At 38.3% G+C, this 288,358-nt stretch overlaps 2 protein-coding genes and 1 non-coding gene across 6 annotated transcripts in view; all 3 read right to left on the bottom strand.

The window, feature by feature from the left end:
- Window positions 1-67,646: 67,646 nt before the first annotated feature.
- Window positions 67,647-232,455, bottom strand: FBXW7 (F-box and WD repeat domain containing 7). 4 transcript variants are annotated; one of them, XM_090288213.1, is made up of 11 exons: window positions 148,299-148,871; window positions 94,779-94,861; window positions 91,665-91,806; window positions 82,811-82,945; window positions 77,559-77,682; window positions 75,706-75,842; window positions 74,627-74,740; window positions 73,241-73,422; window positions 70,891-71,116; window positions 69,125-69,335; window positions 67,647-67,996 (listed from the first exon to the last, which is right to left on the bottom strand). In XM_090288213.1, exons 1-11 carry the CDS (start codon window positions 148,800-148,802, stop codon window positions 67,728-67,730), a joined length of 2,127 nt encoding a protein of 708 aa, XP_090144339.1. In that variant the 5' UTR covers window positions 148,803-148,871; the 3' UTR covers window positions 67,647-67,727. The 4 variants fall into 4 exon arrangements, with proteins under 4 accessions (XP_090144339.1, XP_090144341.1, XP_090144340.1 ...); XM_090288215.1 differs by lacking the exon at window positions 148,299-148,871 and adding an exon at window positions 125,446-125,778; XM_090288214.1 differs by lacking the exon at window positions 148,299-148,871 and adding an exon at window positions 97,218-97,522.
- LOC149999307 (U1 spliceosomal RNA) lies at window positions 127,213-127,375 on the bottom strand. Its single transcript, XR_016513889.1, has one exon. It is a non-coding gene; the product is annotated as a U1 spliceosomal RNA (small nuclear RNA).
- A 31,918-nt stretch (window positions 232,456-264,373) lies between the features above and the next one.
- Window positions 264,374-288,358, bottom strand: part of TMEM154 (transmembrane protein 154) — a 63,966-nt gene continuing 39,981 nt past the window's right edge. Inside the window, exon 7 of the mRNA XM_090290158.1 lies at window positions 264,374-264,575. Coding sequence (XP_090146284.1) covers window positions 264,374-264,575 — 202 coding nt within the window. The remainder of the gene's footprint in view (window positions 264,576-288,358) is intronic.

Below are 288,358 nucleotides of genomic sequence, written 5' to 3' on the forward strand. Positions count from 1 at the left end.
GTCTCCCTGCTCCAGGGACTTAATGAAGAGCTAAGAGTCTAGAGATAACTATTTGCATCAAATGATAATCACTATTTGAGAGTAGACTGGAAGAAGGAGAGAGTTATTAATTAAAAAAAGGGGGATATGAATATGAGTTTCAGAAGTTTTGTTGGATTTGAGCATTAATTTATAGTCAATGAGTAAGTTACAAGGCTACCAAGTGTCCATCACTCAACCAAGAGGAAGAACAGTCTTTGATACTGAAGGGGAATGCTAGGAAAAGGGCCTTTCTGGCTTCAGATTTTCTTCATGTACTTCTTATAAAATAGATACTCAATGGATATTCAAAAGTATACTTTCTTGGAAGCCTGCCTCTCATCCTTGTTTCCTGTTCACATAAATAAGTTAAAATAAATGTACAAGGGAGTCGTAGCAGAGGTAGGGTGGAAGAGAGAGTGAGGAAGTTTATTATACAACAGCAGTAATTAATTGTTAGAAGTGAAAAATGAGGGGACTTTAGTGGGCACGAATCATTGATCCATTTCCTCAATATATTAAAGACTTTTATGAATCATTAGGAAAATAATCAACACTTCAATGGAAAAAATGGGCAAAGATCATAAAAAGGCAGCTCACACAGAAAGAAATACAAATGGCCTTCCAACCCAAGGAAGATCCCCAATCTCGCTTAAAATGAACTGTAAATTAGAACAATAATGAGATACAATTTCTAACTTATCAGGCTGACAGAGATCCAAAAGTTTGTTAAAACACGATGTTTATAAGGGTACCAAGAAACACTCACATAATTGGTGTTCAGTGTGCTGCAACTTCTTTGGGAAGCAAAATATGTCAAGGTGCATCAAATTTTAAAATGCACACACTCTTTGACCCAGCAATTCCACTTCTACAGATTTATTCCATAACTGTGCTTAAACACATGTTGACAATTCATATAGGGATATTTATCATAGCATTGTAATAGCAAGATGCTGGGAACCCTAAACTGTCCAACAATTAGAAATGAGTTTAAAAAGTTGCCTGTAATAGTTTAAGAATGAGATGGGTTTCTTCTTATGTATTGATACATACATTTTTATGTATTGATACAAATCCAAGAACCATCACAAAGTTTTAAAAGACATAAGCTGTATGATATGATAACATTTGTATAAAACCAAAAAGATATATGTGTATGACTATAGGACATATTCATATAGAGAATACATGAAAATAGAAATAACCCTTTTCCCATTGAGAATGAGTAATAGACTTTTTAGCATTGCCCATGCCAAGCCAGCATTAAAAATGTATTCAACATAAAAATGTATTCAATATAATTCTGAAGGCTTTTTCTTTTTCTCTGTGGGAAAAGCAATCTTTGAAATGTAAACTGTGTGAGTGCACATACCCATACACGTATATGCTTGTAAATAGAACACTCCTGGAAGGACATTAAAAAGAAAGTGTGGGAAAGGAGGGGCCTGGGGAACTTGGAGTGAGTAATTTTGCAGTAAATTTATTGTATTATACTTTTTAATTTTTTTTTATTTTTGGTTTTTCAATTACAGTTGTCTCCTTTTCCCCCAATTTCTCTCCCCCACCCAACCCACCTCCTCTCCCACAATCATATCCCTCCCCGTTGTCCATGTCCATGAGTCATTTATACACGTTCCTTGACTAAACCCTTCCCTTACTTATCCCCCTTCTCTCCCTCTCCCCTCCCCCCTATTGACTGCTATTCTGCTCTTTGTTCTATTTAGTTCCTTTGTTTGTGTTGTTCTTTAGTTTCCTGTATTAGGTGATATCATATGGTATTTTTCTTTCTTTGCCTGGCTTATTTCACTAAGCATAATTCTCTCTAGTTCCATCCATGTTGTTGCAAATGCAGGAGTTCCTTCTTTCTCTCTGCTGCATAGTATTCCATTGTGTAAATGTACCACAGTTTTTTTGATCCACTCATCTACAGATGGGCACTTAGGTTGTTTCCAGCACTTGGCTATTGTAAACAGTGCTGCAATGAACATAGGGGTGCATAAGTTCTTTTGAATTGGTGTTTCAAGATTCTTCGGGTATAATCCTAGTAGTGGAGTCACTGGTTCAAAAGGCAGTTCCACTTTTAATCTTTTGGGGTAATTCCGTACTGTTCTCCATAGTGGCTGCACCAGTCTGTGTTCCCACCAACAGTGCAGTAGGGTTCCCGTTTCTCCACATCCTCGCCAGCACTTGTTTGTTGATTTGTTGATGATGGCCATTCTGACTGGTGTAAGGTGGTATCTCATTGTGGTTTTTATTTGCATCTCCCTGATGGCTAATGATGTTGAGCATTTTTTCATGTGTCTATGGACCTTCTGTATGTCCTCTTCGGAGAAGTGTTTGTTCAGGTCCCTTGCCCATTTTTTAATTGGGTTGTTTGTTTTCTTGATGTTGAGTCATATAAGCTCTTTATATATTTTGGAGATCAGTCCCCTGTCTGTGATGTCATTGGCAAATATGTTTTCCCATATGGTTGGTTTCCTTTTCATCTGGCTGATGTTTTCTTTTGCTGAGCAGAAACTCTTTAGTTTGATGTAGTGCCATTTGTTTAGTTTTTCCTTTATTTCTCTTGCCTTAGGAGATGTGTCCGTGAGGAAATTGTTACGTGCTTTTTTAAAGCATCAAGTTCCTACATTACATTTTTCATTGAAAACCAGGTTTACGGGGGGAGCTCCTCGTGCCATAAATAGGAATGGCATCTGTGAGAATGATTTAAACCAAGGAAAGCCACATGTTGGGGCCTTGGAAGCACAGGGTTCTCATCCTGAGAAGACAGACAAAGTCCGATGGAGGGGCCAACTCTCAGGCGGGACACCACCGGTCACTGCTGGACACACGTGGGTTTCAATTTCTCCGCTTCTAGAATGGGTCAAGGGTGGAGGAGGCATATATTCTATGCCCCTTCCCCTGCCTTCAGGAGATGTTTCAAGGATAAAGGAACTATTATGTGAAGTGCTTCCTAATGGATTTTCCACAATATGTCTTCTCAGAAAAGACCCAGAAGATAAATGACAGACAACAATATTAAAATTCCACGTCAGAGAGCAAACTACCCTTCGAAGGGAAACTGCTTTGGAAAGTGCATGAAATTCAGGGAATTGATGCAAATTAGAAATCTGCTAAGAGACTTCCTTCACTGAAACCTCAAGACCTTTTCCTATCGGCGATTCGGGGAGCTGAAATTTCTCTTCTGCTTGCTTTGGGCCTCGAAACATGTGGTGCCTGGAGGCCCCACCTCCATCTGCAGAGCAGACACAGTAGTTTAAAGAGCATGGCCATTTGTCCTTGGTCCCACTGGCAAGCCAGAAATAAGACATCCCAGGTATCCCAAATCCTTCAGTGCTCGGAAAGGATTCTCTGGATCACAACACCCGTTTCTTGGACCTCACCTAATTCCTCCACACCAGAGCTGCAGTCTCTCTCAGATGTTCTGGGAGCACTCAAGGGTTTGAATGATCTTCCCCCGGCTCCAAGGGGACCAGATGCTGTCTAGGGCATGCCATTTCTGAGCTGCAGGAGGCCAGTTAAGGAAACGGAACCAAAGCTTTCTTTAAAACCTCTCCGTGCTGAGACCCAGGCGGAGCTACGCATTTTCTTCCACCACTGAGCTTTGCATAATGAGCTCAGCATGCTGCTAGCCTGAGGCCTGAGCTGCTCAAATCCCAAATTTGCTAGCCTAGTAGCCAATAAAAACAAACAAAAGGGGGAAAACTATAACAAACCCAAAGTCTTCTTGAAGGATGAGGTAAAGAATTATACTTTTTTTTTTTTTTTTTTTTAATGCTCCATTGCCAGGCAAGTGAAAGTAGGAAAGAGATTCTCTTGTTAAGAATGGAAAGAGGGGAGGGGGAGAGTTCACCTCTCTTTTCAAGTGTTGAAGGAAAAAAGCAATGAATAGAAAAGTGAAATGGTTTTCTCCTTTTTGGGAAAAAAATAGTTTTCACCTTCACGTAACTGCAGAGGTTGTTGGAGCTTATACAAGGAAACTCTTCAGAAAGACAGGGCATGGATCATGGGCTGTTTTATCTCCACTTTAAAGCACTTCAACATTCAAATTCCCCAAAGAAGAGAGAGCTTGTGGTACAAACGACCCAACCTAATGGATTCATTAATGTCCCCAGCACCAGCCCAGGCTGTGCCTTGGTTTCCATGGGAGACACCAGCAGAGCTTTCTCCTGAGTCTGAGTCACATTTGCTGGGGCCCCAGGGTTCAGGTCACTGGAGAGGGGACATATGAGCACTCTGGGTGTGCTTTTCACTTTTCACACATTAGTGAGAAGTCGGCAGGACCCGGTGACAGGAAGTCGTGTGCTGGAACAGGGCTGTTTGATGCTGGGAGTCTGACGAATGTCTAAAGAATGTTCTGTTAACAATATCAAAGCTCCAGATGGCAACTGGGAAGGAGTGGTCCAACTAAGTGCATTTCAGAGGGCCCTGTGCAGGATGCCCGCGCAGTACGAGGCTCCTCCAGGTCAGCGAAGAAATAGGAATGGAAGGGAAATAGCTGACTGCCTTTCCCCAGTGAGAGATGAAGGATTACAGGGCAGGAGCTTTATGATAAGAATTTATGGTCTCTGGGAAAGGGCTGATACATTTCCTTTTCCAGCAACATACATCAGGGCCTGACGTTGATTTGTCATTCTCTCATCAGATATTCAGGACCACACACTGAGCCTCGCGTTGTACTTGGAATAGCATGGTGGACGAGATGGATGAGACCCCTTCCCTTGGGAAGCTGGCAGGTGGTCCTGGATGGTCCTCACGGGGGAGGGGCAACTACATGGTGCGTGGCGAGGACCAGGATGAAGGTAAGCACAAATGCCTAGGACACATGGCGGGAACATTTGGGGGTGGGGGTCAGGAAAGGTGTCTTGGAAGAAGAGACAATCATCCCTAGCAAAATATGAAATAATAAATGTCTATTTTGGACTCCGCCCCCAGTTCCTAAAACTCTTGCGATTTCCTAAGTGTTAAGAGCACTAAGAGCATCTTTTGTTCTAACATTTGGTCTTTGACTCTGGTTCCTGACTTCCTTGGAATTTCCTGAGTGATAGCATCTTTTGTTCTAATGAGGTGACTCTTAGGTGGCTCGAATGGGACCTGATGGCCAGAAAGATCAAGCCTGGAACTTTCAGCCCCGCCCCATTCTCCAGGAAGGAAGTCAAGTCAATGATCAATCAAGGCTATGTGATAAAATCTCCATAAAGATCCCAAAAGTATGGGGTTCCAAAAGCTTCTGGACTGGTGGACCCATCTCCGTGTCGGAAGCGTGAAGCTCCTGCACTTGGGTCATGTGAACCTCTTCGTGTCACTGTTCATCTGTGCCCTTCATCATATTCTTTATCTCATCATAAACTGGCAAAGCAAGTAAGTGTTTCCCTGGGTTCTGTGAGCTGTACTAGCAAATAATTGGATCCAAAGGGAGGATTGTGGGAACCTCTGATTTGTAGCGAAGTCAGACAGAAGTTGTGGGTAATCTGGGAACCTACCACTTGCAACTGGCATCTAAAGTGGAGGGTAGTCCTATGGGATTGAATCCTTAACTTGTGGGGTCTTTGCTGGCTCATTAGGGTCAGAATTGGGTTGAATTGTAGGGCACCGAGCTGATATTGTATAGAATTGCATTGTGTGGGAAGAGGTCCACACCTCTGGTGCCAGAAATGTCGTGGGCATGGTAGTAGTGCGAGAGTAAAGGAGAAACAGCAGGAGGAATGTAGTTCCTTCTCTGCACAAAAGAAAGAGGAGAGCGGAGAAAGCAGGGTGAACAAGTACCTGCAACAAACGAGAGCAGGAGCCCCTCCATGCCCTTGCCAAGTCTACCTCTACCTTTCTTCTGTCTCAACCCTTTCTCTCTGAATTTCACCTCCATTCCCTTCAGAACCATTCCAGACCTGCCCATCTCTACCCACACCTCCCCTGCCTACTGTAAGCAGGACCTCTGGTCCAGAGTTCCTGCTGAGACAGCCCAGAGCCGACCTGATGCTCTGTTTCCCATGTGGCACCAGCCCCAGCTCAGCCCTGGATAGGGCCAGGCTTTTTGATCTCCAGCCTCAGCTAATACTGAAAGCTTTCTCCCTCGCCACCCGCCTCCACCTCCGCCCTGCTTCTCCCACTCAGTGAAAAAGATGGAGAAGAATGTGAGGGCAAAGTAACTAGAAAGAGAGTAGATAAAATAGAATCCATAATGACATATACCAGGAACAAAAACAAGAAAAAAAAATCTTTCAATTAAAATGAGTCCTTCTCAGGGAAACTGGCATGCAATTCCCTCTTGCCTTATCCCACCTCAGGCCCTAGTGAGTGAGACTGCAGAGGTGACAGAAAAGGAGAAAATTCAATCTGACAACTAATTTTTCCACTTTCCATCCAACGTCCCTTTTGAATGACTTTTCATTAGATTGTCTGTATATTTTCGTTTTCCATTATAGATCTTTGGACGCGTGTGATATTTTCAATAGAACCCTAGTAGACTTTCATAATGGTTTTATACTTTTATATCTTTTTATTCCCTTAGTGCCTTACCTACTCAATAAATTAATTTTGAGTGAATGAATGACTTAAATTGTCCTTAGGTTAAGTATGAAGTCACTTGAAGGCAAAACCTGAAAAGCAAAGCATTCGGATCCAGGCAAGGCTAATTTACTTTGTAGAAAGCACAAACGGTTCCCATTACTCGGGAGACAGATGAAGGGTGATTCTTAACTTTTCTGACTCGCTGCTAATCAGATCAATACCCAGCTGTTCACTATGAAAAGACTGCATCCAAACAATATCAGTAAAGCAAACCCTGCCCAAAGGTGTCTCATCTGTTTAAACTTTCCAAGGTCTTGTTTATATGTCAGAAACGAGCCGTGGGAAAGGCAGACAGGAGCACTTTCTGGAGTGAAGGTCTGAGCTAATAACATAGAACCCTCCCGAGGCTCCCTCTTGGGACCTCGCCCTCTCCCTCTACCTGCTGTCTAACAAGCCCATCACTTTGCACAGATTTGTAAATCACTCCACTGGGTCCTCCCTCCAGCCCAACTTGCCATAATGTGTATTTAATGGAATTTGGATCTGGGACCCATCCAAAATCATTACGGAGAAGGACCAGAACAAGCCCATTGGGACATTCACACCCATGGTACAAGCCCATGATAAGTGCCCCAAGGCTCCCAGTGTTTTATATTTGAGACCTCAAGGTCGTTTTAGTTTGGGTTTGGGGTGGACAGATGTGCTTGTTTGGTTGCTTGTTTTACTCATGCGTGCTTTTTGTACAAATCGAGAGACAATACAGTACCCTTGTCTGTGATGATACTCGCAGGAAGCCCCAAAGTCCTGCCTTAGACACACAGTTAAGTGGACAGCGACAAAACATGCCTGCCACATGGGTGCCGGGTGGCAGGGCAGGCTCCTTGCTCAGCCACACCAGTGTCATCCCTCAGCAAAACGACAAACTACGTGCAGTGGGCTTAAAGCTGGAAAACAAAACAATGCTGGAAGTGAGACTGTTAATCTGTGGATACCAAGACTCTGCCCAAAAGTAACCTCACAGATTTGGGTACTTCACAGTTTAAGGCAACTTCACATTGCTTTCCCTGATGAGAATGGGTTGAAGGCCGAGAAAACCAGCCGGCAAGTCTGAAAAGAGCAAAGGTCTTTCACTGCGTGAGCGGTTACAGAGAAAGACTGACCCTGCAGGGAGGGTCAGACCAGGTGCATTCCATCTACTTTCTAGGAGGGAAGTACAGCTACGTGGAGAAGGAAAGGGTATGCCCACAGGAAGCGCCTCTCACCTTTGCTGGAAACAGCTGGGCTTCTGTCTCACCCATGCTCCCCGCGGATACTTGGCTGAGTTTCCTGTGCACACTGAGCAGGTAGGAGGTGCTTCCCAGCCAGAGGTGACAGCTGGGTACAGAATGTGAAGAGAGCAGCACTGGGGAGCAACTCTCATGTGTCCTTTTTCTCCCAGGAATGATCACTGCTGACGATGCCAAGTATCTGACCCTGTAAATGAGATGGGAATTAGCGCTTGGAAGGAAGCAAGCAAGCAAGCAAGCAAGGAAGCAAGGAAGGAAGGAAGGAAGCAAGGAAGGAAGGAACAAAAGAAGGAAAGAAGGAAGGAAGGTAACGACTTTTGAACTAGTTTGTTATCAATGTTCCAGCACAGATGCGCACCAAGAAGCTTGTTTCCTCCTTGGTCTGGGCACTCCCACTAACATCGCTTGTTAGCATCTCACCAGACACAGCCTTCCACAAAAGGGCCTTTGCATCCTAGACAGGGGAGGGCTCAGGCAGTGTAGTGTGTGTCACCATGGGCTCAAATGTGCCTGGAGCCCTTGGGGCCCCTGAGCCAAGGTGACCAGTGCGGTGGACCACTTCCTGCAGGGAGACAATTGGCCCCCTGCCTCCGAACACCAAAGCCACAACAAGAGGCCACAGATGTGTCCTCTGTATGATTTCATCCCTAGTTCACGGAGCAGCCCTTCTCCCAAACATCACCTGCAGCAAAGGTAGGTCTCCCCAGCTCAGAGCATGGAACAAGCCAGTCATCTGCCCCCAAGGACCCAGTGGCCCCTGAACCCAGCGGGCAAGTTTGGGAGTGGGATTGCTCAGCCTGGCAGCATCACTCCTCACCAGCCCATGCCTGGAGCCTGAGTCTATGTGCAGAGGGCTGCTGTGAAAACACAGCAGATTTGAAAGACTTAGTGCAAAGTAAAGAATGTAAAATGTCCCAATATTTGTTTATAATGACTACATGTTGAAATTATAATATTTTGCATATAGTGTGCTACATTTAATGTTAAATTATAATTAATTTTACCTGCTTACTTTTTCATGTGGCTACTAGAAAACTGAAATTACACATGTGACTTGTATGTATAGCTTGTTGGATATTTCAACATGACACATGACGCTGTGTTGGACGGCACTGGTCTAGGTGATCTCTAACGCAGCATTTGACATGTGTGTAATGTTAGACAGGTTAATGGAGAGCTGACAGAAGTGCCACTTGAATTGGTCCTGAGTCAAGGCTTTGGTTCCTCGCCAGAAGTCAGCTGACTTCTAGCAAGAAGTTCTGCCCACCCAAAGCAGGAGGAAGCTGCAAAGAGAGGAGATAAGTTCTGAGGAGCCGGACCATAGAACAGCACCAACTACTTTCTATAGCACTTTCAGGCAGTGTTTAGCCATTTTTAAATCTTCATTGTCATTTGCCATCCCTGGGGATGTTGTTAAGATTTCCTCTGACGCCCAGTCAGCACACGCTCCTGAAGGTTTTCTGGGCAATTTGACATTCTTGGAATGGTACTTTTGAAGTGAGTTCTCTTTCTGGGCAGACTTTTTTTCCTGAGGACTATATTTACTATATTGAATATTGGAGATCTTCTTTTGACTTGCTAATAATGAAAATAAATTGTATTTTCCTCTCATAGGAATGAAAATAAATTTTATAGAATTTCAACTCTTCCTTTGCTAATTGGACCGTGTTGAGTATGCCTAAAACAAATAGATTAGCTCCCTAGAAAGTCCTCATAGGCTCCGAAGTCCCCACGATTTTGTCTTTCATTTCTGATACTGATCCTACCTGTTGGCCCCCTTCATTCACCTTGGCATTTTTCTCCCTCCTTTTCGACCCCAGTTATTACTTCACTTGGTTCTCCTGCAACCTCATTGGCTGTTCCTTCTCAGCCTCCTTCACTGGGTCCTCCTGTTGAAATACTCTTAAGCATCAGGACAGTCCTCTCCTCCTCTGTGCCAACCTTCAAGTCCTAGGCAATCTCGTGGGCTTACAGTATACCTGTGTACAGATGACAGCAAACTTGCATCTTCAGCTTGCACCTCTCCCCTCAGCTCCCCACTCATTTCCCCCACTGCCTATTCACTGATGTCACTTGTCACTTGCATGCCTCATGAGCACCTCACTGTGAACAATCCAAGCTGAACTCCTAGTCTTCCCCACTGATCTACTCGTCCCAGGATCTTCCTCTCTTGTCAGTGGTAACTCCATCCTTCCCGTTGGTTGTTTGGGCCAGAATTCATGGAGTCCCCTTTGACTCCTATCTCTAGAATATCCTCTGTCCCATCAATTAGCAAAATTTGTTGCCTGTGCCTTCAAACATACTAAGCATCTCACCACTTGCCACTGCCTCCACTGCTGGGTCCTGGTAGAAGAGGCCGGCACCTCTTACCTGGAGGCAGTAGCCTCCTGACTGGTCCACTTGCACCCTTGCCCTTTATAAACTGGGCCAAGGGCAGCCAGAGGGAGCCTTGCAAATATAAAGGAGACCAGGCCACTCTTCAGCTCACTCAGCAACATGTTACAAGATCTAAAATAATCCTACAAGATCTTGACATGGTAAATATTTCTTTTATTGTCTGTTTCTTTCCACTGGAATATAAGGGTCTTGAAGGCCAGGGCTTTGTTTTACTTAGGCTGAATTCTCAACAGATAAAGCAGTGCAAGTAGTTTTGAATAAATTAATAAATGAGTAGAAGGTGTTCTGTAAGTTGAGTCAAAAGATGAGTGAATGACGAAATTAATTGGTGCGTGTGTGCCTGAAGTTGTCTTTACAGCCCTGGGAACCCAAAGCCCTCTTTGCTTGATGAATGAGGAGGGGTGGGGGCATTTATGGAAGTGCAGCGTGACCGTTCTGTTTCCTGTTCTCTCCTCTAGGCCCACATTCATTCAGCTGGCACGCACTGGTGTGGTGTATGCTGTGCCCACATGGGGAATACACTCATGGTCTTCTGTGAGCTACCATTTGCCCAGAAGACATGCAGACATACGCTCTTAGAGATGTGGTGAGTGGTGAAGCAGAGCTGTATCTGAGCAGCTGGGAAGGCCACACAGGGGGACCGTGGGAGGCCGGCAAAGACTTCCCCAAGGGGAGGCGACTGAACCAAGTCTTAGAAGATAAAGAGGAATTCTTCATATGGACAAGAATAGAAGCATCCCAGAAAACACCATTTGGGGGAACAGGAACAAGGGACAGGAGACAGCACAGCACTCAGGGGAACTACAAGTTGTTGGTCATGCCCACAGTCCAGACCAAACATCAGAGGGCTGTCAGACATAAAGCAGGAGAGGTCAGCAAATACCATAAAGGGCTTGTTGGCACATTGGGTCTTCACTCTCTGATGTGAATGCTCTTAAACAACAAGTTAACGCGATGAGGCAGGAAAACAGTAATGCAATAAAGCCCAGTGTGTGCAGAATTTGGGCTGTGCACTGAGTTCTGTGGGCACACCGGGGGTGTGGGGAGAGCCTACACCAACCGTCTAAAGGACTGGGGCAGGAAGGAAGAAGGAAGTGACCAAGTATCCCCTCAGAGGGGACACTAGGACAGCTTTTAAAGAACAAGGAGGAGTCAGGCATGCAGGCAGGAAGGGCCAGGGCTTTCCCAGGAAAGAACAGAACGTTTCAAAGCCAGAGAGGAGATTGTGGGGCATAGCTGACCTCCCACATGAATACTTCTTTTAAAACCTAAAAGAGTTGCCTAAATCCTTTTATATCCTTCTATTGCTTAATCTTCCTTCTCCTTGATCTTCATCATAAAACCAAGGAATCATAATTCTAAAGGGCTGAAGGGCATCTTAGAACACATTCCCTCCAGTGCTTCTCCACCCTCCCCACTCAAGTGTCCTGAGTAATAAAGAATATATCTTTGACATTGCCTCTTATATTATTTTTTAAGTGTAAATTTTGCATTCTGAGCCAAGATGTCTGTATTTGTTTTAATGTAAAAATAATAATTTCTCCTCAAAAATCTTCTAGTAAGCTGGATCTTCACAGGAAGTTGCATCCTCTTAACCCACAGACAGCCCCCTGACCCCACCCCCAGGTGTGTGGACACCCTTGGGAAATGCCTCATTTACAGGTGAGGGCATGAGGCCAACAGAGAGGTTACACCATCTGCCTGAGGTCACACAGCAGGGTGGGTTAGAGTGAAGCCTGGAACCAGCACCAGAGCTCTCCTTGGACCCTCCTTCCTCATGGGCCCTGCATTCGACACTGTGACCCCTCTTTCTTCCTCTCCCCTTCCTTCCTCTTCTCAGCTTGGCCAACTGTTCTTCCTTTATCCCATGTTGGCCCCCCACTGCTAACCCCATTAGCGCTCCAGAGGGTGCAGAAGCAGAATGGAGAGACGAGAAAGCAAGCCCCACCAATAGAGAAGTTCACAGAAAACAATGCGCTGAGCAGCCCCGGCCTGACCTTTACCTGCTACAGCTTCTCATTCCTCCAGGATCAAAGGTTTATGAGGGCTTTTGAGCTGGTCTTGATTAATTATACCTTTGCTTCCTGGAGGCACTGAAAACATATTTCTGAGCAACGGCTTTAGAACACAGAAGGGAAAAGCGACAATCGTGGGGCCTGTCCCAGAAAGCCTCCCGCTGACCGTTTTCACCTGCGCTGAAGGTTTCACAAGCCTCTCCAGCGGGGTCCCTTGAGTGGACAGTGCCCAGGCTTCCTTCCCACAAAGCTGCTATTTTGAAAAGGCCAGAATCATTCTGCGCTTCCCTGAGCCAGCCAGTATAGGAAAAAGCGAGGAAGCCTGGATGGCTTCTCAGCCCAACACAAATCTGTTCCGGTCACTCCCGGTGCCTAAATCATGTTATCTGCTCCCATTGTTCCCAGGATAAGGACACCTCCCTGACGTGGCCTCTCAGGGCCCAATCTGTCCCCTCCTTATTGTTCCAGACTCAGCCTGCATCCCTCTCTCTCCTCTCTCCAATCCAGCCACACTGATGCTCTTCGCTCGCCGCTCTCCCAGCCACAGCTGCGCCAGCTACCTCTAAGTGTTTCTTCTGTGCCTGTTTTGGGGAGTAGCTGGCTGAGAACCCTCTTTCCCCCAGTCATCAGCACATCCATCAGCTCCATTCCAATGTATATCAAAGTCCACCAGACATACAAAAACTGAGACTTTATCACCAACACACTTTCATGAAAGGAACTTTAAAATATATAGTTTTAGAAGAAAGAAAATTATTTCTGAGATGTAAGAAGAAATGTAAGCCAAGGATAGGCAAACATGCAAATACATGTGAGTAAATAGTTACAGTAGAACTACAATAATAGCACATAATTTAGGGATTTCAAAAAGGCAGTCAACAATAATGTGTAAGGTATGAGGAGATGGTCAGATTTAAACGTACTAAAAGTTTTGAAAAAAGAGAAAGAGATATGAAGTAACTTCAGACTTTGTTAAGTGCAATTAAACTTTTAAGGCTAACCAATAAGTAATGAAAGTGGAGTTTATAATTTCCAAAAAGTAATGGGGAGAATGCTTTATAAAAAAAGTCCTGAATTAAAAAAGTCACTAAATAAAAAAAAAGGTATTCAAAAACTTAAGAAAATAACACAGGATGGTAAAAATAAGTTCAAATATATAAACAATCACAATAAATGTAAATGAGCTAAAGTTACCAGTAAAGGTGGAGATTGTCAAATTATATTTTTAATATCAGCTCTATGCTGTTCGTGAGAGATATATCTAACACATAAGGAATGGAAAGATTAAAAATAACCAATTAAAAAGGAATATTATACAAATATTAACTAAAAAATCATATATAGTTATATTAACTAAAAGAAATCATATATAAATTAATATAGATAAAATAGACTTTAACCCTTTTAAATATTATGGAGCCACTTCATAATGATAAAATGTTAAATTCACTAGGAAAAAATAACCATTTTAATCTTGTATGAACTAATAACCTATCATCAAATATACAAATCATATTTGATAGAATTATAAGGAGTAACGGAAAAATTCACAAATATTGGGAGATTTCAACATATCCCTCTCTCAAACTGATATACCAAGCAGACAAAAAATTAATAAAAGTATAGAAGATTTGACAGCACAATTAACAGCTTGATTTCACAGACATATAGAGAGCCCTGGATTAAGAACAAGAAAACACGTGCATGAAAATATTTTCAGAACATGTATTAAAAGGTACATGTGTAAAATTAACCTCATAAAGGTCAACGTATTTCAAAGGATCTGTGTATTTACAGACCATATTTTATAACTAAATGTAATTAATTTAAAACAAAGAATTAAAATATGCTCTTTAAAACATTTAAAATTAAAAACTTATCTCTATATTATTAATGTGTCAAAATATAACAATCATGAAACTATAATAAAACCATTATGAACCATAAGGATAATACCACATGTTAAAACTTATAGAATGTGGATCGTGCTACTTAGAGGGAATTTTATATCCTTAGGACTCAGTGCAGCTTTCCTTCATTTCTCCAATTACACACTTCATTGATTTATATTTTCATTTAATAAATGCTTAATCTGGCATTGTGGAAGTCATATGGATGGAGGCTGCACCGCCCTCGGCTCCTGTTAACTGCTGTAGTCACTAATAGCTCCAAAATTAAAATCCTGAGCTGCCTGGCCTGTTTTCCAATTGCTGATCGCAAGAGCTGCCTGGAACTTAGAGTCTCTCACAATCAGGACATCACAGGCTAAAAATTCCCCATGACTATTCTGCTAATGGTCAAACCAAAATGTGATGCAGAGCATCCCTGGATATGTTCTTGTCTTCTTGATTTTCTACCTCATCTACTGTATTCCCCATTCTCTCTTCTGACAGTAAAGGTTTCCTCCATATTCTCTCCACCCTAAAATGAAAAATCTCATGGGACTAAAGGATAGATATTTCTTCTCATCTAGAAGCTCTTTCAAAGACTGTATAGGAGACATAAGAGGGAGGAAAATCTATGGGTTTCACAGAAGCAAATTTCAAGTGGAAGTGAACGGGCCATAGCCACCAAAGTTTCTTCACACCTGCAGGGACAGAACAATATGCTACAATCAGCAATGTCAAGTTGGGTTTAAAGAGCAAAACAGAGTATATTTGTTTTTATTGTTGTGTATCATTATTTTTTAAAAAGTGTGATCAGATTCTACAATACAATCAGGATAAGATCAATCTCTAGTCCATTTCTTTTTATCTTTCTGCATTGTCCCAGGTTACCAGGTCTTGTCAAGTAAATTGTGTTCTGTATTTCTCACCACCAGTTGTCTAAATCTCATGCTGAAAGAGTTGCCCCTAATCTTGTTTTCTGACATCGAAAGCTGTTACTCATTTCTCAATTGCAGGGACAACTTTTGAGGCTATATACTAGCGGCTGAATGTTAAGGCATCCTAGATCCCAGCATCTGTTTGTTCTGAAACATAATCCTCACCATATTTTATTAGATTTCCTCATCATGCAGGACATTTTCATTACAGTGTTATCATCGATTACATTGCATATGCCTTCTCTTCTTCAAGTTAAAAATAGTGTGCATGATGCAACTGACTTTATAGAGGCTGTATCTGGGCAGACAATGCTGAGTGTGTCACCACAAATTCAAACCAGGAAAGATAAATACTGCTGCCATGTAGCTATTATAGTTTGACTGTTCAAGCTAAAACAGTGGCTCTGAGTCAGACTGTTCCTCCCACAGGCTTCAGAGAACTCGTGTCTTTAACCAAGATGGGTTTACTCACGGGGTTGTGCATGTTGAGACTGCCTCAAGTTCCAAGACAGGGCACTAGAAAGCAAGAGAATATAAGCGAAAGCCGGGTACATGAGTCTTCTCTTCAATAACCTCCTCTCCACATAGATTTCCTGCTGTCTATTTAAAACTGAGATTCCACAGGTTGGTCTTCATCCCAGGGCAAGCTTGACAGACGACTGGCTTAAAGCAACACACTATTTATGGACGTGGAGGATCCATGTGCTGCCTCCACATCCTGGTTTTTTATAGATGGGCTATCGGGCAAGTTCAAGATGCTTGGATAATGTATAAACCAGCATTAATAAATCTCTGCAGAGAAGACACTGCATACCTCTTCCTTTTGAGATTAAATTAAAAGCAACCTTTTAAATGCCTACTTTAAATACCATGACTGCACACTTTATATGTTCCCTTTGGTTTGTCTCTAATAGCAGATGCCCTGAGCTAGTCTTTAATATAAACTTCAGATAGAAAGTCCCATCTGGAAGAAACCAAAGGAACTATCCTTTGACATAGCATTCATAGCATTTTTCTACACTACAAAAGTAATAGATGTTCATCGCAGAATAACTGTTAAAAACAGAAAAGCAGAAAGGGAAAATAAAAGTCACCCATGATCTTCCCACTAAGAAATTGCTCGTTATATTCTTTCAGCCTTTTTTTTCTAGGCGTAGTTTTATAAGCCTGGACCATACACACATATATATACGTAAGTATATAATGTGATCTGCAAGTTTTCACTTAATGTGTCATAACCATTTTTTTATATTATTAAGTATTATCCTGGATTATACTCCTTGATAGTATTATGTTACAGTAATGTACCACAATTTTCTTGATGAGCCCCTATTGTTGAACATAAAATTACTTTTAATTACTCACTATTATAATTCCTGAAGTGGTGAATATCTTTGTACATAAGAACCATCTTTGCATTCTTGGTTATGTGTATTAATTATTTAATATACTATTAAATGTTCTAACACAGTGTTTTATTTAGAAGTTTTGCATGTATTAATGGGCTACTTCTAAAACCTGCAACAAATGCACGCAAACAAAATCATTGTGTCCCACGTTTCAGAGAGAACAGTCTTGGGGAAGGGGCTTAAAATTAGGAACAGTCTTGGTACCAAAGCTATTTAACACTGTGTTTGCTACAGGTTTTCTGAAGAATGCAAAGCCAAAGTAATTCAATTGGCATTGGAATTTGAGCAACTGTTCTATTATTGTGTGCAAACTCCTGCTATAAATAACCTGACAGTATCCATCTGCACGGGATGCAGAAAAACAAGAAACATGCAAAGTAAAGACCAAAATAGACGTTGTGTCCATCTGGTACACCCTCTCCATGGGGCCCCAAACAGATGGTACAAATTCCCAAGATATACCTGCCTAATGGCATTGTCCTGTCTCGGGGAAGAATGGGGATTCCTTCCAGCAAATGGTGCAGCCAAAAAGGAAAGGGAAATGAGCCACTAAGATTCCTCCTTTTATTGAACAAATAACCGTGTGAATACCTGATATGTTCCAGGCATTACTCTAGACCCTAGGAATACAATAATGAACAAGAGATACAAGTTCCCTCAGCTCATGGTTTGGTGATGGTTACTATTTTCTAAATCCATTTTGCTAGCTTTTCCTCCTCTCTCCCTATCTGGTCTTCTTCTGGTCTCCTAGTTGCGGTACCCAGACTGAGTGCTTTCCCTGAGTTTCTTCTCTAAATCACTCTGCAATGGCTTGTAAATGTTCAGTAATTTTCAGTGTCTTGAGCTTGATTCCTCAGCCACTAGACTTATTGGCCAGTTTTGGAGCTCAGAGGCTATGACCGGTTCGTCTTTGAACCTCTGGCCTAGCACTGAACCCGGCTCCTAAAAAGTGCTCAATTAATAATTAATTTAAGAATATATTAGCCCTTCAAAAGAAGAGACCCATCATCTTGAAGAAGCTCTCCAGAAATTGGCATCATCTTTTCTCCCTGATCTCTTCTCAGAGATCTAGAAAAGATATTGAATAATTATATTCTCATGAGGAGGTGTGGTGGAGAAAATAATGTGCATCATTTCAGGTATCTACTGAGGTTTATTTACTGTCCATTAAACTTGGAGGAGCTCTTTCTTTATGGGTCTCACTAGCATTTGTCAACTCTGAGCATAGAGATAGAGAGAGATATATATAGAGAAAGACTGACAGGTAGATATATATAGATAGGTCGGTAGATAGCGTTAGATGGATGACAGAGGAAGTGGAAACTGGCAGGAAACACCATGTGTTGCAGGCAGGAAAGAGATGAAAGATGAAAAGGAAGACTGATTATAGCCCAAAGCACCAAAGCTCTGAGTGATCCATAAAGAGATGAGAATTGTCGGGAGACTCAGGAATTAGCACTTTCCAGTAGACAGTGGCAGGGCTTTAAAGGTTTATTTCAAAGCAAGGGCTCCTCACTTTTACTGTTTGCAGCTAGAGAGAAAAAAGAAAGGAGGACAGTCAGCAAATGCTTTTAGCAAAGAGAAATGAAGACATGGACCCATATGCACAGGGATTTGAGTCATATATACTAAAAAGTAATGGGATAGCCTCTGGGCATCCATTTCTGACCAAATACCAGCTCTGGCTATGTTTCAGGTGTGTTCCTTATAGCAAAGTGGCCTCAATTTCTGAGAGAGAAAGAGAGAAGATCTGAGATCCTTGCAGAGGCTGGGTCCTGGAGTTCTTCAAGGAAGGTTTAGAGAAGGATGACTTAGAAAAAAGGAGGTCCTGAAAAAACAGGGGGCTTCTGGTCAAGAGAGTGGAGTAGGCAGACATGGCTCGCCTCTTCACACAACCACATCAAAGTTACTACTAAAATATAGATCAACCATCAGCTAGAACTGTCAGAAACCGGATTGAATGGAAGTCTGACAACTACAGAATTAAAGAAACCACATCCATCCAGACTGGTAGGAGGCACAGTCACAGAACAGGCCGGTCCCACACCCACAAGTGGTCGATAAAAATTTGGGAGGGAGATCTCAGCGCAAGGAGTCCCAGGTCAACATCAGACCCCCCAGCCCAGGGTTCCAGTGCCTGGAAAACAAGTCCCCACAACTTCTGGCTGCAGAAATCAGCGGGGATTGAGTTGGTGGAAGAAACTTCTGGATCCCCAAGTAGTTCCTCCTAAAGAACCCACAAATTAACTCACCTACTCAGACTCACTCCCTCTGAGCTCCAGCACCAGGGTAGCAGCTTGAAAGACATCATTGGCATAGAGGGAGAAATTGAAGTGCCTGGCATCAAGGTGAGAAGAGGCTGTTGTCCCTTTTCTAAACACTCCCACCACAGGGCCCACAAGCTGATACCATATCTTAGATGTCACCAACCTGGCTAATACTGTCTGACCCTTCTTGGAGATCCCCAGAGACTGCCCCACCCAACTTATGGGCCCACTCAAGTTACTTTTCCATATGAATGGCTGGTGTTGGCTCATGCTTCACAACTTCCTAAATCCTCTCAAACAAGCAACAGCTGGCTTCAGTGAGCCCCAGGCCCAGCACTAGCAACAGCCAGCCTAGAACCACATCTCCAGACCAGCATAAGTAGCAGCCATTTCAGATTGCTTTCTAGCTCAGGTAGCATGCCTCAGGCAAAACACAGGTCGGAGCTGACCTTGACCTGCACCATGTGAGGACCCCAGAGCCTGTTAATAGCTACAGACCACGTCGGAGCACCATCACCCTGCCCCTTTACAGCTGATTCTACACAGAGGGCAGAGGTTGGTGGTAAGTGGCCACAGCCAATCCTTGCAGCTGACTGGCCTGGGTAAATCCCTCCCATTGATCTGCCAACAGCAACCAAGCCTCAACTGCAAGAGGAGAGGGTACTCAGCCTACATGAAGGGCTCACCTCGAGCACCCAGCTTGGGTGATAAGGGAGGTTGTGCCATCGAACCCTACAGGACACCTACTACATTAGGCCATACTACCAAAACACGGAGTCAAAACAGCTCTACCTAATACATAGAAACAAACACAGAGAGGCTGCCAAAATGAGGAGACAAAGAAACATGGCTTAAATGAAAGAACAGATCAAAATTCTAGACAAAGAGCTAAACAAAATGGAGATAAGCAATATCTCAGATGCAGAGTTCAAAACACTAGTTATAAAGATGTTCATGGAACTTAGTGAGGACCTCAACAGCATAAAAAAGATCCAGGCAGAAACGAAGGATACACTAATTGAAATAAAAAAACTATTTACAGAAAAACAACAGTAGAGTGGATGGAGCTGAGAATCAATGATCTGGAACATAAGGAAGGAAAATCAACCAATCAGAATAAGAAGAAAAAAGAATCCAAAAATATGAGGATAGTATAAGCAGCCTCCAGAACAACTTCAAGAGGTCCAACATTCACATCATAGGGGTGCCTGAAGGAGAACAGAAAGAGCAAGAAATTGGAAATCTACTTGAACAAATAATGGAATAAAACTTTCCTAATTTGGTGAAGGAAATAGACATGCAAGTTCAGGAAGCACAGAGAGTCCCAAACAAGATGGATACAAATAGGCCAATACCAAGACACATCATAATTAAAATGGCAAAGGATAAAGATGAAGAAAGTCTTAAAAGCAGCAAGAGAAAAGAAGTTAGTTACCTACAGGGAAGTTCCCATAAGACTGTCAGCTGATTTCTCAAAAGAAACTTTGCAGGCTGGAGGGACTGACAAAAAATATTCAGCCAAGATTGCTCTACCAAGCACAGCTATCATTCAGGATCAAAGGGCAGATAGAGAGTTTCCCAGACAAGAAAAAATGAAAGGAGTTCATCATCACCAAACCATTATTATATGAAATGTTAAAGGGACTCATTTAAGAAAAAAAAAAAAGATCAAAACTATGAACAATAAAATGGCAAAAAATACGTATCTATCAGCAACTGAATTTAAAAACAAACTAAGCAAATAAGAAGAATAGAGACAGAATCATGAATACAAAAAGTGTTTTGATGGTTGCCAGACAGGAGGGGGGTGTGGGGGAATGGGTGAAGAGGTGAGGGGATTAAGAAGTACAGATGGATAGTTACAGAACAGCTATGGGGATGTAAAGTACAGTATAGGAAATAAAGTAGCCAAAGAATGTACATGTATGACCCATGGACATGAACAATGGTGAGGGGATTGCCTGAGAGAGGGGGGCGTGCTGTGTGGAGGAGGGCAATGGGGAAAAATCAGGACAATTGTAATAGCTTAATCAATAAAATATAATTTTTAAAAATCAATAAACATTTTAAAAAGGGAAAGAAAAAAGAGGTCCCTGGCTTTACTTATCCACTGCCTGAGTCCCTCGACTGGTGTGTGTGTGTGTGTGTGTGTGTGTGTGTGTGTGTGTGTGTGTGTGTGTGTGTGTGTGTGTGTGTGTGTGTGTGTGTGTTCCCTAAGGGCCCAAGAGTGAGGGGTGCTGCCAGTGAAGAGGAAGCTACTACATGGCCTCCAAAAAGGTCAGCTGAAGAGAAAACAAGGGCAGACCCGACAGGCCATGTGCTTGGCCCAGCATCTCCAAGCTTCCTGGCAAGCCATGACTTGTGAGAAATCAAGCCAAGTAACTGAGAATGAACCAAAGCCTGAATGTGGTCGTTAATCCAACCCAACCATCTATGCCAAGAGAGAGAAAAAACCAAGTAGAAAGACTTTTTATCTGCCAGAAGAAAAAAAACTTGCAAGAAATGTCCAGTGAAGTTTGCCCCCTTGTAAGGCAGCTTGGTGTGTGCTCTCAGCAAGGCCACTTCTGGTTCCCCGGCCTCCTTTTATGAGGTCCATGTCTGAATACTCTGCACTGCAGAGAATGCGGCTGTGAGTCCAGGGTCTGTGGAACTGAATCCATTTCAAAAACCTATCTAGTAATTTTTATTCCTAGAAAACTCTCTGGTCAACCACTGGATCCACAGAAAGCTCAAACCAAAGTGAAAGCCCCTCCTTTGGAGGACAAATTCCTCCCTTTTCTCCCTGGGTTTAATAGGGGCCATGTCCTGAAATCAAGAGAAGATTAAGTCACTGAACAAGCCCAGAAGACAAGCACAAAATGATTATTAAATATGATCTATCATCACCATGCACAGAGACGTCGGGACCCATTTCTATTCACCCCCTTCATAAACACTTTCAGTGGCCTTATTGTTGGAAATCACTGCAAGTGTCAATCCTGCTATTTCACCTCTGAAAGTAACGAGGCTTTCTGGAGGCTGCGTCTCTCACCTGTCAAAACCAACACTGCTGAGCACGGAGCCCAAACGTGCTATTGAGAGCAAGCCCTTCACAGGTGGGAAAGCAGAGGTGTGGACCCAGGCCCCTTCTCTTGGCAAATACTAGGCTTTGCTGTCAGGTCTAAATAGAGTCTTTTAAGAAAATAGCTCAGTCCTTTCCTTAGCAAGTGCATACTGGCCTATATTTTTAATCCATGTGGGGGTGTGTATAGATCATGTTTATGCAGTGGTTTTCTTGCTCAAGGATGAACCTGCTGGCAGTGTGACTCTGCACACAAGGGTGAACGCTGAACCTGCCACATCCCTTCATCTGTTCCCTATCGGTATTTGAATGAGCTCTCACGTGGGCAGCAGTGGCTGGGCTTCTCGTGAACTAGGAGGCCCAAAACTAGACACTCTGACCTTGACATGGTGGTTTTTAATCAATTTCTGCCTGCAAGTAGCTAGCCTACTCCCAGGGGATGAATGGAGAAGAGAGAATACGGTCACCAACCACAAGATTAAACTAGGATGACTTCTAGAGGGAATGATAAATTGTACTCTGCCCTATAAGATTTGTGAATGCAATTAAAGATTTATTGATCCGAGTGCTAGGTGTATCCACATATGTCATCTCATTTATTCCTCACATGGCAACCCCAGGAGGCAAGTATTACTAGTTCCATCTTTGCCGATGGGAGAACTCAAGCTCACAGGGACTACATGCCTTGCTCAAAGGCACTCAGGGAGTAGATGGCATAGTTGGGATTTAAACCTGGTATTCTAGGGCTCCTAATCCCATTATTACCACTATTGGTCATTGATTTATGCAGCTCCAGCCCAGCAGTGTTCTGAGAGCTTCAGGTGGAGAGCAGAAAGCAAGCTGAGGCAAGCCTGTGGCTAACACAGGGCAATGGCTGGAGGGCATTGACTAGGACAGCTGGTAAACCCCTTTCCCTTAGAAACCAGCAGAATCCTCCACTGACAACAGTGCAGGTCCCCACAATGCCCAAGGTAGTTGGCACAAAGCCCAGTGTGAGGACTCCTGGACAGTGAAGCTTCTTCATGAACAAGTGGATCCTGGGTTGTCTGCAGGGAGATCTATTCAAGCTGAACCCCAAGGAAGCAGAAGTCAGGGCAGAAAGCAGTATGAAGGACAAGGTAAGAGGCTGAGCTTCTCAGTCCATAACTCCCCAAGAGGAGGTACGGGGAAAACAAAGCTCCGTGGAATGAAGCTGCAGGTTCTTGTTGATGCCCTCCCATGCCTACCCGAGTCCACCTGTGACTGGCACCCAAAGTAGCAGCTGGTCACTGCTGCTGCCCACTCGCCTGGTACATCTCACCCACTGCTCCCTGCAGCTTCCTCCTGGGTTCGGCTCTCCAGCGGCTTCCTTGGGACCCTCTGCCTCAGAACCCACTGAATCCCCTTATTCTGCTTCTTGGACCTTGGATTTCTCCCACCTAGTTTCTTGCTCTGCTGCAAAAATGGGAAAGAGGAAAATTATTTTCCTGGCCTGCTCCAAAAACTATCACTAGCACTGCAGCCAGTGGGAATATCTGTGGTTCCTTGTCCAGCGGGAACTTTGCTGGAATTGTCTGGTGGGACTTTACAATAACTCTGAGAGTTCTCCCAGTGGGTTTGAGAGAATGAAGTTAGATATTGTAAGTTATAAGGTATGTTCCAACTTCGGGGTCAAAGTAAAGTGACATGGAGGGAATATTTATATAGGGAGTTAAATTTCATTCTGTTTAATGAAGTTTGAGGTGAGGGAGCATGGTGTTAAACATTGCTTGATTGTCTGGTTCAGGAATAAGATATTAAAATGTTTGACTGCCTAATGCTTCACGTTGCTCTTTTTAACTCATTGTATTAAGAACTACAGCTAAGTCAACAGAACCAGATGTATCAATGGGAGATGGGGATGTCCCTATCCAGAGTGAGATGGTTCTGAATGACAGACACTCACTCCTGAAGTCAGCAAGACCTCCATGGAGACATCCCAGAGAACCAAGGCATGGGATCACCCCTTCCCGGGAGATGCTGCCCAGGCATGTTCTATAAGGTGGCAACGATCAGGAAAACAAGTAGAGGTGAGACTGATACAGCCAGAGGAGCCACTGGAGAGGGGTGCTTTTCAGGGGATGGTCATAGGAGGGACATCATTGCTTGCACAGAACTTTATGAGCTCCGGGTACACCCTGTGCAGGTCCCAGACCAAGAATGCCCCATCCTAGCTGCCACGTTGCAGCCAGACTCTGAAAGAGCATTCACAAACCTACCCTGTCCCTGACTACACTCAGCTCTTACTGCTTTCTGGAAGGAAAGATGAGACAGAAATTTATTTGCCCTGGGACTTCCAGCTTAGGTCTTACTGTCTCTGAGGGCTTGTGCCCTGACAATCCAGTAAGGCGGGGGTTCTGCACTGTGCTGTGTGTGAGAGACTACTTGGAGAGAAAGGGGACTGATACAGGAAACTACCCACAGGAAACTCATAGCTTAGTTTCCCAGAATTTTCTTTTATGATCATTCCCTTGCAGAATAATTTTTATAATATTTTCCCTAATAATTCTGTGAGGACTTGAGCTGACATTACATTGCATTAAGGCTATATACCTTATTCTGGGCAGAAGGGATAGCTGTACAATACCCAGTTGTCGCATCTAAGACCAAGCAGCCTGGCCAGTCCTTCTCAGGTTCTCTTTGATCTTTTATAAAGTTTGTCATTTTTCTTCATATAAGGCACACACAATTCTCTAAAGGAAGATTTTTCTAAACAATGTTTGTTTTGTGAATTCTTTAATTCATTCAATAATATTGTGCAAGGCACTAGGAACTTAGTAGTAGTCAAGAGGGTGTCTACTAAGGGTAGAAACAAGACACCCTCTGCCCTACCTTCAGGATACAGTTTAGTGGAGAAGCTCACAGTCTAGCAGAAAAGACAGAAACTTAAGCTATAATTGCTCATTCCAATGAACAAAATAGTGTAAGTATGGAGTGCTGTAAAACACAACAGGGGGTATCTGACTAGTCTAAGGGATCTGGGAAGCCCATTCTTAGGGCTTAATATCTATGGTCACATCAGAAGTCTGACAAAATGCCATGGAGAAGGAGGGTAGTTCCAGGCCAAATACTTTTATCTTTGTTTGTTTCCCTCTTGTATTTTTCTTGAATAGTCTAAGGATATAGGAAATAATAGAATATTGTTGATTATTATATCCTCTTCTATTTACATAACATTATTTTATTAATTTGAATAGCTTTTTAGTTAATTTCTTTGGGCTTTCCTGTGCAAATATGATCTTTTTAAGACTATTACTTTAATTTTTTTCTTCTTCATAGGGGAAAGAAATATGAAAAGTTTATTAGTCCTAAATGTACAAACCTCACAACTTGGCCATTAGTTCTGGTCTTCCATAATATGGTGAACAGGCCCACGTCCATCCACCGTCTACCTTTCATGAAATAAGCAATTCATTCACAGACTAAAAGCAAAAATACAGGTAGCAAAATAAATTGGGAAACCTCCCCTTTCTTCTTTCATCAGGAAAGTCCAAAAGACTACAATCTAAGCAGGTGCCATCCCTCCTGGGCATGGCAGAGACAGCTATTTTATTGTGTAGCTCTTGTAATGTAATACAATAGCAGATTCAAGAAAAAAACACAAGTGCTTTTAGTACATTAATGGCAGCGACTAAGGTAATGGAAAGGGCATGAACGAAATTTTCCTAATAGGAACAATGTTATTTCTTTTAGAAGGCTAAGATTGTGTAGTCTTCAAGACAAGTTAACCTTTGCACAGGTGAGATGTGTCACCTCTTAGGTGAACCAGGGAGGAAGCAGCTGCTGCAGACCAAATTAGCCATAAGAGAACTTCCATGACTCTCACCTGTGCTACTGCACTCTCTTCTCTCCCCCCGTGCAGCCAGTGAGACATGGCAAGAGACAGAGGCAGACACTCCTGCTCCAATGAGGAGACATGGGGTTTCCCATGATGAAGATGGGGAGCCCAGGGACTTGAGAGAGAGAGGCTGGATGGGAAGAAATGTGTGTGGTTGACACCCCTTTTCCAAGGTTCAGGTCTGAAAGGATTTTCCCTTACATTGGGTTAGGGTGCTGATCAAATTGATAAAGATTCCAGCCTCTGGATCCCCACCCACACTGTTTACTGGAGAACTTCCTAAGAGTTCAGGAGAGAACTTCCTTTTTGCTTCCCTGGTGTTCCTGCTTATCTGGTCTGGGGAGGTGATGAGATAGGGAGGTTCCAAGATGGCATGGACCCCACCTGCTGATATCACTCTTCCTAAGGATCATAAGGCAGACTCCACACTGGAATCCGAAATGAACCCAGACTGTACCATTTGTTGGCTGAGGACACCTTTTGAGAAAGAAAATAAGTCCCACCATGTTCTAGTTACATGAGTCATGAACACAATAGAAAAAGTCAAAGTTACACCACAGGAGGCAGTTTAGTTCAGGCCACCTGAAGGACCGGCCAAGGCCAGCCACCAGGCTGGTGGGAGCATTCCAAGCACAAAGCTCCCTTGTTAGCAGAAGCCTATTCTCCAGCCCTCTTGGAACTGAATGGGAAGCATAGCCATCCATGCCTCTTCTGGAGAAGCTGGCCAACCCCAGATCGGCTGTCTATCCTGCTAACACTTTTTCTAGGACAGAAATGTTTGGATTCATCTCTTTAAATTCTTACAACAGGATTATTAAGGTATATATTTATGATCTCAGTTTTACAGATGAATAGTATCAAAGAGGTTGTAGCAGATACTATTGGTTGCCTGCCCACCAACTCACCCCTCTTCCCCCTTTCTAATAGAAGCCTGGTTTTATTTACATGTCCAGATGTCTCTGCATAACTATGAACTTCAGGGGTAACATCACCAGCCTAGGAGGGAGCAAGAAGAAACTGTGGTTTAGCTGGGTCAGCCATGATGATTCTACTCCCTTTGCCCATGACTCGTTAGAAGGTGGGCCCAAGACACACTTCTGGAAATAGGATGTGATGGTGTGTCTCCTAGACAGCTTCCAGGAACTGCTTTCTCATAAAAGAGACGAGCCCTCTTCTGCAGCTGCTCATCGTTGGGTCTGCACGAGGTTCCTGGAACTGAGGCAGCCTCCTGCAATCATTGAGCTAGTTTAGAAGCCCAGGCCCATCCACCAAGGACGGCAGAGGAAAACGATGGAAAGAATCTCAGCTCTCCACTGACACCAATCAGATGCTGAATTCCATATCCCTGGAGTTACCTTAAATCAGAGCTTCTTACTATAGGCGATAAAACATTTTCTTTAATTATTCAGTCACTCTGGGTTGAGATTTTTCTCATCTGCAGCCCAAAGCAGCCTGACAGATACGGAAGGTGAGTGACTTGCCTGAGGTCATACAGCTAGAAAGCTGTAGAGTTTGGCTCAAATTCTAGGCCTGTGGGAATACAAATCGCAGGCGCGTTCTGCTCTGCCGGTGAGCACGCCAGCGCGAAGAGTAATTTCACGGGATTCATTAGGATCCTCCCCCACGCAAGGATCTCTCTCTGTTAGGCATCTGTCAACTTTTGAGCGCTAAAAAAAGGCTCCATGAAAACAGCTTTTAAAAAAATACAAAACAAATCTCCTTCTCTTTCCTCACAGTGTTTTTCCTCTCTGAAGCATCACAACCGCTTCTTATTCTGCCCACAGCGTCAAGATAACAGGATTTAATTACCAAATTTATATACCACCAGTATGGCATGAATGCATTGGCCTGAACTAAAATGAATGCAGTTATTAAAAAAAAGAAAAGAAATGCTGCATCAATATGGTGACAGCAGACACAGAGATGACAGTTTTATTTACTTTATCTCCTTGCAGAAAGCAGTTAAGCCATTTCAAAGAGATTATTGGGTTTTAATGATCCAGGACATTAAAAGACACTTCTCCCAGTGACATTGACACTGTACCTCAGATAAAGGAGGCAATAAATTCAAGAAATAATGGCCTGTTCTTAGCAACCCCTCCCCACTCTTTCATGATGGTCGCCACCGTGGCCGTCCTCCAGTTAGTGTGGGCCACTGGCTGGGGACGTCATTGAAGAATGCTGTTTAGTATTCTGAGTATGCGTAGGGGATCTTTCCAGATTAAGACTTAGAAGCAGCTTTTAGGCTCCACAATGAGAACCACAGCTGGTGCTAAGGCCTATCTCCCTCCAGGTGCCACAAATTCTATCAGCAGTGCACTCCCGCTGCCTCACCCATCCAGGGCCAAGCCCAGGTTCTCAGAGCTAAGTCCATGTTCCAAGAGCCATGTCTGGCTTCCCCAGAGTTGATGGACACCTGTCTAGACATCGGGTAGGAAGAGGCTCCTAAAATGGCCTGGCTGATGTCTTAGGGCTCTGAATGCACCAGCCCCAGAGAACTCAGTCAAAGCGGCTTCCCTTTTACCCGCCTTACCCTTTGAATTGTCCCAACAAATTTCTTTTGAAGAAAAGGGACTACAATTTTGAAAGGTTAGAAACTGAGAATCTAGGCCAGCCTTTTTATTTTGTGGAGACTGAAGACTAGAGAAGAGATGTTAAGGTCTAGAGGCTGTTGAAGAGAGGAGGAAAGCTAGGGCCAGGTCTCCATCATTCCCAGGCTGTTCCAATCCCTCTGGATGGGATCTGGAGGCACTTGGAGGGGTGATTTTTGAACTTCTAACCTCTAACCTCCTCCCACCCCCACATAACCCACCCCAGCAACCACACCAGCCACTAGCTGTGCCCTGTTCAGGTAAATCAGAAAGTGAGTAAGTGCTTCCCTCTCCCCAGGTGCCCTGTCTTGGATTTACTAAGTAAAGATTGTCATTCGTTGGCTATTAGCAATACAGTTAGAACTGACCGAAGTTCCTAATACTTTATAGCCTCCTCAAGTTTTCTTTAAGAAACCTTCTCCAGAGCTGTTGCCTTGGAGATGTGAAGAAAATAACAAATTTGCTAACCATTTTCCTAATGATATTCCTCCTCCCTAAACATATGGGTACAGGGCTAAATTTTGCAGAAATCTCCGGACTTTTCTGCTGAACTTAACAGGAACACAACATTTAGATGCAGCTTCAATAAGGTCACAGTCATCAGAGGTGATCTTACCAGCTTCAGCGGTGCCCTGGTCCTCTGACATGGAGGAAACTACAAGAGAGCCCTCCAGAAACTGCATTTTCCTGGGACGTCAGGGCCCCGGAATCGGGGCAGCTGAAGGCACTCAGCCCTGGGTGGGCCTGAGGTGGAGTGTGTATAAGCAGGTCTCATGATGATAATGTGGATGGAGGAGAACAAATCCGGGTTGGGGCTTTTACATCCCCAGCATCCAGAATTCCCAGCATCCGGCACCTAGCACGGGAGCCTACGTCACATACAGCTGGCCCTGACCAATGCCGGTCCGAGTATACACGGGTTTTTCTAATCAGTGCAATCTGCCCTTGTAAGCTCCAGCTCCGCATCCGCAGGTTGTGCACCTGCAGGTTCAGCCCACCTGGGTATCAGTATTTTCGCGTTCCCATCAGTGGATTCCCGACCCCAGATGGGAAACTATTTTCACATTCTCAACGGCAGACTCCCAACTGCATAGATTCCTAATCAAGGGTAGAAAATACATTTTTGATCTGCAATTGGTTGAATCTGCAGATGCAGAGGGCTGACTGTAGTTAAGTTTGGGGAGAATAAAAAATGATATCTCTGGTTTCCACTCAGTGGGGTGGGTGGATGTTGTTCAAGGATCAAACTGTATGTGGAGAGGGGAGCCTGTGAAGCCTTCCCTGCATGGGCTGCCCACGTTCAGCACCTAATCAGTGGTAACTGCCCTCGACAGTACATGTTGAAATGTCTTCCCTCCACAGCATTCCCACAGCCCAGAGCAATGCGCTGGGGACCCTGGGCCAGCAACCCCCGTCACCATGCCCAGAGCTGGATGGGAAAGGTGGCTGTTGAGACAAGGGTCCCCAGGCTGTGCGCCCCTCTGGGCCGCCAGGAAACGTTCTGATCCTGCCCCCACAAGGAACTGAAGGACTGGCCCTCCTCGGTTGGTGACACAGTGACAGCAGTGTGAGGGGGCTGGGGCTGCGGTGATGTTAATGCATCCAAGAAAGCTCTCACAGGAGGGGCGGAGACTTAAAAGTTGGAGCTGGGGTTTAAATTTTAAAAAGAGAATGTGCTCAGGGTTTGGAAACGGCAAGGGCCAAAGTATCGAGGTGGCCATGGCTGGTGTGGCTTGAGGTCTGGAGGACAATGGACCAGGTCTTGGGAACTTTGTCTGGGGCGGCTCCTCTCAGCTTCAGCTGCTCCTGTATGACAATTCCTTGATTCAGTGACACGCATGACTGACTGGGTCACTCATTCCACTGAATACTGAGTATTGGTGTGCCTAGCCCTGTCCCGGAGCTAAAACAAAGCCCTACCCTTAGAGACCTTCTATAATGACAGAGGAGCGTGTTTGCAGACAAAGCCCCAATTGACCAACAGCTCTAGAAGAAAAAAAACAAACAGAACATTTACTGCATTAAACACAAATAAGGAGGACAAAGTGAGATAGAAGTGCATCCCATTTTCAGAAACATTAAATTGTGGAGGGAAATGTATACCTGAGACCTGAAGAATGATAATAATATAATTTATAGTAATATGTAAGTAATAGGTAAGTGTAGGAACATAATGATACAGTGAATTTTATTTTAATTACAACTCGCCTGGTCGAAAAGAAGAGAAACTGCATTGCAGCTGCTCAAGGAAAAAGAACACAGGGCAATTTTAGGACAGTCAACAGTGAGAGACATATCTGGACCCTACAGGAACTGCTGGGACCTGCCATGTTATCCAGAGTGGCAGCAGCCACCCTCCTGAGGATCTCTTCACCGTTGTTCTCAGTGCACGTTTGCTTCATGCTCCTCTCTCTGGCTTCCTCTGCGTCCCCAAGGTCTCTGTCCGGGCTGGCCAGGGCTCTGACTGTGGCCATGATCTCCACCCCACCCCCCTTCCCTAGCTAGTTCCCAGGGTATTAATTCCAAGTTCCTGGGAAAGAACTTGGATGGCTCAGAGCATTTGTTTGGATATCAGTTTGACTACTGCAGCAGGGAGACCCCGAAACAACACTTGGCTTAACTAAGAGCATTTGTTTCACTCTTGTGAAAGGCTGTGCTGCCATGACCGTTCTCCCACAAAGCCCTCTGAGACCTGGGTTCCTTCTGTGTCATCGTTGTCATTCTGGGTGAGGACTTGGCCCATATGGCCCAGGATGGCTTACCACCATACCTACACTGCGGGAGCAGGGTGGAGGGAAGGCGTGGCTCTAAAATTGCATAACGTCACTTTTGCTCCCATGGCTAGGTCTATCCACAGGACTGAGCCTAGCTTCCAAGTTGCCCCAGAAATGTCTCTTTGCCATCAACTGGGGGGCAGGCAGTCATCTCTGGCACATGCAGGTCAGTTAGTTATAGCGGGAGGGAGGGGTACCAAGAGGGGACTGCATGGTGGAAATGTGGCAGGCTGCTTACTCCAGAGCCCAGGAAAGAGAGCTAGGAACCAGCACTTGCCCACTACGAGTCTACCTAATGCTGAAGCCATACTCAGCCCTACATGACCCCCTGTGTAAACATGCAGAGGACATCTCTCTTGTAAAAGCACTGAGGGCAAACATGTAGTGATGGGGCTAGGAGAGAGGACACTCACGGGACGAGCAGTATGGGAGAAGCTTGGGGGTTTCATCTTAGAGAGAACCACTTTATCCATCTGAGCCAAGGGAAGTATATTAGTGTTAGGTTTGGTAAGGAAAGAAGAGAAGCCCACACAAGCGAGGGGGCGAGGAAGGATGGACAGCGGTCAAGTTCATATGCAAGGACTCTTAGTAGAGTCTCCAGTCAACTCTGTGACTCTCAGTTTCCTCATCTAGAGAAAAAGCACTCTGGGAGAGTGGTAGGGAAGATTATTTGACATAACAGGTATAAAGCACCAGGGGTGTGTCTAGCACACAGTAGGCACTCTGTCGATGGTGCAGTGTCTTTACAGTTTGCACAGAAATGGAGTGCCTGGTTCAGTGAAGTGTTCCTTGCCTACTGCTCAGTCCAGAAGCTCAGGCACTCTTTCTTCCCCTTTTCCCATTCTTGAGGACGTGGTTCTCCAATTCTAGAGGACATACAATGACCTCCCACTCTCAGAGATTCTGATTTTGGGAGGCCTAGAGTAGACCCAGGAATCAGAATTCTCTTGCTAGGAAATTGGGAGCAGGTGGTTTGAGGACTGAACACTAAGAAATACTGCAGAAAGGGAAGCTCTGTCTCTAAGGCTGACTTTCCTCATCAACACAATCCTGTTCTTACAAAACGGTCAACATTGTGCTCCTAGGAATACAGCTTCTCTTGTTACTTTTTATGTGGCGCTCCTGGGGCGTGGGAGATGGGAAGGCAGTGGGGGTCATTTGGTTGTAAAAGCCTGTTGGAGCGCCCATAAGCCCAGTAATGACTCCTTTCAAACTCCCGATAGAAAATGAAGTTGCCATTTGGGCAGCATCTGTGATCGTCTCTGGGACCACAGAATGTGCAGACCAGTTGGAGACATTGAAACGCTATTAATAGTGGGGCTGGCTGAGGGCAGGCTTGAGAAGTGTGAAATGCTTCTTCAGGGAGCTGACAAGTCCTTTGAGAGCCCAGGTTATCTCGGATTTGAATCTAGTCATACTGGCTGCCACCTCAGACGTGACCTCTGGTGCCCTGGGAGATGCAGGGGACTGGCCCCAGATGACCCAAGTGCAGCCCTCCCTCAAGTCATTCCTTCTTATGCACTGGACACAGGGCAGGTCCTCATTTCTCTGTGTGTAATATTGATTGGATTTTTTCCTGATAGCAGAATAAATATACAATCATCGTAAGAAGTGTTTTTTGAAGATATAGAAAGGCACAAAAGTAAAAGCCACCTGTAATTCTATCATCCAGAAACAACCATTCATATTTTAGAGTAACACACTACTAGTTTTTTGTATGCATATATTTGCATAAACTTGCATATATCATGTTTGGATTTCATCTAATCCCCTTCTCTGTAACCTGCTTGCTTCACTTAACAATGTATAATAATTTCCCATATCATCAAATGGTCTTTTTTAATTTTAATTTTATTTTTTAGAGACAGGGGATGGGATGGAGAAAGAAAAGGAGGGAAACATCGATCGTGATGCCTCTCATTCCTGACTGACTAGGGACCATACCCACAGCCCAGGCATGTGCCCTGACCAGGAATAGAACTGGCGGCCTTTGCTTGGCAAGACAATGCCCAATCAACTGAGCCACACTGGTCAGGGCATCAAATGGTCTTTACCATCATAGTTTTAATAGCTTATCATATTCTAGCACACAGATGCACAACAATTTAATTTGGTTTTTACTTATTTTGTTTTGCTATTATAAATCTTATTGCATGTCAGTTATGGTTTTTCTTAAGGTTGATCATGAGAAACTAAATTCTTAGGTCAAAGGGTTTTTGTTTTGTTTTGTTTTGTTTTTAGATATATATCACCAAAATTGTAGATATTCGAGTACAGATTGAAGACATTATGGAGAGTGAAGAAGGTGTGATGGCTAGGAATCCACATTAGGCTCAGTGTGTGGACAAGGCAGTGTGAACTGAGGACTGTCTAACCTGAGATCAAGTTTGGATACCACAAAGGGGCATTTGGTCAAGCTGGGAATGTAAGGAGAATCCTATTCTCCTCCCCGCTCCCCCTCCCCCTCAAAAACCCCCCAAACCCTAAGAGTCCCTTAATAACCCATTGAAGATTTCTCTGCTGTGATTATGCTCTCAACCCATTTTAGGGATTCTATGCAAATCTCTATCTGGCCTAGAGCAAGTATTTCTGAAAACAAGACTTTTAACAGAAGTACATTTAACTTAAAAAAAATAATAAAAGGCATTTTTAGAGCATGCTATTATCATTGTTACTTATTCAAATGTGTTGGTGGGGGAGTAGGTGGAAGGGTGATGTTTGCGTTGGCATGGCAACCGGTAACTAATTGAATTCCCCTCAGCCTGGGATGGCTTCTTTGACTCACATGCGGCCAGAAATGGATTTTTTCCACCTGTGTGTCATTGGCTTCTGGTAAAGAAAAAGGTTACCCACTCATGATCTAACCCCTTTCCATTCTATTTGTATTTCCGTTTGTGCCCCCTTTGGGGCTAATCAGTTTAGCGAGTTTACTTCCCACTCTGTGTAGTCAGCTTTCTTTTGATCTGTGGTTACCTCTTTTCAGCTGTACAACATGCTCCTAATTATTATAAAAGTTAATATTTATTGAATTCTTCCTATGATACCAGGCACTTTGCAAAGTTTTTTATATACATTTTTTTCTTTTAATCCTTAAAGAAACCCTAGGGTGTGGGAACTATCACTACCTTCCTTTCTTAAACAGATGAGGAAACTGAGGTGGAGAGCAGAAGGCTGGCTGAAGGGCAGAGTTCACAAGATGCAGATCGGAACCTAAGAAGTTGGACTGCAGAGGCTGAAGGTCTAACCACCACCCCACGCTGGCCATCTAGGGTGTGTGGGATCTCCTCCTTCTGATGCGGGGATCTCGGATTGGGTGAACCAGTCCATGGTCGAGTGCAAGCTTTTCTTTCCTGTTAGAATCCTAAAACATATCTTCTCTCAGACTTTCAAGGCCTGAAAGTGTGAGCAAATCAGTCTGTCCTTGTGTAAAAGTCCAGACTCTGGAATTAACGAAGATTTTCCTCTCCTTTTCTTTAGTCACACATAGTGCCTGAAACTCATCAACTCCCAGTTCCCTCATCCATAAAATATAAAATCTAAAAGCTAGCTCACGTGAGGATTGGGAAGATGACATGGGACGGCCTCTGGAAAAGCCCTCTGCGCAGGGCCTGGCACACAGTAGGTGCTCAATAAAGCTTACCTCCTTCCATCTCTGGTAGGACTTCCAAGAGTGGCCTGTTTCCCCTGTTGAGCTTCTGGACTACGGCCATCTCTGGCATCTCCACACTCCTCCTGAGGGCGAGGGCAGATGGCCACTCTTCTGAAGGCTTACATGCAGGCCACATCAGGACCCATGACAGCTGGGATCCTGGCCTGGCTCTCTGCTGAGTCATGGTGCAGGAAGGTGCATGCTTAGTTCTATGCAGCTTTATCCCAGGGCAAATATTTTTGAACAGTAACCCAGTCAACTACACCAGCTGAAGGGCTAGGACAGTTTAACTGGGGAGGTAAGGCTGACGATCTCACCTCTTAATAGGTTTCCTATGTTTGAAAAGCTACTGTGTGGAGACTGGTGGGACTAAACCAAGGGAAACGAGTTTTTAAATCTATCTGAGGAGTCTGTAAATGCAGTGGGTATTTGTAGGTTTGGCCAGCCAGCGTCCAGGCCCCCTGCTGGTGGCAGAGCTTGTATTTTGCTTTGGGGAACCATCCCTTCCCCACTCTCAGGCCACATGTGTAGGTGGGTCAACCCCATTCTGAACTTTGAGGACAGGCACCTGGGTCTGGCCTGGCCTTGCTGTGTGTTCCATCACCCTGGCTGCAGTCATTGGTTCAGAGATGGACACGTAAACCAAGCTGGTCCCAGGACGTTTTACTAATTCTTTTAATCGAGACATTCTCTTTTCACCTGAGAGTCTAAGCTAGTAAGTTATAGGCTTGGATCTTCTGGGGGCCACCAGATAAAGGAAGTCTGGCTGAGAAAGAAATTAACACCTCAAGATGGAGCTTGGGGACCCAGCCTTGATGACAGTGTATGATCTCCTGGATCTAGCCAGGTCTGAAGTGTCTCTACTTTTCGACTCTCCAGCTAAAGGAGCTAAAGAATTTTGGCTTCTTTTTATCATTGCATAAACAGGTTTGAATTGGGTTTCCTGACACTTCTTCATAAGAGTGTTTGAGTTGTGACTTACCTTAATTCCCAATGCTAGACAGGTACCCGAAGGAGGGTGGAAGTGGTTCTCCTCTTTCCAAAATTTAAATGAAAATAAGTACTTAGAGAGGGGCACATACACATATGTGTATGTGTGTGTGTATGTGTGTATATATATATATATATATATATTTCTGCCCTCTCTCCCCCCATCTACCTAAGCTCTGTTCAGAAACAGTCTACCTAAAAAAGTCAGGTAAAAGCCCAAGAACATGGAATAAATTCTCTTCTTGCCCATTACTTCGGTTGGATTTTCCCCAACTGATGAGAGAACTTTCACATGTGAAAAAAATCTTCAGTGCTGACAGCTTATGATTGTAACACTGATCTTCCTGGGTAAGTTTTGAGTCCAGTAACTAGGAAGGCTGTAGAGGAAGCTATAAAATGAACACAGTTCTCAGGCCTTTGCAATGTTATTTTGCCTCCCAGGGGTTTCAAACCAGTGTAAGAGTTCACATGGTTATGCAGGTGCATGCAGGCAGATGGATGAATTTTCCTTCTTGGAAGGAAACCACGTGTGTGTGGGATCAATAAAAATATGCAAATGAAGCCTCCAACTTGGGAGCATGTAAATGAAGGTATTTTAATTTCTCTTGCTATGGACAGATTCAGCCATGAGACGCTTCTTGGGTCTTTTGTCATCTGCCACATACAGAGAGTGGGGAGTTAGGTGGCAATTAGCCAAGGACAGGGAGGCATTATCCACCAGACTGAGAAGATGTCTGTGCACAGTTTAGGGAGGCTGTAAAGTTCCAGGGCGTATTAGCCCCAGTCGCCCCCAAAGTTCATGGATCCTTCTAGGAAGGTACTTGAAAAAATGTAAAAAGAGAGGTCTCAATTGTGAAATTACACTTTGTTCTTCTGCTTGCTCTAAAAGCAGCCACTTAGCTGCTATTGTATTTTTGACATTTATTGTAAGGGACATTTATGCCACTGGTCATTGTGGCCTGCGCTGAAGACTTATCCCTTTGAGAGAAGTTATAGTTGGGCTTTCTGAGCCCTGTTCTCGATGGTCTGTCACTTCAGCAGGGTCTTCCGCCTCCATTCTTGCTCCTTAGGGTGGTGTGGGGTCCTGGGTCTGAGGACGGCTGTCCAGCTCAGCTTTGGCCCTTAGAGCTGTGTAATCACGGCATGTTCGTTGCTTATCCTTTTTGAGCCTTGGTTTTCTTACATATAAAATATCATACTAATACCTATCTAAGAATTGATAAGAGATTCAAGATCCCTTTGTAAACAAAAAAAAATACTTTAAACATGAGATATTATTTTGCAAACCCCAAAGGCCGTGTTCTAGAAGCCACACAGTAGGCATACACACACGCACACACACACATACACACACACTCCGTAAGACCAGCCATATGTGGGCAGAATGTGATTTTCTACAATGGAATAAGCTTAGTAAAAATGGGTAGACTTTACATTTTGGGGCTGCGCCATTGAAAATAATCAGAAGGTACCCTATTTTGAAGGACAGTAAGACAATGCAAAGGTTTTAAGTCCCTCAAAATTCTGGGGGGAAAAGAAAACCAGGAGGAAGTTTCTGGAACTTTTTCTCCACTTTGTTGGTATCAGACAATTGTAGAAGAGTAACGAGCGCACAATTTCTGCAGCCAGAACAAGTGGAGTTTGAATCCTTGCCTGTTGGCCTCACCCTCCTTTCCTTCCTTAAAGCCTCTGGCAGCAACGTTAGACTTAGAATACGTACCAGGGAGGGTTAGTGTGAGGCTGAAACGAGGTAGTGCAGGAAAAGCTTCTAGGCCCGTGCCTGGCAAGAAATGACTGCCAGAAATGCTATCATTTGAGGAAGCTTGGAATCACAGGAGAGTTAAAAGGTTTTTTTTTCTGTTTTTTTTTTTTTTTTTTTTTACAAGGCAAGAGAGTAAAAAAGAGACACATAAAACCTACCCAAGGTTTGCCAGCAGACTGGGCTCTTTTCTGCTTTCAAATTACCTTTTGTTTCTCCCTCATCGTCGCCTCAGCAGCATCCCAACAGGAAAACTCTGTAGAAATGAAACCCTGAATGATGTTTCCAACTTCCAGGAAGTGTTGAGGAAGGGCAGCCTTGCTGCAGGCGGCACTCCGCATCAGTCCCGTGGATGCAGAGCCCGTCCTGGCACCGAGCCTGTGAGAGGAGACGTGTGAATGGAGGGGCAGCCTGGGAACGGGATGGATTCCCAGAGCCAACTGAGTTAAGTCTTTCTAGTTCTGCTTCCTCGTGTTGTTGGAAATAAATTCCCAGAACATAAGATTCTGCCATTAAAAATAAAAAACTCCAAAGCCCCGTGTAAATGTGATTTTGCTGACCAGCATCTTTAAGATGGTCAAAGCTGTTTTCCTCACCACCAGTATAAAGAGCCAAGAGTTGACGCTGGCTAAATGGGGACTATTTTAGAAATGCCATAGTTAGTATTTTTAGCATGTGATCACAGCTCATCTTATGATGACCAAATATCATCCCAGTTGCTTTCTGTCCCACTCCAGATCACCTTTATATGGTGAATGACAGGTCTCCCCACTGGTTTGGGGAGAAATGAGGCCTGTATCTTATTCAATGTTATGTACACAGTGCCCAGCACAGGTGCTGGAATGGATAATAGCCTGTGTAAGCAGATAAATGTAAGATTTCGCAAACAGAAAGCTTGACTTCAACAAAAATACTGACTAGTCAGAGTTGTACACAGGTAAGCAAGTATAGATGACTAATACACTAATCCATACCATCCATAAACATTTACTGAGGTTCTACCATGTGCTACACAGTAAGTGCTAGAGATATAAACATGCCATGGTTCCTGCCTTTGTGAGATTCAGCCTGATAAGAAAAAGGCAGGTATGGGTCAAGGTTCTTGGATGCAGACAGTATGATCCACTTGAGCTAGTCTCAACTGAAAGGAATCAATGAAGGCTTATAAGTATCACACAAAATCATTGGGAAGAAACAGGCTCTACGTTGAGCTTCCGTGACTCCGCCAAAGACAAGCCGTTACTGCCACAGACAGGAAGCTCTGAATTAGTAAGCCATCGCCACCACTGCGGGCTCCATAACCATGCCACCTCTGCCGTTATGAAGGCAGCAGAATGAATGGCCCACGTTCCGCTCTTTTCCCCATGAAACTGAGGTCTGAACCCAGGTCCTGCACTGATGGTCCTGCCTGCCTGGCAGAATATAAATCAACGGTCTGCACTGCAGCACAAAGGCTGGGAGACACAGGCATTCTTTGATGGCAATTGGAGATTTATACCACAGGGACCTATCGGAATGTGAAGAAGCTCTTTGAAAGATTTTGGGCCATTGTGAATGTCAGTTGTCCATACGATTAAATAAACAACTGTGGTATGAAGTGAGGACAATGTGGCTGATGTACCCTCAGAGCAGGTTGAAATAACCCCGCGCCATGGACATCATGGAAAGTAATTTACTTATTTGGATCTTGACTGAGTAGGATTTAGCCAGGCAGAGGAAACATTCCAGTGACATTCAATATTCCAAAAAAATACTCAAGTAAATGCGAACCAGCTGGCTTTGTGCTGCCTACTGAGTAGACAGCTGTGGACAAGAAGCCCCTGTGCCTTGCCCTGATGGAGCTCCCAGCCCAGGGCAGCAGGGGAAGAGGGGCAAGCATTCTGCTGGAAGGCTGGGTGTCCTCCTGTGCAACCAAGCATCATGGCCTGTGCTTAGGGACGTGCCCAATGTCACTCACTGGTCTGTTGTCATGCTAGCTCTTGAATGGACACTGGCTGAGGACAGCTAAGCCATAGGTCAGCCAGTGACTTCTGAACTGACACAGAGCAATGGTGATGGAGGCAATGGTAATCAGCTGCCAAAATTCAATTCTCTCTTTCTTAAGAACTGAACTGGGGGCCGGGAGGAGTGAGAAAATTCATCAACTGATTAATGGAACCAGGAGCAGAAAAGACTCATCTGCACATCAGATAGCAGGAGTGAAGAGGGCCCCAGGGAGACCTTGAGTAATGTGTAAACAGAAGACACAGAATCTACATGGGATTTCCAATGAACTCCTCTCCAATGAGTCCTGAGTGCACTGGAAAGGCAGGAACAGTGCAGGCTGAGGTAGCGTGGGGCTGAGTCTCAGTGATGACAGAGGATCTACAACCTCCCCCTAAGGAGGGCAATGAGAGAACCCAGTCCCAGGAGTTTACTGAATATACCCACTTCCTGGGTTCTGTGTCAGTCCCTGTGAGGCCTGGTTCTGTGGCCGGGTGTGTGCTCCTTGGAGGTCCTGTTTTTTAATTCCCTCTTGCAACCTTTCCTGGCCGTCCTGTGAGGTGGCTTCCTAGCATCCCTGTCCCACGCAGCAGCTAACACAGTGGAAGTTGAATGGCCTGGAATTTGAACCAGCCAACACAGAAGGGTGAAAATACTTTTTAAAAATTTCTTTTTCTTTTATTGATTCTAAAAAGAGGGGAGGGAAGGGAGAAAGAGAGTGAGAGAAGCATAGAGGTGAGAGAGAAACATCAATGGGCTTACCTCTTGCATGCTCCCTGACTGGGGACCAAACCCACAACCTAGGCGCGTGCCCTGACCAGGAATCAAAACAGCGGTCTTTTGCTTTGAGGGATGATGCTCAATTCACTGAACCACACTAGCCAGGGCAAAAAATATTTTTCTTAAAATGAAAAAGGAAACCAGAGTTAAAGATTAATTGATAACTTTAAATTTTAGATTTAACTATATTTAATTTGTATCTATATTTCTTACTAAAATGCTATATCATGTTTATTGAATTGAGTTGCTATGAAAATGTTACTACCAATAAGTAAAATATCTTGTGTCATGATCATACCTCCTACCTCAATATCCTTTGACCCCTTGGCTCCCTTTCTGGAGATGAGGATTGGTGCATAACAGAGCTGGGGTCGCAGGAAAGCAGAGAGTAGGACTGCATGCTTTATTTGATAATTGTAAAGGAAACCTAGCGGACATTCACAACAATGCAGTCCTCCTCTCAGCCTCTGCATGTAGTAAAATGCTAATCACATATCTGGTGCTCTTAAATGCACATTGATTGATAATGTTAAAAATCAAAAGACATTCAAAAAAGTTTTTTGCTCCTGTGTGAAGTTAGATTGGAGCAAGAAAGGCCCTGGGTTGCTGACCTAAATCATGCAGCCTTACCACATTCCTGGAACATTTTCCTTAGCAGGGAGAGTTTACTGATCCTCTGCCATCACCCAGCCTGACTTAGCTCCATCCGCCTCGGCTTCCACTGTTTCTGGGGAGGGAGGGACATGCGGCTCCATGAGCAAAGCTAAGGGGTATGGATGAGCAACCAGTAGAGAAGAGGGGAGAAACCAGAGCCCCAGAGACAGGTGAGGACAAGGCCATGTGGTGACCCAGCAGGACTTAGAGCAAATGTTACAATGCAGTGGGGTAAGGACAGGGTTATTTTTGCATTCATTCATTCAGCAAAGATTTATAGAGGAGGAAGATGGAACTAGAAGATTTAGTCTCTGTTCTCAGGTTGTTACAAGCTAGGGAGTCTGGCCACCAGGGTGACCTAGGAGGTGACATATACAGGTGATAAAGAAGAAAAGCCCAGTCTCGCAAAATGGACTGGGAATAGCTCGATGGGACGAATCCGCAGCAGGCCAGCTGTGCTCACGGATGGAGTTCAGCATTGTCAGACAGGAGCAGGGTAGAGGGAGGTGACTGGCAAACGGTAACAATAACCGAAAAATAAGTACCCAGGATCCCCAACAGAATGTCAGTTGGGAGTCTGCTATTATTAGCTAAGAGTTATCTTTTATTGAGCACTTAATGCTGTGTTAGACACTGTGCCATGCACTCTGTCTTCCTCCTTTAATCCTCACAATCACTCTGTGAGCTAGGGATTTGCCAGGGGAGGGACACTGAGCCAAGGCAGGTCAAGCTCCAAGGGCCTGTCACACAGCTAGCAAACGCCAGGGCAGGGACCCCATCCAGGCTGGCTCCTGGGGACGCTCCTGTGGACCCCCAGCGCTCTGTTCCCAGCTAGGTACACAGGCACCCCGAAACAGCCAGTCCTGCTCTCTAGACTGGCTCTGGCGGAAATGACTGGAATTTGAATGTGCTGTTTTCCAGAGTCTAGGACCCAGGGCACCTTGGACTCGGACAGGAAGGCTCATACAGTCCCCACACTGGAAAAATTAGGGGTGAATTGGCTCTCAGAGGTTTCACCTCCCTCCAATGGTCTCTGCAAGGTGATTTGGATGTCGAACTAAGTTCAGTGGATTGACCCAAAACAGGTGGAGGGGGAGGCTGGATCAATGAAGGTCGTTCCAGATTTGAGAGATTCAGAGGTTATGTTCCTGAAATAAGGTGAAGTTCTCAGAGAAGGCTGGGGTCATAGGGAGGAGCCTTGCTGAATGGAGCATGGTTGAGTCGTAGAAAGTTGAAGGGCTCACTGCCAGTCGCCCAAAGGAGCACCTCGTACAGGCAGCCAATGGACAGACAGGGATGCATGTCTCTGAGCCTCAGAGAGACGGTGCTCATGGATGCCGCTGGTTTTACCTGTAGGATTCCCATCTTCATTGCACCTCGTTCTTTTGTCCTAACATTCTGTTACATAGAGATATTTCATCGAATTCCCACTGTGAAGAAAGAGGCACATTTAAAGAAAATTTAACATTAATGTAGTAATCCATCTTTAACCTGGAAACTAGGAGGCCAATTTGTTTCAATCAATCACTTCATCATTTAGAGGCTGATTTATTTCTGTGGCTCTTCATCCTCCTTCCCTCAAAGTCCTCCCCAGCCCCCTTGACTGTCTTTTTTTTTTTTTTTTATGCACTGCTTCTGCATTCAGTCCTTCCTCAGCAGGACCAACAGTGAGGGTGACCAGGGGGACTCCAGCCTGGATCTCGCTGTCTTGTGCTCCAGGAGTTTGGAACGTGGTTCAGAGAGAATGCTGCAGGAGTTCTGCAAAGGGAGTGATCCTTCCTTCCTGCTGGGGAGATGTGGAGTCAGCCCCATGGAGGGTCCACTGGTGTCTGTAAGGCGGCATTCCTCCGTCAAGGAAGGGCTATCCAGGGGTAAGAAAAGAAAATGTTAAGGCCAGAAGAGAGGGATGGGGGTGAGGGCAGGAGTGGGGAGACAGGAGCAAGAGCCAGGGAAAGGAGGAGCTAGTTTTTACAAGACTGAGCCTATTAGAGCTGTCACTTGCCCTGGCCATTCTAGAATAGTCCCTCCTTTATCCACAGGGGATACTTTCTGAGACCCCCAGTGGATGCCTGAAACAGTGGGTAGTACCGAACTCTCTATATACTATGCTTTTTCCTATATACACATAGCTACGATAAAGTTTAATTTATAAGTTAGGCACAGTAAGAGATTAACAATAACTAATAATCAAATAGAACAGTTATAACAATATACTGTAATAGCGTTTATATGAATGCCTTTGAGGTCATTGTTAAGTAAAATAAGAGTTGCTTGAATATATGCACTGTTAATACCATGGCAGCCGATCTGATAACCAAGACAGCTACTAAGCACCTAATGTGCAGGCGTCTAGAGCGTGGAGACGCTGGACAAGTGGGTGATTCACGTTCCTGGTGGGATGGACCAGGATGGCACGAGATTTCTTCACAACAGTCAGAAGAGCAGGCAATTTAAAACTGAGGAACTGTTTATTTCTGGAATTTTCCATTTAATATTTTCATATAGCCGTTGACTGAGGGTCATGAAACCTCAGAAAGCAAAGCCAAGGATAAGGAGGGGACTACTGTATTCCAATTGTGCACTGGGGCCCCTGGAGACAGGGGTCTTTCTCCCAAGTCTTCCCATGAGAATGCGTTCACTTTGGGTTGCTCCTAGTCACATCTCAGACCGTTGGGGCCACGCAGCATGTTCTGGTTTTCTGACTCATCAGGTCTACCGAGAAGCTGTAATTTGCATTCCTGACAAGTTGATGTTGCCAGTCTCAGGTATTCTTGTAGAGGGCTAAAGGACCAGTAAAGCGTTGGAGTAAAAACTGCCTTTGTTTTTGTCAGGATAACAATTTTAGTATCCTTTTAAAAGACATCTCGTCAAACGAGATGAGCCAAATGTAGTTCCACAAAACTTCTTGGGCTTTAAACGACCACGTTAGACACAGAGCTACTAAGTAGGGAATACCTGTTGGCAGGACTCTGAGCCCCATGGGCCAAGAGGTGGGGTGCCCTGGTCTAGGGCAGCTCTTTGGAAGCTCTTAAACCTGGGACTCCCTCATCTGTCCTGAGGGCATTATCTGTAAACTTAACACCTCCAGCACCCAACTAGAACAAGTTGCTGCATCTTGGAGCCAAGGCTGTGCTGGGTCCCCCAAAGAGGCCTTCCGAGCCTGTCTGGAAACCTCCCTGCCTGTCTGGAAACCTCCCTGCCTGCTCCCCATGGAAGGGAGATCCTGCATCTTGGTCCCTTCGCTGTCTGCTCCTGCTGGCATCTCCCAGCAATCGTCAGCTGCTGGGGCTTCCCAGCTCAGGTCTTATTGTACATTTATGATTGTTAAAGAAAAGGAAGACAGAATCTCTTTGACAATAACCCCCTGGAAGCGTAGGAAGCAGGGGCCATCTGACAGTTCATACCTGTACAAAAGGAAGCCTCTGAAATGAATGTTAAAGTAGTAGTTTCCTTCATGTTTATCACGGAGCATTCCTGGAGCACTACTGTGGCTCTCTTTCTCCAATAAACTCACAAGGCTGCAGCGCGCATTTTATTTGGAACAAGTGGGCACAGGGTGGGGAGGAGGGGACTTGGGAAGAAGAGTCCTTTAAAAGTTATATTCTGAAAAGATTGCATATTTGTCTATTCCAAGAACAGCTACCAGATATGTAGAATATCATGTTAACAGTTATCTTTGGTGATAGAATTATGTGCAATTTTTATTTATTCTTTCCTCTTGTGATACCTTGCAGTCAGAAAAAAACAAAACAAAACCCAGCATGTGTTTTTAAAACCAATCGAAGGTGCCCCCTTGCCTTTGGAGTGTGGTACGTGTGCAGGAGCCCAAACCCACAGACAAATGGTGACAAGAGAAAGATTCAAACAGGAAAAGAGGGTCTGGTCTGCAGGCCAAGGCAGAGCCATCCAAGAGAAACGGGGTCAGCAGGTGCCTGAGGGAACTGCTCCTCCACACAAGATGAAAATGTGTATAATTTTGTTTCCGGCATGAGAACTGGCATTTAATTTGAGAGAGAACAAGAGGAAGGCACTAAGTGTTCCATTCAGGGAAGGCAGGGTGCCCTGGGTCCCCGGCAGGCCCCTCCTCATTGGCTATGAGGCCCTCCGCCCCCGCCAGGAGCACCGCTGAAATGGAGTGAGGAGCGCTGATGACTGGGCTTTCCTGACTTCGCTGAAGCAAGCCCTGTCTGGCCTCCTGTCCTCGGGAAAGGACCTGAGTTCTCCCTCTTTTCTTTCTCTTTTTTCCCTCCTTTCCTCCCTGTGACTCCTTGTAAGGAGGAATCATACCTGATGCCAATGGATCCTATCCAGTCTCCCCTTCCTCAGTGTCCTGCCCTTATCATCTTCCCTGAGTGGCTCAGCTCTTTCCTTCCATGCCCCAAGAGCTCTGGGAGACGACACACGCCTGGGTCACCATCTCTGCCCCCAGGGTGCCTCTCAGTGCACTGCGGACCTCACAGCGTGGGACCGTCATTCCGCATACATTTGTTGCCAACGTTCTCTGTGGCGCTTTCTTAGATTCTTGGACTAGAAATAACCTACACCAGTCAATGATAGCCAATCCACAATACCATGAAGGTGCATGAGATCAGTGAGAGCTCACCTCCTCCCTATCGAGTGGCGAAGATTTTAAAATGAGCACATGTCGATTCCCTCAGGTGCCATGACTGGACATATAAATGAAGGCATCCTTCTTGGAGGGCAATTTGGTGATGAATGTGTAAGCCTTTAGGACCGCGTCATATCACTTGAGCTAGCAATCCCACTTCTCATAATTAATTATAAGGAAATAACCAGAGATGGATATGAACAGTTATGTACAAGATGGTCATCAAAGCATTATTGACATTATTTTTAAAGGAACAAAAACAGGGGTTAATTAAGTGGTTAATAACTGCATACAACGGAATACTATGCAGCGACTAGAAACTATGCTGCAGAAGTATGTCTAATGCATGGGACACACCTCCTCCTGCTCCACTACCCTGATCCAGAGGTCTGCGGGCTGCAAGATTAAGACCATATCAGCATTTCCCTAGGTAGCTTTTTTAAAAATTGTAAGTAAAAGAGAACCCAAAGCAAACAGGCTTAGGAACAAAAGGTATTGAATTGGCTAATAACCCAAAGGCAGGGCTGGATTCAGTTGAGAAACCATCCTGTAGTTCGACAGTGTCTCCAAGGACCCTGCTTCTTTCTGGGGAAGTTATTGATCTCTCCTCCCATTTTTCCCTTATGAGCGGCCTCTGAGTTGGTCATTGACAGAGATCAACTGCCAGTTTTTAATTCTGCGAGGAAGCGGCTGGAGAGGTCCCTCATCTGATTATCCCCTTAGATGAAGCAGAGTGCAGAGGCTTTCTGCTCTGCCCTCCAGGGAGCTGATGGCAGATTTAGGCTTATTTTCACTTTATGGCTTCAGTACTTCCATCTTCACCTCCTATCTTTCAAAGGACAAAAGAGAAAATGTCTTTTGGGCAAGATCTGGGGTCAATGCTCTCAGCTGCCCAAATTCTTTCACGTGACCCCTGACCTATCACTGAACTTGTGGTCATGGGATGGGATGGGATGGGATGGGATAGGATGTTCTAATTGGCTGCAGCTTGGCCATGAGAGGTGAGAGAAGGAATCCATTTTGAAAAGGAACCCACTGAACACATCTTACGTAAAGAAACGGCAGTCAAATATATATGGGAAATGTTAAATAAAGTAACTCAGATTTCTTCTCAGGCTTTAACATGCTAATGTGCTCTACAAACCACCAGAAAACAGGTAGGAAGAGGAAGGATATAATATACAGCGCTTCATACAGAGCCCATTCTGGAAAATGCTACAGTAAATGTAAGGAGGATCAGTGCCTATACATTAATTGAACATATATCTGAGCCTGCCTGGGACAGTTTCAGTTTATACCTGTTACTCCAGGTATAAATTATGGTATAACTATGATTACCACTCACGTTCACTCTCAAAAGGATCCCCAACTTTTCATGCAAATTTTATATCTGATAAGAGACTTAGAATACATAGAGAATTCTTATAACAATAAAAATGCAAATAATGCAATTTAAAAATGGCAAATTTCTATAAAGAAGACAAATAGCCAATACATACATGAAAAGGTGTCCAACATGTGGTATGATATATTAATTAGCTTGATTGTAGTGATTATTTTGATATATCTATATCTATATCTATAGTCTGTCCAGAAGGTAAGGTATCCAGCCATATCACATGAAAAATAGAGACATTTATTGAAGAAGATATAACATACAAGAAACATTGTACATAGGACAATGTCACCTCAGTTCCCATCAAAGCAGGCACCTTGGGACCTCACACAGTTCTTCCAATTGCCATCAGCTGCCACATTGTATTTTCCTGAATCTCATTGATGATCTGAAATTTCTTCCCTTTCAAAAGTGATTTCAGTTTTGGGAAAAGCCGGAAGCCACAGGATACCAAAGCTGGGCTATAGGGGGGTCTGAGTTACCTGGGTGATTTGATGTTTTGCCAAAAAGCTCTGCACAAGATGTGATGCATGAGCTGAGCGGGCGCATTGTTGTGATGAAGCTGCCAGTCAGCAGTTGCCCATAGCTGCAGCCTTCTGAATCATCTGAATAGTTTCCGCAGAGGAATGTTCAAGCTTAGCACAGAATTCGATGCAGATTCGTTGCTCTCCTAACTCAGTCATTTGAATGCGACAGCCACATAGTACACATGCTCACTCAATGGTGTCTACCGCCCCCAGTGACTATTAAGTGAAGTCATCATTGTTCACTCATGTGTATTCCAGTCCACTCTCCTTGGCTGCCAGGTTACATTGATGTTGCTCAAACCATTCTTGTTATATTAACAATGGCTGGACTTTTACCAGACAGACTACACACACACACACACACACACACACACACACGTTTTTATGTCAGTCACACTACAATAAAACTATAAGAAAGAAAAGAGAAAAGGTACTCAATACTAAGGACCATTAAAGAAATCAAAATTACAATGAGATACCTGACTTAACACCCAAAAGACAAACAATAACAGGTACTGGTGAGAAGAAATTGGAACTCTGAGACATTCCTGGTGGGACAGCCCTGGGAAATCAGTTTGGAAGTTCCTCAAAAAGTTAAACACAAGAGTTACCATATGACCCAACAATTTCATTCCTAGGTATATACCCAAGAGAAATGAAAGCATATGTCCACACAAAACTTGTACATGAATATTCATGATAGGATGATTCATAAGAGCCCAGAAGTCCCTTAACTGATGAAAAGATGCACAGAATGTGGTATATCCAGACAATGGGATATTTATTCATTTATAAAGAAGGAATGGAGTACTGATATATACTATAGCATGAAGAAAGCTTGGACACTTTATGCCAGTCACAAAAGATCGCATATGATATGAGCCCACATATATAAAAGTTCAGAATAGTCAAATCCATAGACAGAAAGTAGATTAGTAGTTGCCAGGGCATGGGCGGTGGAGGGAATGACTGCTCATGGGTATGGGATTTTTTTTTTGGAGTAATGAAAATGTTTTAAAGTTCTCTATATATGGAACTCTGTAACTCTGCGAATACACTAAAAACAACTGAATTGTACATTTTTAAAAGGGCAAGCTTTTTGGTATGGAATTATATCACAATTAAGCTCCTATTAAAAAACAAACTAATAAGCAAGGAAGCCGGTGGTAAAAAGACTGTGGGAGTGAACTGGGAACATTTTCAGAGGTGCTGAGGGTGGAACTATGGGAAGGGCTGGGGAAGAATAAAACATGAGTGAAGATGGGGGAGGGGGTCCTTGTGTTCAGCCCCAACCCACTTCATCTGGTCCATGGGTCTGAATTCTTTCAGCTGTCACAGTGTTCTGGAACATTTTCAACATCAAAAGATGATTGAGGGGCCAATTTTATCTTGCTAACTCATCTGCTCCTGTTTTTAAAAATAAACTTTACATTTTAGAACAGCTTTAGATGTACAGAAAAATTGTGAACATAGTACAGAGAGTTTCCACCTACCCCACATCCACTTTCCTCTACTAGTAACATCTTACATTCATATGATTCATTTGTCACAATTAATGATCCAATATTGATACATGACTGTTAACTGAAGTCTATGCTTATTCAGGTGTCCTTATCTGTTCCAGGATTTCATCCAGGACACTGCCTTTCATTTAGTTGTCAAGTCTCGTAAGGCTCCTCGGGGCTGTAACAGATTCTCAGACTTTGTTTTTGATGACCTAGATAGTTTTGAAGAGTGCTAGTCAGGTATTTTGTAGAATGTTCTTCTATTGGGATTTGTAAGATGTCTTTCTCATAATTAGACTGTGGTTACAGGATTTTTGAGGAAGATCACAGAGGTAATGTGCCCTTTTTGTCATACATCAAGGGTATATATTATCAACATGACTTGTCCCTGTTGATGTTGACCTTGCTCACCACCAGGGTGAAGTTAATAATTGTTGGGTTTCTCCATGTGTCAAGTTATTCCTTTCCCCCTCCTTTTCCATACTCTACTCTTGGGAAGGAAGTCACTATGCATAGCACACACAGGCAGTGGGGAGTTAAGCTCCGCCTCTTTGCAGGCAGAGTGTACAGAAACCCATATGTTATTTACAATTATTCTGCACAGAAATTTGCCTCTTGTCCCTCATTTATTTATTTATTCAATCATTTTAATATCAGTATGAATATATATTTTATACCTTCAGTTATAGTCCAAAGAATTTGTTTTTCTCCTCAGCTTGTTCCAACTTTGGCCATTGGGAGCTCATTCAGTTGGGTCTGCTCCCATAATTGTGGGTGTTCTGTTTAGTTTTGTGCTCCCCTCTCCCAGCTTTTGTTACTTGCTGGCAGTACAAGAAGATATCCTATTTTTTTTAATTACAAAAAATTATCAATCCAACAAAAGTAGAGAGAACAGCACAAAGAAACCTCGCATACTCATTGCTTAGACTTTCTAACTGTGAATATTTTTGACATAGCTACCTTATATCTGTTTTTGTTTTTATGTCTAACAGATAACGATTTTAAAAACATAATTACAATATCGCTATCACATTAAAAATATCACTATCACACCCAACAAAATGAATACTGATGCCTGAATATCCCCTATTACAAGTCAGTGCTTAATTTTTCCTGTTTTTTAAAAACAGCATTTTCACAGTTGGCTTGTTTAAATTGGGTTCACAATGGATTTTGCTAATCGTATGCTCACGGTGCTATTTAAGATGTCCATCCATCTTCAATTATTTCTGATAAACTACATTAGATCTGGGAGTTTGATTATATTTCCCCCAAAGTTAAAAACACGAATCAAGAAGCCCTACAGCTGAGCCAGACTGTTCCTCTTGATAGGACTTATCTCTAGGGGAAGGGAATGCCCTCCAGGAGCCTTAAACTTAGGAGGAGAAAGTGAGGCCCTAGGCCTAGGGGGTAAGGGGGAGGTTGGCTTTAAGATTTCAAAGAATGCACAGCAGGTGATGCCCAGTGCTATGCCAAGAGAGACATAACCAGGCATGGATTTTATCGGGGTTGTGATTGTTCTTGCTAGCTGCTGCTCTGGTTACCAAGTTCCACAGGTTTTTATGGACTGCCCCAACTCTATTTTTCCCATAAGCCCTATTATTTTTTAGCACGTCATTTTGTAGAACTCGGGGTTTTTAGCAGTGCACATAAGATGTTAGAGCAGAAATGCAGGTATGTCTTTATTGCAAAGAATCACGACAGTCTTGGAAATCTCAGGACGTTTGGTGTCTCTATGTCCAAGGTCCCGGCTACCTCACTGCAGCTCCTGGCAGTCTCTTGAGGGAACTCCTGGGTCAGTGGCTTCCCTGGTGGTCCCCCCCAGGAGGGGTCCTCCTCAGGGCCTGTGCTTCTATCCTTTCTTGATTCTCCTGGTTCTGCTTTGTTTATGCCAGCAGGTCGCATCCCTCAACCAGGACAGCAGGACCTGTTTCTTACAAAATAGGATGTCTGGGACAACAATCTGAGCCCCCTTGTCTGCCACAGAGAAGGGCCCTTCGGAAATATTATTAATTGATGCTGGTGAGGGCAGCACCGATAGACCGGGCCCAGGCAGCAGCTCGTGTGCTGGGTGCTCCTGTTCGCAGGCAAAATGGCAGAGAGGCTGCTTGGGGAGGGTTTACTTATGATTCATTTCTAGTGCTGGGACGAAGGACTTTTCTCTTAGCTTCTCCTATTTCTCTATTTTATTCCCTCTCCTCCTTCCCCATCAATGTTTCCTCAAATGATTCCGAAGTCTTGGTGCAAGTATCTTAGAGCCATTGAGAAAATTAAATTTAAAACGTACTCTTTATAAAACAAACACACAACAAACAACACTTTATGGAGCTTTGAGGAAGAGGGCCTGGCTGGAAGACAGGTGTGAAATCCAACCGCCATGAACTGACCGAGCTCCAGAAAGAACCGCTTTGTAATCTGGCCTCAGGACCCTATTCCAGAGGCCAGTGCGGCACCACCAGCAGACTTCTTTGTCACATGGAGTCAACTAAGCAGAGACTGGTGTCAGGACTGCCCCCCTGCTGCTCGGGAGTGTCCCCAGGGAGTGTCCCTGATATCCTTGGGGCCAGGGAAATTTTGGGGTAGGCATCTTGGGCTCCAGCAGCAGTTCCATCCCTAGGCTGGTGGCCACCTCACTGCCCCATATTCCACAATGGAGCAATTTCTGGGGTGGTTGGTGCCTTGTCCCCCCAGGTTCCATCTTGGCTACGGTCCCCATACTCAAGGCTTTAGGAAGTTTCTGAGGTACTTGACTCCAACAGGGTGAGAAGAAGAGAATCTCAGTCCTCACTGCCCAGGACGTGGGATGACCATGAACTTCCATCCATTTCTAACACCCTCTCTCTTCTTCTCGGGATCCTTCTTTCTTGTCATTCACTCATACCTGCTGTCCTGAAACTCCACTTCCTCCATTTCCGGACATGCTTCTCCCTCCTTCAGAAATCCAGGTTTCTTCTTCTGTCTCACCCATTCCCGGGCTTCCAGAACTTTTTGCAATTGGGCAGAGAGGAGCCCAGCTTCGGTGTCCTCAGTGGAACTAATAATTTTCATTCTCCACCACCAGCTGCTTGGGTGACTTTAGGCAAATGGCAGACAAGCACTCAGCTTGTTTGTTCATTGATAAAACTCATGCATTTCTCAGACTCCCTATAACAATGGTCTTGCCAAGAGGTGGCTATGATTACTGTCATTATTTGAGTTCCTGGAGTGGGGTTCCCAGACCATTGGGCTGCAGCATCATTTTCGTATTGAGTCAGACCTTGAGGCCACAGGTTGGCCTGGGTGGAATGCGCCTGCCAGGCCCCAGCTTCTCAGCTAGGTTTCAGGTTCCTGTCTTGGCCCCTGCAGGGCATAGCCATGCTCCTGCTCTCCTTTCAAGGATCTATTCAGTTGCCGTGATGTCCACACCTTTCCCTTTCAACAGACCCACTGTGACCACTGTACAGGAATCAGGCTGCTGGTCCACAGCCTGCCCACATGGCTTGCTGCTCTACCACTGCCTTCCAGCTACAAGAAGGGTCTTTCCTGAGCTACCTCCTAGTTGGCCCCAACTTTCAATTCATGGTGCCTGGGGAAGGTGGTTGAGTGGGGTCTGGAGCAGGGCATGTGGCAGTTTTACAGACTGAAGCATGGCTCTCTCAGGATTTCTAGTTCAGCAGCTGGAAAATAAAATTCTACAGGGTGGGATGAGGGAGGACTGGGTACTTCATTCCTTACACTTCTCCTCGTGGGGCTGCAGGGTCGGTGGTGCCACAATACGTCTGATGAAACTTAGCTTCCTCAGGAAGTTCAATTTCTTTGTTCCCCAAGAGTTGTGCCTGGCAGCCAGGCCCAGTAAGGCAGGCCCCACGGTGTCGTATCAGAAGTCTGTGAGAACCGTATTACTTCAGGGAGGCTGGGTGTGGGGGGCAAGGAGCAGAGTTTCTTCTCCAAATCAATTCTGCGGAAGGACGGCGTGCCTTCGCAGCCTCCAAACTCCTAGCACCCCAGCGTCCACTGGGTAAAAAATAGCTTTCTTATTTATTGACTGGCAAAATACTCTATTCATCAAACCATTCCAGGGTCCTCTAAAGATAAAATGGAGGGAAAACCCAATAGGACAATTAAAGATTTAATGTAGTCTTGCAGACTTCTGCTTCATTTCATTGTAAATTGAGTGCGATAAAACACAGCCTCAGCAGCCTGCAGAGCAGCTGTGGCATTTTCTTCTGTGCAAGGAACTAATTCTGAAGTAGAAGGCCTCACCTGCATCTAACAATGGCGGATGGCTTCTGTACACTAATTATATCTTCCTTTATATCTTTGGCCTGAACTCTAATTTGCTTACAGTCTAATGAGCACCAGTTCTCGCTGCAAACTACCTGGGAGATTAAATACTTAAGATAGTCAAATACTCTTGCTCCCGACGCTCTTCAAGCCCTCTGCATTCTGAACAGATGTCTAAAGGCGAGTGGCTCTTTAAAGGCTGGTGAGTCACTTTTCAGCAGCAACTGTACACTTAAATGAAAAGCCACGATCTGGTAGCAGACCTGGGTTGTCCTAAAAAAACAGTCATAATAATTCTTTTAAACGCCTTTCCTAGTTTAGGGACTAAGCATGACTTGCCAGCTTCCATTACTGCCTGTTGCGAAAGCTACATGTTCTATGGCTGTTTGTTCCTCCGACTTTGGTTTTCTCAAGTTTCCCCAGAAAGGCTGTTCCTTTCTCCAGATGTCCTCCCTTCATCTCTGAGAGTTTAGAAAATGGAAACAGTAGAGACAGGGGAATGGGGAGGGGAGTCCAACCTGGGCCTAGCTCCTCTTTTCCAGGGTCTCGCCCCTTTTAACACTTTACCCCTGGAAGGATGATGTTGAATGTTAACCAAACATGAAAGGCCTTTCAATGTGAGACGCAACCAGCATTTGCTTGAGATCAGCAGGAGCAGCTATTCAGGACGTGCTGATTCAGAAGACCAGACAGCGTTCCAAGGAGCAAGTAAAGGCAGTGGGCATTTAAGAGAAGAGAAGGGGAACAATTACATCAATAGAAGAAAGAAATTTCTGTTGGTGCAGATAAGCTAACGTAGCGACACTAACTCTAAACAATGTTTTTGATTTTCAGTCCAGCAGTCATCATTTATAACTGCTTTCTTGTTATCTTTGCAAACAAATCTTTGGGGTACAGTGTTGCTTTAGTACCAAGCCAAAGGGTATTTTGACCGGTTTTAACAGTCCACAGATCTGAGATGGAGGCAGGTCCTCCGGGATGGCAGTTCTGGCTCCATTTTAAAGGATGTTAGTCACTTGGACGGCAGAGATCTCAGAGCTAATGGTGATTATGCATTACACTTTATCATGACCTCCCCAAAGTGCAGTGTTTGAGGTGAAGGACTATCCAGGTGAATGGCCTGGAGGACTCATTACAGATTCTGATCCGGCAGGACTGGGATGGGACCTGAGACTCCGCATTTCCAAGGCGCTTGCTGCTGCTGCCGCTGCTGCTGCTGCCGCTGCCGCTGCTGTTGCTGCCGCTGCTGCTTCAAGGACCACACTTTGAGTCTCTTTACGGGCACTATTCTATTCTGTCTTCCTTACAACCTCTGAGGCAGATCCTCTTCTACAATGAGGCCATGGATGTGCAAAGAGAGGGAGAGACAGAGCTGAGGTCCCCTGGCCGTAAGCAGCAGGGCCTGGGCTTGATGTCTTTCAGTCTGACTTGCAGCCTGAACACATGCCTGCTGGACATACTGCCTCCCTTTTGCAGTAGGTGCTCTTGTGAAGAAGATAGGAAATGAATTTGATGCACTGATAATCCAGAGAATTCTGTGACAAGCCTTTGTCCAAGCCGAGAAACCGCTCTTCATTTATCCACCATGTCTGCCAAGGTGGGCACCCATCAAGACCTGGCTGTGTTGCCATACAGAGAACCCAACCTCAACAAGTGCTCACTGAGTGCCTGACCTGGACCAGCCCAGAGCTCCCAGCAGGAACTTTTGCAAATGGTGAAATAGACCTTCTAGGTGTGCTTCTCCCATTTGTTAAAATAACCCACTAACACTGTGCACCAAAGTCGGGGCCCCAGGGGAGAAGCAACACCGCCCAGTGGTTAAATGTGCAGCCTTTGGAGCCTGACTACTGGGTTTGGATCCTGCCCTGACTCACTGGTATGTGCTGGGGCAATTTGCATAATTTCATAATCTCTCTATGCCTCAGTTTCCTCGGCTGTGAAGGAGAGATGATGATAATGATAGTGTCTACCTCTATTGTGAAATTTTTATGAACTGATTCACGTGAGGTCCCTGCTATGAAAATATCCCTCTAACAATATAAGCTGCCATTATTAACAGGGAGCTGGGACAGCCTTTGTGAGAATGTCCCCTGACAGTGTGGGGGACATTTTTTTCCTTTATGTATCTGTAAAGTGAAGTAGCTAATTTTACTAGTTCTTCCCAATAGGAAACAGTGGGATAAGGCCTGCCACTCAGCACTGTCCAGCCCACAACAGCTGGAAAGAATCCACAATAGCCCAAAGCAGAGAGAGAGAAAACTGCAGGTGGGTGTTAGCACGTGTTTGAATTATGCTTTGGTTTACACATCTAGTCTTGAAGCTGTTTAAATTAAGACCCTCTCCTTTGATGATAACCGTGTGTAAGGCAATATTTGCTGATCCCGGCTCCTCCCATCAACGCAGGACCGAAATGCAAACATACTTGTAAAGTGGAAACACACTTTTATTTCCTAAGGGCCCTGTAATCAAGGCAAAAGCTATTACTTGATCGCATAATTAACCTTAGGAATAGCAGTGTAAACAGCACAATTCATGAATTTGTTAATTGGCCTTCCCTGCTACTGATATTAGCCCCAAGTTGATCTGTTGTTCTCCTCTGTTGATTATCTTAAATTTTCTAATTTGGATTTCTTAAGCAAGGGAAAAGAGTGAAGAAAGAGTGTTTTAACAACTTGAGAGTATTCTGTGGGTAAGTGATTGTTTCTTGTTAGAGGTGGACTCAGCTTGAAGGAAGTGACTCTCTCTTCTGGCAGATTCGGACCTCTGGGGTCCAGATTTCTGTCCTGTGTACTGATTAGCCAGACTGCTAACTACTGACGTGGGACCCCCCTGCCGTACCCCCTTCCCCTGCCACTGGGGGTAGTGGAGACATAAAACAGCCAGCAATGCGGCTCGGCAGTCATGCTTCCGGGACTCTGAGTCTTGGTCTCATTTAGTTCTAATTTATTTTCCCCATCACTATGACTCCACTATGACTCCTTAGCTGGGAGGAAATAAACAGAAACACGGGGCTGTGTGTTGCCCCCGCTCTGCGGTTGTAGGGGGTGCGTGGACGTGGGGGAGGCTTTCGTGAGCACAGGACCAGATCCCTCTCCTCAGAGTTTTAAAGACAGATACACCAAAGCAGGAGACACGGATTCTGAGAGGAGAGGAGATGTCACAGCCTTCCTCTCCTTGTGTTTCTCTTCCAACAACAGGGCACACCTGTGCAGGACTTCCAGCTGACTTCCAGAAGCAGCAAATCAATATGGAAGAGATTCTTTCACTGGAGCCCTGGTTATGAAGCAGAGTTGCTTAATTAGACCTGGGCCTCCGATAGCTGCTTAAAAAAAAAGGAATTCACTGTGGGTAGTGATATAAGGCCTGGTCTGTTCACACATACTTAAAATTCAAGGATACATCTTACGATGTATCTGATGACTTCAGAACTGTGAGAAGCAGTCCACTTCAAACAACCGATTTCAGTTAACAAGTGAGCTTAACTAAATAGCTCTCAAAAAAAAAAAAAGAAAAAACTTGCTAAGGGTCCTTCTAGCTGCTTTGAAACCTGCAGGACTCTCGCTGGGTAAGAGTCTAGATCACCAACCAGAAAGCCACAGTGAAACATACACAATGAATAAATAGCCTGTGGCCACTGGACCCCAAACCCCCCTGTCACCAAAAGCAGACAGGAAAACTGTGGCTTAGGGGCTTTTTGACAATTCAGGATGTGTTCAGAAGGATCAGCTAGTCTGTCTGTCATTTAGACAGACTCAGCTTGAAGCACTGGGCTGACAGCAGTGAGGCCGCCCCTCCGCCCCGGCCCCCCCAAGCCTGTGGGTCCCAGAGGCTTACACTGGTTCTAGAATCTATAGAGACAGCAATCCAGGCAGATGAAGAATCCACAGGCAATTCCAATGCGTGTTTCAGGCAGGTTTGGGGGTTTGGCAGTAGCTCACATGACAGCGCACCCGTCACAGCTGGGCTGGGTGCTGCTCTACAGCAGAGCACAACCCACCACGCGCTTCCCAGACAAGGAGAAGCCTTCTGGGATCAGGAGAGTGATGCATTCACCCTCAGCACTGCATTCCGCAGACCGAACTCGGTAAGTGTCTGCCAACCCATTGCTTCTGTTCTCCTACCAGCCCCACCCTGGCCCTTTTGAAATTCTGTTATGGAATTTCAAGGGCAAAACAGTTTCCAAAAGAGATAACCTGAACCATCATTTTACAAAAAGTTCAGTCGTTTTCATTTGGCTGAGAAGTATTTCCAAGTAGAGAAAACACATGCGATCACCTGGTGAGAGAATTTGGAAGTAAAACACAAATTGCTAATTAGCAAGAGATAATGGAAAAACAGGCTGGGGAACAGGGAGGAGGGAGCCATATATCCTTGGGTCCCAGGAGCCGCCAATGCTCTCGAGCTAAGCTACTTGGGGCTAAAGTTCAGTTTATCCACCGCACATGCTCAGATCAGAACCTGAAGTCCAAGCCTCTGGGTCCTGCTAGTTCCAGACCTTAAGGCAAGTTAGTTTTCCCCCTGAGAATGAAGGAGGTGGGTAATAACAAAGGACCCTTTATTAAGAGCTCAGGAGCCAGACACTATGCTAAGCATCATCCATTCAGTCCTCCAACAGCCTAATGAAAGGGGATTATTTTCGGACCCCTTTTACAAAAGAACAGAAACAAACACACACACACTCACACACACAAAAAACGAAGACAAAGAGAACCAAGGTACCACACAACTCCCATCCCAACTTCTCCTTTGCTCTGGAACTCTTCCAGAAGGAGCCATCCTTAGTGCCGTAAGACTAGGTGACTCCAGGTGACTCCGGGTGACTATTGAGGGCAGTGCCTTGTTAGGGATACTGACCGGAATGACTATAGAAATGTCATTATTTCTGAAAAATGCTATACTGATTATTTTGGCTTTGCTTTAAAAATATATTTTTTAGCAAAGTAGTGCAAAAATGTAAAGCGTATCAAAATCCAGCACCCATCCCCTTCCCTCACCCACAAAGGCAAACACAACTTTTTAGCTGCTGCTTCTGATGGGGGGAGTCAACAGTTTACCTGAAGGAGCCCTCGCCCCTCTGCCCAATGCCATGGTATGGAGACTTCTTCTTAGTTGTTTTTTTTTTTTTCATTTTAGATATTAATAACTTCTAATTATGGTAGGTGAGGATTTGATTCTTTCACTCCACCCTACTTCCCTCCCCTCCCCTGTACACATTTTAGCATCATTAATCAGCATCTACATTTTTATGGCTACATAAATATGGTGTACTACAGGGCTAACTAGTGCACTGTGCATATTTTATTCACATGCTATTTTGAATTAATAGTTGCTTCATTCTCATCTGTTGCATAGCTTTTGATGCATTGAAGCTTTAAAAAATTGTTCTAAACGTATCATTAGATGTCCTGGACCTTGAGAAGATCTGTCATGATAGGGAGATGCTTCGTCGCTTCTTTTTGTTTGCTTGGGGCTGTCCCTCCTCCTGAGGCCCTTCTGCCCCAACCTCATGGGTGGTTCCTGAGCCCATCTGTCAAGTAAGGACTCCCTTAAACCCTTCCTGTGTTGACGTCCCTATTTCCTATATACCATCTTTTCCTATTTTGTGTTTATTTCATTGTTTTATTGGGCATTTTCCACAAGCTTTTTTTCTTTTAATTTTTATTGAATTTATTGGGGTGACATTGGTTAATGGAATTATGTAGTTTTCAGGTGTACAATTCTATAATACAACATCTGTACATTGTATTCTGTGTTCACCACCTCAAGTCCAGTCTCCTTCTGTCACCATTTACCCCCCTTTACCCTCTTCTACCTCCCTGACCTCCTCTCCCTCTGGTAATCATCATACTGTTGGCTGTGTCTATCATTTTTTTTTTTTCTTAATCCCTTCACCTTTTTCTCCCAGCTTCCCAACTCCCTCTCCTCTGACAGCTGTCCGTCTGTTCTCTGTACCTATGTCTGTTTCTATTTTGTTTGTGTTGCTCATTAGATTCCACACATGAGTGAAATGTGGTATTTGTATTTCTGTGACTGGCTCATTTCACTTAGCGTAAACTCTCCAGGTCCATCCATGCTGTCGCAAAGGGTAAGGTTTCCTTCTTTTTTATAGCTGAGTACAATTCCATGGTGTAAATGTACACAGCTTTTTTTTTATCCACTCATTTACTGGCAAACTCTTGCTTGAGAAGCTTGTGGAGTAGAAGATTTGGAAGTAGTCTACAAAAGCTTCTTAAGAGTTTGTGAGAGGTAGTGCTTGGAGTCCTTCTGTGCCTGGACATGTCTTTATTCTCCCTCTGGCTTTATCAATACTTGGGTTGACTGTACAATCCTAAATTGAACCTAATTTGCCTGTTGAATTTCGAAGACCTTTGCATCTGATGTTGCTATTAAGTCTAAAATTCAAATTCTCATTTTTTTAACCCCTTTTCTCTCCACATGTTTTTAGGGCTTCTGTTGAGCCCATGTGTTCCAATTATCTCAGAATAATTAATCATGATACAGATTTTTGTTCAATTTATCTAGTCAACGGACATTTAGTGGGCCCTTTCAATCAGGGTTTTCTGTCCTTCAGTTCTGTTAATTTTTCTTGTATTAATTTTTGAATAACTGATTCTCTATTTTCTTTTTTGAAACTATTACTTAGATGTTAGATGTCTCAGGCTGATCCTCTAAATCTTTTATAGTTTCTCTAATTTCCATCTCTTCTTTCTACTTTTGCTTTTCTTAATTTTTATTTTCTATCGAAGGTTTTTGTTTGTTTACATTTCTATCAAACTTCAGTATCCATGAGGCCTTTTAAAAATTGCATTCTGTCTCTGTATTATAAGATGTGGTATCATATCTTGTTGAGGGTATTAATTATAGTTCTTTGTCAAAGCTTATTTCATAGACTTTTTGGCTTATTAGCTGTCATTCTCAGATGTTTGGTGGTTCTTGACTACCTTTTCATAGTTAAGAGACAGATACTCAGAACTGATAGGAAGCTCCCCTAACATGGTTGGGGCTCACTGAGTGCAGAGCTTCTCCTTTGATGGAATGGAAAGCCAACAGTTTATCTGAAGGAGCCCTCGCCTCTCTGCCCAATACCATTCTATGGAGACTTTTCCTCCTGGGTTGATCGATTAATTCCCTGGGAAGGAGTCCTCTGGTAAATGCCAGGCTGTGGGCATTCTGGGAGAAGGTGGGGGAGAATTGCATTAATCTCCGTTTTCACTTCTGAGCCTTCTCCTTTGGCTCAGTATGCATTCTGAATCACATCCCTTTCAGAGCTCTTGTAAACGGTGGGTGGGGGGATGTTCGGGGCATTGTATAGGTGTCCCCTGGCTGCAAGATGAGAAAGAGAAGTGGGCTCCACCACCCATTCCATGTGCTCTTACTTTCAATAAGCCTACCCCCACCCCCACGCCCCCAGTTCTCAGACCCATGTCTTGCCCTTACCTTCCACCAAAAAGGAATTAGGGCAATTCCTGTTTGTATCCCCTTCTTCCTGGGCACGGAGGTTGTAGTTTCTCTCATTCCTCTCTGGACACCACTCCACCATCTCTTCCCTTCATCCAATGTTGGTATCTTTTGTCTATTTCATTTTTCTCTCCTGTTCCCTTTTTGAGGTTATTATGCTTTTTAAATTTCTCTACTATTACTTAAGTAGGTTTTTGGAGAGAGATGTTATTTAAAACTGGATTGCATATACATACTTTCTAAAGGGGAACCTGCTCTCTTGTGTTCCTGGCACATTTGTGTTCTAGAAGTGTTGCAGATCTCCTCTTCTACATTAAGCTTGAAATGCTGGCCTAAAAGAGGCACCAATTTCTTTATTGCTGGTGGTAGCGGTAATACTCAGGATGGCTACCATTCATTGCATACATAATTAGCCAAGCCCTGTGCCAGGTGCTGCATGTTACCACATATAACACCCACAATTCCTTTCTCTCTTACAGATGCTGAAAGAGGTTCAGAACGATTTTTAAAAATCTTCCAGTCACACAAGTGGCTGAGATGGAATCTGAACACAGCTGTGTTTCTCATTAATATAGTTACTAACATTTATTGAGGATGTACTATGTACCAATATAACTTCTGCATGGCCCTGCCTGTCCATGTGGCTATAGAAGTACAAAAGTCTGCTACTCGTTTGCCTAAAGTGCCTCAGAAAAAAGGGGATGTACATTACCAAGGCTTCAGTAATTGTTATAATCTTTATCATTCTAAATGTTCCAGTTTAGATCTCATTTTCTTTTTCCCAAGAGAGTTCTTTACAAACTTCAGGTTCCCAAAACCCTACCAGAGGTGTAGGCAGTTTTACTTTGAATCTCTCTGCCTTCTTGTGTCCTTGCTGGGTTTATTGAGCTACCGAAACTTACTCTCCAGAGTGGGATAGCATCCTCAAACTAAAAGAAAGGCTCCTGGTGGCGCGGCACTGGGCTGTCTTGCTGATTGTACAAGTCGTCGTCGGCAGCCGTCGGTCTCGAGAGACGATGGTGTAGCTTCTTAAGAGTCTATCTGCACCGCCGAGAATGGCTGTGCAGTCCGACTCGGGAGTGACACGGTATCTGTCTCCTCCCGTGTTGAATCGACATCTTGCGATGACGCTGGAGTGTCCTCTCCAGTGAAGCTGAAGCTACAGAGCCTGGGCGGGGTGATATGGAGGGTCTGCTGTTGCCCATGCAGCAGACCCCCCCTCTCTTCGCAGCTGAAGGATCCAAGGGAAAGACGGAGTCAATACAGCTTGGCTTCAGGTGCGCCGCAGGAGTTGCCGGTGTTGACTACAACGTCAAACCGCCTTAGGGACTCCGGCTCCGGATTTTCTGTCGGGGTTTACTCCCTTAGCCTTTCCCCTGAAGAGGTATGCCGCAAGGCAGCGGAGGTTTTTTGGAATCAGAGTTTTCCTTCTCTGATTGTACAAGTAAGGTGTAGGGTTTGGGGAAGTCTTTCTTAATGGGTTTCGTCAATACACGTTTAAAAAGTCTTGCAAATCACCCTCCTCTTGTGAGTAGTGGTTTGATGTCTCTTTTTTATAATCTATAAGCCTCCTAAAAAAGAATATACTGGCAAAATATTTTTGTGGTTTATAATATTTAAACCTTTGATTTGCAAGAGTGATTTCAATGTAATTTTTCTTTTGCAGAGCATGACTGCAGAGCAAAACAAAACCCAAAGATAAACAGCCTTCATGGGTTGTGCCACAATAGATTTTCCAAAGCAAAGAATGAAACATCGAAATGTCCACTCAGTTTCCTTGTCCTTAAAAATCTTGGGGAGAATTGAATAATCTAAAATAGAAACTCTATTTTTATACCCAATTGCAAATTGGGAAGTCGCCAGCCTTTCGTCTCAGCAATGAGTCTTCTTAGGAACTGAATCTAGAATTTATTTATACTTTCCACTTTGGAGAAAGGTGCATTCTGAGTCCTTTTAGCTTTTGGTGCTTTTTGTTTCCCTGAAGGACCTTCGAAATTACCTTTTGATATTCTTGGTCTCCTCCACCTACAAAGAAGTGGCAGAAGGACAAAGTTGGCAAGAACCTCACTCCTTTGGGGAGCACTAGTAATAAGAGAATGTATAATGAGACATGTTGGCTGGTGTACAATGCCACGCCATGTTTGCAATTCAGTGACTAAGTTAAGCACTCTCAATAAAAGGGAGCTGGGTGCAGCGCCTTTGGATCTAACTTTAAATCTATGTCCTGGGCAGTAGCAAATGCCAAGATCACAAACTGCATCAACTTTTCAAATTACCATATGGTTCCTTAATGCAGGGCTCCAAGAACAGTGTGTGAACACACACACAATGAGCTCTCCAGACATGGAAGACGCTGATCTGTCATGGAAAAGACTTAGGACGTCTCCTCTTGGCCACCAACACTTTCCCTTTCTATGACCCATTATTTTTCATGGATGGAAAGGGGGAAGCCTTAAGGGAGGTTCATAGATTATGACTCACGGAGAACAAGGAGCTTATCTCCAGGTCCCAATATGTTCTTGTATCTGTGTGTAGACACACACAATCTAGCTTTAATATGCAGTCGGCGGAAACATTAAAACAACCTGCATCAGGAGCCTTTATTCAAATTCATTCACTGGCAACACTAAGCACTTTTTACCATCGAATGGTGCTAAAACAAAAACAAAAAAATAAGCAAACAAAAAAACAACAAAGAACAAAGGCAAAAACTAACAAACAAAAAAAACCCAGGAGGTTCTCCTAGAATTGTTGTAAGGAATGCTAGGTTTGACTCCCTTATGGCTGAAGAGTCTAAAGAAGCAGGGGGCAATCCTGACTTAGGGACTTGGGGGGTGACTAATAGAAGGAAAATAAACGAAGATGTGTCTGAGGGAAAGAATCAGAAAAACATAACGTGACTCTACACCTGGTATGCAAGCTGCTAGTTTCTGGTTTTTCTATGGACTGGCAGGAGGTCCAGGAGGAGGATGGAGTTGGGCAGGGTCCTGTGAGTTATCTTCTCTCCTCCACCTGTCCTTTTGTTCCACAACGCGCAGTGAGTGCACCAGGAAAGTGTGTGGAAAGCAAGGCTCGGCCTGGAACCGGGGACAGTAGCTTTGATCCCATTTCCCTTCAGGGAAAAGCATGGAGGTCTTTTTTGATTGTTTTATTGTAGACTCTATAATCAATTCAGAAAATGGAAAGGAAACTAATGAGACTAGCTCAAAAGGTATAAAAATGTCTTAAAACAATTAATAAAAGTAATTACATGTCAATTACTTTTAGAAATTAAACAAATAGGTTGAAACATTAACTTCACCATTTGGTATGCAGTAGCTGTTGATGATAATGTAATAGCTGTGGTTATTGAATCTCAGTAAGAGAGTTTTGAAGTGTCAAATTATAGAGAACTCCAATCAGAGAGAGAGAAAGAGACAGAGACAGAGAGAGAGAGAGAGAGAGAGAGAGAGAGAGAGAGAGAGAGAGAGAGAGAGAATGAGAGAAGAGAGAGAGAGGATCTTCCTTTGCTCATTCAACAAATATTCAATCCACTGAGCACCTGCTCCGGGGCTTTTATGGGTTACTTTTGTGTCCCCATTTTAGCTTTAGTTTCAGGCAGTATCTCATCTTTAGGAATTTGTGACATCTAAATGTGGGAACAACTTATATTCTGACATGAAGATTTAAAATTCAGTTATATAAGGTGGTGAATATCTTCATTGAGGAGGCTACAAACCTGAGTTCCTTTTGTGACCTTTCTTACCATAATGATAATAATTTCTTTAGAATGAGGTTAACATTTTCCCTTTTAGAAACAGATCCACTGTAATCAAGACTATTCATTTATTCATAAAATAATTATTCAGTGAACACCTAAGTATTATACATACAAATCACTATTAGGTGCTCCATAGCAGCCTATTAGACAAGGTTTCTGTAAGACTCCAATGAAAAATTTATGTTACTCCACTCTAAAAATGTAAACTGCTACATATAGAAATGCTATTTTTATTATTCCTGAATGAGTCACGAACACAATCAATTGTTCCCAGATACAGAAAGTTACAATTATCTGGGTCTATTTTCTTGAAAGTTTTAATAGTAGCCACCATTTTTATTGAATTCTAAGTGCCACCAGTGTGCTATCAGTTTTGTAACATTTATTCCCTACAATGACCTTAGAAGGTGGGTAGTCTTCACATTCTAGATGAGGAGGTGTGAGGTCAAAAACATCTGAAGTCAATGGCTACCCTTCAGTGGGCAGGGCTGCTTGGCCCTGCGCTTCACGGCCTACTAGGATTTTTGTCTTGTGTTTATGTGGTTTTGTCTTTTCCTTTGTCACTCCCTTCTGATCTTCTAGCGCTTGTAATGTGCTGTGGATTAATAAATAACCAAATGTACCAGAATAATACCTAAGGCACTGGTTCTTGAGGTTGTGCCCATAACTATCCTGGGGGGCTAGGTTAAATGCAGATACGTGGGTCCTGTTCCTAGATGTTCTGATTTAGGAGTTTAGGGAAACTGAGACCCCGTGAAGAAAGAACACATACTTTGTGAGAGATGTATTCATTAAGTAGCTCCCATTTTTAAGTCGGAGGTGTTCATCTGTGGCTTGGACAGCTGAGATGATGGAGATTTTATATTTGTATACAGACTTATGTCCACATATATGCATATATTGGGAAGGATGAACCTGCTACTTGAGAGCCTATAAAATTTGAATAACTCACTTGATTTTGTTCACTTATATTAGATGTACTACATACAACAGTGACAGAAGAGCCTTGAGAGCACTTATTTTTTCCAAAACCTTCCTTTAGTTTGTCAAAATTCCAGGTTTCTTTCTTCTTAAAGAAACTCATACTCTGCTTGTTATCTGACTTCCAACAAATCGCCAAACCAGTCTGAGCCGCAGCTGCGGCCCCGTCTTTACAATGGAGAGAATAATGTCGTTTTTTTCAATGTTTTTGTTTTTAATGTCGATGAGATGCCACAGGAACTAACTCTTGTTTAAATGGATTAATCTGTGGTAAAACTGGTTTCGTTTTCTGTCACTTTGCTTCAAGTTGCAGAACCTATTGACGTAAGTGAGGACTTACTGTCCCTACTTCCCAGGGGTGGTGGGTGCCTCACAGATCATGCACAAAGTTCCTGATGAGTATGCAAGATGTGGTCAAATTTTAAAAATAAAATTTTTTAATAGGATTTCTAGTTGTAATGGTCACAAGTTTTGTAACTTTTGTCCCTCTTCGGGGAACCCAGATCTCATATTTATATGTACATACCAATATAATATAGAGACAAGCACAGTGGAGTATCCTTTACAGTCTAAGGAGAGACATAAAATCTGCATCCACAGTACATTATTCTTACTTTAGCTGTATAAAATGGGCCGGGAAATATTACTGATTTGTGTCACACGAGGGAATGCAAAGAAACCAAGACTTTTCTGTTTCAAATATTAGAGACAAACCCTAAATATTTTAATGAAGTATTATTACCTCAGTGGAAGAAACAGGCATACTAACATGAAAAAACACATTTTATTGCACTTAAGTTATAAGAAAATAAAATTTCTAAGTGAATCAAACCATAGACACAATCCCTTTAAAGGTTGTTTTCCTCCATCATGTCAGGTTGTTACATAACTAAAATTAACCAACTTGAATCTGATCGTTTTCAATCAGACTATAAATAAAACAAACAAAAAAAATAAATGGGAGGAGGAAAAAACGATCGCCTAGGATACAGTGTTAAACCACTTTCACAGTTCAGCTTGAGTTGTGGCTCTTGGAGAATGAGGCAAACCATCGACTTTCCGCTCACCGCGCTCGTTTGCACGTGACGCCTTTCCTACCGAACGGCATCGCTTCTGCTGTCAGTGACTCAGAGCAATAAAACTGTAACAGTTGTTTTCCCAAATACTGTAAAACACTAAGACTGACCAGCGACTTTATTTCATTTTTGTGTTTTATATATTTTTAAAATATTTTGTCAGTTTTATCATGTAAGTTCATCCATTCACCACAGCCCTCAAAAAAAAATTTCTCCACAGAACAGGCGGCAGCAGCGCTGTTCCAAGGAATGTGTTTTAATTTTTGCCCAGATAAAAGAAAATAAGCTTTGCACACACTCTTAATTCTTTACTTGCAGGCAAACTTCACTCTTTATTATCTGAAACTCTCCCATTCTCAGCCTCTTAGAGGCACAGATGGTTCAAGTTTCAGTGGCAAAAAGTTTTTTTTTCTGTAACCAAACTAGAGCAAATTTGGAATTCAGTCTGGGACTAAAACGTCACAGCAGAAAAAAAATAAAAAAAAATAATTTGCTTTTTTCTTTCTTTCATTTAGCAGCATAAATAAGTTTGGCCACTGGGAGTACAGTACAGGGTTGGGACAACAATCCCATTTTTGAAGACCTACTTCTAGCACCAGCATCGAGAATTAAATCCACCTCTCAGGACTCACCAAACCCAGGACAACTTCCCACCTTTGAGCAACATATGCATTGAAGAGTGTATGTGGAAGCAACAGTAAATAGATTAACAGAGGCTAATACTGTGATTGATTGACATTGGCAATGGTTGGCAAAAAAAAAAAAAAAAAAGCTTTTCATGATAACTGTACAAAACAATTCACAGTAATATATATTTTGTAGCTTTTCCACTCCAGAAAAATGACTTTTGTTGCAGATGCTCTCTAATTAGAAAGTCAACCATACTTATTTTGATGTTATTGCAGCTCCTTTCTAGGTCTCAGTGGTAAAAGAACAGACTCACAGAATCTGTAACGATGTTGTAGCATTAACACTGCCCAATGACCACTGGAGAAGAAAATAAAGAAATAATTGCACCTGGATTGATATAGAAAGTCTCATTTTGCAAAGCTGCCCTCAGTCCAGAGTGAAGCCTTTTATGTGATGAGACGGCAGACGCCTCTCTTGTCAGTTACGGTTCGTCATCTCTTCCTCTTTCCTTCTGAGTCTGTAGGTCTTTTCGTTCTGTTGCCCCAAGCCAACATCCTGCACCACTGAGAACAAGGGATTTTTTTTTCTTTTTCTTTTTTTCTTTTCTTTTTCTTTTTTTTTTTTTTTAATTTTTGCAGGGGAAAGGGCAGGGAGTATATCGTCTACACATTTGGACAAATTCATTTTCTCTGCTCTTTACTTCATGTCCACATCAAAGTCCAGCACCAGCAGCTTGGTTTCCTCAGTCCCATTCCGACTCCCGACTGCACACACCAGCTTTGTGTTTGAGGCTCTGATCCGCCAAACAACTCCCCCACTCCCCCCACTCTCCAATGTGACTAGGTTTCGAATAAATTCACCCGTTTTCAAGTCCCAGAGTTTTACAGTTCCATCATCTGAGCTGGTAATTACAAAGTTCTTGTTGAACTGTAAACAGGTCACAGCACTCTGATGCTTGTTGGGACCTAGGCAAAACAGAAGGAATTTAATTACTGGTTAGAAATCATGGCTATGAGTTAGTTACACTGTAATTTGCAGATTCTACGTTAGACCATACAATACATGAAATATTTAAAATGCTGCACATTTAGAAACTGTGTTCAGAGTATTTTAGGATCAGCAGGGATGTAAGAAAATCTGGTAGGTGTTTGTAACTGAAACATTAATTTTCAAGAGTTCTATCTTCCAAGAAGCTTGGTTAGCTACCTGCACACATTTTGTTTTCTGGCTATAGAAATGAGAACTCCTCTTGGTGATGATGTAGAAAGCCCAGCTTTGTGGATTCTGCTGATGGACAAACGAGCACAGAGATCTACTGCCCAGCTGCTTGGAACTAACCAGTCAAGGGCAAAGGCCGAGTGGGCACTATTCTAAAACCGTAAGAGACAAACCAATGTGTAAGAGCTGCAATATGGCCCACCAGCTGGCCTCACTGAAAACAAAACAAAACAAACAAAGAAACAAACAAACAAAAAAAAAAAAACAGAACAAAAATCCCTTTCTAAGGGCTATGACCAACAAAAAGAAGTTAACCCTGACTTAAGAGAACTGTGTTGAGCCTCACTCAATACTGATGGAGTTCACAATTTTTGTTGTCCTAGTTGAGTGGACACTGTCATTCCTTCCTATCCTGGGTAAGCAGGCCAAAGCAATTTCCTACCAGATTAAGGAGCTTCCCCCATGCCCTGCCCCAGGAAGACAGCTCTTTAATTTAAAATTGGACTACAAATTCAAAATAAAATGATTACTCAAATAACAAAATGATAATGCTGCTTCTGTGATATAGACAAGATCTTTCTTCACGTTGTTCTTTAAGGGTAGGTAGAGTTAACTGTACGTGCAGGAAGAGATTAAACAATTTTATATCAAAAACACAATTTAAATTTTACATTAAAAACACAATTTAACACACTTTCTCAAGGATAGCCTAGTTTTGTTAAGCCATAGTGGAAACATTCATAAACTTATCCAAAATAAGCATTTTCATTTTGTATGAGGTTAATTCCTTTTGTGACGCAAAAGCTCTCTATTTCCCTTTTGACCAACAATCTAATTTTTAACAAACACAGCTGAGGGGGGTAGCCAATACTCACCTTGCAATGTTTGTAAACACTGTCCTGTTTTGATATCCCAGATTTTAACTGTAGAGTCTGCGTTCCCGGAGACAAGAATGTTGTCTTTGAGTTCCATGCCACTTGTTAACGACTGGTGCCCTGTTAACGTGTGGATGCAATTCCCTGTCTCCACATCCCAAACTCGGATCGACGTGTCAAGAGATCCACTCACCACATGGATGCCATCAAACTACAACAGACACAGCTTATTAGTCTAGATGTGTGGATAGTCTAGATATTATTTATTGACCTTAATCCTAAGGGACTAAGCATGGAGAACGGGTAATGCCAGGAACAAAATGAGGTCCTACATAAACTGCACGTCATCAAGCAACTTGGCAGTGCATGTTTTCAGAAGCTGCTACCAGAAGGATGCAGAAAAAATTAAAAATAAAACAAAACACCTAAAATTAACATATTATTGTCAGATTATCTGGCTGCACACAGTAGCTACATACTACGAGACATTTAATGAGGACTGCCACTCAAGGTTTTACCTTCCAACAGGAAGCTGACACCAGTGACACAGTTTGTGCTAAAGGTCGTGCCCATCAATGCCTAAGGCACAAAAAGGGCTGGAGACAGCGTTCAGGGTTCAAAGTTAGCCCCACTAAAAATCGTACGTAAAACAAAAATTTCATTTACAATAACCTAAGTCCTAATTTGGAAATGTGCCAACAGATAATTACATCTGGAATTAAAAGAGGTGGTATTTTGATAACAAAAGCAAGTTGTACAGCACCTTTTTCCGCTTCCCACTTATACCAAAGTCAGTAAGTACCTTTCCATTCCTAGATCTATAATAATATTGCTACCTCTTTTCAAAATCTAACATTTATTCAAATGAGAATATTATATTCATTAAGGTTCTGAACATATCACAAAACATAAAAGCAAATGCAGCCAATTCCCTCTCCTCCAAATTCATAACCTTTTCTAAGTTACCAATAATCTTCATCATGTGTCAATATGTCATGGCACAGTCAGTATTCCATCAATTAAGCAACAGATACACAAGGAACAAGACTGTCAGCAGTGGAACTATGTACTATTGCAGATCACTAACAGGCAATAACTGGTAAATGAACTATATAAAGGATTAAAAAAATTTTGAATGGAAACGCTATTTTTCAGAAAATAAAATGAGACCCATCTTCTAAACTTGCTATTAATTTGTCTCAAAATACAGCAATCTATCCAAGGACATCGGGTTCCAATGTAAACAAATAACTAGTTTAGTTCAAATTTATTTCTTCATGACTATGAATCAGCAGCTCTGCGAGAGTAGAGCCGTTTTATGCAGAAAGGCTTCACTTCTCCTTTGAATGAGGATGGAATCACAATTACATGGTCCATCAACTTGCAGCTTTCAAGGCAAAGGGGCAGCTTTTGGCCAAATTAATCCTCTGCTAAGGAGTTTATTAAAATCGGGGTTATTCTCCTATGAGACGATCTACCCATTAATTAATATAGCAAAATTTAGGGCTCCACAATCCCAGGTTCCAAGACAAATATTTGTATTTTACAGGGAAAATGGAACACAGAAAGACGGGAACAAATCATAAGTAATTTCAAAATATATGCTTTCTTCACGCTAATTCTAAAGTATATGTAAACAGCAGGTAATCTGATCCATCTTTTTTGGATGGCATTGGATCAACAATTTGACAGTGGTTATCTGAGTAAAACTATCCTGTGATTCATTGGTAGAGCCTCTAAGGAGTAGAAGAGATAGGATCTCTTACCTGTAATGAATAGACTCTATTAGTATGCCCCTGCAACGTGTGTAGACAGGTCTCAGTCTCTGGATCCCACACCTTCACCATAAAATCGTACGCTCCACTAACAACCCTCCTGCCATCATACTGAACACAGCGAACTGCTGCTACGTGACCCATCAAAACATGTAAACACTGGCCTGTCTCAATATCCCAAACCCTAAGAGTGGCATCTCGAGAACCGCTAACAACTCTGTAGGGAAGAAAACAGAAAGAAAAACAAGTATTAGAACTTTTAATAACATGAGAAAGCATGATATATAAAGTCAGTGATCACAAAACCTTTTCTTTCTTTTCTTTAGGAACACTTGTTTTCAAAGAACTCCTATGTAAAACCCTGATAATATAAACATACGGAAGTGAGTTACTCTGATTGGGATGGGAAGTTGGGGAGACTAGGATTCTGCCTTTTTGGTTCCTCCACCCGTCAGAGGCTGAGTTGCCCCTTGGGGTTCTGTCGAACAGTTTGAAAACTACTCTATAGTGTTTTCAAAAGAAGAAGAAAAAGCAGCAGCAGCAGAAGCAGCCAGCTTTAAATATACTGTATACAGCAAGATCTGGAATTTTAGAAATACTAATGTGCACAGTATGTATAAAATGTTAATGGGAGAACTCTGGGTGGTAGTATTTTGAAAAAATAAAAGTTTCTTCTTTATTCCTTCTGCCAATTCCCCAAATTCTGATGATGAACACATACATATTTCCTTTGTGATTAGGGAAAAAATTCTATAAAGGTTATTCGACAAAACAAATCAGAACTTGGGATTTAAATAGTTAGGATATGGACTTCACATCATATATTCTGGTAAAATTAACCAGTGTTAGACAGGTCCTCAAAGGCTGCCTATGCTTATATTTATAAATATTCAACAGGCTACAGGGGCATTAAGATAGAAGACACACACGTTGAGGCAACAGAAATCCCTTCAAAATCTGGCCCAACATTATAGAAGTTCTAACTCTCCTGAAGACCAGAGTGATACAAATACTGCAATCCTCTCTGGATTAAAAGGAGAGCTGAAAACTCAGGTACCTTTATGTCATTCCTAAGAGATAACGAAAGGCCATAGTTTCCACAACTGGAAGAGTAGAGAACAGAAGCTTTGAGAGATTTCAGTCAGAACACAAAGAAACTAAAATGTAGATCTCTTGACACCAATCCCCCAAATTTTAATAGTAGAGCACACTTTTCAAAGTAGATTCAAATTACCATTGAAAAGGTTGCCTTTTCTTTACCAATTACCAATCTAGTGTGAAATCTGCTTGATGTAATTGTTCTTACTGAAGAAGACGCTATGGGCAGAGGTAAAGGTAGAGTGGAGTGGATTCACTACAAGGACCCTTCTCCAAGGCCTTTTCTGACAGATGAGGTAGAGATCACATTTGTGTAATGGGCTGTACTATGAAGACTTGCCAACAGAAGTCAGGAATGGAAACAGGAGGGCATTGTAGGGGAGATAAAACCAACCACAATGGCACTGAGATGATTATAAATAAATAAATAAATGAAGGAAGGAAGGAAGGGAGAAAGGAAGGAAGGAAGGGAGGGAGGGAGGGAGGGAGGGAGGAAGGAAGGAAGGAAGGAAGGAAGGAAGGAAGGAAGGAAGGAAGGAAGGAAGGAAGGAAAGAAAGAAGCAGTCAGGTTTGGCTACAACCATTTTGAAAATGGATTAAGGATTTTGTCCTTAAGTTAGAAGGCAGCGAAAGTCCCCCAAAGAGCAGTGATAGTATTATAATTAGAGGAGAGTTCTCTGTCATTTGAGTAAAAGGAGAGAAGACTAGGTCTGAAAGCTGTGTCAGTAGTTTTGGTGACAGGTAATAAGAGAGTAAGTTAGAAACCACCAGCCTTAGCTTTTGCCTAGATATAGGGGATATGATGGAGTGGGGATAGGATGGGCACATAATTTAAAAGATTTGGAGATGAAGCCTGAATAGCTGAATTTGTCCCACTAGCAGAAATATAAATAGCAAAAAAGAAAAAAAAAATTTTTGAAACTGATGAGTCATTAAGATGTAGAGCAATAAAATAAGATGTTATTCAAAATTAGAGATGTTATTCCTTCAAGGAGAAAGCCAACAACACTTATAAATGAGGAGGGAAGTTTAAAGAGAACCCCCAATTTTAACTCAATACACTACTACTTTCCTAGTACAGAAACATCTGAAATTTAGTAATTAAAGTCTAATTTAAGAGCACATTATCACTATATCTTTATTAGACACAGTTTAAATATTACATAAGTTGAACTCTACACAAAATGCTCCAAATTCACAAGTGACAGACAGGGAATTCCAACCACTAGGGCTTTTCCCTCACCTTTTTTCATGGAGATGCATACAACGAACAGTGGAAGTGTGCCCGTATAGGGTGTGTATACACTCTCCAGTCTCTGCGTTCCACACTTTGAGAGTCCGATCTGTAGACCCACTAATGATGATATTGTCTCTCATCTGTGATGACCATACGCCACCTGTGTGTCCCACTAATGTTCTAAGACACTGGAAAAATACTTAAGATGATTACTTTTGGGTAGAAAGAAAAATGATTTAAATAACATTTCAGTAGTTCATTGAAATTTGAAGTAAAGTTACATTTTACTCAATTTGATTGTTTGGCATATCAGAAATAACTTCTCACATCAATATAACATGACCCCAACACTATGTACTGCTGTGATTATTTAGTAGCATTACATGTTACACACAACCAAGGAACAAGTATAAAGAGTAAACGTTCGTCATTGAAGTATGAAAGCTCCAGCCTGGCCTCTGATGAAATACTATTACAACTGCAACTTGGTTTCGTCTGTGGGAGTGTATTCAATGAAAGACAGGGTCGGGTGTGGCTACATACCACATTTTATCTCAATCTGCCGCCAGGCAGTGGTTAGGAGCTAGGTAAGGAACTTTTAGACAAGTAAAGACAGACATTAAAGCCCTGAAGTCAATCCAAAACTGATATTAACTATGGAAACATGAAGCTGCTTTAAAGTTTTTTAACATCTAACTTGAAATACTTAAAAGATTTTTGCCCAAGAATCAACATGCTAAAAGACATTTTAAAAGACATAGATTTTTGTCCTCACACTTTCTTCCATTATTGTCTAGGCTGGTCAATAAATGAAAATATTCTCCACCGAACAGATAAATATAAGTATTCACTAGAGAAGCGTTAAAGTATAATATTACATGCAGTGAAACTGATTGCTTAGACTGCTTTTTTTCCCTCAAACTCCTATTTAAATAGTCCACTTAACTTCTCCCTCACAGGGCTTGAGATAAGTCTAAATTAACATGATTTATGTAACTTCTAAACTGTAAGTAGGTTATTAACAAAACAGTTTATAAGGAAAAACAGTATTCCTCAAATCATATTTTTGAAAAAGATTAAAAAGGAAGGAGATATAATTTAGATGGTTAAAAAGGTGGGAAAAATTAAGACAAGAAGAAGAGCACATCTGTACAATGTTAAATAGCCACATCACAGAGATAGAAAAACTACCTCAAGAAAGAAGAAACTAATGACATCCCTATCATGAGAAGCATCTTCATGCCAAGGAAGAAGCTAAATCAGAAGCTCTGATATTTGCTATCAAAATAAGCTAGGGTTAAAATGAGTCAGTGTTTTCCTTTCACTGGTTGATCTTTGCAAAGATAAGCACAAAACAGTGCCTTTGTAAAGTGCCAAAAGAAGTACACTTACTTTGCCTGTGACCGCTGACCAAACTTTTAAAGTGTTGTCATCAGAACCACTAACTATTCGGTTACCACAAAACTGTAAGCATGTAATCACATGGTCATCATGTCCTTTCAGCACCTAAAAGGCGAATGTACAGATCAGAAATGTTATTAAATTGTTTCTGAAAATACCGGTGAAAAGAAAAATGAAGCCATAAACAGGAATAGTAATCTGTAGTCTAGAATTAAAGTGTATATGAAACATGAAGTATCATCATTCCTGGCTGATGAATCAAGTATTAAATATTTTATTGTTTCCATATTCTATTACTTATACTTGAGACATCCATCAACTGTTATAATCTTACTGAGTCGAGACCTCATAAAGATGGTTCAAACACAAATGTACTTTATAGTCATCTATTTTATCTGTTTAAACCAAAAAAATATGCCTCTAAGTTTTATAATTTGACACACAAAAACAAAAGCACCTATTAACTGGGAAGAAAAGAGCAACAACACTTACCCACTTTTTAACTTATAATGAAATAAACCTGTCATAATTATACATAGGAATAGAACAGTGTCTCCCCAAATTGCTTTTTTTCCAGTTATAAAACTATATCTAAGAATTTCAAGCATTTCTGTTATTCTTTATATATTTGAAATGTTATAAGACAAAAAGAATAACAGTTAAATTTACAAAAAATAATACACACAAAAGCCACCAAAATAAGACAAAACAAAACACGGGTACTCCTTAAAAATCATATCTGGACTATGTGGTCAGAGAGGGAGCAAATTCTTAGGTAGACGGTATATGACACAAAATTCAGCAGGATATTCACAAATTTTCATTTACATAAGATAGAACTACATGCCAATCAACTCACCTTTTATTCAAGACAATGAGTTATCAGATTAGAGAAATTGGCAATAGAAGGGTAATGTCAATTATATTTTTAGTTATTTTAAAATATATTGTTTTCTTTCTACTGGAGATAGGTGTCAAGTTATACTGGTTACCAAGAAGTGGAAAAACACACTAGGTACTAACACTGATTCATGATTTCTGTTACACTGTGCACAAATGAGTTCAGTTACCTTAGGAGATTTGAGTTCTCCTCGCCTCCAGTTAGTATCAATTCTATGCTGTCTGATGTAAGCACTTTTCCATGGACTGTGTATAAAACCTGGTTTTATTACTTTTCTTCTCTTGATGTGCAATGGTTCATCAATACCTAGTTTTAAAAAGTTAAAGAGTATAATTGCCTTCACCAATAATAAATACTACACATTTTATAATATATCTCATTTTTCTCTATGCTGAAAACCACCGAAATGAGACACTAATTTCTAACACTGTTACTACAAAACAAAACAATGTAAAGTTTGTATTTTGTATGGTGTTCTTCTATATTAACCATTTCTTTCTTAAAATGATTCTATGAAATGCTGGTGAGGATGTGCATAAACTGGAACCATTATGCAATGCTTGTGGGAAGATAAGATGGCGTAGTTGCGATGGAAAGCAGTATGGCAGTTCCTCAAAAACACTAAACACAGAAATACAACATGACCCAGCAATTCCCCTTCTGGATATATACCCAAAAGAACTGAAAAGGGGGCTTGAACAAATATTTGTATACCCATGTTTGTAACAGCATTATTCATAATAGTCAAAACAGTAGCAGCAACCCAAGTGTCCACTGATGAATAAATAGAAAAAGAAAACGTGGCATATACATACAATGGACTGTTACTCAACCTTAAAAAAATTCTAACACATGCTAGCACATGGATGAACTTGAAAACATCAGGCTAAGTAAAATTAGCCAGTAACAAAAAGACAAATATGGCATGATTCCATTTATTCAAGGTACCTAGAGCAGTTAAATTCACAGAGACAGGAAGTAGCAGCATGGCTGCCGGGGGCTGCAGGGAGGAGTAGGGAGTCCCTGTTATGTGGGCGTGGAATTTCACCTGGGGAGGACAAAGAAGTTCTGGAGATGGGTGGCGGGGATAGTTCAATGTGAACATACTTAATGCCACTAAACTGCACACATGGTTAAAATTTCATGTAAATGTTACCATTAAGTTTTAAAAAATAATTAAGATAAATGATTCTATGAGAGAAAGTTAGGCAGGGATGATCCATCCCACTCTAGGTACATGAGACACTTGAAAAGAGATGGTTTCACTGCGGAGTCCAAGCCACAGGCTGGGCAGAGGCAGGACAGGAAACCTCCAGGCTTCGCTAACCAGGGCTCCCCATCCCACAAGGGGAGGAGAACGTATGGAGTATCTGTCTCGTGCCCTAAAATTCTTTCTTGTTACTATTGTTTGTCAGAGGCAAATCACATTTTTTACATATTTTTTCAAAAATATTTTTCTAGATGATTTCTGAAGAAAAATAAGTCTTTAAAATTACTATGGATGATACCTACTCCTTTACTAAGAAAGGGAATTCTTTATTTACAGGAGGAAAATGGGAGTTTATTACTATATCCCCAGCATTTAAGAATGTCTAGTTCATAAGAAGTATCCAAAAATACATACTAAATATAATAGCATGAGGATATAGCAGTATTTGAGTATTTAATTGCTAAGATGGCTTTGGATTTCCTTTAAATCATCCTCATCTTTACTTTTTACTGCTTATTAGTTCTACCAGAGACTGGGAAGCAAATCAGATATATTTACTATTAGTTATAATGTTCATTAAAGGCATTAGCTGCAAGATTTGACTCATCTGCACACGAGGAATAACCTGTGGATTTTATGGAAGTGGGTGAATGCAAATGAAGACTCACCCTTGACCCTCCAATAAGCTGCCAATAGTTCTCTTTTTCATTTATCCACCACTTTATTCTACTTGCACATAAAACTTATTTTTATTTTCCTATTTCAGAATCACTTTGCTTTTTCAAAGTAAGTTTTCTCTATGTAAACCTTACCCTCTTCTTTGCATTTCTCTCTCCAGAGAAGGTTGTCTTCGGCCAAAATTCTCCAGTAGCGACACGTCTGAGCCGCTTGTAGCAGGTCTTTGGGTTCCAGGAATGAAAGCACATAAAGTGCCAGCTATGAAAAGAAAACGCAGAGTATACCCATATTTTTACAGATATAAAAACAAACGTTAATTATTATCTACAGACAAAGTACTTACAGATAAGTGCGATATAATTCTACATTCTAATTTCTAAAATTATAAAGGCATTACTTTCTAATTAATATTCAATCTTAACAAATATATACCAGATTTTTAAAATCCAAACACTCATTTGGTTTTTACGAACTTCTCTCCACTAACTCCTCTCCTCTCTAAGGAATACTTACTAAACCTCCTGGCCTTTGCCTTTGCTCTTGCTTTTGTTCTGAGTCTCAACTCAAGAATTCTATCTACCTACCCACCCACCCCCTACCTACTTACCTATTTACTTTATTAGTTGTTTAAATTTTGTCTTTTTTTCTCTCCCCAGTACAATGTAAATTCACTGAAGACAGGACTTAAAGTAAGAAGTGAGATTTCTTCACATTCTGTGTGGTATAATTTCAGATAATTTCTGATAGATATAGTTAATAGTTCTTTATCACATCAAAGTGTTTTTTAAACATTTACACCCTTTATTGTAAATGACAAAAGGGGTCAATTACTAAACCTCTCCATAGACATATAAAAGTAATTGAGTGCTAATTACTTTACATTGCTTAAGGGGATTTTCTTAATGGGCCAGATAGAGTTTTATATTGGAGGCAGCTCTTTGGTATAAGGATTGATTTTAAAATTTTGTTTCCAATACTTGTAAACCATCAATTTCTTTATCCCTGTGTAAAATCAATTCAAAAAAATAAAGGAAATGAAAAAAGAAGAGGGAATGAAAGCTTCTGCGTATGCTTACTCTATTAGCCACAGAAATCACATAAAAATTTATATTAGGACAAAAATGATCTAAACAGAGCAATAAAAACAAAAAACAGAGCAATAAAGTTTAGTTTTCATATAAATTAAATTACAAAGATTTAAAACAAACTATAATTTAAAGGACCATAAAAAACAGTGAAAGTACAATTTGAATTATTTTTTAATACTAGATAAAAATTACATGATATAAATTATGCTTTCCCAATGACTTTTGTATATACAGAGTTCATTATTAATCACAAATTTATTGAGTACATTCTATACAGAAAGTACTTCAACTGGTCAGTATTCAATTTAATACTACTATTGACAATAGAAAACTCTGGGATAATTATTTTTGGTATGTCAGGAAAGATTATTCAGTACCATACACAGAATCTAAGTCATTTAAACTAAAAATGCACAACCATATTCAACAATATATGTATGTATGTGTATATACACATACACATATACAAATATATTGTACATATTGAATATATATATCTCTCACAACAATGTAGCTTTTAATTGATACTTCCTATGCCACTTAATTTTGAAATTATCACTCAATCAAAGCCTGGGCAAGTTTGCTTTGAGTCAGTATAACAGTAGTGTAATACCACCATATTATTAATCTTCCATGTGAAATTGATCTATAACACAGAAATTAATGGGCACAAAATTATACTTGTGTAAAAGATGCTATTTTATGCTCAAGATATTTATAATGGGCATGTGAAAAAGTCTATTCTCTGCTTTCATTATATAGCTGAAGTAGAAATCAGGTAATTTACAGAAACATTTCAATGGATTTTAAAGGATAGGAAACAAATCCAGAGCAGTTTAGATTTGAAATATATACCAAAGTCAACAGGTAAAATTTCCTTCATTACTGGTGATTAAAAGATCATCTAGTCCCATGTCTTTATGCATTACAGATAAATGCAAAGAAACATTCAAGCACTAAAGAAAGTTTAAGTGCTAACTCCACAGGTAAACTGGCACACTTTCCTTTAAAATAGCAAAGGAACTCAGCCATGAACTTCAAGATATTAAATGTTTCTCTATTTACATCTAACCAGTCCCATGAAAACATCTAGGTATTACAGAAAATACACATAGCAAAATAGAAAAATATGCATTCAAAAAAAAATCAGAACCAGAAAATATATAAAGCAGAAAAAAGGGTTTAAATTCAGGGAAAAGCAGAACACAAATATGCTGGCAACAATATTTTACATGTTTTTAAAATTAAACTGCCAAGCAAAAAGGGAGCCAGCAATTACTTACACAATTCTTAGTGTGTACTATGGGGAAGTATACCAGTTGCTCAAAGCAAGCAAGGGTTTGCCATGTGCAGTACCTTCCATGGGACAGAGAATGGGCATTGTCCCAAACTACATCTCTACAACATCATAGTAGGGGACTATAAAGTTCTTGTAGGCAAGTCAAATGGTCTAGCTAATGCAGTTTTCTATTCATTTATCTTAAAGGTAAAATCTGTATTAGAAATTCTTTCGAAGGACCACTTCCACCAGATAGAAGCTCTTAAATTGAAAATCTATTTCAGATAATAACCTTCTCCTTACCCAAACTTTTAATTTCAGTGAGACTTGCTATTTTTGTTTTTCTCTATAACCTATATAAAAGATCACCATATTATACTTAAAAGTAGCTAATGATTTTCCAAAATTGCTATATTTCAGTGTATTAAATTAGCGAAAGAATAAAGAATAAGAAAATGGTGGCTGATCCTGCGTTAAGAATTTAGATTTTTTTCTAAATCATCTACTGTATCACTATGCTTTTTTCTTGGTATTTACTTACAAAAAAGGATAATGCTGCTTATCACAGGCCTCCCAAGTGAGACTAGTGAGATTTTTGGCAAGGTTTTTGAGATTAATAAGTAAATGTTGGTAAAAAGCTTTGAGATCTGTTGAGAGGAATTAAAAGAAAATTATTATATGTCCATTTCCTGACATGAAGGGAATGTTTTAAATAATGATAGTACTCAGTCTCTGATAAAACAATATTCATTTCCTTAAGGACTTGTCTATACCATTGTTTCTCCACATATAAAATAAAGCATTTTTCAAAATAAGAAAAAATTTTCTAATAGTTGGAAAAAAAAGGAAAACAGATTCTAAGATAATATTCTAAGTCAGGGCTCACTCATCTTCCTATCTAGCCTCACTTCCTTTTCCTCAGGCAATCTTGAAAAAAATCCCATTTAATTCAAAAAAATTTCATTTGTGCTTAATTCCTAAGACTCTTAAAAATACTTTCATATTCTTTTTATTTTAAATTATATTTTTGTGTGTTAAGAAGTGAAAATACAAATAAAGATAAAATAAAAAACTCATCATTCTCAGAGATAAGGGGGCAAACTAGATGAAGAGAAAGTCTACCTTTTAACAAAAATATTACCTTCTAAAATAAGAAGGATTATCAAGGGAAACTATGAAGAATATATCAAAGGTAAATAAATTCACTTTCAGTCAAATACTTATAAAAAAGTGTTTCCTATTCTTAACATCCTTCTAGAGGCAAAAAAGCACTTATGTCACTTTCATAAGTCAAATCTATTCAAAGGATGCAGTTTTAGAATAAGCCAGCAAGAATATGTTTTTTTCTGGGACAATGTCATTTTCAAAAAAATCACTCCAAAGAAGAAACATTTCAGTAAGAAGGTATTCTTTTACTTTGCTTTTTCCTGAGATTATGCTTAGTTTCATAAATTAGATACAATAAAATTATTTTACTTATATCCAGTGTGAAATTACTGTTGGGACTATCTTAAATACCTTTAGGATATTTAGAATGGTTTTCTGAAAAAAATTGACTCCTTTTCTTTTCCAATTTGAAGTTTCATGATCATTTGCAACAGTATATTACTATTTTATATTGTCTGCTTAGCTGACTTTTAACAGTGGCTCACACACGCATACTTTGTGAAAAATGGTGACATTGATCGTCCTGGCTGGTTTGGCTCAGTGGATTGAGCGTCGGCCTGCGAGCTAAGTGTCGCTGGTTCGATCTTCCAGTCAGGGCACATCAGAGAAGGAAAACTCTGACTCCAAAAAACCTCCGCTGCCTTGCGGCATACCTCTTCAGGGGAAAGGCTAAGGGAGTAAACCCCGACAGAAAATCCGGAGCCGGAGTCCCTAAGGCGGTTTGACGTTGTAGTCAACACCGGCAACTCCTGCGGCGCACCTGAAGCCAAGCTGTATTGACTCCGTCTTTCCCTTGGACCCTTCAGCTGCGAAGAGAGGGGGGGTCTGCTGCATGGGCAACAGCAGACCCTCCATATCACCCTGCCCAGGCTCTGTAGCTTCAGCTTCACTGGAGAGGACACTCCAGCGTCATCGCAAGATGTCGATTCAACACGGGAGGAGACAGATACCGTGTCACTCCCGAGTTGGACTGCACAGCCATTCTCGGCGGTGCAGATAGACTCTTAAGAAGCTACACCATCGTCTCTCGAGACGGACGGCTACCGCCGCCGCCGCCGCCGACGGTGACATTGATTATTTAATGTTATACTATTTTGGTTTGATGACAAAAATGAAACTATATAGCCTATAACATCAATAAAAAATTACAACTAAACTATACTTCATTTATATAGTCAAGAATGCCTGTATGATCATAATCAATCTACAGTTAAAAAATAGTGTCAGCTTACATAAAGATATAAAAACAAATGGGCATAAATAATTCCAAAAGAAATGTTGTAAGAATGCAGCTGCTATAGGAAATCTGTAATTGTGTGTTTGTGAAAAGTGAGATGACTAATAGAAAAAGACATATATGAAATTCCATATATTTCAAAATACAACGATCACACAATGTAAGTAACAGAGAACTACAATTCAACAGAATCATAAAATTATTAGTTTCAAAGGGACTTAGGATAAATAACAAAAAAAAAGTGTTGTTTTACTAAAATCAGGATTTAAAAAAAAAAATCTAATGAATATACCAAGACAATTAAAGGTTGGGTTTCAAATAACCTGGGAAAAAATCTTGGTAAAGAAACAGTGAAATTAATGAAACGCAGTAGCTTACTCCCATATATGACTTGTATCAGTGGTAGAAAGAAGTCACTCAGGCCGTAAGTATACTTGAATCTGAAAACCGATGTCATGGCAGTTTATCATTTCCAACCCTCTTTAAAAGCACTAATGAAAGTGGTAGACTGGCAATAGTGAATACCATAGTTAGGACGACAGTGTTTAAAGGTGGCAGCTGCTGAATTATGTTCTCAGAGAGCACAAAATGGAGAATATAATTGCTCATCCTTACCTCTTTAGGGAGCAACGAAATGAAGTCTCGTTGAAACTGAGGTTCTATCACTTGCATCATATGTTTTACTTGGGTTGGTTCACAACTATCAATAAGTTCATCTAAAGCAAGCAATTTCTCTGGTCCACTCCAGCTCTATTAAAGAGGAATTAGAAAATTTTGTTATTTTCATAGATGCCTCAAATTAAAGAAAAATTCACATTTATACACAACATAAAAAGGAACTTCTTAGAGTGACATTTTCTCCAGAAGGCAATGAAGTGATCACAATCTAGTCTCATCAAATTTACTAGCTACTTTTATTTCATAAAAGCTTTTAAAAAGTCATAATTTTGATGGGAAAATACTTCTGCATTACATTATTGTAATTATTACCTCTTCATCTACCATTCCAGATACTGGTTTAGAAACCAACATTTTATTCAGAAACATCAATCTGGGTTAGTGAGTAAACAGAGAACTGTGATAGATGGTTTTTCTCTCTACATTCTTTCAAAGTGGGTACCATAAAACCTGATGGTTTTAATGAAGCTCTCACCTGAGGAGACTGGCAGCATCATTTAGAGAAAAATTAGGAACTGGATATACTAACATATTTGTCTTCCACAAATTAAAAACAAACAAACTTTGATTTGTGTGAAATAATTTCAGATAAAAAATAGCAAAGGGTAGATAGTAGCTGACTTACTAGTAAAATTAGAATATGAACAAAGACTAAAAGAGGGTAGGAAATAAATGTACTACATTATGTAAAATCAGGAACACGTAATTATACTTCAAAAATATGAGCTCCTTTAAACTATACTAGGGAATTCTTAAAAAAAAAAAAAAAAAAAAAAAAAAAAATTTTTTTCTCAGTGAGGAACACCTGCACAGAAAAGCCATGATTCTTAAAAGGAAAAACTAAAAAGCATGTGAATAATTTAAAACGTTAGAATTTCTCCTTACAATTATCATGTAAAACACTTAAATAATCCTGGAATTCTTAAGGGGAAGAACATCCTTGAGGAGCCTGATTTAAGTACCTTTGTGAATTATTATGTCCATTTTTCACGGTGGGTGCAGAGAGAACAATGGGGGAGGCTTGGAGCTAGAAAGACCTGGATTTGGACTCCTTTTCTTGCTCAGATTAGGAGCCTGCATTTTTTAATATGTGAAGTAGATAATAATTGAAAGCAGATATAATGACGAAACAGGAAGCCTTATTTACAACACTATTTTTTTAAAGTATTTTTATAGACTCTACAATAAACTTCGTGTCTTGTTTCCTGTCATGAAGTGTAGATTATGGTAAGACAATCCAATATTTCAGTAGTACTTCCAGAGCGCCTGCCACACACATTATCTCATTTAACCTTTACATAAACCTGGGAGATAATCCCATTTTATCGCCAACTAGGAGAAAACACAGGCTCTATCTAGCAAGTTGCACCCTTTCCTTTTACTTCTACACACACAGACACCCAGACCATTGGCCTTGGGTACTCACCTTGCAGCCTTTTTGGGTAGGGTGAGAGGATTCACACATAAATTTAAAAATACTCATATACATGCACATGACCAAGTAAAGCAGTTAATTTGAAGGCTGATTATTTTGTATAGTTTCTCTCAAACATATTCAAATCCTGGTTCAAAACTAACTTCTTTGACAAAACTTACACTGACCAATCTCTAGTCATCCCTGATCAATTACTATCAATACTATAAACTCTGATTTATTGATTTACATTCCTCACAACATTTGACGTGGCTTTTTATCATATGTTGTTCCTCCCAGTCTATATAATAAATATTCATGGACACTAGTATAAGGAGATACCCATCTTGGGTAAAAGGTAACTATGCTGACTTCATTTAAATGCAGCTTTAATTAAATCAATTCATAACAGAATAATTTTAATATAAATGTCTTAATCTCCTTTACATACAGTAATGCCCGCTTTAAAATATTTTTGGAAATGTTTATGGTTAAATTTTGATATAAAAATAAAAACCCTGGCTGCTGTGGTTCAGTGGATTGAGCGTCGGCCTGCGAGCCAAGCATCGCTGGTTCGATTCCCAGTCAGGGCACATGACTAGGTTGCACGTCAGGTCCCCATTTGGGGGGCGTGAGTGAGAGACAACCACACAGTGATGTTTCTCTCCCTCCTCTCTCTCTCCTTTCCCCTTTCTCTAAAAATAAATAAACAAACAAACAAACAATTTTAAAAAAGAAAAGAAATACACGGTTTCTGTCTTGTGTATCCAGACCAATGCATTGAAAAAAATTAAAATTAAAAAAAATAATAAATTAAAAATAAAAACCCGCTATGTAATCCTCTATAGTAAAAAGACAGTGAAATGTATTTCAATGTCTTACTACTTTATATACTATATATTTTAACTACATTTATAGTTACTATGAACACTTCAAACTCAAAGTAATATACTATACATGATTAATGTTTTATCACTATTATTGATTTTTAAAAAGGAAGAGAAAAACACTATCAACACATGGTATACAACTGTTAAAATATGGAAAAATACCCCTTATCAAAGATTTTAGGAGATGGAGTATAGAATGAAAAATGGCAGAACAGAAAATAAATAACAAATTCAGATCTTAGGTCAATGTTAAAAAACTGTGTCAGAAATTTCTATATACTTTAAAGCAAAGCCAAGACAAAAATTAGGCCTGTAGAGCAAAATGTTTCTAAAACTTTAAACTGTATTTTTATTTTGTGTTAAGTGATATTTGATTTAACAAGTCAAAATTAAAATTATATCACATTTATGGGGAAAAGGGGACAACTGTAATTGAAAAACCAAAATAAAAAAATTAAAAAAAAAATTATATCACATTTAAATTATGTATACATTTAGCAGATGTTTCTTTGAGACATTTTACTGAAAAATATACCCGATAAAGATTAGTAATGTAAACTATAAGTTACATGATAAATGAGACTGTTTCCACTGACCAGACATATTCAACAGTCTAAATGCTTAAATTCCTGTATCTTGGATGATTCCAGTAAAGGTCTGGACCACAAAGGCAGCTCTCCTCTCTCCAGCCTGGATTTCTTTCCTGAACTCCAGACCTGTATATAAAACTGCTCACTCAACAGGTATTCTGGGATTGTAATAGAAACCTAACGTGTCCATGATCTTTCTCTTCAAATATGAATGTCCAGAGTCTTCCTTATTTCAGTAAAATGTAACTCTCTTAGTTGCTCAGGCCAAAAACTCTGGAGCTCTCTCATTCCTTGGTTCCAATCCATCAATGAATTCTAAGGCCTGAAACTTCAAAATATATCCAGAATCTGACTACAGCGGTCTAAGCTATTATCTCTCACCTGGATTATTCCTATAACTTCTTACTCGGCCTCCCAGCTTCCCACCCTTGTCCTCCTTGTTCTTTCTCCACAAAGTAGCCAAAGGGATATTGCTAAAAGTCACCCTTCGGCCTAAAACCCTCCAGACCCATATCACTCAAAGTAAAAACCAAAGTCATTAGGTTAGTCGACGAGGTTGGAATTTCCTATTCCTTTCCCTCTCATTGACTCTGCTTCAGTCACAGGCGCTTGTTCTGTGCCTCAACCAACCAAGCAGGCATGTTTCACGTGCTGGTCCCTGGATACCCACGTTGTTTGATTCTACATGTCCTTCTCTGGACAACCTTTTAAAGACTACAAACCAGTTCCAAACCCCCAACCCCATCCCCCTCCTGACTAGAATGTATGTTCTGTGAAATTGTTTGCCTTGGGGAGGGAGGGGTGGGAGAAGTTCTGTTTTGTAACCCCTGTAGCCCAGATCCAAAGTGAGGCCTAGCACCTAATAGATGCTCAACGAATATTTGTTGAATCAATGCATGAATCCCCAAACAGCCAAGAAATACTGCACCAACACTCTCAAAACTCTTGCCAGAGTGCCTTTATATTTGATGGTATCACTAGACCTTGCTTGCTCAGTTTGGTTCCAAGACTGTATGGAAATTTTGTCTACATACATGAATATGTATTAACTGAAAAACCTTGCAGTTTTAACTATATTAAAACAAAAAAATAAGCCACACCAACCTTTAATGAGAAATAGTGGAAAGAGCACTGAATTGGGGATCAGAAAACCCAACTTTTGGAGGAGATATTGCCACTAATTAGGTTACAATTCAACCTCTGCAGCCTTAGTTTCTTTATCTGCAAAAGTGTGGGATAATTCTGATAATAATAATTTTATTTCTGTTTTGAAAAGTAGTTATACTGAAAAAAAAAACAAAACAAAAAACCTTCCTTTGGTCTTTCAGGGTAAAGTTATGTAGGACCATATTAGAGGAGGCAGTAAAAACATTTCAAATTCGGAAAGGTTCTAGACACAAAATTTAATTTGTGGGCAACATGGCAAATGCTGACTTGACAATTCCCCGTGAAAATGATATTTTATTCCAGGTAATTAGAGAACACTGTTAGTAGAGAAGAGTAGGAGGAGCACTGAACTGTAATCAGGGGCCTGGGTTTCACCACCAGTAAACTCACTGTTGAACCACTTGGAAGTCCCTTAATTAGTCTGAGTTGCAGAGACCCCACCTGTATAATAAGGGGGCTTAGTCCAGGCCAATGGGCCCCAAATGCTGGTTAAGGCATACAAGAATCACAGTCCTACAACCTACCATCGAAGAACATGACTAGGTGGTCAAGGTGAGGCTGAGGACATTCTATATTTTAAATAAACAACTCATCCAGGATTGATGCAGGTCATTCACATACCAGCAGTGAAACCGACTAATAACACCTGGATGATCCTTATTATCCCAATCAGCTCTATATGAGTATTTTATGACTTCAGACAGTACTACAGAACTCCAGGAGATGGTTATTCAGTCCATTTCAACAGTTCCAGGAGTGGAGTATTTACTATCTCCCATTTTAATATGGATCAGTTTTAATTGTTAACTTCAACTTACATCAAAATCTGACTCAAAAAATATGATCCAGGTTTTGTTTTCTGAAAGAACTAAGATTCAGCCTGATCATATTTTTATATGAAATTCTTTCAAATGTTAGACACAATATTTTTCCTTAGTCGTCTCTGGCTAAATACATGACTTTCTTTAACTCTTTCTCACACAACAAGGTTTCTTGCTCATACTGTTTCAAATACAATTGCAAAGCAATACTGACTTCATTTCCTGCTTTATTATTCTGTTGACTGTCAAATAAAAATGATCTAAATAAATAAGTTATTTCTAAATGTTACCATAAAACTTGATTAAATCCTTCAATAATGTAGTTTTTACTCCACTTTTAATTCAAAACATGGAACTGCTTTCTACTTTATAGTTTTAAACAGTGTTTTGAGTATAACAGGTATTTTCAACTTACATATGTAGTTTTAATGCAATGTATATATGCTTTGATTAAAATAATGCCTATAATATTAAGCTAATGGCATCAATATGAAGCTAGTGTTAATAAATCCCTTTTTAGACATGAGAAAATTGAGGCTCACAAAGGCTATTTCTTGACCAAGACAGGAAACTAATATTTATTGAGCCTCCAAATATAGCTTTAATCACATTCACATGTTTTCTCCCTTTTGACAACTTTTTAGTGTTATATCTATTTTACAGAGGATGAAAATAGAGGCAAGAGTGGTTACATAATATCAGCAAAATTACTCAGTTATTAAGAGACAAAACCACAGTTTGTACTCAAGAGTTTTTCTTCTAAATCGTATGTGCTTCTCATTACATCAGCATGCCTCTGAATACAATTTCAACGAAAGAGAATGTTAATGTTATTGGTGTCTCTACCCAATCTAAATTTTTCAGATGCCTCTGAATATAAATTTGAACATAAGAGTGTATCGGTGTTCTTGGTGTCTTTACCTAGGCTAAAATTTTCAAGTGAAAAACCAAATATTAACACCCAAGAGACATAAACAACAACAAAAATTCTCTTCCCCAAAATTAACATTCTAAAGCATCCATCTGGCTGCCCAGACAAGCAGAAGCAATGGCTATTAAACATTCAAACAGTACAAAATTTCTGGGGGGTTTTGTTTTGTTCTTAATTTGCACTTCTGTTTTGCAGTGCATTCTGTTTCAATTTCCCTTTATCCAAAATGGTATGTCATTTGTTCTCATTCAATTTGTAAATTGAGTACAGAGTACTTTGTCAGAGTAGATGGAACTGGCCCGAAACAATGCTGTATCACTGCCTTAGGAGTGATAGCAGAACAGTAAGGGGACAAACTCGCCCATTTTGCTTGTTATCCAACAGAAAAGTCATCATTAAATGCCCCCATAGCATATTCTGTAGAAATCATGCCAGCTTAATTATCCCTCAACCATCCAACATAGGTCAACTCATGATTCCCCCACCTTACAATGAAATTGTGTCTCTCTGCAAGTTAAGCATTAAAGCATTGTAAGCCTTTAGGCAAGTGATTCATTTGTAGTTACTTTGGCATCAGCCTTGAAAATAAAGGGCAGTGAGCAACAATGAGGCCCTGGGTGTATCTGAGACAGACCCGGTGCTCAAAGAATTAAGGTCCTGAACTACCGCCCAGTTGACCTTTTGTTGCAAGTAGATTTGTTTGCTAAAGAATATTTATCTGGAAAAAAATAGTACTATACCTACAGGGACAATTTTACATGTTATTCCTATCAATTAAGAACAAGTTTTCTTACTGTATCTACTTCTCATATGAAAAGCAATGAAATGGGCCTTTTACAGAACAAAAGCTACTCTAATATTCTTTAGTTTACTGACTCTCATTAATCCTAAGAAACAAGCTTTTTAAAAAAGGATATTAACATTTTTGAAGTTGCGATGCATCTAACAGATCTGATGACATATAGTGTTGGTAGCGTGGACATTTCATTAAGAAAAGTATGAGCCACCTAAATAAGCAAACACCGTACAAAGGACTCCCTAAAACACCCTCACTGCCAAATAATGCACAAATGCCCCCAATTATATATACAATAGTATTTGAGAAAGTTCCTTTAAAAATTGGGGGAGAAAACTAAATGGCTAGCAAAGAATATTTTGAAACATTGGAAAAAATGGACCCATACTCATTTTAAATCTCAATCTCATAAGAAATAAAGCTTTTCATATAATACGAATGTTTTGGACGCTGTCGACAATGATGATAAAACTATTACTAACAGTGTAATTTTCGGTCATGTTGGTACTTTGTAATAAGTGAAATAAATGAAGTCAGTTTCTGCACTTCTCTCAAGTGCTGTGTTGCTCACACTACAGGCACGTGCAGGTGTAACAACTCATACCCATACTCCCATTTCCTTGGCTCAGTCAAAGATGGTAAAAATATTTAGAGTATTTCTTTAAGATTGTATTAATGTCTGATCTATTTTCACCTCTTATTGATAAATAACTTTCTTTTGAAAAAATGGAACAACAAAAAACAATGTAGACTCTGAGGGCATGAATAGGAAAATAATTGACTTAATTAAAAACAAAAAATCATGAACCTGGGAAGAGAAGAGAGACTAATCCTTGGGGGCAAGGCAAATTTAATCACTAAATGACTATGAAAATGAAAAAGAAACCACAATTTTTTGTAACTTTAGTGGTTCATAATAAATATTGTAAAAACAGTAAAATACATTTTTCATTCCTCTAACCATAGATTCTCAACCTCAGCATTACTGACATTTTCAGCCAGATAACTGCGTGGGAGCCTGTCCCTTACATTGCCTCTAACCACCAGATGCCAGTAATGTCCTGAAATGTAAAATAAAGTATCCCGTTTTTCAACCATTATTCCCTTATGAATTAATAAAATACTGCCAATCAAGCAGCAAGAAGAAAATATATTTCTTTTACATTAAAATAATGGCAAATTCACAGATAGATTCACTTTACATAATTTATATTATTTGCTATTTACAAAGAATAATTAAGTGAGTATTTAATCCATGCCAACTATTTTGCTAAATATGTGATTTATATGCATTATCTCACTGGAGGAAGAAATCAATTTAATATCATTATCATGAGTTATAAAATTAATAGTTTTCAAGGTTGATTGTAGCTAATTATTCTGGTAAACTTTGAAGAACTTAAAATATTACTAAAATATAATAATCAAAATTTGAGCACAATAAGCCATACACAAGCACAGCATAATGAGAAGGAGCTACATCAACTCTTGGAGACCACTAAAGTAATAATGGTGGGTAAGTTACTACCAGTGACTAACTAGTGGAGTTTTTAACATTACTCCTCCTACATGCTTAACTTACAAGCAATGCATTTTGGAACACAAGTATATTTAGCAACCCCAGAAACCCAAAGATAAAGAGGAGAAGGAAGAAAGGTCTTACTACCTAAAAAGCAATAAAAGAAATGCAAATGCACATCTCCATAAAATAAGCATTGGACTCTCCAAATATACTTAAAAATTAAAATGAGCTCCTATATATTTAGTAGCATTTTAAAATTGAGGTAGACATCATGTAACATAAAATTCACCATTTTAAATGTATACTTCAGTGGTTTCCAGTAGCATCATGTTGCTGTGTAACCATCCCCACTGTCCAATTCCAGAACACGTCCCCCATCCCAAAAGAAACCCCATACCAATTAACAGTTACTCTTAACCTTCGCTCCAACCAGAGCCTAGCAATCACTTAATCTACTTTCTGTCTCTATGGATTAGCCTGTTCTGGCATATAATCATACAATGTGTGGCCTTCTGTGTCTGTCTCCTTTCACTTAGCATAATGTTTTCAAGGTTTATCCAAGGTGTAGCATGTAACAATTCCTTTTCATGGCTGAATAATCTCTGATTTTTTTGCAGCGATTAAGTGAAGCATTTCAAGTACTGTGTTTAGACATGTCACCTGAAACATTTTCAGCCACTCCTGGAGGCCTGTAGGTGGCTGGACAGATGTAATTCGACGACGTTGTTGCCCTTGGCCATTGGCTGCTCTCAGATCTCCAAAAGTTGTTGGTGTTGCTGAACATGGTACAAGCCCGGTAGTACTACAAAAAAATACAAGAGTGAAAGCAAAGATAGATATTTATTAAGAATAGCAAGCTCCAATTTTATAAGAATGATGATCTGGCATATTTCAAACATCAAATTATTGTTTTTATTTACTTATTCCCAGAGAACAGGGATACACAAAACTTATTCTGCTATTCTTAGAGTAAGTTTCCTCCCTCCTACACAACCACCTGTTATCATCCCAGCAATGCTAATTGCAACCAAATGACAGAATCCCTATTGCAAAACTGCAAGTTGTTGATACATACAAATAATGTTAAACTCTTTCCTTAGAAGATATAGGCTGCACTTCTCTTTTGACCAGTCTTCAGTGACTTAATTAAATAAAAGTTAAAATTTTCTTTATAAAAAGGGGTATGAGAATTATAAATGCTTTAAAAAATTCTTATGTAGAAACAACATGTTCAAATGTTTTGGACATTTCATTAGTCACTTGTTCCTTCAGTTTGCTTCAGATGCATTCTAAATTGTTTATATTTGTCTATTTCTCACCATTTTTTAACTTATAAAGCTTAGTCTAGATAATATTTGATAGGCACAAAGCTGGTTAGAAATGCATTTACTCAAAAAGGGTAAGTGTTGAAAACATACTATATGCAAAATTAAATGAGATCATCTAAACACTTTTATAATTTAAACTTTGAGACAGTTTTTTAAAAACCTGAAATTCAATTCTACTACTAGTAAAAGGAGAGGTTAAGGCTAGATGATCTATCTCCAAAATTGTCCAACTCTCCTAAAAATGACTAATTAGAAAAAGTATAGTTATAACTGTTATTAATATATTAAGCTTTACCTTCCAATTTCAATAACTAAATTATTTAAACTGAAGATAAATACTAAACATCTCTTATTTTAGAGACAGGTAAAAAAAGAGAGCGGAAAGATTCAATTTACTTATATAGGTAAAATAATCTTCAATTTATTGAGCAATGATAAGTGTTTAAAGCCAAAGAACATACAGGTTGTATCCTACTAGTTGAATACCAAGCTCTGATAAATGACTAATGAAACAACTCCCCCAATTCTTTTCTAGCCATTGTATCTCATTATTTTGTTAAAAAATGTAGCTCAGTCACAAGAAAAATCTTCATATCTACCATCTTTCAATCTTTTAACATTATATACATTTACAACAATTTCTAACATTCGACAAATTTATTCTTTCTTCCATCAAATTTTGAAGCTAAGCTCTATTTCCTTCTCTAACATAAAACAATTTTTAAACAGTGATTATAACTTAAATTTTCTAATAAAAATGATGGAAAATAATAATTTCATCATCTTGTTAGAAAATCTGTCAAAAAATTTAAAAAATCAAACATATATTGACAATATCTCCAAAAAGACACAGTAAGATGTTTGGTTTGCTTTAATAATATTACATGTTAAAAGGCTAAAAATAAAACTTTCACCCTTTTAGGTGCTTTCTAAATGTAAAAAGTGACCAACTAAAAACAAATCTGTAATAAAAATTCATCATTCATTTATAAGCTGCCTTAAAACTAAAACATTTAAAACTTTTGTCCTGGTATCAATCATATTAAGAAAAGACTAAAAATTATATGGCTCACTGAATCCATATACATATATATTTTAAATAGCACATTTTTAACATTAAATTCATCTTTTTCAAATCCAGGAAATATTTTCTCAAGACTAGAAGGTAAAAGCAAAAATGAAGTGAATAGTTTCACTTGTCTGTGTATCACTCTACACCCTCTGGTGGAAGTGTCAAAATCCAGTGAAATTATCAAAAGGCAAAGGGTTAAGTAAGAAGGAGGGGGACAGGTAACATAAAATAACACGGAAGGCATTTCCTTAATAACTAAGGGATAGCTTTATATTTCTTTTCTGTATCATCCCTGCATTTTTTATATATAAAACTGTTCTAATTATTGTCACTTCTAAATTTAATTATGTAGCATTAGAAATATTTTCCACAACTGAATGAAATAAAAATAAACTTTTTTCTCTGAAAAATAAAAAAAATAAAAAAAATAAAAAGATGCAATCTGTAACAATGTTCAGTTGTAAAAACTTATGTCTGAGCAACATTAATTTTAATTCATCTTATAGAATAAAAATAATTCTAAATCAAAATATTTAGAAAAAAGAAATGTCACCATCATGAAATTCTTGTGGTGCTTATAACTTTCAAGCAGTTATCTGAAGAAAGGACAATTATGCAAAAAAAAAAAAAAAGACCAAAAAAGTTCTTAAGATACTTTTGTCATTTAAATTTTAAAATACCACATTCCAAGTGACATCCAAAGCCATTTTTAATTGGCTGGGTAATAGATATTGTGCTTAAGTTAGCTTAATTAGCGTGAGAGTGGAAAGTTTTATACTGATGCAAAATCCAAAAATGATGGAATGGTGCAGCAAACAAGACTACAATTGTATTTAGTTGTTATGGAAACTATTCTACTGGTGTAGAAATGTATGTGTTAAAACATAAGACTTACCAAGCAAACGAAAGGGGATTTCTAACACAGTAATTTCATGAGCTATGATTTAGTTAGTAATTGTGAGGTTTACTTCACTGCTAATAAATGTTATCTTCAATTTCGCATATATACATGTACCCCCTAGAAAAGCCGTTGCTATAGTAACAAGATACATTTGCTCATATTTATATTTTTGGATGTACTTTTTAGAATTCCTGAAAAATCAGTTTAAAAATTTTGTTGACAACAGAACTTCTGTTTGTGTCTTACTTCAATGTATTTGTAACAAAATATAAAGATAGTGTGGCAGACATTCTTCTTATTTAAAATGAGGTATTTCCCAATATTCAGTTATCTCGAATGTATTAAACAGTCAATAGCACTAGTGACATTATAATTCTATGAGAATAAACTGAAAGAAGAGCTTTTAAAATAATTAAATACTTAAAGAAAAACATGACAAATATTAGAGAATCAGTTATTATACTTAATATTACCTTGTATATTCTGAGACTTTGCATGGTTTCTTTCCCAAAGAAAAAGAGCGGACCTCAGAACCATGGTCCAACTTTCTTTTCATCTATAAGGTAAAACAAATAAGATATGTTTTTTAAAAAATACCTGTCCAACTATCAAATTTTAACATTCTTATTGGTAATACTGAAAAAAATCTTAAATTTTCATATGCCCACAATGTTAATTAGGCATAGTAAAATACTACAGAAAATAAATGTTTCATAGTTTCTTCTATAAGTTCTACTCTTTACAAGACTGGAAAAGTGAATTCATGCCCCTCCCCACAATGTTTTGTCCAGAAAACAGTACATGGGGATTTAAAAGTTGATATACACCATAAATATTCCTTGAGAGTAATATATCTTCCACGGTTTCCAGTTTAAGAACCAACATAGGGAAAAATGTCATGTTAACCCACACAAAAAAGAACCACATTTAATATGCCTTTTTTTATTGATCCTCGCTTTTCTTTAAAACCATATTTTAAGAACAACAAAATTCAAAAATTCAGAATGGAAGTAGCAATAACTGAATTTAAAATACATAAAGGGTAAAGAAAACAATGCAAAAAATGATCTTGAAAAGTGATTATAGTAAGGAATAAAGCAATGAATATGGGCAATAAGGACATAAGAAAAGAGAAATCTAGAGATGGTATAATAAATGTGGGAAAAAAGCCATCAACTGATATTTATATGGAATATAATTCCACTGACAGATACTCAGGACAAACATTCTAACTTGAGGAGCAACAACAAAAAGACTTAAAAAGAATGAGTTACCCATCTTTGTAAGATATAGCTTTAAAGTATTTCATTATGCTATACATATGTAATACTGTAAATATATTCAGAATTGTATTTTGTTGACATCGATATTGAAATGTGATTTATATTTCACTATCAGTTTACTGGGGTCATCAAACTATGCATGTATCATAAAACCAGAAAATGAGATATGATAGGATTCAACTTTTTCTATTTCAACAACCCCTCTCAGATGTATGTCTGCTAATTAATTACTGTATTACTGAAAATCACAGTGGGAAAAAACCCAGAATGATAGATAGCTATCCTCATTTTTATAATAAGGTGAAAACCCTTGCTTTCTAGCAGCCTTATTTTCTTACCTATTGCCTCACATGGGGACATCATAACACATTATGCTACACTGTAAACACTAAAGAGGACCAACAAGACTAAAAATATTTTTGAACTACCCTCTGAAGAATAAAGACTATGTTTTTATAATCATGAAGAAAAGTCTTTCAAAATACAGGGACAATCTTGTAGTACTTGGGGCTAGAGGTGAGGATACAAGCTAATCCACAATGTATACCTTAGTTCATGAAATACCTACTGGAAATAAATGGAAGTGGTCTTATTTCAACCCTTCAGAACTTTCTATACTTATTACATTATTTTAATGTGATTCTTCTCAAAGACAATTATTTTCTTTCTCCAAATAATTTTAATAAAAATTAAATATAAATATAAAAGATTTAATACATACGTAGCCACGTGCTTGCATGTACATAAATTATAGACACGCACACATATACGCATATGTACCCATCAGGAAGGTCAGTCAGTACAGACTACCTTAAAATTCTAGTTTTTTAAATGACTTTCATAGATTCTTTCAAGATTATTATGACAAACTTCGATGTTCATTCTAATTAAGTTTGGAATACCGGCTTTCAAAACTTCCCTGGCTATCTTGTAAATACATTGGTGCAAATGCTATTTGCCACTAAAAGCAAACTTTATTTCCACCGTAGAAAACCTTCAATGAATAAAAATGCTTGAAATACATATCAAGGAAACCACCGAGAAATGATTTTTATTTTTAGAATATTTTATAAAATAAAGCACTTTCTGTATGATTATATTAGCCTTTTAAATATTATGTTGTTTACTTAAAATACTGAGTTCAGAAGCAAAAATTAATCTGCAATTTTTAAGGGGTATAGAAAGTATATATGATCTCTTTAAATATAAATCCCCAATATCCTAGCAATTCTACACTTTAAAATAGAGTCAACTAAAGAAAAAGGAAAAATATATAGATATAAGGTATAGAAAAATTAAAGGTAAAAGGTCCACTAAAAGCCAACTAAGGGTAGAGTATTTCCAGGTCAGCATTTCACAGAGCCACATTTCTAAAGTCTGGATATATTTTTAGTGAAAAATTCTCAGATTCCTACATACATTTTCTTTTAAAATTAAAGCCTTTTTACAGCTCACGTCTTTCCCTTATTTGCCTACATTCACAATATAAAACAGAATACCAAATATCCAGCCACCCACCAAAATTAGAGGATACTGCAGCCATCTCTGATGATACAGATTTTCCTTCTCAGGCAGGCACACACACACACACACAGTCATACAACACAGGAAGAAAAACAGATTACTTACTTTGTAAAAAATCATTTTTAGTGTGCCGTAGAAACCCATATTTTCTGTGCTTTTCCCCTTCAGTGGTTCTGTGCCCCCGTGTGTCCGGCTGCTGGGCAGTCTCTGGCAATATAAACCTTTTTCAGGTAGGTATGTCACAGATTCTAATGTGGACATGCTCGGGCACGTCAGAAAGGGAAGATCAGGGAGCAGAACCGGCAACCAAACTCCCCAGCAAAGGGAAATGCAGCTCAGTATCAAACCGCTGCTCGGGACACACATACATACATGCAGCTCGACTGAGGAGAACTCAGGGAATAATGAGAGGGAGCCGAGGAGATTATTGGAGGAGACGATGCCCTGTCAAAGCCTCGACTGAACAGATTCCTCCCTCGGCAGCAGAGGGATCAGATTACATCTTCCCTTGCACACAGAATGGTGCAGTCCAGGATTCAGCAATGCAGACTGCACATCAATTATATGGTGATCCGCTCCAGGGAGCCCGTAAGCACACCGCGCACTGAGCAGGGGAGGGTGTGGGCAGCTCAGGAGACCGCCCCCACCCGACAGCCCCTCTCCCATTGCAAACTTTCAGATTATTTTTGCGTTTTGTAAAACCTGCCTTTTGGAAGAGTTTGGAATAGCAAGCATCATTTCTACAAATAAGTCCTTTCAGAAACATTTAGAAAACGGAATATATTTTCATTGGGTCCTCCCAGCAGAAGCCAAGCAGCTATTTTCACTAACTTATCCTATTGCAGTCCTGGCACAGACTGACCAGATTTTTCAAGTAGCTTGGCAATCCCTAAGGGAGAAATTAAATATTCTTTGGGGGAATTTACACTAAAGTTAACCAGTTCAGAACATATAGCATTTGCAGAATATATGTACTACGTCATTTTTCAGCCTGTGTATGTCTTATGTTAAGATTTAATGAAAATATCACCATGCTTTTTTCCATTTCATTCATTTAAACCATAGTTTTCAAGAAAATACCACACTTCATAAATTCTTAGTAATTATAAGAATACCTTCTTAAGATTAACAAACTACTACTAAGTGTGTAAAGTTTACCTAAAGGTTCTGTTTCTCCAAAGGGAGTAAAAACTGCTCATTGGAGAGTCTTACCCTTATTGTTAATTTAATACTGAGAAAACAGGAGGCACTGGGCTTCTTTCCCCCCAATTATTTTGACAATATGTATTGTAATGTCATTTTAAAAAGGCTTTTTACATAGTAATAAAGGTACCAAAGTTTGTCTAAAGGCACCCATTTCCTTAGAATGACTACTACACAAATCAAGATATTTCATCTTGCAGCTTGCTACACAACTAGCTTTGGAGGCAATTATGAAATTCCTTGGACTAGAAAGGCCCATTATTAAAAGTCTAGTTAATTAACTTCTACCCTCCCCATTAACATTCTTTATTACAAGTAAACTGTGTGCCTGCAGTTATTTAAGTACTTAGAAATTCTTCAAAAAATAAAAAGAAAAACTATTTAGATTTATGATATTTTAATATTCTCTGCTTTGGTAATACATGACTTTTGCTAGGAAATTATTCTAAATATTGCATAAAGTAGTATCATAATTTAAAACTAAATATGTTTACCTTTATTACTTATACATTAAGCCAGTGTAATGTTTTTTACTTTGAAATATAAATAATTAAAATTTTGTAAAGATGCACATCCCAGAAATTATAGTCTGTAGTCTATTATCTTTGAAAAAAATCTACCTGGCTCTTAAATTAATTCTTATCTTCAGAAACAATACACACATGTGCCCAGAAGAAGTTGGTTTTCTAAATAAAAAATTAGCCTACTTCCAAGGAGGTTTCCTTTTAAGAAGCAACCTCTTACTCAAAGGAAAATAAAATCCAAATGTTAGACGTGAACCCATAAATTCTTTTATTAGAGGGCTCAGTGAACTCAGGATTAAAAAACAAAAAAGGTGACCCTCCACCTCCCCTCACCCTGTTTTGGGTTATCTGAAGAAACTAATTGTTAAATGAACACCTGAAATTTCCTCTAAAATCAGTCATACCTACCTAGCTTGTCAGAGAATAAATGGATTACCTATCAAGTCATGTAATAGTATATAATTTGACTTGAAACTGAATTATGTCCTATCCCTACCTGAACTATCCTTTTCAAATTAACTACTCGGTTGAAGACACAGACCGACTTTAATAAACCAGGGACACTGTTTTGAAACCTAGGATATTTAAAGAAAAATATCTTAATTTTGTATATTCAAATAATGTTCTTGGGGTTACATGGCTCCTATGGATGGCTATGAAGTTACAGGAAAACCTGATCCACACAAATATGTGTTTATATGCAGGTATGTATATTCATGTTTTATTTTTAAATAGGCAAAATATTTACAAGGTTCAAATAACAAGAAGAGATTCTCATCTACCATGATTCTCACTTGGTAATGATTTTTTATTAGCTTATCCTTTAAGTGAGAATGTATGTTTATAAGTATCCATGAAGGCTTTATATTCTCAAGTATTTAAATAATTTTTCCTAATATCTTGTTTACAATGTTAATTTAAACTGTGAAGAAACAATCTGTCAAGCAAAGCTAGTCAACCAAGTGGCTAACTAGATTTGAAATTAATAGGATAAAAATGAATGATTTTCGATATTCTCTGAAGTACTATTAATGCAAACTGTAGTCTATTATATTACTTTCATCCTAATCTATATATAAACACAGCAAATGAAATCATTTTCACAGTCCTATTTCTCAAAGTCTTGGCTAAAATATAGATGTTTAAAACTTTATTCGGACATTTAAGATTTTTGGGTGTATAACTGAAAAAGCCTTTATCTGTCCTTCTATCTGTCTTATACCTATGGTAGACAGAAACATTTTAAAACTGAGATTAGCCCATATATATGTTAAGTAAGTTTACCAAACAAAAAAAGGAGTATTTTGTACTTTATGCTAGAGTGTTCACTGAGAAGGTTAGCTAGCCAACCATTAATAGCTAAGAAAATACCTGTCATCCAAATTTTTAGAATATTTCAATGTATTAAATGTTTTCCCGACAATATACTAAATGTTCATGTAATTTCAGCTAAGCAATACATTTCCCATTTTATAGAACATTATTTCTTGTAGTGACTGACAATTTATAAGCCTTATTGAAAATCTATTAGCAAGGGGAATGACCAACAATGAGGTCTTGGGATATAACCTATCAGGCAACTTAGACCCAACGTTCATCACTACAAGAACAGATGAGAGCAGGAACATTAAAAAAAAAAAAATTTTTTTTAAAGGTACAAAGATATGAGGATGTACTGCCCATAGTCTAAGTCTCTGGGAAATAACAGCCATAGACTGATTAACCTGTGAACTAGTACAAGAGAAATGACTTTCTGAGCAATTGGTTGGGCAATACGTTTTTACAAGAGCAAGTTGTGGTTATGAGCAAAAACAAAACTAATCTACATATAAATAGTGAGAAAATAGAAACTGTGAAAGGCTTTTATCTTCATAGAAGTATGTATTTTTTACACATGGTGTCAATAGAGTAAGAAGCAATTAATAGTTCTTTTCCTGACTTTGACCCTCAGCATTCATTTAAAAGTCTTCTATTACTACACTCTTCATACCTTATTGCCATTTTTTAATACATCTTTCTCCCCTACTATCTACTCTCACTCTAAGACATAGTATAAAATAACGCATAAATATAATATTTTTGGCCAGGTTGGCAAACAGTAGCAACCATGGCATTCTTTTTCTAAAGCATAAATATACACGGTGGGGCAACAGGTTTACAGTTGGGCGTATGCGGAACAGTTTATTCTTGTGTTATTATTTATTACTGTACTATTTTTCATACACAAGACTGTAAACCTACTTTTGCCCTACCCTGTATGTTATACTTAAAGTCTATCAAATTACAATTAATTGATGATACTATGAATACTATTGGTTCTCTTTTCAATAACTTGCTAACGTTTTTTTTTCATATGCTTTATTGTTTATGCTATTAAGGTTGTCCCAATTTCTTCCCTTTGTTCCCCTCCACCCAGTGACCCCCCTCCCTCAAGTTGTCCCTCCCCTTAGTCCATGTCCATTGGTTGTGCATATAGTTCTTCTCAACATCTTCCTATCTACTCCGCTCCCTCCTACTGTGCTTCTTAATTCCCGTACCATCTCCCTCCCTTTCCCCCCTTCCTTGCTAACATTTTTAAGAGTAGGAGAATGTGTTTATATTCTTATGTCAGTGATTTTCTGTACTATTGTCATGAAAACATTCTTTACTCTGATATTACACCAGGAAAACCACCTACTACAATTACATGTCTTACTCTGAGCATAGAATTTAGATGAGAGACAGTTCCAAATTTCAGTATCAAAGAAAGGAATGCCAAGCATAATGAAGCTGAAAAACTTTTTGAAATCTCACTAACCCACTATCATTAATTTTCTGGGATTCAAGTTCTTATTAAAAGGTTCACGACTGAAACTGGCAAGTTAATAAACTTGTTCTATCACAGGTATTATATCAATTAAAATAGTATATATGTCAGCATCTGTATTTTCTCTAATGTAAGTAGGTGGCAGTATTGATCAATAAGCTATAGTCATTCATTAAGCATTTACTTAACACCTATTATTTGTCAGGCAAAGGAAAGTATATAATTAAGAAAAAAATTTCTTCCTCTATTGGATTTTATGGTCAATTTAAGACAAAATAGGGTAATACACACACACACACACACACACACACACACACACGACTCTTTGTACACTGAAATCAGTTCTACCCGTTTTTTGAGAATAGATATAATGAACAAGGTGAGCCAGATTTTGTTTGAAACTACCAACCAAGTAAACAAATAGTGAAATACTACTAAATTTAAAAAATCTCAAACATTAAATATTATAAATATCTAATGTAACTTTGTTTAACATAAACCTGTTTGGGGAAGGGGGAATGTTTGTAATAATACAAGCAACTAATATAACAAAATCCTAACCTCAGAAAATCAAATCGCAAGTCAAAATTTCATAGCTCAGAGCGGTTTAAAAAAATCTTTTTACAATAACTATAATTGTAGAAGTGGTGCAAATTTTAATTTTTTCCTAAAGTTAAAGGAATTTGTAATTCTTTTTAAAAAAATTCAGCACCTGAGGTTGTGACACAAATAAATCACAACATTAATTCAAAGAGCAGAATTTTTTACCCCTTCAGATTGAGCCAAATTTGTGATAATAAACACAAGCACCAATGAATGCATGTACCAATGTATAACTATTCACACGTACAGAATTTGACACAATAATGCAAGTTAAGAATTCTATTTGTCAGAGCCACAGAAGAAAACAATGAGGATGGTAGGTGTCCTTCTTTGTTCTTCTAAAATTTATATTGTTACAGAGCTGTCAGAGAGACTTAATAGAGGTTTCAAAACATTCCTTACAATACTTTATAGACAGGTAACACCTGTAATCCTACAATAATTTAACAAAGTTAGTAAGTCACACTGGAGTTTATCTAGAAAGCAATTAATCTTTACATCTCATGCTTCAAACCCAAAATAAACTACCAATAAGCATCTTCAATTCATGTCCAAAAATTTCCTCTCAAATTTTTACTATGAAGTTTTTTTGTAATCCCTTTAGCAAAGTAAGAAAAATATCATGGGAAACTATAAAAAATAAGATTGACTTTAAGAAAAATAAAACAGCAAATATAACCGTGGAAAGAACTAAATACTCAGAAAGAATGAAATCAATATTCTGTCAATGGAGGGCCTAGAACCCTATTCACTCTTCTATTTCCTTTATCCAATTCCATGTTGTCTGCTGCTTTGTGATGTTATGATGACCTGACGTGAAACAAATTTTCTATAGGTGTGGTATATCAATCTGATATTTTAGTATTAAAATAACCTTTCATTTCAAGGACTGTTTAAAATTCTGTAATCAATTTCTTAAATTAGCCATTAGTCATGACCAAAAAGTTCTGAGAAATGTGCTAAAGACTAAGAAGTAAAAACAAACAAAAAAAAATCTCCTTCATCAACAGAAAAATACAGAGTTGAGAACTAGAAGGGATCTTGGAAATCATCTTATTTCCCTTTGTTTGTGAAATGAGCATGAGTTTTAGAATCAGAGAAACCTGAGTTTAAACATCACCTCTGCCATTATAAGTGTAGCTTGGTAAGGGTTATTTGGCCTTAATATGACCTCTTAATATTTGTAAAAATGTAATGGTAATATTATCTACCTTACCAGCCTAACCCACAGTCCCTGTGAAGACATAGTAGATGCCCAGCACATAACAGATATACTATAAATACCCTATAAAATAATAACTGTTATTAATAGGTGAGAAAGGTGAGATAGAGAAGTAGTGAATGGCTCGGGGTTATGAAGCTACATTAGACCCTTAGACTCTGGTTACAAGTTCACTACTTTTAACTGATTTTCATTAGATATATTACCGTAAAAGTTGAGCTAAAAAAAGTCAGACATTGGTAAAGAAGAAAAAATGTGTTATATTTTGCAAAAAGCAATTAAATATTTGAATTACAACTATATCTTGATTATTCAGCTCATGGAATGATTACTAGCTCCATATAATTATGCTTCTACTACATGTAAGAAATCCGAGGCAAAGACATGATGACTGGGAGAAAAGTGACAGAAACTGATTTAGGTTAAAAGAAATAAATCAATTAAGAAATAATTAGTTACTACATCCTAATATCTGCAAAATGCTACTGAAGACAAATAAAAAATTACAATAAGCCTCCACTCCCAAGATTCTTTAAAATCCAACTAGCAAGACAAACTAATCGAGAACAATATTTGACTATATAGTATAGGAGGTCAGAATACAGAGAAATTTAAATAGTCTGAGAAGATTTCATCAAAGATGTGGTCTTGCTTCTAAGTTTAAAAGACAGAAATCTGGTAGATGTTGAGGAGAAAAAATGACATTATCATCTGTGGCCCTAAGATACATGGGGAAATGCCACTACCGTTAACTTCAAGGATCGACATCTATAAGGCTTCTAGAAGTTACCGGTCTTATAGGGCTCATTAGGGGATAACCTATTAAGCTCTGTGTCTGTGAATTCAAACATTTAATATTAAAGTTAGAATACTGTTTAACTTACAAGTAATACTTTCTTCAAAAGTACTTTCTGCCATGACTCATTCTTCCATTTTAGGGCTAATACGTGTCTCTCTGTACAAGGACAACATGAATGTGTGGGTGTAAACACTGTTGACGTTTTATTTTAGTTACAAACACTGACTAATAAGGGGTCCTTCTGTTTCCAGAACATTCATACTAGAAATCATACATACAACCAGGCTGTACTCTGAAAATGGGGGGTGCCGGGTAACAGTGCAGATCAGGTAGGATTTTGTAAGCCATGGTCAAGAGCCTGGCCTTCATTCTAAGTACACTGTGAAGTCATTAGAGGATTTCCTGAATGGGAGTAATTTAACACAACTTCCATATATATCTTTGTCTCTATTATTTTTTATATTCTCAAACATATATTTAAAATTGAAGAGCACTCACAAAGAAATTCTCACTTGCTGAAATCAGACATACAGAGAAAAGACTACATAACTGTATTTGAACTATTTTCAACTCTCATGTTGCAAATTACTCTTCCATTTCCTTCATCACTTGCCACCTCATATTAACTCTCAAACTCAGAATCTATCCTAAAAGATTCCTAAACTTCGAAAAGAAAAGAATTGGAATAGCAGTTAATCTATAACATATAACAAGCAGTATTCTAAATTATTTTTATCTAGAATCTCACTTCTATATGGAAGGGGTATCTACCACATCATATCTCTAATTCTTTACTCTTTAACTTTCTATGTTCTAATTTTATCTTTTCATCGAGCCCAGAAAAGACAGGGCTCGATCTCTGTAGACTGTCAATGCATCTGCCAGGCTTATTTTAGCAAATGTCTATGATAGTGAAAGACATGGTTACCCTTAGTTATTGGAGGCAAAAGGACTTTACCTATGGTACACTTTTTTGAACTGCTTCTCTGTGATCATGAAGGAATCCAGGACATAATAGAATCTCAAGGTTGGAAAAAACCCTTCAACTAAAGTTTAGTACAACCTCAGGTGCAACTCTTGGGTTCACTCTCACTAGCATGTAGTCATCCAGGATCTGCTTAATCTAAAATACATATGTTATTCTCAATTCTGTCGTCGTCGTCGGCAGCTGTCCGTCTCGAGAGACGATGGTGTAGCTTCTTAAGAGTCTATCTGCACCGCCGAGAATGGCTGTGCAGTCCAACTCGGGAGTGACACGGTATATGTCTCCTCCCGTGTTGAATCGACATCTTGTGATGACGCTGGAGTGTCCTCTCCAGTGAAGCTGAAGCTACAGAGCCTGGGCAGGGTGATATGGAGAGTCTGCTGTTGCCCATGCAGCAGACCCCCCCTCTCTTCGCAGCTGAAGGGTCCAAGGGAAAGACGGAGTCAATACAGCTTGGCTTCAGGTGCGCCGCAGGAGTTGCCGGTGTTGACTACAACGTCAAACCGCCTTAGGGACTCCGGCTCCGGATTTTCTGTCGGGGTTTACTCCCCTAGCCTTCTCAATTCTGTGATCTTCTATTATTTGGCTTACTGATTTTATTTTGATCTTTTTTATTTTATTGTTTTTCTATTACAGGTACCCCATTCCCCCTCCCCATTGCTCTCCCCTACCCTGCCCACCCCTCCTGCCACTCACTGTAAATCCCCACCCTGTTGTCCATGTCCATGGGTCATTTATACTGATTTTGATAATTATCTCAATTAGAAACATTTGACTAGCAGATACATAAAGTCCAGATTCAAACTTATTGCACTTTATAAAAAGATAGCATCTCTTCTCATCTCAAGCAGCTTGCATACACACCAGAAGAATTCAAAATGAGAAAGGATAACTTTAACCAATTTTTTAAAATTCTAACTATGAATCAAAGTCTGTGGACTTGAACTTATTTCACTCATTCAAACACATTTATTAATAATGTAGATATTCCATATTGATGTTGGGGCAGGAAGAAGTATGGTTCACACTAGATTCTTGCTTTAGAAAGTATACACTATAGTGATTTTTTAAGCAATTCTTTACTATTTTAGAGTAGCTTGCCTGCTCTTTAAGTATTCAAGTGTTTGATGTAGCTGTCAAGTGAATAGGGAAGAACCTAGTAGTCATGCCCCCACTACATAAAAAGGATTCTAAATATTCATTTAGAAACATCAATTTACATTTTAAAGCAATTACTGTATATATAATTTAACAAACTGCATTCCTTGTTTCAAAAGATTATATGATTAGCATAATGCTTACATGATCCCCTACCTTTCAGGACATTCCAAAAGACTGAAGAATTAGTACATAAAATCTGAGTACAAAGAAATACTGCTGGAAATATGTGGGTGATGAGTAGGGTTTGTCGTACTTCTCCCAGTCATAGAAACGTTTTTGAAATAACTACTAATTATAAAAGGTATCTTATCTATAGTAGCCTTTTATTTCTAGTGAACTTTGAGACTAATAGCTAGGAGCTCTTTGATGTCTTGGCAAAACTATGGTAATACAAATATTTTATTTATAAGTTCCTTTTCTTTACTAAATTCTTCTTTGATATTTTAGTACATAATTTAAAAAATATTTATATATAAATTCTTGAGGACTCCAAGTGTTTACAAATTAACTTTGAAAGTTTTTCACATTTGATACATGACTTTAAAAGTTCTTTCTGTAGGATGACTATCACGAGTTCCCACCAGTCGCATGAAGCATGGAACGCAATGACAGCATGAAGACTACGGAACAAATGTGCGTTACAACTTAAGAACTCTGTGCTTACAGCTTGCCTTTTTATAACTGCAACAGGATGATCTGAGAAGACTTTTATAAACTAAACCTTAACAAATTTTTATTGAGTTAATGAATATTCAGACTTCTACATAACAAAAAATGCCTATGAGGAATAGCTTGCTTTACCAAAAATATAAAGTCAAAGCTAGCATAAAGATGTTGAACTTCAGAATATTCTTAAATTTTTAATATCTTGTTAGCTGTTGGGACACATACACACACCCCTTTTAATTTTAAGTCTTTCCTTTAAAGTTATTCTATCAAGGGACAAAAAAAGCATATAAAGAACATAATATATTTTTTAAGAGATGTTAAATGAAGACAGTGTGTTAGCAGGATCACAATGCAAACAGCAAAGATTAAAACTAAACAGTGTTTTCTAACACATTTTTACTTAACTAGCTTTTATTAAATAATTGCAATAGATTTTTTAGACCAAAATGTAATTTACTCCCCACCAATTCATTCATTTCAGAGTTTAACTTTATAAAATTCACTCTTTTTGTTTCTACATAGGTAGCATAAGAGAAGGTAATTATTCTGAAAAAAAATTATGGTGAGCCTCTAACCCGAACTTTACCATAACATTATCAGTCTCATTTGAATGCATCCTTTGAGTCACATAATGGTTCTCTATTTTCTAAACAATAAAAAAGAAGAAAAAACTAAACAGTGATTCAAAGATTTTATTTTTACAGATCAAGATCTATCACATTCAAGAAATATTTAGCTAGCATAATTAAAAACCAAACACTAAGCAAAAATGAAAAATTGAGAAAGATGTAGCCTGTATCCTGGAAGAACCTCCAATTCAGGAGGAGGGAAAAACAAGTCAATAAAAAAATGACAAATCAAAATTTATAAATGAAATTGCTCAATTTATATGACAATGCATAAAGCTAGAAAGAGGGAAAGATAAATATTTTCAGGGCGTGCACATGGCAATATTTTAAATCAAAAAAATAAAGGAAAAATAAACACTAGATCTTAATCTGACTTGAGTGTTCCTTCAATACCTACTGTCAAAAATACTATAAACTATTTGTTAGAAAACTCTTTTTTTAAAAGATGTTCTCTTATGAAAATGAAGTATACAGGGAAGAAAACTTACTATATGCCAGGTACTCTTCTAGGTGCTTTACTTATATTAACTGATTAAAACTATTATATTAACTCATTGAAACCCTGTGAAGTAGGGGAGGATGACGAAACAGGCACAGAGGGTTTAAGTCCCCAAGGTCACATAACTATTAAGTAAAGGAGCTGGGATTTGAACACAGGCAGATCATGGTCTCTAGCTTATAGAAAATGAAATAAAGTTTTCCACATGCATAGCAAGAAGCATTGGTAGTTAAGAAATCTCTAGGATGCTTCCTAAACTATTTCAATGTGCAAAATGTGTGATGTGCAGATGAAATATATATTAAGAGTCACAGTAGAGACAAACGAGGAAGTTAATTGTGTACTGTGATACACTTCTGGGAATATACCAAGAGCAGCTTGATGATTAATACCCTACTGCCAAAATTTTCTTGGTGAAGAAAGGATCCCATCATCTTTGACATTACAGGTGAGGCAGTGATCAGTGGGCACAGTGAAAGAAAGTCTGATGAAAGGTGCTCACGACAACACATGGACTGTGCTTCCCTTTCCTAACCTCCCTAAGAACTTCTATCCCCTACACTTACCCCTTTATTTCCCTAAAACATAAAATGATGAAAAAAAGCTAACAACAGAACACATCAAAACAGCTCCATCAGAAGGTCCTTTTGAAGGAACTACTACGTCTTTCACTCTTACCAAAATGATCTGAACATGACAGAAAACTGGCAAAAGTTATATATAACACTCAAGAAACTGTTTGCAATGCTCTTTATGGATTACTCCAACCCAAATACACTTGACGAGAGAATTATGACTTCTACTTGATTTTGAACTTTTTAGTTTAGTAGCAGCCTAAACATACTTGACTTATTAAGTAGTGTGTGGGTGTATGTATGTGTATGCATGTGTGTATATATGTCTGACAGAGAAGGAAAACTCTGACTCCAAAAAACCTCCGCTGCCTTGCGGCATACCTCTTCAGGGGAAAGGCTAAGGGAGTAAACCCCGACAGAAAATCCGGAGCCGGAGTCCCTAAGGTGGTTTGACGCTGTAGTCAACACCGGCAACTCCTGCGGCGCACCTGAAACCAAGCTGTATTGACTCCGTCTTTCCCTTGGACCCTTCAGCTGCGAAGAGAGGGGGGGTCTGCTGCATGGGCAACAGCAGACCCTCCATATCACCCTGCCCAGGCTCTGTAGCTTCAGCTTCACTGGAGAGAACACTCCAGCGTCATCACAAGATGTCGATTCAACACGGGAGGAGACAGATACCGTGTCACTCCCGAGTCGGACTGCACAACCATTCTCGGCGGTGCAGATAGACTCTTAAGAAGCTACACCATCGTCTCTCGAGACGGACGGCTGCCGACGACGACGATATATGTCTGAGTAGATACAGAACGTGTTCTTCAATACATAGTTATCACTTTGACCCTGTTTCTTAATTTCACCACATGTGATTTTTTTCTAAGAGCCAATCCATCTTTAATACACGTCAATTCGATTCACGTGTGGTTATCACTTCCTAGCAGTGAACATCAGTATTGATACATGCACCTCTCTGTGATTGTACACTTGATTGTTTCAACTATCTCTAATTATCTTTCTACCTAGCATACATAATTACAACAAATATCAATTTACATGGTTATTTTAATCTCCTGGAGACATTCATTCAACAACATTGATTTGGGTGCCTATTATACATAAGCTAAATTAAGTATGGTCTCAGCTTCATGACTGGGGTTTACAGGGGAGAACGATATTGAAACAAAACAAAGCGAAACTGAAACTGGTAAACGCTGCAGTGTTAGGAAAGTGCATAATGCTAAAGTGTCGACTTAGCCTGCAGGTTCAGAAGCCTTCTCTTCTCTAAAGGAATGGCTAAGCTGGGCTGTGGTAGAGGAGGGAGCACCTCTGTGGCTGCAATACACAGAATAAAGGGACCTGGTCAGGTATAAGATGAGGCTAGAGAAGGAGGCAAGGGCTGGATTATGTAAGACCTTGTACAGAATTTGGGTCTTTACCACAAGAGTAATGAAAAGCTAATGCAGATGTTCGTCAAGGGAAGGACATGATCAATCGGATAAACCTCATGAAAAATCATCCTGAATGTAACGTTAAAACCAGAATGGAAGAGAGAATGGATGAGGAGCAACCGTGCGAGGAAGTTATTCTACTACACCAGGAAGAGGTAATGTTGGCTTGGATTGGAGAGGAACAACAGAAATGGACAGAAGCGAACAGTTAAGAGATATTTAAAACATGCAACAGATAGGATTTAGTGACAGATTGGTCATGGGAGGTAAAGGAAATGAAGTTTATCAAAGATGACACCAAGGTTTTCTCATGCAACTGCATGGACCATGACACTGCCTGCTGGTGCTTGTTTTCTGGGGTAGGAAGGATCCACAAGTTCCATGTTTGGTTATATTTGGTTAGAGGTGCCTTTGAGACATCCAGGTGAGGATGTGACATCCTAACTAGCTCTGGAGCTCAGAGGAAAGGTCTGAATTAGAGATAAAAACATGCGAATCATTTGTGTTTACGTCACCTCCAATTTCTTTCATAGAGCCACCTCCTCCCTATTCTTAAGATGTTAATCACAGTGCTTGAACCCACTTTATCTCACTGGGGACACATTAGTTATGTGCCCATCTTCCCCATTAGACTATAAGTTTCATGAATGCAGTGACCACTTCTATTTTGATCCTTGTCATACCTCAGCTCCTCTCATAGTTCCTACAACATAGCAGGATATCGATAAATAAAATTTATGAGATAATTAGCAGTGTATGATACACTAATCAACAATTACAGAACTACAAAAATAATAACTAAAAAATATTATTTTCATCATAACTTAAAACTCATTATTTTCAAAATAAGGAAAGGTAATGTAAGTAGAAAATGTAGAAAAATATATTTTATATATTTATCATTTAGTATTAATGTATTATATATGGTATTATTTAGAATATTTTATATTATTTATATACATTTTTCCCCTCAGGGAAAAGTATTAACATTTTCTAGATATTTATCAGTTACACAATTCAAGTATAAATTAAATTACAATGAAAATGCAATTATCTTTGCTATTAAAAGGCAACCTCACTTAGGACTTCCTGTACTTATAAAAATGCCCAACAGAATATAAACTTTTACTAATTAAAAGGGATAGACAATTGTAACAACACTTAAGGCACACCATTTCCCACAGATCTCACTTAAAAGTAGTACTTTATTTATTCTCAGGTATTAACTTAAAAGATAGCATTTTTGGCCCTCCACTTCACTGCTAAGAAAGTTTTTGAGAGTTACCAAAAGCATTAAAACTAATTTTAGCTAAACAAAAACACCCTTGGCAATATGCATTTTAATCTATATGAAAAGAATAACAGGCTGAGTTCCATTTCCATTAAAATTGAATTGAATAATGAATATCAAAAATATAATTGCCCGGCTTTACTTTACTTGAACTGGCTTTCATCACCATGTTCCACTGAGACAGAATGTATCGGAAAAACCGCACTTAATGAAAAGAGTCAAAGGACTAAGATCCCTCTGAAATACCATTAAAAAAAATACTGATAGTTATTTCAATTACTATATTCATTTTGGGTTGGAGAATATGAAAAAATATGCAAGTAATAATTTTAACAACAGATACACTTTGGGGCATACCATTCAGTTCTAACTTTGAATGTGGACAGAAGATACTTCATCTTAATCTTCAAAGTGATCCACACTATACATATGGATTTCAAAATCCTCTTTGGCTTTCAATTTCTAATAAATGTTCTAACATTACATATTCAAACTGAAGAATGTTATTACATTGCTAAAACATAATACTTTTTTGTACATAAACATAGTCTGGAAATGTTAATATACCGAAGAGTACAAAATACAGTATAAAATTATGAAAGATACAAGATAAATTACGTTAAAGTTAAACAAAATATACTAAAATAAAAAGGCAACAATTGATAAATTTTGGAAGAGGTTATGGTTGACCATTTATTACTTTTCTGTATTAGAGTTAATTAATATTCTCTAAAAGTTGAACAACCTCTCAAGCTCTGAATTCATGGCACTGACCTTAAGACTTTCTCAGAATGATTTTTAATGCACTCTGTTACTAGTAAAACCTGTTCAAACACAGGCCCCATCTGCCAGCACCCCATCTGCAAGAGAGCTTCTTATTCTTGTAGACAGTACAACTTCTGCTGGCTTCCTTCTCTTCTCTACATACCAGCTGTATGGTAATGAGTATGAGCAGCTGAAAATACCACACGGTAAGAAAGCAAATATGAAAACGACAGAAGAACATTTTCCCTCAACGAAGCACTTGAAGCATGAACAGAACAGATAAGCTATTAACCAGGGAGGGGCTGGAGGGTAGTGAGACTTTTATTTGTGTGCATGGGGGGTGCATTTGAATGTGTGTATGTTAAATATGGGGTTTCCACATAATTAAAAATAAGACTAGCACAGGGTACAAAAAAAAAAAATTGACATCTCTAAGTACTTTCTGTTAAGAATTGTGAATCAGTTCTTTAAGTGTATTAAGTCTCAATTTTTATATAGTGATGACATACCAAGTGCCATTTTGACAAGCTAGTTTTCCAAGTTTTTACCAAGTATGTTCCATTTCCTAATTAACTTATGTGGGAACTTTAAGTAATGAAATGAAGTCACAACTTAAAATTATAATTGCAACTATTTGCTAGGCATTTTATCAGCTAACATAATGTGAATCAATAAATTCTATGTTCTTAATTCTTATACAGGAATTAAAAAATTTTAATTTAATAGTATTTGAAGTCAACACATTTATTCTGAATTCTGAGAAACTCCGAACAAAATACCAAGATGGCATGTTACCTTCTTAATTGAGGAAGACATAATGGGGTTAATTTTTACATACATGTTAGTCACAGTGACTGAATCTACATAATGTTCTACATAAAGTATAACAAAATCAGATTAATTTTTTATGTGCAGCATTTTTCCATTTAGAGATTAGCAGTCACTCAGGGAACAGTTTAAGAAAAATGACTTCGAAATTGATGCTGCACATTTTTTCAAAATTTGTAGAAACCAAAAATGAAAAAATATTAAAAATATTAAATGTAAGTTAAAGAAATAAGTACCAATATATCAGAAGAATTAAATAAAATTTTTACCAACACATCTAAAAAAAGTCCTATGTGGACTTCGTAACAGTTAGTAATAACCATAACCATATTTTCTATAGGTTATTTCATTATACCCTTGCAACAATCCTAGGAAGCAGATACTATTATCTCTATTTTACGGATGAAGCTAAATAAGTGGTGGAGCTAAAACTTAACCCCAGGTCTAACAGTCTCTGTCACTTATGCTCTTAAGTGCTCTGCTTGTATATACACTCCAGGAGGGCAAGGATTTGGGTCTGTTTCTACTCCGTATGCCTAAAGCCATTCTTGACTCATAGGAGTTGTTGAACAGACTGAATAAATATACGGAAGAGATAACTACCCTGTTGTTTTAAGTGTAAATCACTTCAAGTGAAAAAAAATATATAAATTTTGTAATAACCCTAATTGTTTTGATATTGAAAAAATATTTACCAATTAAAGAATCTTAAAATTAAGATTGCTTAGTAAGCTTTCTTCACTTGTCAATTTGAAAAATTAAGACTTTATTTTTTAACATTCTCATAATTAAACATTCATTTTGAAAGGCTGGTTCAGAATGAATAACAACATTTCATATTTTGCATATTTTCACAAACCCACTTGTCCTCCTTTTTACTGTGTAAATATAAAAATGCATTTTCCTATTAATTAACATATTCTTTGACTTCAAATATAGTAAGGCCACAAGTTTCCATAGTATAAAAATTTTTTGTATAATATTTTATAAGAGAATAAAAGAATCGTTCCAACTTAATGAAATAGTGCCAATTATCCTTTAAAAAGACATATGGTTGTATTCTCTCAGATAAGAGCAAACTTTTAACAACACAGATTTTTTAAACCCAAAAATTTCAGATGAGATTTACAAAAAACAGTACAATACTGCCCCTACATGTTCAAACTCGTAGTAACAATATTTTAAAATCTAAACTGATAATGCAGATTTTTGTGGATTATTTAAAAGCTGTTTAAGCTTAAACTGTTTCCAAGTATATGAAATCACCCACACTAAAAATGTGATTAAATATAGGAATAACCCACAAGTTTCAATTCTCATTTTCAATGCTAGCAAGAGGAAATTTAAGAGAATTTCACCCAACAATATCATACTTTTTTCTTGCAAAACAGATTTCCTCCTCATTATATGAAGATAACATAAAATAACCATAAACTACCCATGTGCATTTTGGGTTAATATTAATGGATTAATGTTTGAGAAACACTGTTGTTTCTCTCCAGATCTAAGTAAATGTCAATAGTTTTTAAATATATATATAATCACATGTATAGACACTATGAAAGTCACAAGAGAAATCTTCACTAAACTAATATCATATTTATTTAAAAAAAAAACGAGTTATTTTACCTTTTCCATTTTAAGAATAAAATACTATATATGCAAATAAAGATATATGCTGCATCAATAGGTACTTGCAAAAGAAAATACCTGAATTGTAACTTCTAACATTTAGAATGTAATTGGCTTTATCACAAATGATAGTCCTACTACTGCTATTTCTACAGTAAAATTTATATATTAAAATCTTAAATTAGATCTATTATTATTTATATCTACCATAAATTACATATATCATTATTTAATTGGTTCATATGCGAGGCACACATTAACTTATACAACTTTCCACAATAAGTCAGGGATAAGGCCAAGAATTCCAATTCTGAAACCAGCAATATTCCAGAAAGAAATCGCGATGGTAAGCCTGATACGATACTAAAGACTGAAGTTTCCTTGCAAGAATGTGAAAAATGGCGTAAGATAACATAATAATATCCTGTACTGGATACTACCTAATAGTATTTGAAAGCCAGGAAAGGACATTTCAATACATTTCATGCCAACATAATCCTATCAAGTCAGGGAAAGGGTGTGTCTGTGTATGTATGCCTGTGTGTGTGAGTATCCATATACACATATGGAGAAACTCTAACATGATTTATCATCATTTGGTTTAGAAGTGAAAAGTGTGTAACTGAATCAAGGGGCCTGGTGACACATGATACTGGAGCAGACCAAACATGCTGCCCCTGCCTAGGCAGGTTTCTCAGTCACTGAAGTGTTGGATGATATAAAAGGTAGAATTTTTTCCTGCTTTGTACCCTAATGCAACTCAAGTACCCAGATCTATGCCTGGCATCAGCAAATACTTGTTGAATGAATAAATTATCAACGTTCCTCTGACGCTGGTATGTGACCATAGAATGGGGACAATGAGGAAAGTCTCTCAGAGACAGAAAAGCATCTGTGGCCTCCTGAAGGGAAGGTCCCTGTCTCACTCAGCTTTGTTACACTAGCAACACCCACAGCGAGTATGCCTAATATATACACCAGCAGAATTAAAATTAATTTAGTGGTGTTAATTTTCCATGAAAATCCTGGAAGGAGTAAAAATGCGGTCAGGGTTCTCATCCTTCATTTTAGTGTAAGTATGCTAGCATGAATTGTAGCTAATTACTGCAAAAACAACATATAAGCTTTGAACTACCATTATACAATATGGAGCTGCCTATAACTAGGTTAATAAAAGTTAAGTATTCACTTATATAATGTATATTTTAAAGCATTTAAATATGTATGTATTCGGAGACATTAGATAAGGCTGAGTCCTTTGACATTTCAGTGCATTCCACTTTTCATGTGGGTGATAGCTGTACAACTCAAAGGTCTGCGGAGTTATTTCCACAACTTTAGAGAAAACTGTGTTTCTGACTTCAGAATGTTTTGGAGTTTACAAAAGTAATATAGAACACCTAGAGTGTATTACAGAACATTCCCAGTACCTTACACATTAATATTTTTATAGCAAAAATATATGAATATTTAAATAATAAAAGTGACTATCTTGTGTTAGTTAGGGTCAGGTCTGGCCAACTTTAAACATTTTTTTTTTTTGTTTGTTTCCAGGCTTGTTAAATTCCTGGTCTGCAGGCAAGTAACTGAATTTATTATTTCATATGTGTTTACCTTGCCAAGAGCTTAATGCTAAGTTTCTTTTTAACGTATTTTTCGCCGGTCTCCCACATTGTAAGTCTTAATATATGTGTCTGTAAAACATAACCTACAAACTTATATAGCCTTGCCCTGTGGTGTAAAATTACTAAACTATTTGCACAGATTGCTATCAAAAAAAAAAAAAGGATAACAATTCATGGCAGTCATTTCTATGAAGTAGTTGTAGACTTATAAATCATGTTATAATTTGTTTTACATTTGTATCTGCCAACTGAGGCACAACCTAGTCATTATCTGATGACAAAAACAACTAGAAAGCAATGTTATCAGTAATTAGATAGTGAGGCCATCACAAATTGTGGGAGCAAAGTGAGAATTAGATATATAAAAGCACAGGATTACAGGGCAAAAGTCAGCCCTTAAAGCATTTGGAAACGGAGGATCAGCTCACTGGGCAAACGCTTACCCGGGTGAGTGTGGCACTGTTTGTGATACTGGAGCCAGGCGCCCGGCTTAGAATCTCAGCTCCATCACTAGCTTTGGGCAAGTTATTTAACCTTCCTATGCCTCATATTGCTCATATGTAAAATAGGTTATTTTAAGGATTAAATGAGTTCATATGTATCAAGTACTCAGAACAATGCTGCCCCAGCACCCCGATTTAGGCTCTACTATTTCCCTCTTTCATTGGCAACAAAACATTAGTGTTAAGAATTTCTTTTCTGTTTTCCTAAATGAGAATCCAAGCTTACTGGTATACTCACAGGTTCTAGAAAAGTTCCCAACTCTGTTCTAAGAGCTCGATACATATTTTTGGGCTGATATGAATACATTTCATGTCAAGACACAAGTGAGTAACTTGCAGCAGTATAATTAATGTGAAAAAACAAGGCATGAGCCCAAGTTCCTTCTGTCCATCGTTTCTCTGATCATTTGCTTAGCAAACATCCTTCAGGTCTTAACAACTCAAAGTCACTGTGAAGCCTTCCCTGAGCCATCTGCACGGAGACTTGGGGGACCTGCTCATGCTCCCACCAATAGTTTGTACGTGGGCCCATTTAAGCAATTATCCCTTTGTACTCTGAGGGTTTATTTATGGTTTCTCATTTTTGTGTATCCACGGACAGAGGGGATTTATTTATGCACAGTGCAGAGAATAAGACTGCAAGAAACTTACAATTTATATTCTGTTTACTCATGTTTATACAAGAAGAAACATTAAGAACTGATAGTATCTAAAATAGAATGGTCTGCTGTAACTAATTACTTCCTTTACTGATAAAATAAATAGTGGCAATAAAGGATATTAGATGATCTGAAAATGCCAATTTCCCCCCAACTTTTGATGGAATATACGTGTAGGAAAAACCTTAGGAAGTCACATTAAAAAAAATATGGTACCCCATTTATCCCTCATATAAATGGTGGTGGAGGGAGACTGGACTTGGGGTAGTGAATACACAATACAGTGTATAGATGATGCACAGTGTATAAATGGTGTACAGTGTATAGATGATGTGTTGTGGAATTGTGCACCTGAAACCTGTATAATTTTGTTAACCAGTGTCAGCCATAAATTCAATAAAATGGGGGAAAAAATCTGGTACCCCACTGAAATTTCTCTCCAGCCTCGCTCATACCATCATCCTGTTCTTCCTACGTACCAAAGTATTATAATAATTCTTTATTTCAGCATTTTTTGACATTTTGTAGCTCCTGTAGATGCTCAGAAGTACCATCTAAATGATTATATCTTTTGTTTGTTTCTCCTTCGTTTTCAAAATTGGTAAGTAGTAATTACTTTTAAAATTAAATGTCAAACTGTATTTGAGTTTAAATTTAGAAAATGAAATATTCAAAATCACAGCTGCACAGTCATTTAAAAACATCTAGTAAACAAAAACATGCCAGTTTTACAGCACCACAAACTCCTTAAAGAATTTTCCAAGTTTAACGCATACTTCCAATGAATTGGCCATACAAATATTTATACTCATTTTTCTTTCATATCACTGGGAACATAAAAAATGATATTCAACTCTCCAAGTTTATAGCCTGAGACAAGGTAACTATGTAAGAGGCTGTCAAATGACACCACTGAGCAGTACAGATATGCCTAAGGGACAACCATAATGACAGCAATGACAATATGTTCCACTAGTGAATGACGACAATGGTAGATGCAATCAGCGCCAGGACAGGGTTCCGCCCAGGGAGGTAAGCTAGACTGTGAAGTCACGGAAAAAGTCTGGTGAGACAAAGGCACAAATTGGGAAACACTGAATAGACCGGTATGAGGAAGGAGAGCAGAACACTGGCTTTTTACAGGTTTCATAGTTTTGTATGTTAAAAAAAAAGTCCATTTATTATTTCTACTTGTCTAAGAGTTCCATGAAATGGATGTTGACTTTCATGAAATGTCTTTCAGGCATCAAGACATTTTAGAAGAGCAGACTTACTACAGCTACTTTAAATAAGAATTAATCATGGCTGAACTAGAATGAAAAAAGAAGGCAAACCTGGATGGGGCTAAAAGCAAAGCCGGCACAGCTATGTGAGAAATGTAAGACTACATGGTAGCGCTATAAGGAACAGGCGAGGATTTCTGGCAGCTGCTCCTGGAGTAGAGATTATTAATAGCAATATACTTTGGGAAAGGCTGTCATATATACTGTACAAATATCACATTAAAACCCAGAAATGTAAAAGCATAAACTAAGGTGACAAACAAAAGTTGAGATAATCATAAAACTTGTAGCAAAAATAATGTGTTAAATCAATGCTAAATCCTGAAACTATAGATGTGGATCATTTATTTAGACAAAAAACAAAAATGATAGTTTTGAAACTATGGGAAGAGTAGAAGAAAATGAAGGTTTTAAATAATATAGGTTACAGGTCATTGACAAACACTATTTTCTAGAAAGAAAAAATAAAATCACCATGAACAACAAATAATTTCTTGATCTATTTATATATTTTCCTCGTGAAGCTTTAAGTATAAGCATATATCATTATTTTCTTAAAATGAAAAAAATTCCTGGTAGAAAACCTAGAATAATAAACATGGAAATATAATGACAGAGTATCAACTAAGTGAAATCCAAAAAACGTTGCCATGGTAGGAATAAATTGGCTTAGAATATGATTTCTTTCACTTTAAGCAACATTAGAAGTCCCTCGTGCTGATTTTTAATTGGTACAATCTTTCTGGAAAACAATTTAGCAGTATTTAACAAGAATAAAAGAGTTCATAATTCTAGTTGTAGAAATCTGTGTATAGAAATGTTAAAGATGTCCATGTAAAAAAGTTCAAAGCAGGTCAACTGCCCAAATCAACAACAGTAGGAAAATTATGGTACCTCCACTTGGCAGATTATACAGTTTGAGTAACTACAGCCATGGGAAACCATCAGCAATATAATTAAAAATGGATTAAAGTATCACTTTTGTTTAAAAAAATTATTTACTTAAAATTTTTATTGTGGTTATTTCTGAGCAGTGAAATTACTGATACCTTAGAAAATTATAAAGAAAAATATTTTTCTAAATTTTACATATTGAGCATGTCTATTTTTATCAAGAGGAGTAAAAGATATTAATTATTGGAAGAAAATAAAAATTCCCTATATAATCCATCATTGAACTCAGAGAAGTTAGGGAATTACAGTTATTAAATTCAGGAGGGTAATAAACACATAAATTTGCTTTATCAACAGAGTTTATGATAATCTTCTTGGGGCTACACACAAAATTTTCATACAAATAAAAGTTTTATTGTAGAATAAATAGAGATGTTGTTTTCCGAAACAAGGGCAATACAACTATTGGATAACACTGGCAGACCTCTGTTGGAAAGTTACTAATGGACTCCTCAACAGTTCATGAAAGGAGCACAACAGATGAAAATTACATACAGCCTGAACTAGCTGAAGATTATACATACACAAAAAATTAATTATGCATGAATGAGATTAACATTTTGAATACAGGTTTGTCTGTTATCATCATCACTAAGTAAACAATGAAGAAAAAAACCTGAACCCAAACAAGTACTGAAGCTAAGAGGTATGGTACTGATTTTACTTTTTGTCATCATTGTCGAAAGCACAGGTTGAGCAAACTGATGAGAATGGTACCTCGCTGCACGGTTAATGGTTAACCTGTCAGACACCCTGTTCTCAGCTGTTGCCTGCCAAGCGCAGACACTGAAGTACGACAGAGTCTTTCCTTGACCAAACCCTAGTCAGGCTCCTCTGATTTCTTTTGCAACTAGGCCCTGTCCTTGGGCACTGTTCTCAGGTCCCAAATTTCAGCAAGAATTGTACTAAGTCAGTTTAACCAAAATTCACCGAACCCCAATACCAGAGCCCCCCACTGGGGCCCCTCATCCTGCATCATCCCCCAGGGGATGTATGACCACTTATGGGTAAAGTGATTTAGCCAGAATCCCCTTTTATCCCTGATGTGTCCTCTTAGTCATTTTCTACCTACTAACTCTCACCATGTTCCTTGGCCACAAAGTCTCACTTTTCTTTGTTGTATGTGGAGCTGAGCAATCTCTCTCCCCTACCATCGAAACTCCTTGTAGTAATCTCTACACCTACCATGACAGTCCCCCAAACAGTCTGTCTTACTGTTTTAACAACTGTCATGAACCTTTTTTTCTTTAACAGGTATCATTCCTGAGCTTGCAAAAGGACAACAAATGTGCATACTGTTTAATATTTCCATTTTTTATTAATTATTGCATAATTTGTGGAGTAGCTTTAGAAATGAAATACCTTAAAAGAGATTACACACACAAAAAAATCCTAAATCTATAATGGACTATGCTGCTGAAAGTTATTTATAGGTCAACTGCTTGAATCTTTGAATGGATTTTCTCACGGAAACAATGTCAACAGTGGCTCCCAGGCTTGCCCTCCCAAATACTAATATAACAGTGGTTAAAGTGTTAAGTTTACAAGAAAAAAAATGCGTAAAGATCACAAAATACAGTAGAAAGAGAATGACTGCTACCTGCAACATTACAAAATCCTGGGGTTAAATGCCAGCTTTACTATTTACCAAGAAAATTGAGGAGAGTTAACTTGTTTGAGCCTCCGTTTTCCAGTCTACTGAAGAGAGACATTACCTAATTTACACTACTTAACAAATATATATATCAATTAAGGATTAAGTCAGTTAAAATACACAAAATAGCTGGCACAGTGGGTAGCAGGATACATAGTAGGTTCTTTTAAAATGATAGCAATTATTAATAGCATTATTATAGTAATACTGTACATTAAGAAGGGAAATAAGAAGCATGTTAAAATCCTAGTGATAAGACACACCAAGATTTTTCTCTGCTTAACTACAGATTAAGAAGCGCAGATAAGGGTTTTAAAGGAAATGAAAGGCTTAAGGTTCTAACAATCTCATTCTAAAAATTTACCCTAAACTGAAACTTACATTAAAGCAAAAAGATACATGTACAAGAAGGTTTACTGTAGTATTATTGCAATTGAAAAACCCTGAATCTCACTGTTCTATAAAGTTTTATTAAAAGTCATGTCCATTCATGCATTCATTTAAGAATTATCTACAGTTGCTTTCATGCTATAGTAGCAGAGTTGAGCAGGAGTTCTAATTGCGACTATGAGGTTTATAAAGCCTAAAATATTTAATGGCCCTTTGCAGGAGAAGTTTGTGGACCCCTGATTTAAGTTAATACTCAATAATAACAATACACAGGAGTGAGTTTAACATTTTCTCAAATAACGCAACTACTTTAATTTTATCTCTATTTTCACTTTGAAGAAAAATTATTTTAAATATAGTATTTTTAATAGGTCTTGATATGGAATAAAAATCACTACAAAATCATTTCTAACTATCAGAATCCCAGTCGTATACTTCATTATTGTTTGAGCTCTTGGGTTTCAGGCGAACAAGTCCTTGTCCCACATTGTCCCCACCTCACCTCCCTGCCATTCCACAACCAGCTCCACCCCATTCCCCTAGTCAGTTGTGTTGCTGATGCTTATGCGATACACAATCAGTACATGGTTCAAACCTAAGAATATACAAGGCACTATAAAAACAATATTTGTCTATAAACCAGCACTGTCAAGCAGCTAGCTTTAAAAAGTCCAATATAAACCAACAATTGCATATCACTTAGAAATTTCTATCAAAACATTAATACTGAAGAATAATTTTACAAGGATATTCTAAATGCTTAAGTCTCCAAACAAAACCAAACTGAGTTAAGAAATGAGATTTAAGTATTGAAGTGCATCTTCTTTCAACATACTATTTTTAATTGTAAGACCACATTATTTCTCTTACCACTTAAAAGAAAAAATTGCTTCCAGACAAGCTATTAAGTCTCATCAAGCTGTATCCTTATTTTATATATGTTTAAAATGTAGAAAAATAATGTATCTTAGGGTTTAAGAAATACAATATTACCATAATTAGGCATTTCAATTTCAAAGAGAGTAATTTTCCACAGATTTTAGATTAAATAATCTTTCCCTGTAAAATTCCTCTTCCTCAAAGGACAATCAGCTCTTTTTTAAATAAAACATTAAGTACTCAACTAGTATTCTCACATTTTTTCAGATACTAAGACTTTTAACAATATGATTTCTAAAAAGTAGATAGATCCCTGAGCTTCAATCCAGATTTCTTATGTAAGACTATCCAAAAGAGGAAACCCTAGATGCTGTGTTTTAAACAAGTATTCTAAGTGATACTTATAATCAAGAATGTCTGAGCAACTATAAATAAATTATGAGGATCTTAATGCTAAAAGCATTTTGATTTTAGGTAGCTGATTAATAGCTAGATTGTTATTTCTTTACTATTGTTAGTATTAAATCCAAAGTACCTCTGAGGAGAAACTAGACTCATTCAAACAATAATAAATTAGATCACCAGTACTAATATTATACTTAATAATGAGGTTAGTAAATTGAAGTTGTAATTATAACAACTACTTGAAAGATTTTTCACAATTTTCAAAGTTATTTTATTATGCAAATATGAAGAGATCAGCATCTATGATAGAGGGATAATATCACGTTTTTCAAATTTCAATATATCAAGTCTGCATAGTCTTGTAAGAGGTCACTATACATTCCATTAGTTCACTACTTGGAAGAAACAAAATGGCTTACAAAATCTTTCTGCTTTGTCTATGTTGTGTATAACGACTGCTTGAAAGAAGGTATTTATGTAAAAGATACATTGGATGTTAGACACAAAATATGATTAATCACATATCACACCAAAAATCTCTTCTAAATCTTTGTTACAGAAAAATACATTTAAAAAATGTTTATCATTAACTTTCCCATAACAAAGAACATGTGAATCAATTTAAAGCCACCTAAATAAACCAGGTGCAAAAAGGAGAGGGAGAATATAATTACACTATCTCTCTAACATTTCTAGTAGTCAGAGTCAATGAGTTACGCAATAGTAAGTTATTGGCAGGCAGGTAGTCTAAAAGTGAATGTGTTAATTTTGTTTTTTTTAACTAACTCCTGAAAGTTTTTCTAGTATGTATTTTATTTTTCAAATCTAGTCGCCTTCTGTCATTACAACTCCGAAGCTATAATTTAACATAACACAGTAACCTAGAAAAGTCTAACTGAATAAGTGACCCAAGGAAGCCCGCAGGGAAAGACTTGAAGTTCTCCATTAATTTTTAGAACAAAATATCCTGATTGTTAATAACTTACCCGTTTAATATAAAAAACCCACACTTAGTTTCCTCGGTTAAAAATTTTACTTGTATTGGTATTTTATTTTACATAAATGTCAAAATAAGTTAACTTATTAATGACTTTAAAGCTATTAGAGGCCTCTGTGTAAATGCTTAAATCAGAGCAGTGACCTCATTCAGAAGTTACAAAAGCTATAAAGTAAAAGAGGATAAAATAAAAGAAACACTTTCTAAAAATACAGTAAAGAAGGTAAAGGAGTGCTGGAGATATATGTATATTATTTTCAATGTTTAAACCATATTGCATTTAAACCTCACTTGAAATGTTTTTTAATATGGCTACTACTTGTTTAGAGAAGTGGAAACTACTCAAAAGGAAATAAGATAATAAATACATATCATACAAAAGTTATGTAAGCCCTAGCAAATAGAAGATTCTCCTTACTAAGGAGAATACTTTTCAGGTGTTATAATTAATCTACTTGTTTAATAGAATGTTCCCTTTAATTAAGAAAAAAGATAAGGACGCTAAAACACTAATAGCACTGATATATGCATACACTCATTCAATCTCAGATTTTTTTTTAATGTGTTTAGAATCATAAACATATTTTCATATAAAAATACATGACTCTAGAGTAAATCATTCAAAATGGCAATAACCAAGTAAGTCAGAAAATACAACAAAACTACTTATAGTAACAGGTCAAACTTTGGTGGGAGAGAGAGGGCAATGTCACACTGAAAAACATCCGACAGCTCATAACTTGACTGTACATTAGTACGAGTTATCCAAGATATTTGTTAGTTCAGGATTGTCTATATATAAACTGTTATCGTAACGGCCACACAATGGCACGTTATTTTTATTTTACATAACAGCAAAAAGTAATATCTCTTATTAGGTTAAGTTTGAGTTTAACAAATAGCAATTTAAAAATAATACAGCTTACAGTGCCAGATAAATCTAGGGAACCTGGAATACTCTTTATAAGAGCTAAATACTGCAATTACCATGTATAAGGAGAACACCACCAGCTTTTTGCTTCTCCCACAAAATAAAAACTACAAATTTTGGATTTTAGTATTTGCCAACATATTCCAAAATATACTTTTTATATTTACCAATTTAAAATAAGGATTCTCATACCATAAAAAATAAACGAGAGAGAGAGAGAGAGAGAAGACAGATTAGGTAACCTTGCCCTCAAGGCTCTCTTATATTATTAAAACCACCATTTTTTTGCTGGCTACATAATGCACTGCAAGTTTCATAGTTATAAAAATCAATTGAAAATTGAAGCATTTCTTCACTAACAGAGGCGGAGTACTTCATTTAAATAAATATTACTGTTTTCAAATGTGTAAGACTTACCCGTCTTCGACAAAAGGGGAGGCCTTGGGCAATGATGCTAATGCTAAATATCTTCATCACAGTTTGATGTGGTAGAGGCTCTTTAGCATTTTTAAAATCAACAGGAACCAAGCCATGGTTTAGAGTAGCTTTTCCCAGTTTTGACATTTTAAAACTCTTCTTGGCTGATGAGTACTCTCTACATGTAATACAGGCACATTACTAAAAACTCAAACCACCAAATTAAAATCTAATTTTATGTTTAAAAAAAAAAAAAAAAGGCTGAGAACCCAAGGCCTGCTGCTTTTGTCTTTCAACCTTCTCCTACCAAATGTCCTGACCTGTCTGAGGCTTGGTGAAGTGCAAACTATCCTAGAATAGCCAGGAATTATAAACTACTGAAGTGAGAGCTCCTGCTCCTGCCAGTCAAACAGCCTGGGAACCTCCCATGCAGAGTCAGTAATGCGAATACAACCAAAGCAGGCCTATGCGGTAAGGTCCCTTTTAAAACTTCTCCAACTACTAATGTAGGTAATTCCCTAGAAAGTGAAAGAAAAGTTTTCTTTACAAAAATAAAAAATAAACATTGTTATTTTCTCATGAATACCTAAGCCTTCCTTACCCAAATATCAGCATTAATATTTTAGGAATGATTTGGATTATGCTTATGCATGCTCAAACACACACACACACACACACACACACACACACACACACACACACAAACACACACACGTTTGTTCTATCTTAGATATATTCAGAATGAGCACTATATTTGCAAGTGTTCATCTAAAGCATGCTTTTCTCCTTTTCCATACATACCATATTCACTATCTCATACTCACTAAGACATAAATTGACTGGAGCTCTCGATAGTTATTAATATTAATTTCAGATTAATTTTAAAGCAGATATTTCAGTTGTTTGCAAATTTCAGTTCAATCTCTTTAATTCTGAAAAAACTCAGTGACTTCACCTGAAAGTGTAACAGGCATCATATTCATTAAGGATATTTAAGAAACATATATTTATAAATGTAAGCTGTGATGAGAATTAACTGTAGTAAAATGAGTAACTAACCTGTTTGTTGCCAATCCTGAGTGCCTAACTTCTCCAGCATGCTAGTCATATAAACCTATCTAACACATGGAGAGGGAGGTGGTGTACAATCCACCCCTCAAGAACTTTCATGGTTGCCCCAATGTCTAAGAAAAAGTTTGGAGATGAAGACTCTCCTCAAAGTGACCTCAAACTAGTCTTTCCAGCATTATCTCAAATACATCCTGCAATTAACCACTTACATCAGTGTTAATCTTTATACTACATTTCACATTCAAACCCATGAACTAAATGGTTACATAGACGACAAGAAAAAAAGCTCAGTGTGAGAATTAATAGTTTTAATAGACAACAGATAACAGATGTAAATATCTGTCCAGAATGCTGTTAACTAGTTTGTTTTCTCCTTCCATTTTATGTTCTTTTGATAACTAGTCATCTAATTCTCTCTCCTTCCATGAGTTTTTATGAATCTTTATAGTGGGTATTTAGAATGTGACATGGTGCGAATTAAAAAGGGGAATGTCTGAAGTGGGTGATTTCCTTTCTAACTTTGGAGAGATCTTACTAAAAATAAAGTGGGCTGCTGGGAAGTCAATACGCACACAAGAAATAGTCCCAATCCTACCATGATGCTGCTTTCTTAAAGTATACCTTTCTCTTACACCACAATTAAGAGTCTAGTTAAAAATGCAAACCATTAACAGAAGTGTCCCCCCCAACCCCGCCCAGGAGAGAGCGCAAACGCAGTTCCCCACTACCACAAATTATGCAGTCGGGTTCCCACATTTGGGGAAATCGCAGGGGTCAGCACATTCGGAGTGCAATGGATAAGCCTCGCCCTGGGAAAACCACCCTCGTGATCATGCTATCTCCCCTGCCAGGTAAGTATCACAGAGGTGATATTTTTTAACTGCACAGAAGTAAACAACAGAATTTCTCCAAAGAAGATTATACAAATGACCAATAAGCACATGTAAAGATCCTCAATGTCACTAATCATTAGGTAAATTTTAAATCAAAACCAGAATGAACCAATAATGCTCACCCATTAAAAACTACCAATGGAACACCCACTAGGATGGCTCTAATTAAAAAACAAATGGTGAGGAAGGGGAAAAGGAGAGAAAATAACAAGTGTTGGACAAATCAGAAACTTTGTGCCTCATTCGTGGGAATATAAAATGAATAAAGCTGCTGTAGAAAATAGTATGCTGGTTCCTCAAAAAATTATTATCCAGCAATTCCATTTTTGTGTATATATCCAAAAGACTTAAAAGCAGAGACTCAAACAGACAGTAGTACACCCACGTTCATAGCACCATTACTGACAATAGTCAAGCAGTGAAACAACTCAAGTAACCAAAGACGGATGAATGGGTAAGCACAACGTGGTATATACGTACAATGGGATATTATTCAGAGTTCCTGACAAATACTACAACATCGATGAACCTTGAAGACATAATGCTAAGTGAAGGAAGTTAGTCAAAAAAGGACAAAGATGGTATGATTCCACTTATCTGAGGTACCTAGAGCAGTGAAATTTATAGACATGAATGGTGGTTACCAGGAGCAAACGGAAGAGAGGAATCAGGAGTTAGTGTTTCATGGGGACAGAGTTTCAGTTAAAGAAGCTGAAAAAATTCTGGAGATGGATGGTGGGGATGTTCGCGTAACACTGAGAATGTACGTACCTAATAATGCCACTGAATTGTATACTTAAACATGGTTTAAATGGTAAATTTTATGTTATGGATATTTACCCACAATTAAAAAACTGTTTTAGAAAAAAAGTAGATGACTATAGATAAAACCATAATAACCAAAAACCCTAACAGAGAGTTATGGATAGAAGAGAGGGCACTGGGAGTCTGTAAGTTGGAATGGTAGAAAAAAAATGAGCTGCATACCTAAGGTAACCATGTCCACAGCCCCATGAGACTACTGACTACTTTGCACGATGAGAGTTTCTAGCCTCATTCTAATCTCAGCAGCTCCACCGATGCTCATTTTATTTTTTAACACACTAATCTTTGTGTGTGTGTATGTATAGTAAAACCTTAAAAAATATATTATTCTCCTCACTAGAAAAATTCCTTTGAAGAAACTTCCATAGAATGCCCCCTCTCCAAGTTACTATCAGTATCTACTTTTTTTAAATTACAGTTTTACACAGACTGACATTCTTTATTTTCAAAAATTCTTTCAGTGATATCTTTGAAATTAGTTAATTAGCCCCTCAAAATTCCTTTCTCTGAACCACATAGAAGATAACATTTAAACCGTTATTTCAATGCAGAAAAATTAGAAGAGCTTACTACATTCCTCAAGTTTAACATATTCATTCTGCATAGAAAAAAGAATCAAACAGATCAACTCCAAATTTAACTTTCACTTAATCGACTGGTTAATAAAGATAATATACTAAAAATACTGATTCTTTTACTTTTATATTTAAAAGTCCTCAAAAACCTGTGTAGTCGCATGTACTTACAGGCAGATAGTTCAAAGATAAGGATAATGACACTCTCTAATCTCTTTGGAGTGTCGTTCTAAGAAAGGGAAAAAATTGGAATTGAAAAGAATTGGGACTGGGATAATTAAAACTAAAATCAAGTGTTTATTTTCCTGCTTATACGAGGGCAGAAATTATTACAAAGTAAAATAAGTTATTTATTTTTAAGAAATTGTTTATGATAATTATAAGACTGAAAACTAAGGCTGTTTGTATGTCAAATGTGTTTCACACTAGATGCCAAGTTTTGGTAAACACACAGTGGTGACATTCTAATTCAATCTCATTTTTTTTTTTTTTTAAATCAGTAAGCAGCTGCCCTCAGCTGGATAGTACAGAGCATTGCAACTCTAGCAAACCAAATACTAAATCAAATCATGTGTCTACAACAATATATTTTTGTAAAAAAGAGACATTATGAGGGATTGAGCAAAGTGAGTGCTAGCTTCCAAATGTCTGTGCTACCACATTTCATCTTTTGGGGAACATTCAAGTTAACAGTACTTCTAAAGGAATGTTCTCAATCAGCACAGAAACACTCAAATACCAAATCTTCAAATACAGAAGAAAACCCTAGTCAATGAGGGGAATCAGAGAGAATACATAGGAGAACCCCCACTGTTAATACTTTAAAATGTGGCCAGTTCCATGGGTCCAAGAAGAATTAAGTCATAGTTTCAGTTATACTTTTAAAACTAGTTAAGATACTCTTAACTATTAACCCCACCCCCCCACCCCAAACAACACACACACACACACACTAAGAGTCTTCAAAACAGAGAAGCTCTTTTTGAGATGATACCAGCAAACATTGAGGAAATGTAATACAGCAGGTAGAAGCACCACCACCAGGGCCAACTGCCTTAGGCCAAAGCCTGGTTCTACCACTTCTCAATGGTATGACCAGAAATTAATGACTCTCCCTCAATTTCATCTATACAGAATCTACTTCACAGGATTTCTATGACGATTCAATCAGTTAATGTAAGTGAAGTACTTAGAATAATATTTCATATCTAGTAAGTGCTTTATAGATAACATTTCAATTTAAGTTACTAGGAAAGCAAGGAGAGATTCTAAAATCTACCTGTAATTACTCTGCAGCAGAATATTTAAAAACATAATCACCTGCAACTTCTAGAAAGACTTCCATAATTCTCTCAAAAATTTTACCTAAAAATGAAGCTGTAGTATCTTAGCTGCAGTGTCTTGGCATTTTAAGATTCCAGATATCACTGACTGTCCACCTAAGAACTCGGCATTGGGGAACTTATGGTAAGGAAAAGTTCTCTATATAGGTATTTTGCCCACTTACTATTGCTTTCTGATCTTCCATTTTGCACTGGTCAAAGATGATTATATATAAATGCTACATGAAACAAAATATCACCGAAAGGGTATGTCTAAAATGTATTAGTCCTATATACTCCAATTCTCTTACAATAACAACAACAAAAAGACTTACAGTGGTTTATTCTGGACTTTGACCCCTATTTTTATCCATTATTATACAGAAAGCTGGGATTTAACTGCTCTTGACCAAAAGCCATAGCATATGAATGGCATAAAGATTTTCCATTTTTCATAAACTATCCTTGTGTCAGCTTAAACAAATTACTTGGAAAATACAAATTTTTTGAGATAAGAATATGGTTATTACAAAGCATACTCATTTATTCAAGAATACAGAGTGAGACAGATTACTCTCTATATCTAAGTCATTGTTTCAGTCTTTACTAACACCTTAGATACCAAAATGTTAAAGTATCTCCCTAAGACTAAGCAATTCATGCACAAAGACAGCAATTTAAACAGAGGAAAACAATGCTAACTCAAGAAATTAAGTTCTTTGCTTAATGATTAATGAACTGTCACGCTTGCATTAGTAACAAGTTCTAAACACTGTATCACTACTTCGATTGAAGAAATAAAATTACAATTAGATTTAGTATGGAATAAAAATGTAAATATATGACATTCCTTTTAAAGTTTTATTATTCATAAAAGGCAAGGCAAATAAATAAAAATGTGTTATCAAAATTAAAATCACACTCAAAATGATTCTTTAAGATGTTCTAAAAGACATTTAAATGTTTAAAGTGTTCACTAAGGATTACAAATTCCAACTATAATGTATTTGAGATATTATAGTCATGTAAGGATTAATGGGTCAAAACATATTATTGTATTTCCCTGCTAATTTTCTTTATCCAGGCACAAAGACTGCCTCTAACTACTTAAGAGAAATTAGCTTGGGTTCTGAAACAGCACTGTTTATATAAGTGGTATAAAATTGTGACCAGATAATTAGACATTTGCAAAATGAAAGCATTATATACGTGTGTGTGTGTGTTTGTGTATGATACTAACCAGTAATCTTAAATATGTGTATGTGTATATATATGTAATACTTTCATTTTATATATAAAATTTTCAAAATAAAACTGCTACAATACCAGGTTTAATAAAGTATTATAATTGCTGTAATAAATAATCAAAGTCTGATTGCTGGACATTTAGGCTGTTTCTGAATTATCCTGGTAATTTCCAGTTTTTTATAAATGATTGGCTAAAAAATAAAGTTGTAATTCAAAAAGTAAAGTATAGAAAAATCAACCAAAAAAGTCCTTAAAACAGATGACAAAAACATCCTAGAAATTCGATGACTCAAAAACCCCAACTATTTATTTATTTATTCACAACTAAATTATTCTTGACTAAACTGTTGCCTTAATCAGCTTTCGGACAAAATGACTAGAGTTAGCACTCCAGATAAACTTATCAGTATACAAAAAATACCGGGTGAATCTTAAGTTCTAGTTTCAGCACCTCCACTAACCAGTAATCTTAAATAAGTCTTTTAACTTATCTCAGATTCCACAGTTCTAGAATAAGGAGGCTGGAGCAGATGATTAAGAATAAAGTCTCTTGCAGCTTTAAGAGTACATAACAGTTCTAATAGTACCAAGTATAGAGCATTCTTGCATTGGGTTGGATTGTCAATTTGGTGAGTCTTCCTTTACTATAATTTAGTTAATAATATAGTTTTACAAACTGTAAAAAATTCACTGCTTCAATGCATTTGTGTGTAACTTCTAAATATAGACCTTAACCCCTGTGTTGTGAATATGTATTATCGTTGCATAATAAAAAACATTTTTATTTGGAAAAAAGTTACAGGCATAAATGATTTAAAAAAAAATATATATATATATATATATATTCCCCCTACTTACCACAGTTGCTTAAATAGTGACATATAGAGTATATTTGATTTTTTTTTTTTTTTAGTAAACTCTGGATTTTATTCCCATATTCATGTTTAAGAACTTCAGTTGTTCAACATTAAAATGGCATTTTTCCTCATTCTTTCATTAAGCATTTAAAGAAACATTTGAGATAAAACAAATATCCAACTATTGGAGTGAATTTTTAAGTATTTCAAAAATGCCCAGTATAAAGTCTCAATGACTATAAATTAAGTTTAACTCTTACAATTTGTGCTGGGTTACCCCAGCTGTTAATTGGTCTTACACAGTTGCTCACCAAGAATTTAGATGAAGATTATTATAGTTATACCTTTAAGTCAACTATGACAAAAATGACATAGTAATTACAGATATTTCAGTCATGCAAAGCCTCATGTGATGAGAGTAAGCGATTTAAAGCAAGTTGATTTTCCACAATTCTCAAAATACAATTTAAGTGCAAGAACAAATACAAAAACTTCTTTAATAATAATTTTTAAGGTCCCTCATCTAATTTACTTTCATGCACAAGCTTAAGCATAAAAGGATCACTAAAACTTTGGCTAAACTAAATGTTACTTATTAATTATTTATTTCTCCTGTAAAAATTCTGAAGAGTGTTGCAGGCCAGGGAATCAAGAATATAATACTAATAATTCTTGTAAAGCACAGTAAGTAGAGCAGTTGGTTTTCCTATACAGCTTAATAAAAACTAAGTTATAATGCAGAAAGTTCACCAAACTGATGGTGAATTTATCCTATGAAAAATACAAAGCTGAACCTATGGAAATATAAGATATTTAACAGTGATGACAATTTTAAAAAGTAGAATAGTAAGGAGAGGGGAGAAAACTATGTTTCCTACACTGTTACATTTTTTGAAGCAATTATAAATAAAAATCAATTATTTTCCATGAAATAAACATAGTTCCACACTTCATTTATATAATTCTCAGTGACATACTATGGAAGCAATGAGATTTATCAATATTCACTAAATATTGATAAACTTTTCATTGATATTCATTTACTTCAGCATCAAATTTAAGTATAGAATTACTTTAATCATGGAAAACATTAAGTGCAGAATTAAGCTATAGAAAATGCATTTTAGGGTCTCATTCTTCAATGAGCTGACAGTTGATGCAACTGAACTTTTACACTGTCAAAACTATATATTCAACAAAATGCACTGTCTCATAAACATCAACATTAATTTATTGCTGAAGTTTAAAGTAAACTGACAGTCTCAGTTTTAATTCTTTCCAATAAATAAAACACTAAGTGGTTATCAAGAAAGTTTAAAACCAAAGAAAAAACAAAATTCAATCCCTGCAATTCTTGAATATGCCTAAAGCAGAGATCAAGAGTTGATATAAAGGAAGTTCCCAGCTATAGGGCTAAGGAAATACAAATGTATGATTTCAGTCTGGTACAATGATGTCGGCGGCGGCGGCGGCAGCCGTCCGTCTCGAGAGACGATGGCGTAGCTTCTTGAGAGTCTATCTGTACCGCCGAGAATGGCTGTGCAGTCCGACTCGGGAGTGACAATCCCTGCCACAATGATGTAGAGGGAGAATTAAACACTAATAGAATTCCTAGTAGATCATGCTTTATTTCACTTAAAATATCAAGAAAAGACTGTAAGGTATCATTATCCTACATTTTACAGACAAGGAAATTGAGGCTTAGAAAGGTTTAAAAATTTGCCCAAGGTAACAGCTTCCAGGCAGTGAAGCTGAGATTTCCACCTTAGCATGTCTAATTTCTAAATTAATAGAACACACATTGTATTCTATAGAGTGTTAAGCCTAACCTATTTGTGTTACTTTCTAATCTCATTGGAGATTTACTTGATCTATGTTTCGGATTTGTAAGTTTGCCAGATAACTGAGTTCCAGGTAACTAAAATAAAATATATGACAGCTATAACTAATATATACGCAATCTGTTTTAATGAGCCTGATTTTTGTAAAGCCCAAATGAAAAAAAAATTATAAAAGCAAAGAGAAGGTGCTGAGGACCCTGATATTATCCAAGGAATTTTTTTTTTAAGGAAAACCACATCTTGTGCACTTCCGGTCAAGATGGAGGTGTAGGTAAACACAGCTCACCTCCTTACACAACCACGTCAAAATTACAGCTAAACTATAGAACAACCATCACTCAGAACCATCAGAAACTACGGAATTAAACAATCCACATCCACCCGGACTGGAAAGAGAGACAGAAATGCAGAGACACTGAACAGGCTGGTCCCATACCCTGTGGTGGATAAAAATTCTGGAGGGATATCTCAGGAGTGAGTTGTCCCAGCCCCACACCAGGCCCCCCAACCCAGGGGTCCAGTGCCCAGAAGATAAGCCCCATAACTTCTGGCTGCAAAACCAGCAGGGACTGAGTTGGTGGAAGAAATTGCTGGAGTCCTAAGAGTTCTTAAAGAACCCACACACAGACTTACTCACTCCCTCTGAGCTTCAGCAACAGAGTAGCAGCTTGAAAGGCCCCAATGGCATACGGTGCCATTGAACCCTCATCTAACAGAGCCACAAAACTGGCAGGCAGGTGTCATACTCCATCAACTAAACACTGTTTGCCCCACCCTGGAGATCATGAAACTCTGCCCCACCCAACTTACAGGCCCACCCAAGCTGCTAACAGTAGCTTTTCCACGTGAATGGTTAGTCTTGGCTCTTGCTTCACAACTTCCTAAATTCTCTTAAACAAGCAACAGCGGGCCTCAACAAGCCCCCAACTCCCAACCTCTTGCTAAGTGGCCCCAGGGCCAGCACTAGCAGCAGCCAGCCTGGGTTCACAGCTCAGCTTTGCTTAGGAATCTCCAAGCCCAGCGCACAAGTAGCAGCAATCGGCAGGCTGCTTTGAATCTCATGCAGAGTGACCCTGGGAAGAACACGGTGTAGGTAAACACAGCTCACCTCCTTGCACAATCACATCAAAATTACAACTACACTATAGAACCACCATAACTTGGAAACGTCAGAAACTGAGTAGAATGGAAGTCCAACAACTATGGAATTAAAGAAACCACATCCACCCGGACTGGCCTTAGCCTGCACCACCAGAGAAACCCCAGAGCCATCACACCAGTGGACTGCTACAGGCAATGTCAGAGCTCCACCACCCTGCCCCTGCACAGCTGACCTTCCACAGAGGGTGGAGGTTGACGGTCAGTGGTTACAGTCAGCTGACTGGCCTGGGTAAATCCCTCTCACTGACCTCCCAACAGCAATCGAGGCTCAACTATTAGAGGAAGGTGTACTCATCCCACACGGGGAGGGTGCACCTCAAGTACCCAGCTTGGGTGATAGGACAGGCTGTGCCACTGGACCCTACACGACATGTACAATAAATTAGGCCACACTACCAAGACAGGGAGTAACAGCAGCTCCACCTCATACACAGAAACAAACACAGGGAGGCTGCCAAAATAAGGAGACAAAGAAACATGATCCAAGAGAAACAACAGATCAAAACTCCAAAAAAAAACTAAATAAAATGGAGATACTTGCAGAAAAATGAAAGCAGACCACCTTCTTACTCCACATACAAGAATACATTTAAAATGAATTAAAGACTTAAATATTAGACCCCCAAATCATAAAAACCCTAGAAGAAAACATAGGCAGTAAAATATCGGACACTGTTTGTAGCAATATTTTTTCTGATACATCTCCTCAGACAAAGGAAACAAAAGAAAAAATAAACAAATGGGAGTACATCAAACTAAAAAGTTTCCGGGTTGCCCTGTTTTAAAATATTAAATAATCTGATTGCCCCGAGGCCACCGTGCTGTGAAGAAGCCCAAACTAGCCTAAGTAAAAAGACCGTATGTAAAGAAGGTCTCGGGCTACATGAAGAGACAAAGGCTCTTGGGCAGCCACCAGCACTCCTAGACCCTATGGTTTCACCTCCAGCCACCATCTGACTGCAGCCCTGAATCAGCAATGCCCAAGTGATCCCTCCTGAATTCATAACCTACATGAACAATGAGAAATAATAAAGTAATTGTTATAATCTATAAAGCTTTGAGGTGATTGGTTAGGTAGCTTATAGATAAAACAGAAACATCTTACAAAATAAGGAGCTCCAAGAACACTGGTTTTTTTCTGTAATATGATAATCTTCCTAATAGTGTTAACTTCAAAATTTAACAAGAATGAAAAGGATGACCCAAAATGAAAATTTAAGTTAGTGGGTATTTGAAGGGTGGAACAGTTTTACTGATAAATTCATACCCTTTGGAAATGAGGTGTTTAACAAGCCTCTGGCTATTTTAATAACAGACTTCACAGACAGTTGTATATTACATTGCTTGAGTTTACATTCACACTAGTTTGATATGTGATAAATAGATGAAAAATTAACTTTTGGATTTCCTACAATCATGCTTTTGTCTTTATTCCAAGGTGACTCAAAGACTAGAAGAGCAGGTAAGTAAAATGAAAAAAAAAAAAAAAAAACATGTCAAGTTTAACACCTGTAAAGTCCATTAAAAAAGATGCAATTGATTGTTGTCATGGAAGCACATGAGTCCAGTAAGGCCTAGCTAATCCATTTACAAAAGAAAGTGAAAACTCAATTATTTTTATGTGAACTCTCAAATTTTTAAATGTTGGCAACAAATTTAAATGTGTTTAAAAAATATTATATAAGATATCAGTTTGTAATCTCTGTTCTGTTCCTTTCTGGAGTAAAGAAGCAGAAAAATACAATTAAAATAAAATATAGGATTACTGACATGGAATAAACAATTCTATCTTAAAGTTTTAATCTTCTTTTCTATACCAATTAAAGGAGTGAAATAGTAATAAGAAATAAACCCCCCAAAATAAAACTGTGATAAACATTACAGAAGTACCTTAGCATATTTAAATTTTTCACTTATTAGACCCTGAGACAGATGGCAGCCTATTGGTAAAGTACAAACAATTCCTTCTAGGAAATTAAATGTATAATGTAGACATATAAAACCAACATCTGTAGCTGAGGAAAGGAATAACTCCTAGCACTTTCCAAATTCACAAGTACTTCTTCATACTTCCATTCCTATTGCATCTGATTTCAATAAACAGAAATTGCCATTTATGACCAACCAGAAACACAAAAAATTAAAGCATTTTCACTTTGAAAATAAAGCATCTTCTAAAAGCAAGCTATTTCTAAAACAGAGAAGCTATCTTTAATAAAAGCATCAGCAAAGACCAACTGAACAGAAGGACATGGTACATTTGAACAAAGTAAATCTTTTTCTAGACAAAAAAATCTTATATATTATTTTTAGCCCTAGTGATCTATAAAACAATCACCCTTCTTTATTTACACTTCATATAATTAGAGGCTAAAGTTTATATGCAAGATGCTACCTGACAATTCTTACTACTAGTAGGAATTGGGTTAATATTCTATATCAGATATGGTGAGTAGCTATATCAACATTTTTTCAAAACATGTTCTCTAAAATTCATCCTAATCAGAGAAAATTTCAACCTGACTGAAACTTATTCTTTCATTTGTAGTAACTTTTCATTTGTTTATAGCCATCTCTTAACTGAAAATTTTAAGTATTTCCTGTAGTATCAAGCAGTAATCCTAGAATTTCTACAAAAGTACCAAAGAAAATCTAGTTCCAGCTAGTCAGTTTGAAAACAACCAAGTGTCATTATAGAACAGAACATTTCCATGTGAGAACTCAAAGCCCCAAGACTACCCAAATTTACTTTTAGGTTCTCTTTCACATTCCTTCTAGGTTCAGCATTAACACCCAATTAGGAAGGAAAACACCTGTCAGAAAGCAAAAGTGCTTCATATTAGCACTAACAGACTGTACAGTATCAAATAACTGGACTTGATGCTAAAAGTCACAATAATTTAGGCCAAAAGTATCAGTGGGATATTTTCAACCATCTAAGAACGTAGGTATCTTTGGAACTAAAAATATTTTGCACAGCCTATTAGATAGCCTGGACTATTTAGTTAAGCCAGTTTCAGTATAGTCTTGTAACATTACAATAAATCTTACAAAATTTAATAGCTAACACTTATTAAGGACTTACTATCTGCCAGCCACTTTTCTAAGTATTTAACATAGATTATCTCATTGAATTCTCTATTACACTATATTATTGTTGACACTATTGACACTATTACCATCTTTAAGATAACTCTACAAGAAAAGGTAAACAGTTTGCTTAAGATCAAGTGACACTGAAAACGCCACAGTCTGACGTCAGAGATCACCCTCTCTTCTTACCGCTATTTGTAAGTACTGATGCATTTGTTACAGATATTATGCCACTGAGAGCACAGTCTACTGGATCACTTATGAAGGACCATGCAAAAAATTCTTTTTATATAATATTAGGAAAGGGGGTTGTGTATGTGCGTATCTGTGTGACTACCATGTTTTCTCCTCCTGAGAGGACTTGGCACATCCTCCTCCTAGTTTTATCACAAGGAAGCTGAGACAAACTAATAGGCCAATGTTCTGCAAACTTTAATCTACATCAGAATCATGTGGGAGCTTAATAAAAACGCATATCTCAACCCTAGCGATTTGGTTAGGCACTTCTGGTGTGTAACCCTGCAACTTGTATTTTTAATAAGTGCTCCAGATGTTTCTGATGCATCTGGTTTAGGATCACACTTTGAAGAATACTGGAATAGGCCCGCCTGAGTGGCCAATATATATTCTATTAACTGCTTAACTCATAACTCACTCCTTACTCTTCTCATGGCCTTGACTTCATATTCTACTCCAGTATTTTCCCTGGTTCTGATTTTCAGGTAAACTTGATAACTTTACTAATTGTTTCTCCTACATATAGGCTACCTCACATTCCTTTGGAAGTTATGATACACATTTCTTTTAAATGAGGCCAATTCACGTGGCAGTTCAACACCTAAGGTCAGTATACTGAATTCATAAAGAAAGAAGTCCTTGGGTCACTAAGGCACGCAATGTGTTATGTATAAGCTACATTTAGACTCCAAACAACTCAGTGCCATTAACGGATCTGCACTGGATGCAAACTATTTTCATTTGGCAATGAGTAATGAACTGCATGCTCTTCTTCCAAATATGAAGTCTAGTGAAAATGGGTGGTCCATAGGTCAAACCTGTCCACAGAAATGCTTTTGAAAAATGTGGAAGTCAACATAAAAACTGAAGAAGTTATCATCTAAAAATTGGGAATCCCAGTGACTTGAGAAATTAGAAACTTTAGCAATATCAGGATCACAATTTTCACAGCCACCCCTTTAGAAATGCTTTGGTTCCCTGGGTCTTTTGCTTAGTCAGTTTCATTCATTTAAATAAGCTTTCTGGCATGCGTCGCCTCTTGAGTTTGTGTCTCCTATATGTAAACTGTGATATGGGGAAGTGAGGTTAAGAAGTTTTTCTGGTTGAAAATCATTTCGGTGTAGTCAAGGAATGACTTATGGAAATTAGTTACAATACAGGTAGTATTCTAAAAATAGCTCTAGTACTCATACTACCCTGAATTTCCCAAACCTTCTGACTTTTGAGGGGATCTTTTACCTTTGTAAAATACCACATACCCTCAATTCTGCACTCGTACCTCCCCCATTAACCTTTTTGAAATGAAATGCCCTTAGAATGGATGTATGCATTTAGCACAGTAATGTGCTCAGCACCTTCTTCCTCCTGCTCCATAAAAGCTGGTATCAAATTGTGGCACATCTTAAAAGAAAAATGGCCATTCTTCTCAGTGCTCAATAATATTGCTAAATTGAACCAAATTTTAACTAGTAAGGCTAATGTTTTCTCCAGACACACATTAAAAGGACAACACTTGGAATGTCTTCAATCCATCAATAATATCTAATATCTCTCCTTCTTGAGAAAAGAGCAGTTCTGGTGTTTTTCACCATATCCAATATTGATCTCTTTGTTTAGACTTGATGATTTAACATTCATTCAACAAACAGACTGTGCTATTAATAGCTAATGTCATTACCTAAGCAAAAAGATCAGAATTCAAGCTCAGTGTTTCATCACTTCAACTCATTTTAATCTGTCAAAATACAGCAATAAATGTGGTTTTCAGAAAATGGTAGTGATACAAAACAAAAACAAGCACACACAAAATATATCAGAGAATACTGCTTTCATAGCAATGACTTCAAATTGAAAAGAAGTTCAATATTCAAGAGGAAATTTAGAATTAAAGATCAAAGTTTTTTCACTTAATTATAGAAACTAATTTGAGGAAATAATTTAAGATATTAAAATTAACAAATCTAGGGAAGAAAAATTTAGAAGATAAGGTTCTTTCAAGTCTTTAGATGTATTATTGCTCTTTCTCTCTGTTAAAAGATCCTTCTTCATGCTCTCCTCTAGGTGTAAACAATGTGTTTCTCCTGAACTCATCTTAATCTTCCTTTACAGAAAGGGAAGTGTAAATAAATATTAGCTAAAAAAAAAAGTGTCCTTATTTCCCCCCCTGAAACATAATATAGAAATCAATAATGCAAAGTGCTCTCTGAATTATACCTAAGGGAGAATAAAAATTTAATTAAGACTCTACTTAAGATGGTAAACTTCATCTTTAGAAGCTATCAAAATCAACAGTAATCTATAGGTCAAATGTAGCTCAAAGACAGTTGTTTTCTGAAGCCTGCACAGTGTTTTCCTTTTCTTTTTTTTAATTGATCGCTAACACCTTTTAGGAAAGGCATATTGCCCTGCAGTTCATAAGAGCCTGAGCAACCTTACTGGGTCAATCATGACTTTCTTCACTCCTCCACACTAGCTATGTGGGCCCTTGTAGATTGTATTTCTCATTTCTTCATCCCAAGAAACAAAAGAAATTAAGAATGAAGAATTATCTGTTCAGAAGTTCTTTAGTTGAGGATGATTAGATGATAATACCCTGTAGTATTACCCTTTGTGCTAACACAAGAGAAAATTTAGACAAGAATTTAGAGGGGTCACTTCTCACATATACGCCAAAGAAGCTCAGAGCAACTAACAATGACATACATTTAAAAAAATGCTTTTGTGTGCAGATACTTGAGAAATATTCAAAAAGCATAGTTATATTCCCAAAGCACAGTGAGTTTGTGTACACGTACATTTATTCTAAAGCTCACTCTCTTTCTTCAGTTTTGTTGCATTTTTGCTTTAAAATAGCAAAATTAAGATATGCTAATTGCTGGTTTAAAAAATCCCTAGGTATCTCACATATTATATGGCAATGCACATAACTACTACAAATATTAATTTTAAATTCCAAGCTAGAAATAGTGTACTAGAACACAAAGTAGAAGAGAGACAAACACTTGCTAAATATGTTTAAATATATTAAAAGCAGCTCTATCAATTGCAATAAAGTACTATATGGCCCTCTAGTGTTCAAAGAAACAAATTAAGAGATTATTCTTATATGTGACATTTCAATTTCATAGTGAAAAATAATACTTCCTAATTTACTAAATATGCTAAACAGGCTCATATATGATGTCTACAAAAACCTAAATATGTTGTATCTTCTGTGACTTTATTTCTGTGTGCCTTCTTTTTAACAACTATCCATACTTAATGTATCCACTGAGATAACTTTAAAATGTTTTTAATGATTTCCTATTTTAAAAAAATCCCAATCCTAAATGGAAACGAAACAGCATTTCTAAATTAAAACTAAGCAATATTGAATTTAAGGAAATTTTCAAAGAAGAAACAAAAAACAAAGGAATAGTGTCATGACTACAAATTAGGTATTTAAAACACACCTAAATTCTCTAAGTGTATTTTCTCTGTCTTCTATAATTTATCCACACTGTCTTTTTTTCTTTATCATAATTTATAGATAATAGAGTCATTATAGCAACAAAAGCAATTAAATGCCTAAAAAGAGGTGAAAGATGGGAGTGAGACTTCAGGACAAGCGTCGAAGTAAAAAGTATACTAACAAGTAGAAAAGAATCTTGTTAAGCTTCTTATGATTGTAATCACTGGTGAGAAGGTTTAAAACTTTATATTACCATCTAAATTAAAGTTGGTGAAACAGACTTCAAAATAAATCTAAGTTAAAAAAAATTTTTTTTGTATTTATATTTATTATCTGCGTATTGGAGTTTTAGAGGGAGATGCAGTTGGGGGAGTTGTATAGAAGCAAAATCTAAATTACACTCCCAGCTCTGTCATTAACTTTCTGTAATCTTAAGTTAATAATATTTCTAACTTAAAACTTTAGAAACTACAAGAAGATTTTGTGAAGTTCCTGTACTTGGCAGCAAAATTAATCCTCCAAATGTCAAGGAAAGGTAAGTTGCCTATGGTGTGGAAACTGCAAAGAATCCTCCAAAGTACCACTTAGCCATCAGCAAACCATTAAAAAAGAGGATATAAACAGAAAATTTAAACAAATTTACCCAATGTAAGCATATATAGATATCTGGAATTTATTCAAATATTCACCTAGGGAGGCTCTGTACTTATTCCTAAAAATTCTGCCACTATTCAAAAAAGTTACTACTCGTATTTTCATTTCTTTCCAGCTTCCCAACACTGTCTAATCCTACTTATCCTTTAGGTCTCAACCTAGCTTTAATTTCCTCACTGAAGGTATCACCGATTTAATTATTTGGGTGTGCGTACATATTCACTGAGAACTACAAAACTTGGAGAGACAGTGAAAATGCTAGAAGACAGATTCTTGATTCAAACTCATCTCAGTAAGGAGGAACTTGATAAGGAAGGAGCCAAAATGGAAACTGGGTGAGGACGGAAGGACATGTCAAATAACAATAGAAAATTTAACAGGAACACATTTAAGGTCTAGTACTTAGGTTCAAAAACCTGTAAACATTCACATTCAGTGGAACAGGATTAAACCAGGCTGTGTTTATAAAAACACTTATAGATTTTTTTTTCTGAAAGTTCATTCAATTTTTAAGCATTTTCTATATGCAAATTATAAGGTTCTATAAGACACAATATACTCTTAGAGAATTGGGTCTGTCAACAATCTAAATTTAAAAAAAGAAAAGAAACAAGAAAGCTTACTATACTACCATAATTCTTCCTAATATTACCTGCCCAACCTCTACACCAAAGTTGACAGCTGAATCCTAGAGATGTGAAGAACTGGTTTACAAAAAACCTCTCTGTTGCTTTTCCCACTATATTCAGCAGCAAGTTCATGAAGAGATCATTAGATGATGCCCTTCTTGTGAGGGACGTCTTTTTATCCAATCTTCCATTAGAGCATTCTACATTATGGAAGTTATCAAAAAAAGACTAAGTAGAGTAAAAATTGGTTTCTAGCAGATACAGTTTTTCCCCCTAATATTAGTAATATATGCTTGTTGTAGAAAGCCTGGGGAATTCTGAAAAGCATATAAGAAAAAAACAGGAATAATTCAACCATATTCAGAGATAATTATTAACATTTACTTTAATTATTTCTGAATTTTTCAATGCACAGATACAGATTAATGTATGTATGCTTCATAATTAAGATCATACTGTATAGTTTTGAGAGAACTCATTTTTAGTAAACATTGTTTATAAACACTTTCCTGTTATTAAATTTTATTTAAAAATATGGTTTTTAATGATTTATGAATTACCTTAAATTGATTTCTGCATCTTAGTAACATGGTTCTTAAATTGGGATTTTAACTTCTCCTCAGAGGAGTCTTACTCTAGAACTGCTAATTGTATTATGATATTCCCCAATGTGACTATATTGAATATTTAAATTTTAAACTAAAACAGCATGCGTATTTATAATTTATAGTGTAGCTTGGGTACATCCTAAGAGCTGGAATGAGAATTGTTCATATTATGAACAATTTATGAATCTTCAACTCTCAGCCTGAATCAGCACTACAAACAAATATATCAAATTTCTTCTGTTCAAAAAAATAAAAAGAATTCAATGTCGACTCAAAGCAAACTTACAAAAAAGTCACAAGGTAACACCAAATAAGCTGCACAATGTAGAAAACCAATATTGGGTTCAAAGAATTAAATCTTCTAATTCTAGGAAGGTGTAAAGACAGATGAAATTTGGCCTGGGTTTTAAATGATCTCTCTAGCTGGACAGGAGCGAAGTCACGAAAAGCAAGCGGAGGCATGGAGATGAAATCAGGCTGAAAGCAACTGTGGTAAGACTAGAAAAGACTCCGAATGTCCACTTAGGGATTTGGCTTCATTACTGGGAAATGGGATACCAGGTATTTAGATTGTGGTTATAGATCTATATGGAGGTAAAAATCCATTAAAAAAAAATTCCATCTAATCATTCATACTGCCAACTCATTGTCAAGGGCATGGCCTTACAGAAACCTAAAGCAAAGATGCTCTTAACATTTTTAAATACTGACTCTCCATTTTTTATTTTACGAGAACCTGGGGGTAAATAAAAGGAAGTCCAAATGTTCAAATCTGTTAAATTTTCCAGCAGACCCTTAGGATTACATGATTTTTAAAAAGTCAAACTATTTTTCTACCAACTGACCAGAAGACCAGGATATTAACAAAAATTGTAAAAGAGGGTGGGGGGAACAGAATAAAAAATTGATATGAAGAAAGACAGAGTAGTTTTTAGTGGACCACTCAGGTGACAATGCCCAACAGACAGAAATGCAGGACTGAGGCTCAAGGAAATGGTGGGAGCTCGAGATACCATTTGGGAGTGGTCCACCAAAGACAGAACAGAACCCGCGGTGACATGTTCCTTTATCCTCTTCATGCCGCCTTCCCCAACACCAACAAAACAACACTGATACAGATCAGGTCACTGTATTACAAACACATGAAACAATTTGCCTCAGGAACATTTTGAGGAAAACTATTTGTGGTATTTGTGGATACGTCAGAGACGTTTATCTACTCGGTGCACAAACCAATGAAAAGACTTTGAAATGTTTAAAAATTCTCCATTCTATAGGGAGACTTTTGTCTAGGATGCAAACCCATCACCAAAATGACTTAAATTCAGTATAGTTTGTTTTTAAGGAGGTACTATATATAATACATATCTAAAAATTCTGTTTACAATTTCATCTTAAGGGAAAAAAGTTAATAAAGCACCTGTCAGACCTGTGTACTAGAAGTTTTCCTAATGAACATTATGATGATTTCTCCTTTTAGAAAAAGATCTGTTTTGTCTAGCTGGCTTTCTTGTTTTTAATTTGAAATGTAGCAGAAATTACTGGTAGCTCTGCACTATTCAGCAAGGCTTAGTTTTCACTAAACTTCTTTCTTAAATAAGATAATGCAATTAAATATTAAACCCCTACTCCTCACTGAATCCTCAGAAAACAGAGGAGAGATATGAACTCCATCTTGATATAGTAACCTTGAGGGAGAAAGATGGAGAAGTGGGGACAGGAGCCGGGCCAACTGCACTACGAAAGGTCAGAGCCTTCCCCAGCAAAGCAGGGCTACAGCTATCAGTGCTGGAGCCATCTGGCTGACAGTCTAAGCAAGCACCGCTTCACCACCTGGAGAGAGCAATGATCAATGCGTGAAAACCACAAGAAGAACTACCTGAAGGCAGTTCCTTCTTAGATCAAACCCTCTAAATAAAATCTAGACTAGCAGGCAGGCTAGGGAAAATTAGGAATAAATATGTTTTAAACGTTTAAGTTTCACATACTGACGCAAAAATGATTAGCAATTCAAGTATAAAACTAAGTGTTTAGATATTTCATTCTGGTCAAGTTAGGTTAAAGGAGATGAGGTTAAATCTGGTTGTATATTGTCTATGGGCTAAATTTACAGTTCACTTAAAATTTAAAAACAAGCAAATAGGAATAAGAGGATAAACTACTACAGACATTACTTATTTTAATGCCTGAATGGGAAAAAGGATAGAAGTTGTTACACACCTGACTGAGTCTAATTCTTTTTACTTTCTCTCCTCTTTGAATAGATTATTAAATAGCATCACTGCCTAAAATATTGATTAAAATAAAATTCTAACTCCAACAAAAAATACAAGATGTCTTATTAAATTTCCTATAATTTCAACAGCACCAAAACTGAGAGGAAATAAAATTCAGTGTAGAGTAGAAAAGTTAGCACCTACTTAAGAGCTGGTCAACAAGACCAAGGTATGAGAAAGAAAGGAAAGAAAAGAAAAGAAAAGAAAAGAAAAGAAAAGGAAGGAAGGAAGGAAGGAAGGAAGGAAGGAAGGAAGGAAGGAAGGAAGGAAGGAAGGAAGGAAGGAAGGAAGGAAGGAAGGAAGGAAGGAAGGAAGGAAGGAAGGAAGGAAGGAAGGAAGGAAGGAAAGAAAGAAAGAAAGAAAGAAAGAAAAAAAGAAAGAAAGAAAGAAAAAAAGAAAGAAAGAAAGACCTCCCATTTCCAGCTTTGATTATGATTTTGTGGAGTGTGTATTCACTTTCTTTATAATTTAAACTATTTTATTATGGAAGGCTTGAAACATACTTGAAAAACTACACAGAATAATACCCATGAACCTTCATTTCCCTGTAATCCAGCTTCAACAATGAGCAACACATGGACAGTCTATACCCTCCTTCTTTTTCTTCCCTTCAGTATTATTTTGAAGCAAAGCCCGGATACTACATAATTTCATTTTCACTATATTTTGATGGGGTGGAAAGGGAGAAAGATTGGGCAGTGAGAAAAATAATGCTTCCTCTTTTTCTCCACAATCCCTGCCTCTGGTCCTGACTACAATTTTAAGTGATGCAGTATCCAGGAACGTTTTGAGGAAAAAAGCTCACATGCCACCCCAAAGAACAAGCACTGGAAAGACCAAATTGACAGCAGCTGCCCAATCACTTCCTCCCTCCACGTCAGACAGACTTGAACATTTCAGCACCTCCCTGCATGTCCAGTAGCGAAGATAATACTGGGGAGCAGTGACAGTCTGACTGGTTAGTGTATTCTAGTCCCTGACCTCTGGCATAGCCTCAAAGGACTGCATCAAATGGAGCTGTTTTTCTCAGCACTAGACTAGTCACCAAGTCCCTGAGTTGATAAGATTCCTCCAGTTTAGAGAGGAGTCTAACCGTTCACCTTTTAAAATATGTCTAAGGCTAACTCCATGGGCTACCGTGAGCCAAATGAGATGAGGAGGCAGCAGATAAAACAGCTACTCCCAGGAATGGGAAGGGAAAGGAAAAGTGCAGGCAAGGGAGGCAGTGACAGAAACGTGACAGGAAGTTGGAAACCTCAGCCTCTTAACATCATCTCCTCCTACCCTTCACAGTCAAATAGCAACCAAAATGATTTGTTACCCTATAGTCAATATTCAAATCCCTCTGAGAAGTAAACAGTGTTCCACTGAAATGGAGTCAGAAAGAAAACCAATTATTCTGGTGTTCCTGCATGTTTTAATTATAATAAAATCTGGAGGAAAGCAAGCAGGGAAGATAACATCGATGCATTCTCGTTGCTTCATCATGTAGAAACAATGTTCAATCTTAAATATGTCAGTGTCTAGTACTTTACAACTTAAAAAAACAACAGATTTCACCAACAACCAACTATTAATATTCAGGCTGTAGTTTCACCTTATTTAACTACAAAATACAGAGAAGACTATTTACAAGGATAAATTTTAATCATCATAATAAGAAAACTATGATGTAACTTTCAGTAACTCATGACTTGGAGTAACTAATACTTGTAAATACACAACCACCCCACAGTCTGCATTTTGTAAAGAAGAAAAGATTTACTACTTGATTTACACAAATCATGTTTCACCCCAACCTTCTCTATTACATACAACCTACTAACCTCTGTCCCAGGGACAAAATTTATAATGAAATTTGATATTAATGATTTTCCATCACAACAAATAGGATCGATCACCTTCCCTCCATTTGTAATAAGACTATACCATTATCAATATTTCTATTTCTAATATTTTCTAATACCTTCTGTAAAACAAAAGTAGTTCATTTTATTATTACAGATCTGAAGAATAATTTTGGAGTAATACAAAGAGTGCAAGAAAAGTTTTATTACAATTAGTATGGATATCTAAAATTTCTCAAGTGCACGGCAGATTAAATATACTCACTTTTGTTGTCTTTGTATAGAACGGGGAGGAGAGTTGGTGAATAGGCAGGTCCACGATACTACTGGAGTTTGTGACACTGTTACTATGTGTATGTTCATCTTCCCTGCTACTGTCATCAGACTGATCAAAATCATCGCTCTCCTGGTCCATTTCCTCTTCCTCTTCATCCTCCTCATCTTGTTCCCCAGCGTGTTCTTCATCTTCCTCTGGTTCTTCTTGGTTTCCTGAGGAGTCCTCATCTACTGAAATAAAGCGATTATTGTTTTCTTCCAATTGTCCTTGCTGGGAATCATTCTGGTCTCTGGGTCTAGGTTCTGCTCCAACGACTTCACCATTCCTTGCGGTGTGTTCCTCCTCCTGTTGCCTTAGCTGTTGCTGTTGCTGCTCCTCCTCCACCACACGATTCATCTGGTCCTCATCGGCCTGGCTTGAGGAAGGGTTACCTCTCAGAGAGCCTCCAGTTCGTCGTCTTTTGCTGCCCACAGAGAGCAGTTCCTGATTCATTTCCAAAAGCCAGCTTGCTACTTCTTGGACCTTGGCTAGACTATCAGAAGATGCAAAGCTTTTCACATTCTGTAGGGAAAAATGAAGGGGGACAAAAAAGATTTGTACAATCTACATTATCTTCTACTTTAACCTTTTATGTCTACATTCCAAATTTTATTAAAGATTATAAAAAGTATTTGATGTCAATGAGGCATTAAGATATTCTTTAGGAATCAATATAAAAGTTTAAATTGTAGAAGTTATGAGATTTTATAAAGACATACCCCCCAAAAAACACATAGTAAACAGCTTAATTTTAACCTCCTTTTTAAAAATAATTTTAGAATGGAGATTCAGTTGCTCTGACCACTAAAAACAATTTGGAAATTTGGATCAGTAGCTCATAAACTGTATCTTTCATAAAACTTCCATGAAATGTTAATAAGTGTATCACAAAGAAAAAAAAGATATCTGATGCTCAGTTAAGTTTGGGAAATGCTGAGGTAAACCAAATTTAAAAAGCTTTTTTACCGTGGGAATTTACCAAACTTTTCTGATCACAGAACCTTGCCTTTATATACAGTTTTCTAAGAGGTACCAAGTCTAATCATTATGAGTTTCACTTTTCAACTGGATAGCAAATAAACTAAAATAAAAATATTTTATTTTATTTTTAAAAGAAAAAAGTTCATAAGACCATACCCTCTGACCCAGTAACTCCACTTCTGGCAATCTATCCTAAGGAAGTAATCCTAAAACAGAAAAAAAAAATTATGCAGAGGATGCTCACTGCAGCTTTATCCACAAAAGAAAAATAAATAAAAATAAACATCAATAAAAATAATCAAAACCTAAATGTTCAAGACAAAGGAATCCATGAGATTGGATAAGACACAGTGCAATCCTAAACATGATGTTTATTTTTTAAAATGTGGAAACATGCATGCTTATATTATGTTAAGAGCAAAATGCAGGAAATTTTATGATCACAGCATGATTTTTAAACTATATAAAGACTAAAAGATAATATTTCAAAATATAAACTGCATTTAGACTGTGGTATTATAGGTACTTTAAATTTATTTTTTACTATATTTCTCAAATTTTATATAACAAGCATATTAACTTATATTTTAAAAATAGGCTCTAAAATTCGATCTGACAAACTTCTGAATGTTAACTTTTAAATTTTATCCTTTGAAGGTATTTATATTGATATGTTCAAATAATGCCAACACATTACACAAGTTCATATAAAACTCCTTTAAAATATCTTTAAGGTTTGCAAGATATAAGAAATACAATATCCATTTTCTATCACACCTTAAGAGTAGCTACATCGTATCAGAATAGTCTTTAGATAAAAGTCTTATTTACTTTTCCAACCCTTGCCACTAGATGGTTGATCCCCCAAAGATCCACAATTCTCACTGCAAGCTTTGAAACAGGATCAAGAAAGTCTGAAAGATAGTTTGAAAACAGCAATAATTAATTTTATTTATATAATCTACACTTTCTAAGAAATTAGCTATACTGGGGTGGGGTAGGTGAGGGTTCTTGGATTCTAATTATACTAGAAGTGGTATGTGTAGAAAGAGAAGAGGTATCAAAATTGAGCCCTGAGGTACTCCAACATTCTGAGAGGAGCAGTAACCACGAGCAAAGAGGACTAAAAAATAACACCAGGAATGAGTGGCAGCCTTGAAGCCACATAAAGCGCAGCCAAGAGGAGGAAGTAAATAACAACCATTGTCATGTATCAATGGGATGAAGACAAAGAACTGGCCACTGGATTCAGCAACACAGAAGTCATTAGTAATGGTAGATGTTTTTGGTAATTGAAGTCTTATTAGAGTTAAGAGCCTAGAAAAAGGAGAATAGAGATGGTCAATATGGACAGGTTTAGAAGTCTGCTGCAAAAAGGAACAAATAAGGGAGTAAATGGGTAGGGAAAATGGGTAATTGGTAGGAAACATTTGGGATTCTTTAAGATTGGAGAATCAGCAGCATATCTGTATAATGACAAGAATAATCCAGATTACAAAAGGAAAAGTTGATAATGTAAGCAAGAAAGAGAAGAAATGGTGATGTCCTCAGCTGTTAAAAGGGGATGAGAAAGAATTCAAAAGTGTAAGAACTAGTTTTAGTTAGGAAAATGGATATGTCATTTATGGTACCAGATGGAAAAGCAGAGTGGTATTATAGGTACTTTAAATTTATTTTACTTATTTTTTTTTTTTTTTTTACTATATTTCTCAATGTAAAAACAGTTGAAATAGGTGAGATTTTTATAGTGGTGGAAGTTTTTGGACATTTCCTTCTTGCTTTTTTAAATATTTTTTTTAATTGGTTAAAATAGGAAGCAAGGTCATTAGCTGAGAGTGATCTTGGGAGAGGAGTATTAGAAATTTGAAGAGGGAGGAAGGGAACTTTCCTTGGTGCATGAGATTTTGATGATCAAATGTAATCAATAAACCATGATGTAATATATATTAAATGTGGCTTTTAAAAGTCAAGTGGTTCTTATTTACAACTCAGGCAAGCACTATACAAAATTTCTATCTGATGTAGACTGAAACCATCAAATATAAATAATTGCATCAGTTTGAACAAGGGTAGAAGGTAAAGTTCCTTAGAAAAAGCACATTAAATATATCCATTGATAAACTCCAGAAAATAAAGGTCATCAAAATCATACCAGCTAATTAATTTATGCCAAGACAAACTGAAAACATCACAAGAAAAAAAAAAGGTTAAAAATAAGATATTGAAAAACACTGACTTAAATCACAAGTGAATACACACACACACACACACACACACACACATTATATATATATATATATATATATATATATATATATATATAGTATCCCAATATATACAGGTAACTCTCTTACACATAAGTTTTCTTTAAAGATAGAATCAAAATCTTGCTTTAATAACTGTATCTAACACTAACAGGACATTTTTCATTTGCATGCTTATGTGCAGAACAGCATGAAATCAGGGACACTGCCTGGGATAACGCAGGCAACAAGTATGTTGCCCCTTGTGTGCCCAACCTAACAGGCCTATTTTTACAAGACTGAACAGGTTTAATGACAGAATTAGAATAACTTAAAAAGTGAAAAGATGAGAGAACAAAGGTCATAAAACATATCCTAAAGAATAACGGTCAACCTAACAACAAATAGAAAATTTATTATTGACATTTCTAAAATAGGACCAGAACTGGTCATCAATAAATAGTTGTTACCAATTATAAATAATAAAAATTCAAATCACTATCATTGCATACCTTTAGTGTTATACTGGGGGAAGAGAAAAGAAAGTGTCTTAATTTAGACCAATATAGTTAGCTGTCTCCCATATTTAAGTGTGACATGTAAATATCTTTTAAAATAACAGATTCTTATAGACAGACCTGATCAAAACTGGTAAATCCAAGCAGAAAAATCAGATTTAAAGCATAGCTAATGTAAAATAAACAACACAGGTATAAGTCAGATGACAGGAATTCCAGAATATTAAGAGGCTGAAAATATCTAATTGGTAGACATATAAAATTTTTTTCAAGTACTGTATATATTGGTTGAATTTCTCTAACTTATTTTGGTAATGTAAATGAGAACAAGCATGGAAAGTACGGGACATTTTTCATTTGCTGTTGATATTCATAAGTTTAAAATTAAACAAAAACAGTGTTTCTAGGAAATTAGTTCTACTAATAATCTATGGAATAAGCTAATGGCCTAATCAAAGTAATAAATATTTATCTAAAAATTAATAAGAAATCAGATCAACTCCTAAATATTTAAGGGGTGAAAAATACTTTTTTTAAAAAAGATTTTATTCATTTATTTTTAGAGAGAGGGGAAGGGAGGGAGAAAGAGAGGGCGAGAAATATCGATGTGAGAGAGAAACATCAATCAATTGCCTCTCGCATGTCCCCAACTGAGGACCTGGCCTGCAACCCAGGCATGTGCCCTGACCAGGAATCAAACCAGCAACCTTTTGGTTTGCAGGCCAGCACTCAGTCCACTGAGCCATACCAGGCAGGGCATCCTCTAAAAAAGTTTGTAAAGCCCCACATTAAAAAGGAAAAATTAAGCACTCATGATCTAAAACTTGAAACTGCCATATTGGAAAACTAATAAATGAACTATTATCAAAAGAATGCATATTCTTGCTTTTAAAACTCTAATTCTAAACTTTTTTAAAGAAATTTTTTGTGTGTAATTTCAGATACTGTGTCATATAAAAATATAAACATCAACAAACAGAATCCTATAGCCTTAAAAAAAAAATCAATACATAATGCCAAGATGCTCTTTTATTTCTTCTTACCAGAAGTATATAATGTCAACATATATCAAATACGTAACATGCTTTTATTAATAAGTAGTGAGACCACACTGGAGATCAGTAAAATAAAAGCTGATGGTTAATATATTTTGACATAAATTGTATGATTTTCTTGACAATTGTGCATAATGAGAATGAAAATAATTCAAAGGCAGTAATAATGCTGATAGAAGAAAACTACAGAAATTTTCTTGGGTTGGCCAAAAAGTCTGTTTAGTTTTTTCCATAAAGTAAAAGACACATTTTCATTTTCACCAATACATGATTGATTTGGATATTTTGAGTATGTCTGCTATCTCCCGCTAGTGCAGCAGTTCTCAACCTGTGGGTCGCAACCCCTTTGGGGGTTGATCGACCCTTTCATAGGGGTCGCCTAAGACCATCGGAAAAAACATATATAATTACATACTGTTTTTGTGATTAATCACTATACTTTAATTATGTTCAATTTGTAACCATGAAAATACATCCTGCATATCAGATACTTACATTACGATTTGTAACAGTAGCAAAATTACAGTTGTGAAGTAGCAACAAAAATAATTTTATGGTTGGGGGTCACCACAACATGAGGAACTGTGTTAAAGGGTTGCGGCACTAGGAAGGTTGAGAACCACTGCGCAAGTGACTTCTAGCAGGTAGAGGCCAGGGGTGCTGCTAAACATCTTCCAATGCATAAGACAGCCCCACAGCAAAGAATGATTTGGCCAAAATGTCAATAGTACCAAGAACTTTCACAAATCACTTTTGACACATTCAATCCATCACAGAACCTTCTCCATACGCTGCACAAATCCTTTTTTGCATTTCAGTTGCGTCTTCACCTTTCTTGAAATAATAAAGCATAATATGCTAAAATGTTGCATGTTTTGCTTCCATCTTCAAAATTAAAATAGCTGCACAAAAATGCACCAATTTTGATTTTTTTTAAATGCATGCTGATAAGACAGCTGTTACAAAACAATCTAACAAAATGGTTTTGAATGAAGTTAGACAACTAAGCACTATTAGAGCCATCATAAAGAAAAAACTAAACAAAACTTTTTGGCCAATCCCATAAATGAAAAATGTTCCTCACTTCACAGACAGGCAATTGAGGCTCAAGATTAAGTAAATTTCTCAAGATTGCTAGCTTCTAGCAAAGCAAGGACCAGAAATTGACACTCAACTGTTTTCTTTCATGTGCCTCAGTCTACATAACTACCTATGACAAAATCCTAAAAGAATACAATCTCTAGCCCTGGCCAGTGTGGCTTAGTTGGTTAGGCACTGCACCACAAGGCTAAAGGCCACCAGTCTGATTCCCAGTCAGGGCACAGTCTGGGTTTGGTCCTTGGTTGGGGCATGTGCAAGAGTCAACCAACCAACTCACATTAATGTTTCTCTCCCCCTCTCCCTCCTTTTCCTTCTCTCTAAAAATAAATAAATAAAATCTTTTAAAAATAAGAATACATTCTCTAACATTAATATTGCCTTCTTTTCCAAAACCAGAATCACTACAATCTGCAGATAATTAGGGTAGACTATACCTACTTTATCTAACTCCTCTAGACACAGCACTCCTTGCAATGCAAGATTCACACAGTATTCTGACATATCAATGAAGAAGCCGCAGCATTACCTATTGTTATGATTCTGGTAATCTAATAAAAGATAAATGATTAGAGAAATTAAAAGCTCCAATATAGATAGTAAACACTAAATTCTTCACATAAGTCAAAAGTTCAGACGGTCCATATTAATATAAAGTTGGACTTTGTATAAAGTAATCACTGGCTTACTTTTGCCCTTTAGTAAGTGGGAAGAACAGCATTCTTGTGGCAGCATCTTTCACTGTAGGGTGAAGTCCAGAGAGGTCCTAACCTAAGGGTACCTAAAGGAGGAGACACTTACAGTCAGCTCCATCCCATGATAAAGAAGTATTATAATAATTTTACTCTTAAAAATTTTTAATTAAGGTTATTTAGGTAAAACAGTACTCTGTGATTTTTCCCAAGTCCTAGAAAATATAAGGTAACTTTTAGTCATTATACCTATTGATTCAGTGGTACTTCAGACCTAATTGCAGTGGTTTTATTTTTTAAACCAATTTCTCACAAATTTTTCAACTAGTTTCTCATGAACCTTGCTTTCATAAGACCTTTGATTATCTAAAACTTGAACTGCTCATCTTAGAATGCTTAAAGGAATCAAAGTGGACATACTACACATGTTAAACAAACTGAGCTGTTAAAGACTGCCTCAGAGTGAACTAGAGTTATGAGCCACAAAACAAGAGTCCAAGGTAAAGACTAACCTTGAAATGATAGCAGACACTGAGGAATATTGATCACACTAATAAAACAAGGGGTGACTTAAGCAAATTGCCAAAGCCTCCAAATGAGTGTACAATATTAACAATTCTGGAAGTTATATGGCAGGCAGGATCCATTAGGTTTGAACTACAAAGTCAATTAAGAAGCTTTAAGACAAAGATAGCAGTAAGACATCACATTGTACTGATCATTAGAAGGTAACTCAAAGCTTGGAATAACACTCTGCAAGGAGTTTAGAATGTTCGCTAAATCCTAGAAGAGCTTCTCTAATCACCAGTAGTACTCTTTGGGCCATACCGTTTACTAACACCCTGACTTCATACTGTAACTCTCTATATTCCAGATTAATGGAAGGTAGGTCAGATCACTATGCTCAAAATCCAATGAAAGGTTCCCATCTCACTCAGAACAAATTTTTTTAAAAAATTACAGTGGCCTTATAGTATAGTTTGATATCGGGTATTATGACCCCTCCTAGTTTGTTCCTCTTAAGATTGCAGAGGCTCTTTGGGGTCTTTTTTTGGTTCCATATACATTTTTGAAATATTTATTTGAGACCTGTGAAATATGGCATTGGTATTTTAATAGGAATTGAGATGAATCTACAGATTGCATTGTATAGTATGGGCATTTTCATGATGTTAATTCTTCCAATCCTTGAACACGGTATATGCTTCCATTTATTTGTATCTTCCTTAATGTCTTTCTTCAGTGTTCTATAGTGTTCCAAGTACAGGTCTTTCACCTCCTTGGTTAAATTTATTCCTAGGTACTTTATTTTTCTTTTTGATGTAGTAAATGGCATGGTTATTCTTAATCTCTCTTTCTGATAATGCATCGTTGGTGTACAAAAATGCATCGATTGCTGAACACTGACTTTGTATACCGCTATTTTGCCAAATTCACTTATTAAGTAGTTTTTTGGTGGAAACAATAGGGTTTTCTACATACACTATCATGCTGTATGCGAATAATGACAGTTTTATTTCCTCCTTTCCAATTTTGGTGCCTTTTCTTTATTTTTCTTGTCTGATCACTATGGCTAGAACTTCCAGTACTATGTTGAATAAGAGTGGTAAAACAAGACACCCTTGAAACAAGACACACTTGTCTTGTTCCTGATCTTAAGGGGAAAACTTTTAGCTTTTTGCCTATTGAGTACAATGTTGGCTGTAGATTTCTCATATATGGCTTTTATTATGTTGAGGTATGATTCCTCTATTCCCACTTCACTGAGTGTTTTTATCATAAATGGGTGGATTTTATCAAATGTTTTTTCAGCATCTATCAATATGATCATGTGATTTTTGTCTTTCCTTTTGTTTATGTGGTATACTGCATTTATTGATTTGCAAATATTGTACCATCCTTGCATCTCTGGGGTGAATATGAATCCCACTTGATCACAGTGTATGATCTTTTTTCTGAATCCAGATTGCCAGTATTTTGTTGAGGATTTTAGCATCTGTGTTCATCAGAGATATTGGCCTGTAGTTTTCTTTCTTTGTTGTGTCTTTACCTGGTTTTGGAATCAGGATGATACTGGCCTCTTAAAAAGTTTGGGAGCCTTCCTGCCTCTTGAATTCTTTGGAATAGTTTGAGAAGGACAGGAGTTAGTTCTTCCTTAAATGTTTGGTAAAATTCACCTGTGAAGTTGTCTGGTCCAGAGTTTTTGTGTGCTGGGAGATTTTTTTATTACTGTTTCAATTTCACTGTACTACAAGGCCACTGTAATCAAAAGAGTCTGGTATGGGCATAAGAACATACACACAGATCAATGGAAGAGATTAGAGAACCCAGAAATAAACCCAAGTCTCTATGGTCAATTAATACTTGACAAAGGGAGCATAAGCATACAATGGAGTAAAGATAGCCTCTTCAATAAATGGTGTTAGGAGAACTGAACTAGGAAATGCAAAAAAAGGAAACTTATTCCATACACCAGAATAAACTCAAAATGGATAAAAAACTTAAATATAAGTTGTGACACCATAAAAGTCCTAGAGGAAAACATAGGCAGGAAGATTTCAGATATCTCACACAGCAATATTTTTGCTGCTATATCTCCTAAGGCAAGGGAAATAAAGGAAAGAATAAAGAAATGGGACTACATCAAACTAAAAAGCTTCTGCACAGCTAAAGAAACCATCACCAAAATGAAAAGGAAAACCGACTGTATGGGAGAACATATTTGCCAATGATACACTGGATGAGGGTTTGAGTTCCAAAATACATAAAGTAGTCATATAACTCAACACCAGGAAAACAAATAATCCAATTAAAAAATGGGCAAAGGATCTGAATAGACACTTCTCCAAGGAGGGCATACAGATGGCCCACAGACATATGAAAAGATGCTCAACATCACTAATCAGAGAGATGCAAATTAAAACCACCATGAGATATCTCCTCACACCCGTCAGAATGGCCATCATGAATAAATCACCAAACAAGTACTGATGAGGATGTAGAGAAAAGGTAACCCTAGTGCACTGTTGGTGGGAATGCAGACTGGTGCAACCACTGTGGAAAACAGTATAAAATTTACTCACAAAACTAAAAATGGAACTGCCTTTTGACTCAGCGATTCCACTGCTTGCAATATACCCTCAGAAACACCAATTCAAAAGAACCTACACAACCCTATATTCACAGTAATGCTATTTACATACCCAAGTGCTGGAAACAGCTTAAGGGTCCATCTGTAGATGAGTGGATCAAAAAACTGTGGTACATTTACACAATGGAATACTACACAGCAGAAAGAAAGAAGGAACTCCTGCCTTTTAGGACAGCATAGATGGGACTGGAGAGTACTATGCTAAGTGAAAGACAAATACCATATGATCTCACCATAACAGGAATCTAATGAACAAAATAAATTAACGAATAAAATAGAACCACAGGCATGGAAACATGGAACAGACTGAAACTGACCAGAGGGGAGGTGAGAGGGCAATAAGGGTGGGAAGAAGGAGAAGAAACTAGACAAAGGACATGTATGAATGACCCACGGACATGGACAACAGTGTGGGATTGACTGTAGGAGCAGGGGTGGGATGGGCGGAGGGCAAAGGGGGGGAAATTGGGACAACTGTAACAAAAAAATATTTATATTTATATATATACACACACACACACACACATATACACATACATGTGTGTGTGTGTGTGTGTGTGTGTGTTTAATGGTTGCCTGTTAGGTATTATATAATCTACATACATCCCACCATTCCGAGCTCATATTCTCCTATTCTCTCTTTTTTACTTTGCTCCACTCTTTGTGTCCTTGTTCTTTCTTAAGAGGAACATATGCTGCTACTTGGAGCCTTTGGACTGGCTATCCCTCTGCCTAAATGCTCTCCCACACATATACACATGGTTCTTCCCCTTTCTTCCTTCAGGACTATGTTCAAATATCTCCTAAGCGACGACACTTTCCCCAGTCATCCTACTTACCAGCCCCTGACCCCTGGCGGTCTCGCCCTTCTCCACAGCACTGCGCACAAGCACGGGCACCGTGCCTGCTACAGAAGTGACTCTCTCCATTCGCTCATGTATTACTTGCCTCTTCTTACTAGAATTTCAGCTCCATAAGGAAAGATACTTTACTTCTCACCCTGTTGTCTTCAGCACCTACAAAACTGCTTGACTTAGTAGGTCCTCAAAACATTTGTTTAGTGAGTAATTAATTATTACATCTTTTTAAAGCCTGTCATGCTGCGCATTCTTTCTCCACCAAAGGAGAACTTCAAAGCAGGCCACAAATATAATATCAATTACTTTAAACACATTTTTAAAAGTTGTAGTCTTCACTAAACAAGTTACTTGTGGTACTTTTGAAACTGATAAGGTATAAAAATATTTTAACGCTTATTTATAAACTATACTCCCAGTCATTAAAATCATTTTAATCTCTTAATCAAATTTCTTGTTATTTTCAGCACAGGCTATAAAAAACAAATATGTGATTTAAAAATTAATGCTTCTAAAGCACATAATATTTTGAATAATTCTAGTTACACAGGTAACTTGGAAGTCATATATGTAACTCAAGGTGAAAATCTTCCAAAGACTGCAAAATTCGCTCAACTGATTCTGAGTAATGCAGGTTAACAAAATCAATACAGAATGAATAATAGGGAGAACATTATCACACAAACAGCAAGTTATCAAGTTTTATGGTTTTGAACTGAAAAATTTAAATCCCCATGCCTCATCAATCATATACCTCTTTACCAGGAAGAACACAAAACGCTATTTCTCAGTCCGCATAACAATACCTATTGTTTTTTAACTTATAACACAATTTTTGTATTTGCCAAATTTAATTATTCCTTCCCATTCAATTCCACTAACTGCAATCTGGGTTTACTCCATTATAACAATTTTAAACTGACTGCTAAGCTCCAATGGATCTTTTACCATTTTTGCAGCTTTTTACATCGTTGAACAAGCACACTCACTTCTTTACAACTCCTTTGTCCCATAGTTCCCTTGGTATCATCCCTCAGGCAGCACTGCTGTTCTCCGCTGCCAGCTCCTTCCTTCTCTTCAAATTTCTCTGAAACCTAGGGTTTCAACTATCACACAGAAGCTAATGACAACCAATTCTATTATCTCCTGCCAAACTCCTCTGCTAAGCCTACTAGTTTTGCCAGGATGTCCCCATAACCCTAAATTCATTATTTTAAAACTCAAATTCCTGTTTTCTGTCTGTCTCTCTCAACTCAAGTTTGTTCTTAGATCCTCCTACTATTTTCTCTACATCACTAAGTGGAACCATATTCTAGCCAGTTACAGATTTAAGAAACCCAGATGGCTCTTCCTTTCCTCCTACTATGCCCTCCCTCAACCATTTAGGGCTAAAGCCATTAGGTGAAGCCAAGCAAGTCAGATATATGTGTGGGAAGTAGGGTAACAGTCCAAGCAGACTGAGGAGGATCCCATGTACGTGGGGGGTCAGGGGAGGAGAGGCAGGCCAACATGGGGTGCCAAAGCCGGCATATGAGAAGGGTGAGAAGTGATCCATGTAGTGGACAGCCCAGTGAGTCAAAGGAGAGTAGAATGAAAAATGTGTGTTTGAGTAGAGGTGTCAAACATGAACAGGGTAAGAAAGGTGTCCACACAGAGGGATGATGTCAAAGCCCATGGCACGGGGAAGGTATGGTTTGCCATAAGGGTGCCCTGCTCAACATCCCTTTGACAGAGCCTGCTATGAGGAGCACAGCTGCTTGATGGCCCCCAGCTCCCTCACCTGGAAATATACCGCAACATTCACACCAGGCCATGCTTCCTCTAGGTTTCTCCCAGCCAACGACTGAACATGGTGAGAATGCTCCAATAGCCCACTCTGGATGGAGGCCTCCCTGCATATCCAATCTTGTGTTGATATCTGTTTCTCTGGAGACCTGAACTGACTCAGAAGACTTCTGTGTACTCTGGTGTCAAAAACTCTTGGGACAAAATTAAAAAGGTAATTTCACTCCAGAATGTCTAAAGAACATCTCGTACTACATAAAAAAAAAAATCCAGTGGCTTAGCAGAGGAAAAGTTCTCAACAGAGTATTTGAGCTGAAAGGGGTCCTTTTAAGACAATAGAAGGATAGATTTTTGTTGAATATTTTGAAGATGAAGGATGGCTAAAGAAACAAGCCACTGTAGCACTTACTCTTCAGTCCCTGTAAGGTATGAAGAAAATGTTTTTGACATCAAGGGACAAGATTCTTGGATTTAAAAGGAAAACGCACTTTTGGAAAACATCATGTTACAAAAAGAAATCTTGAATTGTATCCTCTGCTGCTTGGGCTTGAGTGTAGAAGGATATAGGCAAGTCTCAAGTCTTACTGGAAACCACCTGGAGAAGCTGCAGAACAAAAGTGAACACACTTTCCTTCCCTTTCAAGACAAGTGTATCACTTGTGAACTCTTTCTGAATCTTCTGATTGTGGGAATTTGACTTGAGAAAAAAGGAAGAAGAGCTGCAGTCTTATATATTCAAGATGAGTTTTACTGATCTGCCCCATACATGTTCTGGATTTCTGTAAAGAAAAGAATATCTTGCTATTCATAGGAAGACAATGAACATCATGCTACCACTTGAACGATCTTTTTCTTATTCAATAAACATCAAGAGGAAACTAAGAAAAGGTCTCATTTCAGTTTAAAAGGAAATTTGTGTGTGATTGCTTCTCTCATGTTTGACCCTGAATTGATATTTGTGAAGCAAAGAACAAGCATTGAAGGTAAATATAATTTTTATGTTAAAGAGGTAAATTCACACTAAAGAGACATATAAAATTTTTATTTTTAAGATTCAAAAACATTTTATGCATGTGAGCTTACAAAAGAAGTAATCTTCTAATTGCTAGGCCTACATTTCTGCCTAATTATATCACTGAGTAAGAAAATGTTCTTCTTTTATTTAAATTTATTTTTCAATTACAGTTGACATTCAATATTATTTTATATTAGTTTCAGGTGTATACTTCAATGCTTAGACAATTATATATAATTTATGAAGTGATTCCCTGATAATTCTAATACCCAACTGGCACCATACATAGTTATTACAATATTAGTGATTATATAAGAAAATGTTTTTTCAAAGTATTGTATAAAATTATACTTAGGCGATATTTCTATTCATATTGCTTTGGCTTATGGGTTTAGTAGAGTTACTATCTGAGTTTGTCAATAAATTTTTCATATAGTAAAAAATATTAATCACAATCAATTTATAATCTTTATTTAAATTAAATCTGCTGAGGCTACATTGTATTAGCTAATATGCAAATTTTTTACATTTCTTATGAATTTGCAAAATTTATGAAAATATAAAAAAGATTAATTTCAAGGAAAGTTAAGCTTAATTACCAGGGGATTGTATTTTCCCCCAAGAAAAGTTGGCTAAAATGTCATTTTTAGTCTTAAATATGGGGGAAAAAACTACTCTTGCATTTATTATATCTAATTTGGATCTCATATAGTAGAAACCTGTGATAAGACCTATTTGGAAAAGGTAAAAGATAAAGTAGTAAAGAAAGGGGGGGGACACCGTTAAGTTTCCTCTAGTTGCTCTACTAAACTTATATTACAGCTGATATCCTTTGTGGGAAGGTGAACCACACAGAAAAGGAGGCTAATAAATCTGCCAATATAAACAAATCCATAGAAAAAGAGTATTCTCTACTCAAAAGAGCACTGACAATTATCAATGAATTATTATTTCTATAAATTACTGGTCAAGCTTAGATATCATGAGCTGTAGATATAATAATTTTTCGGTAGGTATTCTCAAGATTAGAAAATTATTTTAAGTGATCTCCAGTGTAAAAGGATTGAGAAGCTGAAAGTAAACATCAGTGTTGGGATAAATTGAAATTATGTTTACCTAATAGGAAGCAAGTAACACAGTATCACTTCTGTGATATGCCTGTCAGCAATGCATAACCTGAATCCACTAATGAATAAACATCAGACAAACCCAAATTAAGGTTCCTTGTTCAAAATGACCAGTCTGTAATCTTCAAAAGTGGTAAAGGGGTGACAGTAAAGAAAAGATCAAGGAAATGTCCCAGAAACATAAAAACTAAATGTAACCCATGATTCTGAAAGAAATCTTTGTTACATGAGATATTGTTTGAACTGGTGAAACTCAAATGGGGCCTGAGGATAGATAATCTAATATATCAATGCCAACATCCTGATTTTAATGGTTATTTTGTGATTGTGTAGGAGAATGTCATTGTTCACAAGAAATGCATACTCAAGAGTTTAGGGAAGACAGATGGTACATCATGCTGGCAACTTATCAAATGGTTCTGGGGCAATATAATTTAATAGTACTGTACTTGGAACTTTTCTGAAAGTTAAAAAAGGGGAGAGAGGGAGGAATTGGGAGTCATTCTGGTTTCCATCATCTATTACAAACTACCTTTGCCTTGTCCCCCTACTTCCATCGCTCATGTCATCGCCAAGTCCTCCTAAGCCTACCTCATAAGTAGCTCTACTTCTGTGGTATAATTTAATAAGCAGATGCCATAGGTCTCTTGCCCAAACTGTTTACAGCATCCCTAGTATTCTCCCTAGCTTTTGTCTCCCACCCCTCTCATCTACTCTCTATACTGGTGCCAGAACATGAAATGTCAACAGCTCAGTGGCAGTTTCCAAGCTTTTCACATGCTGAGCCATTTGCTCAATGAAGGCAAAATATGAAACAGAAAAGAGAGGGGGCAGAAGATGAGAGTGTGCATAGAGAATTGGCAATCCCTGAACAACTCTGCAGAACTCTGGAAAATTACTATTTTTACAGGATAAAGGCTAAACTCCTAAACACTGCACGCAAGATGTTCCTAATCTGGCCTCACCTCTATCCTTCAATACTCACTGGTTTGTCTTAAAACTGTAAATTACCGAACAATGTTGACCTACTTGTATTCCACCCATATGCCGTATGTTCTCATGGCTAGACCTCAGCAAATCATGTTTCCTTCTCTCCAGCATATTTCTTTGCTCATGGTTTAGTGACCCTATCTAGTAAGTCACCTTTCCTCACTTTTCCATTCTTCTGTGTCACAAAATTTCCTGAAATTGGCAAGTACAAGTCTTTAATACAAGGACTTCCCCCTTCTGCTTACAAAATAAAAAGTAGAAAATACCAGATACGATCACATCAGAGCCAGAGTGAAAGCCCAGAATACTGATTTTTCCACTTCAACGGGCAAGGTGGCAGTTTTCCCAGAGTCCACAACTCCTGGTATTGAGGAGTCAGCACTGTGAAACATTCTGTAGCAGGAAGAGAGAATTCTGAATGAAGAATATGATAGGGCCATATAAACAACTGTACTAGGACGAACAATATCTGAAGCTACTACCTTAATAAGGAGCTGATAACCACAGGACCAAAGAAAACCAAAATCTGCTAAATTTCAGAAGTAACTCAGCATCTTTAAGGAAAGCCTGACCACCGTCACAAGGAGCAAGTACTGACTCAAATCCTTTTAGCTCTGGCTTCTACACTATCATTTTACAAGAAGGTTTTGAACTTCAGAAAAAGCACAATACTATAATATAGAAAATTACTGCCTGTAGAAAACGAGTGAACCTTTTTTTAATAGGGTTCTCATCTTAAAAAGCATAATTTGAGTATGGCAACCACTGTAGAGCACATGGGGAAAAAACTGTCTCCTCTTTATTTGCTTTGTGAATTTAGGAATCCTATTCTCATTTGCTTCTACTTGATTCTCCCTTGCCTGGGTTCCTGGAAGCTTTCATCTGGTATATGTGCTATTACAATTCAGGTAACTCCTGCCCAGATTTCCTTTCTTGCTCTCTGAGGCAAAACAATTACCTCATTTAGGTGAACATGCCAGAGAATCAGTATTCACAGACAGACTTCCATCTTCCTCTTCAAATTCTTGGCAAGAAGGCTGAGTGGACTTATTACGGGAAGATACTGCCTGGCTGTACTGCACACAGTGTGGTTTCAGAAAATGTGTATTTAAACTGAAAAAAGAGAAATACTTAAACTCTACCATGTGCCAGGCACTGGGGATACAATGCTGACCAAAGGCATAGCCCTTCATCCTGAAAAATTATGACAAAAACATCTTTATATATAATTGTAAGTTATTTAATTATAGTAGAAACCAGGTAAAAGAAATTCCATTCTAGCCTGGCTCCATTACTGCCAACCAATATCCTTAACTGACTGAAAATTAAAACACACACACATACAAGCATCACCATCACCAAGAAAATACAAAAATACCAAACATCTAAATCATAATTCTGATGCCAAAGAGCATTTATAATCCACTTAACACTATTCTTCTTTCTTTCTTTCTTCCCTTCTATTTTTCTTAGTAAAGACTGAGAGCAATTATTTTTTAAGTGGTAATAAATATCACGATTTTTCTAACAAAGATCTTCTCTATATGTGTAGAAATAAAGCAACACTGTCATAATGATTAAATCAGTAAACTGGATCCCTTATGTAATGATCTGTCACTTTTCAGACAAGAAATTTTTAAAATTTTTCAGGTTATAAAACAGTATTTCTCGACAAACCTAACAAGGCAGTAGCTGTAAAACACTTTCAGACTTCTAAACACCCTCAATTTCAGTACAAACAATGCTGTGTTGTACACTCAATCTAAAACTAAGAGGAAGCATTGTGGGTTGGTCACAACTTGAATTCCACATCACAGTGAGGACTGCCTAGGGATTTACCACTAAACTCAGCCACTCAAATAGCTGGGAACACAATAATGATGATGCTCACTCTCTCCAAACTCCTGGTTTTCAGATTTGTTAGAAGGAATAGTTCCTAGATCTCCATTCTGAAGTTTTTTTCTCTCACCTAGACAAAAGAGTGTTAATTCAAGAGAAAAATAATAATTAATTGAAAGCTATAAAAATATGCCATCTACTGAAGGAATTCAGAAACCACACTCAAGATACAGAAACCGAAATATTAGCAGGGATTCTTACAGGTTAAGAAGCCTGTTTTATATTCAAATTAGTAAAGATGCTTCCACTGCATTCATGTGATCAGCAAACATTTACAAAGTGCCCACCAGAAACAATGCTATGCTAGTTACAGTATATTCATTTAATCAAGAACCCTGAAATCATTATTCCTATTTTACAAAACAGGAAACAGGCTTGGATTGAGGTCATTTGCCCAGAGATTTATAGTAGGTAAGATTTAGTCACATGTTTAAAATTCAGATATGTCTGAGCTGAGGTTTATGTTCATTCCACTAAGCCAGCCTGTCTTCCAACATGACATGATAAGGATCTTGCAGCAGCAAGGAAAACGAAAGGCACAGGTGACAGTAACACGACACCACCATAACTATCTTTTTTCATATAAAAGCCCCTTCTTAAGGTAGAGACCACGTTCTGTTCTCAGACCTCTAAACATCGCCTTTCTTCCCATCAGGGCCACAGACAGTGGATCTTCGTCCTCAGAGCAGGGGGGCAGCTTTTGGGCTCCCATTAGCAAAGTAAAAGAAATTATATGAGCTTTGTCCTAGGCCCCCCTTAGGACCAAAGGGCCTCAGTAATTTGTACCAGTACCTCACATCCCAAAAACCGCGCACTTACTCTAAATTACTTTTGCTTACTAGTTACGAAGTGCTTTTAGAGCTGTATCTGAGAATCTGTACATGCAGCTCTGTACTTACATATGATTGCAAGTAGTTTGATGGTTTCAATTGATGAGTGATTTTAGGCAAAACAATGGAATGGAATTCTATAGACTGTAACCCAAAGAAGCTATCCAACTTTATCATCTTCCTCATTTATCAATTCTCAACTTCAAAATAATAAGTTTTATCTATTTATTGAATCTTATTTTTTGCTAGGCCTTGCTAAATGTTTTGCATGTGAAACCCGATTTCACTGTCAAAACCTATGATTCAGATTCTATTTTATAGATGAAACAAAATGAGGTTCAGAAACTGTGCTGTATAGTTCTCTCAAGCACTACCCTCCTAGGAATTAGAATATACAATGGGGAAAGGGCAGTCTCTTCACTAAAACTTGAAAGCCACATGCAAAAGAATGAAACTGGGCCCTATTTTACACCATATACAAAAATTAACTCAAAATGAATTAAAGATTTGAACATAAGACCTGAAATCATAAAACTCTTTATAGGAAACATAGGAGGTAAGCTCCTGACGTCATCTTGGCAATGACTTTTTTTTGATTTAACACCAAATGCAAAGGCAGCAAAAGCTAAAATAAACAAGTGAGACAGTACCAAACCAAAAAGCTTCCATGTAGGAAAGAAAACCATCAACAAAATGAAAAGGTAACCTACAGGAGAAAATATTTACAAATCATGTACCTGATAAGGAGTTAATAACCAAAATATATAAAAAACTCATACAACTCAAAAGCAAAAAAAAAAAAAAAAAAAAAATCCAATTAGAAAATGCAAAGAAAACTGAATAGACCTTTTTCCAAAGACGACATACAAATGGTGAACAGGTACATGAAAAGGCATGCATATCACTAATCATTAGGAAAACTCAAATCGAAACCACAACGAGCTATAACTGCACACTTCTTAGAATAAATCATCAAAACACAAGAGATAATTAAGTGTTCAGAAGGATGTGGACAAAAAGGGAACTCTTGTGCACTGCTGGTGGGAATGTAAATTGGTAAAGCCACTATAGAAAACAGTATGGAGGTTCCACAAAAAATTAAAATACAGCCCTGGCCAAGTGGCTCAGTTGATTGTAACATTGTCCCATACACCAAGAAGTTGTGTGTTTGATCCCCAGGCATGGCTCATACCTAGGTTGAAGGTTCAGTCTCGTGTTGGGGCACATGTGAGAGACAACCAATAGGTGTTTCTCTCCCACATCAATATCTCTCTGTCTCTGTCTCTATTGTTTCTCTCTCTCTCCCTCTTCCTCCCTCTCTAAAAGCAATGAATGTAAACTGAGGTGAGGATTAAAAAAAAAGAAAGGAACTATGATCTAGTAGTCTCATTTCTATGTACATTCAATGGAAATGAAAACAGGACATCAAAGCTTTATCTACGCTTAAGTTCATCGCAGCATTATTCACAATAGCCAAAATATGGAAACAACATGCGTGTCTATCAGTGGATGAATAGATAAAGATGTGATACACACACACACACACACACACACACACACACACACACACACACAGGGCATTGTTCTAAGTGAAATAAGTCAGACAGGAAGGCAAATATTGAACAGTACCACTTTTAAGTGAAATCTTGAGAAGAGAAGAGAAGAGAAGAGAAGAGAAGAGAAGAGAAGAGAAGAGAAGAGAAGAGAAGAGAAGAGAAGAGAAGGGAAGAGAAGAGAAGAGAAGAGAAGAGAAGAGGAGAGAAGAGAAGAGAAGAGAAGGGAAGAGAAAAAATTCACAGAAGTAAGGTAGAAAATTGATAGCCAGAGGCTGGGGGTGGGGGATGGGGGAGAGGAATAGGGAGAGGTTAGTAAAAGGATACAAACTTTCTGCTGTAAGATGAATAATGTTTGAGGATTTAATATAAAACATGGTGATATCATTGTATTATATAACTGAAATTTGCCAAGAATAAAATTTAAATGTTTTCCACATCTCCCCACAAGCAAGATAAATATGTGAGGTGATGGATGTGTTCATTAACTAGATATGGGGGAATCCTTTCACAATGCATATGTATATAAAATCACCATGTGTGCATTTTAAATATCTTGTAATCTTATGTAAATTATACCTCAATAAAGCTAAGATTTAAAAAGAGAAAATATTCTGATACCCCCAAACCCCCTCTTCTAATGACTCCTGGAAACTAGTTCTCTTCATCCACAAGGGTAACCACCATCGTGACTTTTAACACAATCAATTCATTTTGCCTATTTTTGAACTCCATACAAATGAAATAATGCTCTTGTGTCTGGGGTATTTTTTAAGGCATTATGACTTTAAAATGTGTCTATGCTGTTATCTATATTGGTTCGTTTTTATTCTTACTGCTGTATAGTTTCTATTGGGTAAAAATATCAATGGTAAGAATATCACTTATATATTTGTCGTTTTTATTTCTCCAATCCAAAATTTTAAAATTTATAATTATTTAATAACTATTGATAATTTATAAGGTTTTGGGTTTCAAACATGGTCCTAATAGCTCAAGTGGTTTATACTACCTTTCCTAAATTATCTAAAGTATAAAGTACTAAAGAATCAAATAGCAAATAAAAAGAGGCATTTCTTTATAACATTATTTGTTAATAAATGAAAAAGAAATGAGAGAATTAGAACATTACTGTTTTGCAGCCTCCAATAACTTAATGGATGGAGGCCCTGAATACCAGCAGCTGCTAGCATCACAAAGGAGGAACACCAGGCACAGCCGACACACCACTCCCTGGACAGAGAGAGCAAACAAGTCTAACGAAGCCTCTAGATCCAGCTGCCAGTAGGAGGAAGTAGAAGGGGCAGATGAATGTGCTGAACCGCATTACATGTATGCAATCAGTCAAATCCAGACTATGAAAAAGAAGTTAAACAAATTTGAAGGAAATGGTATGGAAAATAAATCTGTAAATTAAAAGAGACATAAATAGCAACCCTTTTTAAGAGACATAAGAAATAGCAATCTTGGTTGAGGTTAAACAATTTTATCTAGAGAGGCATTCTTGACTGAGAATCATAAACACAAGGAATGATGACTGCAAGAGTAACGTAGAGGAAGGAAGTCACTTGAAGGAAGGGGAAGGGCTATGACTCAGGGCACATGGAGGAGCTTCTGGGAGAGTTGGCAAACATCTACATATTTGAGAGCTGTGTGGTAGTTACAAGGATGTTTATCTTACTACACTAAGAATTTGTTATAAAAACAAAGAAAATAGTTTAAAAAATTATAGGTAAGATCTGCCAACCTAAGAACTTCCCTAAAGATTCCTCAGCAATGGGCCTGTGTCATCTGGATTATTTTCAACAATCATTTTCATTCCAATCACAGTCTCACCTCAAAATAAAGCATAAAGACACAAACAATTTCAGAAAGTATCTTAAAATGCCTGATGCATGTCTTAATGGTTCTAATGAAACCACTTAGTACATATTCAGACTCATTGCTTCTGCCAAATTTGGCAAGTTCAACAAATTTGGGAACACAACACATAGCCTGAAGCCAATGAATTTACTTTTAAACACTTCTTCATTCCATTATTACACAAGCAGTGTTCAAAACAGTATTTACTTGTGCAGCTCAGTACAAGCTTCTCTGGATTTCTTCTAAGGTCAAAGATGCCACAAGAATTCAAACTATAAGGTGCCAGGATGTCACTTTTAATATAGACACAAGACTTTTGTATCTCTTTAAAAATTAAGATGAGTGTGTGTGTGTGTACATGAATACTAGGCCATTCTTGCAAAGTCACCTAATTTAAATTAATGACCAGAATAACTCTTTGATATCTCACTTCTGAATTACAAATTCAATCATATTTTTCTGAAATTCAAAACTCCTGTTATGTTATAGCATATTAATGTAAATTCTCTTTTGAAGTATATGCTCTACTTCTCTTCCTGCCACTTTCAACAAAAGTTAATCAAGAAATCACAATGAATTACCAACTATATGCTAGTCAATGGCATGTAAGAAACAACACTCTTGCCCTAAGATAGCTTGAAATCTACTTGGATATAGAAGTATTTTATATTTTCATACACTTACTTGGTTTGGTATTATGGTCTAGATATGTAATAGAAGTTCCAAGAAGGAAGAAATCTTATGAGACCAAAAACAAGCCCCATCTCTGCATGTAAGACACTCAATAAATACTAATAAAAGGAATAAATGAATGAACAAAAAAATGGCACAGTCGCATAGAGAATTGAGTTGGGTTTTCAACAACTGCAATGCAAAATTTCCTCTTTACCAAAAGATCCCTAAAATCTGAACACACACTTCTAACATTCACAGATTTTAAGAGACATATTTTTTCACATTTAAGCTTCTCAGAAACTGATGGCATGCCATTGTTTAAGTAGCAGCATTTTTTCTTTTTTAGTAGTTAAAATGATTGTGTGCCTCGAGCTTCTTAGATTTCATAACATATCAATTGATTCTAAAAAGAAATATACTATTTAATATGATTTCAAAATTAATCACTAACTACATGCAAATTTGGGTATGTAATCTCAATTTTTATAAGTAACAGTACAGAATTTTAATAAAAGACACTTGGCAATGTCAAATTCTGTGATTTCTGATTCTTAAAATTTCAAATCAAAAGAACATAATTACAACCACTACATAAGCATCTTCTATGAAATCTACAGCATGCGTGTTCTGACATTACTGCAAATGGTACTGTGAGGTAAATAACCACAGAGAAGGTGAACAACTCTCAGTTATAGAAATACTGAGGATACCTCTTGTAACACTAAAAAGTAGCAAGCTGGGGCAAGGGGAAGGGATAACCTTTGTTGCTGTATTTTTATCTATGATTAGGACGAGAAAACAATGACCATTTTAGAAGGTAGAAATTTTACTAAAAAAGAGAAAGGGGCTAATTTCATATTAACCCAATAAATATATAAATTACCCAAAAGGAAAACTCATATGATCAATATAAGGCAGTAGTATAAAACAAGCAACCTGATATATTTTATTTTGACCTGGCAAGAGGCCATGCTTTTTGAAAAAGTAAACAGTGAATTTACCAATGCCTAAGAATTATCATTTAGCTAGGGAAATATAGTCTGTTGGAAAGTGCAAGCAGGCATAAATGAAGCTGCTGACCTTAAGTACAGCACCCTTCACGCAAAAGCAGCATGCCTAATTAGAATAAGAAGTTACATCAAGAGCTTTCCTACCAATCTTTTATCAGTGTCATCAACAACTGAACAGAAAAATATGAATAAGTGAAACATATTAATCAAAGAAAGACTAAACCTTACTTAAACCAGTAAGAGAATGTGTATGTATGTGTGCACTCACAATATACGCATAGCTATATAGCTCCATTTCTGAAGCTATAGTTAGGATCTAATTTTGTTTTTGCTTTTCTCCATATAAAATTAATGATAGGAATATGGTAGTCAGTGATTCTTGCTTTTGTATGTACAGGAGTAACCCTGGGCAAGTCCCTTAATCTTTGCGGTTTCAAATTTCATCATTAGAAAAGAAAGTAATATTTGAGTATCTGCTATGTGCCAATCACTATCCTGTTTTATATAAATTATCTCTTAATCTTCAAAGTAATCCTACCAGATAATTAGTATTATCCTCACATAACCAAAACTAAGTCATCTAAATCTGATCCAATCACAAGTCTGCCTAATTCTAAAACCTCTTTCCTTCACTACATGGTAATGACAATGCCTAAATTAATACCTAAACTATTTGAATTACAGAATAATTCCAACAAAAGATATCATAATCCACATGGCATGTTTTAAAACATAAAGCTACACAAGCATAAGAGGCCAACAGTACTCTACTGGTACACCTATTCCATCCTGTTAATCTCCTCCCTACAAGGCAGAGATGCTTAACACTAATAGCACAGGAAAAAAATAAATAAACATAACCGTACATATATCCAGCTCAATGCATGAAGTATTAACAACAAACAATGAGACAACAGTCTAATGTTCTACAAAACACTTTTCTGTAATGGGGATTAGTTTATTCATTCATCATTAAGGGATGAGGTCAGTATAATGTGAAAGTCACACTGGGCCACAAAGAATTTCTTCCATCCCAGTAATGCTTTAATGTCATCAGGACAAGCTTTCTCACAGAGAGCCTTAGTAATACAAGATGACCTGAAGAAAAAACCTGAACATCCTACAGAAGAGGGCAAGCAGTGTCTTGTTAATGGCTTTAAGAACTGCTATGCTTTCCTAGAGATGGGGGTACTGATAAAGGCGGCTACACCCTGGATCAAAAATTTTTAATTTTGACAATTTATCGTAAGTAGAAGTGAATGTCCTCATGGACTTACATCTCAAAGAAGGAGGCATAAATCCCAGGACTTAGAATTGGCTAACTGATGTTGGGTACAAATGTTTAGCTGTATTAATACTTTTATTAGAATTATTACTGGTTTCTGTACGGCTTCTCCCTATTTTTAGAATCTGAATTTGCAGAACTTTAGGTTTTTTCCCAAAGATATGTATATTGCTTTATAACAGAACTACCTGTATTATAGTATTAAAGGAAACTCAGCATCACCACCTACTCTATTTAGACCCACCCTAGATTCTTCAGTATTTGCTATTACGGGGTGAAACCAATCTGCACTAAGAGGTTAAACTTTACTGCTGTAAAACACTTAACTACTTTGTCAAACCAAAATATTACCCATTTTTGTTTTTGTTTTAAGAAATACTAATAAAAAACAGTTGGAGTGAAATACCTGAAATAAATAAAAATTAGCTAACATTTAAAACCTCAAAATTCTCTCAAAATTATGCCAAATTAAATTTAAATTCTAGCATATACTATGTATTTTAGAAACTAATAGTTCGAGTTAATTTCTTTAGTTTTATACTAATGCCACAAGGGGGATGACATTCACTAAAATGATACAGGCTTTTTCCTTAGGACAGATCTTTTTGGTTTACAGCATAGCACACTTGAAATTATTTTCTTTCTTTCTTTTTTTGTTTTACCCTCACCTGAGGACATTTTTCATTCCTTTTAGAGAGAAAGGAAGGACAGAGAGAAACACCCATGCAACAGAGAAGTATCAATTGGTTGCCTCCTGTAGGTGACCAGACCGGGGATCAAACCCACAATCCAGGCATGTGCCCTGACTTGGAATCAAACCCTCAGCCTTTCAGTTATGGGATGACTCTCCAACCAACTGAGCCACACTGGCCAGGGCTGAAATTATTTTCTTTATGAAAATGTGAAATTATTAAGGAGAAAGCAATCTCTACCTAACTTGGTCACACAGAGAATACATTTCTTTACTAAATTGAAGAACTACAAAAAATTGACTTTAGGACTTAAATCTCTGTCTGCAATGTGTGTCTAAGACATTTCTAACATTTTAAAAAGGTCAAATCCTAATCAATATTTAATTTTGGTAATATGAGTTATTAAAAATTGAAAGGTATTAAATTTTTTACCTGAAATGTTATTTTACATTAAGGAATTTTTTAAAAATTGATTTTAGAGAGAGCGGGAGGTGGGGGAGGGAAGGAGGGAGGGAGAGGGGGAGAGAGACAGACGTCAGTGTGAGAGAGAAAACATTGATAGCTGCCTCTGGTACACACCCTAGCTGGGGCTCGAATTCCACAACCTAGGTATGTGCCCTGACCAGGGAGCGAATTCACAACATTTTTTTGGTGCACAGAACAATGCTTGAACTGAGACACCCAGCCAGGGATACATTAAGGAATTTTTTAAGCACTTTTTATGATGCATCCTGAAATATCAACTCACTAAAGTTGGAAATACCAGTAGATTATACCTGTCACTTTAAAAATGGGAGGAAAGGCTATAGGAACTGGCAGGAAAGGGGAGAAAATGGTATCTTGAACACAACAAGGATACGAACCTGGTAAACAAAAGTAATATGAGTGACCTGCACAACCCCAAATCACATCCTATCTGCTTTATTCAAATGTCATTTGGACCTTGACGGTTCATACCACCACCTATTCTTTTTGCCAATTAATGCTTATTACTGTAACATTCTGAATCAAATTCTTGCTCAGGGATTATCTGAAAGTGTGTTTTTCTTTTTTCATTGCCGAAGTTCAGATTATCTGTTTTCCAAAATTTTCACAACAAAACATGTCTCCTCTATGCAAAATTTTCCATATGGAAATGGCAGATTTATCTTAGTAAAATACAAATAATAAAAACACTGATCAAGAACAATCTCTGGGACTTCCGGCCAAGATGGAGGCCTAGACGAACACGCTCCGTCTCCCTCCACAACTAAGAAGGAATGCATCTAGAGTATTCCCTCACTTATCACGGGTATTGCTTTCTAGATCCCTCCGCGATAGGTGAAAAACCGCGAAGTAGGAACCTTACATTGATTTTAGTATTTATATATATTTTAAGGCTTTATAAACCCTTCCCCAACACTTATAAACCGTTCCCAGTCCCTTATTAACTGTTCCCAGTCCTTTATTAACCTTTTCCACAGTTTTATAAACACTACTTATGTTCTTGCCCTTGCTGGTTTGGCTCAGTGGATTGAGCGTCGGCCTGCGAGCTAAGTGTCGCTGGTTCGATCTTCCAGTCAGGGCACATCAGAGAAGGAAAACTCTGACTCCAAAAAACCTCCGCTGCCTTGCGGCATACCTCTTCAGGGGAAAGGCTAAGGGAGTAAACCCCGACAGAAAATCCGGAGCCGGAGTCCCTAAGGCAGTTTGACGTTGTAGTCAACACCGGCAACTCCTGCGGCGCACCTGAAGCCAAGCTGTATTGACTCTGTCTTTCCCTTGGATCCCTCAGCTGCGAAGAGAGGGGGGGTCTGCTGCATGGGTAACAGCAGACCCTCCATATCACCCTGCCCAGGCTCTGTAGCTTCAGCTTCACTGGAGAGGACACTCCAGCGTCATCACAAGATGTCGATTCAACACGGGAGGAGACAGATACCGTGTCACTCCCGAGTCGGACTGCACAGCCATTCTCGGCGGTGCAGATAGACTCTTAAGAAGCTACACCATCGTCTCTCGAGACGAACGGCTGCCGACTACGACTTATGTTCTTAAACATATTCTACGCTCTTAAAGCTACGTAACTTTAACAACGTACATATACAGTAGCACAAAATCCCGTGATAGAGCGAAAAATCCGCGATAATTATATTTTAAAAAATGCCGCGATACCGTGAGGCCGCGATAAGTGAACCACGATATACAGAGTACAGTACCTCAAAACCAGAAATAACCAGAAGTTCCAGAAAATAAATGGAAGTCCAACGTATGAAGTTATAAAGAAGTGGTGCTCGTCCAGATGGGTAGGAGGGACAAAGCCCGCGTGGAGAGGTCAAGCTGTGCTGGCGGCCGCAGCTGTAGTGATGGCAGCAAGACGGTAGTAAGCACAGGCACCCGTATTTTAAAAGAGGCGAGAAACACCTGGGGAGCACCCCTGGCTGCAGACCAGACCAGTCGGCTCGAGATTCCAACACCAGGGAAGGCAGACCCTCATTGCCTCGGACTGTGAAGGCCAGAGGGGGTGGGGATGGAGGAAGAAGCTCCCAGTCTCTCAGCGGAGAGTTAATAGCAGGAATCCATCTCGGATCTCCGCCTTCACAGAATATGCCAGAACGTGGCGAGAAGGGTCACCTGGTAGTGACGAGTGCACGGGGCTCCGCCCCCTATAGCGTAGGAGGTGTGACAGCCTCGCCCAGGAAGCAAAGGTAAACACAAAACTGTCAGTATAGCACAGATCATGGTAGAGACACTGGTGATGCAGCTGACCAGACAGCAAATATCCAGTCTAACGAAGCAGCAGATAGGAAATCTTCCTGAGGCACAGTTCAGAGCTTTGGTTATACAAATGCTTACAGACCTGACGGCAGATCTTAAACAAGACGGGGAAGGTATGAAGGCTAGTCCTGCTGAAATGAACAAAAACACATATGAAACTAGTGGTGAGGGAAAGAAAACCAAGGATCCAATCAACAAAACAGAACATAGGGAAGGAACAAACAGTCAACCAGTGCAGAAAGAGGAAACAAAAAGTAAGGAAAGTGAGGAGAGGCTCAGAAACCTCTGGGACAGCTATAAGCGAACGAACATTCGAATAATAGGATTGCCAGAGGCCGAAGAAGAAGAACTAGAAATTAAAAAATTATTTGAAAAAATAATGAAGCAGAACTTCCCTAACTTGGGGAAGGAAATAAGACTTACAGGTCCAGGAAGCACAGAGAGTTCCAGAAAAACTGGACCCAGGGAGAACCACACCAAGACACATTATAATCAAATTGCCTAAAATTAACGATAAAGAGAGAATCTTAAAAGCAGCAAGAGAGAATAAGAGAATTATGTACAACGGGGTCCCAATAAGACTATCAGCTGATTTGTTAAAAGAAACTCTGTAGGCAAGAAGGAACTGGAAATATTCAACGTAATGAAAAGCAAAAACCTACAGCCACGATTACTCTATCCAGCGAAGCTGTCACTCAGAATAGAAGGGCAGAGAAAGTGCTTCTAGGATAAAGTAAAACTGAAGGAGTTCATCAGATCCAAACCACTGTTATATGAAATGTTAAAGGGACTTGTTTAGGAGAAAGAAGATCAAAACTATGAACATTAAAATGAAAACTATATCGCAACAACGAACAGCAGAAGCTAGGGAACTGAAACAAAGGCAAAAAACAAAAACAAAAAACGAGGATTTCTAAAAAAATATGTTAAAAAAATTAACTCTTGAACAACATTATCTTTGTTAGCATAGGAAAAAATGGCAGTGCCAGAATTTAATCACAAACTTGTTAAGAACTAGGATAATTATACAGAATAACTATTCTATTAAGAGAATATTGGATATCAAAAAGGAAAAACAGTGCCCTTAGCAAAAACATGCACCACTTCCCTCCGAAAAATACAAAAACAAAAAAGGCTTGAAAATTGAAAGGAGACAGCATTTCAATACCACCTAGAAATTGATTCATTAACAAATGTCATCTTTCCTCCTAATTCCAACTGTATAGCTTCCAGGTTAACTATTATAACACCTCATACCAGTATGTGCAAATTCATATCTTTTTAATAGAAATGTTAGGACAGTGTTTAAGGAACCTTAAAAATGTTCTTACATAAACTGATCAAAGTCATCAAGTAGATTAATGGCAGGACCTGATTAAATCAAGCATAAGCAGGCTTTTTTAAAAAGAAGGCAGTTTCACTGGGGCTCGAACTTCACAACATATACTGCCTATTTACTTTTAAGTGAAATACTATCTAAATACAGAATAATCACAGTATTTTCTATCTTTATTACCAATCTTTTTAAAACCAGTCAACACTTCCGTTATTCACTTCTTTTCCTCCTATTTGCTCAACGCTTTGCAAAAAAGCTTTAATGTACACCACTCCACTGAAACGTATATTGATTAATTTGTTGGTCATGTACCATTTAACATTTCGATATACATAAATTTAGATGCATCCTTGACCAAATCTCAAATGACATTATCTTACTTACGTTAATATTATCAGTGTTTCACAGAGGGGCTTTGGGGGGGAGGGGCAATAAATTTGCTACCCAATGAATAACAAAAAAATTTAAAAACTAGTATTTAAATTATGTTAGTTTTCCATAATTAATGTTTTAAGTATATGAATTCAGGATAAAATACAGAATGATATCGGTAATATATCTTTCAAGAAACACTAAGGCCTCAAACACTAAGGTGAAGTACTTAAGCACATCTCAAAGAAAAGCTTTCTTCACACAGTGCTTTGAGTAGTATATATAATGGTAATTTTATGCTCAATTTCTTCTAGAGCAAATTATTAATATTTAATTAATATAAATGTTTTTAAATGTGGCTGGAAGAAAGAATATCTCTATCATGGTAAGAACATAAACTTGGTTAAAGAACATAAATTAGGGAAAGACAGTAATTTTATTCGTCAGAGTCAGTACAAAATACTCTATATACTGGATTATTAAAGAGGTAGAGGAGCTGGTGAGGAAAGGAGAGAAGATAATTTTCTTTCCTAAATGCAAAGCACTTGGCAAAACTTGAATACAGACAAAGTTTGAGCACTTCAGTCTCACTTTTGTTTCTACAACACTAGTTCTATTCTACTTTAAGCTTTATTCCTATACTTCTATATTTGTAATCAATTATTTGTTTAAAAGGCATAAAATAAAGATGAAAACAAAGGTTATTAAAATATCACTGAAAATTCATAATCTAGGCTATTAAGGTTTAATTGCCTATATCTTTAAACATTACTTTAAAATAGCTACTGTTTTCATCAATAATCCTGAGAATTGGTCCAATTCAAATGGTTTCCTAAATCCTGTTATATCTATAAAACCATTAAGAAAGCAAAAGACCAAAGAAGGAAATTAAATAACTCTCGCACAACTCACTAGTACAAGGACTTACGATAATTCCATTATTATAATGACAGCTCGAGTTTGAAACTGATAACATTTGTAAATGTTAAGGATATTCTGTTTCATTCAGATAACGTAGAATAGTTAAATAAATTCTTATATTTTCAAGATACATTCTGTGATTAATACCAGAGTATGTTGATACATATGTTGATGCTGAGTTGAGAGTAGGGAGCAGAGAGATTATATTTCATTATATTCAAGGCTGGCAGTACCAGTGGACTTTTTATGAATTGATGAATGAAATAATACATAATTCTAAAATTTCATGGGGGCACTCAAATTAACTAAAATTACTGAGGCTACCCAAAAACTTAAAGCACGGAAAACAAAAAAGAAAAACTTAGTATTCTAATTTTAAAAATAAGTGCTGCTGCTTTAAGGGGCCAGCAGTCTCACATCAACTCCAGGCTGCAATCACAACATCCATTAGAGTGCTCCACAGCTCAGAGCAAGCAAGTGGTTGTCAGAGCCGCTAGTAAATCACCTGATCCTATTACAAAATCAATTACTGCAGTGCATTTCCATTGCTACACAATCTGATGATGACAAAATGATATTGGATAGCTGCTGCAAGGTCAAGAAAACTGCTAAGAACATCTTTTATTGGTCTTTTATATTTTTATCATTTGGTGCTAGTTATAATGCATCTATTTTAACTGTATAGTTTTATTTGAAATAAATCTACATAGTTACCTTTGGTTGCCTGGGACATTCGGTGGATAATCTCTGCAACTGGTCTGATGTATGGCTACAAGAGAACAGATCGGAGCAGCAGGTCGAACGGCTCAACCTCTTCATTAAAGAAGAAATAATGCTGCAGCCCCAGCCACACATTGACTTGCTCATTAGATGACAATTTAACTTAAAAAATCAGAACTGGTAATGCCCCAAATATACTCAAAATTGGCTGAATGCCTCATTCTGCAGCTCTCTGGCTGGAAGAAACACTTAAAAAAGAATTAAACAGCCTCCCTACAGAAGATACTAGCCACAAACTCATCGCCAAGAAAAACTCGGTGTTAGAAACAGAAGGCTCCCAGCTACACTTTAGAAAGAAGGTAAGGTGCTTTAATATTTCCAACTCTTTTATATTAAAATCCAAGTACTTAACAAAGGAGCAAACTCAAAAGAATATACCCCAAAATTATACTAACCACTCTTTCTGTCCTCCATCAGTTTAGATCTGTTTGTCTACTCCTTCAGCTCAGCCTATCCAACCTGTTCCCCCTGTAAATGCACACTATTGCAACAGCCAACAGGAACGAGCCCTACCCCTCCCTGTCCCCACACACACTGGTCCAGAACCGCTCAATATGTGGAAAAGAACCACTGCTGCATTGCTTTGAGAAACAACAGGAAGCAAATTACTGAACGGATTCTTTAACTTACCAATCACAACTGCTGACCTTTTATGTCTCTCCGATTCAAGAAGCCTGCCAAACCCTCACAGTAAGAATAATCAACTGATTTTATTTACATACTATAGATTAATTTACAGGATCATTTTCAATCTTATTATTCAATCTAAAATACAGAAACATAGGCATAAGTATTTTTTAACAAAATTTGGACAGTAACTAAATTTGGGCAGCATGGTGGCTGATGTGCAAATTAAAATATTCCCTCTGAACATTGTACTTAAACTTGAGAAATATGGAGATATAAAATTCTAAGTGTTAGAAGAGTTTTAATGAGAAGACAGGGTACGTGGCTATAGACAGGTAGTGACAATAAGTGAAAAGCCATAAAAAAACCTGGTTGTTTTGATACTGAATCTTCTCCCGCTTGGTTATTTGCAACTCATTAAAAAGATTCAACAACCACAAACCACCCTAAAAACATAAGCAATAATAGTAAGCATGTCAGCCATACTCTAGTATCTTTTATACTTAAGCATCCTCTTTTGCCTATGAAATATTTACTTATAGCATGTAATTATAATTCACATTATTATTTCCAGGACAAGAGAAGATAACAATAATACAACTACTTTACAGTCTTCACAAATACTCATACTTCAAATAACTGTAACTTAATGAACATTCATAGACCAGTGATTATCAACCTTTTTTAATAGAACCCTTTTTGAGTAAGACAGTCTAAGAGCTAAATGAAATAAGAAACGCTTTGAATTTAAAGGTGTTTTCTGTAGCACTGAAATGTTCTTTATTTGTGTGTGCCTCATGCTCAATTTCTCTCGGGTTAAAGTTAAAAGGAGCCAGAATTGCCTCTTCCTTCACCTTGCACTGCCCTTCTGATGTTCATGTTATACTTAAATCAATTTCCAGAGCATCTAAAAACAGGCATGCACTTCACACTGAATTAAAAAAAAAACAAAAACAGCTTTTGTAGATAAAGGCTATGAAAACAAATAAGCAAAATAATACAGTAACCTTTTACTCGCCTGCTGGAGGTACTGTCTGCTGCACAGATTTTAAATCCTCACCTGCAGATGCGACTGAGTTGGTATAGACAAGAACTCTGCTCTTCCTATGTGCTGCTTGCTACACAGCTATTCAACGAAAGAGCACAGTATGTGGAAAATGTGAAATACTAATACTTTAAGTTTCTTGTATGACTTAACAAAAAGAACTTCCAAACTCCAGCTATAGCTCTGCTCTGCCACATTTTCAGATGCATGTCAGACACGTTGAGGGAACAAGTCTTACTTTTGCTGATGCACTTGCTCCTAGCAAATGTGTGAGATTGGGAAGCCAAGAGAGAGAATGAAAATATTAATACAACGTCCTAACACAAGAATAATGTGCCGTGCATTTAAAACCTCATATGAGTTATATTATCAACAAATATATAACATGCCCGTAATAATTTGAATTTTTTATTAGCTTTATAATTAACAAAAGCCTGTAAATAAATCATTATCTAATATTCCAGGTAAGCATCAATAAACATTCCCACCAAATGCATTTTGCTATTAATAAAAGTAAGCTATTTTACTAGCTTTTCAGCATCGATGTTGTTTTTAAACACAACCATGAAATAAAAGATCCAAGGTATAGATTACTTGTGAAATAATTTGACATGTAATGCTTCATCCCTCTTGTTCCCCTGCCAATACCCTCCGGATCCTACATTAGCTATAACTCAAATAGAACATAAGCAATAAGGGCTATCTTCATTATTTATTACTTTTCCTTCCATGTCAGCTAATTTAATGTACCACTGACTCTTAGGCTGCATATAGATGGAGGGAGAAAGCAAACCAACAAAGATGAAGCTTTAAAAACTATCATTACAAAAGCAAAATATTATTTATGAAAAACAATATTTATCTTTGTCTAGTTATAGATATGTTTAAAAAGAGATAACATTAATATTTGCTCACTACTGACAATTAAGCATCATGATTATTTTTTTAATGAACTGAATTTTAAAGCTGTGCTTTCCTCCTTAACTTCAAGTAACTCTAAATGTCAGAAACTTAAAAAAAAAAATTAACAATCTATTTCCATTGAATTAATTTCTACTTCTCTAATAAGGTAACCATTCTATTACATGGTAGTCTAAAGGACGTGTAACCAGAAAACACAGCACTGCAGGTCGGGACACCCTCTCTCGATGCCCAAATTTATATACATTAGTAAGTACAAGTTAACCTCAATAGTTCCCTGAAGTAAAACATATCAAATAGAAACTTATCCAGTTGACACTATCATATTTTTTAAAACTATTCTTTCATTTTAAACTCTATACTACCACAAATAGTATTCCAGTGAAAAATAATTCCAATTCTCAAAATATGGGCTTTGGGGCTCCTTGAGATCTTTACATGAAATCTATGAGATCAACATTATTTTCATAATACTAAGACATTATTGTGTTTTTCACTCAATCTGCCAGGAGTATACAGTAAGTTTCCTCAGACCACATGTATCATGTAATATTACAACAAACTGAATACATAAACAGATATCTTCTATTAAGCCAGACTTTTAAATACAGTATATTTGCAGAAATATAAAACAATGTCATCTTTCTCATTAATTTTTTTCACTTCAGGAATATATGGCTACTTCCCCCCAAAATATGTTGTGTTAACATGTAATTAGCTATTACTTAGAAGTGAATTTAATAAATAAATACTTTTAGTTTTACTTTCTAGTAGGGTAACTATTAAGAGATAAAACCCAAATAAATCAAAGCTCTTTTGGGGTCTTCAATAATTTTTAAGAATGTAAAGGGGTCCCAAGACCAAAAAGAACTGAAATTCACTAAATATTTTCACTCACATTTTTTCTTAAGTCAAGGCTTACAATTTAGGGTTATAAAAAGATCTTCAGTAATTTTAAAAGCAGTGATTCTAAAAACATTCACTTCATAATACAAATATAAAGTGTTTCTGAATTTTCACTGATGTCATTTTTAATAGTCATCTTAATTATTGAGCATGATTATTATTAATTGTGTCTCAAAGTACTGTTAAAAATTAACATCTGTTTTTCTAAAGTTGTAGATAACTGATAATTATGTCCATGCAGCAGGATATTAAAATCTAGCTAGTAAACACATATACATTGAAAAAAATCAGTTGTTAGGAAAAGGAGAAATGTGACATGTATTTTTAATATAAAAAGAAACCATATAAGTTTCTAAAATTCATCTCACCTATAAAAAATTTTTTTTAATTTCCTTAAGAAAAAAAGACATAAACTTTAACTAAAAGACATCTAAGGAAGGGATTGCTTTTCAGTAGTAAACAGATGATTAGGGAGGAGAAACTTTTAAGACTATATGAAAGACAATCAGAGGAATTACAGTATAATTTAATTACTCTGTAGCAATTTCTATTGCTGAGAATATGTTCAGTGTCTGATATTTTAAGGCTTTCCAGTCAAACAGGAGAAAAATGGCTTCTTACCCCTTAAATTTTTATGTACTGGCCCACATTTTCCTCTGTAAGTCCCATAGCATTACTTTTCAAAAGGGTTCTCCTGGGTTCTGTCCTTGGCCAAACCCCACATCCTCAGTTTTCAAAAGCTCTGGTTCCCGCCCTGGCTGGGTAGCTTAGTTGGTTACAGCATCATCCCATATGCCAAGGTTTCAGATTGATCCACAGTCAGAGCACATCCAAGAATCAATCAATGAACACATAAGTAAATAGAACAACAAATCAATGATTCTTTCTCTTTCTCTGTCTCTGTCTCTCTCTCTGATCAATCACTAAAAAAAATGTAAGTTCCCATCGATTTATTTATTCAATCATTCAACTATTTACTAAGTACCTACCAGGTGCTATAGGTAATGAAGATGTAGCAATGCACAAAACAGATAACGCCCTCCCCCACTCCCCGCCTCCTTCCTTGAACCCACATTTGAGGTAGGAGATACACAACAAGCAAAACAAATACTTCCTTTAGTAGACAGTGATAACTGCTAACAAGGAAAAAACAGAAGAAAAAATAAAATGGCCAGGAAAAGTCTTATTCTCTTATTAAAAATATAAATAATATGTTTAAAGATTTAAGAATAATTTTATTATTGTATTTGTGGCCAAGGAAGCTGAATTTTATTCTGACCTACACATTATGGGATTATTCAAATTTTGCTGCCTAAAAGAACTTACTTTAAAGAAAAAAAGCAGGCAAGAAGTGGCAATGTTTGGCAAGACAGGTCTTCCACAAAGACAAAGTAAATCACTGTCAATATGATATCGGCTGGGAAGTGTTAAAGGTCTCTCAGTCTCAAAGGGAAAAAAAAAAGTGCCCCCTCTCTGACTTAAGGCTATGCTGTATGTTATGTTACCTCTCATCATACATTCCGTAGGCAGATTTCATTGCGCGTAGTCATCAGTGCTCAGGTTCCGAGGCTACGCGGTGGGCCTGGGTGGTGGAGTGTTGGGACCTGCTAGGTGTGGATCTTGGAGGCGTGAGAATTGCCTGAATGAGCTAATACAGGTGAGTGAGGCATCTGCAGAGCTAGATGGGGGGAAAACTAGGAGAATGGGACTCCCAAAAAGAGGAGTACTAAAATGAGGAGACAGGGAATCCAAATTTCATCAAATCTTTTGAGTCAAGAAAGACTAGTTTCACATTTAGCATTATTCGTTTTTTCCCCATTTGATATTTAACTCGGGGCAATCAACATGTAGACACTAGGTTGGGAAAAATGTACTGGGACAGCATTTTAGCCTAATTCTTCTATCCATAGAAGCATGAATCTTACTTCTGCTAAATTTATATTTCCTGGTATTTCCGCCGCCCCCCCCCCCCCCAAAATGCCTGAACACAAAATCGGAGAGAAATAGTTTAAAATATTGGCATTGCTACTTAGGAGCGCTGCTAAGCGGCAAGCGAAATAACTTTGCTAGCCATCCACTTTCTCATTTGTGAAACAGAGATAACCTCGATGAGGATTCTGAGGAGGAATATGGTGTCTGTACAGTGCGTGGTCGGGTGCTAGTACATGGAATCATTATTACTGGTGCAGCTACCTCTCTGCTGGCACAGTTTGAAAATTACTTCTTTCTGCAAATAAGTCTATTGGTCAGATTTAACACAAATAAATTAAATTTCATTTCTCTAGAACTTCAAGTGTTGGGAGAGAAGCAGCAGCAGCAGCAAAAACGTGGTCAGTGGACAAAAAAATAAAAACTTTTAATGAAAAATTTTCAATTATATATAAAAGAAAAGAGAAGAGTGGAATGAATTACTATATATCTACACATCACCCCTATTCAACAATTACTCAAGATATTACCAATAATGCTGTGTCTTTTAATCTTTTGTTTTGAGATAAAGTAAATCCCGAACATCATGGCACTCCCTCCCCCACCCACACATATCACATATTTTTAAATAATTTTGCCACTGGCCCTATACAGTCACACATCACTACAGCACACCTATCAAAATAACAGTTTCCTTGGTTTACTAAGTACCAGTCAATATTTGCATTTCCAAGACTGTACCATAAATGTCTTTTCTAGGTAATTTGATCTAAACAGAATCCAAATAAGAACCACTCTTTGTCGGTGGTATGTTTCTTCTAGTTCATTCACTTGAGAGCACCTCCCATGCTCTTTATCATACCACTGACGTGCAGAATCCACGTTAGCAGTCCTAGATTCTGAAACTATATGCTTCTTCACTGTCACTCACTTTGTGCCCTAATCTCTTAGAGGTCCTACAAATAACTTTAGATCATGACTGTGACCAAATTTCAACCTCAAAAGAAATACTAGATATAGAGATCCTACAAAAAACATCCTTCTAACTCCAGAGAATCAAATAGCAACTTAAGTCTACTGGTAATTTTTGAACACTGTTGAAATTAATTTGAAAAATTTAACATGGTGCAATAGCACTGAAAAGACAGAAGAGGGAACTATAATATTTAGGAATTCCACACTTAAATAGCACTAAATTTTGTTTTAAATTTAAACACTGATTTTCAATTTAGCAATGGTGAGAACACCAAAGGAAATGAAGAACATATGATGGGGAGCTGGAGTAAAGGGGATCCTTGTTAGATAGCAACAGGGTAGCTTACCTGAATTCTCTCCTACAGTTTACACGGTAACTCCGGCCCTTCTTGCCTTGGAATAGCAGTTATTTGTGTACCATACATTTGTTCTTCTATTATGTTCTTGCGCAAAGTACTTTAGTTTCAATTGAAGTGACAAGGTTTGCATTTTTATATAAATTAATGTTTAAAAATATCAGTATTCTCCAGAACAAACATCTTAGTAGACTATGTATACTTATTCTTGAGATGTCATTATTACGAAAGTCTTTTAGCAGTTTCCTCTTGAAAGAATGGGTACATAAAAGCAATTTGCTATAAATTTTCCTGATGGCTTTTTAAAAACAAACTATTTTATAAAACATTTGAACAATAGTTATTTAAAAGCCACACACATTGACCTTATTTAGAAATTTGTATTTATTACTTAAGAAATTATTCAGAAAGTGGAAGTGCATTATTTGTTAGAATACAGTTGACCCACACCATGAGTTTGAAGTTTGTGGGTCCACTTATATGTGGATTTTTTATTGATAAATGCCTGTACTGTTTTCGATCTGCAGTTGGAAGTCTACGGATGTGGAAGGCTAACTGTATGCCTTGATCTATGCCATTCTGTATAAAGGAGCATCCTTAGATTTTGGTATTTACTTGGGGTCCTGGACCAATCCCCCATGGATACTGAAGGACAACTTAAGTTTTTTGCTGGTCAAAATTTCTATGCAAATTTTTGGTACACAGGGTTGGTATGCCTAACTCCTGCATTGTTCAAGGGTTAACTGTAATTTTAGGTGGTAGCTTTTGTTAACAGTTATAACTTATTAGTGTAATACAACTTATAAATATCTGTGTATTCAATCTTAACTCTGTTCTTCCAGATCTTTTTCTTCTGTATTCTAGGGTTTTTATTTGCAATTGCAGGCTTTAAAGGATAACCTCTCATCTGGCTCCTGCCTCCTTTTGACCATTTTCCACTGCTTTTAAACAGTTTTTCTTTCAATATTTTACCCAGATTTTATAATTGCTACCTCAGGAATAACTACTTTACTGGTATGACTGCATCATTACAGAATGTCAGAATCTCAAAATTCTATTAATGTTGATTGAAAAATTCATATTCTTGATTTCCATTCCTCCATCAAATTAGGGCCTTCATTTCATCACACAAGAATTTTAAGTACTATCACCTTCCATTCTTCTCTCTCTTAACTCATAGTACATAGAGAGTAGTTTCTTGCCTGTACATTGATTGCTTTTATCATTGAATGTATTCTGTGAAAACCAGGAAACATGTAATCAGAAACTTCATTTTAATTTTCAATGCCACCACTACCTGCAAAACCATAAGCAAATCACAATCTCTGTGACTCTTATTTCTACCATATGCAAATAAGAATATCATTTGCCTCATCAGTTAAAGCTTAGGACCAAACTATGGTAACAAGTGTCAACAAGAGTTTGCCACAGATGTGACACGAGACTAAGAGAATGGTTAAAATCACTACCTGAAAAAAGAACAAACGGAACAGACTGGGAGCTTCAGATACTGAGTACATTCACTGATTCAACAAGTATTTACTGAGTTCCAACAATATATCAAGCATTGTAAAAGCAACTTCTTCAGGTTGAGAAATAATAATTTGGGGGTACTGAGAACTTAATGTCTGAGGTAAAACAGGTAATGAAGGAAAATGTGGCATCTGGGAGTCATCACAAAAAATGAAAACAAGAGACCAATTGCCTAGAAATATATGACATAATTAGGAGGGACAAAGAGCAAAGCTCCAACCCAGTTTACATTTAAGGGATGTATGAAGGAAAAAGCAGTAACAAGGAGAACAAATATTTAGTTGGACATAGTAGAAAAACTGTTACAGTACAGTGTAACAAAAGACGAGGGAGAAGTGAATGCTAAGAAGCAAACTACCAAATGCTGAAAGAGGCAGGGCAGGATGAGAAATGTAAAGACACAGGTTTAGCAACTGGAACCCAATCTCGTCTTGGGGATGATACAGAGCAGAGCATTTTCATATCAGCTTAACCAATGCCTATCTACCTGGTTTTGTAAGAGATGTGGTTTACTTTCACTTGAGAAAGCAGAACACTAGCAGAAATCTACAGAAGGTGGTTGAACAAAAGTTAAGATATTGGACACTCGGAGTTGACTACAAATCAAACAAGTTTGGTGATAATCGAAGGATAAGAGGAGTAGAAGTAAAGTTTTTTTCAAGATTAAGTGTGATGAGGCAAACAACCCAGCACAGGACATAAGAGGGAGAAGAAATACTGAAAACAGGAAGGTTCCAGTGAAGGGAAGAAGGGATAAGATTAAGAATACAGATGTTTACATTTTAAAGAAATAAAAAATTTTATTATTTCAGTAAAGACAGACTGAAATGAGAGAAAGTATAAAATATGAAGTGAAAAAGGAGTAAGAAAAATAGAGAGAGGACTGATCATTTGAGGGCAGTGGAAAGGTTCCAAATAACTAATATTCAGAATGAAGCAGATCAAAAAGGAAGCACTGAAGCTAAACTATGGGGGAAATGTCAATATGTACTAGGAGCCCCTGAGAGGGGTCATTGATATCACTCTAGGCAGTCCATGAACATGGAACAAAACAGGAGAAATGAACAACTGTAATTATTCAGATTAACAGTCTGGGAAATTTGTAATGATCAGGAGAATGGAAATCCTGGGAATTACTAAGAATAACATTGAGATGGCTACCAGATTGAATGTGGGTTATTCTGGATTAAGTTTTTCATTTAAAATGTGATCCTAGGAAGAAATAAAAAGCTTTTAGGAAAACTTCCCTCCATTATGTGGTTGCTACAGTAACTATACTGGGAAAAAAAGGAGTCAATACTATTTTTCAATGGTTTTCAGACATTTATGCAAAAACACTGTGACATTTAGAATAAAGATTAGTAAACAATGAAAGTACCTTCTGAGAAAGAATAGTGCTATCCATACAACCCTCACCAACCATGACCAATATTTCTAAGGTGTATTATCGATCAGCAGAGTAGCAAACTCTAGGATATGTGCTGAGAAGCTGCTACCTATAGTATAAAGCAGCCCCTATTGACTTTAATGATAAATTAGCAGCTTAACTAAAGAGTAGTCCTTACCCTTGTAAAAAATAAAGGTCTATACTAATATTAAACCCCCATTTCAAATATAAATGCTCAAAGAGAATTAATAGAGACTCAATAATTATGTTAATAAGCATACAGAACAAGAGAAGGGAAAAGGGAAAGAATGCACAAAAGCCATTTTGCCTTAATTCAGCCATAAACAGGTCATCGAATCCTCTAACTACAACATGTGACACATACTGTAGGAGGATGTAACTCTTCTCAACTAAATCTTTCACTTTTTTTTTTATCACAATAGAAAACTTATCATCATAAATGGCATAACATCAAACTTCATTTCCTTTTCCACTGCAAAACAAAATGTCCAAGGACAGTATAATACAAACTACAAAAATATCAATGTGAAAAACAATATTACCCATACACTGGGCACTTAAATGATGGTTAAACAATAAACACCATGATTTAAAATCAACAAGAAGAATATCAATAATCTTAGCTCTATAAAATTTCATTAAAATAGATTTTTGGTTATTTGAAGTTAACACAGAATATTGTTAGACAATACAAAAGATACAAAGAAGTAAATTTCCCTAAGAAAAATAAATGTATTACACTATATTACAACCCCTTTGCCCTTACATAAAAAGCCAATGCTACTAAGAGTGGTGACATTCCACTGTTAAATGCCATTTCTCTAAAAAAATAATATAGACAACATTATAGACCAATATGTCCTGAAATATGCCTTCAATTGATAAAAGCCACATTATAATAAAAAATAAGGAACTAAAATGGTCCCATAAAAATCTGAAAGACATACTTCATAAAGCAGAGGAAAATAGACATATTCCATATGTAGGTTTACAAAAACACTGAAATATCATTGTCTGCAAATATCCTGCACAAGATTAAAATCATTAAGATTCACCAAAGCTATTGTTTCTTCACAGGGAAGATTTAAGAGATTTGTTAATATGCTTAGCCTAAAAAGCAATGGTTTTATTAAGGTACAAAATCAAATACTCAGTAAGTGCCATGATAAACTAAAGCATTAAATTCTTCTACAGTCTAAAAACCAAATATGAACTGACAAGACTAGCATCAATAAACATGTCATACATAGCTAACATTTTCAGGGTAACACATGGGATCCAAACATAACGTTTTGCTTAAAACAATTAGCTGAGGAATCGAAGCACAAATACAAGAATAATTGCTTCCTTTGGGCTTTGGCTGTCAAACACAGGAAATGCCAATGCTTTATAATCCTGTAATAATTAAAACCTTGTCACAGACCTAGACTATCAATGAATATTTACTTAAAAGATTTTTCAGTATGACACCAAAAGCATAGCAACAAAAGGAAAGAACAGACAATTTGGATTTCATCAAAATTAAAAACTTTTGTGCTCAAAAGACAACAGAAAGTGAGAAGACAATTCACAGAATGGGAGAAAGTATTTATAAATTATATATTTCATAAGGGACTAGTTTTCAGAATATAGAATGAATGCTTACAATTTGATAATAAAAAGACAACCCAACTGAAAATGAGCAAAGGATTTGAACAGACATTTCTCCTAAGAATGTATGTAAATGGTCAATAAACACATGAAATAATGCTTATCATTAGTAATTATGAAGATGAAAAATCAAAACCACAATAAAATACCACTTCACATCTATTAAGATAGAGAAAATCCAAAGAAGACTGACAAGAATAAGTGTCTGTGAGAATATGAAGTAATTGGAACGCTCATACACTGCCAGTGGAATTGTAAAATATTGCAGCCATTTTTGATAGTTCCTCAGAGCTAAATACAGTGACTATTACCCTGCAATTACATTCTGGTAAGTATACACCTAAAAGAATGTAAAAGTGTGCACAGAAAAACTTACACAAAAATGTTCACTGAAGAAGCATTCCTAATAGCCAAAAAGAAGATACAACCTGTCAACCGATGACTGGATGAACAAAATGTGATATACAATGGGATATATTTTGGCCATAAAAATGAGTGATACCTGCTACAAAATGGATAAGCCTTGAAAATACTATGCTAAGTGAAAGAAGGTATATACAAAAGAAAAAGTATTGTATGATTCCAATCAATATGAAATGTCGAGAAGAGACAAATCCATAGAAACTTGGAGTATATTGCCTAGAGCATTTAGGGGCAGGGGATTTAAAGGAAATAGGTAGTTACTGCTAAAAGATAAAGGGGTTTGTGGGGTGCTAAAGTATCTTAAAATTAGAATGTAATAATTATTGCAAAACTCTGAATACACTAAAAACCACTGACTTATACACTTAGAGATGACTTTTCTGATATGTGAACTATATTTCAAGAAAGCAGTCACTAAACATAAATGAATAAATTTTCAAAAAGGAAATATATGTCATACACATATATAATGCAAAGATGATTACTTCCCTCAGATTAACTCAAATACATGTATCAATGAGGAAAAAATGTCAATAAATTACTCTTTTCTATTTAATACATCACTACATATCAGTTACATTTTAAAGTAGTAAAAATTTGTTTAAAAAATTCTTGCAACATCATTTGCTCCTAAAAATGTTACATTTGTTATAAATATACAGTAAACAATAGTATAATTATTGAATATTTAAGCATCAATTATGATTATTATAAAATTTTAGAAAAATAATTTGGTTGAATATTTTTTGTTTCAAACACATTAAAAACTATAATAAAAGAAACCAATGTTTATTATTAAATATCTTTTCATGTAGCTAGGAAATTGCCTTTTACTAATCAAGTAAGTGTACTTATCCTTAAAAATACTTTGATATTAAACAATAAAAAAAATTATGAAAACACTTGATTAACCAATGCCTCCATATTTACTGCCACACTGTCGAAAAATATTTAATAATTTTAACATCTACATGATTAACAAAGGCAGTATTATACCTATATAAATACTATATAGCTGAAGTAAAACACATTGAGATTTACTCTCCTACAACTACTCAAAAATTAAAAAGTAAAAACCTTATCTAGTTTTTGAAATTCTTAATTATAGAAACCTATCACATGTTTCACATTATAATGTTATCAAAAAGAAACTAGGCTAGCCCAGAGAGGAAACAGCATAGGGCCTGACCAGAGTACTGGTCTTCATGTTCATGTTTTGTGGTAAATAGGACCAAATATGAAGAGGACTCAAGTAATGGAAGGCTAAAGAAGAAATTTTTATTAGTATCAACAACTAATAGAAAACTGTTACAAAAACCTTAAGCAGGAAAAATCCTGTTTCATTCACAAAGCATTAGCATTTCTGCTGATAAGGCTATTTCTTTCTCTAAACTCTTTTAATACTTAGGCTACACACAAAAAGAATTTCCTAAATACAGTGTGAAGAAAGAATCAGAAGGAGAGCAGAATAAATGAAAACAGAAGAAATTCCAGTGTTGGGTAAAAATTAAAAGAAATATAAATTATAATTGTCATTTACAGTGACTATTGTAAATGTCATTAATGTAACATTCATGTAAACTTAAGTAACATGCAAACTATTTAATATGAAGAGTGTGTACTTACCAAATATTTAAATAGCCTTTTAAAAATCCCACTGATGGCTGAGACTCCCTAAATAAAAAATAAGAAATAAATTTTCAACTTCAGAAATTAACCCCACTCTGTAAAATCTACCCAAGAATCCCATTTATGAAATCAATTTATCTTTTTTGACACTTTAAAACCCAAATCACAGCTAAAACTTTGGCACATGAAAAATATAAAACAATTTTTTTCCTAATCTTGTACATAATTAAAATTTCATATATAACAATATGGAGAAGTTAACAAACTATTAAGATATTGGCAGAATTTACTAGACTGCAAAAACAGTGAGCTCTATAATAAATCAGATTTCAAATATTATAGACCTAGACAACAGCATGCTAACAATGTCTCAGAGAAGCATTCATGTGTTAAATTCTTCCTAGCCATCAACATATAATGTCATACGCTACATCCTGGTGCCTAGTTACCACTTTGAAGTGTGACCCACACAATCTTACTGTAGCATCTACAGAGTTAAGAGTCAAAACTTGGAAAGATATTTTTAAAACTGTTTAATTTTATTTTTATTTAAAAATTAACACTAGTACTATGTCAGTACTAAAAAAAAATTAAAATATTTTAATCACAATAAAAAATGTATACTGACATTAATTTTACTGTTTACAAAAGTTAGTTGTAAATAATTTTATAATAAACATACTACATATCCTTTCAGTCATCTCAAGTCAAAATAACCTTCAAAATACAGTTCAAAAATTCAAGAATAAAATACTAAATATTATAGAGCTCTTATTCTTTGTCAGGCACATTGCTCAGAACTTGAAAAATACATATTTTTTAAATGACCTCATTTACTCCTAATATCATAGATAAAAAAGCTAAGCCTTACAGAGATTAAGTAATCTGCTGAAATATAGGAGCTACCTGTGACTGCGCAACCCCATGTTTTTAGGGCACTATCCTAGGACTCCTCAAAAATAAAGTAAAATAGAACATGACATTTTTAGAAATAAAACGGATTGCGTCTTTGAAAGTAAAAAAAAAAAAAAAGATGTTTTTAAATTCCTTTTAAAGAATCACCAGAATAAAGAAATCCATCTTAACTACCAGAAAATGTTACCATACTCAAAATTAGAATGTCATATATAAAAATAAAATAAAAATATTTTCTTATGAAGAAACCATAACAGTAAAATTTTCTATCACTAGTACTATTAAAATCGAAATCAATCAAATGAATTACATCCATATCCACAAGTCATGGGACAGGGGAGAAGAAAAAAGTATATTTGAAACTTAAACAATAGTTTAAAACAATAAAACTTTTTATAAGATGACAGCAAAATATCACCATGCTTCTGAGGTAGGCAGATTTTTTAAGACAGAAATGATCAAAACAAAAATTGGACTTTATTAGCATTAAAAGTTGTTTTGTAAAAAAGTGAAAATGAAAGCTACAGAGTAGAAAAAATACCAAGGCACATGTGCAAAAAATAACTCACATACAAAATATGTTTTAAAACCCTTATATTACCAAGAAAAAGACAACCCAATTCTTAAGATAGGCTAAAGACCAAACAAAAACTGACAAAAGATAATTTCAAAACCCAATAAACATATTGACAAGGTGCTCGATTTCACTAATCATAAGGAATATACAGATAAAAAAGCTCAATTAGATACAATTATCCACCAAAATGACTACTTTACCTAAAAGCCAGACAACGCCAGTGTAAGTGAGAATATGCGGCACTGGTGTTCTCATCCACTGCAGGCAGCAACAGAATTGGTATAACCAGTACAGAAAACTATTTGGAAGTATTTACTGAAGGTGAAAATACACACAGCCAATGACTAAGTAACACTACTTACTCCTGGGTATACAATCAACAGTCACGTGTAAGTAGGTGCACAAAACGATATGTACAGATTTATCATAGCAGCATTATTTAAAGAGACTAGAACTGAATATAGTCCAAATGTCTATCAGCAGAAGGGAGAAATAAGCTGTTATATTCATAAAATTAATTCCTAGACCTCAGTGAAAATGAGAAAACTAATGCCACACACAAAATAAGATACATCTTACAAACACAATACTGTGTGAAGGGGTGTGTGTGTGTGTGTGTGTGTGTGTGTGTGTGTGGTCAATTTCTGAAACAAGCTAAACTAATGTCTTATCACAAAGTCAGGGTAACAGATACCTTTTGGGTGAAGAGATTATTTGGCACAGGACATAGACAGATGCTTCAGAGGAATTGATATGTTGATGTGCGTTCACTTTGTAAAAGTTCATCAATATAGAAATGTTTGTCAATAGTTTTCTGTATGTAATTTTACTTATTTTAAAATTTTTATTTGAAAAAAAATGTTTATATAAAATAGATGAAAATTTGTGTTACATGCCACTGAGTCAGTTCTGACTCCTGGCCACCCTGTGAGTGTGTGATGTCTACATGTCCTGTCCTCCAAAGCCCTGCTCAGCTCCTGGAGACGCCTGCCCAGGGCTTCTTTCATGGAGTCAATCCAGGTGTAAAAGTATTCTCTGTGAAGTAACTTCAGGTCATCATCCTAATGATACAAAGCACATTACTTTGAAAACCTCAATATCCTATTAATACATTTTAATTTATTTCTACTGACTGTATAAAGGTAAGTTAAATATGTATGGTCATTTGTATTAGTTTTACCAGCAAGATATCTCTTACGGTTTTCTTTAATAGCAGAGAAAGTTTTACATGATATCTTGCTAATGCCTGTTCTACAGACAGGCTCAAGATAGGTTCCCAGATGTGTAATTTCACACACATATTAAAAGTGTTAATCGCTAACTCAGAAATTGAGTTCAAAGGCAATCACATGGCCAAGTCAGGCATTCATAAAAACTTTAAGGCAAATTACTTGGCTCTGTTGCTTAGAAAAATATTAAGAGTTTTTAAAACAAATAACCTTTTGAAGAAAATTCTTGCAGATAAATATTCTTACACATCTAAACACTTTTAGGTTAATATTTACAGTGGTACCTTCTTTATTCAAAATATAAACAGTTCTGTCTGTATGTCCTTTTATCCCATTTTTTCTGTTTTATTTACATGAAAACTGTTTTTTTTAACTAACTTCTTATTCCATTCTCTAAATTAAATAACATCATTTTTTTTATCAGACTTGAAAAGTTTTATCCTGATGAAAATTGGCCTGGTTACAACAACCTGTTTGTCTGGAGCTGGGGGACTTTTTTGTTGTATGAGTCTCTTAAGACAATGGCGGGAGGAACAGGACAGCAGAACACCCAAAAAGCCAGTTCCCTGAACAGTTCCCAGAGATCGAGCCTCTTTGGACAAACTTCACTTTAGACAACTCAACCTTACAATAACTTTCCTCCCTCTTGGGTTGTTTCATTTCTAAGATCCTGGCCTGGTACAGATCTCTCCAAACCTTTAATCAGCCAGGAACTACCGTCAGTTTCTACTTGAAGGTAGCAACCATTGGGTTGTAGTTCTGTGATGTAAGGTGCAAGCGCAAGAGTTCCACGAAATTGATTTTTTTAAAAAAATCAATCTAGTCACCTCACCCCACACCCCAAGACCCCAAGCCAGAAAGACACTCGCTTCTTCTAATACTGGTACTTATCTTTCTAAATGGTATATTTGCACCAAGAACACTTAAAAACTTCCAGTTCCCATTTTGGGCAACTCTTGAAATTGTTCATATGAGAGGTACCTCAGAACAAAAAGGGGGATCTTCTCCCCAAGAGAACTTTGTCTTATCTTCCTAAAAGAGAATGAAATATCAACTCAGCAAGACAAGACAGACAAATACTGGAGAAGGGACCAGAATCATCATTTAGGGTCCACTATGAAGCTGAGAACCAACAGATCCCATCCCAAATCTATAGAGTCTACAGAGGTTTATTAGGATAATTACCTAAAACCTATGATTTCTAGTAATACCAAAGATTCCAGAGAGGAAGATAAGAATGAACAGTATTCCCCAAAAACAAAAGATGCACAATGAATTCCACCACTGCACACTGTTCATTCAAGCAATAAATGTAATGAAGACTGTTCATGAATTATAATAATGTAAATAGTGGTATTTGAAAATCTAGCACCTTAAAACAGTGCAAATACTACATATTCCTATAATATTCTTACTTCATTCTTATTTTGTATTTCAATTTTGGAGGTGAAAAAGTTACAACTAGACTGGTGAAGAATATTTTAAAAAGCAAGGTCTCAGCTAGTCAAAAGTTGTAAGTAGTTACACAGATATCAGATCTTGAATGATCTGGAACAAAGCATTAGAAATCATTTCTCAAATTACCCATCACTCATTCAACTTAGCCAAAATACAATATTTCACTAATCAACCCAGTGCAAAGCAAGTTTATCTCCACCTTCCAAAGGCCTTCAAAAAACTTCACGCCATAATAATTTTTTTTTAATGTAAATTTTTACTTTAAAACTTTCATGTTGCATTTCTATTTCTTTACCAAAGAAGGCACAGCACTCGGTATTTATCTTTTCAAGCATCTTGCAAAGGTATGTAAACAATACTATTTACCTTTTAAAATTAAATTAATATTATTTACATTTTTTACAAATGTGTGTGTAAAAGTATAAAAATGTAAAGGATACCTCCAGTTTGGTAATTACCTCAGAAGGGAGGCAAAAGAAATATATTCATAACGTTCAAGTGTATTTTTAACTTGGCTTAAAAATTCTGAAACAATTACAGCGAAATATTAATATCTGTTCATTCTGGAGTAAGGATACATTAGCATCTTATATTTTTCCTTACATTTTTTAGATTTTTAAATATTCCATCATTAAGAGATTTAATTTTTTTTTTTACTGAATTGCTGCTATACAAACCTTAGTTCTGTAATTCCTGGTGTTTTAAAACTATTGCTTTGAAGAACTTTAATTTAGAAGCAGGTACTCAGTGACCCCTTCTACTTTAATCTCTGATGTAAATAAACAGAAACAAATCAGCACTTTCCAAATAATTTTAATATGCAAAATGCATTTCATCACTTAAATAAGAAGTAACTTGGAAGGTAGGCCATGTGAATGGCATTACATCTTCTTTAAAGTTTATTATTTCCTGCATCTCATCTTGCTCTTAATATATATCACCATTTGAAGAACTGAACGTTTATCCATTCTAATAATTCAGTTTTTTCAGTTATTTAGACCTAACTCTAAAAAACGATCCTATTAAAGTTATTATTTTAATTCCAATTAATAAGCCTATTTTTAAAATCTTACTGTTGTAAAATTGGTACACAAAAGGATTTTAGAAACTCAAATTTTTTAAGGAATTTGATAAGTTAGTTCTTTATCACATTCCTTTTAATGCTTTAATCTATTTGTAAAAACTTGCTATTTTCTGCTTAAGAGAAGGTCAACGGCTTTCACTTCACTACTCTAACATAATCATGAATTGAAATAAGAACTCTTAGCTCTTTGGACCGACAAAGCTACCAGTATGCCTAAGCCAATAAAGCGATTCGTTCATTAACGCTGCTAATAAAGCAACCTTTTGTTAGTCTATGAAACATCAGAAACCTCAGAGACTCTAACTTTGCAGTTTTTCCCTGTTTTTGCCATATGAACTTAAAAGTTCTCTTACATGCCATTTACTTTAACAACTAAAACATAATCATTCTAGAAATTTGACCTTCCACTCTAGGTAATTTAACAATATAACACATTAGTTCCAACTTCAGAAAACTCTTCCCAGATGAAACTACTTATATTTTATATAATTCTCTTGTTTTTCAATAGAACCAATCAGTGTAGAAATCTGTGCCATCTTCAAATAAACAACTACAGGAACCACCTGACCTGTCCAGGTCACTTAGTTGGTTAGAGTATCATCTTGATACCTCAAGGTTGCAGGTTCAATCCCTGGTCAGGGTACATACAAGAACCAACCAATGAATGCATAAATAAATGGAACAACAAATTGATGTCTCTCCCTCTGTCTCTCTCTCTCAAATCAATGTGTTGTGTTTTTTTTTTTAAATTTAAAAAAGTAAATAAAGGAACATCCCTATAATATTCTCAAAATGCAAAACAAAAATGTTTCCATTTACCCAATCAGCATTAAATCAATCAACTACAGTAAGCAAGACATGGAAGATACTGTAAAGATTAATACCCAGTCCTTGCCCTCAAGCAACTCAATTTGAGAAAAAATAACAGGAATCTTTTTATAAAAATGACTGGAAAGTAGCTTTTAATAGTGCTAACTACTAAAAATAATAGTTAGCATGAGGATATAATTAACTGAACTGAGACAATATAAAAATCTTCAATGAGGAGACTTTTGAAGCTAAATAAAGGACAGTATATTTAAGGCATATAGAATAACTCATACAAAATGAGATACATAAAACACCATGGTAAATTCAAAAAATTTTAATTAATTTAGTAAGGCTGAAATACATCGTGCATGTAAGAAATTAGCAGAAAATGACTGTCAGTTCTTGAAGAGCCACATTTGCATTGCTTTAGAATTTGGACTTTATTCCATGTAATGGGCACACATTAAAAAGTTATAACAAAAGAATTGTGCACCTGAAACCTGTATAATTTTGTTAACCAGTGTCACCCCAATAAATTCGATAAAAAGTGCTCAGGTCTGTTTCTTTAGAAAAGTTGCTCCTGAGGTACCTGGATACCCTAAAGCATCTATTTTCAATAACTTCAGACACACAAAGCAGTTAAGGCACTTGACCAGTCACACAGATTAGGAAATAGTGGAACCAGGACTCAACCTGGCTTGAGTCTTACACACTCTTAGCCACTATAATATATTATCTCCCAAGAAGAAACAAAAGTTAAAAACAATCATGACAGAAATCTAACTCCTCTGTTAAACTGCCCAAGGAGTCCATGGAAATACAAAATAGCAAAAATCAAAACACAATCCTTCTCCATCAATACTGTTAATGTGTATTTGCATTAGAGATAATAATATGTTTAATGGTATAATTATAAGCAAAACATTTTTATCAATCTTTATTATTTATTAGTTCATACCTTCATTTGGAAGTGAGGCATATCAAAGTTTAAAATATACACTATCAGTATAAAAATAAGAAAACAAGAAGCCCTTAAAGATCATCATCCCTAATAAACAACGCATTAGAGAAAAGAAGAGATGTTTAGAATAATCTTTGTAAACAGCAAAGAAGGCTTTTATTTGCATGGTTTCCAAGTAAGATAATAGAAAGACAACATAATAAAGCTGAGAAGCAAGTGGTAGACTTCTGGACATGGTTCCAGATCAAAGGACATAGTGTTATTTCTTTTTTAATCAGATGCCAATAAAATAAAAAAAGAATCACTACCTATCAATCACTCTCACATTCATAACTTTTTGTAACATATTGAGTCAACAAAGTACTCAATAATAGAATAGCTCTTCAATTTTTATATCTTTAGTTTAAAAAAGAAAAAAACTACACCAGCACAATCGTCCAATAAATTTATTATGCTAGGCACTAACAAAGCAAGAATAAATATACCCTGCCCTCTGAAAACTTAAGTCTACTGGAGAGATTGATATGAACTAATCAAACACATAAATCACAAATGTGATAAAAGCCATGAATGCACATAACAGGGACATTTAACCTAATGAGTGTTTTGAGTGATGAAAGGCTTTCTTTCAAGAAGTGACCTTTAGAATGACATTTGGAAAATGTTTAAAAGTGAAGAGGGATTCAGGAGAGTGACTGGTGAGAGGAAGGGGTCATGGAATCAAGGGAAGACAATTATATAGGCAAGGTTTTCGTTATTAAGCTGGTAGTGGAAACTTGGGTGCTATTTATATGTTTTTATAACATTTGCATTAAAAAACCCCTTTTAAGTTGAAGACTTCAAACACAAAGTAAACAGAATAGTATAATAAACTCATATATATCCATTACCCAACTTTAGCAGCATCAACATCCTGCCATTCTTGTTTCATCTAAACCCTCCACTCCCTGCCACCCAACTTATTTTTATATTTTTTTGGTAAAACTTGCATACATTGACATATACACCCCTTCGCCATCCTACTCTGACAAATAAACTCACGTAATCCACACCTCTCTAGACACTGAGGTTTTTTTTCACTTCAGAAAACTCCCTCATGCCCCTTCCCAGTTGTGCTCCAGCACTTTCCACAACCAAAGAACTGAGCCATTGTTCAATATCCTTTTCACCACAGGTTAGTTTTGCCTGTTCTAGAACTTAATATAGATGGACTCGTACCATTCTGTGTCCAGCACCTTTCGCTGGGTGAGCACGTGAGAGTCACCCATGTCCCCTGCGCATTCCTTCCTTTTTATTACTGAGCAGTATTTCACTGTATCACGATATCAAACCTTTTAATCCATTATCCTACTGATTGGCATTTGAGTTGTTTCCAGTTGTTAGCTATTATGACTAAATCTAGTGTAAAAATTCTTGAAAAAGGATTTTTGTGGACATAAGTTTTCATTTCTCTTGAGAAAATAACCCAGGAGCAGAACAGCTGAATCCAAAGGTAGGTGTAATGCTTAAATTTATATGAAACTAGCAAGTGGTCTTCCAAAGTGACTCTGCCATTTTATACTCATACCAGCATTTTGTGGGAGAGTTCTGGGTGTCTTACTGGAAAGTTTGTTGCAATCTTTTTAACTGCAGCCCCTCTAGTTAGTTGTAGTGGTTATCTAGTAGTTTCAATTTCCATGTTCCTAATGACTCATGTTCGTAACTCTGATATATATTAAAGTAGGGTAATTTATAATAAAATGGGAGGAGCATATTGATATAGGAATAACAAGAGCAAAGGCTCTGGAGGAAAATATATATCACATCTGGACCATGGGGTCAACATGGCACAGCAAGGAGTAAAAAGGAAAGTGGCATGTCATAAGGCCAAGAAGGTAAACTAGGGTCAAATCACAGGGATGGAGGTTATCATGAGGTCAGATTTTTAGATTCATTTTGTCTCTAGGGTAGCTGAGTTATAAAATAGGCCTGTAACTTGGATAAGTAGAAATCAAAGTGGTGAGACTGCCTGGGGAAAAGGAACAAAAAAGCGAGAGAAAACAGCTTAGGACCAAGGCTCAAGAAATTATAATTTAAATGATCAAGCAGAAGAAGAGAAACCTGGAAGAGTTAGAAATGATATCTGCAAAGTATATTACCAAAAATATTAATCAGATTATTTAAAAATTACCAAAAATCAACATAAAAGCCAACACCCAGAGGAAAAAAAATATTTATTAGCAAAGAACACAGAAAAGATTCACGCATGGAAGACAAGAATGAGCAAAATCCATGCAAAGACATTCAACTTTACTAGAAATCAAAGTAATGAAAAGGAAAACTATTAAACTCAGGAAATGCTGGGTTATACAAAACAAGTAGGACCTCAATGGGCTCTCCATTTATTTTAAATTTAGGGATCCCACGATCATTCAGTCCCAGCCAAAAAGAAGCATTCAGGTCAGTACATCTCTTTATCATCAGGCCCGTCATATTACCTTATTGAAATGATGCCCACCTTACCTATGAAAGTTAGAGTTACGCTAGAATCCCACCATCTGAAACCAGAAAGACAACTTTAATAGAAATATGTATATCCTGCTACCTACAGACAAGTGCAATTATAGTAGTCCTCCCTTTACCCACGGGGGTGTGTGTTCCAAGATCCCCAGTGAATGCCTGAAACCCTAGATAGTACTGACTCCTATGTATTCTGTTTTTTCCCATACATATGTACCTATGATAGTTTAATTTATAAATTAGGCACAGTAAGATTAAAAACAATAACATAATAAAATAGAACAATTATAAAAACATACTGTAATAAAAGTTGTGAATATGGTCTCCCTCAAAATAAGCACTTATCAGACACTGTAGCTCTAACTTTTAGAGTTTGAGGTACAACAGCAAAATTAGCATGAATTTATTTTTTCTTTGCAATTTTACAGACAGAAGATTTGTTCTTACCATAGATCTTAGCAACCTCAGCATTTAATGTTCTTTCTTTCCTTAAGTTGGGAATTTTTACCCTTTCACTTAAGGAAGCACTTAACAGCTTCTCTTTGGCATATCCAGATTCCAAGCATTACTACTCTTGCACTTTGGGGCCATTATTAAGTAAAATAGGAGTTACTTGAACACAAGCCTTGTGATATTACAACGGGCAAATGGATAACTTCAACCAAGTGCCTAACAGACAGGTAGTGTATCGTCGGCAGCCGTCCATCTCGAGAGACGATGGTGTAGCTTCTTAAGAGTCTATCTGCACCGCCGAGAATGGCTGTGCAGTCCGACTCGGGAGTGACACGGTATCTGTCTCCTCCCATGTTGAATCGACATCTTGCGATGACGCTGGAGTGTCCTCTCCAGTGAAGCTGAAGCTACAGAGCCTGGGCAGGGTGATATGGAGGGTCTGCTGTTGCCCATGCAGCAGACCCCCCCTCTCTTCGCAGCTGAAGGGTCCAAGGGAAAGACGGAGTCAATACAGCTTGGCTTCAGGTGCGCCGCAGGAGTTGCCGGTGTTGATTACAGCGTCAAACCGCCTTAGGGACTCCGGCTCCGGATTTTCTGTCGGGGTTTACTCCCTTAGCCTTTCCCCTGAAGAGGTATGCCGCAAGGCAGCGGAGGTTTTTTGGAGTCAGAGTTTTCCTTCTCTGATGTGCCCTGACTGGAAGATCGAACCAGCGACACTTAGCTCGCAGGCCGACGCTCAATCCACTGAACCAAACCAGCCAGGTAGTGTATACAACACAGATATACTGGAAAAGGGGATCATTCACAACATGGATATACTGGGAAAGGGGATTATTCATGCAGCTGGTGGACAAAGCAGGATGACAAATGATTTCATCATGCTACTCAAAATGGTGCCCAATTTAAAACTTAAGAATTAGTTATTTCCAGAACTTACAATTTACTTTTTTCAAACCTCAGCTGACCACAGATAACTGAAACTACAGAAAGTAAAACCCTGGATAAAGGGGGACTGTTGTGTATTGCTTCCCATAGATTCTGGAACTGTCATCAAAGTATTTCTCATTACCTTGGTGAATACAGTATTTTCTGGACCTCTTTGTGGGTAATGGAGTGAGAAAGGGGGAGGTAGGAATGGTCTTCATGAAATATCCATTCCATCGGTCCTATTTCCCTTAGTCTTTTGACTTCTTCCTCTAATTATAACTATGAGTTTGTAGGCATTCAACTTCATTTAGTATAGACCAATGCTGAAATCAATCCAAGGAGCAAACAATACAACTTCTCCTAGTTGCTTGAGCAAGACGACTGAATCCAGAATCTCTGGTAACTGCACCACGGCAACACACTGAGCCAAAGCAAAAAGCTTGTTTCCCTCTCATCATCGGACCCATTTCTCCTCCTATTCCTGAAGTTTTTCCTGAATGTTGGCAAAAATCTTTTTTTTTAAATGATGATAGATTTTTTTTTTTTTTAAATGAGGATTGTGGGATGAGGTATGAAGAAATTGGATTCCCCTTGAATGGTAACTGTCATACATATGATCGTTGTAGGTCCTCAAAAAAGACAAGGAAAAACAGCTTCTGTCAGCAAGAAACTTCTTTGAATTTGGAGACCTGCACTGTGTTTCCATAATTCCTTAGATAAGGAAAATTCAGAAGATCATTAGCTGCCATAAAAAATGACATATGTCCAATAAGGGGTGGGGGCAGCATTTATTGCATTGCTTTCCATCTCCTTACATTTTCTTAAAATCAGACAACGTAAGATTTTTCTATCTGGTTAATTTGTTATGTATTTAGTATTAACTGTCACAATTTCTACACACTAAGATGAGACAGCATTATGGTACTCAAATGCAAGAGCAATTAAATTTAAGCCTCTAGAGGGCAGCATTTCTCATAGGATAGACAGGTTTGATTTTAATAAAAAGAATTCATTGTCCAAGCAGTTTAAGAAATGCAGGATAAGCAAGCTTTGGCAAGTTTCTTTCTTGTAAGATGTCTCAGTCTTTAATATGACATTGTGCATTGTGAATCTTTAATAGGCCACTTTTATGGTATACATGTTCCTTCAAACTTACCTAATCACAGAACCTTTTCTTCAAGGACCATCTCTAGTGATGGTTTCTACAGAATGCATTTGGAAACAATTTTCTCAAGACAAGTTTTACTTCCTTCTTTATTCATGGACTTACTCTCCTACTTTTTAAAACAGCTCTTTAGACATTTTCCTATATTCACAGATCATGACTGAGAATAGAACAAAACCTGGCAAGAGCATTCCTGTACTTAGCAGAAATCAGAAACGTGGAGAACTTACTGCTGGTTTACATTTGTGAGTACACAAAACACGGGCTACACTTTTGTATTATCACTTATTCTTATATATTTTTCCATACAAACAATTGTAAACCTACTTTTGCCCACCCCTGTAAATAAAAGAAAAAAGTTTGGTACTATAAATAGTTGAGATATAAACCCTCTTAACTTTAAAATCCACAAAGGAGTTGAACTATATTTAATAAAACATTTTCATATTTACCCAAACTCAGAATATTATTTGAACATCATTAATAATCTTCCCACAATTCATGTCAACTGAAATTGTTTCCTAATCTAAAGGTCTATTGTAAACCTGATGAGACCTCTACAGATAAGACATTCTTAATCTTATTTCCAAGAATTCTAAAAACAGGGGTTGGTCAAGCCATGATTTCAAATAAAATGTGTGTCTCCAAATGCTCTTTTTAATTACTAAATATCCTTCTACCCATAAACAATGTTTGATATATTTTCTTTTTAATGCTTAATGACTATGAGGCATTCCACAAAGAAAATGCATTTAATTCTAAGCAGCTCTTCCCAGCGGTCTTGATTCAGAAGTCCTTTTGGTACTCTTCCTCTGACATTAGAGTTATCATAAAAGGACTATAATCCCCAGTCTCAAGTCACCAAAATACTTTGAGAAAGTACATAATCAATGTACAAAGTTTTAATTTCCCGACCTGGAAGTACAGTATTCAACCAACAATTAAAGGTTTAATTTCCAATATATTAGCCATTAGCTACATGTGACTAGTGAACACTTGAAATGTGACTAGTGTTAATAGGGAACTGAATTTTGATTTAATTATAATTAATTTTATCTAAATATAAAAGCTAAAGCAGTGTAAATTGTCCTACTAAAGATAATTTTATTGTTTTGGTAATATTTCATTTCATTGTAACCACTGCAGTACATACTATACCGTGCTTGTAGGATTATAGAAAGTCATTTCTAGTATTACACATAAAATAAAACTGATCTACTCAGTATCAATTAACTATTCAGGCAAAATTTTTTTTCTACATACTAGAGTAATAATGATGCAATGTATTTACTTAATTTTTTTGCAGATAACAAGGTGCAGTGATGTCTCTGTAAATCAAAATTGGTAATTAAATAGATATTTTCACTTTAATTTTGACTTGCTTTTTTAATTTTAATATTTTGACTAATAATGTTACTTTCTTTAATTTTTTTAATTAATTTGTTTTTAGAGAAAGAGAGAATAAGGGAGAGATAGAGAAACATCAGTTTGTTGATCCACTTACTTATGCATCCATTTGTTACTTCTTGTATGTGCTCTGACTGGGGATCGAACCTGCCACCTTGGAATATCCAGATGATACTCTAACCAACTGAGCTACCCAGCCAGGGCTTAAGTTATTGTACTTCCTTTAACTTTCAAAACAAACGGACAAAGGGGGTGGTGGACAAATTGTTAAAGTTAAAATGAAGGCATTCTACCTACACAGCATCAAGTGGAGAAATAGAAACTAGTAGTACCGCCACCAGAACAGTGAAGTGAAACTGAAGAAGGTATTCCTCAAAATTTACTATTAATGACAACTACAGTTACTTGTGGCACAGTAAAATAAAGGAGCTGTTCTTTATGTAAAAAAATTTTCCAAATAAAAGTGTGGACAATATTTAGAGACATTTCCAGCAAATAGAAAGTGAGCTTTATAAGGATGTTTTACAAAAAGTGGAAGACCTTTAATTAAACCACCAAACAACTAACCGTCCCTCATATGAAATACCTAATAGTATCAAAAATCAACAGATTTAGAATTTCAGAAATTACTGCTTTCTTTCAGCTTTAGATAGTCATGTGATATGAGACACTGGCAAATTAAAATTTTAGGCACATTTTCAAATTTAAGAAGAAATGTCAATAAACATAGCTTAACAACAAAAATCATGACATAGATATGTTTTCATCTTTCACATTTGTCAAAGAATTTCAGTTATACATTAAAAAGTTCTTTTTTAAATCACAACAGAACGCTCCAGCTACATTAGGTCAAAAATCCACACATATTGGGATTTTAGAGGAAGTGATGTTTCTCCTATTGTTCCACTCTATGACACACACTGAAAATATTTGTACTCAGCATCCTAAAGCACACTATGAAAAACATCATGTATTAAGTTGTTTAAACTGTTAAGTATGTACAGCAAATGATACCAATCCTAGACACTTAATGAAACTGCTGAAAAAAATCAGAAGACAATACATTTCATAATTTTATGTTTTTGTTCACTGGTTAAACAATGAAAGAATTTCACAAACATTTACTACACTGTTAACTGATTCAAAAAAAGGGTCTCTTTTCTTTTTTTAAAGTTATATTTTATTGATTATGCTGTTTACAACTGTCCTATTCCCCCCACCCACCCCGCCAAATATCCCCCTACCCTCCAGCAATCCGCCCTACTTAGTTCATGTTCATGAGTCATGCATATAAGTTCTTTGGCTTCTCCATTTCCTAAACTATTCTTAACATCCCCCTGTCTATTTTGAACCTAACAATTACACTTCTTAATCCTGTGCCTTTTCTCCCATTCTCCCCTTCCCCCTCCCTGCTGATAATCCTGCATTTGATCTCCATACCTATGATTCTGTTCCTGTTTTGGTTGTTTGCTTAGTTTGTTTTTTAAATTCAGTTGTTGATAGTTATGAGTTTGTTGTCATTTTACTGTTCATAGTTTTGATCTTCTTTTTCTTAAATAAGTCCCTTTAACATTTCATATAAAAATGGCTTGGTGATAATGAACTCCTTTAGCTTTACCTTGCCTGGGAAGCCCTTTATCTGCCCTTCCATTCTAAATGATAGCTTTGCTGGATAGAGTAATCTTGGTTGTAGGTCCCCGCTTTTCACTACTTTGAATACTTCTTGCCAGTCTGTTCGTGTCTGCAAAGTTTATTTTGAAAATTCAGTTGACAGTCTTATGAGAACTTCTTTGTAGATAATTTTTTTTCCTCTTGCTGCTTTTAAGATTCTCTCTTTGTCTTTAATCTTTGGCCTTTTAATTATGATGTGTCTTGGTGTGGTCCTCTTTGGGTCCAACTTGTTTGAGACTCCGTGCCTCCTAGACTCGTATGTCTATTTCCTTTGCCAAATTAGGAAAGTTTTCTTTTATTATTTTTTCAAATAAGTTTTCAGTTTCTTGCTCTTTCTCTTCTCTTTCTGGCATCCCTATGATTCGGATGTTGGCACTTTTGGAAATGTTCCAGTCTTCTCATTCTCTCCTAATTTTTTTTGAATTCTTGTTTCTTCATTCTATTCTGGTTGACTCTTTATGTCTTCCTTATGTCCTAATTAAAAGATTTGAACCCTGGCTTCCTTCCCTTCAATCTTGGTTCCTTGTGGGTTTTTCCTTATTTTACTTTGTGTAACCTTCATTTCTTCCCTTATGCTTTTGCCGTACTCAGTGAGTTCTCTGAGCACCTTTATCACCAGTTTTTGAGCTCTGTATCTGAGGTTGCTATCTCCATTTCATTTAATTTTGTTACGTTCTTTCATTTGAGCCATATTTCTTTGTCTCCTCAATTTGGCAGCCTCCCCGTGTTTGATTCTGTGCATTAGGTAGAGCTGCTGTGAGTCTCTGTCTTGGCCCACCTGTTACTTTGGATGGGGTACAGCCTCAGGTAATCGTCAGGATGGGGCAACCCTCTTCACCATTTTGTGGTTCTGTATTTGGGGGAAGGGTTGAAGAGGGGTCAATGCCTCAACCTGGCTGCTGGAGGCTTGCTTGGTACTCCCCCTGCTTCCAGTTACTTTACCCTCTTCCCATATGTGACTGGCACCCTTCTAGCTGTTGGTCTGGTGGTGATACCCAGAGTAGGTGGGTTTGCGTATGTTCTAGAACCCTGCAGGCCCTTTAAATGACTCTCCAGAGAGACTGGCAGTTTCTTCCACCACTCCAACCCGCACTGGTTTTTGCAGCCAGAAGTTATGAGGCTTTATTTTTAGCGCTGGAACCCTGGGCTTCACGGTCTTGCCTTGGACTGGGATCCCTCGCTCTCAGGGTATCCCTCCTGATTTTTGTTCACCACACATGAATGTGGAACCGCCCACTCCACCAGCCACTGCTGCCTCCAGGCATCCTCTCTGTCCCAGCCTCCCCCGGGATGAATATGGCTTCTTTAAATCCTTGGTTGTCGAACTTCCATACAGTTTGATTTTTCGGCAGTTCTGGGTGATTTTTGTTTTGAGGTCAGTTGTGATCCTTTTTATGGTTGTGCAAGGAGTAGAAGCATGTCTACCTACATCTCCAGAAGCATGTCTACCTACATCTCCATCTTGACTGGAAGTTGAAAAAATTTTCTTTTCAATAGTCAATAATCAAAGAAAAAAATGGCAATATTCTTTACATTTCTCACTGGTATCTCACTACATGTAAACAAGCTTAATCTGAAGCATCTATGAAAGGAAAAGTTTATTTATGACCTAGCAACAGTTATGAAAATTTATGCTGAAAGTTTTCATAATATTTAAGATTTTATATCTGGTATGAATCAATGTACAGAATATTTTAATTATAATGGACAGTGTTATGTAAATTAGCTGCAAAAAATGACAAAAAATAGCTGATAAAATTTAGAGGTCCTTTTCAACTTATGAAATATCCTTTGGGATTTGATGTTAATAATACTGAGCTGACACAAGAATTAGTGAATTTGCTTAATTTAAGTAGCGCAACTTTGAAACTGACAACCTTTTGCTTCAGAGTATAATGAATTCTACTAAAACAATTGTAAGCCAATTTTATCAATTTGGATATAAATGTTAAAAATTACTTTTGGTACTTAATCAAAATATTGAAAAACATAAGTAGGCTGAGAACACCTTAAGTATGTAAGTCTATGTTTTCAACCATAAATTATGAAATCTAAATGAAGATTAAGTATTTCTGATGAAAATTTAGTAACCAAATTGAGATGTAAAATATCTACCAGTTTTTAAAGAATTCATACAAAAACTATGTAAAATATCGTGATATTTTTATATTGATTATCAGTTAGAATGATATATTTTGAATATATCAGGTTAAGTAAAATATATTCAAATTAATTTAGCCATTTTTTGTTTTTAATGAGGCTACTGGAAAATTTTAAATTATATGTGTGGCTCAAATTATATTTCTGTCACACAGTGCTGTTCGAGGCATCATTAACTAAAGATGAACATAATTAAGTTCTTATGAGAAGAGCACATTCTTTAGAACAATGCTTTCAACTACTAAAAAATCATCTTGGAAGTTCACATTACAATTGCCTACTACATTATATGCACAACACACAGTAAAAAGTCTCAGCATCAGAATGTAAATTTGTCCAAGGAAGATTCAATGTTGCACTATGTTTTGCAGCATTTGTAGCTTCAGTGTTACAATAGCTTAAATAATCTTTTATAAAACTAAAACAGGGGTAAACCATTCTCTAGGAAACTAGTTGCAGAATATAACAGCAACAAATTATATAAAGGTAAGGAGAACGGTAAAACTGGGTGCCTGTTAAAAGTAAAGATGCAATCATATGAAAGCAAAGAAAAACAGTAATACTATAGCAGCTACACATTACAATTTTGCTGCAACGGGGATAGGCATCTCATTTCCTATACTTACATTCTAAAGACATCATAATGTTGGACTCACAAAAAATACAACAGCAAAGCAAAAGCACAGCACTTTTTAAGTTAGGGAATTGTAATTTGTCTGAAAACAGAAACGAGTCTTGTACATCCTCATGATTTCCACAGAAGCCCAGGAGAGTATCCATCACATGATACTAAATTTATTTCTTTGTAATTTACTAAGTGTAGTATGTTAAATGCTTAAATTAAGTTTTACTTCTGGTTTTATTAAAGACAAAGAGAAAAAATAGCAATTAAAGTGCCTAAAGAGGTTTTGGGGTTCTTTTAGTAAATAAATACAGGATAAATTTATATCGTAAGTACAGTGATACACAGGACAGACATACACACCAATGGATCAGTACTGAAAGTCCAGATATTAAACCACACATATGTGGCCAACTGACTTTAACAAGGGTGCCAAGTCCTCTCAATGGAGAAAGAATAATTTTTTAACAAATAGTGCTGGACAACTGCATTTCCACATAAAAAGGAAGAAATATACCATATACAAAAGTAAACTCAAACTGGGTCAACAATCCATATGAGCTAAAATCACAAACCTGTCTCACAAAAACACAGGGGTAAATCTTCACGATCTTAGATTGTCATGATTATGGCACCGAAGTATGTGCAATCAAAGAAAAAAACTGATAAATGGGATTTTATCAAAATTCAAAACCTTTGTGCATCAAGAGATATTACCAAGTTAAGTAAAAAGACATCCTACCAAATATGTGGAAATATTTGTAACCCATGTACCTGATAAGCGCTTACTATTCAGAATTCCTACAACACACAAACAAAAAGACAAACAACCCAATTTTAAAATGGGCAAAGGACTTCACAGACATTTCTCTAAAGATATGTAAATGACCGATAAGCACATGAAAAGATGCTTATCATTAGTTATTAGAAAAATATAAAGTTTCTTAAAGTACCAATACAGAAAATAAAGTCTAGAATTCTAATATTTCTCTCCAAAAAGAAGTGGGCATGACTTCTCTTCCCTTTTGCTCATCAAATGCAATATGGATATAACAGAAAAATAAGAACTTATTAAAAATCAGAAATACCTGTATTAATATCCTGACCCCTGCATTGGTGGCAATTATTCAAAATTTCTGATCCTCCACTTTTTTATCTATAAGCAAAGTCCAAAAAATCCCTAGTTTCCTTTTTTCTATTTATATTCCCTTATCTCTTTTTCTATGCTTACCACTATAAGTAATGAAATTTCAAGTGGATATCCCTTTTGATCCAGTAATTTCACTTTGGAGAAAGTATCGTGCAGAATATAAAGAAAGTTCTCAATGTGCTATTATTATTAAAAGATCTTTAAGATACATGTGAAATTTTAAAAAAAGTCTGTACACTATGCTCTCTTTTCTGTAAAACAGAAGAGAACATCACTATATTTGTGTGTGTGTGTATGCGTGCACATGTGTGCACACATAAAGATATTCTGGAAATATTTTTAAGTACTGTATATATTTAAATATTTCATATTTACTATTTCGGACATGTCAAAAGGAGGAAAAGACTGACTCTATCTGGATAAGAGGAAAGTAAAACGGAGGCCCCAGAATAAGCACACTGCTAATGGTGTTAACCAGAAAATGAATGATATGAATGCGTTCCATGTATCAAAGGCTGATTCAAATGAGGTGTTTTTTCACATTATATTTGTTCGACATAATGAACAAATACAGAAAAAATAAATCCTCTTTGTTTCACTATAGTGTTTCTCTTCACTCTGTTCTAATACTTGCCTTTCTAAACATCTCCAGAATACATACATAACACATATACAATATTATATGCATTCATTCATTCCTTGGTTTGTCAATGTAGATCTTCATGCTTAAAAATTTAGATCATTTTAGCCCTGGCCAGTGTGGCTTGATTGGTTGGAGCATTATCCCATACACTGAAAGGCTGTGGGCTCAATCCCCAGTCAGGGCACATACATAGGTGGCGGATTCTGTCCATGGTCAGGCAGGTACAGAAGGCAAACCCCCTCTTTGTTTCTCGCTGTCTCTGTCTCTCTCTCCCCCAACTCCCACTTCTCTCTAGATAAGCAATGAAAACATGTCCTCAGGTGAAGATAAAAAGAAAAAAATTTTTTTAAATTTTGAATTGACAAATTTTTATTGTCTACATAATCTATCATCAATATGTAGCACATGTTTTAGAAATACTACTAAGGAACAACACAATTGAAAAGAAGAGTGAAAAGAAAAGTAGCTTGAGCCCACACTTTGTAAGACTTTTAATGCAAACTAGGTATTTTCTATTATGTTGTATGAGCAATAGATAGCCACTAAAGTTTGCATAAGAATGAGGGATGATGTGAAGAAAGAATGTTCTTAGATAATAAATTTATCTCAAAAGCTGGGAGATTATCCGTACTAGTCAAAAATTGGAACAAGCCAAATGTCCATCAACTAACTGATGAATAAACAAAATGTGGTATCTCCATATAATGGAATACTATTCAGCCATAAGAAAAGTATGCAGTACTGGTGCATGGCATAACGCAGAAGAATCTTAAAGACATTATGCTAAGTGAAATAAGCCAAACACAAAAGGCCATATATTGCATGATTCCATTTGCATAAAATGTTCAAAACAGGAAAATCCATAAGGACAGAAAGTAGACTGGTGGTTGCCTGAGAAATGGGAAGTGACTGCTAATGTACATGGGGTTTCTTTTCAGGGTGATGAAAATGCTACAGAATTAGAGAGCAGTGATACCTGCAGAATTTCATGACTATTAAAAACCCACTAAATTGCATACTTCAAAGGGGTAAATTTTCTGGTACATAAATTATATCTTAATAACAGAGAAAGCTGGGGATATGTCTAGAAAGCAACTATATTGGTTTAGCAATGAGTACGTAAGAGCCATCAGAGCTTTTATTGTTAATCCCAATCCAGGGAGCTCTATTCAGAGTACTGTACTCCAGAGAGTACCCCTAAGAGATGAAATAGAAAGAATAAGTTTAAGAAAAGAGGTAAAAGGACTATCAATGATACTTAATAAGTGTCTGAATATAAAGAGGAAGGTATTAAGAACAAAAAAAAATCTATTTTCTCTTTGATTCAAAATGAAACATTCACAAAGAGGAAATTCAACAAAAGTTAACATTTGTTATTTTGGAACTGAGGAAATAAGGTCAATTTGTAGTCTCTTATCCATACTTTTCCAAATTTTCAACTATGACATTTCTTATATAATGAGGAAAATGTATAAAAATGTATTTAACTTTATAAACAAAAAACTTTGAATCTCAACCATAGAAAGAAACCATTCTAAACACTAACAACCTACCCTATAGAGTCAAACATCATTAAAGCCAATTTCTTGAGTTCATATACTATTGTCTCTAATAAATTATTTTTAAAAAGATCATAATCTATATCTGCACTGTCCAATATGGTAGCCACTAGTCAGTGAACACTTGAAATATGGCTAAGATGTGCTATCAAGCATAAAATATACACTAGATCTCAAAGTTAGTGCTAAAATGAGAATCTAAAATCTCATTAATGTTTTCAGTTTTCATATTGATTTCATATTGAAATGATAATATTTTAGATATATTGTGTTAAATAAAATATACTTCTTAAATTATTGTCACTGTTTCTTTGGGTTTCTTTTTTATGTAGCTTTGAAATCACTTAAATTTGGATATCGGTTTGCATTATATTTCTACTGGATAATGCTGTGTGAGAAGGCAGCTAAATGAGCTTTTTGAGAGTTTCACTCAAGTCCTCCCATGGTCCCCTTTATCTTATGCTCCAGGAAGTAAGGCTTCCCTGAGTGCTTCCTGCACTAGAAAACACTGCATGCACCAAGCAACATGGTACAAGCAATAACGATAGGAAGTGACTAGGAGGGGAACGTTTTATGTTTCCTAAAATTCAAACTGTACTATGAACCTTAACAGGAAAACCTGAGATGAGTACATTTTGAGATTGTCCTGAGGGTTATAACTATCTTAAGTAGCAGGTGAAAAGCCTCAGATAGTAACAATGTGAAACTTTTTAGAAGCTTGGAATTTCTAGTTGAAAATTACTTATTTCTGTTTATGGTCCTACACAGGCAGTAAGTAGAAAAGTGGGTGAGGAAACTATGCAAGCACATATATAGGTTAGGAGAGCCAACTCTGAATATGCTGGGAAAATATACATATACAGGCAAAGTAGAGGTCAAGAACAACACAGAAATATGTTTAGAAAGCTTCAAGGAGAATCATTTTACCCCCACACTGAAGCAAATAAACCTAAGACCTAATAAAGAAATTAATATTTTGCAGATATCATTAAAATCCTTAATGAGTTGACTTTAAAATTAGGAAGATTATTGTGGGTAGGCCTGACCTACAGAGATCAGTTCTTAAAAGAAGGTGAGGAGATTCCAAGGGAGCTTCTCCTACTATCCTTGAGGTAGCGACCAACCATATTGATCTGCCCATCGAGATGATAACATGGTAAGAACGCAAGGGTGGCCACTTGGAGACACTAGGAGAGTGGTCCCTCACTGACAGTCAACAAGAAAAACAAGGACACCATCCCTACAAACACAACTGAATTCTGCAACCACCAGGGAGTCTGGAAGATCCTGAGCTCCACTCAGGTGAGATCGAAGCCCTGGCTGACAACTTACTTTCAGCCTGGTAGGACCTGAGGACAGGACCCAGCTCAAGCATGCCAAGACTCCTGCCCACCGGAAACTGTGATAAGATGCTAAAATTGTGACAATCTGCAATGCAGCAACGGAAAACTAATACAGATGACTTCTTAGATTTGAGGAAACATGGTTTATATTATTTCTCTAAACAGCTGCTAACCTTTTTTCTATCATCAAAAACAATTTCTAATATTTCACTTTATTAAGTGATATGATTCAATCCCACAGGTTAGCAGTGTAAGGTAATACTACTCTCAAAACTTTATAGGTAAAAAGGAAACAAACGTTATAGCAGCTAAGAATTTTATTTCCTCCAACTGGGCATACAAACAATACTATAATCTCAGTATACTTGTTTCTGCCTGTAGAAATCTATGACATAGCTTCCCTCCCCCCGCCACACACACATCTCAGTCCTTAACCTCTTCTAAAGGAGTGAAGGTAAAATTGAATGGGTGGTAAGAAAAGCTAATTTTGAGATCTAGGATGGTCATATAATGTGGGGCAATCATCTACTTTTTTAAAACCTCAAGGAATTCAGCTATTTTTTAAGGGAATAATAGAAATCTCAAAATCTGGAGTCTAACTAATAGAAAAAAAATACATACATATATGCTTATATAAATGGATAATAACGTGTGCTCTGCCAACCTTAGAGTATATAATAAATGCCATTGAAAATAGTCTGCACTTCTTTAGATCTTATATGCCAGGCACTGTTCAACAAATTATATATAAGAAATTAGTTTACAGATGATAAATATAGCACTGAATAGTGATTAAGGTCCTAGGCTCTAGAACCAGGCTGACCAGATAGAATCCCAGTTCCACTAGAACCTAAAGATGAGATCTTGAGCATGTTTAACTTCCCTGCCAAATTTTCAACTCTAAAATAGGGACATTAAGAATACTTACTTAAGAAGCAATCATGAGGAGGGAATGAGTTGATACATACAGAGGACACTGGAGAGTGCTTGGCACATATTAGCACTCAAATGTTGACATCAATATAATTTTTATAATAGTGCCATATTAACATTCATTTCTAGGAAAAGCAACCTATAGTAGATAATGTAAAAAAATACTAAGAAGCCTAATACCTAGAACCCTAAACTCCTGACATGATTATCTGATTCCCCACACCCAGTCCCTAACTCCTAAATTCTTATTTACCGGAATTCAATTCAATTTAGGCATATTTAATCTGAATAGAATATAATTCCACACACTGCTCTTAGTGTTTGTATAAAACTTTTGATAAAATTTTACAAAAGCATAAAATTAAAATTCTGGAAGGGGAAAAGTTTAAATGTATATAAATAACCCTGGTTACAAATACATTTTAAATGCAACCAAGAGGAAAGAGAAAATCTTTTAGGAAACAAGTTAAAGGCCAATATCCAGGTTTAGCTCTTTTTAAGGTAACAAAATAAGACTATGAAAATTATTTAAATTTCATAATGAACAAATAAAAATCATACTGCACAGATGTCAAAACTACATTCTCACTATATTTATTAAATGTAAAACACCTATAAACAAATTAACTGGATAAGGAATAGACCTGTGTGAAGTATGGGAAAGAAGAAAAAAAGATTATTTTAAATGACAAGACACCATCTCAGCAAACAAAACTAGTTTAAGAAATCACAAAAAGGAAACACTCCACAGGTAACCCATTGACTAAAATAATTCATACCTTAGATACCAACAAATCATAAGTTTTCAAATCCAAATTAATATATTTCAGAGGCTTATCCCCTAAATAAGAATCTCTTTCATAAGATTTAACTCTTAACTACAAAATACATTTTACACATAGAAAAAAATTATAAATACCACCTCGCTCCACAATCTTTTAGATAGATTTCTTCTACTGTTAAAGATACATCTGGGACACCTGTCCTGATGGTGATACCAGAGCAAAACTAAATTTAATATAAAATGCAGGTTAGAGGCCCTGGCTGCTGTGGCTCAGTGGATTGAGCGTCGGCCTGCGAGCCAAGTGTCGCTGGTTCTATTCTCAGTCAGGGCACATGACTAGGTTGCATGTCAGGTCCCCAGTTGGGGGCGCCTGTGAGAGGCAACAACACAGTGATGTTTCTCTCCCTCTCTTTCTCCTTTCCCCTCTCTTTAAAAATAAAATAAATAAACAAACAAATAATTTTTTTAAAAAGTGCAGGTTAGTACAAGTCAGCAAAAATTACAGGCTTAAATTTCACAATTATGTTATATAAGGATATAAACCTGGGAATTGCTTCTCAATGAGTGTATTTTTTTTCTTTCTAACATCTGTATAGAAGAAATCCTATCATTTCCAACTCCTATTTCAGACTTAACCAATGACCTCCCATTTTCAATACAAAACTGCTCCACTGAAACTTAAGAGGCAGCATGCATGGTGAGTCAGGTGGATCTGGACTTATATCCAGTTCTGTGGGTTCCAATTCCTAGCTATATGTTCTTGGAAAATTATCTTAACCTGTTTCTTCTGCCATAAAAGGGCTTACTGGTACCTACTTCTAGGGTCTCCTGGGAGGAAAATAAAATGATGCATGTAAAAAATCATAGCATAGTGCCTGACATACATAAACACTCCGTAAGTGGTAAAAATGTTGATCAAAACAATAATTATCAAATCAATATTCTTATCCTCAAGACTAATACCCCTCTTTCTCCTATCTAATGCTTACAAAAACTGGGGCAGCTCTCAGGTAAAAATTAATCATCATCAAAAAAAAAAAAAAAAAACAGAGGGGGAGAGAGAGAGAGAGAGAGAGACCTAACCTGGTAGGCACCTTCCCCAGCTCCAAGTGCCCTCTCTCTCTCCTATGCTTCAATAGCCTCATTCACTATCCATACTTGAAAGTAAATACATACTCTGCTTGGGCCCAAGTGTAGAAGCCTTACTTAACAATTTTACTTAATGATAGCTCATCCAAGATGTAAGATTAATACTAAACATTCTTCTTTCCAACAAGTTCAATACTAGAATGGGTCCATAGTTGAAAAAGTAATCAACCAAAAGTGCCTTTCAAAAAGTATTTGTTGGATCAAAAATCTCATTACTGAAACAAGAAAAAGGTCCACCTAATGAATCAGAGGTATGTACCAAATATCTAGGCTGTTTTACTTCCAGAATATGCTTTCTAGGAATGCAGGAGAAAAAAAAGTTTGCATGGAATCTCAATCAACTATTGGAATTGGCTTCTAATTCAATCAATAAATTATCGTTGAATACCTATGGACAGGTAGTACAGTAAGCACTTGGAAACAAAGGTGACAAGGTACATCCTCCTTGCCCTGGTTGGGCAGCTCAGTTGGTTAGAGCGTTGTCCTGATATGCCAAGGTTGGAGTTTGATTCCCGGTCAGGGCACATGCAAGAATCAACCAATGAATGCATAAATAAGTGGAACAATAAATCAATGATTTTCTCTTTCACTCTCTCTCTTTCTCAAAATCAATAAAAATAAATAAAGAAAAATATAATATCCTCCTCATATAGAGACTATTAAAAATCTTACCATTTCTTCTCTTCCATTCATTTATTAACATACTATAGGCCAACGATAACAGCAGAAAATGTTAGGCACTTTGAGAGTGGAGATAGTAACAAAAAGGATAAATAAGACATAACCGTTGTCCTCAAAGAACTGACAGGCCAGTAGAAGAGAAAAACACAAATAATTAGGTTAAGTGCTATAAAAGCCACATAGATACTGTAGGTAACCAGAAGAAAGTACAAACTAATTCTACTTACATAAATCAGGACAGTCTTCCTAGAGAAGATAGTGTTGAAGTAGGATCTTAGGAGATAAATATTTCACAAATGAAAGGGGAAAAAAGTTACTCCAGGAGGAAGAAATAAGGAGGTGCAGAGACAAATACGCAAGAAGGTATATACACACACAAATACGCATTGAAGTATATACATGCTGTATGTAAATGAATATACAGTGTTTAGATACAAGTGAAAGAAGTTATCTGAACTAGAAAATAGAGAAAAAAATGTGACTATGTTCCCAATTCTCCCAACTAATAGCATTTAATTTTCTCCTGTAAATAAACGGATAGTGCAGGGAGATGTGAATGGTAGGTGAAATTCTGGACCAGAAAGTCTCTCCCTTAAGCAAAGTGTCAATTCAAGCAGGAATATAAAGGACAGTAGCAAAGAAATCAATTTTGAAGCTCCTAAAAAGGACAGGGAATGGTAAGGGTTCAATGTTAAACAAAGGGGAAAAAAAGAAAGAGAAAAAAAGGTCCTAAATTAAAGAGCACTTGACCTGGAAAGTGATAAAACATAAAAAGCGTGAGGAAAATAAGACATGATACAAGCTTTCAATAGATGATTCCATTAACCCCAATACTTGCTTTTGCCATTAGTGTATATTTAACTTTATGAATATTTACACATATGGCACTCACATCTCTTAAGCCCCCTACTCTTGATATACTTTTACGTGAATATTTTGCCACTATAAAAAATCCATTTAGGAAAATCTACCTAGTAACCTTTCCTCATTTCTGAGTCAGTGTAAGCATTCTCAGATTACTTTTGGAGTAGCTGCTATAACCTTTAGAACAAATCATAAAATCTATTAATTTTCCTTTATGTCTGTCTTTTAGAATGTTAAATGAGGCTTATTCCATGTCTATCACTTATCTTTATCAATAATCAGTACTTATACAGAATCTAACTGGTAAAGTTCCTTACACAAAGAAAGTAAGTAAGAAATTGAGGGCAAGGTTTCCCAGCCCTGGCACTAATGACATTTTGGACCAGATTATCCTTTGTTGTGGGGTGCTGTCCTGTACATTGTTTTTGCCTGGCCTCTATGCACTAGATACTAGTAACACAACACACACACACACACACACACACACACACACACACACACACACACACACACACACACACACCCTCCCCCAAGTTGCAACCCTCAAAAACATCTCCAGATATTGCCAAAATTCCCCTGGGGTCATTATGTGCCAGGCATTCCTCTGCATTTCTTATTTATTATTTCATTTAATCTAACAACATAGTGTCCATGAGGTAGTTGTTGTTTTTCCCATCTTACAAACTAAGGAACTGAGACCAAAAGAGGTCAACGACTTGCCAAAAGTCACACAACCAATAAGTCTGTTCCTGAACCCACCTAATGGTGGCTTGAGTCTCTGCTCCTACTCACTATGATGCCATCTCTTATTAATACCTCTGCCTTTACCACCTGATAATTGGATAGTATTATTTTGAATTTTATGTGGAAATAAAAACTAAAATTGTCCATACAAATGGAAGTTAAGAGGTTCCCAACCTCAATTCAGGATAAATTAACAAGTGTTTTTTAAGTACTGACTGTATGCCCAGTAGCAACTTTAAGAACTAAATTGGTTCAAAGAAAAGGAAACTACATTTATTAAGGATTCGGCTAAGGGCTTTTCTCATGCATTCTCTCTCTGAAATCTCACAACATCCCTGTGAGGCAAGTATTACCCTTGTTGAAGGGAGGAAGCTGAGGCTTGAAAGAGAAAAAGTGGTCCCTGACCTAAAAAAGCTTACAATATTATTGGAGAGACCAGAAAAGAAAGGATTAAAAAAGGAAAACAGAATAAGCAAGTTAAGTACTTCATTTAACAATATACAATACGTGCAAAGTAGAAAATAGGTGATGGGAAAGTATACAGTGAGTCAGGGAATACTTCTTAAAAGAGATTTCTAGTAACCCCTCTCTTAAGAAATGACACAGATGAGCAAAGGTGATAAGCTGTGGGGCCACACTTCTGTCAACTACGTAAAAACAGAAGTCTGGGGACCAAAAGAAAAGTTTTGTGACGGCCAATTTAAGTAGCGGGTCAAGAACATGAGTATAAGGCCGCCTTAAAATAAAGAACGAGCCGTAGCTGGAGACAATAAAACGGGTTCTAGAATTTTAGGGTGCTCCTGCCACAAAACACTTTCAAGCACAGCAACAGGAACAACTAAAAAAGATCTAAAGGTGAAGACTGACAGGGTTGGTTAAAAGTGGCTTAGACTTAAGAAGTCAAACACCAAATTTCATAAGATGAGTGATGGGCTGCCAATTTAGCTGGATGAATTTTGTCTTCCCCAACTAGACAAAAGAGCAGGGATTTTTATGTTTTGTTCAGTTAGATCAGTACCTGACACAGTAGGTGCTCAGTTACTACTTGTTGCTAAATAAAGGCAGTAGTATTCTAGTGACATATTCAGAAGCAAAGACCAAAAATGCCCTCAGTATTCAAAAAACCAGCAACCTAACAGAAATAACAATAATATAACACTGTAATATTTATTTGTATTGCAACAGCCAACACTATTGAGCACTAATTCTCAGCCAGACTCTGTGATGCATTATCTCACCCAATCCTCTTAACTACCCTATGAGAGAGGTAGGTACTACTATTTATCATCCCAGTTTTACAGAAAACACACAGGATAAACAGCTTGTCCAACCTCAGAGCAGCACAGCTGGAACCTGGATCTATCAACTCCGAAGCTTTCCTCTCAATAACTCGTCACAGATCTAGAATTACAAACATCTCTCTTAGGCAAGGCTTGAGAACTGTGGCCAATGAGGGAAAAAAAGACAACAAAACAAGACCAAAACAAACTCCAATGTAGTCAAAAACACTTTGTGCGCCCCAGGTATTGTAAAAATTTTCCCACACACATATTATCCCATACAGATTAAAATTTCAATGGTTTAAAGAATCCAGATGTTGAAAAGCTAGAAACTAGAGGCACTCATCTAATCAACATTTCAAAGGGTGGTAGATAACAAGAGGTAACACCCCAAGTCCACAACATAAAGAAATAACAGGGTGTGACCTCTGACTAAGACTGACCTCAAAACTTCCGGAGCCACTCTTCCCGGTGTCTGCTCTTCCCTGCCTCCTTTGCTGTGTCTCTCCCCTCCCCTGAATATCCCCCATCTCCCCTCTCCTACTAAATGACCTTCACAAAAAATCTGAAATTTCATGTTCCCTGCTCTAAATTTCTAATCTAATAAGTTAAAGTGTGAATGTTTCTCTAATGAAAAAAATTCTACCTGAGTAATAACTCAATAAAAAGCGCCCCCCCATTATAGCAGCATTCCAAAGTTTCCATTACCAAATTCACAGTAGTCAATTCAGAACCCCAGTCATGCAAAACTAGTGACTCCCATATTTATCTAGCCCTCTTATTATTACCTACATAACAAATAAGCAGGAAGAGACCATGCTCTTCTCCCATCTATTCAGTAACCTATTCATAATTATAAAATTCTTTTTTGAAAGTCTTTAAAATGGAAACTCCAATTGCTAACAACAAAGAAAAATATTTAAAATACTGAATTTTCAAAAATTATAAATTAACCACTTAACCAGATATCCACTAATATTTAAACCAATCTAATTTCTGCATTTTCACCAAAATCTAAACAAACTGGCCTTAAAAGAAGAAGTTAGAGAGTGAGGACAAGAACTGGCAAGAAAATCAGTGCTAAGAAATATATCTCAATCTTTCCTTTCTGCCTTTGGTTGTTTTTTCATACCCTTATCTTAAATATACAGTTCTATTAAATAAACAGACTATGAAGGCATAGCCAGATTGTGCTCAAAATAGAAATACTTTCCAAATACAAAAGTGATCCAGAAGCATTTATTTCTTGTACTGGCCAATAGAACACTGATTATGCCAAGCTTGAAGGAAATATTACTTTTGAAACGGGTCCTGTATTTAATAAATTACCTAAGCATGAAAGGGGACTATCAAACACTAACACAGCTAACTCTCTCTAAGCATTTTAGGAAAAGAAAAAAACTAAAATTTAATCAAAAACAGAATCACCTAAATAAAATCCCTTCTATCTCAATTTGAGATGAGATGTAATAATACAGATAAAACTTCTTAAATTTTTTCATGATTTCTTTAAAGCTTTTTATTCCCAATGGTTAAAGTAATGGACAGTTAAAAGACTTGATAACTGAATTACATCCTGATATTTCTGAATGGACAATTTAAACCATGGTCACTTTCAGAGATCATCAAATTATTTCAAAAAGAGTTCTTTCTGATCTAAACACTACTGAGGTCTTTGGAAATGAATTCAAATTCCAGTGATGTTCAAATCAGTCTTTCCTTTCTATAAAAAATAAGCACAGTAGTTCTCCCATTCCTCTAGTTTTTTAAAAAATAAAATGTTAATGAATCATGCACTAGTTGATATGCTTTTGACAATACTGCAGAATTACTTCAGTATTATTTGTCAAACTCAAGGTCTGAATTTTAATATTGGGCAACATAAAGCCTGACATTAGCCTGCTGTTTAGATCACACTTTTAAAAAATCTTTACCTTAACAAATTAACAGTGATCAGCCATATTACTATACGCCAGGCACTGGACTAAGCCTTGCATATGTTTTATATTATCTCATTTAATCATAACATGTCCTTCCTGCAAAGGACAAGGTTCTCCCCCATCAACAGGTGATAAGGCTAATATTAGAAGAATAAATAGCTTGTCCAAAGCCACGTGGCTAACAAATGAACTGCCTAACAAATGAGTCTTCTGCCTCCATAGTATGACTATATTTCATTAGGTAAATGAGAAATGAATTAGCAGTATGTTGCTGGCTCCAGGTATGCACAATATTTTCAACCATTAGATAGTGATGTTATTATTATTAGTGAAAGCAAGTCCTCATATCTAAAGAATGCCATGCAAAAGCCTATTATTTATTGCCCCTTACACTACCCTAAAAATATAGCATCCTAAAAGTCTCATAAGATAAATACATTCTTTCAAAATCAAACCAGCAATTTTATTGTGCAATTTCTCATGTGGCTCTAACATACAGATAGATGCTGCTTGACTTATGGTAGGGTTATGTTCTGGTAAACCTATCATAAGTTGGAAATGCATTTACTGGAGAGGCAGGGAGGGTGGTGCATGGATGTGAAAGAGAGTATAAGGGGAATAAATGGTGGTAGAAAATAAATAAATAAATAAATAAATAGGTAAATAAAAAAATATGCTTTTACTACACCTAACCTGCCAAACATTGTAGCTTAGCCTAGCCTTCCTTAAACATGCTCGTAACACTTACATCAGCACACAGTGAGGCAAAATCATCTCGCTGCCGCTGTCCAGCATCATAAGGAGTCATACTGCTTACCGCTAGCCTGAAAACAGATCAAAATTCAAAATTCGAAGTATGGTTTCTACTGACTGCATACCACTCTTGCACCATTGTATGGTTGAAAAGCCTAAGACAAATCATCATATGTCAGAGACTATTTGTATATTGATGGGTTCATTCAAGATGCTGTGTAATGAATAAACCAAAAAATAAAAATAAAAAACCCAAAACATAGTATCTTATCCAACGGTGAGCCTCTCAGAGGAAAGGCTAAGTGACACTGAAAAATATTTGCACTATACACTGATATGTTTTAATATTTCCTAAATTCCAGAGCAGCCATGCAGAAAGGAGCACTTGGCACAATACAGGAGGTACATGTGTACACAGACCCACTCACAACATGCTACCTCCTTCCTAAATCCACCCAAGGTTCCAGTAGCTACCTCCCAGCTGAAAAGAAAGAGCAGAAGAGACACAGTGTGGCAGCATAAACTGCACAATACCTGACCCACAAGTCATCTCTTAAGTGATGGGGAAAGAGCAAAAGATAAGATCCTCAAGCAATAAGGTCTCTTGTGCATTCTCGTTTTATCTTCGCACTACCTGCACTGCAGCTACAACACAAAGGATTAGCATGCTCTTTTAAAGAAATCAAGTATTACTTAAAAATTTTAAAGGTCTCAGAAAAAGCGTTATATATTAGTTCATCATTCAATACCCAAATCAAGTACAGAAGTTCCTTAAAATATTTCACAATTATGGAAGCGGAATAGGAGGAAAACTGTAAAGATGCTTTTGTGTATAATTATTAGAAAATATATAGCCTATGGTGTTCAGAAAATGTCATATACATTAGGAAATATACTCTAAACACACTGTGAAGATTACCATGAAAACGTATCATCAGGAGAAAACAAAAATCTAAAAGCACATTAAGGCATTAAACAGACTGATTTTATACATAGTGGAAAAAAGTTTCAAAGTAGAAAGGTTTAACAGCAAGAGTTCATAATTTAAAAGTAACTTTAGTCATCTGTTTGTAATGAGAATTCAGCTACGCTTAAAAAATAATAATACACCACCCTTTTCCCTGGTCCACTGAAAGTGTCACCAATAAAGAATATTTCCATTTGGAATATTTGCAGATATGAGATAAACACCTGGAATCTCTTAAATTGCCACCCACCCTTAAGCTTGAGAAAATGATAAAAATTATTTGAAAAGGCAAAAATTAAATTGAAGATTTTTAAAAAAGACTCCTCTCCTAATGAACAGAAAAGCAACTTTACAGCAACCCTCTAAAAGGTACACTAAAATTGTCAGATTATATAGACTTCTTTTTTAAAAGAAGAGGAACTGAGGTACCAATTACATATGTAGAAAAACTACTTAAAGTAAAAGCAGGTTTGAAACTAACTAAAAACTGATTATTATTGCAAGAGAAACGTCCTCCCCTGCCTTAAACAGGAGAATCCTGAGATAAATAAAATTCATGAAACCAGGGCAAAAATATACCATCATCCAATGCAGTAATTTGTTGACATATGACACAAATGTTTTGATATTAGCTACAATGTAAAATTACACAGAATGAATTATCCTTTCTAAAATACATTTGAGACAGACTAACCTAAGAAATTAACCCATGGGACATTTACTCTTGGATACAGCAACTCTTTTTAAAGTATACTTTTAAATGATTTAAGTAATCTGTTAAGATACGATATTGTATGTGAAATTAACAAAACAAAAATTATGGAGTTAATCAATCTACACACTAAATCAGTCACTGTAAGAGATGACAACTTTAAGAGACAAGTATCAAGCCTTAACGTTCTCATAATTTGGTTAATACATTCATCTGATTCAAGCCAACCGTAAACCCTTAAAATTTTATATCTAAAGTAAATGCTTTATAATATATTTTCAGAACCTTTCAAAATGATATCTATAAGCTCCTTCAACTTTTATCCATGGTGTATCTAGACAAGTAGATAGATGGATAGATAGATATAGATCAATATCTCCTTCCAGTATATATCACTATATGCCAACTATGGTATCTATGAACAAGAAACACAAGTAGTCCCTACTTTTATTGCATCCCTTTATAGATGTTCCTAAACCATAGTTTTCATCACTATCTTGCATAGTAGACTCTACGCCTTAGGCAGAATCATATTAAGACAACCCCAAGGAACACATCTCATTTGGAAAACAGACCATCTAAACTAGCCAATCCAGATTTGTAATAGATGGCGCTTATACTGCACTGTTGGTGAACTTGGCATTTGTCTACACCAGGGGTCCATAAACTGCATGCCAACCCCAACCTACCTCGTTTTTCCATATAAGGCTTTACTGGAACACAGACACACTCATTCACTCACATATAGTCATGGCTGCTTTCACTACAAGAGCAGAACGGAGTAACTGAGACAAAGACAACGTGTTCCATAAAATCTAAAATATTTACTAATTGGCCCTTTACAAAAACAAAGTTTGCCAACCACTCCTCTACACAATGAGACAGGAGAGGAGAAACAAGACTTTTCCAAGAACCATCTCCAAAGTACATGAACTGGGCTGCTGCTAGCCTAGGTGTGAGCTTTGTCAGGCAGTCATCCGGTGCTAGAACACACAACTGCACACCGTCAAGGATCTTTAATGGTCCTGTGTCAATCCCAAAGTGCCCAAAGCAGAGCACACATAAGATTGCCACTCCCTACTACAAGAGTCCATCTTTCCCACTGTCATTACTAGTAAATCATGTTAACCCAAAAAGGCTGCTCTTTAAATTCATCAAAAAGTAGTTTCGCCTACATAAAAAAAAAAAAAAAATGTTGTGGAAAGTAAGCGTAAAGAGAGCAGGCACCCATATGGCATATATTCCAGTCTCTGTACCCTCATCCTAGATCTAGTTCCTTGTCTAAATATCTCTTCCCCAGAGGGTTCCACCTTCTGAGTTATCACTCATAAGAAGAGGTCAAAGAAGCTACTAGGAAAGGACAGAATTCAAACTAAGCAACACGAAAGTGGGGATATGTGTATTCCCTACCTCACAATCCTCAATCCTTGTTAGAGCCAACACTAAATGCTAGCCACACTAGCTACAGGTTTCACCAGAAGAAAAAATAAAATAAAAAAGGACAGTCTCCAGTATCTCACACCTCAAAGATGTCTGGATTTTTAAGTGCCAAGTTGTTTTGTGTTCCTTTTTTAATAAAAGGGTTTACAAAAAAAGAATTTTCAGCACTTCTGTGCCAACACAGGGATATCCCCTTCATTGTACAGGACACAAAGACGCACACCAACTGCTAGCAAGGGAAGCAGCCTTCTCTGCCAGCTATTTTTAGCCCCACTTCGTCATGTTAAAAACCAAACTTAGGATAATAATGCTGGGCAAACTTCAAAAACATGAATATGGTGAAATAAATCTGTCCTTTTATGTCTAAGTTTCTTAGCAGTGAAACCATATATATTCTTCTGAACTTAACCTCAGGGGACCTATATACTCTACAAGTTGGTCATAGCTATTTCAAAAAATACAGTCATATGCCCTAAGACTGAAGTGGTGGCCATGTTTAAAGGCTGTTCCTCCCTCTTCAGTTTCAACTCTTATCCACTTTTAAAATATTTATTTTAGGGAGAGTTTATCCATTCTCTGTTCTTACTATAGCTTTGGTAACTTCAACAGATTCCCCTTCACCCCCAAGTAAAAATACCCATTTTTCATCCTCCATCAGCACTCCTGAGAAACCGCAATCAATACTTTGAAAAAGCTTCCCAGCTCTACATTTTCAGCACATCACTCATTAGTTTGAATAGCTTATTGTCTTGAGATTGCATCAACCTCCAACATTTACCCTAAAATTTAAGGGCCAAAACAAAGTACAATGCCCCATTTCTGAATTACTTTTTTACAAGAAACCACTAGCAACATACTAAAATACTGGAAGGGTGTTCTTTTTCACTCCTTAGTCTGTACAGCTCTTCAATGACCATGATGTAAAACTACTGTTTCCCTAGAAAAAAAGAACAGACCAATCCAGGTGTAATGCCGCATGGCCTAAAATACAGTTTTTCCTCAATCATCTAAAACATACGTTGTTCTCAATTGCTTCTTTGATCTATAAACATGTATCTACACAAATACAGACTGACCCTAAGCCTATTCAACAACTTCCCTCTGTATTCCCATCAAGCTAACATCCTAATTAGTTTATCCCTCACACCCTCTAATTCCAAAAGTCTTAAACACTTCTTTCCTAAAGAGACCTTCCCAAATCTGGTTCAGACATTCCAATTAGTCTTGCATAGTTCAACACCAACATTTCCCTAATGAAAAATGTACAAATACATTTATATCTACAAGGTACCAAACACAGTATCTGACATACAGTTGCCGTAGATAAATAGCGGTCCATTCCCTCTTTCCTACAATTCTGTGCAATTTGTGCGTCATTGTTTTTGCCACCTCTAAGTAAAAGCATCTCAAAGATGGGGAATCCCAAATACTTTGCTGTTTCATTCATACCCAAATATGCAATAAAACATTATCAAGATTTTTAACCAATCTATAATCAAAGCAATAAAAAGTCCTAGAGTTAGTAAACAACTTTGATGGGGTACAATCTACACTCAAACGAAGCTTGTTGGTTTGTCATCCCTTCCTCTCCTACAAAAAACAGCCTATGACAGACTAGACTTTTTTTCTTCCTGTTTCTGTACAACATGGGATACAGGGATTCTTCCAGGTCACAAAATAAAAGGAACAGAGACATTCGTTTTTGCTTTCATGTCTAACATTACATCTACTACTCAATATTTTCATGTCAGTACCCATTTAAAATTAACAGAACCTAAAGTTCCTTATAAAAACATAACAAGAACAAGACCTATAAAGAAAAAACAGATGAAGTTCCAGAGTACAGCAAAAGTGATCAAAGGGGTCAAGGAAATTAGTCTAAGACCAACAAAAAGAGTCAGGAAAGATAATGGAAAAGAGAAACAATCAAAATCTGTAAAACCAGAAAAAGATGAACTCCAGCTTATTCTAGCATTTCTTAAAACACAAACTCAGGATGTGTCCTGGAATGTTAAAGAGACAAGTTTGGGATAAATGAATTGTTACAAAACTCAAGGGCTAATAAACTTATAGAACTCATTATTTCAAAAGACAAAAACTACAGGATGAAAACATTGCTTGGGAACGTTTAAATAAATGTAATCGAGATCCTGACTGGAGCAGCTAGCACACCCACCAAGCTCCTCTCAGCAACGGCTTCGGAGAAGAAGCAAGACCACACCCCTGTCTATGAGGGGCCTTAATTCTGGATACAGTATCCCTATGCCTGTTTTGTGGAATAAAACTCCACCCCATGCTGAAGTCTGGAGGTCTCTGTAAATATATGAAAGGTTAATGACTTTCCTGCCCCTTAACTCAGCACTCTAAGAGGACACCTAAAATACAAATCAAAGATTTTATAGATTTCACCTCTAAAATAATTGAAGGAAAAAAATCATTCTTCAAAGCGTGAACAATCAAGTTTCTCATTTGATAGAGAAGACACTCAAATAAGCAAAGCCTCCAGTCATTCTGCCAAAGAAACAAGTGTTGCTGGCAATGAGGACATGTGCTACTCAAGATTTTTTTTTTAGTAAAGTATTTGGGTAAGAAATAACAACTTTTACACACTGGTTGAAGCACGGAACGCTCTCCCCTCACTGAGCTGGGGTTCCTAAGAACTCAGAATGTCTTGAGATCGGCTGCAGTGCCCTCCTGACACGCAGGAACTGGACCCAGGAAATGTGGAGGTGAAAAAAAACCCTGCTCCAATCAATAGGTACTGAAACGAAAATCTCTTCAAGGAAGAGTGCAAAAAAAGGGGGGCATTTTACTTCCAGGTGACCAGAGGATCGGAGGCTCCCACTTGAGAACCACCCAAACACGAGTCGCCCAGAGACAAAATGCACAGCGCAGTTTCACACCAGGGGCACCAGGAAAAGGTGGATACGCCGTTGCCCTTTGTGTGCGCACACGCTCCGGCTTCCTCTATTTCCTTTTGTCAATTACCGGCCCGAGAGGTGCAAGCGTCCACGCCGGGGAGAGGCAGAGCTCCGCCAAGAGAAGCCTGTAAGTCTGCGCGTTACTCGCCCAAGAGCTAAAAAGTGACACGCAGGGCCGCCTTCTCCCGCCGCGAGGAACCAAGGTGCGTCCTCTCCTCTGTGCAGCCCCAACACTCCTGGAAACCATCGGCAAACTCCAGGGGACGCCGCGGCATCCTCCCACTTCCCACCCCGCGGTGCCTTCCCCGGGGCCACTCACACTTCAAGGAGGAGCCGTGGCGCTGGGAAAGGGGGCTGGTTCCCTTCCTCCTCTGGACTGAGGCAGCAGCTGTAGGCGGCGCCGACCGCGCGGTGCAGAGGACGGAGCGGGGCTCGGGTCGCTCACCCAGGCGGCCGCCCGGGTCTCTTCCGCGCTGCGGACGCAGAGGCGGCGGCGGCCCGCTTACCTCCTCTTTTCCTCTTCCTGGGTCTCTTCAGGCTGTCTTCTGCCCGTCCTGGGCCACTTCTCCCGGGACAGTCCCGTTCAGTCCCAGATTTTGTTTTTATAAAGTTTCTTCAGGGCGGAGGCAGCGGCCGGCCCCCCGGGTCCCCCCGGCCCCGCCGCCCTCGGGGCTGGGGCGGGGGAGGGGGCTCTTAAGAACTCCTCCCGGAGTCCTGCCGAGGAGCCGGGGGGCCGGCGACTGGCCAAGGGCGAAGACCCCCGAGGGGGCTAAGGGGAGGGGGAAGGTAAGAAAAGGACCGCGGTGCCGGTCCTGTTCTCCCCGCCGCGGCTTCACATCGGGGTCCCCGCCCCCCGGCCGGGGGTGGGAGCTGAGCTTGGGGCCCCGTCTCATACACTCCGGGGCGAGATGCTAAGGCCCCGGGCGGGCTGCCGAGGCGGCGGCGAGGTGGGGGACCTGGCCGGCTCCGCTCGGCACCGCCCCCGCTCCCGGCTCCAGCATGTGTCGCTACGGCTGGGACCCCCTCCCTACACCTTGGGGGTCCCTCGCCACGCGCCCCGGGACCAGACAGAAGCTCTGGCCCCTTCTGAGCGTCCTCTCACCGCGGAGCAGCTGGCTAGCCCCGGCCCGAGGTAGCCGCCTCCCTGCCCCCCAGCCGCCGGCTCCGGCTCGGGCTCCGGCGTGTGCAGCCGCTGCTGCCGGCCGGGAAGGTGAGGGGGGGAGAAGAACGGTGGCCGCCGCTCCCGCTGGCCCAGGTTAGGGCGGAGGTCTCGGCGGCAGCCAGTGCACGGGGGCGGGGTCTTTCGGATGCTCCCAGGCTCTCACGCTCCCGGCGGCGGTGGCTGTAGCGCCCGGAGCTCAGATCGCTGTCTTGCTCGCTCTGTGCGGGGCTCTCGCCTCACTCCAGAGAGAGGGGCGGGAGGAAAGCGGCGCGGGCCGATGACGAAAGTAACCTAGCAACCGCTCTCCTCCCCCCGCCCTTTTCTTTCCGCTCGGAGGCTTCCTCCGCTGGCCTTTTTTCCCCCTTTCCAACCGCCCCGCCCTGGGCGACTCTGGCGCGCTCTGATGACGCTCCAAAGGAAGAGGAAGTCGCGACTCGGCGAGCGGGTGGGTGCGCCGCGGGCCGCGGGACTCACTGCCGCTGCCACCGCCTCTACGGCCGCGTCAGAACTAAAGAGAGGAAGGGGAGGAGCCGAGTGGAGCCTAAGCTGCCGCCTGATCTTACCCCCGGACTTGAGGGCAGCGGAGAGGGCATGATCTTGTGTGGTTTCCTGCAGGGCAGGTGGTGACTGCTCCTTTGGGAGCCGGGAGGAAGCCCAGGCCGCGCGGCCGTGCTCGGGTGCGCACCACCTGAAGGTGAGGCATTGGGCCCCAAACGAGCCTTGGAAAGCAATGCTGAGCGGGAAGTTGTCCTACACGCTGATCCCCCCCCCCCCACGCTACACTTGTTTCAGGGAGCGAGTGCCCCACCCTCTCCGTGGTGTGGCGCGAGGCCCGGCGCCGGATAACGTGTATATGAATGAATGAATGAATGAATGAATGCTCCCGGAGCTCAGAGGAGTGGATGAAGTGCTAGCGCTTTGTAAACTGTATAGCACTGTAAAGATGAGAGTTGTAATACACCCCTTTTTCGCCTCCCCCCAAAAGGAAATAGGGTGCAGCTTGAGCATCTAGTCACAACCTGAGTCTCACTAGTGAAAAAGGAGGCAAATTGCCCGGGCAGGGGAAGAGTCATCCTCCCGGAGACTGTGGAAGGATTTTTGACAGTTTTTCATGGGGAGAACTGAATAGTGCCTCGCTTTTGGCAATCATTCGTGCTTGTGTTTTGAAGCTTTGGAGAACAGGCCTTGGTTATGAGTCTGTGTACATTGCCGTCATCAAGAAATTGTGGCCTGTGTTTCAAGTCCGACTCAAAGGCTATCTGCTTTCTAAAATAAGTATTATTACTGTTGTGCAACTTTCCCTATACGTAGATGTTATCTTGGAAAGTAAATTCAAGTAAAAACTCATGAAGTTGAACGTGTAGTTCGCTAGGAACAGAAATTTTAGGACAAAAGGGACCAGAATCCTCAGATTGAACCTGATCTGGTGAATAGTGTGAGAATGAGATAAACGCAGTAACAATGGTGAAAGGAAGCAGATGTCACCATTCTGTCGCTGGCCCTGGGCACACTACCTCTGGACGGGGTAGTAATGGATATTACAAGCCTTTCCGCCTCAGGGGATAAAGAGCAAGATTTTATAGGCAGACTTGGGAGGCTCCGGTTTTCTGCCACTACTGCTACCACCATATGCCCATAGGAGACCAAGGAAACTCTTAACTGGATAAATCCAAAGGTTCGTTTTTATTAAAATGCTTGAGAAAAGGTGATGGGGCGGGGGAGGGAGATATTGCAGAAGCAAAAGGAGACAAAGTAGCACCTGCCCAACTGCCCTTGATCCTAAATTCCAAGAGCCAGATTAACTATCCTGCTTAAGCTACCCTGGACTTGACTGCCTGTTCATAACCTGCCCTGTCCATGTTCTTCCAAATAAGACTCACGGGGAATCAGATCAGCAAGTGATGTCCCCACATGGGTACAAAACAAACCTGTTTTTGGTTTTGCCTGTCTTCCTGATGTCCTGATGGAAGCTGAAGGAATGCAATGCACAGATTTACGGCATTTCGTGAAGCTGAGCACCTCAGATTTTAAGTTCTGTGGGTTTTGGATAACAAGAGTGCAAACATCAGAACTCTGCAACCCAGCAGAGGATACCTCAAAGTGTGTACCAGTTGGGGTTTTTCAGCAGCCTGATCTGTGGCTCCACCTTAGAACCTCAGTGCTGAAGAGCACTCAGGGGAGCCCTCGGCCAGCCTGGCCACCTCTGTAAGAAGTAACAGCTGCACTAAACTTACTGGGCAAGATCCACCCACCTCACCACCCAGCCTAATAACGGGAAGAAACAGCTGGAACTGGTGCCTGGAGAAGAGGAAGTTCATACATGTCCAACTTGGTCTGCAACTCTTTAGTTCTTTATTTATTTATTTATTGTATTAATCCAGAGGAGAAGACAGCTAATTCGTTCAAAATTCAAAAAAGTTTGAAGTTTTAGTTAGCAGATTTTTCCCTGGTTCATCAATTTGTTTCTAGTAAAGATCTGCGTACTATGTTAAAGTATAACAGAGGGATATTTGTATAGGCCTCTTCTCCAATGCTTGGAAGTGGGCTCTTATGGGAAACTAATCAGTGTTTTATTATCCCACGTCAGTGTTCTTTTCCTGTCAAAGATTTCATAAGCTAAATTATCTGGCAAAATTTCTGCAAATGCCATATACGGTATTCAATTACTTTTAGAATTTTTATTGTGAAATATACATTTAAATGCATAAAGCAATTTTTCAGTATAAGGAATAATTATAAAAGAAATCTCCATGTGGCCAACCAGGTCAAGAAATGAAACATTGCCAGCACCCGAGAATTCCCCCTACTGACTTTCCTGAACACAACCCTTTCCCTCTTTTTTAGAGATAACTGTTATTTTATCTCGTGATAATTATTTCCTTGCTTTTCTCTCATCACAAGCATGCATCCCTTAATGATATATTATTTAGTTTTGCCCTTTCTTTTGAACTTGACTAAATGGAACAACGTAATATATTACCTATTGTGCTTACTGCTTTTGCCCGACATTCTTTTTAGTCCGTACGTTATTTGGGTTGTTCATATAGCTTTAGTGCGTTCATTTTAATTGCTGAATATTACAGTGTCCCATTGTAGCATATGCTCTAATTTATTTAGCCATTCTATTGTTAATGGATATCTGGGTTTCTAGTTTGAAACTGTAATAAATGCTGCTGTCAACATTCTTCATATATGTATTCCATCATGTCTATATCATTTTCTGTATGGTATATACCTAGAAGTGGATCATAAGCTTGAATAAATAATGCCAAGCTGTTTCTAAAGTGTTATAATAATACCAGCCATGTATGAGTCCCATTGCTGCGGACCCTCAACAATACTCGGTAGTGGTAATTCTTTTCAGTTTTGCCAGTCTGGTGGGTGTGGTTTTAACCTGCATCCCCCTGATTACTGATGCTGTTGAGGACCTTTTCATATATCAACTAGCCATTTGGATTTCTGTTGTGTAGTGTATCTTTTTCAGGCCTAATCTCTGAGATGCCTGATGTGTCCTCCTCATTTGTAGTGATTTAGCTTCCTTGAAACTATGTAACTAAACCCTCTTCTTTGTTGCTTTGTATTTAATGGGCAACTATGTAACAAATTGTTTCCACCCACATGCACACACAGATTTTTTTCTTTTTTTATTTCCCAGTTTCAGTAAATTATTTGAAAGTCACCATGGCTTTCTGTTTTCTTCCTAAAGTTCCTGCTAAAATATATGTTTTGGGGTTTTATTTTTTAATTTCACTCAATATCTAATAATACCATGCATGTTACTACTTGGCAGCCTGTCCCAACATACTGTTTGATTGTTTTTTTCATTTTCTTATCAGCCAGTTCTCTGTTCAGAGTTAGTGATATTTTAAAACTGGAGGAAGATAGACCCAGAGAAATTAAGTGACTTACCCGCATAACAAATAAATAGGAAGAACAAGTCAATAGGAAGCTGGACTCCACCCCTAAGTCTTCAAATAGAGTATGCATGCATTTACTATATCACACTGACTCAGTCTTCTGGAGCAGTAAGGTAAGTGAATTCCCGTGGCCCACAGAATATTGTTCACTTCCACTTGGCAAGCCTCTACTTCTACCTCTGGATGAGGTTATTATAAGCCTAACCATTTTAGGATCAGCTTAAAATTGATATAAGTGAAAAAATAAAAATTTTAAGGTTACTATATATGATAGTGCTAAAGGAGATTACATGGGAATTTGCTTTAAAAAATAAGGGAGTGCAAAGGAATTGAGTAAAAAAAGAAGAAAGAACTCACAGACATGGACAACAGAGTGGTGATTGCAGGGAGGAGGGGTGTGGGTAGAGGTAGAGGAGCCTATGGGGGAATAAATGGTGTTAGAAATTAAATTAAAATACAATAAAAAGGTTTCTTCACTCTCCCCTTTATCCCTTTTAGCCTATCTGTCACTAGGGCCGGTTGCCTCTACAAATAATTACCATACTTCCTCGATATCTGAGAAGAGTTACAGAAAAGAAGGTTCTGGTTAATAGGGTCAGATGATTGGGAAAGGCCCTTGATGATCAGCTCCCTAATAATTCCATGAGGTGGTTAAAAACATTGGAGAACATCAGAACTTCATTTTTGTAAATACAAGGACAAATCAACCTAGAAACTACCAACTGTTTGATGATATTGCCCCTGTGTCACCTTTATTATCTGGGTTTGCAAAAATATTGATTCCAAAAGTGAATGATAGACGATGACTAGTTTTAATAAATAAATTAATTAAAATAATTTTGAGTCACTTGAAATCTTTGAATATTTAACAGTTTTAGAAGAATCCTTCATTTGGTTTTGTCATTAATAGTCACAAAGTATTTTTATCTATTAAAATTTAGCTATTAAAAAAATTAAACATTGAGTAAAAACAGCCTTAAACAACTGCATAAAAATGTTAAGGTAGGCTCTGAAGAGTGAAGGCTTTACAATGTTCTGGCTTGAAATTTAAAGTTGAGTTAATTGAATTAACAATAGGGAGTTGCCAAAGATACCAAATACATAAATATTAATTGTTTATTTTTTTGTGTTAACTTCCAAAAAATGGTGATCTATAGAAAACATAAAAGGGTTAGTATATCTATTATAAGCATAGAATTCTCACATTTACTTCATCATTCAGTGAACTAACCACCTACTATTTCTGAGCACTCGACTGAGTGCTTGCTGGCCATATAATGGTGAAAAGAAAACAGACTTGTCCCCAGCTTCATGGAGCTCACAGTCTAGTGCCTAGTGCATGCCAGGCTTGATACTTCACACCAGTTACTGCCATCTAAACTTTGAATATATCTGATGATATAGTCAATGAATAAATGAGTGACTGCGTTTATTCTCTTGATAAGCAAATAAATGACCACATGCTACAAACCTTAGCTTTTATTGTCATTTGTCAGATTGTCATGATAATTTTGAAAAATTAAGAAACATTCAGAGTAGTATAATGTGTGTCCATATACTTTTCAACTAGATTTTGCTACATTTGCTTTATGTAGTTTTTCTGAACCATTTGAAACTAAATTGCAGGCATCATGATGGTTCACTTCCAAGTACTTTAGCAAGTATAATCTAAGAAAAAGGATATAACTAACCCCAGCCTTTAATCAGACTTAAGAAAAATTTTAAATGCCTTTAAATATTCATATTTAAATTTTCCTAATTGTCCCAATAATGTTACTTTCCATCTTTATTGGTATATAATTGACAAGTAACATCATATAAGTTTAAGGTGTACAACATGATGATTTAAAATATGAACATAGTGTGAAATTACCACAATTAGGTTAGTTAACACTGTCACCTCACAGTTACCTGTTTTTAAAGAGTGATGACATTTAAGACCTTCTCTCAGCAAATTTTAAGTAAAAATACCAGAAATATTCTTGATAGCTTGTGCCACAACACCCCAACCTTGTATTCTTCAATCTTTTAAATGTACATATTTTTAGAAAAACTTAAACACTGGACTCTCCAATATTTGAAAGTAACTGCTTTACATTATATCATTTCTCTCTCTTTTTTTTAAGTGTATTTTAAGTCTACTAAGCATTATGTGTTTTTTAGTTAGTAACGATCTCCCTTTCTTCAGTAGCTCTTCCACTCACCTTTGGCATCACTTAATGCAGCTTTAGTAGTTGCAGAAGTCACTTACTGAGATACTAGGCATTCCGCTGTTTTCTGGAAGTAACCTATACGTTTTCTTAAACACTGCTTCCTTCCACCTTTGCCTACCATGCCTGCCATCTTTTTCCCAACCAGAGCTTTATTACCTCTTTCCCCCTCTTTGTATTTATCCTAATTCTCTAGGAACCCACTCAAGAGCATGTGGCTTCACAGTTATCTTCTCTTACTCTCGGCCCATGACCTCTCCTGAGCTCCATCAGAATCTGTACCTGATTTCTTTTACCAGAACCTTTTCCCTAGGAGTCCTTTGCGCCAGAACCCACTACCACTGCAACCTGCCACCACTAGTGTGTACGTAGCTGAGTCCAAAGGAAGGAGAGGAAATAACGTGTCAAGAACCTAGAGTGTGCGGTTATTTTATTTAGTCTTCACAAAACCCTGCAGAGTAGGGATAGATGCCTAGATTCCTCTTTCCTGTTCCTAGATACATAGGAAGATGGTATTTCACAGCCTGCCTTGCAGAATGTGGGCAGAAATGGTATGTGTCACTCCCTGGATGGATCCTTAAAGTTTCCCATGAGACAACCAGCTTGTGATTTCTAACCTGTCAACAATGTTCAGAAACAAAGATGTTAAGATAGTTGGATCACATGCTAGAAGTCCAGATTCCTTAGTTGCTGCTTGAAGGCATGCTACCCGACCTCAATCAGACAGTGACGTGAGCAAACTATAAAGCCGTATTGTGTTAAATCATCGAGTTTAGTACCAAGTCTGCATGTAGAAACAGAATAGCAAGTCATTTTGTTAGTATTCTAGTTCAGTGAGGTTGGGTTTTATCAGCCTTTGTGATCAGACATGAGAATGCAATCCCCTTTTGTTATACTGTTTTCATAAAAACAAGTTCTGAGTTCCAGTTCAAACTATGAAAGAACTTTTAGAGACTAGGAAACTAAATCTTTAGGGATTGGCTCTTGTGCGGATGAAGTACCACATACTGGAACATCAGCACCATGCAGGTTTCTGTTTAAGGCTTCCTTTTCAACAAATAGGCTTCCATTTCAAAAATGAAGCTGTCCTCAGGTTCTCCAGCCTTACATTCCAGGGCTGACATTTCTTTAATAACCAAATAAAATGTCAAGAGCTACCATCTTATATGTTATCAAAAGTTCAAAGCCAGCTCTCTCCACTGTGGCTGGCATCCTCAAATCATTTTAATACTTTGCCCCACACTGGACACTATTATTTCATCAACATAAGATTGTTCTATGTAGTGAGCTTTTAGGTTGAGAGGTAATGAATTAGTATAAGAACAAACATCATAGAAAACAACTTTAAATTCAATATTGCTTTCTCTAAAACTGTTGGCCAGTTGCAACCTTGAGTAATTTCTCACTGATTATGCCTGAAGTTGCTTCCTATCACTCTACATTTGCTTCTCAACCCCCACACTCTCCTCACATATGCCAGAGCAATCTCCTTAAACACAGGATTCCTTTTACTCTATTGCTTAATTCGACTCTCTTGGGTGTCAACCTTTTACCAAAAAAATCTCATCAAAAATTCTAATTAATAATGTATCCAAGATGCAAATAACAGAAAATCCAAGTGACATAAACATGTGGAACGTTCACTGTTTCTCTTAAAGAATACACTGGTAGGGAGCCCAAGCTTGGCACAGCAGCTCAGTAATGCCATCAAGTACCCAGGCTATTTTTCTTTCTCTGCTGTCCTTAGATTGCTCTCCACGTCATGTTGACTTTTATTATCAAGCCTCTGGCCTAATGAGTCACAAATAGGCCGCAGTTCCTCAAGAGTCCCATCCAGAGTACAGACTGGAAGGAGGAGGAAATGGTGGTGCCTGTTTGATGAAAAGCTGATTCTTTTCCCAGCATTTCCAGCACACTTCTGTTTAGGTTTTATTGATAATATAATAATGTTTGTAGAGAATAACAATAAAAAGAGCACCTATGTTACTCACCATCTAGCTTTAGAAAGAGAATATTATCAATGCCTTAGAAGTCCTGTTACACACCACCCTCTGACCCTACCCTCTTCCTTCCAGAACCATTATTCTAGTTGGGTGTTTACTAAGCTACCACACACACACATATTTTCATTTCACATGTTTAAAATCTAAATAATTCATGTATTCTACTGGGACTCACATTTCCCCTTCAACAATAGATCCCTAAGATTTACTCAGGTTGGTGTAAGTGGCCACAATTATATCCCATGACCTCTGATGGCCCCGTGCTGCCAATCTGGCCTCTAGAATCCTATGATTCCCATTGACTCAGGGGCATCTCTTACTATCAATCCCACCCAATCAAAGGACAAGCAGTCCTGAGCTTCTCAGAATGTACTAGCATATTCCTTATCACTTCAGTGAAGGCAATGTCCTCTGAGCGCTACCAGGGAGCATTTTTACCTGATATTACATAATAAATGCACTCTTAATTCTAACTGCTTTTTTTTTTTTTTTACCTTCTTCCTCATCTTATAAGTAATTCCAGCATCTCCATCTTATTGTTGTTTTCAAGTTTCAAGGAACCAGTTCAAGGCATTCTATTAAAATATTAAGTCTTAAGTCATTGGATAATGCATCCATAATAATAAACTTGATCCAGCATTATTGTCTGTCCTTCCTAATCCAGCACCTTTAAGATCCAAGCAAATTCTCCCAGTTTCTGCTGGTACATATTCATCAGGTTCTGTGGTGCTTTGGGTGAATAATCCTTTTCTTCACATAGCGGTATTTCCCCACTTGGCTCATAATAAGGCTTTAAATCATTGGTCTAGAAGCAGTAAAGAGAGGCAGGGAAAAATCTTATAGACAGTCATCATATTGCAATGTATCTGCCATAACTAAGGCCTTTGCACAGTCTCTAGGCAACTGGAGACTAGTTTCCTCCAGCAAAAGGAAGAACTCCAGAGAATTCTGGCTCAGATGTTCTGAGGACTCTGGGGAGTTAAGTCCTCAATCCCATCCACCCAAACATCTCCATCAGAGGTCTCGTGCCCTTTTAGTTCCCTGACCTCAGCACAAGAAACCTTCTGGGCTTTCAATTCAACCTCCTTTTTAGCTCTGCTGTACTTAAAATCTAACTTGAGATCTTATGTTTCAACTCAGTCTATGTCTGTCTACAGGAGATAAGACTCTCTTTATAAGATGCAATGGAAGGTTTCTGGCTTTCTTTCAACCCATATTCTAAGTTAATAGTTACCTGACCTGGAGCCTATTATTTTCTTCCCTCCTCTAGCAGTTAACAACAACAAACAAACTCCAAAATTCTAACAATTACCATTGTACCACCACATCCCATATCTTTCGTTTCAAGAACTACTACTCTAGACCAGTGCATTTTCTTATACCTGCACATCATCCCAATTCATTGCAGGTAACACTCTTTGCTCTAGTGACACTACAGCAGGCCAGGGGTTGCCATGGACTCACTCAACAATAGTATTGCAATCTTTGTTGCCCTCTGACCAGAAGTGATCCAATTCTTTAATCCCATTCTGAAGATATCCTTCCTTGCATCACTGCTAGGATTGACTGATTTAGGCAGGGTTCCTCCCAAACAAGGTTTAAGTATAAGCATTATGTTTGAAATGTAAAATGTGATGCCAGGAGGTACTGTTAGTGGATGGAGAAGGGAGCCAGCAAATGGAAGGGAACAGCACAGCACAGTCTATAGCCTTAGAAGATCTGACTTAGGGTGGTAAACACACAATACAATATACAGATGATGTATCATAGAATTGTACACTTGAAGCCCATATAATTTTATGAACTGATGTCACCGCAATAAATATAATTTAAAGAAACACAACAAAATAAAAGTCTATAGCTTTGAAAATACATGGAGGAATCTTAAATGAATACTACTGAATGAAAGAAGCCAGTTTGGGAAGGATACATAGTGTATGGTTCCAAGTGTATGACATTTGGGAACACTACCAAGGCTGTAAAAGATCAATGGTTGCCAGGGGTTCAGGGGAAAGAAAGGAGGGGGGATGAGTAGGTGGAGCACAGAGGACTTTCATTGGAGTGAAAACTATTCTGTATGATACCGTAATGCTGGATATATGTCATTATGTATGTGCCAAAATCCGTAAGATGTACAAAACAAAGATTGAACCCTAATCTAAACTATGAACTTAAGTTAATAATGTATCATTATTGGCTCATCAATTATAACAAATGTGTTACACTAATGCAACACATTTAATAAAAGGGGACACAGGGATGTATGGGAACTCACTGCACTTTCTGCTCATTTTTCTGTATATTTAAACTGCTCTAAAAAAATAAGATCTATTAATTTTGTTTTTAAGTCTACAGGGCACCATTTATATGATTCAGGACCTGCAGCTAAAAGCTAAGGATTAGTAGGTAAAGATTTCAGATCCCACTATCTGTAATACACTCACAAATGATTAAGCAAACTAGATAGCTAGCCATCCAAACAAAAGGCACATGAACCTCACATTTTCAAATAAATTTGAGAAGTACAATGAGTTTAATGAATGAAAGGAATTCCCATTCTGAAGCTCTAAGTCTTTTTTTAATTGATAAAAGATATATACAAATACTAAAACTAAAAAAGGACAAAAAAGTAAAAATTTTAGTCCCCCCGCAAAAACCCCACTTATTTAAGTCCTACCTTCCATTGTGAGAGCATCCACAAAAGAAGTGTCTCCTAAAATAAAAATTTTAAACAGCTCTGTGAGAATAGGAAGTTTCCTCTTTGTGCAAGTGAATTTTTCTCTCAAAAAGAGAGTGAACTGTACAGAGAACAGGCACCTGAACCCTGATCTGCTTGATGGCAGGGAACACCGATCTTAGCCTTTGGATATTTTCCAGAAATCTTCAAAGTTTATGTAGTTCTAATCAACAGCTCAATAGGATCTTAAAAAAAAAAAAAAAAAAACTGGAAGGAATGAACAAATGAAAACAATATGAATATTCTAAAGAGAAATGAGGTAGAGAGCTGACCATACCAGATACTAAAACATTGTAAAACAACAAGGATTAAAAGTTTGTGGTAGTGGTATGGGAATTGAAGTGACAGATCTCTCAATGGAACACCTGTCTGCGAATGGATTCTAAGATGTGTAAAATACATGTTAAGAGATGTATCACAAATCAGTTGGGAAGGAAGAATCATTCCATAAATTGCAATGGGCTGGAGAGCTAGTCACTAGATGAAAAGTCAATTCATATCTTCACATCACATCATAAATAAAATAAATTTTAGAGTATGTAAAGAGATGAAAAAGAAAATTCAAGCTTTAGACAAGCCAAAAGAAAAGAGAATTAAGTATTTTTCGAGCCTCTGGAAAAGTATGAATTTCTAAGCTTGAGAACAACAAAAGAAATTAAAATTTGACAACATACTAACAACCATAATTGTGAAAGTTAAATACAAAAAGCAAATAGCAAACTAGGAAATACTCATTTATGGGAAGAGACTATTACCTCTAAAGAGTACGGATAAACAGACATAAAAATAACTAAGATCATACTAGATACATCAGCAAAGGGCATGTTCAGAACATTTACAGAAGAGCTACTATAACTAGTTTTAAGCAAAAATTTTCATCTGCAGTTGTATTAAAACAAAAATACATCCCTTTCACCTATCCAATTGGCAATATTAAAGAGTTATATTATTAATGTGGAGGGGACAGGAAAATAAATACGCTCTGCATTTCTAGTGACACAAACTTTTAGAGAGTAATAAATTTGAGGGGGGAAAAATCTCATGTCCTTTTATCCAGGGTCCTTATTCTGAAGATGAAGAAATTGCAGGAAAAAAGCCACATGCACTAGGATGGTCACAGAGTATTATTTATGATTATAAAAGGTTGGAAGCAACCAATTATATAACAATAAGGAATTGGCTCAGAACATGTCAAATGGTAGCTTAAACAAAAATTAATGAATGAATGAAACACATATGGTGGGATATTACTCAGCAAAAATAAGATCACTACGTAAATCAAATGACCATGCAGTGCAGCTATTGTTTTGAGTTTTCCCCTCCTTTGTTCAGCATGCTTACAATTTCCTTCTGATAACAACATCCCTTTCCTTTGGAGAATCCTTCCCAACCTTGTGTTACCTTGGTGGCCTGACCTCACCTCTGTTAACTGGTGAGCATATGACTCAGATTGGACTAGTGACAATGTAACATCTCCCTGTGCATGACAATTGGTCAAAGGAAGAATACATTTTTTTTACCTGACCAATCTGAGTCCTTTCACAGATTTTTCCAAAGTGAAAGTAGACAGATGTTCTCTCTTCCTCTTGGATGACCTTGGGCTCTTGGCTGCTGTACCCTCTGCTGGCTGGGTTGAGAAGTGCAGAGGAAGAGAATGGAGGCAACAAAGGAAGAGAATGAGAGAGAAAAGAAAGATCTGAGGACGTGCTCTGGACGCCTGGATATAGCCCTCCCTAAACCTCTCTACCTCCCTCCTATGAAAGCATTCCTGACACATGGTTTGCAGTGGCTAAGCCAGTACTGTTGGGAATCTGCCCTTAGCATTTGTGTCCTCACTCATGCAGAAATAATTTCCATACAGTGTCTTCAGTGACCAGAGTATTCTTAGAAATCTAAATCAGACATCTCACTGCCCTCTTTAAAATCTTACAATAGCTTCACATTGCTCTCAGACCAAGAAATAATCTCCTTAGCATGTCATATGAGGTCCCACAGGGTAACCCCCCCTTCCTAACACGCACACACACACACACACACACACACACACACGCGCGCGCACGCACTCTCTCTCTCTCTCTCTCTCTCTCTTTCTTTCATTCTCCTCTCTCAACTCAGCTCCCTCCATGCTCCTCTTGCTCATTTGCTCTACTACACTGGCCACCTTTCTGTTCCTCAAACAAAGGTCATTCATGTCCTAGTGTCCTGGGTCCTTGAACTTGTCACATGTGTGAGGAATGCTCTGGCCCAGACCTTCACATAGCTGATTCTTTCTTGTCAATCAGGTCCCATCTAAAATAATATTTTTGTGAGCTCTCTCCTGACTACTCACCCTACATTACTCTCCTTTATTTATTCCATTTATCTATGTCTATCTTAAATTCCCTTATTTATTTGCTTTTTGTTTTGGAACAAAGAAAAAATTTAAGAAGGAAATGTGTATGTACACTGAGATTCTAGGGAACAAGAAGCATATGAAAAATTATATCAGATTTACAACACTGGAGTGATGGGGATTGATTCTATCTGATTTATTTCATCGTTTAAAAAAATTTCCATAATTTCATGCTTAATTAACTAAGGCACAGATAGAGAAAAGTTAAATACTCTTCAGAAACCACAAGCTTCCTGGAATTTTTATGAAGAACTTCAGTTACCCCAGTCTTAATCTTTAGAAACTATAATGGCAGGTTCTACCAACAACTAGTCTTAGAAAAATATCTTGGTTAAAAAAAAAAGAAAATTAAAAGAAGCATTTTGTATCACAGTGCTTCAAATCATAAAGGATAAACTTGTATTAGGTCATTATTTTTACTGACAAAGCACAAAATATAACTGTGGTGGGTTTTCTATACATACACATAAGCTCACATCAAGACATATAAAGATCAGATATGATAAAAAAAAAAAAGTTCTTAGAATCATTTGCCCCAATGCCATAGTCAAGTGCATAATGGAAAGGACCTATTATTTATTATCTGCAACATGGGAGTAGTTAGTTATGAATAAAAAGGCTAAGGCCTAGTAATTCTACAATTTTGATATTTAAAGTGGTATTTACAATTTTTTTTTCAGATTTAATGTGTTTTATTGATTAAAATATTACATTTGTGCCAATTTCCCTTCCCTCTGCTCCCCTCCACCCGGTGGCCCCCCTCCCTCCAGTTGTCCCCCCCTTTTAGATTATGTCCATTAGTTGTGCATACAGTTCCTCCCAACCTCTCTCCGTCTATTCCATTCCCTCCTACCTTGATCCCCAATTCCTATATCATCTCCCTCCCTTTCCCCATTCCCCCTCCCTGTTGACCTCCCCCCAATATGCTTCCCGTACCCACAGTTCCTTTTCCACTCTCGTTGCCTATTTAGTTTGCCTTTGTTTCATCTCCCTAGCTTCTGTTTTTTTTTTTAAACCAGTCCCTTTAACATCTCATATAACAGTGGTTTGGATCTAATGAACTCTTTCAGTTTTATTTTGTCCTGGAAACACTTTCTCTGTCCTTCTATTCTGAATGACAATTTCGCTGGATAGAGTATTCGTGGTTGTAGGTTTTGGATTTTCATTACTTTGAATATTTCTTGCCAGTCTCTTCTTGCCTGTAGGGTTTCCCTTGAGAAGTCAGCTGATAGTCTAATTGGGACCCCTTTGTACATAATTCTTTTCTTCTCTCTTGCTGCTTTTAAGATTCTCTCTTTATCTTTAATTTTTGACATTTTGATTATAATGTGTCTTGGAGTGGTTCTCCCTGGGTCCAGTCTCTTGGGAACTCTCCTTGCTTCCTGGACCTGCAAGTCTATTCCCTTCCCCAAGTCTGGGAAGTTCTCCTTTATTATATTTTCACTCAATTTTTCAAGTTCTAGTTCATCTTCCTCATTCTCTGGCAAACCAATGATTCTTATGTTGGGCCTTTTATAGCTGTCCCAGAGGTTTCTGATCCTCTCATTGTTGCTTCCCATTTCCTCTCGCTGCATTGGTTGACTGCTTGTTCCTTCTCCATATTCCAGTTTGTTGAAATGAACTCTGGATTTTTTTTTCTCACCATCTATCTCGTATGCGGTTTTGTTCCTTTCGTTATGAAAGTTTTTCGCTTCTTTCTTATCTTTTTCCTGCTCTTTTGTGAATTCTGTAAGCCACCTGATAACAATGGCCCAGAACTGAGCCTCTGACAGGTTTCTTATCTGTTCATCTGTCAGGTTCTCTATCTGCTGCCTGGTGAGTTGTGTCACCGGGATTTCTATAGTTGTCTGCCTCATTTTGACAGATGCGTTTTGTTTTCTTGGGCCGGCTGTCCGGGGCAGTGCCTGTGTATGCATCACAAATCAGCGACCGGCGCCTGCCTATCCGCGACCTATTTCGCAGCCCTGTGGTGCTTTCTTTGGGGGCGGGGGTCCAAGATGGATTCACACAGTTATTCAGCTAGGAGACCGGGATCCGTCCTCCCGCCCCCCTGGGCCTCACTGTTCAAGGCGATGCGGCGGCCGCTCTCCCCAGCACCGGAGTCGCGCACCGCCAGGGGCTTGACCACAGCCGGGATTCCTCGCCGGGGTCGCGCACCGCCAGGGGCTTGACCACAGCCGGGATTCCTCGCCGCCCCGCCGCTGTCCAGGTGCGACCGCAAACAGCACTGCCCTCTTTAACTCTTACCTGCCCAAATGGCACCGCTGGTTTATAACTTCATATGTTGGACTTCCGTGTAGCTTTATTTTCTGGAATTTCTAGTTATCCTTTGTTTTGAAGTAGTTGTATTCCTCTCTAGTTGTAGAGGGAGACCTAGCGTGTCCGTCTAAGCCTCCATCTTGGCCGGAAGTACACCGGTATTTACAATTTTTAAAAATTTAACACTTTATAAAAATATAAATATCCCCAGAGACTAAGATGATCACATCTGTGTCTTAAAGTCTACAGTGACCTTCTTCCTCTTTGAAATCACATTTCTCTCCATGCTCTGTGCTCACCTGGCTCTTGCACACGCACAGACCTTGGCACTCTGTCCTTCTAGAGACCCAGCTGTCCCTCAAGCCCCCTCACTGGTTTATTTGAGAGTTTCACTTATTTATCAACCACCTAGTCTTTACTTGATAAATAAATTCATTCACTTTTTTTTTTCAAATAGTTATGAAGTGTTCACATGTGGTAGATTTTAGGCAGACATGAGACATTCTGCCCTGTTGAAACTTACAGTTTCCGGGAGAAACAATCAAACAATCAAACAAACAAATAAACAAGTGGATAAACAAAGTATATACAAATTTTGGTTAAGTTCTAGGGAGGAAACAAATGAAGAGTTCCTGCTAAGATGATCAGGGAAAGTCCCTCTGGAAGGGTAAATTGAGATCAGAACATACATATATCATTATGAATTCATGGATTTAAACATCTTAATCTGTTTCAATTTCTTGCAATGATCATTTTTATTAATATATAACTATCCCATGTGGAGCCAATGGGAGTCTCTTCAAGTAGATTCTTGAGAACTTTTGACATATCCTCGGCGGTCTTTGATTGCTTCACTGCTATCTAATATGGCAATACATTCGTGTCTAGTGCATTACAATTCTTGCCCCAGATCTGTAATCAGCTCATTTTCCAAGGAGCCCTGACTCCTTTCATTGGTAGTTCAGGTAGACTACTACACCATCTCCTGACCAGTTTCTCCAATTCCACTCAACTGGCTTTTATTCTATTCTCTATGTAAAAACAAAGATAATTTTCAATCGCATCCAGAATTGTGACTTCAAAATACCATTTCCCAATAAAAGGCTCCTTGGAGAAAATAAAGACTCAAGAGCAACTTACATGTTTTGGGTGAAGAGTGATAGTGAAAATCAATATCTGAATAAGGAATATTCTCAGAAAGATTTGAAGTGGCATATCAAGTCACTATTTCAAAATGCCAATAGTCTAAAAGCTCTTATATAAACAATGTTTCCAGAAATTCCATACACCTAGTAACCATTTAAATTACTATGTATATTCTTCCAGTCCTTGTTGACTAAAAGTTGCAAGCAATATGTTCATTCTGCTTTATGGCCTGCATTTTTTCATGCAGACAGTTTGAAACCTCATCACTTCAAAAGATATTCAATCATGCTGACATATAATAATTTATCTAATCATTTCCTTATTTGAGGTTGAGTTGCTTCTGATTTTTTATTATCGCATCTCAGTTAAGACTCATTATAAGCAACAAAAAGTGATTCAAGTTACTTTAAGACAGAGAGGTGTAGTATGAATTCGATGGATAGAAATGCAATTTGGGCATCTGGAAGGATCCAGAAAGAGGTCCATTTTTTGTTTATTTCTGTTTTTCCTGATGAATCTGCTTCTGCCTTCTTTTCCTTTTCCTGATTGTCTTTTCTTGTAGGGAATAAAGTTACCCCGTGGCACTAGTTTATTTGATCCCCCTGATCATATACAAAGACTAACCTGCAATTCTCCATCCCAGTTCCACATCCTTGCTTGCATCAGATCCATCTCTGGTTGAGCTGTAGTTGAGGAGGTGAGATTATCCAACATCAACATGGCTGCCAGTGCCCCATCCCTGTGAATGGGAGGTGGGATGGCTCACAGGCTGGGCGGACCCCCTAAAACAGTCACTACAATTTGAATAATGATGTTATGAACAAGTTTGTGAAGGATGCTTCTTTTCTTTGTCCTTGGAATATGTTCTTCAAAGTGGAATTACTGGGTCTCAGAGTAGGAAGAGTTCATGACTTATCCTTAGACAAAGTGAGCCAGGCCATGCTAAGGACGGGAGAGGAAATAAAGGTGTGGGGAAATACTGGTCTGGCAACTCTGAAGAAACTCTTCCTTATCTCTGTGATAGGCCTTTCAAATCGTTGCCTGTTTTCACCCTGGGAAAGCACAAATACACTCTCTTTACATTCCTTTTTATTTTATTTTATTTTACTTATTTATTTATTTAGGTATTTTCAGTACTATTGACTGAACAGAGGAAACGAGAGGGCAATCCAATCCAATGCTCATGTAGTAACATCACATTCTTAGAGCTATGAAGTTGCAAATTAATCTCTTCTCACCAATAAATACCCACATCCTCTCATCTTTCTTATTGGTCCCATTTTCCAACCCTGTTCACAGGTCCTTGGCCTTGGCCACTCCCTCTACTTTCTCCCCCCAGACTGAGTGTCTGAACGCCTTCCCTCTAGAACACAGCACTAAGAAATACTCATCGGCTTAAACTATTCATCCCTTTGAGTAAAGGATGATTTTCAAGGATATTGATTACTTAAGTACTTTACATTTTCAATGTATCTAACAAAATTACATTGTTCTTTTTCACTTGGGGCCAGAATTTTAATCGACCTTTGGATGCCTTAATTCATGAATCTGGGAACTGGACAGAATTTAGTACAAGATAACAGGAAGTGTGGGGAAGGATAGGCTAGAGAGAACCAGGATAGAGGTGACCTGGGTCCACTTTGTCCTGGCTGACCTAGCTTAGTAGACCATGAAGAAGGCTACATGCAGGAAGATGGAGAGTAAGGAATCAGCCAGTGTAAGGTGGGGCATCTGACTGACCTAGAGGAAATTGCCAAGTAGGGCCTCTGAGCTGGTAGACTAGTTACTGAAAGTAAGGGTCCTGAAAGGGCAAGAAGGCAAAGGTAGGCTTGGAATCCAAGATCAAGGTCCAAGGAGTAGAAGAAAAACATGGTAAGCGCAAGAAACCAGAAGGATAACTAGAGAGATTTGATTCCATACATCAGCATTGAGGGCAGTATTTGCCATGTGTTTTCAATACATTATAATTCTCCCAAATTGCCTTTCTTCTTCACTGTGTTGTAAAGTCCCCACGTTGCTTATTTGAAATTGTACAGTTCACAAAGACACTGTCAGAGCATGACTCTTGATCCTATGTCAAGTTCTCACCCTTTATTTGATTTTTCACTGCAAGCAACAGGACTGCCATAACCTGGCAGGTGTGTTCTCATCCACATCAGGAAGAGACTGTGCAGTGCCATGTGCTGGGGCTGCAGCCCAGGCATGGGGGAGTGTCCCCTGGAGGGTCCTTCAGTTCCTAAAGGCGTTCCTCCCCAGGCACAGTGGGGAGGAGAATGGGCCTTTCCTTACATCATTCATTGTTTTATGCACTCCCACCTAATTTTAAGGGTATAAAAGGAATGGCAGTTGGTTTCTGAGTTTGCAGGGAAAAGTGCTAAAAGCAATAAGTGGTTGGGAAATTGTCTTGGCGTTCAGAGAATGAACAAGGCACTAATGTGAAAGAGAAGGACATAGAACTGTTCTGGGAACACTACCAGAGGGTTAGAGAGACGGTTGGCCATTTGTTTTAAAAAGGTCAAAGAATAGCAAAAGTCACTCTAGTAGTTTGGGGGGAAATCTGTGGACAAAATTACAGAAGAGGAGCAGGAGGAAGAATGCACTAGGGTCAGTAAGCAGCTCTCTGTTAGAGAACATTTAAATTAAAGTAAGATAAGCCGCTGTTGACTGTAAAACAAATATTTTCGCTGCATTTCCATCCTCGCCTCTTTACACTTCTGTTCTCAGACTTTGCTAGAATGTAGGATCAAAAAAACCATGTGAAACTCAGGTAGAATATGGCTTGATCCCATTCATCAGTATTGGGAGAAGTACTTGGCATGTTTTTTCAATACAGTGTAATTCCCTCGAATTGCCTGTTTTCTTCACTTGACTATAATTTTTTCCCATGTTGCTTTATTTAAAATTGCACAATCCATAGAAGATCAAGGCTTTCTCCAAGGAATATGCTCAAATTTCTCATTTGACATAGAATTGTATGTGCTTCTGTTTTTGTTAATGACTAACCCCCCCAGCGTACTTAATTCTTGTGTACGTAATTCTTAAGTATGTAATTCTTAATAAATATTAAGTGATGTATCTGCTTTTGTGTTCTTGGCTAAAAATTCCATGACTGGGCATACTCTCAAATTTTGCACCTTTTTTATTTTTTATTTTTTTAGATAATGTGCTTTCTGTATAGTGAGTCAAAATAGATTTATATTCAAATGCTTCCTTGAATTCAAAAGAGAGAGAAAGGAATTCTAGGATCTTCAAAATGCTGGGGAACTGTGACTGTGATGGACTTGCGTCAAAGGAAACCGCCAGAATAAACTGAAGAATGTTCTTTTCACCATAAACTCTGGAAGTGAAAAATGAACTTTTAAAAAGAAAAATGTCACAAATGATATATTTTTTTAAAGATTTATTTCCTAGAGAGAGGATAAGGGAGAGAGAAACAGAGGGAGAGAAGCATCAATTGGTTGCCTCTTTTGTGTCCCCAACTGGGGACCTGGCCTGCAACCCAGGTGTGTGCCCTGACCAGGAATCGAACCAGTGACCTTTTGGTTGGCAGGCCTAAATTCAATCCACTGAGCCACACAGCCAGGGCAGATATTTTTAACAATTATAAAAAATTACTTCAATTATATCAGTTTATGTGTGATAGCCTGAAAATATCAAAATGAATATAATGGGCTCTAATTTAACTAGATGAAACTATAAATTTTCAAAGCAGTTAACTCCACCTTGTATATAGTAAGACTTAAAAATTTTTTTTTTACTATACTATTGACCTAGTTTCAGGTGTGGACTCACAAATCCCAGGCCCATAGGAGAATAGGAAGAAGAGTTACTTGCTTATATTCTGCAGTTTATTACACTAATCTATGGTGCTTCAAGTCTGGGCAGGGGATGGGCTGTTCTTGTTTTATAGAAGAACCTTTTTGTCCTTTGTTGGGGACGTTTCCAGCAATTTAACAATTGACTCTAATAGAATCTTATGAATAAAACTAATGAAAACACGGAGAAATGAACTCTAGAGACCAAACATACAGTAGCTTATTGTTCACTCCCCGGAGAATAGAAATACCTTCTCTAACAAGGTACAATGGTGCAAACAGGAACTAACACTTGGGTTTCAATGAACAAGGCATTTGGAGTCAGGAAAAGGCCAATATTGCTGACCTTAATCTGGTCAGTAAAAGTAAACTCCATATATGGGTATAAGAAAAAAGGTAAATGTGCTTCAGCTTTTGGATGTGTTCAGATGATTGTTGAAATTGTTTTAAGAGAGCAACAACTTTCTGAATCTAGATTTTTGTCCTTTGACCCATCTCGATTAGGTTTTTTTTGAAGGGGCCATATATAAGTACTGTTTTATCTTTCACTACGGCCTATCCCTAATTTTGCCTATTCTCTTGGATCTTAGGAAGTATATGGAAAACATGGAGAGGGAGAATTGGTACAACTGAAATACCTAGATGGTTTTTAATGACCAAAATCTTCAATATGTATCAAAACTTTTATTGGCCTTGCAATTACAGAGAGACTGAGGGCAAATCACTCACTCGCTTGGGTATGTGTCCTCATCTATAAAATGAGGGTGTATGTGACTAGCATTTTCCCAAGTGTGCCACCCATGCCCCTGGTAGTATACGAGATGATTTTAGTGGTGTATTTATTTTACTAGTCTATCAAATATGTAATGTTTATGAATACTGCTGCTTAGAAGGCAATTATTTTTTTAAAGCCAGTCAACATAAAGTATTAAGTAAATCCTATGAGAATATGACAAAATAGCGACATATTATTTTTGAATGAGTAATATCTGGAAACTATTAGCTAGATAATCCCTAAAGTATCTTTTAGCTCTAAGTCTAAAAAGTCTCTAATTTTTAAGCTCTTTGTTCCAAATCTTGCTTGTATTAACCATAATTGAGATGCCAAAATTAAATAAAACTGACAAAAGTTAAACAGCAGAAGTTGAAAGAAAGTAAAGCAAAGTGCTTGGATAATTCTTAGACTTGATAATCACTCAAGAATTAAAACTAAATACATTTCCTTTGATTTTGACATAGAATCTTCATGTAACTGCCTAAGCGACCTCATGCAACACTTTCATAAAAGCCTTTAAAATAAAAACCCATCTTGAATTATAAATTCTGTAAATGTTTCCCAAGTGTTTATATTATGATCAGCACTGGTGTCCTAAAGGGCTGCAAATTCTGTGGCGGTTGTCCTTTAACTGCTTGTTGGGATGGGAAGATAGTAACACACATATTAACTTCATCATTGAGTGCCCACTGGTCTTGCACTTTATTAACTTTATCTTATGTAACCTTCAACCAAGAAGATATATTATTTCCCCCATTTTCAGGTTAAGAAACTGAAGCTTTTTGAGTTTCCTCACTTGTTATGTTACCCAAGGACTCACAGTTGGTCTGTGGTAAGCATTAAAAAAAAAAAAAGTTACCCAGGTCTGTCTCATTTCTAAGCACACGTTTTTTTCTACAACATAAAAGTTTTATGTTAGTATTTTAAAGAAACATCTTTCTCTCCCTACATGTGAACTCAAGAGGCCTTTGGAGTTGACCAAGAAAAACTTTGAAAAACTCAGGTTCTCAAAGAGTAGGTCAGAGACTTAGGCTGAGGTAGTAACTATACAGGGTGGGACATTTCAAAGAAATAAGTGTTCATCCTAGAGAGTGTCATCTCTGTCTTAACAGTTCATGCCTCATTCTTTGGGTCTCTGGATCGAGATGCTTCCTCTGTTTCTGCAAATAGCCACCCCGTCCCTTCCCACGCAAGCCCAGGATGAAAGCCAGCATCTTTCCTCGCGGTAGTAGTTTTCTTCCCACAGCTCATCTGTCCATATTCCCAGCTAAGGGCCTGTTCTCTCACTGACCTCTCCACCAGCTCTTAACTTGCAGCAAAAAGTGACCATGCTCTTTGCCAAACTTGTAAAAATCCACCCCTTGACCTTTACTCCCCTTTTATCATCTAGGAGTCTTCTTTGTCATGCTCTAAAAACTCTAAGATCAGCTAGCCACTCTCCTTTCCTAGAGAATTGTTTTCCAAAAACAATGTGGGAATTTAGAATGTGTGAAGTTAGAAATTATGAGTATGTCTGCAAATAAAATTATCAACCCCTGGGTCCTTCTGAAAGGAGAAAAGTTCTTATATAAATTAACTTAATTTTGTTTAATAGAGTAAAAAAAATAAGTGTCTTGCCAAGTGGGGAAATAAAGCTGGAAACATTTTCAGTATGTGGAATGCAGCCTTAGTCATAAAGGTGCTAAGGAGAGAAGGAAGCTATCTCTAAGCGTGCCTTGTTTGAAACACAATGGCTTCAGTTTCAGACAGCTGACAGGTGCCCAGAGCAGTTGCTCCAGGGCAAAGAGACTAGCAAAGACAATGTGAATGTAAACCCTTGATTTAATCCCACTCCCAATTGTTTCTGTTATCAGCACGTTTCCCACACACTGTAGTCCTAAAGGAAGCCACGTCCTCAGGAGACACCTGCAGGGTTGGGCCGACCCACCTATTAGTTTCAATGTACGAGACTGCCATTTTTGCAATGGCCTTTCGCAACTTGGTCAAAATTGGCCAAACATCAGCGACGCCAACCTGTACATTTCCTTCCCATTATAGAATATGACACCTTTGCCTTGAACTTGGTCTCTACCTCATTCACTTTTAAGGGACATCGCTTCTAAATTGCTCCTTTGCAGCACCAGCCCCTACATCCAAACACTGTCAGACTGGTGCTTGAACTTCAGCCTGGGTAGGAGCTCTGCTCTGTAGCCCCTGTCCCTGCCCTACTTGCTATGGGGAGGGGTTTACGTTAGAAGGACTATGTCCTGACAAGAATAGGTTATAGGATGTACCTCAGAAAATGCCAACCACTGAACAGGCTCTGGGCCCCAAGTCTCACTTAGCACACACATACACACACCTCAAAGCACAGATGATGCTTTCTATTTTAATTTTTTCTATTTCATTTAAAAAATGCCAATGGGTACCCACTGCATTTATTTTATGAGCCACAAATGGGTCATGACCTACTCTTTGAAAAATACTTCTCAGAGGAGATCTTCTGGATAAATTCTTTGAACACAAAGGAAAAGATAAAATTGGGCCCTCCTCTAGGCTTGCTTTCCTGGGTGCCATGACCTGGTTTTTCTGGTTGTGTCTTACTCCTTTTGTTGTTCTGACTCAGGGTTTCCTGATCGAGGAACCCGTCCTTGCCTTCCTTAGGCCTCCACTCCCCAGCTCCACCCCAGGCTTCCTGTGTAGAGTTTCCTGCCCCTTGAAAATGTGTACACAGCCATGATATAAAATTACAGCTTCAGAGATTCATCAGCTTGCCATTTTAATGATTCTTTGTTTTAATCCAATTTTGAACATTCAAGATGTATTTGCTACAGTTTATCTTAACAAACAAAACCACACACAAACAACTGAGCCCAAGTACTAACATCATTACCAATTATGAAAGAGGCAGAGATTGAGAAATGGCAAAATTACATTTCTCAAGTATATTTTTCAATAACTGTTCTATTCTCCAATTTTTTTTTTAAGTCAAAACTTTTCTTCATAGATTTTAGTATAGGTTACATTATTTATTTGTGGCTATTTGATTAATCACAAGTTCAATGAGCTCAGAAACTACAGTGTTCGGTGTATCGTAGGTTTCAATAAATACTTGCTGAATGAGTAAATGAATGTTTCCTTGAAGAAGACTTTGGTAAGATTCTTTTTTTTCCACAAAAGCTTTGAACCTTTTCTCATGTCTTATAAACTAGAATACTGAATATGAATTTGTCACTGAATTAAAAATAGATGTACAGTCCTACAGGTGGGGTTTGAGGATTCCAGTTGGGGTATAATCCCTTTAATACATGTCAGCATCCAACCCCAAAGGTAGCTTTCTGATACTAATAGCTGCCATCTATTTCACACCTCACAATAACTCTAGGAAGTGGGCACTATTATTATACCCCATTACAGAGAAGAGGAAATTTAGGCTCAGAAAGTCTTCATCTAGGTCTCTAGATTCTATGCCATTTTGCCTTTATGCTACCTTTTCATGAAACTGTATAGAGCAAGAGCAGAGCAGATTTGGGGGCACCTTTGACAACCCATTAGGGGGTCTCTGTCAGCCAAGAATTATGTCAAGTGCCATGTCAGGACTGAGATAATGGGGTGTACATAATGGGAATGCCCTTAGAAGGGGCCAAGAACCACAAGACTGGACACTTGGTTAAGGACTCCATATGGACACCCGATATGAGTGGGATTGCCACCCCTAGTGGGCTATGAGAACTCAGAGCTCCAACCGTGCAACGCTCAAGCTTGGCTGTACCGTGGGTCACACTGGGACCCCAATGGGCTTCCATTCCACTGGACTCATGCTACCACTGCAGCCTCTGGGGTTGAGACCCAAGCCCGCCTTGCCACCTGGGGACCCGCCAGCGACTGGGGCTTTGTGCTGGATGCTAACTTTGCTCATTTCTATTGCATAAGATCCCCCTCTCTATGCATAACCTGCGTGTGCCTCTATTGACCTGTTGGGGAGCTCTCCTCTAAAAGACGTGGCACTGTGGAAGGACACAAACATGTGTGAGTGACTCAGAGACACTCCTTTGCTCACAACACAAACATCTTCTCTTTTTTTAAAAAGTGTATTTTTTTCTCCATTCTTATGAGAATTTTTTAAAGAAATATCACAGAAGAGACATGAGCTTTAAAATCAAGTTATTCCGAACAAGAACATGTAATGTTATAATAGAGTGGCTCCTTATGGATATTTACACATATTTTGAATAAGTCACTTAAAAAATCTATCTTTTCTCAATGCAAGTAAATGACCAACCTTACAAATAGCATCACTACTGCCTGATTTTAGTTTCTAGTCATTCCAGTAAAAGTGGATGTCACAGTAACTGACAGACGGAAGAGATTTAAAAATAAAACACATTTTGGGAAAGGGGGAAGGAAGGGACTAAATGGTAATGAAAAAATACAATAAAAATTAAATCAAAAATTTAAAGATTAAAAAAATTTAAAAATAAGAATGAGAAATAATAATTTGGGTATAGTTTTTATAAAGGTGTTCTAAACAGTTCCCTAAAGTTAAAAGAGGGAGATTTTGGCCCTGGCTGCTGTGGCTTAGTGGATTGAGCGTCGGCCTGCGAGCCAAGTGTCGCTGGTTCGATTCCCAGTCAGGGCACATGACTAGGTTGCACGTCAGGTCCCCAGTTGGGGGCGCAAGTGAGAGGCAACCACACAGTGATGTTTCTCTCCCTCTCTTTCTCCTTTCCCCTATCTCTAAAAATAAATAAACAAAACAACAAACAAATAAATTATTTAAGAAAAAAAGATGTTTCTTTAAAAAAAAAAAAAAAGAGGGAGATTTTGTTCACCTATGATCCTATGAATAATTTCTGCTCTGGAGCTTGAAAAGGGTCCTTGAGATTTATTTTAATCGGAAAGCTTTATGCCTCTCCCCTTGTCATTTTCCTCTGGTTGAATGGGTAGAATGTGCACAGGTGTTACAAGGGGCTCCGAGGAACATCATCTGGGTTTTCTGAATTTTACAAAAGCAGAGGCAATTTTTATTACTTCTCTCAGAGTTATTTGCATTTCAAAAGAGTCTGGCCAGCAGCAAGCACAGTGACCACCCAAAGCACTCAGTGAAGCTTAGTCGGTAAACACTGATGGATATTAAACCTGACCTCAGCAATCACGGGGCTGAGGCTGCCCTTGCCAAACCCTAGAGGTCAGCGAACATTGACTGCGCCTCTTCTACTTCCTTCTGCCCTTCTCTCCCTTTACCCAATCCCACCTTTGACCTCAGGAACTCGACTGAGATTCTGCCCCTCACGGTGGGAAGACGTCAATAATTAAGTAACAAACTATTAGCTGACGATATTAAGGCGACTGCCCACTTGACTTCCGTCTGCAGCCAGTGCCATGGGGCTTGGATGGCTGCCAGGGAAACCATGGCGATCCAGCCACCCGAGAAACAAACCCAGGGAACCATGTGTAGAAAGTGTAAAGAATCAAAGTGGGAAATAATGCTGCTTTCATGGTCAATTCTGATCTTGTTCAAAGAAGTCAGAGAATAAGATGAGAAAATGGACTTTAGAGTTACAGGGGTTGGTTATTTGGTAATACTAAAGAAACAGAGATGAGGAAGATCTGTTACTGGTCCTCCTACACTGCCTCACCGTCCACCTCTGATCCCACACAGGCGTGATTCCATCCGAGGGAGGACCATAATAGTCAGGCACTGAGGTCCATCGGAGCTGCTGGCCTGAGTCTCCCAGGCTGCCAGCTCGGGATAAGCCACATGCAGACTAAAGCAAAGGAAGGTACATCACCCCAAGATACTGAAATGAATGCAGATGGCTCCCTCAGATGTTGAGGTGCCTCCTATTGGGGTTGTATGGGAACGCTGAGACCTAGGAGGAGCAGCTGATGCAGGATTGGCACAATGACCTCCCAGGCATACTCACTCTCCCTCCCTCCTCCCCTTCCTCCCTCTCCCTTCCTCTCTAAAAGCAATGAAAAAAATGTCCTTGAGTGAGGATTAAAAAAATAATAATCAGATGAGGATTAAAAATATAATAATAAATATCAGTCAGATGATGTCACACTTGCACCTAAACATTCCGTCAGCCACTAGTGGCAGAGTCCAGGGGTATGGAGCAGGAGGTGCTGAACCTGACTCGGTAGAGAAACACTAGGATTGGGACACGGGACCTGAAGAAGCAAAAGCACAAAGCCACCCAGAGGAGAACACCCCACACACACACCCTGCAGAGGCACATGCTGAAGATGACTTGGTGGGTAGGTGACGATCCCCAAGGCAAACCCTGGGGGCCACGAGCAGCGCCACATTTGGGAAGGAATGTGGGTCTACTGAGTCACCACTTCCAGGAACACTTGGTTTGAATGAGGGCAAACTGGCTCCACAGAAAAGCCATAAACTTGTGAGACCTGCCAGTTGTCTTTGGTTTTTTCTGAGTTCTCATAATTGAATCCAGGTCTCTTAGTCCATTTAGCGAGACCTTTAAGTCCTCCGCTCCAGTCCAAACATTAACCAAATGCAAGGCCAAGTGGGGGGGAGTCTTGGAAAAGAGAACTCCCTGGGACTTTTGTAGGCAGGATCAGCCCTCCCTGTGGCAAAAGGAAAACTTGAAACCAAGAGAGTGAGCCTCACGGGGGGTGGGGGGCGGGGGGGGGCTTGCCACTCTGTTCTGATACAGCCATGTGCGGAGAAAGGGTGTGGCGTGGCGCTGCTTTGACCCTCTGGGTTTGCTGCACACCCTGTACAGCTCCAGGCTGCAATCAGGCCCCTCCAGTTCCCAAAGGTACTATACTGGTAATATCACTGTCTATATGCGCCCTGACTAGAGCAGTTAGAGAATACTGTTTTCTAGATCTTGGAGGCCTCTCCCCCACCAGCCTGCTGAAGGCCGTCTATGTGCCCTATCTCCTGACAGATGCCCCAGAGGCCAGCAACTTGGAAGCTGAGGAAAAGAGAGATGAGGGGAAGTGGACATCACCCAGTCTCTGCGCAGGAAGCCAGCCTGAAGAGTGTCACTTTTGCTGCTAACGTAAAAGTGTACAAAAAAGAAAAAATACCCAGAAAATCGTGTGAAGAAAATCAAACAAATGATGCATTTACAGGACAAAGAAACTGTCTCCAAACAGAGCGCGCATCCTTAGAGTCTGAACACTCAGAGCTCAGCGGTGAGACGCGGAAGCTCCGCCTGCAACTTCGAATGCTGCCGGAATTACGTCAAGAGCATATGAAGCAGCTTCTGAGAAAAACAATCAAGGAGGAAAGGCTCTGCCTGGAAACTGAGATGAGATATCACAAGGTGCATGGAAATATGAACTCCATGCATCAGAAATGAAGCCTCTACCGGAAGATGGCGAAAGACATGGAAAAAGAATTGGAGGGAACCATCTTCTCTTGTCAAAACCAGATTCTCTTCTATGAGAAAAGAGCTCAAGAAAGGGGGATGGCAACTCTGTTGGCTGAGAGACAGCTCAACGAGCTAAGAAAGAAAAATGATGACATCAGACAAATACTGGCAAACCTCCAGTTCAAGTCCAGCCCTTTCCCATGTAAAGATTTTGCTCCTGGTGTTTTTCCACGCACAGCCCACAGAGGTGCAGACGTGCCAGGGCATCCCCTGGGTCCTTCAGGAAGGAGGAAGGTCATGCCAGGAGGGCTCAAAGATTGAGGGTCCCATGGAGATTCAGTTCATCTTTCACAGCAGCTGGGCCTGAACACTCACCACCATGGCAAGACATATGCCCGTGTCTTCTCTCTATAAAAGTAATTGTGATTCATCTCTTTCAGTCTTTACAGTCTAACTGCCGTTATTTAATTGGTGCTGCAATGGCTCATATCTAAGTTGAACAGCATTATAATGCTTACGTGGTAATTTTTCAAATGTAGATTCATCTACTATGATTCTTAGGAATACATTATTTTCATGACATTGGACACTCTAAAATTAAATAGTATATTTTATTTTGATTTTAATAGAAGGTCCACTTTTACCTAAACTATAATAATTTTTTTAAATGTAAATATCATAACTAACAAAACTGGGTTTTAGCATGTTACCTCCCACATGCATGGTTCAAATATATTTGGACTAATAGCATCCTTTCATTTTATGCTGAACTATGTAACAGTAAATAAGTTCTTTGATCTGTTTACTAAAATTTACTATGTACATTGCCAAATCCTTTGTTACAAGTTCTGCGTAAGTTCTGTCATTCCTCTTTCCTTCCAGGAAACAAGTATCCTGCAGGACATTAGACATTTTTCTTGACTTCTGGACTTGTGCTGTCAGCAGAATTTTACTTGTAAACTAAACTTTATACACAGTGGGACAAAACAGAGCATTTCAAGCCACCATGACCTTCCATATGGCTTCAGCTTCCACCACTCCCTTAAAATTGCTCCTTCAGAAACGTAACCGTCTCCACCTTCTTCTCCCTGAACACAGACTTTAAATGTTGGAGTTTTCCAGGGTTCCACCTGGAGCCCTCGTGTCCTTTCTCACAGTGTCCTCTCTGTTGGGCAGTTCATCTATTCCATGGATTCAAATACTTGCCCAAGCCTCTCGTCTAAGCTCCTATATGCCGTATATTCACCTTACTAGTTAAACTGCCTCCTCACCATTTCCTCCATCGAACCGAAGATTGGAGGTGCTGGTGGAAATAAAACCACAGAAGGGTCTTAAAATGTGACCAGGCTTAAAAATTCAGAACTTTCCTCACAGGCACCTCAAACTCAATATCTCCAAAATAAAACTCTTGATCCAACCCACTCCCCCACCAGGACGCTTATTTCCCCACCTGGTTTTTCTCCATCCCAGTGAGTGGAACCATCCTCCGCAGCTATTTCTAGTATGTCGCCATACTTAACCCTCCCTTCCTCTTCTCTGCCACTTTCAGGGAATGCAGCCATTTCTATTTCCTTGACTGTTCCTCACCTTCAACAGTTTCTCTGCAGTCTTAAGCCATTCTCCACTCCTGTCTGGATCACTGCAGTACTGGCCTAACTTCCCTGTTCCCCTCTTGCTTCCTGCCAAAAGATAGCTGCAGTAATTTTCTGAATCATGATACACTATTCCTTGACAACATTAATGGATTGTATGTTCAATAAAATCTAATCTTCGTTCGTGGCCTACATGATCTGGCCTCTTTCCTGGTTCCTGTTTTGTCCTATTCATTCCCTTGCCTTACACATTTCAGTGACATTGAACATTTTCTCTAAATTAATATACCAACCCCTTTTCTGCTTTAATGTCTTATACTCCCTGATTTTTCTGCTTGGGACCCTACTCCCTGCTCTCTTTGCTTGTTCTTCCGCTATTTTTCAGGCCTCTGATTCAGTGTGACCACCTCCCAGTGGCCTACCTCTACCTATGAGCGTGTGCACACACACACACACACACTCACGCACACATGCACACACACGCACATACACATGCACACACAGAGTTAATGTCCCACTGCGTCTTTTCACTAATAGCATTCAGTGACTATTTAATTATGTAATTTTTGTTCATTGACCATGAAATGCTTCTGCCACTTTTCCCTTCCATCATTGGTGTTCTTTTTTCTGTCACTTATTTTTTTTCATTAGTTAGTAGTATATTAAAATTCATTGAATGAATAATTTACAAACTGTGAACACAAGATAACTGTGTTTTAAAGGGGGGGTTATTTAAGCTTTAAAAAATTAAAAGAAAACTTTTTATTGCTTTGAAGTCTTGAGGCTTATAATCATTTGGTAATAAAAGCCAATAAAATAATTTTAAGTAATAGTGCTCTCCACAAACTGGTCTACAAGGAAAGAGAGGTGTTAACTTGTATGTTTGTTGAGAATGTTTATCTGAGGTTTGGAGATGCTGATGGAAATAATCAAAGGACATGATTATCCTTAAGAATTCAGAATTTTCCTTCTTCATGTTTATGGGAAGGGATAATGTCAATAGTGATGTTAGCCAAGGCTGCTCTCATTTAGTTATCAGTTACAATAAAGAAGTCGTATTGCCCTGACCGGTGTGGCAGAGTGGATTGGGCATTGTTCTGCAAACCAAAAGGTCTCTGGTTCGATTCCAGTCAGGTCATATGCCTGGGTTGCTGGCCAGGTACCCTATTGGGGGTGTGCAAAAGGCAACTGATCGATGTTCCTCTCCCTCCCATTCGCCTTCCCTTCTCCTCTCTCTAAAAATAAGTAAATAAAATCTTTTTTTAAAGAAGTTATATGATCTGACAAAATGAATGACAAGAGGGTTTTATCATCATGGAATTGGTTCAGATGAAACATTTGAACATCTGGGATTCCCTCAGAGTTTGGGATCCTTTCTTGGTTTATAAAAAATGCGTTTAAAAAAACATGTGGTTTGGATTCCTTCCATTTGTTAATTTGGTAATCAGTTAAAAATATCACATGGCCTGAATCAGACAGTGTATCCAAATGTTTTGAAGAAAAGCAGTCTTCACTGAGAGACGTTATGGAGCTAGAGAGCAAGTTCATTTTATTCTATTCTTTTGTTTATTTCTACCTATAAAAATAAGTGTAAATTATTGATCATCCACCATGATGACAAAGTTGGACAGAAATATTTATTGTTTGAATGAATCGGTTATAGCATTATATTAGACTGTATCAATTGATCAAGAAAGGAAATTGTTCAGATGCAAAATCAGGGCTAAGGGGAGCTGAACTGAGAGGCCATCCTTCAGATGGAATAATCCCCACAGCAGGAGTGACATGTGTGCCTGCATGTGTGTGTGCCAGGTTACCACCCCAGGGAGCAAAGATGCCCATACTAAGAACAGAAGATGAGCAGAGTCTACACAGAGAAGGGTGAACAGTAAAAAACTATGGTGTTTGTATTAGCCAATGACTTCTGGGCAGGATAGGAGCATTTTTAAAATAGTACTAAAATTAAGAGTTATAAACACCCTTTCTGAGAGTTTATAGGGATAGCTTCACACAGAGCAAAGGATCAACTGAAAAGAGGTGGGGCACAGGGAGATTTTTTTGGGTAACAGGCGTCCAGGGCAGGCCCTTGAGCATGTGTATTGATGTAGGAAACACTTGCCTTCTACTCCACACCCATTTCTGGGCCACAGCAGCAATACAGTTGAGGAAAAGGAGCACTTCTGTTCTTCAAAGAAGCACTTTGGGCAACTGCAAATGGAGAAAGAAAATTAATGAGAAGCCTTCATGCAAAAAAAAATCACCATTTTGATGATGGCAAGCATAGGTGGGAACAGCACGAAGCCAAGTAAGGGACTGCTTATCCAGGGAAAGGAAAGGAAATGATCCTGACAGGCTGTCCTCCACGTATCCAGTTGTTAATTGCAATCAAGTTCCCAGAGCCGGCAGACCAGGCCCGGCCCGCAGCACTCCTTAAGAAAAGGAGTATGAGCAGGTTCGTTCCCGCTAAAGTAGGTTTAACTCTACACTTGCAGGAATGAATGTTAATGGAATACAAGCACTTCAGATCCTAAGGTGAGAAGTTGAAGAAATGAAGAAAAAGCATTCATAGTAGCTTCTTACTTTACTATCTCTTTGATTTTTGTCTTTCATCCTTTCAAAGCCTGTACTTATCCACTAGGCTGCCATCACCCCAAGAGCACTGGTGGCCATCGCTGGGGATGGCGCAGTGTATTATGACATTCATTCTGAGGAGTGATGACTGAGCTGAGAGTTAGGAAAGCTGGACTTGAGTTCATGATCTGTACTAGCAACTAGTTGAGTGTCCCTGCTCAAGTCTTCTGGTCCTTTCACGATCTTATTCTGCTGACAACATTCTCCCCCTTAGACCCAGAGCTTTCTCTTGCTTGACTCCACCTGCCTTCACTCTCCGTGGCTCACTGATTCCTAAACTCTGCCTTGAGAAGCTCTCGTGGTTTAAAATCACAGGCATACTGGGATGGGAGCCTCTTTCAAGAAAGTCTCTCTCAGCTTGCAAAGGAACTGAGGCACTCTCCACTCCACTTATGTCCCCTCTCCCATCCCCCCACACCTACCTAGTAAAGTCCAATGCCTTCAAGGCCAAGTCAAATCCTAAGTTCACCAAGAAACATCCTCAGAGCCTCTTAAAATACATTTCCTCTGTTTCCAGAGTTATTTATATATACACCTCTCTCTCCTACTCCTCCTTGATTGTGGGGTCCTCAAAGGGGAAATCAATTCCTCTTTGCCATAACCCCTAGCTTTTTGCTTTGTTGAATCTGTTGAATTATTTATGGACAGTGTAAAAGAACTTCTGTTTAGGTTATTTAGTACATGTGCAACACATTCTGTTACTTTGTTGAGCTAGAATTCACAATTTGCCCGGTGTACAATTCAATGTTTTTAGTGTACTCACAGGGTTGTGCAACCATCACCACAATCTAATTTTAGAACAGTTTTCTCTCTCCAGAGCAAACCCTGTGCCCATTAACAGTCGCTCCCTTTATCCCAGCCCCCCTAAGATCCTGGCAACTACTAATCTACTTTCTGTTTCTATAGATTTGCCTATTGTGGACATTTATGTCAATGAAATCATACAATATGTGGTCTTTTGTGATCTAAGCTTCATGCTATTGAAACACTCAGAGGTTTTTCTTTTTAAAAGGTTGGCTCCTTTAAATAACCTCTTGCAAAATCCACTCTAGAAAGGAGAGACCATTAATCAGGCAGGAAGAACACTGAGTGACCTTTTTAAGGGTATTTGTATTTTAACAATGAATAACAATTCTATCGCCCAAATAAATGGCTCTTATTTAAAGGGAGGACACTTTGGGCGAATTTAAAACATATCATGAAGCAGTTGTCTTCTGCCAAGGCTGGCTCTCCCCTCTAGCATCTGCTGGAGGCCGCATACCTTGGTGGGAGGAATTATCTAGTTCTTGGTAAAGGCCAAAAATGTGCTATGTACCTTCTCACTAATAGGATGAGGGGGGACTTATGTTTTGTTTTAAACTCTTGAAAAGTGTACTGAGAATTAAATTCATCCTCTTATTACCAACTTCATGGATTCTAAGGCGTACACTTTTTTTCCACATTTAAATATTCCTTCAATGGGGATGGATCTTACAGTCACCGCTGACCTGGTGGCAGCCACAAAGGAGTTGTCACGGCTGGCACAAGCACAAACCTGTCATATCTGTTCATAGGGCAGTTCAAGTGAGGTGTGTGCCTGGTTGAAATCACCTGTGCTGCGTCTCCAGGCCATTTACAATGTCCTCAGGAATCTATGCTATGGTTTAACATTGACATTCCACATACCCACTGCTTCTGATGGCACCAAAGAGGATATGATGTGAAGAAACACAGATATTGTTGGCCAAGGGTTAAAGAGTGATTCAGAAGACTCAGGCTCTGCATGCAAAAACATTTTAAGAACACCCTAATCAGATATTTTCCTCTTCATGTATGTACAAGAGTGATATGTGATTTTCAAAAGTCTGTGTCACAATCTAAAGGAGTGTTTTGAAACAGATTTTTTAAAAAGCTTGTGTTAGAGTTTAATTAGCAGGTATTTGTTTCTTTCTTGGTGGTAATAAAATAATGATTTCACAGTTTCAGATTATGCATCTTAAATTCAGTATATTCCCAGTGTATCTCATTCCACACTCTTTGTGAATTAGAGAAGGGGCTGAGAAATGAAACTGAATTCTCAGAGACTTGAGCCAGCAGGGCTAGAAAAATGAGTCTTACGTAAGGAACTTTGGAGGTTACTTCTCATGCCCCAGTGCTGGTACAGAGAACAACAAAAATCATGGTAGAGATAAGCAAGTTGGGATACACAAGATCCAAGTAGGATTCAGTTTTCATTGTGCTGGCCAGCAGCCTGGAGACGCTCTATAAGCTCCTGGAATCCTCCAGAGGATTGCAGAACTCCATAAACTGTACGCTGACATCATCCCTGTCTGGGCAAAAACAGGACCAGCAGCCACCCAAGAATGGCCTTTCAGAATCCCTAATGAATTAATCACCATAAACCTGGGCAGGAGAGGCAGAACATGCTCAAGCCGTCAGCCTGCCTTGGCCCAGGAGTCCCACCTCCAGTTCACCAAGAACTTGACAATCGCATCTGCCTCTCCTGCCAAGCTCTCCCCTGAAGGAATTTATCACCTTCTGTTCTGCGTTTCTTCCCAAATGTGAATCAGAAATCAACAATACCGTTTAAAAAGGTACTTTCAACCAATCCAATTACACTGCCCAAGCCATGCTATGGAATGAGTGAGCTCTTCTGCATTTCCTTTTGTGGCTTTATTAACAACCCTGGCCCAGAAGCTTGCTGCTCACTGGTGCCAATAATAATAAGAAACACTTGTTCATGTGGCAGACACTGTTCTGAGGGCTTCATTTATATTACCTCATCTAATCCTCACTAGGAGGCAAGTACTATTATTACACTCATGTTATAAATGAGGAAACTGAGGCAGAGAGAAGTTCAGATACTAGCCCAAGGTCACACAACTCTAGACAGAAGAGAGGAAAGCTGAACTCAGGCTAGCTGGCCCCAGAGTCCACGCTGCTAAGCACCATTATGTTTAACCATGAAGAAAGGTATCAGACTCTCATTTTGCCTTTTTATGTGAAGGTTAGCTAGTTCTGTGGTTTTCACACCTCTAAAATCAGCCTCACTTAGAACTCATATATATAAAGAATCCAATCAGAGATGCCCTGTTTGAAATGGGGACAAGGGCCTGTAGGCATCGTGCCTGTTTGGCTTTCCTCTGGACTCCTGAGGTGGCCATAAGCATTTCCCTTCTTATTGATGGGTTACCCAAGACCTCAGAGAAGCAGCAGAGCTTGTCACAGGCAGACTGCAGGCAGAGCCCAGCTTCCCTGACCAGCTCCTGGCTCCCTGGCCCTGCCCCAGCACGCTGCCTCTGCATGTCAGTTAGTGCCTGCTATGCCGTACTTAATGAGGACAAACAAATGTGCTCATCACATTGAATTCAAGTGTGAATGATGTGATCATTCAGCTCCTGCTTAGCAATCCTTCCTCTGGAAAGATCTAGGGCAGATGCTACAGACCTTTAAACCTAAACTCCCAGGTAAAAGTAGCATGCTCAGTCCTCAAAATCAGGGCTGCAGGGGAGCTTTGCTCATGAATTCATCTCAATCGGTTCCATCTCCAAGGAAATGTCTTGCCCAGCTATTACTATTACTACAACCCAAATTGTGTTTGGAAGTTTGTCCTAACTTACCTCTACTAAGCCAGAGGACCAAAGTCCTAAACCATCTGAGAAATTTTAAAGGGTTCATTCAAGTTGGTAATATCTCTTTTTCTGGGAGTATGAATCAATCCCCAACTTCTTCTGTATGGATCACTTTGTATTTGCAGAGAGCCCACAAAGCATCATTGTTTTTGAAAGCATTGTTGCTTTAAAATGAATCTGTGTTCTTTCCTTCGCAGCAAGCACTATGCAAACCTTTTCTGAGGGCTCAAACCAACCGGTGGGATAATTGGTCATGAAGTAATAGTAACGTACAATTACCGCTCTGTATTTTTAAGCTAATAAAGAAATGATTCTTTGATTGCAACACTTCCCTTTGTGTAAACTGAAGGCTGACTACCTAGCATGGTGGCTTAACAACTTTTTAAGAATTCTGATCACACACATAAAAAATCCTAGGTAGACTTGCCTCCCTTTCTGGTCTTGTCTGATACTTATTTTGATAACTTCAATAGTGTTATACCTTTATGTAGGATTAAAAAAAGGAAGGAAGGAAGGAAGGAAGAAAGGAAAGAAGGAAGAATTAAGTTCTGGGCCAATGCTGATTAAAACTATCCATCTTCCTCTAAGTGAGTAGATGCATCACATTTAGAGTCAAACGCAGCTCCAATATTATGTTCTACATCTTCGGACATCTTAAGATAAGCCTGCTTTCATCTTTTGTACACTCAGCCAAGTTATATATGTGCACACTTAATTTCTCTCTAGAAATAATACCATACTAGTTATTAGGAAACACGTATTTCCTCTCACTCTGTCTTAAGACCAGGGAGATCTCAGGCATCACTTGGAAAATTGTGAGGAAGGTGAGCCACTCAGTTACGGAAGGCATTATTAATCCAGGAGGATACTTCTGCTATATCTTAAGGTGGCTCTCTTCCTTGATCTCACTCAAATTGTAAGTCCACAGTCTGGGATATGAATACGCAGTGGGTAAATGTCTTCTTATCTGAATGCAACTACATATAAAAGAAAATATACACTTACTAACAATAAATGCCATTAGAACTGTCTCATTTTATCCAGTAATTTTTCTAATGCAATTGCTCTTAAGTGGAGCATTTTCAACATACAGATGGGCAGTCCCTAGCTAGAACCTACTAGGTCAGAGTGTTGAAAGGCTTCACAAGTTTCTTTGTTGTGCCTAACCTGATTGGTCAAGCACAACTTCTCTCAATGGTTCATTCATATTTCTATTATTTTTTAAAGAATTTAAAGCATTCTTGTCAATAATGTTCTATTGATTTCACTAATGGCAAAATTAATTTCCCTGGTTAAAACATCAAGAGAATTGTGGTGAACATCCAAGGAGTGGGCCTTCCAAAGCTGTCATTCTCACGCAATGCTCAGTTCCTCCTGGAAACACACCTTTCTGCACATACCTGGTATGGCTGATGAGCAGGTCGCTGGCTGCCCCAGGGAGTGAGTGGTACAAGGGTGGGGAGCAGTTAAACAAGGTATCAAGGGTAGGCCAGATTGTGCCAAGTGTAGGTTAATATATTGTCATTTCATTTGGCCATGAACTCATTTTACACAGAGCATTTTCTCTTGGGTAAAACAATCCCCTTTCAAAATGGTGAAATAAGAAGAGATCACAATAGGTTAAATCTACTCTGAGCTATGGTTTTCTGTGTGCAGATGCCTGTCGTGAGTAGCTTGTAAAACCATCCACTGTGACTGTTCATGCATAGGCTCTGCTGATTTTACAAATGCATAGTGATGCAGCCGCCTCTCCAAGGGCAGGCTCCAGCCTGACGTTTGCACAGCCAGCAGAATTAATTTCTTGCAGGAGATAGAATTTCATCATTTAGCAATATTCCTTCAAAGGAAGCTGCACCCTCAGCCCCACACGCTATTTCAGAGGAGGGGGCTGCCCTCCCTCTGGCTGCTTCCCTTCAAATTAATGGCAGCCAGCAGGTAATCAATGCCTTTTCCGTAGAATGGCAGAGAAGATTCTGCAGGTCTCTGTGTTGGGGGTTTTTATCATGTGAGGCAGACATGAGGTTTTTAAAAATAACAAGTATTGTTTTTTCTGGATTAGCAAAGTAAATGGTGTTCAATACCAGAATGTTGGGGGAAAAAAAAACTTGAAAAAAATCATTTGTAATTCAATCTTTCAAAAATATCCACTCTAATGTTTTCGCGTTCTCTGCAGCCTCTTACACAATTGGCATTACACTGTATATTCAGTTTGCAGCCTGCTTTTTCACACAATACGTTGTGCATGCTGGACACTTGGTTGCTTTTTTTTTTTTTTCTGTGATAATGAAGAATGTTTCAGTGACTCTCCTGGGATGTCGTTGTTAGTCTACATTTCTCGTTATTTCCTTAAGGTAGATTCCTAGAAGTGGGATTTCTAGATCGAAAGGTATAAATGAACATCACAGCTTTTCTACAAAGGTTCTTTAGATTGATTGGAAAACATACCGCTGGGTTTAACCGGTGGGGTATGGCTGTTCCTGGGTGAGGAAAAAGCACCTGCCACCAGCTCTTCTCACGCCGACATTTTTTTTGGTGGTGGTCTGGTCGTGGGTTTGATGCTTCCTCTGGAGAACAGGGATTGAATGACAGGACCCACAATGCCCAGCTTCCTTTTGTCCCCTCAGAATTACTCTCCTGCCCACTGTTTTGTGCCCTGCAAGGTTGGTCTTCATGAACTGTATCAGCAGGCTCCTTCACTCCGTGCATTCTTGCAGGTTCAACCCACAAGAGACTCTGGCCACCATTGGAGGGAGGAAGGACAAAGCAGCTGGATCTTTATCCCCAAAACTGCCCCTTGAAGAATTGCTGTGAATTGGTTGCATCATTTTTTTTTTCTTACCTGCATTTTTTAAATTATAGTTTTATATCTGTGTGTGTGTGCGTGTGTGTGTATAGGTATATACATATATAACATAACGTTTACGATTTCAACCATTTTTAGGTGTACAGTTCAGTGGTGTTAAGTACATTTACAGTGTGCTGCCCCCACTACTATCTGTTTCAAGGACTTTCATGATCCTAAAATAAATCCCATACCCACTAAACAATACCTCTTTGCTACTCCACCCCATAGCTCCTTGTAACCTCTATTCTACACTGTGTCTATGAATTTTGCCTATTCTAGGTACACCCTATAACAGGAATGATATAACATTTGCCCTTTGAAGAGCTTATTTCACTTAACAAAATGTTTTCAAGGTTCACACATGTTGTATCATGTATCAGAATTTCATTCCTTTTTAAGGCTGACTAATACTCCATTGTATATACCACCTTTTAAAAATCTATTCATCTGTTAATGGGCATTTGGCTTGTTTCCACCTTTTGGCTATTGTGAATAATGATGCTATGAACATTGCTGTACAATGGCTACATCCTTATTCAAGGCCATCAGCCCTGTCAGGGGGCCCTTTTCATATGGCCACCCTCTATTTGTTCCAATAACCACTCTTTTTTTCTTGGCCTTTTGGGCTTAGGATGGTGGTGATTCCCTACTGTTGCTAGTCTGGGGGTACTACCCCGTCCATCCCTTGTGGGTTTCCCTACAACCTATCCATGCCTTTGTAATCCTTCTCTTTCTTAGTCTTCCTCTGAACTACCCAGTTTGAGTGTGCTAACTATTCCTTGCCGGGACTTTGAATTTTCACTGAACTTTGCTGTAAACTGTTTCTACTTCAGTCATGAAACAACTGAATACTTCTCAAAGAGTACCTGAGCCTCTCACCTGTGCAGCCCATCAGGAGATACTGACAAGTACCAGAGAATTAAAAACAGTATAGGTGACCAGGCTCCATTCCACTTCGATTATAATTCAGAATAGCTATTGTGATGACTTGGAAATTTTTCATTTTAAAGAAGTGTCCCAATGGTTCCAATGCTGTTTAGTCCAAGGCCGAACGTGAACCCCTGACATTGGGGCTCCTGCTTGCAGCCTTGAATGCAGGTGTAGCTCTAGCTCTGCTTTAAATATTAGGCCAATATTTTTGAACTAAAATAACCAGAGTACATTGAAATAAAGGTGTTTGAAAATTAATCATATTTCATTCACATAAACTTTCTAAGTTAATTTTGTTTCATACTGTGTTGACTTCCAAGTGACCCACCTTTTAGGAAGGAAGAACAGACAATGATTTTTATACCCAGGGATTGTCTTCTAAACTGCCAACATACTGTCCATTTTTCTCCAGGCACGGTCTTACTGCGTACTAATCTTTTGTGGTCACAACTCTGGAGAAGTAATAAAAGGCCAAGCCTGAGAAGCTGCCAGCATGCAACCTTCGTGCTTCTAAAAGTTGCTTAATTAACAATACTTCTTGTAGTAGTGTCCTGAGGTAATAAATACAGCAATCCTTAAGTGTAATGTCAGAAGTCATGGGAAACAGTCAGTGACGGCCTTACCAGTCCCTTCTGCTAAACAATGGCTGCCGATTTTAATGGTTCTCAGAGATAAGTAGGGGCCTGAAAGGGAAGATAGGAAAACAAGCTTTATCTACCTCAATATTTTTCCAAAGGCAGCTATGAATTCAGGGTATTAAATATGTTATTATAATACCCTTTGCTTATTACCTCATTTTTATTCTCAATCCTGTGAGGTGCTAGTTTCTGGCAATTCACATTTAACTTCTTTGATCTTCAACTGCTTCGTCTGCAAAAAAATATAGAGAAAGAGAAAAACATATTTTGCTATACTGAAAAGCATCTAAGCTCTCATCAGATTAAAAAGTCTATGGTTCATGAATTCAGTATCACAAATGAGGAAACAAGGTGCAGATGAATTTCAATAGCAACTCTGCACTCAAACGACTATGTAATGGTGGGATTAAGCTTCAAATCCAGGCCTTCTGGGTCTCAGCTTAGTAGATAGAAGGCAAAGAGAAATTAAATTGGCAATGAAACAAAAACAAAGAGAGAGAGAAAGCAAGCAAAGAAGAATGGTTGCTGTGAACGCAAAAGTTTGTACCGATGAAACTGAGCAGCACAGTTGTTGCTGTGGTTAGTGCAGCCAGCCAACCCGAAGGTTTAAAAAAAAAAAAAAAGTGCAAAAAAAAAAAAAAAAGAAGTGAAGTACCTCCAGCTTTAAATGAGCTAGATGGCAGTTAAGTACAAGAGGTGTTAAAAATGACGAGGAGGCCCTTGTCTGGTTCAGGTCAGCCTTTAAAAATAACCCATGGCTCTGCATTTAGCCTGGGCAGCTGAGAGGCCAGATGTGAACACTTCACAGGGCTAGAAAGGGTCCCTTCTGGGGGCTGGTGAATTTTTGCAAACTTACCCACAAACCTCTTTTGCCTTCTCATCTTTAAAGATAAGTTGAATCACTGCTTCCTTCCTGCTTTTTAACTCAGAAAATCAATAACCTTTATTTTCTAGGCATCCTTTTCAATTCTACTGGAGTCTGCCTTATATTCGACTACTTTCATACTAGCCCAGACTTTGAACTCTTTCATAAATTTGAGCTTTTAATGTTTAATATTTCAACATAATAACATTTGGTAACACCATATTTGTTTTTGGAAGAATTTGACCTTAAAGCACTACCATAATCACTATCGCAAGTTTCTGTTTTTTGAACCAGACATGGTTCAAAAAATAGATAACTTTGTTTTCAGCACATAACATAAAGTTGTGTTTACTTCAACATCAGAAATAGGTTCCAACCAGGGGTGGGGGACCTCACTGTCTCCTCAGGCGGTGGTTTAGGAAAGTGTACTGCAGACTGGCCCCAAAGCCAAAACCATGCTTTCACTTCTTCGGTGTGCACAGCCTTGGACCAGCATTGAAATGTCACTGCCTTTGAAATAATTTTCTAACACGCCACGCCCTAGCCTTGAGTTAATGGCTGGAGTCGCTGGCACAGGCAGAAATCAGAAGCCAGTTTTTGGCAGCAAGGAACAGATGAAGTAAAGCACGCACGCTCAGGACAGCTTCCTGGAAGCCAGGTGGTAACTTTTACTGCAGTGTCATTGTCAGGTTCATTTTCTAAGTGTTGTAGGTTAATTAAGTACCACTGCAAGTCCACTGTGGTCACGGCATCTTCATGTTGCAATGAATGCGTGAAACAAGACACAAAGATTCCTATACTCCTCAGAAAATTCAGTTCCTCTGTCTTATTCACTTCTTTAACAAAACGTCTTTTTGATTATAGCAGTGAGTACATGGCTAACAGAGATAAGAAAGAGCCAGAAACCACCCGCCTTCACTGTAGAGAGAATATACGGGACACTCTCCACTTTTGCTCCCAGCCCTGCAGGTCTCAGGGTGTGATACCAAGTTTGTTGTGTTGTGTTAGGATGTAAGGGTCTTGTTGAGATCACAGGGGAAGACCACATCCATGTGGACGGTGGGAGGAAATTCCCTGTTTGGGGTGTGTATGTGTGTGTGTGTGTGTGTGGTCACTTGAAGGGAAGGAAGCTGGACCTCAGTAGGGAAGTGGGAGGGTAGCGCAGGCAGACAGGAAGGGCAACCCCTTCTCCTCACCGTGTCCTCATGTCCTGGGGCCAAAATTTAGACAACACTTTCTGACCCTCTCCCTGTGGGGGAAGGGAATAAGATGGCCTCTACTGTGCGGACAGCCTGGGAACAAGGTAAGGTGGTGAGGCACACCCTGGCAGCCAGGTGGATGTTGTGGCACATTGTCACTCTCTGACGTTTTTGTTTAGGATTGCTTTATGAATTTCAGCCCAGTCGTGGTTGTGCTGCGGAGAATCAAAGTTGTGAGTGTTTGCCCAGGACAGTGTGTCAGCAGCGGGGAGCTCCAGGCTCAGACGGGATAGCCCAAAGGGAAGGCGAACGCTGGGAAGCAGAAGATGGCACCTGGCTGCCAGCCGTGGTGCTGCTTTTCCTTCTGTTGCCCACGTTGGAGGCAGTTTGCATAGTAGTTATGCAAAGTAGTTAGTCTTGAGCCAGCCTTTGTGGGTTTATGTCTCAGCCCTGTCACTTATTGGTTGTTGACCTTGGGCAAGTTAGCCTCCTGGGGCCTCAGTGTTATTGTCTGTAAAGGGGGAATAATAGCAGGTTGGTTGTGAGGAATAAAGGAGTTTACTTGGTAAGATGTAAACGCTATGTGTGTTAGCTTTTGCCTTAAGATGAAGGATGCTTGCTGTTGGATTTCCTTTCTCAGGATCACTGGTAAAATGGGCAAGCAGCTGGGTGAGGCAAGGCCAAGGAGAAAAAGAAGGCTGGGAAGAGGATCAGAGAAAAGGTCGATGTGGCCGCCCCATGGCAAAGGGCAGGAGTGAGCTTTCAGCTTGGACTCAGGAATACCTGGTGAGAGCAAAAAGAGTGGATTCTGATGAAACAGCCCCAGCACGGAATGAACACTTTCTGTGTTTTACAGTGCAGTGACCTGAAGCACAGACTCTAAGGACATTTGGTGTAGCGACTCACAGAGTGGCTGGTGAAAACTTTTGGCCACAAGGGGAGTCTGTTTGGCTCTTGTCTGGTGTTTCCTTCTTGTGACGTGCACAGTCAGGAGGTCCCTCACTGAATGAGTTTCCTAGGACCGCCATAACAAATGTCCACAAACTGAGTGGCATAAAACAACAGAAATTTATTCTCTCACAGTCTTGGAGGCTCAAAGTCTAGAATCAAGGAGATATCAGGGTTCCTTTGGAGGCAACAGTTAGGGTTCGCGGTGAGCTTGGTGGTTCCGCAGACCCTCCCGCTGCCAATGGGAATTTCCACAGGGAACAATTACGGGATGGGGTGCCTTTGGCCAGCTCTGGGTTTGCACAGAATAGCACCAGGGCAAACGCTGGAGGGAAGGGTTGCATAAAACACTGGATTCTCATCTGTCGGTGCTGCCCCTTGCCACACCAAACTGCTAAGCCTCAATCAGAGACTTGCCCCAGTCTCCTCAGGCGGCAGAAAAGGACAGCGAGCTCAGCGCAGGTCCTCTGCCCATAGAAACAGCCAACGCTCCTGACGGCTGGTCCAAGGTGCTGGCTCCTGTTCTGAAGGATGGCCTGTTATTAGACGGAACCAAGGATGACATTCCAAGCCACTTTCTTTTCCAATGAGCCAAAGCAAATCACCAGCCCTTGCTTTCATCTGGCTGAGTATTTTCTTCACGCAGCAGCACTTAGCAACGGCCCCATCCCTCCTGATTAGTGCTGCCATTAGAGAAATGATTCCTCAGCACAGTGAGTCATCTCAGATCCTGACAACTGTAACCATTCCAGATGGTGAGAACATCAGCGACCATAATGGCCCTTCCTGTCAGCGTTGTCTGCAGATTGTTCTCGGAACCGCAGGGGACAGACACAAGCTTGTAGCCTGGAGAGATTCACAAGGTGTGGCTGCAAAGGAATGACACAGATGCCACAAGCCACGTGTGGGAATCAGTTGCTTTTCTTCAGAGTCCCCACTTTCACGAGGGGCAGGAGCACAACTGTGAGAAGCAAGGAACAAAAGGACTCATGTGACCCAGCAAAACACCCAGTAAGAAACAAGAAGCAGGAGCTCAGGAGGTCCTGAGACCATGCTATCATCATGAGGCCCTTTGGGCTTTTTTAAATACTGTCACCTAGATAGACTGTGGGCCTCAGAGCACACGCCAGGCATCCAATGTGTGTGTCTTCCGGTGTGAAGGAAAAGGGGCCATCTGCAGCTGCTCATGCAGACAGCAAAAAGGCCCCACTTCCTGGCAGTTTGAATTCTCGGGGAGAAATATGCTAAGTTACAGGAGACTTGAAGTCAGTTTTTAGAATTTGTGCAAATGACTTTATAAAGCTGGTTAAGTTTATCAGTCTTCCCCCATCCCCATCCCCACCCAAGTATCTTAGTATCTTGTTTCTTTAGAGAGTGTACTAAGCACTGCTAATTTTATTTTTACCCATTTTGAAGCTTACATGATACAAAAAAAAAAAAAAAAAATAGTACCAGGCGAAGCCTCATCATCATTATGGCAAAGAGAAGTGCTCATTTCACAATTGGTTGTTTAAAGTTAATAGTAAATCAACTGAGCAACCGCTAAAGAGATGATGCATTGGCTTAATTCCGTGTTGTTACGGAGCTCAGCAGCTGAGTTAATATATACGTGGCAATGTTGGCAGACGGCGCCTTTTGGTAATAATACTCATTTTTATGAATGGCTCATTTATTTTTTATACGTTCCTCTTTAGCCCTGCCTGCGTGTCTCCCCTCTGTACTGAGCCAAGCGCCCAGGACTCTGCAGGTAGAAGAGGAAGCAGAGCTTTGCATTTTAATGGAGAGAATGAGCAGGCTGCTGCTGAGGACAGCTCCAAAGCAGCGAAAAATGAAGAGGAAAAAAAAAAAAAAATCAGGGGCAGTAATTGGCTTCAGAAGTGCCAGTTGGCTGGTTATTTACTGCGTCTACGCCCTGTGTATCTTCGTAGGTGTTTGTTCCCAACCCCGGCAGTGACTCATCATGACAGCGATTCTCTGCCTTCCGCTCACCTCCTGCAGGAGGAAACTTTATATGCATGAGGCGTTTTATCTTTTTCATCTAATCACTTGAACAATAAGAGGAGCATAGTTCCTTGGGGGAGAAGAAACAAGTAAAATCCTCACAGGAAAATGCTCTAGACCTTCATCTTGAAAGTGCCGGGGCAGGGCGGAGGGGGCTCGTGGAGGCTCCTGCTTCTCTGCGAGTGAGCGGTGTGTGGGGGGGGGGGGGTGGGGGGCGGTTAGAGCAGGCCTGGGGGGCGGGGGGGCGGGCTGCGCGGCTGAGCAGCTCGTGTGTTCTCTCTGCCCACGGAGCTCTCTGCCTGCCTGGGGCTTTCTGAGTGTTGAAGGCGGCGAGGCGGTCCTCCCTCCCGCCCCAGAGCACGCATTCCAATGGGAGGGCTGGAAATGGATGGCTCTTCGGGGTTGCAGGCTTCAGCTGACAGGGAGGTGAGACGCCTCAAAACATATGAGAGGCACTAGAACTTGGGCTGCAGAGCCCGACGACTCAGTAGATGCACGACCCTCAGCCACTTGCTAAACCTCCTCGTGCCTTGGTTTCTGGGAAATGAGGACGATCAATCATCATACCTGTCTCAGAGGTTTGTTGGGAGGTTTAAATGAGTTAGTGCAGGTAAATGACTTAGGATCTTGCCTGGCACAAAGGCAGTTTTAGCTGTTTACTGTGCTAACCAGTCTCGGATACAAATGCCAAACCCATTGTACGTGCCCCTAAATTATCAGTAAGAAGCTCTGGTCAGAGGAAATTAAGTATATCCCCCTCCACGTCTCAGATCCATAATGAAGGGAGGGGTCTGTGAAGGTCATTTCACTTGGGGCTGAGGGAGAGGTGTTTGAGTTTTCCCACCGGTGGGAACCAAGAAGCCTTCTTCCAGGACGGAAAGGTGGCTTGCGGGTGTCGGATCTCCTCCAGTCCTGGAGACCTCGCTGGGCACTGTGCAAGGGGCAGCTACAAACCCCAGGAATCAAAGAACACGCTGCTGCGGGAGGACTCCCACGCTGCAGGCGGTTAAGGCATTCATTCCTAGGGAACAGCTAGGTGATAGAAGAGGCGGCCTGGGACCAAACTCCCCCAGCACGGGGTACGGATGGTAGTGCGCAGGGGCTCCCGCAGAAGAGGCCGGTGCCAGCGGCCCAGCCCTGGCCCTGCAGCGTTTCCCTTCGGACGTCTTTTCTCAGGGACAGGAGGATCCTCTCTTATCTTTTTCTTCCTCTTTCTCCCCTTTCTTTGAGAACTAATTCGCAATATGCTTCAGAGGAAGACCCAGCGTTTGAGGCTAGTTAGGAGTTCGCAGTGGATGTTTAAGTGTGGTCCTCCGATTCCCTGCTTGGGGACCATCTCGGGTGTTCATTAAAACTGCTCTTTCCTGGACCAAACCCTCTCTGTGTGGTGACCCAGGACTTGAAATTTTTAAGATGTGCAGATGCTTTTCCACATATTTGGTGTGAAAACTGTTGACTTGGAAATGATTGAACTAGCATCTTTATTTTGCAGGTGGGGAAACTGAGACCCAGGGAAGTGAAGCAAGCTTTTCTCAAGCCATCCAGCTGGTTAGTGGTAGAAACTGAACTCCTCAGGAGAGGAAATGCAGGTGTTTTCTTATGGCAGAGAGGACTTCGCTCTGGACGTGAGACCTTCCCGCACAAATACTGAGTTCTGTTTCCTCTCCAGCTGGTGTCTAATCCTGGCCTTAGTGCCACCTTGTACAACAGACATAAGCTCTGCATTCCAAATATAACAAGCCTCCAGTATATGCCCAATGAAAATAAATTCATTTTAATGAGGATCTCACTTGGAGTACTTATGGATTTTGCATGTTTCATTTGGTAATTTAGTGATATTTCTCCTTGAGTATTGATATTAAATTGATGAAGTGTTATTTTTTAAGACAGGAAAGAAAGATCATAAATATAACCATTTCCCAGACTTTCAAATTCCACAACAATTACTAATAAAACACAAAACTATGCAAAGTAGCAAAAGTTAGATAATGATAGTTGGGAAAATGTCAGTAATAAAGGGGGAGGGGAGAAAAGATACTGCAGAACAGATATCTGTGTCTTACCTCAAAATAGTGATGCCTCAGAAACCATCATTGCGACTCATGCATTTATCATCATATTGTAAGTGATTCAAGGCTGGAGCCTGCCTATTGTCTTTTTAAAACTATTCTACAACACTAAGCTTGGTTTTATGCAAACAATCAAAATATGTTGCCTGATGAAGGGGAGAGGAAGTTGAGAAAGTGAACTAATGAGAGGGGGGATGTGAGGGTGAAATCAAGAAGTGGAGGGAGACTGGGTCTAGCTAGTGCTTTGTAGGACTGGTGTGGTTAGAAGGGGAACAGGGGTCACGGCGGAGCGCGGCGTGGTTTGGCAGATAGGCCATAATGAGTCCAAGGCAGCACATATGCTAGTATGGAACATGCAAAAAGCTAGAGTGATAGACTTTAAAGCTAGGGCATAATAAGAAGCTACCTATACAACTTTAGATCTTTTAATCTTTTAGCAAACAGCTAAACCATCTGAGATGAAAAACTGTCTGTTCTAATTTCATTTGTTTATGTTTTATTTGTTCACTGGTTCATATAACAGTAATTCTGAAAATGTTTGTTCTTTTCTAAGAACAACCATGATCATGACTACCTTCTATGGAGAACCTGCTTTGTGCCATTGCTGCATTACCCAGATGAGGAGCTGAGGCTCAGAGAAGTTGGGGAACTTACCCAAGGTCACACAGCTAGGATTCAAATCCAAGTCTGCTCCATGCCAGCCTGTCCTCTGAATCACCAATGTGTTGCATAAAGTCAGCCCTAATTCAGGCATGTTCAGATGGGGCTTCTAGTAACTCTCCCACTCTGTTCCATTACTTCATTCAGGAAACCTGCTTCTGCCCCCTTCTCTGCCACCCATTTGTTGTGTGACATTGGCCACATCTCTTTTGGGTCAAGTCTCCTCATCAGCAAAATAGAGCAAATGGACAAGGTGGTCACTAGAATTCCTTGCGGCTTTAAAATCCCACATATCTGTTACTGGCTACTCATTCCTCACATCTGGGGGAACAGTTACGAAACTTCACATTCCTCTCATGGCCTCATCCGGGCTGTTGCTTCCTGTGGTAGAATCGGCCATTGCTCACCTGATATACCTTATCCTTTGTAGGAGAATCTTCAACTTTCTTCAAGATTGCAATGTACCCCTCTAAAAGGCTACATTTTCTGGCTTTTACTTAAAGAAGATGCATTCCTTTCTTAGTTTTAGCCAATGACATAGATGTAAGTGGGTCAAGTTTCCAGGGGAGTCCATTTCCCCTTCTCCTTCTTCCTTCCTGCTTCCAGTAAGACAGGTTTGATCACTAGAGTTCCAGCAGCCATCTGGGGCCAGAGGTGACTTTGAGGGCAGAATCCGCATGCTAAGAATGGTGGTACAGAAGAACATGGCTCTCAGGTGACAATGGAGCCACCACTGGAGCCCTGGACTTCTGCCTCCAAACTTCTTTTAGGTAAAAGGCGGGGGGGGGGGGGGTTCAAATGTAAGCCTGTGCGATTGATAGATTGATTAATTAATTGATTAGATTTTAATGCTATATGCAGGCAGACCAATTCTCACTGATATACCTACAAACTCTTCACTCTTTAGCTGTAATATTTCCCTTAAATTGCACTGTTAGGTTTGCTATGAACTGCTAGACAAACTGATGACCTGTTGGCACCTGCGAATCAGTACAAACCATATACTAGATTCATAACCATCCTGGAAAACCTTTCTGCCTATGTTCCCTGTTGCAGTAAATGGCAACACCACTTTTCTGTTGCTAGTGTTCAAAAGCCTGGTATTAACTTTCATTCCTCTTATTCCATTATTTACCAAATGCTATAGGTTCTCCATTCATTGATCTAACATTCTGAGGGCATGTTATCTCTAGAGATGCTTGGTGCTGGGGCTACCAGGGTAAGCCAAACAGATATTTCTCTGTTCTCATGATGCTTATAATCAAGTCAGGCATTAGCTGAATAATCACACAAACACATGTAAAATTACAACAGCAGCAAGTGCTGCAAAGAAAAGGGACGGAGGACATATGATGGGGACTGGGGAAGGCTTGGACTGAGCTAAAATCTGAAGGATGAGTGGGACCTAATGTGGCAAAGAGTGGGTAGGGGTGTGGGTAGGGGTGTAGGACCTGGAGTGTCATCTTCTTGATTGACCACCTGTCAAAAGCTCCTGTTCTTTAAGACTCTGCTCCAAGTCAACTCTCTCCCCGAGGTTCTGTCTGCTCTCCCCAACCCATTCATCTCTCTTTCTCTGTGTCTCTGAGCCCTCCAACTACTCGTCACCAGGAACTTGTCATCCTCTGCATTTGGACACAAGCCTATCTCCCAAAACAGCTTGATGGGAGGAACCTGGCTTCCTATCTGCAGCTGACAGGTCCCATTGTGCCATCTCCAGAGCAAGGGGCTCAGTCAATTTTAATTGAAGGAATAAATAAACGATACTCATATATGTGGACAAATAGCACCCAGGGTCACACTTTGCACAAGTTCCTTCCGGTCAGTGAAAATGGCTTATCTGCATGGTGACTCTGGTAACATGAAGGCTGATTTTGGAAACAGATTACCTGGGTTCAAATCGCAGCTCTACCACATACTACCTATATGACCATGGTGAGCAAATTACCTCATCTATCTATGCCTCAGTTTCCTCATCTGTAAAGTGGGGTAATAATATACCTACCTGGAGAGTTAAGTGAGTTAATTTACATGGGGCACTTAGAAAAGTACCTGTTACATAGTAAGTACTCAATAAAAGTCTTTATCATCACCCTGTCATTCTACCACTTCAGACTCTATGTGAAAAGGCACATGTATGTCTTCTGTGACCCAGTGACCTACAAAATGGTGCCTGGGGCCAGAGTCCAGGGCAGGATAACTTCCTACAAGCTTTTCAGCAGGGGGGCCTCCCAATAACTCCAAATCTTAAGAAAAAAAACCTGGCAGGTCCTTGATCTTGTTCTACAGATCTCTAGTTTTTACAGTATCAGCCTCTGAACTGTGAACTCCTTAAGGGCACAGACCATAACGTACAGCACTACACCATTGTTACCACACACTAGGCTCTCACTGCTCAGAGCGTTCACATTGATCAACTCATGTGGTTTTTCCAAAAATCTTCTGAGAGCTTAGGGACTCTGCTTGGGCACATGGCCAGCATTCCAACTCAGCCTGTGGCTGACGGGGGATGAGCTTTTCTATGCTACCCCACCTCCTCTTGGTATCTTTACTACCTGCTGCATAGTAGGAACTCAATAAATGTTTGCTGAATGAATGGTTGGATCCCAATGGTATCATCAGGGAAGCCTCCTAGTATTTTCTCTATTCAGGATCTCTCACTGGCTTCCTCTCCCACTGACCCTTCTAAACTCTCCCATAGCAGCTGAGAATGCTTCTGCTCTTCCAGGAAACCATGCACCCCTGCGCTGCTTGAGGAAGTCACCCTATGTGACCGCACACTGAGGTCCACTCCCAGCCCTCTTCTCACTTTCTCTTTCTTAGAATGAGGTAGATGGAGATTTCAAAACACTCCTAAAGGGGTGGGGGGCACAGGGGGATTTCAAATGGACTTTATTTTCAATAATTTTTTTACTCATTGAAAGATGTATGTATCAATTGTATAAACTTTGGCAACTACAGAAGTGCCTAAGGAAGAGAATTTTAAATGGAGGATATTTTTGCTCTTGATTCAAATTATTCTTTAATGTTAACTGATCCTTACAGGAAGAAAAATGAAAAGAACCTAAGTCATTAGACATTGTGTAGTATGGGGAGAGAAGATCTTTCCAACCCCGCCTTGTACTCACTGAGCTTCTCAAGGTCTTGACAACTAATTGCCTTAATACTCTCTGCTCCCATCCTAAATGGTGACTTGACCCACAAGGTAAATAGAGCTCCAGAAGCCTCCCTGCCTCTCCCGTGGGCCCTGAAGGGAAATGGCCAAAGTATGCCTACATTCAGGCCGGGTCACAGAAAAGTGTGTAGAAAAAAACCCTGCCTATTCCCCACTGTGGAGCAAGTTTTTGAGGGCTTCTTACCTCTCCTTATAGAACTCCTTCTCCTTCCTACAAAAAAGGGGCCTGGTCACATACACCTAACTATATTCATTCAGCTTTGCAAGTAAGTTTCAAAAGACATTTTTGCTGCAAGAATATTAGACCTAAAATTAGGATTTCTTCCTATGTTTTGGTCTTCATAGTTCTGCATTGGTTAATAAAAACATACCTACTCCATTACTTAACATGTAGTACAAAGGTAATACATATTTATTATGGAACTCTTAGAAAATATTAAAAATGCATAAGAAAGAAATGAAAAGCATAGGTAAATTCACCATCCTGAGAAGCTGGATCTCAGGATGTGAAATTCTGACTCTCTGATTGTGGATAAGAGGAATGTACATAGTGGATAATTGTGGACTTGGCTGGTCTCAAATGCCCTGCATCTGGCTATAACCCTGATTCCCTCTATAAACTGCTCCCTGCCTCCCCCCGATCCTCTTACCCACAACCAACCAACCAATCAACTAACCAAACACTCACCTGGCCAACCAACCACACTCACCCACACACACCGGTGGTCATAGAGTCAAATGTCAATCCCCATCAGTTCCGATAGCATTTTCACAGGATTACACATAAAATCCAGACTGTCTAATCTAATTCTTTCTGGGAGACATTTCTTAATTTGATTCAAAGAAAAGAGATTCCCTTCTACTCTGATGGCTAAGACAGAAAGATGAGCTCCCTGGAGCTACTAACTGGAATAGTTATAGCCTTACGGAGAAAGTTGGTTTCAGAATGGAGGAAAGACAAAAATCTGAAGAGGCCTTATTGCGTTTGAATCCCTGGTCTGGCTCAGGGCGGCAACTTCCTGCCCTTGTCCAGTTTTGTGACTTGAGCCCATAAGTTCCTTTCGGTCTAGGTTAGTCTGAGTCAGACATATATTAACTGGAACCAGGCGTCTTATTTAAACAAACACACTGGCATTACACTTAAGGAGAGAAAATCAGGACAAGCATTTTTGGATATATGCTCTTCACTTATTTAAGGGAAAGTGTTGGACCTTGTCTTGTCCACGCCTCACATTGCCTCCTGTGGATCTAGCCAGAGATGGAGGTGGCTTGTGCTCTCCTTCTGGTGGCCCAGTTAGCTCCCACCACTCCCACGGTTCTGACAGGGGTCGGGATCTGGGCCCCTGGTGCTGTGAAAGCATGGGTCCTAGCCCAGGCTCTGTCGTTGCCGCTGTCTCTCTGAAGCTGGGCTTCCCAACTTAACAGGGAGGGTGGACTCTACTCTGACAAAGGGAAGGTATTAGTTATCCAGTGTCCTTCCCCCATTCCACCATTAGGCCAAGTGGACCACTACTCCCTGGCGCATCCAGTGGCCAACAGAGCCAGGCTTTGGATCGCTCAGCTCCACCGTGGAAATCACCAGAACCCTCCTCACTTCACTTCCAGCACTCTCTAGTCTGCTCTTGTCTAACTCCTGCCTCTATTTTGTATAATACAGTAGTCCCTCTCTATATCGCAGTTCACTTATCGCGACCTCACTGTATCGCGGGATTTTTAAAGTATTATATTTAATTATTTATCGTAAATTTTTTGCTATATTGTGGGATTTCGCGGTACTGGATAAGTATGTTGTTAAAGTTACATAGGTTTAAGAGTGTAGAATAAGTTTAAGAACATAAGTAGTGTTTATAAAAGTGTGGAAAATGTTAATAAGGGAGTGGGAAAGGTTAATAAGGGACTGGGAACAGTTTGTAAGTGTGTGGGAAGGGTTTATAAAGCCTTAAAATATATATAAATACTAAAATAAATGTAAAGTTCCTACTTTGCGGATTTTCATCTATCACGGGGGCGGGGGCGGGGGGTCTAGAATGTAATACCCGCGATAAGTGAGGGAATACTGTATCTCAGATTTTGACTCCTCTCCTGGCCCTTTGGTCTTCACAACTAATCTTGGTTTCTCCTGTTTTAGCAGAGAACTCCCTATGAACTTTTTCTCATATTCTTCCCACTCCCCCCAGCCCACTGGCTCCCCTTGCTTCTGCTCCAGCCCCACTCAGAAAACAAATCTTGACATGAATGCATGTGGCTGCCTCACCAGATCTATCTATCCTTGAAGGCAGAAGGTTGGGCATTAGGAGCAGAAAGGGAGAAAGGAGGCCCATCTGGAATGTCACAGGTGGGCTATGCACAGAAAGGCACAGTCACATGGGAGACAAAGTCAGCAGTCACCACTTGTACGTTAGAAGATGGAGAAATTTCCTGCCCAGAAAAGAAACAATTTGTATCTTGTGCTTGTATCATCACCTAGAATAGATGACTAACACTTTTTTTAAAAATAAAACTTGTATTTCTTTTCTCCAGGGACTCTCCGAAGAACAAAGAAGAGAAGCTCAGAGCTGAGTCAGAAAGTGCTGCTGGGAGAGCTTTAACGGTCAGCTGGGTGCCTTCCCAGGGGTTCCTTCATCCTCCAGATCAGGACCACTTTATCACCTCCACCTCCACCTGCTTGTTAGTTCAATTATGTTGTTCCCTGTGTCCTTCCAGGTTGGATTTAAGGTAGCTAAAAATAAAATGCACATACAATTGGATAATTTCAAATAAGGATAAAAAACAGTGTCAGAATCCATTAGATGGAAGGTGAGAAAAACATAATTAAAATGGGAAACTTGGGGAGAAAATGGTGATGGAAACGAACAATTCTCTACTTGGGTCCTGCTCTCACTGACAATGAAGACTAATTAGATACTTGAGTCAAAGTAATACAGTGACTCCTAACTCAGCAGGGGATTGATTTTTCTATGATCATTGAGCATCTTGTGGTGCCAAACACTGTTCAGGATACAGAGGTTCTAAGACTTTTTCACCCCTGCCCTCAAGGTGCCCAGACTCTATCTGTTCCCATTATAACCTTATGTACTGAGTAGCCATAGATTTCTATGTGTCTGATGCACCCACAGTGTTATCTGTGCCATGGATCATGCCTCATGTAGAGGGTGAAACCAATTCTACCACCTACCAAAAATTATTGGACCAGGGATGCATGTCCAGGTCAAAGAGAGCCATGCAGTCACTGGACTCCAGGGAGGTCAAATATTCCTACGGACACGTGATGCAAGATTGATTCATATAGTTCCTCCATACTGCATGGGGCCACACCAATTTTGACACATTATATTTTCCAATGAGATTATAACATATCTCCTTGCCCACTTGCTCTTCTCACAGTGTGACCTTGATGCCCCTCCCATTGAATGGTGGGATTTATGTCTTCTCCCCCTTGAGCTTTGTGACTGTCCAACAGAATATGCTGGAAGTGACTGTACGCAACTTCTGAATCTAGCTCACAAAAATTCCATGTACTTCCCCACTTGGTTTTCTTTGGATACTTGCTGTTGGAACCCAGCTACCATGCTGTGCGGAAGTGCAAGAAGACCACAGAGAGACCTGGGTAATAGGTACAAAGATCCCTGGCCCACAGACCCACTGGGGTCCCATCCAACAGCCAGCACCAACGTGCTGGGCACATGAGCAAGTCCAGAATTTATCCTAAGTATCTTCTCAGTGTGAAAAAAAGATCATGTGTACATTTTTAAAATTTTAAATTTCAATCGTTTACTCACACTGTGAATTTTAGCAGTGCCTTCCCTGTGTGAAACCATGTCTTATTACTTCACTCTATTCAGAATGTGTACTAATTCTGACAGAAGTTGACATTAGAGTCTATATTTTATGTTTACTCAATACAGGGCCTTCTTTTCAGAGCAAGTGAAAATTGATAAACCACCAAAATAAGAGACAAAATATTTTTTAAAGAACCTATTTACATTGCTAGAGCTGAAAGGGTGTCAGCAGAAGCATCTGTCACTCCATGGATATCAAGGTGGATTCATGCTGTGTGCTCATGTTCAGATGACAGTGACCTTCCCAAAGAGAACATCACTATCTTATCATCGCTGAGTTAAGATAGTTATTTTTACATACTTATTAAAACAAGTTTCCTGAGGAGTTCAGCTAGGCAATGTTGTTAGCCTAGTGTGCTTAACATATACAAAAATGCAATAAAATACATATTTTTAAAATATTTTAAAGTCAGATTTTGCTCAGACAAATTAATGAGATTTTTACTAACAATAATCTGAAACATAAAATTAAGTTTGGGTTTAAAAAATTTTTTTTAATTATCATAAATCTGTGATGCCTACTGATTGGATGATAGTAAAAAAAAAAAAACAAGATCCTAGAAGTGACCCTTAACTGTTTTGA

The sequence above is a fragment of the Furipterus horrens genome, unplaced genomic scaffold (genome assembly GCF_987537825.1).
Source record: "Furipterus horrens unplaced genomic scaffold, mFurHor1.1.pri manual_scaffold_10, whole genome shotgun sequence".
Taxonomy (NCBI): domain Eukaryota; kingdom Metazoa; phylum Chordata; class Mammalia; order Chiroptera; family Furipteridae; genus Furipterus; species Furipterus horrens.

Bases quoted from the DNA above. Each gene is read 5' to 3' on its own strand.
- FBXW7 (XM_090288213.1), bottom strand. From the start codon at position 148,802: ATGAATCAGGAACTGCTCTCTGTGGGCAGCAAAAGACGACGAACTGGA. The intron at 94,862-148,298 runs GTGAGTATATTT...TTTACCTTATAG, and splicing joins TCTATACAAAGACAACAAAA to ATGAAAAGAAAGTTGGACCA. The intron at 82,946-91,664 runs GTGACATGTCTA...CCTCTTTAATAG, and splicing joins AGTGGCTGAAAATGTTTCAG to AGCTGGAGTGGACCAGAGAA.